General features: G+C 42.4%; 2 protein-coding genes and 4 long non-coding RNA genes across 16 annotated transcripts; 3 read left to right on the top strand and 3 right to left on the bottom strand.

The window, feature by feature from the left end:
• The first annotated feature begins 2,653 nt into the window (after nucleotides 1-2,653).
• On the top strand, nucleotides 2,654-57,231 carry mab21l3 (mab-21-like 3). 5 transcript variants are annotated; one of them, XM_073045469.1, is made up of 8 exons: nucleotides 2,654-2,801; nucleotides 17,799-18,034; nucleotides 25,799-25,939; nucleotides 34,026-34,097; nucleotides 36,095-36,386; nucleotides 46,830-47,011; nucleotides 54,888-55,082; nucleotides 56,346-57,231. In XM_073045469.1, the coding sequence occupies exons 2-8, from the start codon at nucleotides 17,978-17,980 to the stop codon at nucleotides 56,577-56,579; spliced, it is 1,173 nt and encodes a 390-aa protein (XP_072901570.1). In that variant the 5' UTR covers nucleotides 2,654-2,801; nucleotides 17,799-17,977; the 3' UTR covers nucleotides 56,580-57,231. The 5 variants fall into 5 exon arrangements, with proteins under 5 accessions (XP_072901570.1, XP_072901568.1, XP_072901572.1 ...); XM_073045467.1 differs by having other exon boundaries at nucleotides 36,095-36,395; XM_073045468.1 differs by lacking the exon at nucleotides 2,654-2,801 and adding an exon at nucleotides 17,251-17,383 and having other exon boundaries at nucleotides 36,095-36,395.
• Nucleotides 24,862-80,002, bottom strand: LOC140727753 (uncharacterized). Of its 3 annotated transcripts, none has more exons than XR_012098916.1 (6): nucleotides 79,599-80,002; nucleotides 52,326-52,464; nucleotides 51,218-51,432; nucleotides 38,666-38,766; nucleotides 27,910-28,231; nucleotides 24,862-25,913 (listed from the first exon to the last, which is right to left on the bottom strand). It is a non-coding gene; the product is annotated as an uncharacterized lncRNA (long non-coding RNA). The 3 variants fall into 3 exon arrangements; XR_012098918.1 differs by lacking the exon at nucleotides 79,599-80,002 and adding an exon at nucleotides 53,694-54,316; XR_012098917.1 differs by lacking the exon at nucleotides 27,910-28,231.
• LOC140727752 (uncharacterized) lies at nucleotides 72,838-91,005 on the top strand. Of its 3 annotated transcripts, none has more exons than XR_012098914.1 (4): nucleotides 72,838-75,978; nucleotides 81,487-81,625; nucleotides 85,379-85,633; nucleotides 90,494-91,005. It is a non-coding gene; the product is annotated as an uncharacterized lncRNA (long non-coding RNA). The 3 variants fall into 3 exon arrangements; XR_012098915.1 differs by lacking the exon at nucleotides 72,838-75,978 and adding an exon at nucleotides 81,243-81,337; XR_012098913.1 differs by lacking the exon at nucleotides 72,838-75,978 and having other exon boundaries at nucleotides 81,361-81,625.
• LOC140727754 (uncharacterized) lies at nucleotides 84,729-150,080 on the bottom strand. Of its 3 annotated transcripts, none has more exons than XR_012098919.1 (3): nucleotides 148,579-150,080; nucleotides 90,797-90,878; nucleotides 84,729-85,294 (listed from the first exon to the last, which is right to left on the bottom strand). It is a non-coding gene; the product is annotated as an uncharacterized lncRNA (long non-coding RNA). The 3 variants fall into 3 exon arrangements; XR_012098921.1 differs by lacking the exon at nucleotides 148,579-150,080 and adding an exon at nucleotides 105,885-106,155; XR_012098920.1 differs by lacking the exon at nucleotides 148,579-150,080 and adding an exon at nucleotides 101,835-102,048.
• On the top strand, nucleotides 141,298-189,889 carry LOC140727755 (uncharacterized). Its single transcript, XR_012098922.1, has 3 exons — nucleotides 141,298-141,875; nucleotides 143,765-143,855; nucleotides 189,387-189,889. It is a non-coding gene; the product is annotated as an uncharacterized lncRNA (long non-coding RNA).
• LOC140727750 (uncharacterized) lies at nucleotides 185,295-191,654 on the bottom strand. The gene is made up of 2 exons (XM_073045472.1): nucleotides 191,256-191,654; nucleotides 185,295-186,033 (listed from the first exon to the last, which is right to left on the bottom strand). The coding sequence occupies exons 1-2, from the start codon at nucleotides 191,531-191,533 to the stop codon at nucleotides 185,571-185,573; spliced, it is 741 nt and encodes a 246-aa protein (XP_072901573.1). The 5' UTR covers nucleotides 191,534-191,654; the 3' UTR covers nucleotides 185,295-185,570.
• Nucleotides 191,655-201,903: the final 10,249 nt, after the last annotated feature.

The following is a 201,903-nucleotide window of genomic DNA, read 5'->3' as shown; positions in this document are numbered from 1 at the left end:
AGCATCCTCAAAGTAGAATGTTGATGAGCTTTCCTGATTGTGTAGAATGTGTTTGGAGACCATGAGAGGTTGTGTGAGATGTGAACTCCCAAGGGATGTGTGAGTGATGTGAATTCTCTGAAATGGATAACTATCTCCTTTGAGCTGACATTGAGGAATAGGTTATTTGCCTGGCACTAAGCCTCTAGCTCTTCCACTTCCTCTCTGTAAGCCATCTAAAGTAGTTGATGAGCCCCACCATTGTCATGTCACTGGTGAACTTGACAATATGTGATCACTCAGGTGTTTGGCCATGCAGTCATATGTCAGCGGAGTGTATGGCGATAGAGTCGGCTCACACCCCTGGGGGGCACCCATGTTGAGGATGATGGGAGAGGGAGGAGCAGTTGTGCATCCTGACTGTCTGAGGTCTGTTGGTTAGTAAGTCCAGCACCCAGCTGCACAGTGGTGTATTTAGGCTGAAGAATGGAGCTTGTTCAAAGTCTGTGGGACAATACATTTAATAGTTAAATGGAAACAAATCACAGTTAAAGAGCTCAGAATTGGGCCTTCAGCTCACTCTGCTCATGTTAACCATCATTTACTCATTTATACTGATCCAATTCTCTAGCACTTCTAAGCCTTGTTAATTCAAGTGCAAGTCTAGATATTTCTAATATTGTGCACGCACATGTGTGTCTGCCTCAAACAGCCTCTTCAACGGTGTGTTCCAAATTATAATTGCCATCTGATCTCCTCTAAACCTCTTCTCCCTTACCTAAAGCCATGTTCTCTAGTTTTAGACATTTCTGCTATGTAGAGAAAAGTTTTTATTTTCATCCTCTATCTATACCCTTTGCAATTTTGAATCCCCCTGTCAGGTTTTCCCTGCTGTCCGCTGCTCCAAGGAAAATAAACCCAACCCAGCTCCTCGTACATTAAAATGCATCTTCCTGGCAGCATCCTGGTGAATTCCCTCATAGCTGTGCATGGTACTTCAGCAGTAGCCAAACCAATGTTTTATAAAGTTGTAAAATAACCTTTAATTCTTTTCCCCAGCATATGAAGGGAAGTATCCAGTATGCTGCCTTAACTTCCTTTTATATCCATTCAGCCACCTTCTGGGCTCTAGTACCAATGTCTCTATCCCTCTAGAACCCTACCATTCATTGTGTAAATCCTATCTCTGTCAGTCATTCCAAAGTCCATAACTTTGCCATCATCAACAATGAATTCCATCAGCCATTGCTCTTCCCATCTTGCTCACTAATCAATATCATTCTGACTATAAATATATTGAAATATCAATATAATTTGACTATCCTCTGTATGATAAAAACCCACTAATTTTTGTCTTGTGTCAACTTACCAGTTATCATCATTCATATCCAAATTGTTAATGTTTATAGCAAATAAAACAGATACAGAACCAGTCAATGTGACACATACTGGTCATAGGATTCCAATCCGAAAAATGACTCTGCTATCACCCAGCTCATCTTGGATCCAATTTGCCTTGGATTCCATTGTGCTCTAACTTTTTGGACCAGTATCTCATGTGGGACATTGTCAAAGGCCTTTACTGATGTTCCTGCAAGCTACACTAATTATCTAGATGAGAATTTCAGAGTGAAAGATTTCATTTTTCCATTAACATTTACTGTTTATTCCTCTCCTTAGATGCTGCATTCCGAGCTCTTCCAGCATTTTGTTTGTGTTGCTATTTATTTCCATTGTTTGAAATCCATGAAGACCAGTTTTTATGGTGTTTCAGAAAAAGTTTTGCAACACAAACGCAGCTTTTGAATACTGACATGTAGTGAAGGAAATGATTAACTGCAAAATCAATAGTTTTTATGTACAGTACTCTCAACACATTGAGAATTCATGGACTCACTTACATGGTTTCTCCAAGCTCTGGTTTGCTGAATATAAGAAGAGAGATGACCAAATGACTTTCTTCTCCTTTCACCTTTCCTATTTTGTACCTTGTGCATCAAAGAGATGATTATCAGTTTAGTAACATGAAGAACTGCTGTTGCTAACTTTATTGTACTTGCAAAAAAAGTTAAAGAATTTCCACAAGAATGTAAATGTCAACTCAGTGAGGAACAGCAATATACTGTAGTTGAACATTGATCGAAGCTCTGATGTAGTTAAAAACTTAGAGATGAAATTGCTAAAAATTAAACTTAATTCCTCAAAACTGTCTTCTGAAGACAAATGTAACAAGAGGAGTTTCAAATATGTAGTCTTAGAACCATATAGTGACGTAGCAGAAAAATAGATCATTCTGTCCATCACGTCCTTGCTGACTAAGTACTATCCACACTAATCCTTATTTTCCAGCACCTGGCCCATAGGCTATTTGCTTGTGATTCAATATCTCATCTGGTTACTTAAGAGTTTCTACGTTCACTAATTCTTGGGTAGAGTATTCTGTGTAGGTGGTGGGGGGAACCCTAGCAAAGGCAAAGAAATTTTTAGGTTGTTCTGATGGTTGAGAGTAACAGTTTTCTACCAGTCCAGATTTTACTCCTAACCTAAAAACAGCATTACTTTTAACTTTTTTGTCAAATATTTAGACAGTAAACAAAACATGGTATCAAAGGTTAACTTCGACCTGTGATGATTGAACAGTCTAGCAAGCTTCACATTGTGTTTTATGGTAATCCAAGTTACAGCATCAACAACCCTGATAACTATACCTGCATGGTGCATCAAACTGCAGCTCCTTCGAGACAGTGTTCAGAAATGAGACCTTCAGCTCGATAACCTTTGGCTCATACAGGAGAATGAGGACAAGATGGATAGGAGCTACAGTAAGTATACATTTGGGGAACCACCTACCGGGAGAAACCATAGCAACAAAGTCTCTGGCACAGAATCTGGCTTTATACCTCAGAAGGGAAGGTGGGGAGAAGAGGAGTGTTAGGGGATTCCATAGTTGGAGAAGCAGACAGGAGATGTTGTGAATGTGGAAGGGACACCCGGATGGTATGTTGCCTCCCATGTACCAGGATCAGGGATGTCTTGGATTGGTTTCACCACGTGATAAAAGGGGAGGTGAACAGTCGGAGGTTATGATACATATTGGTATCAACAACATAGGTAGGAAAAGGGAGAAGGTCCTGAAGAGAAAATGGAGGGAGTTAGGCAGAAAGCTGAGGAGCAAGACCTCAAGGGCAATAATCTGGATTGCTGCCTGTGCCATGCGCTAGTGACGGTAAGAGAAAGATAATTTGGGAGATAAGTGCATGGCTGAAGAATTGGTGCATGGGGCAGGGTATTAGGTTTTTAGATCATTGGGGTCTCTTCTGGGAAAGGAATTGCCTGTACAAAAAGGATGGCTTTGACCTGATCTCGAGGGGGACAAATACCCTTGCAGGCAGGTTTGCTACAGCTGTGGGGGAGGGTTTAAACTAATTTGGCAGGGGGATGGGAACCACAGGCAGACGATGGGGCAGTTGGTTTACAAGCAGATGTAGTGTGTAGTGAAACTGTAAGGAAGGACTGGAAGATGATAGGGTAAAATTGCAGTCAGTGGGGGCAAAAATCGAAAAGCGTGATGAATACAGGACTGAATGTTCACAGTATATGGAACAAGGAAGATGATCTTGGAGTCATTGAGTATATTGAAAGTGGAGATTGAAAAGTTCTTGATTAGTCACGGTGTAAAAGGTTACAGGGAGAAGGTGGGAGAATGTGGTTGAGAGGGATAATAAATCAGCCACAATGGAATGGCAGAGCACATCGATGGGCCAAATGGCTTAATTCTGCTCATAGGGCTCATTGTCTAGTGATTCATCTTCAATTAAACAGGACCTATGTTGAAACTTAACACTAGTCACAAACTTTACATGGGGTATATCAGAATTAAATTGCACAGTTGAATTATACTACATGCAACAACAAATGTACAAAATGATAGAGCAAGTTGTGTGATTCTCCTGCTAAGCATCTGAGCAATTCCATTTGCAATAAATAACAATAACTAGAATTCCTTTTATCATATTTAGCAATTTGTATTGCTGTCCACCTCACAAATCCCAGTTATTTATTAGGGAGAAAGATGAGAAATTGTTTTGAATTCACAATGTTGATCTCTGCTTCAGGATCTAGGATCTTACTTCCACTCCAGTTTTGTGTGTTCTGGGTTGACTGATGAGTCCAAAGTGGGAACTAGCAACGTTTTCCAAAGAGGATGCATCAAATGTGACCTCTGTTAACACAAATTTTGTATTGGATTCCACTGTAGTGCTTCTTGTCAGAGTCATAACTTGCTGCTGCAGAGTTACACAAAAGCATTAGCTCTGATACTTTGTCACTCTGTGAATTCTGTCTTGAAGGTAGGATGAGATAAGAATTGAAGCTTAGAATGGGAATGTTCTTGAAAATCTTAGTTTTGATTAAATCTGCTTTAGTAAGTCTTTCACTTGATTACACATTCAATTAACAACTGACAGTGAAGTACATGATGAACCATTTCTCTTTGATGCCATTATGACAAATATACACAATGCCGATGATTCCTTTCCTCGCTGAAGAAAAGTAGTCGACCACTTTTCCTCAATGTCAATACGGATTTTATTAGTGGGCTGCCTTACTTACTGTCTTTTACACTGCTAGAATTTAAGGCAGCAGTGAAGGTCCTCCATCTCTGGCAGTGTTCAGGGTTTCCTTTATCGTGTCAGTAGCTTCCTCTCGGTTTTCACTACTGTCAGTCATGCTAGTCCCGGATGGAGGATCAGGAATACCGCTGCACTGAGAGATAAAAGTTTTATTTTACCAGACCTGGTTGTTAGCCCTGAGCTGAATCCCCAAATCTGGAGGACTGGTGGACCACTACCCTTTACCCTTTAACCTGTTTGGCATGGGTGATGCTGCCAAGGGCCAAAACATAAAGCCCTCACTTCAGCCAACATAGTTCTCCAGATCATTGAGGCACCCAAGCCTCCCAACCATGTTGGGTTGTGGTCCTCGTGGAGGTATCAGTGGGCTGAAGTGCCAAGTAAAAAGCATTATTAAGCATCAATTTTTCTATACTTTAAATATGCTCTGTGTGGTATCATTCTTTATTTAACAGAGGTGTATTCTGCTATAGTATTACCATCTGACCCTGCCTGATAGCTACCATTGCAAGCTCAACATTAAGATAACCTTATTGGGTCATTCACTATTTACCAGCTCAAAATTAAAACAATAAGTGATATGTAAGCTTGTTTACAATACAGAACTGATCAGATCATTGGTTGAAATGTCACTCCAACCTTGTACCGTGTGGAGAAAATGGCATTGGGTAACATATCTAATTTGTGTGACACTAAATGGGTCATGGGCAGGGGTCCAAAACTTACAGACAGGGTGCTGCAGACCACAGCTGTCCCTCCTGACTCCCAAATGAAATCACAATCTAGTATTAGAAGCAAGAAAAGCAGTGAATGTAGCAATCTGCCAATAATGCTCCTAATCAATTTGTGGCACTTAGTGGCTGAAAGATTTCATTTTTGGTTTATCTCCACTGACTGAAGCTACTGTCAATTATATTACAGTATTCTACAACAGTGGGAAGTAAGAATGATGCGTGTTTTGTTTTGATATACAACATAATTATGAAGTGTTCATACCAAAAAAATGAAAGTACTACTTTGTGTCTTTTGAGGACTATTAAATTAGTACCTTTTTTAATAAAATGAAAATTAACCCATCTTTTAAATTAATAAGATGAAAATAAGATTGTTTGTAAATGTTTTTTGTTTCGGTAAAGATTCTAGGATAAAACCACAGGCAACCACAGTGAGAAAGTAAGGGTGAATACCTTTTTTTGCTCGTGAATATGTGAACAGTGGCAGAGTGCACAGAAGTACTTTACCACACCGAGCTACATATTGACTAACAGTTTCCGGTCAGTATCCAAGAGTACAACAGATGCTGTTTTGTTCTGCCTCAGTAGAAACATTTTACTAATAGAATTAGGAACTGTTGTCAACTGATGCTACTACTGGCCTGAAAATCAAATCAGCTCTGAGCACAATGTGGCCTTGCTAGTCAGGAATTTTGCTGAATGGGGGAAGATTGCTCATAAGTTATATGAATAAGGTTTTAAGATGGAGATTGTCATTGTATTGAGGAAATTCCCCAAAATTCAAACAGATGTACTTTGTTGTCACTTCAGATATCAGCATTTGTACCATCTTGTCTATATCTATTCTTCATTTAATTCTTAGTTTCCCATTCATGACCACCTCCTTGAACAGCTGTGATCATTCTAATGAAATTGGGTCGCCAGGTCCAGGATTTAGGATCAGTTATTTATTTACAAATGACACTGCTTCTGTTCAGAACACTATTATAATTGGCTGATTTTTCGCTTTTGAATTCATCGGCTTGGTGAAAGTCATCTGAGCTCTCTTCTCAAGAGAATCAAAGGGTGCGAGGTTAGCTTAGAACGAAGGCAATCCAAAGTATTTATGCGACATCTAAAATGGTGCCACCTAAAAGGTGTTTTCCTCACTAGGCTGCATAAGAAATGCACACCTGTTTGTTTAAAATATAGCTTCCACAGAAATCTGATTGTTGCATTGAAGGAATTACCCTGTACACAATATACTGATGGGAGGCCTGCTGTAACATGTTGGCTGAACAAGAGATTATGAGCAAGAAGTTCATGATTGACAAGAATTTGCCAATTCAAAAACATTTCCTAATACTAACTTGTAGCCAATTTATTTTCATATTGATATTTAATATCTGTATATCAATAAACTATCCTAATATTTTTGCTTGATCATTTCAGCAAATTCTGAATAGATATTTAAGTTGCTTTAACCTGTAAAATGATTGATGCTATTAACATTTTGGAAGATTGTAAGTGGAATATACTAATTATGTTAATCTAGTACAGCGTGGTAAGCAATTGTATAACAAAGACCCAATTCTGGGAATTATGAATGCTATAATAGGACCACTTTGCAGTTAAATCACTGTGCAATGATTACATTAATATGACAGAACAATTTTCCCCTGTTTTCTTTGATTCTCCTCAAATTAGCTTTCTTTATTTAATAAGACATGTTAACTGAGCTGATAATTGATTTTGATCCAACTATTCATGTGACTTAGCCCATTAATGACTGACTAATAGTTTATGCTTCAAATATTTATCAATCTCATTTAAGGCACAGTGAATGGTTTTACAATACCCTGTTCTTGTATAACAAATGTAAAATTAGGGTTTTACCTTTCATTTCTGAGTTTTGGATAGAGATGATAAAACTGTCATTTTAAACCTTTCTAAATGTGCTTCAAAAGTTTGGCCAGCAAGATGTGTTGAATGAGTAGTCTCAGAAAAGAGCAAAAACACGTTGATTACATTAAATGCAGGCTAATAATTAACAGTAGCAAATTCTTATTGCAGAATGGGTTAACTAGAATCAGCTTGAATGAGGCTTGTTGAATGAAGTCAATGGGTAAATCTTGATGATTTTAAAGAAATGGTTGTGGAAGAGCAGCCAAAGTAAATATTATAAGAGTAAATATCAGACCTTAACAATAGACTAATTGCCTCTCGAAGCCAGCATGGTCTTAATGGGCTGAATGCCCTCCTGTGTAAACTAAAATGTTCCATGTAAATCTGTGTCTTGGATCCAGGAACAAAGCGAATGTTTAAGTAGACTTTAAAATTGATACCGGAACTTAAATGTGTGAAAGAATCAGATAAAGGGTTGTTCAGTGTTTATTTAAAGGTTTACTGGATTTTGTCTTCTTAATGACCTTGAAAATGAGCAGTTTATCAGATGACAACCTGTTCAGTAGGAATTGAGCTATTTTCATTTTTTTTAAGTTTTAAACTGGTTTCTTCTCAATTGCTACTGCACATTATGTGAATAATTTATCTGTGTGCATTTTGAAATGACTGAGGTAAAATGGTGTATTTTCTTAGCCAGATAATTTTAAGTCACATTAATATGTCTATATTTATTGAAAGTTCAGTTTAATGTATGTTACCTTGTCAGGAATGGGAGCAGTAATCTTAGAGAAATGTTTTAAATTGAAGACATAGATTGCAGATCTATTCCAAATGAATTGCTCGGTTAAATATGATTTTTTAAAACAGTGCAAGATAATTTTGGAAAGTCATATCTGGAGGTGAATGTATCAGTGACTCCACTTCAACTCCAGTGTCTTCACACCAAAATAGTAATAAATGTTATATTCTATGCACTCAAATGTATGAAGGCAAGCATGCCATCTGCCGCCTTCAGCCCTATCTGCTATGTTTCACTTCATGGGAACTACGTTCTTCAACCCCAAGGTTCCTGTTTATCAACACTAACCTCCCATTTGTAATATATGTCCAATCCCTATTTCTGTCTATAAAGTCTCAGCTGTTTGAAAGAACTGTTACTGTACAAACAATGCCTTCGTAAAAACATGCAAAACAGGATTACTATTCATTGTAACTCAGGTACATATTCACATAGATTCCCATTTAAGCCGTTTATACTCGAGTGTTCTTTGAAAAGCTCAATTTTTTCCTCATTTTGGAAACAGCTGTTTTCACCTATCTTTTACATATCTATCACACTGTCTTCTGAACTATTGTGTATGGTCAAAATTGGGAATTAAGTTGCTATATTTGCCACTGGAATTAAAACAAACCTTTGGTCAATTGTTCCTTTAAGCAATTATCACTTTCAAGAGTCACTGAAAGCTTGAGAATATGCACATCCTTGCACAGATGTGGCAAAATATCTTTGGAGAGATCATGGAATAGTATGATGGAAAGTCTTGGAGCTGACCTTGAGATAGAAGTTTTTGTTATGCAGAATGAACAGTGAAAATAGGGGTTAACTAGAAACCCATTTTCCATTGAAGGATCCCTTATTTAAAAATAAATAATGATAAATGGAACTGGCATTAGATACCAGTGAAATAAAAGTTTATTTATTTTAAAGAGAGACACTGGAGAGAAGAACAGTTCCCAACTTTACACTGCCACCCCACTCAACACCAATAAAACTGTGGAATTACCATGTCAGCTGTGGCCCAGTTTAACCTCTGAACCAGAAGGTGCTGGCTTTAAATTGAAATCTCAAGTACTTTGCACAGAAGATCCAGGCTCACATTGTGTTGCAACACTTTGACAGAGATGTGTTAAACTGTTGCCCTGCTTGCTCAGATGGATAAGAAAAATCTAACTGCAATATTTCGAGAAGATTGAGAAGTTACTCCGAGCCAATGTGTCCCTAATCAAAGCCACAGAACAGGATGGTTGGTGGGAGCTTGATGCAATTAAGTTAATAGGGTCTGGTGGAAATGGAGCTAAAATCAATAATCAGCTTATTTGTGAATATTGATTTTTGGGTCTCTGACTTTGATCTCGAGACATTTGAATGTATGTAACACGTGGCCAAATTCTAGGTTTATCTCTCAGCACTAGTGACTAGTTTTTTCTCCTGTCTTAACTTAGTTTACATATTTTGCCTGTAAAGATGAGGCTATCCAACACTAAACTTTTGTTCTTCAAAGTGGGAACGAAATATTAGAATGTTTTTTGAGGTGGAGAAAATAAAGCCAGGTGCATCAGTATTACAGTGGAGTAAAGGGGATTATAGAGGCATAAGTGAGGAGTTGGCCGCAGTTGATTGGAAAGGGGAATGCTAAATACACTAGCAGAGATGACACCAGAACCACAATGATGAGCTGTTGTGGACAATCTGGAAAGTGCGGGAGAGAAGATGAAGAAGTACTCTAAAGGGAGGATGAGACAACTGTGGCTGACAGGGGAAGTCAAGTACAGCATAAAGGGAAAAATATAACAAAAATTAGTGGGATGTTGAAGGATTGAGAAGCTTTTAAAAACAAACAGAAGGCAACTAAAAAAGCCATAAAGATGTAAGCTACCAAATAATATAAAAGAGGATACCAAATGTTTTTCAGATATATAAAGAGTAAAAGAGAGGTGAGGGGATATCGGGCCACTGGATAAAACCCTGGAGAAGAACTAGTAATGATCTTTTGAGAATCACTAGATTCTGGAATGGTTTTGGAAGACTGGAAAATTGCAGATGTCACTGCACTGTTTAACAAGGGAGGGAGGCAGAATAATGGAAATTATAGGCCATTTAGCCTGACTTTGGTGGTTGGAGAGATGTTGTAGTCTATTATTAAGGATGAGGTTGTTCTGGGGTATTTGGAACCACTTAGGACCAGAAGACATGGGAGCAGAATTAGGCCATTCAGCCCATTGAGTCTGCTCTGCCATTTCATCGTGACTGATCCCAGGTCCGACTCAACCTCATACACTTGCCTTCTCGCCATATCATTTGATGCCCTGACAGATCAGCTTCTGCCTTAAGTATACGCATGAACTTGGCCTCCACTGCAGTCTGTGACAGAGCATTCCACAGATTTACCACTCTGGCTAGAAAAAAAAATTCCTCATGATAAAATAGGCCAACATGAGCATGGTTTTCTAAAGAGGAAATCTTGCCTGACAAATCTGTTGGAATTATTTGAGGAAATAACAGGCTGGGTAGATGAAGGAGAGTCAGTGGATGCTGTTTATATGGATTTTCAGAAGGCCTTTGACAAGGTGCTGCGCATGAGGCTGCTTAACAAATTAAGTGCCCTTTTATTACAGGAAACATACTAGCACGGATAGAAGCTTGGCTGACTGGCAAGAGGCAAAGAGTGGGAATAAAGGGGGCCTTATTTGCTGTTTGGCTGCCGGTGACTAGTGGTGTTCTGCAGGGGTTGCTATTGGGATGCTTCTTTCATGCTATAGGTCATCGATTTGGATGATGGGATGGATGCCTTTTGGGCCAACATGGTGAATGTTAGAAAGATAGGTGGAATGGCAGGTAGTGTTGAGGACGAAGGGAGTCTAGGGAAGTGTATTGGTCATGTACTTTGGTGGAAGGAATAAAAGCTAAGACTATTTTCTAAATGGGAAGAAAATTCAAAATTCAGTGGCGCGCATGGAATTGGAAGCCCTCATGCAGGATTCCCTGAAGGTTAATTTGCAGGTTGAGATGGTGGTAAGGAAAGCAAACGGAAAGTTAAAATTCATTCTGAGAGGACTAGAATACAAGAACTAGGATATAATTTTCTGCCTTTATCAGGCAATGGTCAGACCACACATGGAGTATTGTGAGGAGTTTTGGACTCCTTATCTATGAAAGGCTGTGCTAGCATTGGAGAAAGTCCAGAGGATGTTCAGGAGAATGATTCTGGGAATGAAAGTGTTAATGTATGAGGAGTATTTGATAGGTCTGGACTTGTACACACTCCAGTTTAGAAAAATAAGGGTCGATCTCATTGAAGCCTATCAAATATTGAAAGGCCCGGACAGAGTAAATGTGAAGAGGATGTTTCCTAATGTGGGTGAGTCTAGGAACCGAGAGCACACCCTCATTGCCCTGAATTCATGAAAAATAATGTTTATTTAGGTTTCTTAACATCACAAGAAATAGAAAACTAATAATTCTTTTGTTTCAGCCAGATTTGTGCCTCAATACCGGAAGTAAAATATCAGGGGAAATATTTGTCTTTATTTATTGTTATAAAACTCGTACATGAGTATTGACCAATGGAATATTCAGAATTGCACTCATTTCCATTCACTGAAGAGGACATGCAGAGATGAAACACATACTGTACATGTCACCATGCAAGATGAGAAAAGTATTCACCACCCCCTCCCCCCGGAAGTGGATTTAATTTGGCCTTTTTGACACTTCCTTTTCAAATCTTATTATTATTATTATTATTATTATTATTAAAAAATACACAGGTATATCAAAGTAATAACACTTACAATGCCTCAAAAAATTATCTTAAAGATTGAAAATTTTTGTGAATAAAAAAAAACCCTACTAAGCAAGAAAAGTGAGAAAAAAACCCATTGAGGGCACAACCCCGGAGCCATGCGTCATATAGAAAGCTTCTAAAAATAAACATCAAACTGCCAACAAGAAGAAAAAATATATCAAAACAAAATTTACACTTAGATGGTGGAGGAAATCTATCAGTTAACTGAAATGATAGTAACGAGCAAATGAGCCCCATCTCTTCTCAAAATCAAATAAAGGTTCAAAGGTTTGACTTCTAATTTTCTCCAAGCTAAGACACAGCATCACTTGAGAGAACCATTGTGACAAAGTAGGAGCAGATATATCCTTCCATTTCAACAAGATGGCCCTCCTAGCTATCAATGTAACAAACGCAATAACATGTTGGTCAGATTAGGTGACTAATTATGTGACTTCTAAAACCAATTGACTGCACCAGCGATGATTTGGTGCATCATATTAAGGGGGGTGAAGACTTAGGCAATCAATTATTTTGTGTTTTATATTTGTAATTAAGTTAGATCACTTTCTAGAGAACTGATTTCACTTTGGCATGAAAGAGCTTTTTCTGTTGCTCAGTGAAAAAAACTAAATCTACTGTGATTCAATGTTGTAAAACAATAAAACGTGAAAACTTCCAGGGGTTGGGGGGGGGGGGAGCAAATACTTTCTATAGCCACTGTATATACAAACAGTTTCTGATAACTTTTGTACCAGACATATTTCTCTCACATTCATTCTTATAAACAAGATTGGGTGCAACCAACAATCAGAGAATTGCATTGAAGTTTCATTTAACAAGAGTTTAAATTTCACATTGAATAATTGCAGAGTGTGCCTTTGATGGGAATATCTAACCATGAATTTAAAGTGAATACAATCTCTGTTAATCCACATGACAGAGTATAGTATACACTCTGTATGGTGGAGAAACAGCCACCTTGAAAATTGGAGGACCTTTATTTCCTTTTTAATGTTTTAAATTTGGCTTTTTATATTCTGGTGCTGTACGCTCTCTTTGTCTTACTTAAATTTTATTCTTTAGATATTTATTGCACAAATTCTCATTCAAACTAAATGAACATCGTTTAACATGCTTGCAGAGATTTTTTTGCTATTTTTTAAATAGGCTTCTGCTTTGTTAATGTCCTTTCTCTGTCCTGCCCAAATAGCCATAGAGAGTTTTACCCCCGGTCACCTTTGTGGAGTTTCCCTTGGCTGCAGAGCGTTAGGAACACAGTATTGATCCCCATGACTGTCATATCCAGAGGGATGAAGGTGATGGATTTTTCAGTGTCAGGCTGCATTAACTGCTCTAATCATCAAGCCCGCAAACATTGAACAATCGGCCTCCTAACAAACTATTGACATGCTCTTCACATCCCCACAAAATCGCTGGACAAATGGCTCCCTAAGTTTCTGAGCTTTCAAATGAACAGTTGGTAATGAGACTCCCTCAATTTTACACACACACACACACACAATTCCTGTGTTTTAGACTTTATTCAGTTTCATATTCAGTGTACTTAAAAATACTACACTTATATTGCAACTGACCGTGATGTTTTGTGAAAAACTAAATTGTTTGGAACTCTAAATAATCTTGGCTGCTTTCCCACTTTAGACATCCAATGCCTGACTTTGACGTTTGCTTGTCTTGTGACAGTGCTTTCTCCCTGATTAGTTCTCTATGTGTTCATAGGATAATCTACAGAAAGCTAATAGTAAGTAATCAAGGGAAAAGATGCAGCATTATAATCACTACCCTAACAGTAACTCATATATATCTGCACCCTTATGCAAAAGCAGGCAGGTCCCAGGTAGTATGTTTGCAGAATAAAAATATCTCACTTTTGTTGGCATTAAGAATAATGAAAACACGAGAAGGCCAGCTAGCATAGCTGACAAGATTCTTACTCTGCAATGATAGTTGTTCCTCTTTGTTTTGTCATCTAGTCTATTCATGAATATGGCGTGAATGTTTGTTCAGAGGACCTCAGTCAGTCGAGGTGGGGGCGGCAGATGTATACACAACCAGGATGTGTGCAGTTAGGTGGATCCAGTTTAGGAGACCGTTACGTTCTCATTTGATATTTCCAGTTGCCAACTGAACAAACACAAGCGGCAAGGACATGTACGGAAAATGTATTAATTTATTGTGAGGGGTTGCTAGTGGAGGTGGGAATGTTTTCCATACACTCCAAGCTTTTTGGTGATGTCTAAAGGTGGCTGGAAGTGATAAGTATATTTGTTGTATTCCTACTTCTCAGCTGTTCCCCCATCCCATCATGTTATCTCCTCTCCCAATTTCTGTTTGTCGACCAACAAGAGTATGTTGACGAATGCTTAAGAAGTTTCAAAAGAGAAGGCAAAGACCAAAAGCTTCACACCATCAGGGCAGGAACCTCAGCCAAAGCCACAGTGGAATGACAATATTGAAGCCTTAGGAAATGTAAGTGAAAACAGCTGGATTTAACCAAGAGAGTTCATGTGGTGGCTGCCATATGTAATATTTCAGAAATATGCCAGAAATTTCAGTGATTATCTTTGCTTTCATGCATTGCTCAGAACAGTATACAGTGTGCAAAGAGACTTTTCACATGTTTTGTAATCAGGATGTCCACAAGTGGTTGGACTGTTGGGTTAACCTACATATTGCATGTATAATTAAGGAGTGGTTTTGTGCGGAGTAGTGTTGGGGGATTGGTAAACGGGCACGTGGGCAGTGGTGGTGTGGGAGACGTCATTAACTTTTGTTTCCTAATCAAAATAACTAAAATGCACCATTGAACTTGAGGAAATCCTACAGTAACTGCCTGAAGTTCCACTTCCCTTGTCCCTCTTTAGTTTCCTCTTTATCAGATCTATACCCTGGTTGTGCTGTACCTCTAGCCCTCAGCACTGTGTATTGTTGTGTGTGTTACAGCACTTGCTGCAATTTAAAAAATCAATGGTAGTAGAGCAGAAGACCAGCTCTAGAGATATCTGGACACTGGAAGAACACCTTCATTATGGTTATGACCTGTCCAGTCAACCCTCCTGTAGGTGTCCTGCGACATGTTTAAAATTTATCTCCTTTTTATGTTCCTGAGCTGGACATAAACTCACAGAATTGTACAGTACAGAAACAGGCCCTTCAGTCCATGATGGCCTTTATTTTGCCCATCTACACTATTCTAATTTACTTGCATGAGGTATGTCTTTCTATGCCTCCCCTAATTAAATGGTTATCTAAATGTCTCTTAAGCATAGTGATTGCCTCTGACTCCACCATTGCAGTGGATAAGGGTAAGTAAGAGTTTGATTTTGATAATGTTTTGACTTAATTGAGTAAATTTAATATGGAGTTAATTATTTTTAGTGTCCTTTCAGTTTTAAAATTTGTTCAAGCTGTTCAAGATATTTTTAAAAATTAACAATATTTTTATAATAAAATTTATTAGTCACTTTTGAGTGCTTGTGAGTATCAGATATGGTTGTCAAACTAAATGTGTGAATATATTAATGACCAGAAGGCCCTGTACTGTGTGTGGACCTAGCCAATCAGCTCATAATCAGTTTCCTGGAGTAAGCTGGTAGCGGGTGAGAAAACTCACGGGTGTGATTTAAGTGAATAGGGAGCCTGCCCACTTTGAAACAGTCCTTAAATCTGGAAAAATTACAAGTCCTCAAATCACTGAATATTAAATTGCACTTGCTGTAAGGAAACTTTCTCTAATACCTTGAATGCACTGAATTGTGAGGAGCAGAGAGTGAGGAACGCAACACCATGTACACAGAATGCTTGAAATGCCCCACAGACTATTTTAACAAGCTTATGTAGAAAACAATGTGCAGGGTAAGTAAGGACTCAAAATATTGATGTGCTTTATATCATTTAATAGATGGTGCTTTGAACAAAGTCCAAAGCTGTGACTTGGCAGTATCTTTAAAAGCATCTGAAAAAGATCACTAAAACAGTAGCCTAAATGGCATAAGGTTTTAGCTCATTGAACTTAAAAAAGAAAAGCCTTTTAAATTAATTGTGGGAGAGGAGCACAAAGGGAACTCCATGATCATGAAGCGTACCCTTGTCCTTTCTGAACGAGGATAAACTCTGAAGAGGAACTAGGAGATGTAATTCTAAATAAAGAATATCGCGGACGCAATGTAATTCATTTTTGCATCATTAAAGTGTCTTAAGGAACTAATTCACACTCACTGAAATAATTCAGTCTTAAATGAAACATTTTATAAAATGTCTGCAAACCACAGGATAGAGGTATGTCAGCTAATGCTTTGGTGGTGAAAATGGCCTATTGGTCTTGTATAGCCGGTTAAATAATTGGAGTAGTTCAGTTGCATAGCTTCCTATTTTGTGATCGAGAACTTTATACATTTCCATAAAATCATTTTAATAGCACTGGTGAATTCAGTTTGGATATCTTCTGTTCTGCATATTGATAGATGAGAGATTTACCTTTTAATTGTTTGATTTGTTCTGGTAAATGTAGTTAATGGATGTTACATTAACAACAAAGCCAATCATTTAGCTAGGATTGTTTTTAATAGTCGTTCTTTTAAAATGATCATTTGGTGAGGAGCATTTTTAAAGATTGTTGAGGGAAAATTGTGTTCAATAAGCACATAGTAGAAATGGTCGTTGTATAAGACAGAGGTCATTTTCAGGCCAACAAAATCTGAGTGATATTCTGAAATATTATTAAACACCATCAATGAAATAATTTGTTTCATTTCTGAAACTCGGGTCAAAGCTTAGAAAATGAAATGGAAAAACAGCTTTTACAAATAAATACCTCAAGTTTCTTTGGAATTGCATTTGAGTGAACTAGATGTGTGGACTGCCCCGATGTATTCTCCTACGTATTAGGAGAAAGGATAGTTCCCGATACTGGTAATCTGGCCTTGAAGATAAAGTTGCATTTTATCAAAATACCAGCAGGGCAGTTTCTGCCAATTAGAACAGGCAAGGCAGAAATTTCTTTCTGTGGCTGTATTAAATGGTGAAGAATCGTAACAGTAAAAACATACTGTCTTCCCAACAGTAAAATCGTAATCAAAGTCTGAAATATAAGTAACAGTTAAAGAGAAGAAATTGTAACATTTTACAACATTATTATTTTTGAAGCATTACTGATAAATAAAAGGACCATTCAGTACATTGATAAAACTACATATTCCCATTTTTAGTAGGTTTTCTAAAACGATGTGTTTATTTAAATTGAACTGCAGGAATTTAGGGTGCGCACTTCCTTCACTGTTTGAATTTAAAGGACATTCTCAGGACATGGGAATTTGCAGGACTGATGGGCCATCTGGTTAAGTGCCCATGCCTGTTCTCCGTCCTCGTCCTCTGTGATCAATGTGTGTTCTATGTTTTCCGCACAAGTGCTTCCTGCTGCCTGTTTGCTCGGGCACTAGGACCGCGCGGAACTCAATGGCCGAAGTGCTGAAAGTCAAAGCGATCCTTGCTCGGTGGATTGGAGTTTTGGTGGTTCTGGATACCCGCGTAGCGGCAGCGTAGTTCCCAACATCTGCAACTGTTTACGGTAAACCTGGAATTTTGCGAGCGGGAAATTAAACAGAAAACTGATTTTTTTTTGTCATAAACTAGTGAGAGGGGGTCGTATACTAGAATCTACAATAATGGGGAAATGGAGAGTATCAAAGCTAGCTACAGAAGAGAATATTTGAGCTTTAAAAAAGTAGAAAGTAAAAAGGATGACTAAACTAGGAAAGGGGGATAAGAGCTGGCAATGGTGAAGCAGCAGGAACCACAGTAACTGGGGGAAATGGCCTAAAGCAGAAAGGCCAAGGGAAGAGTGGGGAACCCTATTTACAAACTGAGATCAAGGAGTGAGATCAGGAACGATCTTTACCGAGTGGAGGATCTCTAGAAAAACAAGGATATGAACTGGAAAGGAATTGAATGAACGCGTTGAATAAAACATTTTTTTCTTGCAGAAAACTGAAATAATAGAGAAAGATATTGAAATTCTGGAGTGTACAAAATAAGCCAAGGAATTTTTTTAAAGGACCAGACTACGAGTGCACAGTTACATTGGAGAATGGGGAATTAACCAGAAGAACAAAAGTCCAATACTGTACATTGAATAACAGGAGAAGGAGCGGAGTGACCAGAGATGACAGAAATGGGTGAACTTACAGAGGAGGATCTGGACTTTTACCTCCAGAATCAGGTTGGTAGAGATTTGTGTGAGATGGAATATGCTGAACACCAGCAACAGAACAAAATATTCATGTTAAAGGGGAATTATTTGTATAGCCAGAATTATACTTTGTGCATTTTGTTAATAATATGCATCTGTATCCCTACACTTGTTGAACTTCCATCCATTAGAATGATTCTGGCAATTAATTTTTCATGGTTACTGCAACTCCTTATCTTACTGTATATTGCTGTAAATGTCAAGCTCCCATAACCAAAAGGAATTTTATTTATCACAACTGGCATTTACAACACACATGATTTTTTTTTAAATCCCCAGAAGAGTGTGACATCTGGGAATGAAACAAAATTGGCACCAAGCCAAGGGAATGATATTGGGGTAATTGAATAGATCCCCAGTCGAAGGAAGAGGTTTAAATACGTACCTTGAAGAAGAGAGATTTTGCAAAGGGAATCGTGACACTGAAAAAGTGATGGCTCAGCTTCCCAGTAATGGGTGAGATGAGATGCCATGCAGAGGAGTTCAGAGTTAGAGAAGCCTGGTATTTGCGGAGGTCAGTGGGGCAAGAGGAGGAAGAGAGAGGAGGATGAGGCCATGGAGGGATCAAACAAGAGCCCGCTCATTATGGAATTGAGATGCTGGTGGATTGAACCTAATAGAGGTCAGCTAGACCTTGCAATTCCTGAACAAACTCTTGTGTAAGTTTGGATGTGGGAAGCAGACATTATGGGTAAGTTTATGGAAGAGACAAGGCCTGGAAAGCTATGTGGTAGATTGATGAATTTACTGGAGGTTGTAGTAGGTGGTCTTGTTAGTGGGGAGAATAAACCTTTAGAAATTTAGTTCATCGTCCAACGCACCAAGTTTCAAACTGCCCAGTTCAGCTTCTCATCAGAGAATCTATCCTGGGCCCAACATATTGATGCACGCCAGAGGCTATACTTTATTAGGAGCTTGAGGGGATCCGTCATGTCAGCAAATACTCTGGCAAATTTCTACAGATGTGCTGTGGAGAGCATCAGTGTTGAGCATGGAGGCACCAGTGCACAGGGTTGTAGGTTCAGCTTGCCCCATCACGGGCACAAGCCTTCCTACTAATGAAGAAAGGTGGTGCTTCAAATAAGGTGGCATCCTCATGGAGGACCCTCACCATCTGGGACATGCTCTCGTAACTACCGTCAGAGAGGAGAACCAGGATCACACTCTCACTGTTTTATTAACTTTCTTCCCCTTTGCCATCAGATCACTGAATGGCTCATGACCTCACAGACACCGCCTTGCTTTTCTCCTTTTGCACTGCTTGGGTGTTTTGTTGTTGGAACTTGTAGTAATCTGTGCCGTACAGCTGCCACCAAGCAACAAATTTCACAACTTACATCAGTGACAGGAAGTCTGATTCTGATTCAGCTTGAACAGAGAAAGCCAGCAAGAATGCTTGTGTTTGTGTTTGTGTTTACAAGGTATGGCTTTGCTAGCCAGCTGACGTTGCCCAGCCCTGGCTGCTCTTCAACTCCCACTATTCATCGTGGCACTCCCCTGGTGCCATTGAGTAAGGAGTTTCAGGATGTGAGCATGTGCAATGAAAAGACAGCCCTAATTTTACAAGGTAGGGTGGTATATGATGCACCATCAATAACTCACTCTGAGACGTAAAAGCGAGGTATCGGCTTTTATTGACTGGAAGAAGGAACAAGCAGTGAGTGACCACCATACTACATCCTGGAGACTGAGAGGCCGGGCTCAGACCTCAATCGCCTTTATACAGGGGTCTGTGGGAGGAGCCACAGGAGCAGTCATCAGGGGCGTGTCCAGACAGGTATATGTAGTTCACCACAGTATATGACCTGAAAGGACGCTTGCAGGTAGTGACATTCACATGCTTCTGGTGAGCATGACACCCAGTCATGGCTTTGGGTGATGCTTTGATAAGTGCTGTGGTGCACTTTGGAGATGAGCAACTCATGTCGGACTAACCCTATTGAGGTGACTAAAATGATAGTCTGATATCCATGCAATGTACATGTATGGATTTCCAGAGAGTATTTGATGTGGCTCTTTAAAAGATACTGTTGCTAAAAGTTGTTTATTAAGCCAAAATCAGCAGATTCTGGAAATCTGAAATGATAATACAGGTCAGGTAGCACCTGTGGAGAGAAAAACAGTTTTGTTTCAGGTTAATACTTATGCTAGGCAAGTCATTGGTTGACTGAGAGACACCAGGATGAAATGGCAGATTGCAAAAATCCTCAATGGAAGCCTCACCTACTTCTGAATAAATTGGATAGAGTCTTTCTCAGCCAGATATGGTAATAACTCAGATAGGCTGTATTGTTTTAATACAACTTTAAGTTTTAAATTGCAATTAATGAACAATTGAGCAAAGTTATAGCAAATGGAATTTAATGCAGACAAATCTGAAGTCATCTATTTTATCCCAAACAAATGCAAAACAGGGTACTTTCTAAATGGTGATAAACTAGAAATGAAAGTCCAGAGAGAACCAATGGTTGGAGTGATTGATGTCCTTGTCAAAGATAGGTTAAGAAAATAATTAAAACAAAGTGACATCTGGTATTTAATATCTGGAATTTTTCTTCTTACGGAATGATGGTGTCACTCATTAGGCCAGTATTTTACATCCACCCCAAAATGATCCTGGATGGAGCAGTCTGACATGTCCCATAGTCGTGTAAAAATTAGACTGGACAAGGATGTCAAGTTTCCTCCCCTGCAGAATATTACTGAATGTGGGATCTCTTTTACCTCAATTGTTTAGTGGTCTCCATGTTAGACTTTTATTCCAGAATGTGTTTGCTTAATCCAATTTAAATTTCACATCTGCTGTAGTAGGATTTAGACGGGTGTCTCCAAATTCTTTATAGAGGCTTCTGCAATTTAACTGTTTGCTTTACTGCACCCCTCTCACAAAATATTGCAGCAGAGCTGCATCTATAGTACGTACAGGGTACATCTGTAGGTTTTCGCGAATAAAACGACTTTTTATTTCTAGTACTCCAAAACCTGAACACAAAGCGTGGTAACCGAACTTCGTGTAATTTTGTCATCACGTCAAACCAGCCTTTTAAGGTGAGCCCCAACACAATGTCGGTGGTTGTGAATTATGTACGTTTTCACCAATTACATTACCGTACAATATCATTGGAAACAGTTGTAGGCGCCAAGCCTCATGAAAGATGTTTTGGATTTGGAGAGAAGTCCGTAAGATTACCAGGAAAATACCCAAACTCATTGAGTAAAACTGTTACGAGAGGTTACACCTTCCATGAAAGTATTCCTTGGAACTTGAAAAGTTCGAGAGATTGAAGAGAATTAAGAGAAGCTGAGGCAATGAAAACTATTTCCAAAAGAAACTATTTCCACTGGTAGAGCACACGACTGAGTAGTGAAGATTCAGGATATCTTTCTGGCAATCACAATTTATGATATGTTAATTCTTAAGTTTGTACCCATGCTAGATGTAACCAACCAAAAGTATTAATTAATATCTGAAACAAACCCAGAGAATGCTGTAAATTCTCATCATGTCGGGCCATGTCTGTGGTAAGAGAAACTGAGTGACCGTTTCAGGTTGAAGCTTCGTCACAGCTAAAAAAAAAGAGGTCAAATTAGCTGGTAATTTTGCAGAAAGTGTAGGGGAGGAGGATGTTCAAGATTGTTTCATTTAATTTCCAGTATTTAATATCATTTCCCATACACAAGTGTAAAGGACCAGAATCATGTTTAATATCACGGGCATATGTTGTGAAATTTGTTAACTTAGTGGCAGCAGTACAATGCAATACATAATAACGGGAAAAATTGTGAATTACAGTAAGTATATGTTTTAAATAGTTAAGTTAATAAGTAGTGCAAAAATAGAAATAAAAAAGTAGTGAGGTAGTGTTAAGGGGTTAATGTCCATTTAGGAATCAGATGGCAGAGGGGAAGAAGCTCTTCACTGAGTGAGTGCCTTCAGCCTTCTGCACCTCCTACCTGATGGTTGCAGTGAGAACAGGGCATGATCTAGGTGATGAAGATCCTTAATGATGATTGCCGCCTTTTTGAGCCACTGCTCCTTGATGCTGTCCTAGATACCATGGAGGCTAGTGCTCATGTTGGAGCTGCCTAAGGTTACAAGTCTCTGCAGCTTACTTCGATCCTGTGCAGTAGCCCCCCCCCCCCCCAACAATAACCTATGGTGATGCAGCCAGTTGGAAGGCCAAACAGAATGAAATAATTGTTTCTCTGGATCTGATGCTGCGCCAAAAAAAAATGCAGTAAGATAAATAATGCAAAAAATATTAATATTTAAGATAGCTTGTATACATGGATTGAATGCATGTCTGTAAAGTGATGCTAGGCACTAGAATGCCTGTACATAAGGTGACTGACTCAAAATGATAAAGTAGGGGTGGTGAGGATTGTGGAAGGGTGTATTGGTGGGTGGACGTGTTGATCAGCATTACTGCCTGGGGAAATTAACTGATTTTGAGTCTGGTGGTCCTGGTATGGATGCTATGTAGCCTCCTTCTTGATGGGAGTGGGGAAAACAGTCCATGAGCAGGGTGAGTGTGATCCTTCTTATGTTCCTGTCCCTTTTCTGGCACCTTTCTGTATATATGTCCTTGATGATAGGTAGGCGGGCACCGATGATGTGTTGGGCAGTTTACCCTACCTGTTGTAGAGATTTTGATTGGGTAAAACTGGGATAACCATGGGGATAAGTTGGAAACATGGTTATCTGATCAATGAATGAATGGGAGAGCTTAAAGGATGAGAAAATAGATGGAAGAATGTGAGAGTTACAAAATACAGACCGGGAGGACGAGGAAGCAGGTGGTCAAGCTAGGCACGTCGTTCACTCCCAGAGGGGGCAAAGGAAGGGGCAAATATTAAAGTTATGTGACTGATACAGACCAAGGATCTCTCACGACCAGACTGTGCAACAGTTTCTTCCCTCGAACCATCAGACTCCTCAATACCCAGAGTCTAGACTGACATCTACATCATTTATTATTATATTGAAATTGTCCTCTACTGTGCCTATTTATTCATTAATTATTGTACTGCCCTGAACTGTTTTGTGCACTTTATGTAGCCCTGTGTATATCTGTAGTCTAGTGTAGTTTTTGTGTTGTTTTACATAGTCTAGTGTAGCCTTGTGCTGTCTCACATAGTCTAGTGTAGTTTTTGTGTTGTTTTGTGTAGCACCAGGGTCCTGGAGGAACGTTGTTTCATTTTTATTGTGTACTGTACCAGCAGTTTATGGTCAAATGACAACAAAAAGTGACTTGACTTGACTTGAAGTTATAGAGTTCAATATTAAGTCCAGAAAGCCCAGATGGAAACTTAGCTGCTGTTTCTTAAGCTTGAGTTGGGTTTCACTATGACAGTGCAGGATAGGTTAGAGTGGGAGTGGGTGAGGAATTAAAGTGGCAGGCGCAGGGTCACCATTGGGAACTAAGCACAGGCACTCCGCAAAACATACACCCATTCACTGGTTTCCTCAGTGTAGATGAGAACATATTGTGAACACTGAATAAGTACGCACGGCAGAAAGAAGTGCACGTGAATCATTGTCAACCTGGAAATACAGTTTGAGTCTCTGGATGGTGGAAAGGACATTTCCTGCGCTTGTACGGAAAAGTGGTGTACGAAAGGACAGGGGATGGATGGTAGATTGGGGTAGGTAGGGGCTGGTAGGAACAGGGGAGTGGACCAAAGAGATCATATAAAGAACCCTGTCACTGTGAAATTGCTGAAAGGGTAGCGGGGAGAAGGGACTAGCTGCCTGGTGGTGGAATCTCTGATAAGTAGTGGAAATTGTGGAGAATGATCATTGAATGCAGTGGCTGGTGAAGTCTGGGGAACTCTACCCTTGTTCTGCCCCAGATGAAAGAAGGTAGGACATGGATGAGATGTGGTCAAGGCTTGATTGAATGAATATAGAGTAACGGTGAGGGTATGAAGTTGGGTTACGGAATGTGCTTTAAGGCAATATGTTGATATTCTTCAAATTCACTTTTGGGAATGGAGCTGATGGGAAGGGAACCCATTCCATAAATAACATGTAATCCCTCCTGATTTTTCAAAATGCGGCTAACAAAATGAATGATCTTTCAGCTGTTTTTCAGGGTTATGGGAATATTGAGGGGGTACAATAATCCTGAATAATGTTCTGACAGGAAAGCTTTGACCATTGGACCCATCCTCCACAATTGTCTCCTTAAACTTCTAGAGTTCAGTAGCCACCTTTGAGAATCGCTTTGTTTTATGAAGTTATATACATAAAAATACCCTCATGAAAAGATGGATCTTCCTGCAAGTATAGCATATTGAAGGGATATGGTGATGGTTAACATTAACTGCTTGCCTCCAGGGAAGTTGACCAGTCCTGCTGAAGGGCCTTGGCCTGAAACAACAGCTGTACTCATTTCCATAGATACTGCCTGGCCTGCTGAGTTCCACCAGCATTTTGTGTGTGTTGCAGTAGACTGTTGATTAATTGGTTGTCTTGCTAAAGGAACTCCCTCTAAAGCTATTTTACTTTTCATTGGCTGAATATATAGCGCTAAACAGCCCTTATTTAAACTGTGGGAGACTGCCACATGGTGCAGAATAGAGTGCATTTTGTATCTCTCATTTTACACTGCTGAATATGTCCAAACAAAGAAGTATATCTTGTTAAAGAAAATCTCTTTTACAATTCATTGAAGCAAAAATTGACTCAAACCCGATTCTTCTTAGATTTCTTTTTCACTTGCCTGTCATTTTTAGAATTTAGAAGTCCCCGCTTGAGGCCCCTTGCTGTGTAAGAAAAATACTTTGCAAACACATTTTCATGTTTATGATGTTGGCTTTATTTAAAATAAACAATGAAAGGTTTCTTTTGTGAAATTTATTGTCAATCAAAGTGTCGCTGATTGGACTCGCAGTACCTAATTCAGTGTTAATGCATAAACAACCTGTGAGTTTTAACACAGGCTTTTTAACTTGGAGTGAGTGTGTTGAATGAAACAGTCAGTAGTAACTTATTAATAGTATAAACATTACTCATTTAACCCCTCTGAGACGACTGATCATTGCACTGCCCGATGCACAGCAGTCATGCAGGCAGAAACATACAAAATGGTGAGTATGTTTGACTTTTAAATAGTTTGCCTACTTCTTATAAACCACCATTTGTACTGGGCAGCGTGCTTTATATTTTTCATCATTTCACTTTTAAAAGTGTGATGGTGTTCTCTCAGATGCACCCACATCTGGAATGAAAGCTATTGTCCATTTCCCTCCACAGATACTACCAGGCCTGCTTAGTTCTCCAGTGTTTTGTTTTCACCCTGAAAACCCACCTTGTTCACCGGAAAGCTTAACTTATAGCATGTTTTTAAATGAATTAAATTATGTCAGTACATTAACGAGAGCAATATCCTGTGGTCTGGAAAATCTTCCATTCTTCTTCCACAAAGTCCATAGAGTGCTAGATGATCTGAGTTTTACTGTGTCAATTTCTCTGCTATCCCTTAGTTGTGAGTAAAGTTCTCCGAATATTTTAAAATTTCATTTGTACTAACAAGTACCTGTTCAAACAGCTATGTAGGTATGATTGGTTGATGTGTTTAAACACAGAAGTAGAAGATACAAGACAATTCTGATGACTCACAGAATCGTACTTAACTGGTATCCCCAACATGTCTGATGGTATATTTCAGTACAATAAGTGGCCTCTTACTCTGGAGGGAATATGAATTGTCTAATTGATTCCTTTAACAGGTGGATTTGCGACGTCGAAAAGTTTCCAAGACTGAGGAAGAAGTTTATACCATTGTGGAGAAGCTGACTTCAGTGATCAGCACAGAAGACAGTCGTTTTCAGCCCATTTCTCATTCTGGAATTAATAATGAAAATATTAAGGTAAATTACAAATTATTATCTATGCTAACTTCAAAATTATAACAGTTTCTAAGCAAATTATATCAGGAGCAAGGAAGTTGAACCCCAAGGTAATCAGTGAAGAGTATTTGAATGCAATTACTGAGTGAGCAGATATAACTGCCAAAGTCCAATTTGAAATGCATTTGTTACTTTAAATGATAATTATAAAGTAATATTGTTAGATGTCAGTATGAGGCATGGTAACAAGTGATATTTAAGGTATCACTTCTGTACTGTGAACAATAGAGATGGTTGCTTCAGTGTATGAGAGCCAAGTTAATTGGTTCAAGACACACAACTATTCCTTTCTGTAAGTGATTAATTGTATTAGTTTTCTGCAAGAATGTGTCCTTTACCAATGGAAAGTCATGACTGTGATTGAAAAGGCTATGGTTAAGTGAAAGATGTTGATTAGTAGATTTCCATTCTTGGAAAGAAAATGAGAATGAATTGAATTAGATATTAACTTTAAATGCTTGGAGAATGTGAATGTTCATGATGTATGTACCATATATCATTGAAAGCATCAGGCATGTTTATTTTTTAACCAGGAAAGACTTCGAAAGTTGCATTTTGAAATGTGGCATCATCTCTGGTGGGAAATGAAGAGTTGACATTTTGGGCTGGAATGGAAGGGCAGAAGCCAGAATAAAAGGGAAGGCAGAGGGTGAGGAGCAAGATTTGGCAGGTATTAAGTGAGTCCTGGTGAAGGGGAAAGGCAGGAGGATGGGGGAGCTGCAAAGAAAAGGGGAATGATGTGAGAAGCTGGAAGATGACAGATGAAAAAAGAAGAAAATATCTGATGGGAGAGGACAGTGGACCATGGAAGAAAGGAGGTGGGGAACTAGAGGGGATGGCATGTTGTGAAGGCCGGAGAGGAGAAAGAGAAGGGGTATATCAGTGACAGGGATAAGAGTAAGCAAAAGGGAGAGACCACTATCAGTTTGGAGACTACCAAGAAGAATTATGAAATGTTGCTCTTCCAATCTATGTCTGGCCTCAAATTGGTAGTAGAAGCAGCTGTGGACAAACATGTCAGTCTGGGAATGGGAAGTGGAATTAAGATGGCTGGCCACCAGGAGATCCTAGCAGTTATGGCAGATGAAATGAAGGTACTTGACAAAGCAATGGCCCAATCTGCTTTGGTTCTCACCAATGTAGAGAAGGCTGCACTGGGAACACTGATTGCAATAAGTAGAGAGTGGAGAGGGGAGATGAATGGTAGATGTGTCTCGTATCAGGCACTGAAACTGACATGCCTGTTCACAGCCACGACTGCTCGTTGAGTGAGCTGCGGATTGGAGTAGCAATATCCATTTTGATAATCTCCAACCTGATGCCAGTTTCTTTCCCCCTTTTGTTTCCCTTATCTCCGTGGCTCTGTTACCCCCTTCTCCTTCCCCTGCCCCTCCTTCATGACCTGCCCATCACCCACACCTTCCTCCTTCCTCCTCCCTTTTATTCCATGGTCCACTGTCGTCTCTGATAAGATTCCTTTTTATTCACAAATCACTTCTCAGCTTCACATATAATTCCCCTTTTCCACCCTCCTGCCTAAATCCTACTCAGTTGGATTCACCCATCACCTGCCTCTAACCTTGTATTCTGGTTTCTACTCTTTTCCTTCCAGTCTTGAAGAAGAGCTTTGGTCAGAAAGGTTGACTGTTCATTTTCCTCCATAGATGCTGCCTGACATGCTGAGTTTCTGCAGTCTCTTTTGTGTCTTATTTTGAGGCTTGTTATGTTACTTCACGAGCACTTTAAAATACAATCATGAAATGAAGCAGCAGTTCCTTCTCCTCGGCTGTGATCAGTTTGTTTATCTCCCTTGTGGTTTTTCTCTTTATATACTTCCTAACTGTTGGTCTGATTTTACATATTGGTGGTTTAACAAATTCTTTAATGGTTGTCCACTCATATCAGCTTTACATACCAGTTGTACAGCTCACATGATTTGCAGGTGTTGGAATATGTAACATTTGCTTGTGCTTGAAGACAGGTGGCATGACAATTGAATTTCTTTACTTGACGCAATGACAAAAGCCAATTCCGCATTATCATTGGTGTTGCTAGCTGATCTATCAGGCCCACTGGCTCTTTCTTTACTGAAATATCATTTCACATTTTTTTTTAGTTTTGCGTACTGTATGTAAAGCAAGTTAAGAATTTTGGGAAACTCCTTCAGGTAATCATTTAATGCCAGAAGTGAAGGATGCAAAGACTCTAGGATCATTCCACAGACATTGTGATGTTCCAACTGGCAACTGATTTCTGTAGAATAATGTGATAAAAAGGCAATGAGAATTGGTTTCACTTAGCTGTATTTATTTTGAAGCATTAATCAATAATGTAAAAATTGCAGCAAAATACTGTACATTTACCAAATACATCTCTAGTGGATTTGTTAATACACCTAATACATCTCTTATGGATCTGTTGTCTGTTCTCAGGATGAGGTTTTCCATTCTAGATCATTTGTGATTTTTCTCCTTTTTCAAAGAACAGGGTTTCATACCCACCACCATCGCCCACATCGCCTCCGTTTCGCTCTCACACTTTCCTCCTGCTGCCATAGCAGGAGTAGGGCTCACCTTGTCCTTTCCTACCACCCCATGAGGCTCTGTACCCAGCTCATTACTCTCTGTAATTTCCACCATGTACAATGGGATCCTATCACTAAGAGCAACTTTCCATTACCCCTCCCCCCCCCCCCCACCCTTGGCTTTCCGCAGGTGACTCCCCTCTTCACTTCTCTCTCCCAGCACTTCTCCCTGCAAGTGGGACAAGTGCCACTTCTCTCTTTTTCCATTCCCCATTACAGAAGTGCCTTCTCTCTTTTTCCATTCCCCATTACAGTTTCCCTCTCAGCCCTTCTCTTCTCCTCACCTGCCCATCATCTCACTCGAGTACTCTTCTATGCTCCATTGTCTTATATCAGATTCCTTCTTTTTCAGTCCTTTGCCTCTTCCACTGATCACTATCCAGCTTCTCACATCATCTCCACAAACCACTTTCCCCCTCACCTGGTCTCACCTATCACCTTCCAGCTTGTAATCCTTCCTCCTCTCCCCTGCCCCCACAACAGCTTATTTTAGCTTCTTCCCCCTTCCTTTTCAGTCCTGATGAAGGGTCCTGGCCCAAACCATCAACCATTTATTCCCCTCCAGTGATGCTGACTGACCTGCTCAGCAACTTCAGCATTTTGTGCATGTTGTGTTTGTTAAGGATTTATCTTCTCTGGGCATCGCCGCCTCATTGAGGTGGAGAGGCTTGTGAGATCCTTAGAGTGATGCAGTCTGGAATTTAGCTCCTGGTAAAGTCACCCATGGCAGAAAGGTCAAGAGGGAGGTTCTAGACAAAGAGCAATCCAACCAAGACCTCAACGGTGGAGCTGGTGGAAGAGGACGACACATCACAATGGCAGTGAAGGCAGAGGAAGGTTGTAGCGAGTGAAAGGTCTCCAGTCATCTTGCATCCCATGCCACTGGACCCTGACCCCAATCTGTCAAGGACCATGTGGTGGCTGCCCATGTGTCAGCCTTGGCAGGTTAGACAAAGTCACGCACAGGCCTTCTCCAGTAAGGGAATCTACCCTGGCACCCTGGATTAAGTTCTGTTTTGATCGGCAAATGGTGAAGGGGGAAGGTTTGGGAGGTCTGGAAGCCCCTCAGAATAGGTGCATCCTGGATAAATTTCGACAGCCACCTGAGGACCCACCAATAGACATCCCCTTAGGAGAACATCAAACTCGACTTGAGAAATCACACTACTACTATAGATTACATTTATTGACTTTTCCAAAGGGTTAGGATTTCTATATTCTTTCAAATATTTTGTTCTGAGTAATCATGTATAGGATATTATTTGTCCATTTTCCAGCATTATGTTGATATTTTATACCCTGCAGGTTTTTGGTGTCCTTTCTAGGTACGTGCCTCTCAAAATCAAAGCTACAAACATTGGAGATGGAACTGAATTATTTTCCTCTGCTGTTTGCATTTGGGAAACTGTTGTTTAACTTAATGAAATTGAAAGGAATTCAATTTGGCACTGTCAAGATTAAACTTCTAGTTAATGATGCGGCGTTGCAATGTTTTTGTTTGCTTTTCTCTTTTCTTCCTGAGGGAAAATGTTCTTTTGACACCTGTACACATTCCAGCCACATATTTATTTTAAAGCACGTTGTGTTAGGAGCAAAAGATCTTTAAATAATTATCACCAGCATACTTTGACCTACTCGTAACTCCCTCACATGAGAGCAGTTGGCATCAATATTGTCATTTACTTCTACTCCCTTTTCGGGCCTGAAATAAGGTGGACTTTGGGATCTAGGATGGAACTGATCTAGGTATAAAAGGCTGATATTCATGGGCTCTGCATGATATCTGACAATAGTGGGTAATCTTACACAGTTGCTTCTTGTATGGTCAATACTATAACTGTTTAGGTTTTTGCTAGGGTACACTACCAACCTGCCTGTTTATTCATAAAAGCTTGATTGCTACTTTAATGTACAAATTGGGACGACTGCAGAGTGGCCACTAAGCAAATGCAGAAGTCTTCAACTGACGTTCTTGAGTAGGTGGAATGGTAAAGGGATGGTTGAGTGTTTCATGTTGAAAAAAACAAGTGTGGCAAACGTCAGTAAAAATTATCCAAACTTTCATGACCTCCGATGCTGAGTGCAGGTTGCTGGTGCTTGGTTGTCTGTTGACGGAGTGAAGCCCTTCCTGTTTGCAAGTCTCTGGTGTTTTTGGAAACACTTTTGTTGTATGTTGTATGCTGAACACAAGGGGCAGTGGCCACCGCTGCAAATCCCATAGTGTCCTTGCTGCGACTACTAATGTCCATTAGAAAAGTAGAGAACCGACCAGTTAAAAGTCTATGACAGACATTTTGCAATGCAGACTACACAATGTGTGGCTTTGATGGCACTCTGGAAGGAGACAGATATTTAGAAATGCTACTAGGTTGTGGTGACTTCAATAGTCAGGAGTGCTAAAGAAGGACATGTCAGAGTTCACCCAGTCTCCTCCGGCAGCACACCCAGCGATTCCAGGAAAGGGGTGTGTGCTCCCACCACTGCTTCTCGTGTTATCTGCAGCTGCTCTTTTTGATTTGAACACTGACAGTACAAATGTTCTCTGAAAGGGTTTAAACTAGGACACCGTGGCCTGCATCTATATCTATCTTGGCTTGTTTACCTCTGGGAAAGAAATAGCAGCAGAACCATCTTTTTGTCCTTCAATATATTGGACAACAAAGATTGTGCTTCCTGAATACCTTTAGGTGTATCTTATTAATTTTGGGCTACTGATTATGAAAATCACCATGAAATTTCCCTATCATGCACTTTTTTAAAATAAACTTATGTTTATTATTTCCATTCATAATTCAAGTCAACTAAAATGTTGCCTACAATGTAAGCTGGAAAGTTTCCTATCTTGTCCAGGCATGCTTGGGCATGCTTAGGCGGCACGGCTGCTGCATGGCAGGACAGGTTTTGGTAATAATTATTGGGTTCAGGATGTAAGGATGGAATTTGCTATCACCAGGCACAAAAATTTCTATGAAGGATTTTGATATTTGAGACAGATGCTTCCCAGAATAACTGATGCCAAGATTAAGGAAAGCATTTTTGTTGGTCCACAAATCAAACAGGTCATCAATGACAGGCAAATTGAAGAATTTCTAGTGGGACCGGAGAAAATCACATGGAAGGCATTCAAGGAAGTTGTTGAAATTTTCCTCGGCATCTACAGAGCACCAAACTACATGCAACTGGTTGAAAGCATGCTTCAAACATATAAAACCATGAATTGCAACATGTCACTAAAGATTCATTTCCTGCATTCCCATTTAGACTTCTTCCCTGCAAATCTTGGTGCTGTTAGTGACGAGCATGGTGAAAGATTTCACCAGGACATTGTGGTCATGGAAAAAAGATACCAGGGCAACTGGAATCCATCAATGCTGGTGAATTATTGTTGGACACTTAAGCAAGAAGCCTCAGACACTAAGTACAAATGAAGATCATTAACAAAATATTTTTAACTTAGTTGAACTATTGCAAAGCATCAGCACCATTATGCAATTAAACACTTTATATTCAATAAAAGTTAATTTGTTGTTTCTCCAAATTCATACGTGATACAAGTAGTCTGAAATTATATTTGTGTTCATCTTCAAGCAGTCTATCATGAACAAAAAAAATTCTGAGAAAGCAACACTTTTGAAAAAATTATTTGTCCAGTGACACATTCCTTATGCATTGTGGGTGCATGACAGTATTTACATCTTCAGTAGGAAGTCTGCCAGTGAGAGAGAGGAAAACAAGCTTCTGCTGCCATCACAGTGATGTTCTGTCTGGCACACGGGCAAGGACCATAGCAGACACTTCCCTGGCTTGTGCGAATTTGAAACGCGCTAACACAGAAAGTGCATGATCTGGCCTCCATAGAAGGAGGTGAATAAGCATCAGAAATCTCTACATATCTACACGGTCCTAAAAGAAGAGCAATGCTCTCTCTCCAGTTGAAAGGATACTCATTATGCAAACACGAGGAAATCTGCAGATGCTGGAAATTCAAGCAACACACACAAAATGCTGGTGGAATACAGGAGGTCAGGCAGCATCTATAGGGAGAAGCACTGTCGACGTTTCAGGCCGAGACCTTTTGTCATGCCCAAGCATGCCTGGACAAGATAGAATACTAATTATATAGTGTTGCTATGTACAACAATAAGCAGCTTTGCTTTATAGTAGATATTGTACTGCAATACCTTAACACCTTTTTATTCGCTCTATTGTTCTTGTACTCAGTGAAAGCATAGAGGGACTTGTTTCTTTTTCCTGGACCTATTCTCACTCCTTTAAGGAATTCCTTCTGACTGCATTCCCTATAGTACCATAATAGATAATCAAGGATGAACAATTCTACTGCAATCCCCGAAGAGGATGTATGTCCATGCGCTTTGCAGTAAAGGTTTGGGGTTAGGTCTACAAGGCTGAGGTTCAATCAAAGTGTAAATCACTGCCTAATTCTTTAGAACTCCCTGAGGAATGACCTGCAGAGGCATGAAAATTACAGGAAGTTACAAGTAGGAGCTATGAAACTGCTCTTGTACATTTGGTTATAGGTGAAATACCTTTTTGTTTCTGGTGAGTTTTTGGAGCATGAAATGGAGATATTACTGTACAATGGAGCTAATCAGATCTCATTTTTTGAAGGGGACAGGCAAATCAGCTGTCTGAGTTGAGCTTGTTATCCAAGGAGGCTTCTGAATCCCAAATGGTAGCTGGATGCATTTCAATTACTCTGCATGGTCCAAAGTATGGGGAAATCATCCTTTGCTACGGTTTTGAAGAATTTTCTTGCTGTGCCTTTTCCAAATATATTTGAATCTCTGAGCAATTAGGATGATGCTGAAAGCACCTGTGGTGAAAATTGCTGCCACTATATTTGAATTATAATGGCTAAAGGAAAATAACTTGCAACATTATTATTTTCCGTTCCTGCAGGAGCCAAGTAAGTTCATCCACTGTGACATTTTGACCCGCCCATAGTACTAATTGGAGCATATTAACATCTGTTATCAATGTCAGCTAGTATCCAAATCATTTGAGATAATCTCTTTCTAAAATGATGTGGAATGATAATTTTGTATTTTTTTTCTCTTTTGTGTAGTTACTTTTCATTAATGGTCACTTCTGTGTTTCATACAGATGACTTGATTGTTTTAGTCCAATAATTTTACATCTGAACTAAGCATGAATAACAATTAGATAAAGTGAATTAAGTATTTTTGAATAAAAAGTAAATTGTACAAAAGTTTGAAGAGTGAGTCACATTATCCTGTATGTTTAGTAACTTATCAAAAGCTCAAAAATATGTTGAATTAAGGTGCATTGTTATTGGCTTTATTTCCTATACAAGAAAAAACTCCATTCTTTTAATCTATCTGCTTTTCTCCAAATAGATAACATATTTCCTTGTGTCTTTGGTTTACTTTTTAATTTAATGGCTGATGTCATTTCTCTCTGATGTTTCATTTATTTTGATAGGATCAGCTGGCTGTTGTCACTAAATGGTCAGCTATTCTGACAGGAAAACGAGCCCAGAATGCTTCCATCCAGGTATACCTCCGGTAATTAGCTCCCACAGCCCAACCCACTCATACCAGTACTTTTCCATTCTGTCAACTTCAATCCATATTCTGATGTCCCAGAATATTTCTACTTACTTAGATAACATCTTTCCCTTGTTTATCCATCTTTCCCATGTCCCTTCATCATCCGAATTTGTTAATGATCTGTACCCCACCATTTCCTGCAAGAAGATTCCTTTTTGCTTGAAAGCCCTTGCATTATTCTGTCTGATATGTTATTATTTGCTCAAGCCCTTGTATATTACAGGTAATTTTCTAACAACAAAAGCTATTTCAATGATCGTGGTGAGTAGAGAGAGCAGATATCTATTCACAATGTTCTGCTGATCTAATTGTTTTGGTGTTTTCCTGCATTATGTTTGGAAAAGAGAATCAAATATATTCACCCATACTGTTAGGGTGCTTTGATGTTAGCTTCTCAGAGTTTGAAGTGAGCATTTCTCATTACCAATAGCATCAAGCCTAACAGTCATGAACACATTTTAATACTGACTTTCAGTACGTTTGATTATAAGTATTGCCAGTTATACAGGGATCAGTATGACAGAGAGGGTAACTTGTCAACAAAATGAAACTTATCTGACATATTTTATTTAGAAAAAGCTTATCAACAAGAACAGAATGAGATAAGAACAGCCTGTGAATAGATATTCAACAAAACCTTTACATTATAGGTACAGTGAAGTAGAAGCTTTGTTGTGGAAACTACTTGACACATAACTCCTTGTATTCCTGTTAAAACAATCCCGGGCGGGGCTCATTATACAGAGGGAACTGTGTTTAAAAAATGAGGAGGAAACAAAATGATTTATGCAAGATAAAGATGTTATTCCCAATATCATTCTTTTCCGTTCACCAAAAATAATTCCATCAATTGGGTTCTGTTAAGCATCTACTGCTGAGGGTTATGTTCTTGGTTAGTTCATTATTGCTCATTTGATATAAATAACAAAATTTGAAAGATACTACACAGTTAGACTTATTCTCAGTAAATCACATGAATCAGAACATAACTGCATGTAGTATTTGGTTTGTTATTCAGTCCTGAGTCAAACACAATTAATAGCCTCTTGGGCACAATTTCTGACAGTATTGAATCTCAGTAAAGAATCAGTGAATCATTAGCTGAGGAACATTGGCAAAAGAGAAAATGCAAAATGGAAAATGATTTCAGTACCAGAATTGGGTTTATTATCATGCTGAAAATTTATTGTTTTGTGGCAGCTGTACAATGCAAGACATAAAAAATCATTACAGTAAAACTGGAGAAACAGAAAGGTAGTGTCCTTGGGTTTACTGTCTGTTCAGAAATCTGATGGCAGAGAGGAGGAAGCTGTTCCTAAAGCATTAAGTGTGGGTCTCCAGGCTCCTGTACATCCTCCCCAATGGTAGTAATGAGAAGAGGCCATGTCCCGGGTGGTGACGATCCTTAATGGTGGACACTGCTTTCTTGAGGCAGTCTTTTAAAGATGTCTTCAATGGTAAGGTAGCTTGTGCCTGTGATGGAGATGCCTGACTCTACAACCCTGTGTACGTCTTTTGACAGAGAATCAGTTTTGATTTACAGGTAGTTAATATTTTCCAATCTTCTGATTTTTAAACTATTTCTGTGTGCCATTCTCTTACTTAACACTCTACACTGGCTTCCCCCTCAAACTAGCTATCAATCATTAATGCCATTGCTGTGTCAATAACGGCGATCTAAAGAACAAACCCAAAGTGTTAGCCTTGAGCTATTTTGGTCAGATAACTTTCCGAAATCGATGATCAAATCAGACATAATCTTATAAAGGCAATCCAGCATGTGCATAATTTAATCTATTATTTCAGATATAGTTTGTAGTATTCACAAATTTGTGCTTTTGATAGTCACAACCAGGTTCCTTCATTGTATTCAATTGCCCATGCTGAGTGAAACTCTGGAGGGGAATCGTAGTTTCCAAGCGGTGTCCTGCTTTCTCTTAGGTTCAGTCACCATCACAGCTTTTCATTATGATTCCGGTGCGAGGTCTGGCGGCCTATACAGAACGGAGGCTGCGCCAGTGGCGCTATTATACATTGAGTGGCTCCAAGCTCATCTCGCCTGTTCAAGAGCCTGAGAAGCTTCATCAGTGGTTGGAGGTGGATCAATTCCTTAAGAGTTCTCAAGAATGGCACCAATCAGATGTCACTATTGAAGGTGACATTGTTCCTTCCAAAGTAATTGCTATCTGCAAAGCACTGCTTGAGAACACAGTCCAGTCTTCTAATTTTCAAGGTAAGCAAGGTATGTATATTTTCATTCACTCTAAACATCAACCCCTTAGTTTGGGTAATTTTTAAGATTAAGATTACAACTGAGGTTTGGATTTACCCAGGCACTGTTAACGAATTGCTTATCGGATGGGTAGGTGACGACAGTAAGGTTATTTGCAGAAAGGTAAGTAGGAGCGGGAGTAGGCCATAGAGCCTGTCAAGCCTGCTCTGTCATTCAGTAGAATAACAGTTGCTTGTCTATAGCACAGCACCAATTCTTCCTGGATCACGATCACCTGATTGCCCTATAGTCCAAAAATTTCCTTCATACTTTGAATGTACTAAATAATTTTATATCTCCTCTCAGGGCAGTGAATTCCAAAGCTTCCTTTCTGAGGTCTAGTTCCTTTCCTTCTTAATCTTAAAAGGGAAACTTTTACCTCCAAGGCCAGGTCCCTAGTTATAGACTTTCCCACCAAGGTGAAAAACCACACAACCTTCATGCCTAAGAATTCCCCATAGAATGTTAAATCATCTAAACTTCAGAGAGTAGAGGGCCACATTTTTCAGTATTTCCTCATAGAAAAAGTCCATAGTTCCCAAGAATCAGATGAGAGAAAGCTTCACAGTGCTGTTTCTCAGGGAAGTATTTTCTTCCTTAACCAAGTTATTATTGCATATGGTCCCACCAACACCTTGAACATTTGAGGCAATGCTTCCTATTTAATATTCCATCCCCCTTTCAAAAAGTGCAAGATTCTGTCGTCTTTAGTTAGTTGGTTTATCTACATATTAACTTAAGTAATTTTGTACAACGATTCCTTAATTTTTCTCAACACCAATATTTATTAACTATCCATCCTACCAAATTGGGTAAATTCATTTTCCCTCTGTGTATTCCATCTGCCATCTTTTTGCATAGATGGTTGTCTGGTCTTTATTCATAGAATGTACTGTACAACAGCATAGAACAGGAAATGGCCCACTTAGCTTACTGCGATGCCATACCTGCAGGTGGTCTATACCTTGTTTTCCAGTCTGTTCATGCGTCTGTCTAAATGCTTCAATAACTTGGCTACCTTACCTGCTTCTACCAACTCCCTGGCAACACATTCCAGACACGTACTACTCTCTCTGTGTGCCTGTGTATATATTAAAAAAACAACCTGCCTCTCACATCTCCGTCAAAATTTCCCTCTCTCACCTTAAAACAATGGCATTTCCACCCTGGGGAAAGAGACTCTGTCTATCCTATCGATGCTGCTCCTAATATTGTGTATTTATATCAGATAATCCCCTCAGCATCTGACACATCTAAAACAATAACAGTTTGTTCAACCTCTTGTTATAGCTTATGCACTCAAATCCAGGCAATATCCTGGTAAACCACTTCTGCACTCTCTCCAAAGACTCCACATAGTTACTATAGTGTAGTGATCAAAACTGTATGCAATACCCCAAATGTGGCCTAAGACTTCCATGCTCATTGCCCCAGATGATGAAACCAAGCTTGCCATACACTACCTTTACCATCCTATCTACTTGAGTTGACACATACAGGGAGTTATGAGCTTACACTCCAAGATCAATGCTCCTAATGTCCTTCCATTTTGTCTTGCATTTGGCCTACCAAAGTACAATGTCTCAAACTAGCTGGATTAAACTCCATCTGCGATTTCCCCATCGTTCCTTGGCAGATAGCTTATGTCCTCCTCACAACTTAATTTGCCATCTATCTTTGTATAATTACCGAGCAGATTCATTATGCTAAGCCCTTTCAGATACGTTATTAATATAGCTTAGAAATAGCGAAGGCCCAGCACTGATCTGTATGGTGCCTTGCTACTGAGAAATTTCCCACTCTTTTCATCTTTTAACCGTCTCTATATAAAACGTTAACTTCAGTCCCATGAACCTTCTCCTTTAATGTGATATCCTTTTTGTAATCCAAATACACTCCCTTTCCAGTTTAATGGCTTCCTTTATTATGTTAGTCCCATTATAACTAAATACTAATAATTTTATTATACTCCATTTCACTTTGGAAAATCCACGTTGAATCAGCCTAATCACATTATGATGTTCTGAGTACTCTTATCACCTTTTAATAATGGATTATTTGCTTAATATGTAAGTTTTTGTCAACCCACTGCAATTTAATGAGTGAAAATGCAGCATGCAGTCAGTAGATTAAGCAGCAGCCTTGTGATTATGATCCATTTGTTGTCTGATTACTGTCAGCTGCCACTAGGAACAGAATTAAGTTCTGGTTGATGACTGTTTATCAGAAGAGTCACTCACCTGAAGACATTATCTCTATTTCTTTTTCATGCTGCCTGACCTGTTGAGTAGTTCCAGGAATTCTTTATTTCCTTTAGTTAAAATTATCTTCATTGTTTCTGCTGAAGAATTAAGGAAACTCACTTTATTTGAGTCACTGGTGTAAGCATATATGATAAATAACACCATAAGACATAGCAGCAGAATTAGACCATTTGGCCCATTGAGTCTATTCTACCATTCCATCATGGCTGATTTGTTATCTCTCTAGCCCCGTTCTCCTGCCTTCTCCCCATAACCTTTGATGCACTAACTAATCCAGCACCTATCCACCTCTGCCTTCAATATACCCAATTAACTGGCCTGTGCAGCTGTCTGTGGCAATGAATTCCACAGATTCAGCACCCTCTGGCTAAAGAAATTTTTCCTCATCTCTGTTCTAAATGACTTCCATCAATTCTGATGCTGTGCCCTCTGGTCTTAGACTCCCCCACTATAGGAAACATCCTCTCCATGTCCACTCTATCCAGACCTTTCAATATTCAATAGGTTTCAATGAGATCCTCCTCATTCTTCTAAAGTCCAACAGTACAAGCCCAGAGCCATCCACTGTTCACACTTCCATTCCTGGGATCATTCTATTGAACGTCCTCTGGACCCTCTCCAATACCACCACATCTTTTCGTAGATAATGGGCCCAAAACTGCTCTGGCCAATTACTTATAAAGCCTTAGCATTACGTACAGTGTTTGCTTTTGTACGTTAGTCCTCTTGAAATGAATTCTAACAATGCATTTGTCTTCACCAGTGACTCAACCTGCAAGTTAACCTTTAGGGAGTCCTGCACAAGGACTCCAAGTCCCTTTGCACACATGATTTTTGAATTTTCTCCCCATTTAGAAAGTAGTCTAAACCTTTATTCTTTATACCAAAGTGCATGACCATGCCTTCCCTACACTAGATTGCATCTGCCACTTCTTTACTCATTCCCCTAACATCTAAATCCTTCTGCGGATACTGTGCCATTCCTCTTATTGTCATTTTGTCTGCAAACCTGGCCACAAAGCCATGAATTTCATCATCCAAGTTACTGACATATTACGTGAAAAGGAGCTGTCCTAACACTGACCAGTGGCACAACACTAGTAACTGGCAGCTAACCAGAAAAGGCCCCCATGATTCCCACTCTTTCTCTCCTGCCACTCAGCCAATCTTCACAAGATCACAAGACAAAGGAACAGAAGTAGGCCATTCGGCCCATCGAGTCTGCACCGCCATGGATCTTCTATCCATGCTGGTATCTTTCCTGTAATATCAGGGGCTCTTATCTTTTTAAGCAGCCTCATGGTGACACCTTGTCAAAGGCCTTCTGGAAATCCACATAAACAACATCCACTGACTCTCCTTTGTCTATCCTGCCTGTTATTTCCTCAGAAAATTCCAACAGATTTGTCAGGCAAGATTTCTCCTTTAGAAAAATATGCTCACTTTGGCCTATTTCATCATGTGTCTGCAAGTACCCTAAAACCCCTCACCCTGAATAATGGACTCCAACAATTTTCCAGCCACTAAAATCAGGCTAACTGGCCTATAATTTCTTTACTTCTGCCTCCTCTTCTTAAAGAGTGGGGTGATATTTCCCAGTCCTCCATTTCAAAATCTAGTGATTCTTAAAATATCATTACTAATAATGCCACAACCTCTTCAGCTATTTCTTTCAGATGGGGTGCAGTCCATCTGGTCCTGGTAAGTTATCCACTTCAGACTTTTCAGCTTCCCAAGCACCTTCTCCTTAGTAATAGAAACAACACTCACTTCTGCCCCCCGACACTCTCACATTTCTGGCATTCTATTCATGATTTCCACACTGAAGACTAATATAAAATACTTATTAAGTTCAACCGCCGTTTGCTTGTCCCCTATTACTACCTCTCCAGAATCAATTTCCAGCAGTCCAATATCCACTCTCATTGCTCTTTTACTCTTTGTATATCTGAAAAAACTTTTTATATCCACTTTGATATTATTGGCAAGCTTGCCTTCATATTTCATCTTTTCTCTTTTTAATGCTTTTTTTACGTTTTCTTCTGTTTGTTTTTAAAGCTTCCCAATTCTCTGCTTTCCCACTAATTTTGGCAATATTATATGCCCTCACTTTTGCTTTTATGCTGTCTTTGATTTCCTTTATCAGCCATGTTTGTCTCATCCTCACATTAGAATACTTCATCTTTAGGATGTATCTTTCCTATACCTTTTTGAATTTCCATTGGAAACACCAACTGTTGCTGTTCTGACACCATCCCTGCTAATGTCTTCTTTCAATCAACTTTGGTCAACTCCTCTGTGCCCCTGTGATGCCTCTGTAATCCCCTTTACTCTTCTGTAATACTGACTCATCCAATTTTACCTTCTTCTCCCAAACTCCAAGGTGAATTCTGTCATGTTATGATCACTGTCTCGTAAGGTTCCCTTTACCTTCAGCTTCCTAATTAAATCTGTTTTATTACTTAACACCCAATCCAGAATTCCTGTTCCCCTAATGGGCCCAACCACAAACTGCTACAGAAAGTCACCTCTTAAGCATTCTACAAATACTCTCTCTTGGGATCCAGCACCAATCTGATTTTCCCAATCTCCCTGCATATTGAAATCCCCCATGACTATTGTAACATTGCCCCATTACATGCCTTTTCTATGTCGCTCTGTAATTTCTAGCCCACTCCTGGCTACTGTTCATAGACCTGTAATACTCTACCTGTAATAATTCTACATCTTCTGATCCTATCTCACCTTTATCTAAGGATATGATTTCATTTTTCACCAACAGAGCCACCCATCCCTCTGCCTGCCTGCCTCTCCTATCAATACAACGTGAGTCCTTCTATGTTACGCTCCCAACTATAATCTTCTCTCGGCCACATCTCAGAGATGCCAACATCAATCTGCCAACCTCTAATTGTGATATAAGATCATCTGTCTTATTCCGTATACTGTTTGCATCCAAAAAATAACACCTTCAGTCTTGTACTCATCATCCTTTTTGATTTTGGTCTCCTGTTACACTTTAACTCATCTCATTAACCACATTTTTGCCCTAGCCTCTGCCTGTTCTTCCTCACAGCTTACAACACACTGCTTCTAGTTATATATCAATTGCCCCATCATCAGCCCTATCACTCCAGTCTCCATCCCCCTGCCAAATTAGTTTAAACACTCCCCCCACAGCTCTAGCAAACCTTCCCACAAGGATACTGGTCACCCTCAGTTTCAGATGTAACCCATCCTTTTTGTACCGATCATACCATCTCCGAGAGAGGTCCCAATGATCCAGTAATCTGAAACCCTGCCTCCTGCACCAATTCTACATCCACACACTTAACTGTCAGATCATTCTATTCTTATCCTCACTGTCACATGGCACAGGGAGCAAACCAGAGATTACTAACTTGAAGGCCCCACTTTTCAGTGTTCTGCCCAAGTCCCTATATTCTCTCTTCAGGACCTTTTCCCTTTTTCTACCTATGTTGTTGGTACTGATATGTACCATGACTTCTGGTTATTCAGCCACCCCCTTTAGAATGCCACGGATGTAATCCGAGACATCCCTGACTCTGGCACCTGGGAGGCAACCAGGTGTCCAGGTGTCCCTTTCGTGTCCACAGAATCTACTTTCTGCTCCTCTAACTATGGAATCCCCTGTCACTACTACACTCCTTTCTCCCCCTTCGCTTTTCAGCCACTGCATCTTCTCCCCGGTGGGTCGTTCCTCCTCCCCAACAGTATCCAAAGGGGTATACTGATGATTGAGGGAAATGGCCACGGGGGTACTCAGCACTGGCTGCCTATTCCCTTTCCCTCTCCTGACCGTCACCCAGGTACCTGCCTGCTGTAACTCAGTGGTGACCACCTCCCTGTAGCTGTTACCTATCACCTCCTCATTCTCACACGGGCTGCAGCTCCCGTTCCTTAACGTGGTCACACAGGTATGAAATCTGAGAGACTCCCCAAGGAAGTTTTGCTCTGCTGGATGGGAGGAAATAGATCAAGCATCCTGGTTTAAGGTGGAGGAAGAAGTTTGTCCTCTAAGAGAAAAGAGGGAGAAGTGAGCCACTAGTTTTTTTGAAATAAAATTGCTTGGATTTGGTGTAGATTTTTTTTCTCTGGCAAGCCTAGAGTATTGCATTCAGAAGTAACATATGAATATAATTGCACACTCTGAGGTCGAAGGTGCTTTTGAGAACATTGATTTCAGGAGTGGGTAATAGGCATGACTTCTATTACAGTTTCTCTTTCCTCTTTCACTTATTAACATAATTTCATGCAGCGCCCACAGTTCGAGGAAACCATTTACTCCTTTGAACTTGTGCTAATCGTATCTTCAATTACACATTGGTTTGGCGTTGTTCTGCCCTCAGGTCTTACTGAAATATCCCTTACTGTTGGAATATAATGTTGGCCGCACTAGCTGGAGGTGATTGCTTCTGGATTAGCAAGTAAGCTAAGGCCCCCAGAGGGCCTCCACATTCATGGGTGGTTGATGGTTGGCATGGACCCAGTAGGCTGTATCTGTGGTTCTGGATCTCTCTTAAGTAGATACTCTGCATCCCATAACACCTTTAGAAGCAGAACATTGGCTGTAACGTACTTTGGGGTTACTTGAGTTCATGTATAAATGCTAGGCTTTAAGTAATGGGTGAAGACCAGTGTATGGACCTGTCAATTATATACCACATTGGGCTTTTAATGAGGTGATTTTACTGGAAGGCTGTAATTACAGGAATAAATGCGCAGTGCCAAAGGCGTTGTGATATTTGGGCGATATATTAAAGTATGTTATCACAGGTGAGTTGAAGCACCTTTAAAATGTTAAAAGACTGTTAACTTAATTTGCTATCAACATTCAAATAGCCCTTTTCAGTCTGTGCAAGTTGATGGGAAGACTTGGGATAAGTGGAGCCAGCATTACCATGGAGAAGGAAGAGCTGTCAGTATCGATGTTTTTGTAGCCTGACGCATAGACTACAACTTAACGTTAACAAAAAATTACATTGATTGCAGCATACTGAGGATACTTCTTCATCACAGCACAATGACTCTCATGTTATATAGTTGTGCAACGAGTGATCATTAGTGAGCGCGGTCTATTCATCATTGAATAATGGACAAAGGATCTACTTCTACATTGTGTATAAGCTGTTTGAAACATGATCTGTGAAAGAGTCCAAATCTCAAATGTTGAGCTATGTAATAATGTCATGTGGGGGGAGGGGGTAAAATTAGGGGAGATATGGGTGAAACAAGTGATGAATCTTTGACAAATAACTAAATTGTACTCTTGCTTAAAGTTTATTCAAGAACAACTTCACAAAATTCAATGGGACAATTTTAAAAAATTGAAGCCCTTCCAACCCTAAACCATTTAATTAAGCTCGTTCAAAAAATATAAATTAACTAATACGTACTTAGTCATGACAGCCTTTGTGGTCCCATTGAAGGAATAAGGGGAAACGGCCTTTGTGGTCCCATTGAAGGAGTAAGGGGAAACGGCCTTTGTGGTCCCATTGAAGGAGTAAGGGGAAACGGCCTTTGTGGTCCCATTGAAGGAGTAAAGGGAAATGGCCTTTGTGGTCCCATTGAAGGAGTAAGGGGAAACGGCCTTTGTGGTCCCATTGAAGGAGTAAGGGGAAACGGCCTTTGTGGTCCCATTGAAGGAGTAAGGGGAAACGGCCTTTGTGGTCCCATTGAAGGAGTAAGGGGAAACGGCCTTTGTGGTCCCATTGAAGGAATAAGGGGAAACGGCCTTTGTGGTCCCATTGAAGGAGTAAGGGGAAACGGCCTTTGTGGTCCCATTGAAGGAATAAGGGGAAACGGCCTTTGTGGTCCCATTGAAGGAGTAAGGGGAAACGGCCTTTGTGGTCCCATTGAAGGAGTAAGGGGAAACGGCCTTTGTGGTCCCATTGAAGGAGTAAGGGGAAACGGCCTTTGTGGTCCCATTGAAGGAGTAAGGGGAAACGGCCTTTGTGGTCCCATTGAAGGAGTAAGGGGAAACGGCCTTTGTGGTCCCATTGAAGGAGTAAGGGGAAACGGCCTTTGTGGTCCCATTGAAGGGGTGATGGGGCAAGTTGTAAAAGGGACTTGAGGGGCAAATTTTCCTACATAGAAGGTGGACTGTATGTGTAACGAGCTGCTGGAGGAAGAGTTAGAGGCAGGGTCTCTCAACAGGCACATTGACGTCATTAACAAGTTGGGCTGATGGGCTGTTTCATTACTACAAATCTACGAAATGAGTGGAGTTGATATTCGTCCTGGCCTATGTTCAGCTGACAGATTTGCAACTCTCTGTGGCAGAAAAGTGCCACAAGTTCATGTTCTGCTACTAGACTCCACAAGGTGTCCAGCATTGAGATGTAGTTAGTAAATCACCAGGAAAGAGTGGTGTGTGAGTTCTCTCTGGTGTGGAAGTGCTGAAGCTTCCCAGCAGCTTTTTCCAGCCCACAGGTTCCCCCTACATATAATTTTAGATAAGTTAGAATTTAACCTGTAGCTGATAAATGCATATTTTCCCTTGCTGGTCCCTGTGCAGTTTAGTTTATATATATATTCTGATTCAAAAACCCACAAGATAAAATGGTTGTCATTTTAAAAACTGGTGAAAAAAGTGGCCCATTCAAAACTGGTTGCCATGACAACTGCATTAGGTGAAGATAAGGGTGAATTTTGGGAAGGGCAGACCTGAAACAGTAAGGGAAATAAAAGTTCCTTTTCAACTGTTTTGAATTCCAAGCCTTTTTGTTTGAGTAATAGGCAGGTAACTTTGCCAAGTGCACACCAGAGATCATCTCCAAAAGGAACTTCCAGTGGAAAACCTGCCAATTACACAATGACAGATGGAAATTCATTCAGGGTGTGTATCTGAGCATGTGGGGCCAGATTGTTTGGTATCTTGTAGATCTCTATTAGTCACCTGTGGTGAGAATGTTCATAATACATAAATGTTGCATTTGACTAGTTTCCCATCAACATCATGCTTTTATGTTTTATTTCAACACTGGACGAGTAGCGTTGCAAGGCAAATCATAGCTGATATAAATTAAGCTGTTGGAATCACATTGTAAAAATTTCATTTATGCTAAATGTGAACTATTTTGGATTTGGATCAGTTTGTTTGCAGAATATAATATAGCTGTCCTCGATGTAAAGGAAAAGTAGGCCCTTAACTTGTCTGCAGGTAACAAGAATTACTGAAGTGCCACTATCTGATTCACTCAAGAGTGAGAGTGGCATTTTAATGCCAATGTTGTGAATGTGTGAGCAAATGCAAAATGATTCTGACAGTCATGGGACGTCATTCCTCCAGAAGTGGGCCACTGGGACAGTGCATCCCTGTCATTACAGAGCAGACCTCGCTATAATTCATTATTGCGTGGCCATTGCTGTTTGCATTTAGTGATTTTAGGGGTTTTCATACAAAATCTGTCAGTCAGCTAGAAATGTTATATAGCAGGGGTGTCAAACTCATTTTAGGTCACGGGCCGGATTGAGCAAAATGCAGCTTCATGCGGGCCGGATCAGTCGGATGCTTGCGAACGCAGCTTTCGTTGCCTCCGTTTTTTCAGCCTGCTCTCATGTGTCTCAGTCTCTGCTATAACTACAAAGTGTTTCACTTTACAAATTCCGTTTCTTATGAAGAAGACTGCCGAATAAACACTAAAAACCCTGAAAACCTGGTACCTGAATAAACTCAGCATTAGCCATATCATACACCATAGGCGCTTCGAATACTGGGGCCAGCTTTAATAGTAATTAGTTATTATCTCGCGGGCCAAAGATAATTCCACCACGGGCCTTGAGTTTGACATATATGTTATATAGGATTTCTAGCCCGTAACTTGTTCCTTCTGAAATTTGTTTTTGTATTTACGTGCATGATATTTTAGGAATTATGATATCCTATAGACTACTGTACAGGTTAGTTTAAACTGCCTAGGTATATTGAAAAATTTATCTTTATCTTTGTGTCTTATTCTAATACAAAGTCTTTGGTGTGGACTTAACCTGCAGATTGTTGTATTCTCTTTCCCTTTTTCTTTTTTCTGCATTTTCTTTTATCTTTCTTCTTAACCCCAGTACACTACCTCCAAGCATTAATCCAATTTCTAAAGAAAAATGCTACTCTGGCCCACAGGAAAAGTCAATATCTTGGAAAGTGTTGGCCCTAACATCCGACTTGCTGTGGAAACGTCAGAACAACATGTGGAAGTGGAGCTGGTACCAGCCATCGAAATTGCCAACCACTGGCCAAAAAAGGCACGCTGGCCACGGTTCCTGAAGCGTTGGCCATCAAAAGAAAAGGCTCGAACTGTTAAGGTACTAAACAAAGAAACAATATATAATGATATAATAATATGATGAGAAATTTGATCAGTTTAATGGAAAGTTGAGTGTGAATTACATATCAAGAATATATAACCATATAACCATTGGCTCTTGTGCTGACTTGTGAGACTTGTGCTAGAAAGAAGAACAAGCTGTATGATCTGTCCATGATAAGGCTACCTTGATATATCATTCAGAAAATGGATGCTCTGGGGCTGGAAAAATAGAACCAAAGAGAGGGTAATAGTAGGAGGGAGGTAATTAAAAATCATTTCTTTTGCTTTTTTGTGTAGGGATGAGGTATCCTGTTTGTTGTTAGCTGGACATATCTGGGCATTGCTCCAGATGGTCAAGAAAGCTTTGAAGATCCCCACCCTGAGTATGTTCTGTACCGTGCTGCATTCAGTGTGTTTTCTAAGAGGACTTCAACATGGAAGAAATAATTCATCTGAGGGTGAATGATAGCTAATCAGGGCTTTGACCTGATGCCATGAGACTTTCAGAAATCTGGAATCATTGGTGGGGATTGCCTGTCCTTTTACCTCCTACACTTAAGCCACTCTGCCACCACCTCTGAGTCTGTCTTGTTGGTGAGACAGAATATACCAGGACGCGTTAGAGGAGTCTGGCACATTGTAGCATATAATTCTGTAAATCTCCCTTTACCAGGACATTGCTTGACTCACATATAGGACATCTTCAACATTTTGCATATTGGTCTCCAAATGTAATGCGAACTTTGCAAGGTTGACAGGACAGGGAATGTTTTTAGTGACAGGGCACTAAAACCATGTCTGATTTTAGTGCCTTATCAGTGCTGGTGGGTGTGACCAGTTTTATTCTTTCCTTTGTGACTCCACAAGTTTAGAAGAAAGTGAATGACTCTTTTCATTCCCAGTACAAGTAGCTGAAGCAGTTTGAAAGAAAACTTCTATCGTTCATGGGAATATTCCCTTTATGACTGTAACACTTAGGGATATTAGAAAAAACAGGGATATGACATGCTGAAAGGACCGAATGGTCTACTATTGTTTCTATAGTGCAGACAAAGAAAAGAAAGGGTTAAGTATAGATCTTGGAGTGTGGTGAGGTAACATGAATAAAGAGAATTTGCTAGAGATGATTTGGGTGCAATTGCAAAGGGAAAACTGTGAGGACAGGGATAAAAGGACAACATGGCTAAGAGAACAGAAAAGATTAAACCTTTTATGATATCAGAATCCCTAAGTTCTTCACAATCAGATAACTTTTTTTGGATTATATTCTCAAACTAAACTGTGACAATTATGAAACAACAGGCAACCTGCTGATTGAGATGCATTGCTTCCCCTGGTGATCATGAATTGGTCTCGTACTCCATGTAGAGGACTATCCCTGTGGTAATAAAGGCAATCTTGGGCCTGACAGAGATTATTTATGTGGAGAAGTAAAAATAAATGTAAAATATCCTCCAGTGGTAGTCCCTAATTAGTGTAATTAATTAAGACATTCGTGCTGACATTTTTTTTCTAGTTCTTGGCTTCTGCGAACAACTAGATGGGCTGTATGTGGCTATTTATCAATGTGTAGGTGCTAACATATGAAATATTAATCATGAATGCTACACCTTGTAGTACTGGGTAGAAAACCGGTCTTGGAGCAATTTCTCAGTCAATTAAAAACATTGTGTTTTAGATGGAGAGCTCGTGGGGAGTGAGGAACTTCACCTGTCTAGTATACATTGGGTTTGCATTGGGTATACATAAGTTGCAGTTTTAAAAAAAGAACAAGAAGACATCATGAGTAGAAACAAAATATTTGATTTGTTTAGTTTGGGATTTTTATAACACTAAGCTTGGCCCAGTGATCAAGTATTTACTTGGCCGAAGAGCAGAGCTTCCCTACTTTTCAGTTACTGATAGTCACAACTGAATTTGCCTTCACTGCCATCCCTGGCAGACCACCTTCATTCTGCGTTCCTAGTTCTGGTCACTGTAAGAAGTTTCTCTGCTCCTTATACAGACATAATTGTAATCGCGTGGTATTATATTCACCCCAAACAACATTTGGGGTCCTTCTTTGAAAACATTCATATGGATTTAAGCATCACTGGCAAAATCTGATTACATGGCTGTCTTCTAAATATACTTCAGTAAGTAGTGGTGAATTGCCTTCTAATGTGAATTTCCCATTCATCAGTTCTCCTTTCCTCCCTTAAAGCACTTTTTCTTCCTCCTCTTCCTTTCCACCCCCCCCCCACTGTTTCCCCTCCTCTCCCTCTGCCTCATTTCTTCCATTTCCATTCTTCTCACTCTCTCATTGTCTTCTCTTTCACCAAATGTGCCCGCTCTGATCCATTAAGCACCACCCGTACCTTGATCAGTAATGTATTTATTCTTAACTAGCTGTGCCCTAGGAGATTGGTTATTATATACAAAGGATGTTCTGAGCTAAACGATTCCATTCACAGGAAGGATCAGTTGGCAAATATTGATAACCTTTAAATCAGGTTTTTGAGCATATGTAACTGCCATACAGTAAGTTTTTACACCATTACAACTGGAGGTGCGGGGGGTTGTTCCTTAATAATATTGTGATAACCTAATTATCAAGTTCATGGAGGGGGTGGAGTGGAGATGTGAAGAAACTCTGCATATTAGCTGGATGTAGGACTACAAGCAATGCCCACTTCCCCAAATCCATATCGGGCTGCTATTGCTGGGAGAGGGAGGAGGGAAAACAGGTATTTTATTAAAATATAGAACCATAGAACATTACAGCACAGTACAGGCCCTACAGCCCTCCATGTTGTGCCCACCCATATAATCCTTTAAAAAAGTACTAAACCCACACTACCCCATAACCCTCCATCTTTTCTTTCATCCATGTGCCTGTCCAAGAGGCTCTTAAATACCCCTAATGTTTTAGCCTCCACCACCATCCCTGGCAAGTCATTCCAGGCACTGACAACCCTCTGTGTAAAGAAAAAACTTACCCCTGATGTCTCCCCTAAACTTCCCTTCCTTAATTTTGTACATATGCCCTATGAAGTGTTATTTTTTAAAAGGAGTTGCAATGAACAATGCCAGATGACGTTTACATGTCACTGATTCTCCCTGCTGTTGCCTTCCCTATTAATTCAACTCAGCAACAATTGTTGCTACATCAGAAAGCTGTGTGAAGTCAGGAAAAGGCTGTGTGGAGTTTTGAACATGATGGGAATCAAGAAATTAACTACAACAATGACAGTGATTTGTAGTTCGCACCTTTAGTATTTCCTGCACAATTCAAAGGACAAAAATTGGCACTGAAGAGTAACAATGTAGTTCGTTTTTGTGATATTTTGCATCAATTGAAGGTGTGTTGCCATAAGTATGTGAATCCAATGTTATTCTTGTTCTAAGAACACATTCAACAATCAGGGCTATGAAATACAAAGGTGTACCATTGCCAAATTTGCTTGTTTTATGTTTGGAGAAATAGGCACATATACCCAAGTTCATATCTGATTGTAGTTCCATTATAACAGTCCCAGTTTGTGGTACATTATGGTCCATATGAAACCAATGTTGACAAAGATAAGGAGACAAAAGACTACAGACACCACAAAAATGTCATCAAGATGCCACACACAAACTGCAGGAGGGACTCGATGGGTCAGGCAGCATCTGTGAGTATAGATAGATTTTTTTTTTCCAAATTGAGACCCTGAAACTGTAGAGGGGAGATAGCCTGTATAAAGTTAAGGGTGAAGGAGTAGCTGGTTAGTAATGGGTGGAACCGAGTGAAAAGCAGTATGTTGGACAGATGGAGCCAGATAGCGATGATAAGAGGAGGAGGTAGAGGCAGAGGCTGGGAAGTGTTAAGTGGAGACAACAAAGGGCTGTACATCCTGGAATCTGATAAATAAGGACAGAGCGGAATGAAACCGCATAAGGGAGGGATGATGGGTGAAAGGAACAAGTGGAAGAGGCAGTCGGAGGCCCTCTGGATTAAGTGTGTGTGAGTGAAAAGCAAATGGTTCCACAATAGCAATCATGAGTTCCAATTTGGATACCATGTCAACTCCTCTTCCCATTGCCACATAGACATTCTATCCTCAGCCTTCTCCACTACCAGAGCAACACCAAACACAAACTGGAAGAATGGTACCTCATATTCCCCATTAGTAGACTACAAGCCAATGGGGTGAACAGATCTCAGATAATCCATACCTACCAATGTCAGCTTAACTCAGCTTTCGATCCACCAAGATTCTCTCAAACTCTGCACACCCTCTTTCCGAGAGTCGCTCATCGAGACTCCACAGGTGCTGCCTGACTTGCTGAGTTCTTCCAGCAATTTGCTTTACGGCAAAGGGAAGATCATTTCTAGGAATGATTGATGCCACTGAAGTTGAGGTAAAAGTTGTATCAAATCAGCAGCATTATTTTCTGAAGAGAAATTGATACAAATACACAAGGATGAAAATAGTAAACCAGCAATAAAACCAAGAGCTTCTTTCAGGCATTACTTGATTGACCTGATTCGCTGCAGCACTTGAATTTCCTGTTGTTGGATTTGACTCTGCAATTTAAAGAAAAATTCCCCTGACAGCTGCTGTAAGTGTGGGTGCATGAGGTAAACAGGGCAATAGGGACCTCAATGCCAGCCAACATTTCAGCCAACAGGTGTTTTCCTCCAACTCTTGGATTTAAGGACAAGGAAATAAATGAAGGGACTGAAAAGAACGGAAATCAGAGGGGCCGGCCGTTCACTGTTAAATCAAATACAGAAAGAGAAGCAAAAATGAATAAAAGATTAGAATGAAAAGATTTAATGAAGTTTAATTTGATATTTGAGGGTATAAGCCCCAGTTTTACAACATTCAATGTAGATAGTGAAATACTGTCTTTACACAATTAGAGTGAGACCAATGAAATTCTGATGGCAAATTTAGATGTGTTTACTGTATGTGGATATATACTTCTCACTAGAAACTGCAGAGTAATATATGCAAAAATTGTTTTCACCCAGTTTTGCTTTGACAGCAAATTTGAATCCTTCCTCTAATCTATGGCTAGATATAATTGCCATTGAAATTATCGTCAGTACATAAACTTAGACAGATTTTGAAGGCCCGTCATTAGAATAGGGGAAGGTTATTTAGCCTAATGAAACTGATCCCTCATTCAATTAAATCATTAACAACTAATATTCCAGTTCCAACTACCTTGTCTCCATATGCCTTAGTATTCATACATTACTAAAATCTGTCAATTCACATTAAAAATGTTTAATTAACCTAACATCTGCTGTCTTTAGAGAGTTTCAATCTTCTACTAACCTCTTGTTGTGCCTGTGACTTTGTCACTGGAGAGTGGAAGCTGATAGATGCAAAAGGTCTTTATTCATTATGACAAGCACGCGTTCTCTTTGAGACCCTTTCTGCATCCTCCAAACTCAAAGTTCATCAGGTTTTTACCCTATTAAGAACAAATAACAGGAGATACAATTTCAACAGCTTCAGTGACAGTGTTTATTTCAATATTTTGAGTCTAATATAAGGTTTAATTGAATTACATATTTACAATGGGAGCACACTCCAACCAATAAGGCACTTAAGAATGTTCAAACACCTTTGCTGGGATAAAGAAATTCACACAGACCTCTGAGGACAGAGAACCCAGAATTAGTGTTGTGAAAGCTGACTCTCTGGGTATAAAAAATCCCAATTATTGACAGACAGAACTAATATGCCTTTGATTATGTTTAATATCAGAATCAGGTTTAATAACACCAGCATTTGTCGTGAAACTTGTTGTCTTCATGGCAGCAGTACAAAGTAATATATAATAAGAGAAAAAACATAAATTACAATAAATATACGTATATTAAATAAGTAGTGCAAAAATAGAAATAAAAAGATAATGAGGTAGTGTTCATGGGTCAATGTCCATTCAGAAATCGGAGTGCAAAGTAACAAATTAAATCTGATTTGGAAGCATCCTTAATTTCACACAAAATAATTTGAATGAAGGTGTCCGCTGCCTGGTTTAATGTAGGTCAGTTAACACATGCCCATTGTCTATTTGGCTGATGCACACCAGAATATCATATGATCATGCCAGTTTACAAACCATTTCTCTGATGAGCCAGTTTAGGCCAGTGACCTGGGCTCTGTAGACAGTACTGTTTGCTCACATAGCCAATAAGAGACACAATAGATTTTGCAACTGCTGGAAATCTTGAGCAAAACATACAACAGTTGAGCAGCAGTCCTGATGAAGGGTCTCGGCCCGAAGTATTGACTGTTTATTTCCCTCCATAGATGCTGCCTGACCTGCTGAGTTCCTCCAGCATTTTGTGTGTGTTGCTCATGTAGCTGTCCTTTTAATTTCAAAATTGATAACCAGCAAGCAGTAACATTTGAACAGTGTTTATTTGCAGACTGGCTCTCGTCTGTATTAATGCCCGCTGGCCACATAATTCCTGAAAGATGTGCTGTGTCTAACAATCTCTAGCAGTTGGCATCATGGACACTTGCCAAATTGGACCAGTTCATCGCAGGTTTTGTGTAATATTAAATCCAACTGGAAATTTGGAAGAAAAATACTTTTCAGATGACTAATTGATGCCTACTTCATCAGCAATATTCAAAGGGAAAAAAATATTGACCATACCTTCAATCCTCCATTTAAAAAAAAATCTGTACCTTTTATAGAGCCTTCAAAAGATCTTCAAATGCTTCCGGGTAAATAAACTATAATAGAACATAGAACAGTAAAATACAGGAACAGACCCTTTAGCCTTTGATGTTTGCGCTTAGCTTGATACCAAATTAATTCCTTTTGCCTGTGAGTGATCTATATCCCTCCATTCCCTGCTTATCCAAGTCTTATTTAAGAGCCTCCTAGTTGCTACTTTTGTATGTGCTTCCACCACAACACCTGGCAGTATGTTCCTACCACTCCCTATGTGTTAAAACAAGAAATTGTCCCACCTATCACCGTTAAACTCCACCCCCCCACCTTAAAGCTGTGTCCCTCAGTATTTGACGTTTCTAGCCTAGGAGGAAAATTCTCACTGTCTACTTAATCTATGCCTCTCAATTTTAAAAAAAAATTCTATTAGGTCTTCTGTGACGCTCCAGAGAAAACTATCCAATGATGTGACACTGTAGACCAGGGGTGTCAAACTCATTTTAGGTCACGGGCCGGATTGAGCAAAATGCAGCTTCATGCAGGCCGGATCAGTCGGACGCGTGCGAACGCAGCTTTCGTTGCCTCCGTTTTTTCAGCCTGCTCTCATGTGTCTCAGTCTCTGCTATAACTACAAAGTGTTTCACTTTACAAATTCCGTTTCTTATGAAGAAGACTGCCGAGCAAGACTGCCGAATAAACACTAAAAACCCTGAAAACCTGGTACCTGAATAAACTCAGCATTAGCCATATCATACGCCATAGGCGCTTCGATTACTGGGGCCAGCTTTAATAGTAATTAGATATTATCTCGCGGGCCAAAGTTAATTCCACCGCGAGCCGGATTTGGCGGCCTTGAGTTTGACATATATGCTGTAGACTGAAGTGGGAACATGTGTGTGTTGCTTATACCTATAGATGCAACCAAGGCTTAAAGTTATAGAATGGAGGGGAAAGATACTGCAATTGATTTCCCAGTCTATGACCATATATACAGTTTCTCCATATTCCTTGAAAAACAGGCTCACTTTCACAGTAAGAAAACAAGTCCCCATTTGTTTGTCCTTCAATTGCATTCTTTTTGTTAAATATTGGATTGGAAGATATTTTTGTTTGTAAAAGAAGTAAATGCTAAAATCTGCTTGCCAGAAGAATTTACATGTTGTATTATCTGAATAAATTCAATATGCATTACTTTGTTCTGGCAGTCTTTTGGATTTAATTTATTGGCAAGATCAAACTACCACTGGCAGCTCTCATTCACACGTGCAGAGCAGGAGCTATTAGAGGATATGGATGATGATGGTGGCTGTCGTCTAAAGTGTTTACAAGTCATAAGAAAACTGAAGGAAGATCACTGGTGTCCTGGAAATAAACCAGTCATTACATCCTATCATCTACAGGTAGAGATGTTCTTCAGTTTGCAAAGCAGTTGACCTAATGTGCATGTCTAAAACAGTCTTTATTCTCGTGCATGGATTTAGAGAAAAATTGGGAGCAGTGGTTTTAGTTTAAGCATAATACTGATAGCTGCTAGCTCCCCTATTGAACTGTCACATTTATCAGAATTGTTGACAAAAGTAAATTATTTTATCATCTCTGCCATGAACTGATCTCAACATTTTCTATTTAAATATCCTCACACAGCTTTTGGGATTGCATTTGGAAGATTACATTTCCTCTTCAGACATTAGTAATGGCTTAATCCTGGGACAATTTACAATACTAATTAACCTACCAACCAATCCGGACACCCAGAGGAAACCCACGCGGTCTCAGGGAGAACGTACAAACTCCCTACAGGCAGCGGTGGGAATTGAACCCAGGTCACTGGTACTGTAAAACATTGTGCTAACCACTGTGTTAACGCGCAACCCTCAATGGGTTCGCTTAAGTTCAGGCTTGCTGGCATGACACCTGCTAAGTGCCAGAATGATTCAATCCAGTAAATTGACTGTGCGGAGGTCAGTCCTACCAGCAGCCAATACTCAGATGCTCATTTATCACTGGTGGTTGTGATCTGAAACTTCACCACTGTTGCTTTGTCTGATGAACCTGCCTTCCATTCTTCTCCTCCGGTGTGATTATTTTAATGTGGCTGAAGTAATTACCCAGTCAATAGGATTAAATATACTTGACGAGGCCCAAGTCTATATCTGCTGGAAACAGAGGCCTGTTCTGGGGTTAAAGGACTGTGTATGTGCATGGTGGGAGGGAGGAATGGGGCTTGCTTTTGCTTGTTGGGTTCTGTGTTGTTCTGCCAAGCATTGTGGGCGTGCTGTGTTAGTGCCAGAATGTGTGGTGAGATTTTGCGAGCTTCCCCCAGCACACTGTTTGGTGTGTTGGTTGTTAAGACAAACACTACATTTCACCGTGACTAATGAACTTGAATCTTAAAGGCCAACGTGCTAAATGCTTTTTCTCACCACCCTACCTGTGACACTGCTTTTAAAGAACTATGCACATGTATTCTTATGTCCCTCTGTTGCATTACACTCCCTGGTGCCCCACCATCAATAGTTTGAGTCCTATACTGGTTTGACGTTCCAGACTGCACCACCTCACACTTTGCCACTCCATAACTGCTCGGGGTAACCCTGTAATCTATGATGACCTTCATCACCGAAAATTAATAAGGAAGTAACCACTTACTTCTATCTTTCCAGACATTATTGTTTTGGACCTGTGAGAAATATCCACGCTCTAAAGATTGGAAAAATTTCCAGAAGTGCTTTCTGCGGTTGGTAAAGAAACTTCAGAAATGCGTGCTGCAGAGATACCTCCGACATTACTTTGTAAAGAGTTACAACCTGTTTAAATATGCTAACACAAATGAACTGGACATAACATCCCAGAAAATCAATGACTTCTTAATGAACCCTGGTGTGTTCTTCCACTGAATCTCATAGGCTTTTATGTTAGCAAATGACAGGTTCCACTGCACTAAACATTTCAAAGCCCCATCTTTTACCAATCTTAAAATTGTGTTGTTATTTTTAATACTGGTCCCAGATATTACCGATGAATTAGTTACTACACAACTATTTCTGCCAGATTTCTTTCCATAGTTTTAATAAGACTCTAACCGCCACCAAAATTAAAGAGATAGAAAACTAAGATTCTTATGCATTTATTTGTTTACATTGCTAACATTCTTTTTCTGTAATGTGATAAAAGATTTAAACATCTTTGTTTGAAATGATTCGTTGCTCTGGACACTTATTCTACAAAGAATAATTAGTCTTTTCAAATTAAGCATTTTTTATCTGCTTTTGCTGTGCAATGCTTTTTTTTAAAAAAATGTGTTACCTGCAGCCACTGTTCAGTATTCAATGAATTATTAATTTCCAGGGAGCCACCAATTGCCATTGAGTATCTAAAATATTTAGTAAACAAAATTAAAGACACTTTCAAAACCTCTAATTTAACTCATTTATTCCCACTGCTGCACTTTACCAATATTTATGTATTTCTTCTTTGAGAATCCTACTGTTCAGCCCAAGTACCAATGAAGATATGTATTAAATAAAGCATTTACAAATGGAAAGGAAATTCCAATAAATTTCACTGCTGTTTTTAAAATTAAGGTATATACTGAATAGCTGAAGAGTTGATAAACTTATTGGTATGTAATTTTGTGAAAAAGATGTTGCTGCTACTCATTTGCAGTTCTGGACAGCTCAGTATTCAATTGGTGGAGAAGTATTCATACATTTGTTTCGAGAAGAGTTTTAGATATGTAAATTTTCGCTTAAAATTTGAGGTTTGAGATGTTTTCATCCTTTGAAGTATTTTAATTTGTTTTCAATGTTATGGACAAGTTTTGTAGTAGATTAAGCCAAAGGAATGCAAATAAGCATGCCAGAGGCTCGTCGGTCGCTGCCAATCGGATTACACTGATGCAGCACAGTGGTAACTAAATTTGCATCAGTGCCGGACATTCCTTATCACAGCTTTACTGTTCAAATGTTACTGCTTGCTGGTTATCAATTTTGAAATTAAAAGGACAGCTACATGAGCAACACACACAAAATGCTGGAGGAACTCAGCAGGCCAGGCAGCATCTGTGGAGAAAAATACAGTCAACCGTTTTTACTATAAAGAATGTTGCCACACATTTTGGTTCCAACATGCCTGGTGGAACAACACAGAACACAACAACAACATTAAAACATCCTTCCTCCCCCTCCCTTTTTCTCTCTCCCCCTTCCCTCTCTCTCCCACTCTCTCTCCCACACTCTTCCCCCCTCTCTCACCACCTCTCTTCCCCCTCTCCTCTCCTCCACCCCTCTCCTCCCTCACTCCTCCCCATCACCCCTCCTCTCCCCTTTCCCCCTCCTCTATCCCCTCCCCTCCCCTTCCCCCTCTCCTCTCCCCCTCCCCTCCCCTCCCCCTCTCCTCTCCCCCTCCCCTTCCCCTCCCTTCCCTCTCCTCTACCCCTCTCCCCTCCCCCTCCCCCTCCCCTTCCCCCTCTCCTCTCCCCCTCCCCTCCCCCTCTCCTCTCCTCTCCCCCTCCCCTTCCCCTTCTCCACCTCCCCCTCCCTTCCCTCTCCTCTACCCCTCTCCCTCTCCCCTCCCCTTCCCCCTCCTCTCCTCTCCCCCTCCCCTTCCCCCTCTCCACCTCCCCCTTCCCTCTCCTCTACCCCCTTCCCTCCCCTCCCCTTCCCCTCCCCCTCCTCTACCCTTCTCCCCCTCCTCTCTCCCTCTTCCACCTCCTCTACCCCTCTCACCCCCACCTCCTCTTCCCTATCGCTCTCTCTCTCCTGAGCTATATTCCTAAATAAATAAACTCTACTGGTCATTAAATCTTGAGGCATGGATGATGCAAACATAGATAGAATAACATTTTGTATCCAAAATGTTACACTTGGAAGTGCATTGTGTTTCAAAGGACAGAATATTATAAATAGAGAAAAATTTTCATTTAATCATTTTTTCAAGACATGGTTAGATCTGAATTTGTGGCATGTGCTTCACAGTTTGAAGGTTGATGATCGGAGATAAAGAGAACATGTAATGGAAAGACATGAAAGAAAAGAGAGGTAATGTTGAGTCTCTGTGTGTTATGGAAAGTTCAAGACCAGCAATGGCTTAATTGAATGGTTTAAATGCTTCAAAAAATGTGCAATGCGTCTGCATCTTCAATTTGTGGGGGAGATAGCAAGTGCCATGGATTGAAACCAAATCATCAAGATCCTCTCCTGAACATACGTTCAACGAGAATGAGAGAAGGCACTTTTGGGAGGCCGTGGGAAGGTTACTCCAGGCTTCAGGGCAGCAAAGATTGCCTTATCCTTCTCCCTGAAGGCAATTTCCAACATGATTGCAACATGTTAATCTACCACTCAGAGAATCCAAATGTTCTAAAGGGATAGTTGAAGGCTAATCTCCCAAGGGTGTTATGGATTTAACAAAACCTGGAAGATGGTGCTGCTTTTTTTTTTGAGATTATATCTTGTTATTTCTCTCTCTTCATTGAACTGTTGTGGAAGATATAACCTGGACAATGCTCCTAGACATTTTATTATTTTCGTGGAAATGGCTGACAGTTTGCCTCCTGACCTCACTTTATTTTTACCAAGATATTAATTGTTACCAATAGACCCGGATATTATTGTTCCTTTTGAGACTTTTCAAAAGCAGTTTTTGAGGAGGGTTGGCATTCAGGGTGGAAAAACAATGACAAACAAGCATTCTGGAAACTTGGAAAAGTTTCAACATAAGCATAGCTAAGGCTTAGATCTGTGTCACTTGTGATAAAGTAACCAATTCAACAATGGATGGTGTGGGAAGGACATAGCAGTAACAAAGTGTGCACAACTCCCCTGCATTTTCAAAAATTCAAGAAGCACAAAAGACATTGTCAAATTAGTAAATGAGGCTGAGTTTGTTGTAGTAACCAGAATGACCTGGAACAGCTTTTGGGCTCTCGTGCTAAAGAGCTCTCACATGGATCTGTTCAGAGATTTAGCTACAGAGTTTAGAGATTAATAAGAAGCTGCCAACATAGCCACCAGTACCGTTGCAAAAACAACTTTCTACAAAAAGGCGTTCTGCTAGTGCAAGTCCGTGTACTTTGAATGCGTATCATTTAGTGGAAGGAGCCTCTCAGGTAAGTCAGACGAGGGATTATAAGCAAGATCTGGTAAAGAACATAGACCAGTACAGCACAGGAACAGGCTCTTCGGTGCACAACATTGTACCAAACTAAATTACTAGTCAAATGTCCAACTAGACATTCTACCTACACAATGTCCATATCCCTCATACTCATGTGCTTATCTAACAGCCTCATGAACACTCCTATCATACGTGCGTCCTCCACCAAGGCTGTCAGTGCATTCCAGTTACCCACCAATGTCTGTGCAGGAAACTGACCCTGCACATCTTTGAACCTGCCCCCGCTCACCTTAAATGTATGGCCTCTAGTATTAGACACTTCAACCCTGGAGAAAGATACTGGCTGTCTACCTATGCCTCTTGTAATCTTATAAACCTCCACTGGATCTCCCCTCAGCATCCACTGCAGAAAAAAATCCTAGTTCATCCAGCCTCTCCTTACAGCACATGCCCTCTAATTCAGGCAGCAACCTGGTAAACATCTACATCCACATCATTCCTATAATGAGATGTCTAGATGTGACCCAATCAGAATTTTATAAAGCTGCAACATAACTTCCAGACTCTTGAACTCAGTTCCTCCACAAATAAAGTTAATCATGCCTGATGTTTTCTTTACCACCTTTTCAACTTGTGTAGCCATTTACAGGAACCTATGGACTTGGGCATCAATACCATGAAAGGTCTTGTCATTTACCCGTGATCTCCCTTTACACTTTACATGTCCGTTTAGCTTTGAAATCCCAAAGTGCACACTTAACATTTAGCTGGGTTAAAATCTAACTGAAATTTCGCTACCCACATCTGCAACTAGTCTAAACCCTGCTGCATTCTTTGCCAGTCTTTTGCATTATCCAAAACACCACTCATCTTCAGATTTCCTGCAAACCTACTTACCCATCCATCTACATTTTCATCCAAGTCATATCTATATATCACAAACTGCAGAAGTCCCAATATGGGGCCCTAGGGAACAACACTAGTCAAAGACTTCCAGCCAGAAAAAGTCTGATTGACCATCATAGTCTTAAGTTTTATGTGTAAGCCTAATTTGAAATCCAGTTATTAAATACCATGCATCGTAATGCTTTGAATGAGCTTCTCATGAGGGACCTTGTTAAAATCCATGTAGGCAACCTCCATAGCTCTATCTTCATCATTCACCTTCCACACCTCCTTGAAAAACACAGTCAAGTTGGTAAGACATGCCTTGTACAAAGCTATGTTGACTGTCCCTAATTTGGTCATGGTTTTCCAAGCTCATATATCCTATCCCTAGGAATCCTCCCCAGTATATAAGACCATAAGACATAGGAATAGAATCAGACCATTTGGCCCATCGATCTGCTCCACTATTCTCTCATGGCTGATTCATTATCCCCCTCAAACCCATTCTACTGCTTTCTCCCCATAATCTTTGACACCCTTACCAATCAAGAACCTATCAACTTTTGCTTTCAATATACCAAATGACTTGGCATTCACAGCCATCTGTGGCAATGAAATCCTCTGACTAAAGAAGTTCCTCCTCATCTCTGTTCTAAAGAGTGTCCTTTACTCTGAGGCTGTGCCGTCTGGTCCTAGATTCCCCCACCACAGGAAACATCCTATCCACATACACTCTATCTATGTCCTTAAATATTTGATAGGTTTCAGTGTACAACCCCCCTCCCCCCCCCCCCCCACCATTCTAAACGCCATCAAGTACAGGCCTAGAGCCATTAAATGCTCCTTAACCATTACCCTTTCATTCCTGGGATCTTTCTTATGAACCTTCTCCAATGCCTTTCTTAAATAAAGGGCCAAAACTGCTCACCAAATTCCAAGTGCAATCTGACCATTACCTTATCAAGCATTGCATCTAGCTTTTCTATTCTAGTTCTCTGAAAATGAATGTTTAACGTTGCATTTGCTTTCCTTACTATCAACTCAGCCTGCAAGTTAACCCTTCAGGAATCCTGCAATAAGATTCCCAAGTCCCTTTGCATCTCTTGTTTCTGGATTTGTTCCCCATTTAGAAAATAGCGTGCTTCTTTATTCCTTCTACCAAAGTGCATGACAACATACTTCACTACACCGTGTTCCATCTGCCACTTCTTTGTCCGTTCTTCTGATCTGTCCAAGTCCTTCTGCAGGCTACCTGCTCCCTTTACATTCTCTGGCCAACCATCTATCTTTGTATCTCTGCAAACTTGGCCACAAAGCCATCAACTCTGTAATCCAGATCATTGACAAATAACCTGAAAAGAAGAGGTCCCAACACCAACCCCTTACAGAGCATTACTAATCAATGGCAGTCAACCAGAAAAGGCCCCCTTTATTCCCACACAATGAATACTTCTCAACCGTACTCACCAATGAGAAGGCAATAAAAGACAGTGAGTTCAGGGGCCTGGGTTTTTTTTTAATTAATGTCATTTGTAAAAGGAAACAGTAGAAAACCTTAGTTTTGTAAGTCATCCATACAGATTGAAAATGTAAATACATTGAGGTAGTACAAGGGACAAGGAATAACAATGTAGAATATATGAAAGACATATAGGAGGCACATTAATAGTCTGGAGCATGCCAGTATTAGGAATCTGAGGATTCTTGGAACATGAGTGCATAAACCCCCAGGGCTGGATGAGGTGTAATTTTATTGAGTTTTTATGAGGAGTTAACTAACACTGAGGAACACGGTTAGTGCAGATGGACTTTGTCGATATGGACTTTAGCAAGGCAAATGATAAAGTTCCACATGGTAGGCTGACCTGGAAGGTTAAGCACAGGGGATTCAAAATTGGGAGTCAGAGGGTGGTGATAGAAGGATGTGTTTCTGATTGTAAGTTTGTGACTAGTAGTGCATCAGAGAAAGTGGTGCTGAAACTTTTGCTGTTTGTGATATATTAACAATTTGGGAGGACTGTGAGAAGTACAGTTAGTTAGCTTGTGGTGACATGACAATTGGTGGTGGTATTGATGGCGCGGAAGTTGCCTAAGCCACAACAGGATATAGATCAGATGGGAATGCTGGATGAGACATTGGTCAATTGAATTTAATTCTGGTAAGTACAAGATAATGCATTTTGGTGAGTTAAATGGGGACAGGACATATATGAAACGTTGATGAACAGAATGAAGTTAGGGTTCAAGTTTGCTCTTCCATAATGGGATGGAGAAGAAGGCAAATGGCATGCTTGCCTTCATTGACTGGGGGCGTCTATATAAACATTGGGAGTTTATGTTGCAGCTTCACAAAACACTGGTTAGATTGCTACTGGAGCATTGGGTGCAGTTCCAGTCACCACACTGTGAGTATGCTGGAGAAAGTGCAGAAGTGATTCATCAAGACGTAACCTGGATTGGAGGGCTTCAGTTATGGAGATTGAATAGGCTGGACTTTTTTCCCCTGGAAGAAAGGAGGCTGAAGATGACATGATAGAAGTATATAAAATTATAAGAGGCACAGAGATAGTAGATAGTGAGTTTCTTTCTTTTGCATAGTAGGAATATCAAAGGCAAGAGGGAATAGGTTTCAGGTAAAAGGATGGAGTTTGAAAGGAGATCTGAGAGATAAGTTTTCTTGTACTTGGAGTAATTAATAACCAGAACTCATTGCCAGATGAGTCAGATACAATCACCACAAGAGACATATAATCCTTTGAGGCATTTAGACAGGCACTTGAATTAGCAAAACACTAAAGGATATGAGCTTAACGTAGGCAAATAGGATGAGAGTAGATGGGCAAAAAAGGTTGGCATACAGTAATAAAAAATGTATGGTGCTACATCCAGTGATAGCACTCTTCACAGTTTGAAGATGCTAATGTACAGTCAACATCGGAGTGGCTACATGATAGGAAATGCCATCCTTTGCTATAAGGAGCTTTACTAAAGGAGTGCATTCTCTATGCCTATTAAATCATCCATTCAGGGAGAACTATTGCTATCAACATTGCTATTGTTATCAAACTTAGATTCATCACCACACCCACCATTCTGTCACCAGCAATAATTTGCCTCCCACCATTCATTTCTATGAATTACATTTAAAGGCACGAATTATAAACTGGAGTAGATCACTTGGTAATTCAAGCCTACTCCACCATATAATACAATCAGATACCTGTTTGATCTGATTCCATACCCAACCCTTCACTTTGGCTTATCTGAGGCAATCTGTCACTTCACCCTCCACCCTGCTTTAAAGAACTTTATCATTTACCAAAAAGAATCTGCCTTGAAGACTGCTTCCAGGAGTTCCAAACCTCGTAACCTTCCAAGTGCTTCCACTTAATTTCATCTGTTTTAAATGGTGAACCCTTAAGGCTGATTTATACTTCTGCGTCAAATGAACACCGTAGGTACGGCATAGCCGCGTAAGCTACTCTGTACCTACACCCTACCCTACGCCATAGCCTGATGCGCAGCTCTCCAAAAATGTAACTGCACGTCGCGGCGACGCAGATCGCATCAACTGTGATTGGTTCGCTTGGTAGCATCGCATTTCCTCCTGTCTATAGGCATACTGTGCATACACAGATGCGAAATAAATGGTTGGAGACGATGAATCAAATCGTCAAATCTACCCGCTGACATCTGAAAATATTTGAAATGCATTTCCTTGTCCATGTCTCTCAGTGGCCGGACAAGCAACGAAAATTCACCCTCCTTCTGCCTCAATCCGTTCAATGGTCGTACATACCATCTCCTCCGACGTCTTCTCTCTTTTCTGCGTTGCAGTAATTTCAATAAAAGTAACCCTTGTTCAACATTTATTAGCTCCAACTCCAGCTTAATGAGCAGAGTCGCCATTAGAAACCCCACCGCCAACTAACGTTTTGGCGGTGAACTGCAGAGTGACGCAGACACACCAACGCACAGGTATAAATGCTCACAACAGCGCAGGCCGCTTACAAAGGCTATGGCGTAGGCTACTACGCAGAAGGATAAATAAGCCCTTACTCTGAAACAGTGAACCCCTAGTCCCAGATTTTTATTTAGTGGTTAAGAAAATATTTTTATGATGGTTACATATGTATATTTGCAAGTGTTTACACTTTTTCTGACTAAATTTCTCCAATTTTGGAATGGAACTGGAGTCATAATATTTGAACTAATAAGAAATTATTTTTTGATTTATAAACTTTTGCTTAATGAAACATATTTTAGGGAATCAACTCTCTCAGAAATCAAGGAATATGGTTTAATTTGTGCTTACCAGAATATATTTATATGCATTAAAATGAGAAGTTTCCTCCCCTGTCCTTCAGAGAACATCTCCCAACTACAGTAAAACTCCAGTAAGTGTCCTGGTGGATTTAAAGGTAGCATGAAAATAGAACCTGCTGAACTCATTATCAGTTTTACTCTAAACAGATCTGATTATGTTAGTATTCACAAAAGACACCGAACTGAAATCTGTGTGACTCTTTTTGATTAAGAAAAATTTACTGTCGGCCATGCTGTTTGATTAATAGGAATGGATGTTACAATCCCTAAAGTTCCTGCACTGCAATTGACGAGTGGAAGTAGTTCTTAAAGATGACCACTAGATGACGTTACTACCATTAAACACATACTCAGTTGTGTACCTCAACATCACTGGGTGTTTTGGCCTTTTATCACAAGACACCCCCAGCTGAGGCAGGCCTGGGTGTGTGTCACATGGTTAGTCTCTAGATGGTCGCTTGGCAGCCCAGACAGCATCCCTTCTTTTCAGCCGCAGCCAGTGACTGCTCATTTCGGCGGCATTAGCAAGTGCTTTGATTGCCTTCCTATGGGCCTGCCCTCCGACTCCTCCTTCCCTCAGCAGCCTTACGGTGGAACTGGCTACAAAGCCCCTGCACTCCACCTCAACTTCTTACATTCCAGTCTCGCTCCTCTGCTTCAACTGCAAGGTTGGCATATCGCAGCCTTTTCCATTCGCAAGCCCCATCCACAGCATCCTCCCAGGGGACCGTCAGCTGAATGATAAAGGCAGGAGTTGGATCAAAGGACCAGGTCAGGCCGCAGGTTGGTGGTTGCAATTTCAGATGGGAAGGTAAGTTTCTGGCCTAAATCGACACGCATTTCCCAGTCCCTGGCTGCACTCAGTGGGCATGAGTCATGAGGCAAGGGGTTAGCCCCCGGTTTCTCTCCCTCCCGGATGAAGGATGGTAGTTGTGAGACCGTTGTCTGGGCATTGAGAGGCCTGGCGTTGGTGGTTACTCTCTTACACTCAAGTTCAGCTGCCAAACACCTCAGCACTTGGTTGTGTCGCCAGGTGTATCTGCCTTGTATTAGGCTGGTCTTGCAACTAACCAAGATGTGCTTGAGGGATGCCGGAACTGTGCACAGAGGACAGGCTGGATCCTCTCCCAGACAAATATTTAGGTTGTAGGAGAGGGCAGGACGTCATATGTTACTCTGATAATGACAGTCAATCTGTTTGACTCCATGCTCCACAGCTCACTCCATGTGATTTTCCTCCTCTCAACACCCTCCCACCTCATCCAGCAGCCTTGCTTGGCTTGGGATGTTGCTTTGGCACATCGGGCTGCTGCTTCTTGGTGGCACACCTCTTCCACCACTAGGTTCTGGTGTTCAGTTGTAGTAGCTTTTTGCCAGGTAGGTTTCATTACTCCAAGGCCACAGCCTCCTCTGCCCTGTTGGACATAGCCCATTATGTCCCAGAGTCGGAGGGTGGCTTCTGGGTCCAGTACTGCGGCGGCTGGGGTCCATTTCATCCCTGTTGCTAGAACAGGAGCAACACCTCTTACGATTGGGTCCGAGATTTTTTTGAGTGTCATTTCCAGCCTTGCTTTGGCACATTTGTATTCCTCCACCAGGCTAGAAATTGGCAGAGAAAGGGCTCCGTTCCTGTAAAGTCCCATGCTGCTAAAGCATCTCGATAACCCAAGCTGCTTCCTCACATGAGTTCACCAGCCTCTCCGGCCGATTTGCATGAGACATCGTGACCTCATGGATGGTAATTGGCCACATAAGTCGGGGCAGCAGTCCAAACTGAAAGCACCAAAGCTTCAACCCCGGGAGAACCGTGTTGTTGATTAGCTTGAGGCCACTGATTGTATCCTGCCTTAGTTGTTCCACCTGCTCAGTGTCTCTGAGGTCTGCGTTGTACCAACGTCTGAGGTGGTTGGTATTGGCTCAGCGTTGATAAGAAACCTTATGTCGGTGAGCTGACCTTTGACAATTGAGATTCTGCAAGACTTACCAGGTTTGATCTCCATTCATGCCCATTTGATGCTTCCCTGGAGTTTATCCAGCAGGCATTTGGTGCATGCTTTTGTTGTTGTTATTGTGGTCATGTCATCCGTGTACGCCTTGACTGGAGGAAGACGCAGCCCATTCTTCAAGCATTTCCCTCCGACCACCCATTGTGATGCTCGAATAATGAGCTCCTTTGCCATGATAGATGCCAGAGGAGAGATGTGACACAGAACTGCAGATCCTGGAAGTACATTTGACCAGCTTTGTGATGCCCTCTGGAACCTGGAAAAGTTGAAAGCTGCCCACAGAGTCTCGTGAGGCACCAACCGAAAAGCGTTGGCAAGATCCAGGAAGACCACATGCAGGTCTTTCATTTCTTTCTTGGCAGTTTGTGTCTGGTGCCAGATGACATTTGCATGCTCCGGACATCCTGGGAAACCACGTATTCCAGCTTTCTGCACTGATGTGTCGACGAAGTCATTGCTCTGCAAAAAGGCTGAGACTCTTTGAGCTACGACATCAAAGATTTTACCTTCCACATTCAGGAGACTGATCTGGTGGAACTGTTGAGGAATTCTTCTCTTTGGAAATTAGTATCCCTCCCGCCCTTCACCATGCCTTAGGTATAATTCCTTTCCCCTGTGCCACCTTCATTAGAGTCCAGAGGTATTTCAGGACACCGGGGGTGTCTTGTAGAGCCTCTATGGGATGCCATTGGGCCCTGGAGCTGATGCTGATCTTGCTGGTTTAACTTTACTTTCCACCTCCCTCCATGTAGGGGCCTTACGTCCATCTGTGCTCTAGTGGGTGAATTGGTGGCATGTCATTCAGAATGGTGACTGGCTCACGCCTCTGGTTGTCAGAGTGGGTCTTCCTCAGGTGCTCCTCCAGTTCCCTCACAGGTACTCTAAGGAGCCTGCTCCTCTCCTTGCTAAAGAGGCTTTTGACAAACTTGTAAGGGTCTCAGTAAAAGCTTGCCCTCGCCTGTTCTTTCCTCCTATGTTGTTCCCTCAAGCATTCTGCTCTTCACAGCTTCATCAAGCGCTGCTTTATTTCTGCTTGTACTACCTTGAGTCCTTTCCTTTCCCCTTCTGTGGACTTCCTTATCTATAGATTAAAATACTCAAAAATTTAAAATTCTGTAATTAATGAACTCATTACATTGAATCAATATGTTACCCAGTTTTTTTTTAAATGCACAAAAACAAACAACTTGTTTGGTCTGAAGCCTAAACTGCTAATTGAAGTTTTGCTCTATGCGGCGAAACCCTATGATGATAATGGTTGTAATATCTGTGTTATGTTTTGTAACCCCAAAACATAAAACTAGTTGAAAGAAAACAAGGAGGTGGGAATAATGTGTACACTTCATTTTTACTTTTAGCCAATCACACATAACAACGTATGGCATTCATGTATTTCTACATATAACCCATAATGAATTATTTAAACAAAGAATGTTTATCAAACAATATATTTACAATATTATTCAAATATTATTGACATATTAAATACACAAGATGCCCCCTGCTTAGCTATAAACTCCAACTCAATATAGAATGCATCTCAAATTAAAGATACACACAGACAACTGTACAATGTACTACATAATACAACTACTACGTAGACATCCACAGCACAGTAAAATTTAAATTGTCCTGTTCAGGCCTAAAGATTTAATCACTGTGGTGAGTTTCTTATTTTTCTGGGATAATGTCTTTCCTGACAAGCAGGATCACTCTGGGAATTGTGGCTGTGAAACCATCTCAGGATCTGGAGCCTTCTCCTTGGAGGTGGTAGGAGTTGACTCTGAGGCTGCAGCAAGTGGTTCTGACAGATTTGGACACCCCTCTTCTCTAACAATGGATTCTGCTCTCCTCAACTGATTGATGTGTCATCTCCAGATGATATCAGACGCAATCTCCGCTGTGTAGGAGAGTGGTCCACTTCTGTCCTTGATCTTTCTAAGTACCCACTTTTGGTCACCTCTGTAGTCCCTCACCAGGGCTGCTTCTCCAGGAGTGAAACATCAAATCTCCTCATTTCAGGATCCCTCAGTTTGACTCAGCTAGTTATCCTACTTACTCCTTCTGAGATTGGGTTTGAGGAGAGCCAAGCGTGGACCCAGGAACAGCGTGGCTGGTGAGTGATTGGTTGTGGAGTGTCAAATGCAAGGAAGAAATTGGGCAGCTTCTGATTCAGTGTAGGTGTAGTGAGTTCTGCTGACACAGCTCACAGTGTGTTCATTTGACTCTGGATAAATGCTTCCACCAAGCCATTTGCAGCTGGATGGTACAGTGCAGATGTAATATGTCTTACTCCATTCATTGTTAGGAATGACTGAAAGTGTTCTGCCACAAACCATGGTCCATTGTCACTGACTAAGTGTTCTGGAATCCCAGAAGAGACTTCTGAACATGTCACCAGTATGTGAGTGTATCGGGAACACTTCTGGCCACTCTGTGGTTGCATGCACTACTACCAAGCAGTGCCCACGAATGGTCCGGCAAAGTCCACTGCCAGGGCAATGCAGGCTGTTCCCAAGGATGGAGTGGCACTGCTCTTGGCATTTTCTGAACGTGCTAGCATCCCAGACAGTGCATGGTCACCTGCTCAATCTGCTGATCTGTTCCAGGCTACCAGACAAACTTCGAGCTGCTTTAATTTTGACCACACCTAGATTACTGGCACGTAGGCCCTCCAACACTTCAGCTTGCAGCTTGGATGGTACAACAACTCTCAGTGTCCACATAAAGCAACCTTCGTCGAGGGCAAATTCATCCTGGCACTAGTAAAAATTGTGGAACTGGAATTTCTGTTGTACATTCCAGCCATTTTGCATCACACGTAGACCTAGGACATGGTGGGGTCTGTTCTTGTTTCCATTTGGATCACTTCTGCTGTAATAGGGACACTATCAATTTGCATTAGGGAGAATCTATCAGGAGGAGTGTCCTCTTCTGTAAATTTTTCAGCTATTTCTTTGTCCATGAGTAAATGGGGCAATTCATCATCATCTCTAAGAGATCAGTTGTCCTCTTAAATTTGATCTTGTAATTGTGTCCTCCTAGAAACAGAGCCCATCTCTGCATTCGTGCTGCTGCTGTTAGTGGAACAGCCTTTTGTGTATTGACAATGGACACTAGTTGCTAATGATAAATAATGAGGGAAACTCTCTCCCATACAGGTACCGGTTGAAATGTTTTACACCCCAGACTAGACTCAAGGCCCCTCTGTCAATCTATGTGCAATGTTTCTCTGTAGCAGTAAGGGAGCATGATGCAAAGGCTATGGGGTTTTCACTTCCATCACTCATAACATGTGACATCACTGCACCTATGAGGTGAGGCAACACAGGCAAGATTCCCTGGACAATGTGGATCATTATGTGTGAGTAGTGTGTCTGATGTCACTCTTCTGAAAGCCACCTCACACTGCTTTGTTCATTGCTATTTCTTCCCAATCTGTAGTAATGCGTTCAAGGTGTGGAACACAGTGGCCAGGTTTGGCAAGAACCTGTTATAGTAATTACCAAATCCTAAAAAGTATCACAGCTGTCACACGTGCTTTGACTCTGGACATCCATCATTTTCTCAGTACACTTGTATGATTCGTGTACGTCAATGGTGTGACCACAGTAAGTGATCCTTGGTTTAAAAAATTCACACTTGTTGGGTTGTGCTCTAAGGCATAATCTTTTTATCTTTTTAACAGGGAATTGAAACATTGGAGATGTTCCTTGTCATCCTTACCAGGAACAATCATGTTATCTGCATGTGCAGATGCTACTTGGAAAATAAGCCTATTGTAGTGATAAAGCCCTTTGTGTGTATTTATGGTGAAAGGCATTTTGGACTCTTCTTCCTTCTCCATCTGTAGGCAGGCCTCAGCTAAGTCCAGTTTGCTAAAGTGTTTCCCTCCAGAAAGGTTTGCAGAGGGTATTGATTGGCTTTCAGTACTGGGTTGATGGTATGTAAGTTGTGGCTGGATCTCCAATCAGATTGAACTTGTCTCAGCCAATCAAACCCCAGCCCCCAGAATGCTGGCCCTCTTGTTTTTTTACCACATACAACCTCATTCTGGCTCGTTGGTTATTGTATTTCACAGCTACGAATGTCATACCCAAAAGAGTTATCTTTTCTCCAGTATATGATCTTAGCTGGATATCTGGAGGCTTCAACTTAGTATCTTCGAAATGCTGTTCAAGCTCATTTTGTGGAGTGACTGAAACAACTGGGCCAGTGACCATTTCTATTCTAATTAATGTGTCGTTCACTTCTGGTGTAAGCCATATTACTTGTCTATTGTTAGTTTTCACATTGTAAATCTTAAGCTACTCAGTTCTGTGTCACTCTCATCATCAGATTTTTCATTAACAGCATGCAAATTAGTGCTCTTTTTGAAACTGCGACTTGGCTTTATTTTCATCTGTCAGCATGCTCTTTGTATGTGGTCCATTTTGTAACATTTTCATTAAACTACCAGTGAACAGTAGAAGCTACCTCATTAAATATATTTAAGGCAGGGGTAGTTAGATTTTTGCATTGCAGAGGAATTAAAGGTTATGAAGAAAAGTCAGGCAGGCAGGTGGAGCTGAGCCCATAGCCAGATCAGCCATGAATGGCAGAGCCAGTGACCATTCATAGTGTACTGGTCACCAACCTCCATGCAGAATATGACCCGTCTACAACCTCTCTTTGCCTTCTGTGAGCAAGCTAATTCTGGATCCACAAAGCAAGGTCCCCTTGGATCCCATGCCTCCTTACTTTCTTAATAAGCCTTGCATAGGGTACCCTATCAAATGCCTTGCTGAAATCCATATACACTACATCTACTGCTCTACCTTCATCAACGTGTATAGCCGCATCCTCAAAAAATTCAACCAGGCTCTTAGCGCACGACCTGCCTTTGACAAAGCTATGCTGACTATTCCTAATCATATTATACCTCTCCAAATGTTCATAAATCCTGCTTCTCAGGATCTTCTCCATCAACTTACCAACCACTGAAGTAAGACTCACTGGTCTATAATTTTCTGGGCTATCTCTACTCCCTTTCTTGAATAAGGGAACAGAATCTGCAACCCTCCAATCCTCTGGAACCTCTCCCATCCCCACTGATAATGCAAAGATCATTGTCAGAGGCTGAGCAATCTTCTCCCTCACTTCCCAACTTATGGTTAGGAAAATTTTGTAAAGCAATAGAGAAGAGGCTAATGGATGGATTTAATGAGTTGACTTGATAGAGATCTGGCAAAGACACAATGGGCTGAATGGCCTCCTCTGCTGAATTTCATTCAACACTATCACAATGACACCTGTACCAGGTGTCTACATATGAGGACTGCTAATCTGTCTGGATTGCTGTTCGATGTCCAAATGGCAAATCACATCGGCTCAATTTGCTCCCATGTTCCTCATTTTTTTTCTAACCAGACCTGCCAAATTAAACTCAGAATGTAAGGGGTTATTTTTAACACTAGGTGCCCAATGGAAGTGGCAAATAATCTTAACATTGGCTGGAAGTAGGTTTGATTTATCTCCCCAAGTGTTCAATCTGAACTCCTGAGTGCTGTTGCAGGTAAGCCAGGAAAAAAACGCTTCCTTGTTTACTGTTTATGTCCTTCACACATCACATAACAAGCTTTTTTTGATAAGATTATTAAAATTAAATTATTCTCCTCCAACAATGAGACATCCCCTTTGCATTAAGCTATTTCGCCACATTCTTTTCTGTTGTAGCTGACGTACTACCGTGGGAAAATTTAGTGCATATTGTAAAAGTTGGAAAAGAACATTGAAACATGAAGCAACTTGTCAACTGCCTTTGTGCCGCATCTATTATCGCTGGCTGCACATTCTAAAGATGTTCTCAGCTGTAACAGACAAGCATGCAGAAGTCTTTCAAACCTCACCTATTTTGAGCTCCAAAGACGTAACAAAAGTGGCCCTCTTAAAATAAACCAAAATTAAACTAAATGGCTTTTATAAATTTATACTACATTTTGTATCCATGGTCCATTTTAATCTCCTATCTAAACTATGGTTAATTAAGTTCATCAAACTTAATAACATGGGAATATATGCTTTCAGAATTTGCATCAGCAATGAAACATGACTGGACTTGTGATATCGTTGGTTCGATATCCCACAACAGGACACATTTCACTGGCTTATTTTCTTTGTCAGTGATGAAGATGAGCTATTAAGATTGATGCATATCATATGCTTATAGATGCAAGCACGCTGTAGCTTCCAGTAGCACAGCTTTTTAGCTCACTAAACAAAGCACAGAACCTGACTGAAGTATGTACAAAAATCTTGATACTGCAGTTAACTCTTAATTTACTGCGGTTCATGCCTGTGAACAGTGTGCAAGGTATGAATGTGAAAGAGAGGAGCAGGGGAATGGAAAAATATAATGGACTCTTAAAGGTGCATGTGCAGTATTAAAGAAATGAATGTTGTGTAACAAAACCCAAGTCCAAGCAGAGATGAAACCGCAATTTATTAATTCCTTTTTCATTCTGCTATGTTTTAATCTGTAGAAAAACAAACTGCCTGCCTTAAACCTACTGTGTCCTCACTTTACGACACAGATAGACAGATGTCTGATAACAGTTTCCTGGCTAGAAAAGATAGTGGGATGAGAATTTGGGGCCCAAACATGTCAAAGAGAAATGAGATTTAAGTGGTCCTTATTTAAAATTCAGCCAGATCTCCCACTGCTCTCGTGTATACTACTCACTCACCCAGAACTTTCTAGACAGTTAAAGCACTCCTGTCAAAGAAAAAAAAAATTTAAAGCCTTCCCTAAAAGATGAAGTATTGAAAGTATTGGTTATAGAAACTAACTTTAGTAGAAGTTAATTATCTTGTAGAAACTACTTTCCTTCACAACAAACTGTTTTGCTCCATTTTCCAGTAGGTGGTGCTTTAAGCCAGGATATAGACAGGCGTAGGTTGTGTTTCTAGCAAATCCTTCCTAATTTATGGGAATGTAAAAATTGTCAGATTACAGGATGCTTCAGACAGATATATATAGCGTAGGAGACAGGACTAAATATCTGCCAATCCTATTATTCTCTAGTTGTTTTTTCCCTCACGGTGCTGCTGAGGACAAGCATTCCAGAGGCGGCAGTCTGTCAGGTTATTTTGTCCACATCCATGAACCTCAGTTGTTACTTTTGATAGCATAACCTCCAGCTCTCTTAAATCAGACCACTTTACAAGCAATCAATACAAAGTGCCTATAAGACAACCAATTAGAAGAAGGCTCTGAAATACATCAGAGCAATATTTTTGCCACGTTTATAAGTTTTGAAAATGCAGTGGAATACACTGGAGATTTAAAAAGGATACAACATCTCGTAAGCCCATAGGGTTACTGGCAATTATTCAATGGTGGGAAGAGTGAATCAGGAAATATGATAAGTTGATATCAAATAAATGTAGTTTGTGGAAAAGGCTTAAAAATAGATAGCAAGCAACATCAAACCTATTGGCCACGGTATTGTTGTCAATGAACTGATTATCCACAGTAAATGGGGAATTATGCAGTTTCAACATCGTACACACAGCAAAAACGGGTTCAGGAAGGCATATGACACTGCTCTTTGGAGAAGCAGGGCCATCTGCTCAGGTTTTGAAAGAGGCAAGCAAGAGGCAAGAAAATTGTGCAAAACAAATGCCACTCCACAATTTTTTTTTATGCATCCTATCTAATTGATCATTTGGAAGCAGGGTGATGTGGATGGTAGGAAAGGCTTTTCGACTCCATGTACACGCCTTGGTGATAAAGTAGTAACTCGACTGAACTGTGGAACTCTATCACATTCTGTACTTTGACTTGTAAATATGCTTTTGACAAATGTCTGCACAGAAGGCTCAAAGCCATGGATAAAAACTTGACCAGTTGGCAATAAATTTCTTCGGAGTTATAAAAGAAGTTCTTTTCAGCATATTACATCAATGTGGGGAGGTACTAATTTTAATCTTCAGAGCTCAGTCTTTGAGCCACAACTGCACTAGTTTCTACCGAAGTTCTAGCTTCAGAGCCATAATCCTTCTTGGGTTGCGTATGTCAAAGACTGTGAGTGAAGGGCAAGCGGAGGAACTGGGAATAGTTGTGGGGGGATGTGGGCAGAGACAACTCTAAATTTACAACATGAGTTGGACAAAATGTATAAATGGGCAGACAAAGTGGAGGAGAGTAAAGGACCTGCGAAGAGTAAGGAAGACTTGTCAATAGACAATGACCGGCGATGTTACAACTATTTACAAATTTTAACACTAACTTTGGCAACCAGTATCTGACAGCAATCAATAGAACTTGCAGGTGAAGCCACAAACTTTCATTACCTTAGAAAGCAGAAATTGAAAATGCTGAAACTACTCAGGAAGTCAAGTATCATGTCTAGAGAAACATTTGATAATCTAGATTGATCTCCTTGCATGAAAACTAAAAGTTCATCAGCCTAAAGCATTAACTACAGTATTTCTCTCTCCACAGATGCTGCCTGACTCGCAGGGTGTTTCCAATATTTTCTGTTTTTAGTTCAAGAGCTGAGTTGATGCTGAAAACAGCACAAGTATGTGTTTAGATCCTGCGCTAATTGAAAGCACACTGTGCTTATCCATCGGGGTTATGGAATACAGATGGAAGTGGTCCTGCTGTGAAGAGGGCAAGAAGCGGAGAGATCGCCTGGCAAGAGCGTGGGTGGGATCATGCAACCGTTAAATTACTTTCAATGGGCCTATGAGGAGACATAAGAGAATAATTGACTCAAAAATATGTTTGCATTGTTCTTCTCAGAATGGAACTATAATTGCAATGTTCTCATTCTCACTTAGCTGACGTCACGTGGCAGTTTGCAGTTTTAATGACACGGGAAAAGTGCATCCGCAGCTTTTTAAAGCTACATGAGGATAGGAGAAAATTGCTGAGGCAAAAAGCCACAAGTGGGTGGCATAAGATCCTATTTTAGTAAGTAACGGACCAAGAACCAAGAGACTAGCATTGCTCAATATTCCCATTATAGGTAGAGCTAAGGCTACAAAATTTGCTAATCTGACAGGTTTTCAGTTGATTTGCTGACTGCCGTTTCCATTAGATTTCATTGCCTGCAGAGGGAGGAGATTTCCAACTATTTCAGACCATTGAAAAGGAAGTCAAGAAAATATAACTGATTCTTTGCAGTAGACAGGAATTTACCATTCATTTACATCCCCTGAATTAAGTAGTTTATATTGACAGACTGGTTGAAGTCCCAAATTGTTTTTCTTAGGATATAAATTGTATTTTGTTTACAGAAATGAATATATTGGTTAAATGTAATTAAGTTGCTATTATAAAATTGATATTTATCTTGAAAAAAATTGATGCTCTCCACTTGAAAGGTGAAAATAGGTTCATTTAATCATATCCCATTCACCTCCCACACTTGTTGGACATTTGGAGCCCAATGCTATGCCTTCATTCAATGAGTAACATTTACATATTGTTTTTAATGTGATGAGATGCATCTTGAAAGGTTTCCCCATTCAGAAATATGTTAGATAAGATTGCGAAGACTCAAACAAATGAGTTGACAGTGGAAAGAGTGATCCTATTGAGATGCATAAAATCTTGAGGGCACAGATCTGAAAGTTAGACATGGACGTTAGCATACCTCCAGCACAATACAGGCCCTTTGGCCCACATTAAGTATTTTTCCCAGGGTAGGGGAATCAAGAACCAGAGGGCATAGGATTAAGGAAAGAAGGGGAAATTGTCAGAGGAACTTAGGTGACAACATTTTTATGTTCTGTATATACACAATGGGTGGTACATGCATGGGAAAAAATGGTTGAGGCAGGTACGAGAACAACTGTTAAAAGACAGAGGGACAGGTACATGGACAGGAAAGGTTCAGAAGGATATGGGCCATATGCAGCCAAGTGGGATCTAACATCAATGGGCACCTTGGTCAGCAAGGACAATAGACAATAGGTGCAGAAGTAGACCATTCGGCCCTTCGAGCCTGCACCGCCATTCTGAGATCATGGCTGATCATCTACTATCAATACCCGGTTCCTGCCTTGTCCCCATATCCCTTGATTCCCCTATCCATAAGATACCTATCTAGCTCCTTCTTGAAAGCATCCAGAGAACTGGCCTCCACTGCCTTCCGAGGCAGTGCATTCCAGACCCCCACAACTCTCTGGGAGAAGAAGTTTTTCCTTAAATCTGTCCTAAATGACCTACCCCTTATTCTCAAACCATGCCCTCTGGTACTGGACTCTCCCAGCATCTGGAACATATTTCCTACCTCAGGACAGTTGAGTCAAGGGACCGGTTTTCTGTGCTATATTACTATAACTCCCAAATCAGCTCCCAAATACAACAGACCCTGTTCTCTCCAGGAAGAAAGATCTCTCGGGGTAGGCCAACAATAAAAACTAGAAATAAACAGAATTTAAATATGATTCTAAATCAAAAAGTTATAAGGTGTGGGATTCTTTGCATAAATCACTTTTTCTAAGTACTCACAGCATCATTTAGCACTGGGGAGGTTGGAGTGAGAGAGAAAAGAATAGTTATCATTTCAAGTCTGTAACTTTTCATCAGAAGGCTTTTTGATATAAAATATTAAACTCTCTTTCTCCCTTTACAGGTAGTCTGACCTCCAGAGTACTTTGAATATAATTGACAGCTTAATGTTGCTGAATTTCAAGGTTAACTGCCAAATTTTCTGTTAATCTTGTTGCTTAATACAAGGGGTGATTGATAAGTCTGTGGCCTAAGGTAGAAGGAGTCAATTTTAGAAAACCTAGCACATTTATTTTTCAACATGGTCCCCTCCTACATGTACACACTTAGTCCAGCGGTCGTGGAGCATACAGATCCCTTCTTTGTAGAAGTGGTCCACAGCAGGGTGATTGATAAGTTTGTGGCCTAAGGTAGAAGGAGATGAGTTATTAACTTCAAACTTTCTGCATTATCACTCAAAGAGTTGAACTGCGCGTGCATGTAACGAGAGCTGTATAACTCATCTCCTTCTACCTCAGGCTACGAACTTATCAATCACCCTTCATATATACACTCAAACACAGATACACATAAAACTACACAAATATACACACAGAAGAACAAATATACACATAAATACTAATATACACACAAACGCAAATATTCACACACACATAGAAACACAAAACGTCTTGAGTTATATACCGGTAGCTCTCGTTATGTGCACGTGCAGTTCAACTCTTTGAGTGAAAATGCAGAAAGTTTGAAGTTAATAACTCACCTCCTTCTACCTTAGGCCACAAACTTATCAATCACCCCTGCTGTGGACCACTACTGGAGGACCAAGACACAGACTTCTACAAAGAAGGGATCCGTGTGCTCCACGACCACTGGACTAAGTGTGTAAATGTAGGAAAAATAAATGTGCTAGGTTTTCTAAAATTGACTCCTTCTACCTTAGGCCACAAACTTATCAATCACCCCTTGTAGCTATGCATGTTAAGTTTAGTCCTCTGTTTTGAGTGTTAACTACAAACTCATTACTTATTATATTTATAGAGTTCAAGCCTCTGTCACAATGTGATAATCTCAATCAAATCTTAGTCAAAGAAATTCAAATCAGTCAATAGATAGAGTCAATGCTTAGACTTTGAAGATTGCTACAGGACAACTAGTGAGTGGAGTGAGGTAGATTGTGTTGTTCAGAGAAAGTTGAAAAAGTACATCAATTTTCTGGACCACCCCATGCTGGGACTCCAAATCTAGGTAGAAACCAGAATTATAAATGAAGTGAGGACAATCACATAATTATTCCAACCACAAATGGGGACATACTAATCCATCTTGTAAATGGGGAAATGCCAAACGTGACACATTTCCTACTGATCACTCAATAGCAACACAGTGCTCAAGGCATAGGGTGGTCTAGTGTTTTGTAATTGACGTCAATATTGGACCCAAAACTGTGCTTAAATCGACATTGTTAGTGCACATGTTGGCACAAGTTCATTGTTTTCCTGTTAGCACCTCAACACCTGAACCAAGATGCACAATCTGCAGGTGATGTGTGTGTATATATACAAATTTCATGGCTGTGTAAATGATGATGAACTTGATTCTGATCTGAGTCTCTATTGTTGCTTGAAGTGGGAAATAGGCAGGGAGAGGTGAAAGGGGAAGGAGAGGGGAGGGAGCGAGAAGCACCGAAGGGACATTCTGTAATGATCAATAAACCAATCGTTTAGAATCAAGTAGCCTTGCTTAGTATCTCAGGGCTGGGTGAGTCTGCACCACGCTACCCCTGCCCCTGCCACCCCTTCTCTGCCACCTGTCCCACACCCCTCCCATGGCACTTCACCCTTACCATTCCCAACATCTTTTGTTCCTGCCAGATTTATAAACTCCATGTTGACAAATACAGTACTGTGCAAAGGACTATATATATGTGCTTAAGACTTTTGCACAGTACTGTATGAACGTTGAAATTCACTACAGTCTCCAGTGTACTGGCAAAGCCCCACAATTTATAAAAACGAGTGTCAAAGACCAACGTCTCAAGTCTGACACTAAGCTCATGGTCTATTAATGACACTTACCTCTCTGCGCACTTTGGTGACTTGTTCAAGAGCTCAAGGCAGCCTCTACAAAGACGAGAAAATCTGGAAATCCACCAGAGTTGGTTGAGAGTCATTAGACTTCTTGACTTTGGTAATGTTGGCCTTGGAGAGGATGCTGACGCCGCTCATATCCTAATAGATTGGGGACAATTTGCAGAGTCATAGCATTTTCTTTGCTGGAGGAACTCAGGCAGCATCTATGGAAAAGAGTAAACGGTCGACGTTTTGGACTAGACCTTTCATCAGGACTAGTAAAGAGGATGAGAATTTAGAGCAAGAAAGTGGAGGGAAGGGGAGGAAGAAGTACAAGGTGGTAGGTGATAGGTGAAACCAGGAGAGGGGGTGGGATGAAGTAAAGAGCTGGGAAGTTGACTGGTGAACTAAGTAAAGGAATAGAGAAGGGGAAATCTGATAGGAGAGGGTAGAAGAAGATTGAAGAAAAGGGAGAAGCACAAAAGGGAGGTGACGGGCAGGTAGGTGATAAGTTCCTCCAGCATTTTGTATGTGTTGGTTGGATAAATCCCATCATCCAATACAAGATTTGCTGAGCTCTGCAAGTGCAAGAGAAAGACAGAGAAAATGCTTCAAAGTCATCATCAGAATTCCTTGTTAAACATGTAATTTTCTCACCAGTGTGGAATTTCCTGCACATAATTGCATAAAATGAAGGATGAAGACCAAGGAAGGAAATGAGCGCCTCAAGATTTACAATGAAGTGCTCAGAGGCCAAACGCAAACAGCAGAAGTAGCACTCATCTCAAACTACCTACCTGTCCCCTCCAGCTCCACCTATGGCAGAGTCTTCAGATCCCTCGTAACACTCCACAGCTACTTCAAAACCCAGAGAACTGCCTAGAAAGAACTGTCAAAGCAAATTCATAGATGAACGCAAAATTGCTAGCTAGTGTAACGTTCAATGCTCATCCCTAACTATGCTGGACTTTGCTGGTAGACGGGGATTTCTAAGGTTGTTTCCAGAGATGGGGAGGGACTCTTGGTGATGTGTTGTACTTCATCTTCATGATACAGTCACTTTGCCAGTGAAACAGGGAGGGAATCTTCACGGTGATGGGTTCCCAGTCAAATGGCCAGCATTGTCATGGACACTGTCAAACAGTCCAATTATTAGTGGAGCTACGCTGAGTCATGCAACAACAACAGACAAAATTAAAGTCACAGACGGCCAGGAAATGTGAATTTTGGTTTATCAGTTAACCTACATTTCGAGCAGCCGGTTGCTACAAGATGACTCTGGAACCCTTGATTAAACATGCAAATATTTTAAGAGTCTGGATTATCTTTGTATTATCAAAACCTTTTTTGCCTTTCTCCGAGTGAGAGTCCAATTCCACCAGGGTTTGAGAACACTAGCTTTGCCCATCATGTTGGATGTCAGACCCACTTCTTTAACAGCTGATAAATATGTGCGGAACCAAATTTCTACATCTTACATTTCTACCGATGAGTAATTGTAAGAGCTGTTAACTCTCTAGTAACAACTGTGCTGGGTGGAAGTAATTATTTCTGCTTTATTACAGTTTTGGTTTTCTGACACAGATCAATGTTTTGATTGTCTTTTTCTTAGGGTATTAGAAAATTGATTTTTATTGCTGGTCCCTAGGTGACTACATAGCTCTTGTTTGCACAACTGTTATTCAGCAAACATTAAGTCTAGTGGCAGATTATTTTCCTTGGAAATCCTTAATGAACTATTACAGGTTAGTTTTCAAGAACATTTATTCAGATAGTAACTCCTAAATTTCCAAATGTATTGAATGTGTTAATTCATTTTTTACATAGTGGGATTTGAATTAAAAATCTCCACGCTATTGAATATACAATAACCACTACATTGTTGAAATTTTAGGGAAAGTTTATATGATTGTAACACGATCTCCCATGACCAAACCATGCACAACTGATCTTGTCAAAACCAAATCTGAACAACTATTCTTAAACCACTGAACAGGAAAATACTGCTCTTAATACTTGAATCACAATGTGAGGTATGTATAATTACTGGTAACCTTAACTGGTCTTTGAATGAAATACTCTTATGTTTTTTTTTAAGCAGCTTTTAAGAACCTCACTGTAATTTTATATTTTTATAAGTTTTAAGGCAAAGTATGTTTACAAAAATTGGCAGAACTTGGTGCCGTAGACTCATGAAGCTGGGCTAATCAGCTGCACTACTAAGCACCCACATCAATCTTTATAGTTGGTCTGCTGCAGAATTGGACCAGGATCCCCAATTTGGAGCTTATTATTTTATCTTGTTTTTTTAAAGCTATTGTTGTATTTATCCAATTACAAGAAAAATGTTGCCAGTGAAGGCATAAGAAATAAGAAATGTATAGGCAATTCAGCTCCTTCAACCTGCTCCACCATTTAACCAGTTTGTAACGACAGTGTGTCAGAGTCCTAGTCATATAATACAGAAGTACACCTGTTGGCTCACCCAGTCCACAGTGACAATCAGCATCCACTATAACACCAATTCTAAATTAATTCTTTTTTCTCAATGCCTACTCTTTCCCATCAAATATACCCACACTCTACTGCTCACCTACACACTCAGAGCAATTTACTATGGCCAGTTAACTGAAGAACGCATACCTGAGAACATGCAGACAGCACTGTGAGGAAGAGTTAAATGCCGATTACTGGAGCTGAGGTAGCAACTCTCGTATATATGCCACACCAGTTACCAGCCTCCATTCTGACGAACAACCTCCTATGGCTCAGCCAATTTTGAATCTACCAACTAATTCTTCTTGGAGCTTTCAGATCAGCCATGATCTTATTGAATGGCAGAGCAGGCTTGGCGGGCCAGATGGCCTGCTCCTGCTCCAATTTCTTATCTTCTTATGTTCTTTTCCTGTAGTCCATGGGACCTAATCTTCCAGACCAGTCTACCTCGCAGAACCTCATCAAAGACCTTGCTGAAGTCAGACAGTAAAATCCACAGCCCTACCCTCATCATTCCCATGCACAAAGTCATGCTGAATGCCCCTAATCAGACCCTGTTCATCCAAATGAGGGTAAATCCTGTCACCCGGAATTCCTTCCATTAACGTCTGCAACGCTGTTGTCAGGGTGACTAGCCTGTAGATTCCTGGCTTGTTCTTGCTACCCTCTTAAACAAGGGAACAACACCAGTGGCGAACGATGAAGCAAGTGCCTCCGCAAGAACATCCACAATTTCCTCTCTAGCCTCTCACAACATCCAAGGATGCACTGGGGATTTGTTCACCTCAAGGTGCTGTAAGACTGCAAATATCTCCTGCCTGGTAAGAGGAATACCCTCCAAAACATCTCCACATATTTCCTTTATCTCTCGAGCAACCATGATTTTACCTTCAGTAAACACTGAAGAGAAATATCCATCAAAAATCCCACCCATCTCCTGCAGCTTAAGACATAGGCAGCCTTGCTCATCTCTAAATATACCTACACTCTCCCTAGCACCCTTCTACTAATATAGTAATAACATCTTGAGATATTTCTTTTATTTACCTGCCAGATCCATTTCATACCCTCTCTTTACCCTCCTGATTTTCCTCTTAAGAACATTCCTAATCTTGTTATAATCAAAGGGATTTGTTCGAACCCAAGCTATCCCAATGTATGCTTCCTTCTTTTTCTTGACCAGAGACTCAATATCCCTTGTCAGCCAAGGTTCCATTAACTTGCCAGGTTTACTCTTCACCCTAAAAGGTAATGCTGCCCCTGGACATTTGATCTCACACTCTTAAAAGCCTCCACACCATTCATTCAAACAGGCTCACCCAATTGACCTCAGCTAGATCCTGTCTAATTCCTTCAAACTTAGCCCCGCACTAACCTGTAGACCTGTCCTCTCCTTTTTCATCATTACCCAAACACCTGAGCCAATCAATACCAGGGAAATTAACATCTCCCACTAATACAGCCCTATTATTCCTGCTACAATGAGCAATTTCCCTACACACCTGCCCTCGAGTTCCCACTAACCATAGGGGGGGGTGGGGGGAAGAGTCTATAATACAGACCCACTAGAGTGACCCTCCCCTTCTTTCATCTAAGTTCTACCCATATCACCCATCTCTGGACGGTCCTCCAAGAGTTTCTAGTTTGAACCTTGTTCATCTACTTTATATAAACACAAATCATCCTTTTACTAAGCTGCTTTCTTCAGTTGAACAGTCCGTCAAAATTAGCCAGTTAAGTTCACTATGATAAATAGTCATCAGAAAACATTGCTACAAAGGAATTTGTGATCATATGGGAATACAGTACAGCCATTTCCCGATTTAGGGAAGAGGAACAATACTGGAAAATGCTTCATTAGCAAAGTTTTATAACTATGAAAAGTCTGTTTGATAGGAATGTTGGTAGTGTATCCCATGGCCAGGGTAGGCATGATATTGGTTCAGAGATCTAAGATGTACTCCAATCAATGGCAAGATGGTAAACATTTGTAAATAAAATGTTTGTAAAATAAACAATTCAATGGTTCATAGAGACAGCTTTCCAGTGCCTTCGCATGCAGTCAAGGACTAACAAATTGTTCCCCTTCCCAATGACCTTCACTCTCCCTGAATGAGTAAACAAACACCTGTCAACATATACACTCACCCTAAACTTGTATGGAAACAAATCAATAACGTGAGTTGGTTTCTGAGCTGGGATGAAGGATACTTTGTAGAAGCAGTGTAATTTTGCCCTTTATTTAACCTTCGCTATAATGCATGCCTTCAGTTTTAGAGTGGAAAATTTTCTCTTTTCTGCCATTCATGTAATGTCACTCAGATATGACAGCAGAACATTGTAACTGGGCAAACTCTTTTGTAGTTATGCTTGAGCAGCAGTGCTTTGTGTCCACATCCTGGATCAGAAGTCTTTGTAATAGTGCAGTGAAGTATATGATAAGGGGCACTGCCTAATGTTGGCGAGATGTGTGCCATATCCACTGCAAAATGTGGCTGTTATTTTTATTTAAAGGAATATCTTTATTTTGAAGGAATGGTTGACTAACTTTTGTTCTAAGGTAAAATAGAATATCATTTACTATATACAGCACCTTCCACAGCCTTGGGCTATGAATACATTTTTGAAATGTATGTGCACTGTTGCAATGTGGGACACTCAGCTGTTAATATAAACTTAGCAAGTTCAAACATGACAGTAATTGGGAAATTGAGGGGATAAATGTCGGCATTCTGTTACTGTCGGAAAGGAGGTACAGAAACCTGAAGCACACTCAGCAACTCAAAAACAGCTTCTTCCCCTCTGCCAAACGATTCCTAAATGGACATTGAACCCATCAACACTACCTCACTGTCCTGACGAAGGGTCTCGGCCCGAAACGTCGACAGTGCTTCTCCTTATAGATGCTGCCTGGCCTGCTGTGTTCCACCAGCATTTTGTGTGTGTTACCATTACCTCACTACTTTTTTTTATTTCTGTTATTTTGCATAGCTTATTTTAACTTAGCTATTTAATAGACATATATATTCTTAATGTAACTCAGCTTTTTTCTCTATATTTATTTTGTCATGCTGCTGTAATGTTAACAAATTTCATGACATATGCCGGTGATATTAAATCTGATTTCTAATAAATGTCAGTCAGAACATTGGAGTTGGGTTTCCATCTCTTCTTCAAAATTGTGCCCTGGAATCTTCCAGTTCCACCTGAGAAAATAGAAAGGGGCTCAGCTTAACATCTTATCTGCAGGACAGCGTTACCTCAAGTGCAGTTTATCTCTTTTTCTTCAGATTTTGCACGGAGTAAGCCCTTTGAGCTGTGCCGCACAACAACCCAACAATTGTCCCAGCCTAATCACAGGACAATTCACAATGACCAATTCACCTCCAACCGATATGTCTTTGGACTGTGGGAGGAAACCAGAGCACCTAGAGGAAACCCACGTGGTCATGGGGAGAACATAGAAACTCCGGTGGGAAGTTCTACACTGGTCTCAACTCAGGCTTCTGGAAGGAAACTTGAATCCACAATATTCGACCTCAAAGGTAAGTTCGCTCAATCTGAGGAAGGAAATGAGTCCCCACTGTTTAGTTACCATCTGCACACTTCTACGTGTAAGTGTATGTTATACGGGCATTGGGTTTGTTGGTTCCTAAGGCTGTCATAGCTGGGGTGATAGTGGGGATAAGCTCCCACTACCTATAAAGTGCTCCAAATGGAGTGCGACTCTATCAGCCTCTGACAACCAAATCCAACTCTTGGCCTTCATGTGTGGCTCAGCTACTAGGCCCGGTGGAACTGTTTCTACTGACAAGAGAAGGGGAAAAGGCAGACCACTGGTACCTCAAAGCCAGTTGTTTCAGGCGGGTGGGACTCGTCAGTCTTGGAGGGCAGCCCACCTAGGAGAAGGAAAAGCTCCGCTGCCTTGCGGCCATACCCACCCATGGGAAAGGCTTCGGGAGTAAAACCCAAGGAAGAAATCTGGAGCCAGGGTCCCGAAGGCAGTTTGATGTTGTTTACAGCTTCACTCTGACAACCCCTGTGATGACACTGATGCTGAGCTGTATCAGCACTTGCCCTTCCCTTGGACTACATCAGTGATGGAGAGGGGGAACCCGCTGCACGGCAACAGCCAGTTCTCCAAATCTCCCCACCCAGGCTTTCACCCTGGAGAGGATACAGTCCACCAGAGGCACCAACCCATGATCCCCTGGGATCAACGGCTGCCTAGCACCGGGTTTGTTGGTGATGTGCTGTCAATAATTAGCTTCCTGTTCCCTCCCAGTGTACATCTTCTCAGGCAAACACCCCGCTATAACTAGGTACATTTTTTGGATGAATCATGCTGACTAGATTTTGGATTACTCATGAACTTTATCTTCCCTATAATTAGCTGTAGTTCCCTGTAACAAAAGCCTACAGTGATGTTTTCAATAGGTTTGGATCATCTCTTTACATAGCAGATTACAATGCCACCTTCTGGGTGTTTACCACAGGAAAGGTAGACAAGCGCAAAAGCAAGAACACAGAAATAATTACCTTGACAACTGCCTATAACTATTTCCAATAATCCACAGGCATATCGTGCTGGGAAAGGAAAATGATGGAACTTCAAGTGCACAGACAACTTGTGCAATAATATCTAATTCTTTTGATGCTGTAACAGCACCTCATCCAGTCCTTCTGGGAGGGTTCCATGTACTGTGCACCAATAGGCAGGCTACAGATGGTACACTTTAAAGTGTTAAATGTTTAAAGAAGATAAGGCAAGTGTTCCGTCCTGTGTGGGTCAAATCTAAAATAGAAATGTACAAGAGCAGAACTTCCTTTACTAAGCATGCATTAAATGCAGATTGACTCAATAGATACACTGATCACATATCTTCAGAAAGCTTCTCTGCAGTGTATAACTATGCACGATGTGCCCGACCAGTGAGTCAGACTCAAGTTGGTTAGCTACCTGAAAGAAAGAAATATTGACCTCAAAATTTTACTTGGGCCTCATCAAGAATGATGGCAATAAGTCTTATGGTAAATTGCCAGTAAAAGCTGATGGGGAAAGAGAAAGCGATTTGTATATTTTTTTCCTACGTCAAAAGGCTAATAACAGAGGGATTCTAGCCTAATCAATGAATTGCGTCCTTTAGTTTTTCATAAGGCCGGAGAAAAATCCAACCAGCTGAGAGGAGATCCATCACTTGATATTCCATGAAAGGCCCCTCAAATTTCTTGTACAACTGTCATGGAGTTGGACAGGGTGGGGCAGTTCACCTCTTTAAAATGTAACATTAATTCTTCAGAGATGAAAAAATACTTCAGTTCATTGTTTAAACTTAAGAAGGAACAAGATAGAGATCCATCATTCTAGGTCCACAACTTGATACCATTTTCCAACTGGCAAATGGGAAGAACATTTTGGGAAGATGAACCAGAGCTGGCCTTGGAGGGTGTGGCTGAGCAGAGAAACATAGGGGTAGAAGGACATTCCTCACTGGAAGTGGCAACACAGGTAGACAAGGTGATAAAGTAGGCATATAGTCTTTATCAACCAAGGCATTGAGTACAAATGTTGGGACAACATGTTACAGATTTACAGAATTTTGGTTAGGCCTCACTTGGAGTACCGTGTGCAGTCCTGGTTATCTTGTTATGGGAAAGTTGTGATTAAGCCAGAAAGAATTCACAAGGATGTTGCTTGTACTGGTGGACCTGAATGAAAAGGAAGGTTGTAAATGCTCATCCTGTTTTCCCTGGAGCAAATGAGGATGAAGGATGGATTTTGTAGAGTTTTACACAATAACTAGGGACACACGTAAGGCCAATATTCATTTTTTCCCTCCAGGATAGAAACTTCTAAAACTAGAGGGCGCAGCTATGAAGTGAGAGAGGAAAGCTTTAAAGGGAGTCTGGTAGGATTTGAAATGTGCTGCCAGAGGATGTGATGAGGTGGAAGAAATTACTTTGTTTTAAAAAAAAACATCGAAAAAGAAATCATTGGACGAACATGCCTCAGACGCAGGCTTGGTCACTTATGTTGGAATGAACAAATTGGACCAATGGACCCGTTTCCGTGTTGTTTGACTCTATTAGTTCTATGACTCCAAATGGAGTGAGTTAAACTATTTCAACATTCACATCATGTGCAGAAGTGTGGGACTGATTCCGTTCTCTCTGATGCTTTCTATCTCTGTATACTTCACTCTCTCTCTCTTCCAATATCCCACTCTCCAGCTCGTTCCAGAAATACAGAATGTGATGTTAGAACCGGATCAGTCACTAACACTTAAGAAGGAAGTGGAGCCGCTGGATGGAAATTTATCACAAACTCAGTCTGAACAATAAAGCACACGAGCAATTGTCATCACCTCTCGATATCTGAATACTAAATATAATTACTGGGGCCCGCACCACATTAAAAAAAAAAGTGAGGTGATTTTTAAAACAAGCACAAGATTCTCCTCTTCAGCTGGCAAGATCCTCAAGGAATTTTGCACTTTCCACCATCACAATATCCAAGTATGAATGGTGAAGGACCCCACGCACCCCTCATACAATCTCTTCTCCCTCCTGCCGTCTGGGAAAAGGCTCCGAAGCATTCGGGCTCTCACGGCCAGACTATGTAACAGTTTCTTCCCCCAAGCTATCGGACTCCTCAATACCCAGAGCCTGGACTGACACCTTACTGCCCTATTGTCTTGTTTATTATTTATTGTAATACCTGCACTGTTTTTGTGCACTTTATGCCGTCTGTAGTCTAGTGTAGCTTTCTCTGTGTTTTTTTTTGTGTAGTTCAGTCTAGTTTTTGTACTGTGTCTTGTAACACCATGGTCCTGAAAAACATTGTCTCATTTTTACTATGTACTGTACATATGGTCGAAATGACAATAAAAGTGACTTGACTTGACTTGAAACAGAAAACAGAAAACCGATAGTGCCAAAGATATTCCTATTAATACTTCTGACCATTTAAACAAAAATAGGTTAATGAGTTGCCTTAATGTGTTTTCTACAATTAGTATGGTGTTCTTCAAATAAGTTAATCTTAACACTTTTTGATCTGCTGACATGGTGAGGTGTATGGCTTTAAAGCAAAGAGAAAGGAAAGTCTAGGATACTGCAAGAGCATCCTACTGATGTTTTCATTCCAAATACTAATCTGGAAATGCATATGCCCTTTGGCATCTACTTAAAATCCAACTAAAAAATGTCATCCCACTACACAAACAGACGAAAATTTGTTAAAACAGAATTCTGGTTATTTTTCCATTTCGTTGCACATTTCATGCAGCCTTTGTTCAAGTAGAGAGGAAATGAGACCTCGTTACATAAAAGAATTAGTTCCTTGTTTAATAACATTGTTCAACATGTTAAGTCCCTTGTTTAATAGCTGCCATAAGTATTTAATGTCAGCAGATATCACTACTGTATTTATTCAAAGCCTGTTTATGCAGTCTTATCTCAACAAATTTGATCTATGTTGAAGCAGGACAAAGCAAAAAGCTGTTTTCTCAGGCCAGTTAATCCCACTATGTCCTACTAACTAATGATTAAGGACTGATGTCAAATCACGTGAAGTTGTCCCAATATTTACAAGCATCAGCATGACATAGTTGTTCACCCAAACTCCCTGACTCGTTTATTATTGTGCAAAAGATAGAAACCTGGCCCACTGGAAATTGGGAAGAGGTGGGGAGATGAGGGAAGTGAAATACATCTGTGTGCTGGGGGGAAAACAGTGAGGTAGGAGAGTTGGAAACATTCCCTCTCTGCTTATGCACAAGCTGTATATTCCCAGAAATACCAGGCTGGGGAGATCCAGTGAAAAGGCTTCCAAAACCTTCCCCTCATCCTGTGCCTTGCAACCTTTTTACTGACAGACAGGAGAAAAAAATATCATTGCACAATCCTATTAATTTCAAATTCACATTCAAGTTCATTAACGTCTGACTACACACATACAAACAAAACAATGTTCTTCTGGACAATGTAGTACCCACAAAACATATAACACACACAGGACATTAACCAAAATATTACCACGAAAAAGTTAATAAAATATAACTCAAAATGCATGCAGCACAGGTAACAGTAAGCAGCTTGCTGTCCCAGTGACGAGACCTCGGTGGTGGCAGGGTATTCTTTAGTCTCACAGCCTGAGGGAAGAAGCTATTACCCAGTCTGGCCGTCCTAGTCCTAATGCTCCTGTACCTCCTTCCTGATGGTAGGTGGTCAAAGAGATTGTGGGATTCAACAATGCTTGGGGTCCTTTGTCTGCAACGCTGCCGGTAAATATCAAGAAGAGAGCACAGGGAGACCTCGGTGATCTTCTTGGTGGTTTTAACTAATCTCTGTAAGATCTGTTTCCAGATGAGCTCAATGCCTTCTATGTTTGCTTTGACCACCAGAACAGGGAGGAGCCATCACCCACCCCCCACATCGCCTGATGATCCTGTGGTGTCAGTAAATGAAGATAACGTGTGGGCTGCCTTCAGGAGGGTGAATCCAAGGAAAGCAACTTGTCCAGATGGCGTACCTGGCTGAGTACTGAAGACCCGTACTGATGAACTAGCTGGTGTGTTCACGGATATCTTCGACCTCTCGCTTCGACAGTGTGTGGTACATACCTGCTTCAAGTGGGCTTCAATCATACCGGTGCTCAGGAAGAGCAGGGTAACCGCCCTCAATGACTATTGCCCAGTGGCACTTACCTCCACTGTGATGAAGTGCTTTGGTGATGAAACGTATCAACTCCAGCCTGAGAAATTATTTAGATCCGCTCTGATTTGCCTACTGAAGCAGAATCAGAATCAGGTTTATTATCATAATAGTGTGATAATATTAATATATTATAATAATATAATATATGACATGTGTCATGAAATGTGTTAACTTAGCAGCAGCAGTTCAATGCAATACATAATCTAGAAGAAAAATATAATAAAGTAATAACAAATAAATAAGTAAATCAATTGAATAGATTGATATTGAAAAGATATTGAATAGATTAAAATCATGCAAAAAACAGAAATAATATATATTTAAAAAGTGAGGTAGTGTTCACGGGTTCAATGCCCATTTAGGAATCAGATGGCAGAGGGGAAGAAGCTGTTCCTGAATCGCTGAGTGTGTGTCTTCAGGCTTCTGTATCTCCTACCTGATGGTAACAGTGAGAAAAGGGCATGCCCTGGGTGCTGGAGGTCCTTAATAATGGACGCTGCCTTTCTGAGACACCACTCCCTGAAGATGTCCTGGGTACTTCGTAGATTAGTACCCAAGCTGGATCCAACTAAACTTACAACCCTCTGCAGCTTCTTCCGGTCCTGCACAATAACCCCCCTCCACACCAGACAGTGATGCAGCCTGTCAGAATGCTCTCCATGGTACATCTATAGAAGTTTTTGAGTGTACTTGTTGACATACCAAATCTCTTCAAACTCCTAATGAAGTATAGTCACTGTCTTGCCTTCTTTATAACTGCATTGATATGTCGGGACCAGGTTAGGTCCTCAGAGATCAATAGGTCTATAGCAGATGTCACCTCAATGGCTCTTCACACACCCTGGAACATCTAGACAGTAAAAATATTCAAAAATGTTCTTTATCACTGCAGCTCAGCATTTAATACCATTATTCCCTCAAAACTAATCAGTAAACAATAAGACCTGGGCCTCAAAAACCCCTTGTGCAATTGGATCCTGGATTTCCTTCACTTGCAAACCCAGGCAAAAAGATCTCCTCCACGACCTCCATCAGCACAGGTGCACCCCAGGGCTGTATGCTTAGCCCCTGCTCTACTCACTTTACACCTATGACTAACTACAGCTCCAACACCATATTCGTGTTTGCTATTGGCATCACTGTTGTGGGCCGTATCAAAGGTGGTGATGAATCATCATACAGTAGGAAGATTGAAAATTTGGCTGAGTGGTGTCATAACAAAAACCTCTCACTTAATGTCAGCAATTCCAAGGAACTGAGTGTAGACTTCAGGAGAGGAAAACCAGAGGTCCATGAGCCAGTAATCACTGGAGGATCAGAAGTGGAGAGCATCAGTAACTTTAAATTTCTGTGTGTCACTATCTCAGAGAACCTGTCCTGGACCAATCATTATAAATGTAATTGCAACAAAAGAGCAACAGAAGTCTGTGGAGACTGATAAATTTCTATAGATAGATAGTGGAAGGTATACTGACTGGCTGAGTTAGGGCCTGGTATGGGAACTTTGAGTGGGAAAAAAGTAGCAGATTCAGCTCATCACCGGTAAAACCCTTCCAATCATTAAGCACATCTATATGAAACACTGTCACAGGAAAGCAGCATCCATCATTAAAGATCCTCACCATCCTGGCCATGCTCTTTTCTCGTTGCTGCCATCAGGTAGAAGGTACAAGTGCCTCAGGATTTGTACCATCATGTTAAAGAACAGTTACTACCCCTCAACCATCAGGCTCTTAAACAAAAGAGGATAACTACATTCATCTATTGAGATATTTCCACAACCAATGATCTCACTTTAAGGACTCCTTATCTTATTATTTCATGCTCTCATTATTTATTGCTATTGATTTATATTTGCATTTGCGTAGTTTGGTGTCCTTTATGCTCTTGCTCTTTCATCGATGCTGTTTACAGTTACTATTCTATAGATTTGATGAGTACACCCACTGGAAAAAGAATGTTTCCTTTGTACTTTGATGCTTTTCTCATACAATGATGCAGTCAGACGGAACACTCTCAATGGTGCTTTTGAAGAAAGTTGTTAGAATAGGGGTGTGGATCTTTTCATGCTGCTGTGCCTTCTTGCCTATTGAGGAAGTGTTGTGGGCCCAGGTTACACTGCCCGTCATGTACACACCAAGGAACCTTGTGCTCTTCACTCTCTCCATAGCAAAGTCAATGGAGAGAGGTCAACCTGCAGCTTTCTGAAGTCCACAGTCATCTCTTTTGTCTTGTCCATGTCGAGACTCAGGTTGCTCGCACCACTTGACACGCCTGCCCACTTCCTCTCTGTATGCTGATTCACCATTGGTGCTGATGAGGCCAACCACTGTTGACCAGAGTAAACTTGATGATGCAATTCCAGCTGAATCTAGCAGCCCATTCGTGAGTCAGCAGAGTGGTCCGTGCACACAGACCTCGGGTGCATCAGTGCTCAGTGTAATGGAGTTTGAGACGTTGCTGCCAACTTGGATTGACTGGGGTCATTCATTAAGTCTAAGATCCAGTTACTGAGAGGGGTATTGTGCTCCAACAAGGAACAGTTTACCCACCAGCTTCTGAGGAATGATTGTGTTAAACGTTGAGCTAAAGTTAATGAGCAACATCTTGGTGTGTGAGGCATTGTTTTCCAGGATGGAGTGGAGGACTGAGGCTACGGCATCATCAGTGGTGTGTGGCAGGCGAACTGGAAAGTGGCATTTCATGTGACCCATTACCAGCTGCTCAAAGCACTTCCTGATTACTGAAGTCAGTGCCACTGAGGAGTAATTGTTTAGGCCTTGGGCACCGGAATGACAGTGGCTACCTTGAAGCCTGCAGGGAGATGGTGTAGTTTGAAAGAGATGTTAAAGATGTCTGTTATAAGTCTGTTAGCTATTTCGCACAGACCCTCAATGCCCAGCCAGGTACGTTGTCTAGCCCCGCAGCTTTGCTTGTGTTTACTCTGACTAAGACCCTCCTGACTTTGGCTGTGGCCAGCACCTTGATGTCACGTTGAAAAATGCATCAAATCATGCATGGAAGGACATTCAGCCCATCAGAAGGGAGGCTATTAGTTGCACCCCTGGATACCACTTACTCCAATCATAAGTCTAACATGCTTCCTTCAATCTGACCAGGATGACACGGGATGATATGGGTGAGGGCATAAGGAAGTCGATCAGGGGAAAGGAGAAGGACACAAGGGTGAACTGAATGAAGCAGGGAGAAAGGGCCAGACTGAATGAAGAGAAAAGTGGGGGAGCTCCAGCATAAAAGTAAAAAAAAACAGATCTATTGTTGGAGCTGGGGATGACAGAATCAGGTTTGTTATCATTGGCACATGTCTGGGTTGTGGCAGCAGTACAGCGCAAGACAAAAAATTACTGCAAGCTAGTAAATAAATAAATAGTGCAGAGGAGTAATGAGTCAATAATCATTTGTGGTTTCAGACTATGAGCTTGAGATACAAAGCGGGAGCAATGTGCCAGCATGTCCTTGAAAAAGTGCTGTAGTATATTGGAAAAGAACATAAATTGCCAAGGTCAACTAGATTCAGAGCACCGTTTCCTCTGATTTCACATCAGTCCTGAATAGTTAGTCGGATTTTATGGGATTAACTGGACTGAGAAAACAGTCTTGTGCCTTGTCCTGCTTCAGCATAGATCAGATTTATTGACATCAGACTGCATAAACATGCTTTGAATGAACTTTCCATGTCCTTCAAACCTCTCACAAGTATGCCAATGTCAGAGGTTTAAAGGACATGAAAAATTTCCACTCATATAAACAACTGGGGAAATTAAGTTAAACTGCCTATAGACTACACAATATACAGTATATTTAGTGTCATAGAAAAGTACAGCACAGAAACAGGCCCTTCAGCCCATCTAGTCCATGCTGAAACCATTTAAACTGCCGAAACACTTGACCTGCAGCAGGACCATAGCCCTTCATACCCCCACCAGCCATGTACCTATCCAAACCTCACATAAATGTTGAAATCGAGCCTGCTTGTACCACTTTTGTTGACAGCTTGTTCCACACTCTCTCGACCCTCTGAATGAAGAAGTTTTCCCTCATGTTCTCCTTAAGCTTTTCACCTTTCACTCTTAACCCATGACCTCTGGTTGTAGTCCCACCCAACCTCAGTGGAAAAAGCCTGCTTCCATTTATCCTATCTCTACCCTTCAGTTTTGTAGACCTCTATCAAATCTCCTCTCGGTATTCTACATTCTGAAAATACAGTCCTAACCTATTGAATCCTTCCTTGTAACTGAGGACCTCCTGACCCAGCAACATCCTTTTAAATTTTCTCTGTACTCTTCAATCTTATGTACACCTTTTCTGTAGATAGGTGACCAGAACTGCACACAATACAGTACTCCAAATTAGGGCACGCCAACATCTGATACAACTTCAACATACCATCCCATCTCCTGTACTCAATACATTGATTTATGAAGGTCATTGTAGCAAAAGCTTTCTTTACGACCCTATCTACCTGGGATGCCATTCTCAATGAATTATGGACCTGCATTCCCAGATGCCTTTGCTCTACCACACTCCTCAGTGCCCTACCATTCACTGTGTAAGACCTACCCTGGTTGGTCTTACTGAAGTGCAACACCTCACACTTGTCTACACTAATTAACTTCTGCCATTTTCAGCCCATTTTTCCAGCTGATCTCAATCCACGGTAGCCTTGGATCCAGTTAACTACATTATCATCCAGATCATTGATATAGATGACTAACAACAATGGACCCAGCACCAATCCCTGCAGCACTCCACTAGTCACAGGCCTCCAGTCAAAGGCAACCACCTACTACCACTCTCTGGCTTCTCCCACAAAGCCAATGTCTAATCCAATTTACTACCTTATTTTACATACCGAGCAAGTGAACCTTCTTAACCAGCCCCCATTCGGTACCTTGTCAAATGCCTTGCTAAAGTCCATATAGACAATATCCACTACCACTTCGCACTTATCTGGGTTGAACTCCATTTGACACTTCTCAGCCCAGTTTTGCATCCTATCACTGTCCCGCTGTAACCTCTGACAGCCCACCACACTATCCACAACACCCCCAACCTTTGTATCATCAAATGTAATCCCAACAATCATTTTAAGTGTGCCGACCAGTATCCAAGACAACAAGAGTCCAAAACTTTTATCAAAGGCTCCTCACAGATTTCTTCTCTGGAAATCACTGTTATCTGAAAAGCAGTTAGTCACAAGATACAATCTTCAAATAAATTACAGCCAAAAGCAATCATTACCGTTCACAACACATATATTTAGCTTCTGGATGTTACATCAGTGTAAGAGCTGGGCAATCATGAATAACTTGTCAATAAGATTAGTCTTATCAGGACTGCAAGGGTAAAAAGTCTCTAATGGGAGTTATATACAGAGATCCGAATAGTAGCCAGGATGTGGGATGCAAATTACAACAAGAGATAGAAAACACATGTCAAAAGGGCAATGTTACAATCGTCATAGAGGATTACCATTTACAGTAAATTGGGAAAATTAGGCTGGTGCTGAATCCCAAGAGAGGCAATTCGTAGAATGCCTATAAAATGGCTTTTTAGAGTAACTTGTGATTGACCCCACTAGGGGAAAGGCAATTCTGGATTGGGTGTTATGTAATGAACCAGATACTAGCATGGATAACAAATTGGCTGACTGGCAGGATGCAAAGTGTGGGAATAAAGGGAGCCTTCACACACAAAATGCTGGTGGAACGCAGCAGGCCAGGCAGCATCTATAGGAAGAAGCATTGTCGACATTTCAGGCCAAGACCCTTCGTCAGGACTAACTGAAAGGAAAGATAGTAAGAGCCTTTCCTGGTTGGCTGCCGGCCACTAGTGGTGTTCCACAGGGGTTGGTATTGCAACCACTTCTTTTCACATTATATATCAACAATTTGCATGACAGAATTGATGGCTTTGTCACCAGATTTAAAGATGATACAAAGATAGGTGGAGGGGCATGTTGTGTTGAGAAAATGGGAGTCAGCAGAAGGACTTGGACTAATTGGCAGAATGGGCGAAGAAGTGGCAGATGGAGTATAGTGTGGGGAAGTGTATAGTCAAGCACTTTGGTAGAAGGAATAAAGATGTAGACTATTTTCTAAACAGGAAAAAATTCTAAGTTCAGAGGGGGAGAGGGACTTTGGAATCCTTGTACAAAATACGCTAAAGGTTAACCTGCTGATTGTGTCAGTTGTGTTACGAATGAGGAGCAAGTCTGATGGACAGAAGGGTCCAGAATCGCCAATGCCCACCCCCCCCACCTTTTGAGAATCACAAAATCGCTATTATTTCGGGTCTGATACCCAGGAAATGAGAGAGATACACATCATGTCAATAATGAGAGAGAGAGAGACAGAGACGCAGGATATAACAAGGCAGTTGTTATAGACAACGCAGAATACACAACAAGGTGGAATGTCTCCTAACAAAAGCGGAACGGAACCACTGATTACTGCTATTGTCTCTTGGAGAAGGAATTGTGTATTGAGTACTGTACTATTCATTGAAACCCCTCAGGGGACAACCAGAGTGGTCTGGTTGAGGGATTGCATCATCCCAACCTGATTGACATCTGAGACCCCGTGAGTGAGGATAAAAGTAGGGTCTGGGGAACACCCCTCAGACACACCAGGAGAAATGTACGAGACCGGTGGGGGGCTTGTGTGTGTGTCCATCCTTGCCTGGGTGGCGAGTCCTCCACGGAATGGTCTAGCTAAAGGACAGATACGGATCAAGATCGTACCGAGGAAAGTCGGCAAGTTATTCTTCTATTTCTCTCTCTCTCTCTCCAACAATTGCAACACAGCGACAAACAAACAACGGCCGCAGCCTGTATGAACTGAAATGAACTTTAGATTTCCATCGGACAATACATTATCCCCTAGACAACGATAGAGCTTATTTCTTATTGATTATTATTATACCCGCACTTTTAGGTTTAGTATTGACGACGTATATTATCTGTATATTTGCATTGATATTATTTTTGTGTATTTTTACTAATAAATACTGTTAAAAATAGTATCATCAGACTCCAACGGACACCTCTATCTTTGCTGGTAAGTGACCCAGTTACGGGGTTCGTAACAGTTGTAAGGAAGGCAAATGCAATGTTAGCATATATTTCAAGAGGACGAGAAATATGGAGTTCAACTGAGAGTGAAATGTCACAGCCATTCATGATGTTAGGTTTCTCGATTTCATAATGCCATAACATATGATGTGCTGGCATTGTCAAGTGTTCAGAGAAGGTTCACAAGAATTATTCAGGGAATTTAAGGGTTAACATATGAGCAGTGTTTGATGGCTCTGGGCCAATACTCACTGGAGTTCAGCAGATTTCATTGAAACTTATCGAATATTGAAAGGCCTAGATAGAGCTGAATTGAATTTATTGAATTTACTTAGTTCTGACATCTACCCAACAATGTGAAGGAGTACAAATTTTTGCATTGTTACACCATTGCAATGTACAGACATGTGAATTTATCAGTCTAATGGCTTGTAGTAAAAAGCTGTCCCATAGCCTGTTGGCCCTGGCTTTAATGCTGCGATACCGTTTGCCAGATGGAAGCACCTGAAACAGTTTATGGTTGGGGCGACCGGTGTCCCCGATGATCTTCCAGGCTTTCTTTCTGCACCTGCTGCTATAAATGTCCTCAATGGAGGGAAGCTCACATCCACAAATGTGCTGGGCTGTCCATACCACTCTCTACAGTGCCCAGCAATCAAGGTTGGTGCAGTTCCCATACCAGGTGGTGATATTGCCAGTCAGGATGCTCAATGATGCCCCTGTAGAAAGTCTTGAGGAACTGGGGGCTCATGCTGAACTTCTTCAGTCACCTGAGGTGGAAGAGACACTATTGTGCAAAGCTGGTGTGTACATTCCAGGTGATATCATTGATGATGTGTATTCCGAGGAACTTGAAATTACTCACCCTCTCAACTGTAATCTCATTGATGTTGATCGGAGTGAGCCTGTCCCCGTTCCTCCTGTAATCCACAATCAGCTTTTTTGTTTTTTGGACATTGGGAGAGAGGTTGTTATCTTGGCACCACTGTGTCAGCGTGTTAGTCTACAGAGGAGAGATTGTCTAGTCACTGCTAGAAATAGCTGTGTGTGGCAGCAGAGTCATGGATGTAAAGGGAGGAGAGGAGGGGACTCAGGACACAGCCCTGGGGGCATCTGTGTTGAGGGCCTGAGATGAGGGAGCTATCTGATAGGAAGTCCAGGATCCAGCTGCACAAGGTGGTGTGCAGGCCGAGGTCTCTGAACTGCTTGTCAAGTCTGGAGGGAATTATAGTGTTGAATGCTGAACTGTGGTCCAGGAACAGCATTCTAACGTAAGCATCCCTCTTCTCCAGGTGAGTGAGGACGGTGTTGCTATGGCATCATTGGTAGACTGGTCTCGTCGGTAGGTGAATTGTAGGGGGTGCAGTGTGGGTGGTAACATGCTGCAGATGTAGTCCTTGACCAGCACCTCAAAACGTTTGCTTATAATTGAGGTGAGTGCAACAGGGCGTCAATCGTTCAGGCATGCTACCTTTGTTTTCTTGGGTACAGGGACAATGATGGATGATTTGAAACAGGAGGGCACTACACACTGGAAGACGGAGAGTTTAAAAATGTCCGTAAAAACACCAGCCAGCCGTTCTGCACACACTTTGATGACCTGCCCTGGGCCCCCTGCCTTGCGGCTGTTGATACTTTGGAATGTTCTACGTACCTCAGCCTCGGAGATGACCAAGGAGCAGGTTTTGTCCGCAGCTCTCCTCAGGAAGAGCAGAGTAGATGTGGAGAGGATGTTACCTATAGTGGCTAAGTCTAGGACCAGAGGGCATACCGTCAGAATAGGACATCCATTTTGAACAGAGATGAGGAGAAATTTCTTTAGCCAGACGATGGGGAATCTATGGAACTCAGTTTTGCAGATGGCTTTTGTAGCCAAGTCGGTGAGTATATTTAAAGCTGAGGTTGATAGGCTGTTGATTAGTTCATGTGTCAAAGGTTACGGAGAGAAGTTAGAAGAATGGGGTTGAGAGGGATAATAAATCAGCCATGATGGAATGGCCTAATTCTGCTCCTATTTCTTATCATCTTATTACAATGTTGGGCAAATCGCAAAAGCTTAATTACAGTCTGTTGGGAGCCAATCTGGCCAGTTGCTGCAATGAGAAACAGAAACAGAACTCCACCAAGAAAATATACAGACACAATGTGTAAAGACCAAAAGCCATGGATGAACAAGGAGAGTCATAGCCTAATGAGGGCAAGATCTGTGGCATTCAAGACCAGTGATCCAGAACTACATAAGAAGGCCAGCTACAACCTACAGAATCATACTTCTAGAGCGAGAAAAGAATTCTGATTGAAGTTAGAGATGGAATCCGATGCCCATCAGCTCTGGCAGGTTTACAGGCTATTACAACCTACAAAGTGAAACCAAACATTGGGAACGGCAGCGATGCTTCACCCCCAGATGAGTTCAACACCCTTTATGCACGCTTTGAAAGGGAGAATAAAACTACAGCTGTGCGAATCCCTGCAGCATCCGGTGACCCAGAGGCTGATGGCAGAACACTTTTCAAGAGGGTGAACCCTCTCAAGGCGTCAGGCACTGAAAATCTGTGCCAGCAAACTGGCAGGAGTGCTCAACGACACCTTTAATCTCTCACTGCTTCAAAAGGGCAACTATTATATCAGTGCACAAGGAGGGCAGGGTAGGCTGCCTCAATAACTATCACCCAGTTGCACTCACATTGACTGTGAAGAAGTGCCTTGGTCTTGTTTAGAATCAACTCCTACCTAAGGCAAGGATCTGGACCTGCTACAATTTGCCTTTTGCCTCAATAGGTCAACAGCAACTACAATCTAACTGGCTCTCCATTTGGTTTGGATCATCTGGACAATAGTAATATATATGTCAAGCTGCTGTTTATTGATTACAGCTCAGTGCTCAACACCATCATACCTCAGGCTCTAAAACCATCAAGCTGTAAAACCTGGGCCTCTGTACTTCCCTCTGCAACTGGACCCTTGACTTCCTCATTGGGAGAGCACAGTCAGTGTGGATTGGAAATTACATTTCTTCCTCACTAAAAATCAACACTGGCAAAACCCACTGCTCTACTCTCCCAACACCCACCATTGTGTGGCTAGGCACAACACAAATGGCAAATATAAATTTGCCGATGACACAACTATTGTTTCAGGTGGTGATGCGGAGGCCTACAGGAGTGAGGTGGAATGGCTGATTGAGTGGTGTTTCAACAACAACTGGCACTCAAGATCAAGAAATTGATTATGGACGTCAAGAAGGGGAAGTCGAGGAACACACATCAATCCTCATCAAGGAATCAGTAGTGGAAAGAATGAGCATTTTCAAGTTCCTGGGTATCAAAATCTTTGAAGGTCGATCCTGGGCCCAACATATTGATGCAATCTCAAAGGCGGCACAGCAGAGGCTGTATTTCTTTAGGAGGATGATGAGACTTGGCATGTCACCAAACAGTCTCACAGATTTCTACAGATGTACCCTGGAAAGCATTCTAACTGGTTGCATCACCGTCTGATATGGAGAGGCCACTGCACAGGATTGGAAAAAGCTGCAGAAAGTTGTGAATTCAGCCAGCTCCAGCATGGGCGCCAGCCTCGTGAACACCTTCAAAAATGCAATGGCTGAGAAAGGCAGCATCCATCACACACAATGTGCCTTCTCAATGCTATCATCAAGGATGTGGTACAGGAGCCTGATGACACACACTCAATGCTCTAGGAAAAGTTCAAATCTTTGAAAAGGCAATGAACCCATGTACACTGCCTCAGTATTTTTTTTCTTCTTGCTCTCTTTTTGCACTACATAATTAATTATTTTAAATATTTTTCTTATTGTAATTTAAATAATCTTTCAATTATAATGTATTGAAATGTACTCCAGCCACAAAACAACAGATTTCACAACGTATGCCAATAATGTTAAACCTGATTCTGATTGTGGGATTACTCACCACATCGTACTTTAATAATGTAATATACTGATCAAGTTTTGATAACTTCCTTGAACCCTGTGGTCTTGTTCTCCAAAATCCAACGTCAGTTGACATCGAGCAACTCCGGGCCATATACAGACTTTATACTTTAAGATTCCTGATTATTATTCCAGTATTGCGAATGGTGGAGCTTTCATCACAGAGTCATAAACTCCTACACTGAGAGATTAAACTGAACCCAAGGCCAACCCTAATTTAACCAGCTGTTTGAGATGTAGCCAGGAGTATTTAAACAATAACCTGAGCCTCAAATCAAAGTACACTGCACCATCCCATACACTTTATGGCTTTATGCTTTTGAGGCAGTTGTGGTACATGATAAATTATGCTTCTATGCTCCAATTCTATTTTAAGTGATTTTTATGATAGTTACAATGTTCAATTTAGATTTGAGATTAGCCATTTTGAGAACTGGCCTTATTTTAATCAATTATTTGCATTGCTTAATGGGGAAAAAATGACGAGCAAGAACGTGGAGTCTTCTCAGGTATAAAATCCAACCAAGCGTGACACAAATAAGACCAATCTGAATCCAATCTACACACCAGGCTTTACTGTGAAATCATACATTAAAAATGGGAACTGCTTGCTATGTCATCTGCACAGTCTCTTAGGAGTTGCAAGAAGACAGCTTTGTCCTGCCCCAGAGTATCGAGCACTAACTTATAATAATTCTGTCTGAACTCAAAGACCTTTTATGTCGATACCAGACTCAACCCATGTATCTGGGTAGAATCAGGCTTGAGCTGGGTAGTCATGCTCTACAATAGAGGACAAAAGTTCCTTAATGCACACTGTGCTTTCTTTTATAATTGATCTGCTGAAAATATTTTATTCAAGGTAAAATTTGACTACTTCAGAACTAAATCGTTTTAATAATTTACAGTGATGATATAAAGCAAACTTTTAAGTCACGGAACGGCATTTATTAACCTGACCATCTTAATTCTAATTTCAGACATTTGTCTGCACCACTATTGCCTTAACACTTCAAATTCGTATACTGTACCGCTGGATTTCAATTCAGCTTTGAAAGGGCAAACCTTTAGCACAGTGGGATAGGTCTTTGTTGCTAGAAAAGGAATGATCTTCAAATGGACTGTACTTACATTTGGCCCTTACCCATGTCCCAGAATCTATCTAATTATCCAGGGTCAGGGGACATAAATAACTACAGCAATTCAACTATTAAGTCAATTTCTGGTTATATTAGATGGGAAGAGTAATTACAGAGGTGCTCCAAATTGGGCCTGAAATTGTAAATTCTTTTCTTCCTTGTAATTTGAATTTTCAACTTGATTGAAATAAAAGAATAAACCTTTCTCTAGCATGTATACAAGTCTTTGATTGTCAATGAAATTCAGGGAAACTTATATGGAACAAAAGACTTCACAAACAGTAATAAGTGACTAAGTAAATAATTTTCATTACATTCCCCAAGGAATAAACATTGATCAGTATAGTACCCTGTTCCCCTTTGTATAATGTCATACAATATCATAATATGATTTGGGCTTCTTTCTAGATTATGCACTCAAATTGCAGCAGCACCGTAACTTGACACTCGAGCTCACAAGTACATCAGCAAAATGAGCCAAAACTGCTTCTTTAGTTAATGTAGCTAAGTTCTCTGCTTTTGACTGCCATCATCAAAATGGAGCTTTAAAACCTGAGACCGAGCAGGCCTTTTTTGACTGCCTTGTGCAAATGGTGAACTTTGCACCTCCCAATACTGTTCCAACTTCCTGCTCGTTTCACTGCATAGCCACTGCATTAGGTACCTACATACATAATGTTTGAACAGTTTTGGTTGGGGCCAGCAGTAATCAATAATCATCAAGCACAATAAAGTACATACACTCGGTGGCCACTTTATACAGACCTAACAAAGTGGCCTTTGAGTGTATTCTGCTGCTGTTAGCCCATCCACTTCAAGGTTCGCCATGTTGTGTGTTCAGAGATACTCTATGACACACCAGTTACAACACGAGTGGTTATTTGGGTTATTGTCACCCTCCTGTCAGCTTGAACCAGAATGACCAAACTCCTCTGACCTCCCTCTTTAGAAAGGCGTTTGCGCCCAAGAACTGTCCTCTGTAGATTTTTTTTGGTTTTTCTCACCATTGTCTATAAAACTAGACACTGTTGTACGTGAAATTCCCAGGATATCAGCAGTTTCTGAGATACTCAAACCACCCCATCCGGTCAAATTCACTTAGATCACGTTTCTTCCCCAACTCTGATGCTTGGCTTGAATAACAAATAAACCGCTTGACCATCTCTACATGTTTTAATAAGTGAGTTGCCACATGATTGGCTCATTAGATATTTGCATTGATGACCATTAATGATATTTGCATTACAGGTGTACCCAGTGAAGTATAATTGGAATGGCATGGGCAGATGGGAGAAACACTGCCCACTTAATTTGTACTTGATTAGGGATTATCAATTAATTTTAGTCCTTGAGCAACCAGTGAATAGAAGGGACACAGTAAAAGATTGTGTGTTTTCCAAGAATATGAAATGAGGTAATAGTTTGTTAATATGTTCACTGTGTGAAGCATATCATTTAGACATGTTTATATTATGTTAAGAAGGCCTTCAATGTTTCAATCCCAAACATACAGTCAGTGGTAACGAGCCCCCTCAGGGTCCAGTGACAGTAGGACTACGGGCCATGTTCTTCCCCCAGAGCTTTTACAATGGCCAAGTCCTGCCTCAGTGTGTTCTGTACCACAGGATCATGGAATATGCAGCATCAAGTTTTGAGGACACTTAAGGTGGTGAACTTTAACAACGGTTGATGTTTGTCTCAGTTTGTGTCCCTGGCAACAACTAAAGGGCTCAGGGTCCTGTATTACACAGCTACTGAAGGCCACTGGATCCTTCACCAGACCTCAGCAAGTATCCTGCCCGGTAGAAAACTGTCCCTTTCACAGTGTGGCCATTTGAGGGCAGCATGCAGTGGAATTGACTCTCCCTGTGCCTGAAGGTTCTGATAGTAAGGGCTCTTCGCCTGACCAGCCAAGTAAATTCTTGGAGCCTGTTTGGCAATCGACCATTAAACTCTGCTAGGGAAATATCCAAAAGTTCTCTTCTTCTTCAGGGCCTCCTGGCTCTGCCAGTGCAAACCACAGTCTGATTGGTGTGTGAGCATAAGCAATTTTCTGTGTGAACTTTTCTATAAGGACAGGAGATGTGGCGTGGTTCACAATACTGAATCCAGGCCTATCCTTCATGCCATTGGTTATGGGTAGATTCTTGGCACATAACAATGCTTTGTGTTTGCATATCCAGGGTACATGCTCAACTTAATGCAGCACACACAAAGGTGGCTCTCAGGATTCTCTTATCCCCACTTATCCTATATATTGTGTCCCTGCTAATATCATTCATCCTGGTTCTTTGTGTGAAACAGAAGGTGGTTGGGGCAAAAACATGGTCCGGACCACAAGTGTGCCACAGAGAGCAACTGACTCCTTCCTGCAATCACAGGGAGCTGGGGGTGGTCTGCCTCCACATTCTCACCTTCTGTTTCCCCTTGCTTATTTGCCCCTGCCAGTTGCATACCCAGCTCCTGAGAGTCAGATTCCCAGCTCCTTCACCATCATCGCCCCAGTCTGTGCAGATCCCGGGTGACATCCTGCTGGGGCGGTGGGGAAGGGCAAATAAAGTAATGCATTGTTCTTAGGGTAAGGAGGAACCACTGGGGGTTCGTGTCTCTGCTACCTGTCTAGATTAGGTAAAGCACAGACAGCTGGGCGAAATGTAAAGAACCACTAAAGTCCTGTGAGAGCACGGTTAGCACGAGACAATGCCTCAGAAAGTATCCGTTTTTGTAACTGGCACTTTTAATAACATTTAGTTCTTTAAGTAGTACTATATATTCACCAGTTAAATACATTCCTGCTGTATGTATACTGTATATATAGAAGGTTTCATCTCTGTTGAATTATGGTATATTAACCTACATCAGATTGCTCAGGATAACAAGAATATAATCACCTGGTCTTCTCAATCCTCATCCTTCCACGACAGGGGTTCCCAACATGGGATCCATGGAATCCTTTGGTTAATGGTAAGGGTGCATGGCATAAAAATGGTTGGGACCATCTGCTCTACAGATTTCCATACTAAAACTTATAAGTGTATGTCTGACAGTGCTTTTAACGATTAACTTGCCTGCCAATCTGTCCAAGTCTTGGCTTGAAAAATAGGTAAGATACAAGATACTGGGGTGTTACTGAAGCATTTGGAATTCTCCTTTAAGTCAAGATATACCAGAAGGGTGGACAAGGAGAAACACTGAAAAGACTTTACAATCTTAAAGTATTTATCACCCGGTATGGAATCCTAAGTTGCAATAAAGGGCAGTTAAACATTACCCAAAGTTATGAGAATGTTTTAATTAAACTTATACAGCTGTTCATTTACATTCTGCACCAGCGTCAAGCAGGCAGTAAAATATTAACCAGTTCATGAGTCAAATACTGCCCAACTCGTTCACTATTGGTTCTTTTATGGAACATCGGTTTCCTGACCAGTTTTAAAGACCATCATGAAAACTCAAGATATTCTACGAATTTGGCTTGTAGGTGTGAAGGTTTTATGACGCATTAATAAATTCCATGCATCAGGAGAAGCATTTCAATATTAAAGAACTTCTGTTAATCTTTTATGTAAAGGTGCAATGGGTTCATGCTCTGTGAAATCTAAATGAAAAGCAACATTTTAAATACAATTCACCCTGTGGTGTCTTGCATCAAACATTCAAATCAAATGCAACATGAAATGCTGCTGTCGAAATCTCAGAAGACATTTGATTAATCATTGGTTTCTAAATACCTTGTTAATACTACAGCAAGCACATGCTGACAGTCTTAGTTATTATAGCAAAATTGTAAAAACCAGAACACATCTCAGTTAGGGCATTCAAAATATTGTTACACACTGCAAGTACCAGAAAAAGCCACAGGGCTACTCACTGTCCTCACTCCCCTGGAGAAGAGGGATGCATATGTGAGAATGCTGTTCCTGGACCACAGTTCAGCATTCAACACCGGAATTCCCTCCAGACTTGACAGGAAGCTCAGAGACCTCGGCCTGCACCCCACCTTATGTAGCTGGATCCTAAACTTCCTATCGGATTGCTGACAGATGGTAGGGCTGGGTTCCATAACCTCTGTCCGTCTGACCCTGAGCACAGATGCCCCCCATGGTTGTGTCCCGAGTCCCCTCCTCTATTCCCTTTACACCCACAACTGTGCGGACACACACAGCTCCAGTCAGCTGATCAAATTCACAGATGACAAGACATTGATCAGCCTTATTTCTGGTGGTGATGAGACATCCTGCAGAGGAGAGGTTGACACCCTGACAAGAGAGCTGATTATGGAGGAACGAAGGCAGGCTCTCCCCAATCAACGTCAATGGATCCGCAGTTAAGAGGGTGAGTAGTTTCAAGTTCCTCGATATACACATCACTGAGGATCTCACCTGGACTCTACACACCGGCTGTGTGGCAAAATAAAACATAAAAGCGTCTCTTCCGCCTCAAGCAACTGAACAAGTTCAGCATGAGCCCCGAAATCCTGAGGACCTTCTACAGGGGCACCATTGAGAGAATCCTGACTGGCTGTATCACTACCTGGTACGGGAACTGCACCAACCTTGATCAACTGGACACTGCAGTGGGTGGTACGGACAGCCCAGCACATCTGTGGATGAGAACTTCCCTCCACTGAGGACATTTACAGCAACAGGTGCGGAAAGAAGGCCTGGAGGATCACCAGGAACACCAGTCACCCCAACCATAAACTGTTTCAGCTGCTTCCGTCTGGCAAACGGTACCAGAGAGAAAGGCGATGGCTAGAGTGTGCCAACATGAATCAACAAAATTGTACTGAGCTCAATGGCCTCGAATTGTAAACTAACTTTGCAGAAAGGAAGAATTTATGAACAAATATATGACAATACACCAATCTCTTACTTCAGGTCTGTAACGTAGAGACTCTTAAGAAAGTTTCTCAATTTACTGAATTCTTATTCATTTGTGCAGTTCCTTTTTCCTTTGGCCCTGTTAGGAAACTTATATGGGTGATTACATTATTTATTTCCATTGGCTGGGAAGTCTTCTTATGCCATGCCTGTTAGGGCTGAAATTAGAAAGATTTCTCCATGTAGAAGCTGGCTCCTTTTTCTAGAAATGACAAATGGTGGTAGATTGATTACTTTAAGTCTAAGAATGAACTGTTTAGTAATAAGAGGCAATGAATTATCAGAAACAAGATTAAGTAAATGGACTGACAGCACAGATTTGCTGTGACCTCAATGAAAGAGACAGGGGGCAGTAGATTATTATCAGAATCAAAATCGGGTTTAATCTCATTGGTTTATGTTGTGAAATTTGTTGTTTCTGGCAGCAGTACATAGTAATAGAAACTATAGGTCACAATAAGGAGTAAATATTAAAAAATAAATCAAATAAGTCATGCGATAAATTTAAAAAGTAGTGCAGGATGGTAAAGAAGTAAGAAGGAGCTTTTTACCCCTTGATAGAGAAGGGAGATTATTAGAAGACAGGGGTTTAGTAAAACAGTAACGAGAAGAGAGTGGAGGATTTGATTTGACAATAAAGTGATGGGGTTGGAACTCACTGCCTTAGAGTTTTGAAAGCAGAAACTCATCACAGTAATAACATATTTGGATAGCCACCTAAAGGCTATAGTTTTTGGTCTAATACTGGAGGTTTCCATTCTATGGAATTTCACACGCATAAATCCATTAAGACAACTAGTAAATGCATGGTTACTCAGTGACATTAGATTTATGAGCTGTAAAATAATTGCACTAACAAGGAACTCACCATTTAACATGATTCCCATGTGATTTCTGAGAAAAAACTATTACAAAGCTACCTTCTTGGAGAACGAAATTGAGGACCTGTATCAGAGGGATATGAGGGATTGTGTTGAGTATTCTATGTCTGAGTGAAACTTGGCTGTCTCCCAGCAGTTACATCAGTAAAGCTTCTCAATTTTCTGTATCGATTCGGACAAGGCAACAGGTGGAGGTGTGTGTTTCATGATAAACTCTTGGTGATGCTCTGATGTGGCAGTTTTGTTGAACTCATATTCCCCCGACCCTGAAAACCTAACGACCAGCTTCTTGGTCCAATCAATTACCCGACTTGTCACTCATGATGAAAACTTAACACCTTGAAGCATCCACTCCAGACACTAGCAATTCCATTGGATTATTTCTTCAGTCAAAAGTATCCTGACTGGTTGCACCAAGGTCTGAAACGGCAATTCAAATGTGCAATAACGCAGAGAGTAGTGGATTGGGCCCAATATATCCCTCTCCGTCATCGACAGAATCTACAGAGGGAACACCCTCAAGAAGACAACATATATCATCAACGATTCCTCTCATCCTGGCCATGCTATCATCTCACAGCCACCGTCAGCCAAGAGGTATAGAAGCTTGAAGACCAACAACACCAAGTTTGAAAGCAGCTACTTTTCTTCAAACAATAAATTGTTCTAAGCAACTGGTACAACCCTAATCGCTATGGTTTAGCAACTCCACGATCACCTTGATCACTTTGCACTAAAATGGACTTCGCTTTTTTTTGCTGAAAAAATTGTGCATAATAAATGTTTATGTTTTTCTTGTAAAAACTGCAAATAAGATTTTCAATGGACCTGTGCATACATGTACTTGTGCAAATTTGTAATAAACTTGACTTTAGATTTTATATCACATCCTGGACTACAACTGATACTTTTACAGAACTGCTTCCATGATTGCTTCGCTAGATATGGCACGACATTCCTTCTAATCAACAGCTGTTAAAATAAAATTTTAACATAGGTACACATCACTTAACAATTACAGACACTGCAATTCTATGTGGTATTTGATTTGTTATTAGATATTAAGAAATCAAGTATGTGGAAATATATTTTACTGTAAGTAATGAAATGGCATTTTTGTCTGTAACAAAATGGTACCTGCATTGTACCAGACTGTTTTGCTAATAGTGTTCATGCAACATTATGCCGATGGATTTTGAATATATGATGTATTGCAGAAAGACAAGCAGATGCATAACTGGAAAACCAAAGTAGCATGCCTGAACAATTGGGGGCACACAACCCCAATAATAGCAAATGCTTTGAGAGGCTGGATAAAGACTACATCTGCAGCATGCTACCACCCACACTGGACCCCTACAATTTGCCTAGCGATGAAACCAGTCAATTGATGATGCCAAGGCCATATCACTACACACCATCCTCACACCTGGAGAAGAGGGATGCATATGGAAGAATGCTGTTCCTGGACTACAGTTCAGCATTCAACACCATAATTCCCTCCAGACATGACAGGAAGCTCAGAGACCTTGGCCAATACCCCCATCTTGTGCAGCTGGATCCCAGACTTCCTATCAGGTCACCGACAGGTGGAAAGTTTGGGCTCCCTCTTCTCTGCCCCTCTGACCCTAAACAGAGGTGCCCCCCAGGGTTGTGTCCCGAGTCCCCTCCTCTACTCCCTTTACACCCACAACTGTGCTGCCACACACAGCTCCAATCTGCTGATCAAATTTGCAGAAGACATTACTTTGATCAGCCTCATTTCTAGTGGTGATGAGACAGCCTACTGAGGAGAGGTTGACACTGCGACACAGTGGTACCAGGATAACAACCCCTCCCTCAATGTCCAAAAAACAAAAGAGATGATTGTGGATTACAGGAGGAACGGAGACAGGCTCTCCCCAATCAACATCAATGAGATTGCTTTTGAGAGGGTGAGTAGTTTCCAGTTCCTTGGTATACACATCACTGAAGATCTCACCTGGACTGTACACAGTGGCTTTATGACAAAAAGACACAACAGTGTCTCTTACACCTCAGGTGACTGAAAAAATTTGGCATGAACCCCAAAATCCTCAGAACCTTCTACAGGGACACCACTGAGAGCATTCTGTCTGGCTCTATCACCGCCTGGTATGGGAACTGCACCAACCTTGATCGCTGGGCACTGCAGAGACTGGTACAGACAGCCCAGCGCATCTGTGGACGTGAACTTCCCCCCATTGAGGATACTTACAGCAGCAGGAGCAGAAAGAAGGCCTGGAAAATCATCAGGAACACCGGTCACCCCAACCATAAACTGTTTCAGCTGCTTCCACCTGGAAATTGGCACTGCAGCATTAAAGCTAGAACCATCAGGCTATGGGACAACATCTTTGTACAAGACATTAGACTTCTAAATTTACATGTCTGTACATTGCGACGAAGTCGTAACATAATAAAGGGATTTTTATTCCGTCATGTTGTGGGATGAACGTAAGATTTAAATAAATTCAAATATATTCAAATAAATACACTGAATGGAATATATTCTGACCTTGACCTGATGTACAGTAGGTAACACTTGGGTATAAAGGCATAACTATGCTGCCTAGTTATTTGAAGCTATCATTGGCTCGTGTGCAGTGATGGTCTTCCATTGCAGCAGGTAAAATAAATGCACTATAATTGATCCACTATGAGCTAATTATTGTTTGTTATAAGATGTAGCAAAAAGAATCTTGGTAGAACTTGGGGCTTCCACTGAGATTGCATATTTAAGTGCAGGATTGGACCAAGAGAGATTCTGGTGACCGCCTGCTCCAGGGGAAATTCTGGCAGAGGAGTGATCACCAAAAAGATAGTTTGCGTTTTGTTTTGTGTGGCCTTTCCTGTTGAGTAGCAAATACTGGGTTCTGTCCCACTCCCATTCTATGCATTGTGATCCGTGCTACTGTCTATCGAGTGGATCAGGTTCTCTCGCCATGATTCCAACATTTTCGGCACGGTAGCTAGCAACATAGGGGTATCAATAATTAGGCTTGACCAGTAAGAGCGTCAGGAACAGCTATGACATCAGGGATGCACCAAATCCATGTGTAAGAGGAACACCTAATATCAGGTGTCAGGGGTGCATCAGATCTGGCATTAGGGATGCATCAGTACAGGGATAATAAATGAGTAAAAGTGGGATTTGTGGAAACTGAGCTCACAAGTATAATCTCTACAGTGAACAAAAGAAAGAGAAAATACAGTAAGTAAGGTGAGGAAGGGAGACTAGAAACTGGTAATAATGGGACAAGGGGATTCCTTCCCTGTCCCAGATAAGAGGACACTAACATGGCATACGTTTAATAATTAGGGGAAGGGGTTCGGTGGAAGAATTACGAATGGGGAACCAAGAGGAGTATTTCAAGCTTGGACGGCAGGAGAACTATGGGCCATGGTGGAAGAACTGCCCAACCTGAAGACTGACCATAAGACCATGAGATATAGGAGCAGAATTAGGCCATTTGGCCCATCAAATCTCCTCCAGCATTTCATCGTGGCTGATCAATTTTCCTGTCAGCCCAGTCTTCTGCTTTCTCCCTGAAACCCTTTATGCCCTGAAAGAATGTATCAACCTTTGCTTTAAATATACCTTTATCTCCACAGATGCACCACTCTCCTGCTAATGAAATTCCTCCTCATCTCCATTCTAACTGGATGTCATAGGAAAGATCCTCTCCACATCCACTCTATTGAGGCCTTTCAACATTCACAAAATGCTGGTGGAACACAGCAGGCCAGGCAGCATCTATAAGGAGAAGCACTGTCGACGTTTCGGGCAGAGACCCTTCATCAGGACCTGGCCTGCTGTGTTCCACCAGCATTTTGTGTGTGTTGTTTGGATTTCCAGCATCTGCAGATTTCCTCGTGTTTGCTCTTTCAACATTCAATAGGTTTCAATAAGGTCCCCTCAATTGTTCTGAATTCCAATGAGTACAGGCCCAGAGCCATCAAACACTCCTCATATGGTAACCCTTTCATTCCTGGAATAATTTTCATGAACTTCTTCTGTATCCTCTCCAATGTCAGCGTATTGTTTCTTTGATAAGGAACCCAAAGCTGCTCATGACACTCTGTGAGACCTCACCGGTGCCTTAACATTATATCCTAACTTTCATATTCTAGTATTCTCAAAATGAATGCCAACATTGCATTTGCCTTTCTCACTATCAACTCAACCTGCCAATTAACCTTTAGGGAATCCAGCATGAGGACTCGCAAGTCTGTTTGAACATCAGATTCTCTCCTTTTAGAAAATAGTCTACACTTTTATTTCTTCTACGAAGTGCATGACCATGCACTTCTTAACACTGTGTTCCATCTGCCACTTCTTTGCCCATACACATAAACTGTCTGAGTCATTTTTGTCTGTCTTGCTTCCTCAATACTATCTGCCCCTCCACCCACCTTTGTGTTGCTCACAAACTTGGCCAGAAAGCCATCAATTCCATCATCCAAATCATTGACATATAACACAAAAAGAAGCGATCCCAACACAGACCCCTGTAGAACAGTCACCAGCAACCAACTAGAAAAGACTCTCCTTAATCCCACACTTTGCCTCCTGCCAATCAGGCAATGTTCTATCCATGCTAGTATCCTTCCTGTAATACCATGAGCTCATGTGTGGCATCTTGTCAAAAGCCTTCTGAAAATCCAAGTACACAACATCTACCTATTTTCCTTTGTCTTTCTTTCTTGTTATTCCTTCAAAGAATTTCAATACAATTGTCAGGCCAAATTTTCCCTTGAGGAAACTATGCTGACTTTGGATTATTTAATCATGTGCTCCAAGTACCCCGAAAACACATCCTTAACAATTGACTCCAACATTTTCCCAACCACTGAGGTCAGACTAACTGGTCTACATTACTTCCTACAAAGTGAAACCCAATAGCATGAATGGCAGCGATGCTTCACTACCAGATGAACTCAATGCCTTCTATGCACTCTTTGAAAGGGAGAATGTAACTACAGCTGTGAAGATCCCTGCTGCACCTTGTGACCCTGCGATCTCTGTCTTGGAGGTCAGTGTTAAGCTGCCTTTACAGAATGTGAACTCTCGTAAAGCAGCAAACCCCGATGTAGTATCTGGTAAGGCTCTGAATACCTGAACCAACCAACTGGCAGGAGTATTCAAGGGAATTTTCAACCTCTTACTGCCACAGTCAGAAGTCCCCACTTGCCTCAAAAGTCAACAATCATACCACTGCCTAAGAAGAGCAAGGTGAGCTGCCTTAACGTCTATCATCCAGTTGCACTCACATCTCCAGTGATGAAGTGCTTTGAGAGGTTTGTCATAGCTGCAATCAACTCCTGCCTCAGCAAGGATCTGGACCCATTGCAATTTGCCTGTCGTCACAATTGGTCTATGACAGAAGCAATCTCAATGGCTCTTCACATCTATGCTAGTGTCCCCATCCAATCAAATTTGGACAGTTCCTCTCTCATACCTCTGTGATTCCCTTTACTCCACTGTAAAACTGATACATCTGATATTAGCTTCTCCATCTCGAATTGCAGGGTTAATCCTATCATATTACAATCACTGTCTCTCCTAAGGGTTCCTTTACCTTAAGCTCTCTAATCAATTCTGGTTGATTGCACCACACTGACAAAGTGTTCGCTCGAAATTGTAGGGGCTCTAGCAGAGATACTTAAATCATCCTTAGTAACAGCTGAGGTACCAGAGGATGGGAAGACAGCTAGTGCTGTTCCAGTGTTTAATAAAGGCTCTAAAAATAAACTAGTAAATTGCATCAGTAGTGGGAATATTATTGGAAGATATTCAAAGGGACCAGATATATGAGTATTTGGATGGACATGGACTGATTATGGATAGTCAGCATGGCTTTGTGTGTGGTAGGTTGTGTCTTTCCAACCTTATAGAATTTTTGAAGGAAGTTACCAGGAAAGTTGATGAAAGCAGATATTGTCTACATGGACTTTAGGAAGGCACTTGACCAGCTCCCACTTGGAAGGATGGTCAAGAATGTTCTGTTGCTTGGCATTCCAGATGAAGTAGTAAATTGGTTTAGACATTGGCTTTGTGGGAGAAGCCAAACAGTTTTAGTGGATGATTGTGTCTCTGACTGGAGGCCTGTGACTAGTGGAGTACTGCAGGGACTGGTTCTGGGTTCATTGATGTTTGCCATTTATTTCAATGTTCTGGATGATAATGTGGTTAACTAGATCAGCAAGTTTATGGATGACATCAAGATTGGGGATGTAGTAGACAGGGAGGAAGACTACCAGAAGTTGCAGCAGGATCTAGACCAGCTGAGAAAAAGAGCTCAAAAATGGCAGACTGAATTTAATGCAGACAAGTGCAAGGTGTTGCATTTCAATGGGACCAACCGGGGTAGGTTTACACAGTGTGATAAAACAGAGGGTTCTGGGAATATAGGAAAATAATTCTTTGAAAGTGGTGTCACAGGTAGATAGGATCATAAAGAAATCTTCTGGCACATTGGCTTTCAAAAATCATAGGTCTGAGTACAGGAGATAGGATGTTTTGTTGAAGTTCTATAAGACATTTTTGAAGCCTAATTTGGAGTATTGTGTGCAGTTTTGGTCATCTACCTACAGGAAAGATGTAAAGAAGGTTGAAAGAGTGAAGAGAAAATTTACAAGGACACTGCCAGGACTGGAGGACCTGAGTTATAAGGGAAGATTGAATATTCTTCCTTGGAAATTTCTTGGACATTATTTCTTGGAAGATTGAGGTGTGATGTCTAAGAGGTCTTCAGAGAAATGAAGTGCATAGATAGGGTAAATGCAAGCAGGGTTTTTCCACCGAGTTTGGGCAGGACCTCAACCACAGGTCATGGGTATGGAGGGCCATGGCCCAGATGCAGATCAATAAGACTAGGCAGCTCAAATGGTCGGCATGAACTAGGTACTCCTGTGCTGTGCTTTTCTATGGCTCTGTCACTCCATTACTCAATTCAGCTGATCCCCTGGTCTGTTCCTCCACAGGTGGCACTAAAAATCCACCTTGTAAGCATTCTACAAAATCCCCCCCTTGGGATCCAGCATAAAGACTTGGCCTCCAAAGCTGCCTGTGGCAAAGAATCCTCAGATTCACCACTCTCTGGCTGAAGAAATTCCTCCTCAACTCCATTCCAAAAGTACGCCCCTCTATTCTGAGGCTGTGTCCTCTGTTCTTAGACGCTCCCAGCATAGGAAACATTCTCTTCACATCTACTCTATCAAGCCCTTTCACCATTCAATAGGTTTCAATGAGGTCACCCCTCATTCTTTTGAATTCTAATGAATACAGGCCCCGAGCCATCAAACCATCTTCAGATGACAAACCATTCAATTCTGGAGTCATTTTCCAGAACCTCCTTTGAACCCTCTCCAATTTCAGTGCATCCTGTCTAAGATAAGGGGCCAAAAACTGCTCACAGTACTCCGTGAGGCCTCACTAGTTCTTTATCAATCTCACCATTATATCCTTGCTTTTATATTCTAGTCCTCTTGAAATGAAGGTGAATATTGCATTTGCTTTCCTCACCACAGACTCAACCTACAAATTAACCTTTAGGGAAATCGGCACAAGGACTTTGAAGTCCCTTTGCAACTCAGGTCTTTTATTTTCTCTCCATTTAGAAAATAGTCAACACTTTCTTCTATCAAAGTTCATGATCATATATTTTCCGACACTATATTCCATCTGCCATTTCTTTGCCCGTTCTTCTAATCTGTCTAAGTCCTTCTGTAGCCTTTCTATTTCCACAAAACTACCTGCCCCTCTACCTATCTTCATATCGTCTGCTAATTTTCCAACAAAGCCAAGAATTCCATCATCCAAATCATTGACGTATAACATTAAAAGATTTGATACCAACACAGGTCCCTATGGAACACCACTAGTCACTGGCAGCCAACCAGAAAAGGCTCCCTTTATTCCAACTCTTTGCCTCCTGCCAATTAGCCACTGCTTTATCCATGCTAGAATCTTCCTGTAATACCATGAGGTTGTAGCTTGTAAAGCAGCCTCATGTTTGGCACCTTGCCAAAAGCCTTCTGAAAATCCAAGTACACAGCATCAACTGATTCTCCTTTGACTATCCAGCAATTTCCCTTGAAGAAACTTGCTGGCTATGGCTTATTTTATTATGTACCTCCAAATACCTTGAAACTTCATCCTTAATAAGACTATAAGACATAGGAGCAGAATTAGGCCATCTGGTCCATCGAGTCTGCTCTGCCATTCAGTCAGGGCTGATCCATTTTTTTTAATCTCCTCCTCAACCCCAGTTCCCGGCCTTCTCCCCGTAACCTTTGATGCCGTGTCCAATCAAGAACCTATCAACCTCTGCCTTAAGTACACCCATGACCAGGCCTCCACAGCTGCATGTGGCAACAAATTCCACACATTCACCACCCTTTGGCTAAAGAAATGTCTCCGCATATCTGTTTAGAAAGGGCGCCCCCTATCCTGAGGCTGTGCCCTCTTGTCCTAGACTTGCTCACCATGGGAAACATCCTTTCCACATCTACTCTGTCCAGGCCTTTCAACATTCAAAAAGTTTCAATGAGATCCCCCTGATCCTTAATCAACTCCAACATTTTCCCACCCACTGAGGTCAAACTAATTGGCCTATTGTTTCCTTTCTTCTGTCTCTCTCCCTTCTTGAAGAGTGGAGTGACATTTGCAATTTTCCAGTCCACTGGAACCATCCAGGATCAAGTGACTCTTGAGAGATCATTACTGATGCCTCCATGATCTCTTCAGCTACCTCTTTCAGAACCCTGGGGTGTACACCATCTGGTCCAGCTGACTTATCCACCTTCAGACCTTTCAGTTTCACAAGAGTCTTCTCTCTAGCATTGGTAACTTCACACACTTCATTCCCCCTGACACCTGGAACTTCCACATACTGCTAGTATCTTCTCAGTGAAATGTGGAGTAAAGTACTTATTCAGTTCATCCGCCATTTCCTTCTACCCCATTACCACCTGTCCAGCTTCTTTTTCAGCAGACCAATATCCACTCTTGCCTCTTTTTTACACCTTATGTAATTCCCTTTACTCCACTGTAATACTGATACATCTGACTTTAGCTTCTCCTTCTCAAGTTTCAGGGTGAATTTGATCGTATAATGATCACTTGCCCCTAAGGGTTATTTTACCTTAAGCTCTCTAATCAATTCTGGTTCATTACACAACACCCAATCCAGTATAGCTGATCCTCTAGTGGGTTCAACTATGAGCTGCTTTAAAAAGCCATCTCAGAGGCATTCTAGAAACTCCCCCTCCTGTAGTCCAGCACCTACCTGATTTTCCCAATCTACCTGCATATTTAAGTCCCCCATGACTACTGTAACATTGCCCTTTTGGCAAGCATTTTCTATCTCCCATTGTAATTTGTAGACAACATCCTTCCTACTGTCTGGGGTCTGCATACAACTCCCATCAGGGTCCTTTTACCCTTGCAACTCATCCAGCTGACTGCAATATTGCCCGTTGATCAGCCTGTCCTTGTTAGCAGTCTCACTACAGTGGTTCTGTTTATAAAGCAATCACCCCATTCTCAGCACTATCACTCCAGTTCCCATCCCCCTGACAAATACATTTAAAACCTCTCGAACAGCTCTAGCAAACCTGCCCGCAAGGATATCGGTCCTCCTTAGGTTCAGGTGTAACCTGTCCCTTTGGTACAGGTCATACCTTCCCCAGAAGAGATCCTAATGATTCAGAAATCTGAACCCCAGCCGCCTGCACCGGTTCCTCAGCCAAATGCTCCTATTCCTACCCTGACTGACGCGTGGCAGATGCTGCAATGCAGAGATTACTACCAGCTTTCTATCAAACTCCCTAAAATCTTTCTTCAGGACCTCCTCGCTTTTCCTGCCTATGTCATTGGTGCCAATATGCACCAAGACTTCTGACTGCTCACCCTCCCCCTTTAAAACGTTGTGGACCCAATCCAAGACATCCCTGACCCTGGGACCTGGGAGGCAACGTACCATCCACAGAATCATGTCTCCATTCCCCTAACAATGGACAGGGAAAAGCTGTTCAGAAAATGAAAACTAATGTTTTGTTTCACCAACCTATTATTATGGATTTGGAAAACTTAATGAATTTTATGAGGTTAAATTTCAGGCCTTTCAAGAATACTGTAACAGTGCCAGGCCAGGACTTGCCACTGTGCCAAATGAAGATTTTTATAAAAATATGTAGGATACATTACATGCTGCCTTTCCTAAAAAGGCTAATTGGTCTAAGATAATGGAGACACAGCAAGGTGGAGTTGTGTCTGTAGAATATATACAGAAAGTAGAACAATATTCAGGACTGCAGGAAGAGCAGGCTGTGGGATCTACAATTAGTATTATTACAAATAGTCTTTGACCCGAATTGCATATCCTGTCCTTTTCAAACAGTTGACAGCCTATTAATGTCCCAAAATCAGATCCAGTAGAGGTTAGCAGAGGAGACTAGGATTCTGTGCCTGTAAGCTTATGTGGTAGAGATTTAGTGTGTAAAATGCACTCCCAAGGGACTAAATGTGTGTATACAAGAGAGTCATTGTGAACTATACTATTTCAGTAGTAGTGATCTTATTTTGTCTAAGAGCCAGTTGCTCACGGCTTATCAAGTACTTTGGAATATTTTCATGAGAGTGCCTTGAAAACCTCCAGAGATTTCTCTAGATTATGTTTAGACCTACAACTCAGAAAGTAGCACTGTTACCTTCACACAGTGGCTTATTATGACTCGGCTGGGAATGACCATTTTATGCAGGAGAAATTGGATCCCTATATTGATAAGGAAATTGCTCTGTACCCTTCTAAAATAAATGTAGGCGATTCTGCTCTTTGGTGGCAGTGCAACTTCCTCACTCAATGGACAATAGGGGAGCAGGAGAACAGGGAACCCACCTAACTAGCCGTTTCCAGAGATAAGGTGCAAAAGGACCTTGGTTAAGGGTTTATGAGATCTGGGAGGTCCTGGCAGTGAATAGATGGAGTCTGTGGCAATTGGATGGAGGTAAGGGCTTTCTGTTATCACTCCCTGGTACATTAGGAGCAGGGGCAACCTTTTGAACGTGAAATTGTTAGCAGCTGCTGTTCAGTGCTGATGTAGAACCTTCACTCTCCAAGTTCCCATCGCAACCTTGGGCCCTCCAGCCAAATGAAACGGGTAAGATGTTCACTGCTGAGCCACGTAAAGTGACCGTCAACCCAAGTACTCCACTCCCCAGCGAGGTACAATACCCTCTTTCTCTCGAGGCTGAATAGGGGATTGAAAGATCGTAAAAAGCAAATATGCTATGCCCCTGGTTTACCACAAGCTATAAATCAAGTTCGTGAACGATGTACGATACATATTTTACAAAATCCTAGGAAACTAGTGAAGGTGGAAGGATCTCATACACCACCCTCTGATGGACCCTTCGTGTATTTACAGATGGATTTTATAGAATTACCTTTGTGCAAAGGATATAAATATGTATTGGTCATCACTGATGTTTTTTATTGGTGGATTGGTGCATTTCCTTGTAGAAAGAATTATGCAGTTATAGTAGCTACATGTTTATTGAAGGAAATCATCCTGAGGTTTGGGATCCATTGAAAACTGTCTAGCAACAGTGGTACCCATTTTACTGAGAGGGTAATAAAAGTCCTTACAGGCTGACCAACGTTTCCTCAGTGGGCAGGTTTAATGGAAAAGATGAATGGAACAATTAAAAACAAGCTTAGTAAAAAGTGTGAACGATTGAAAGTTAACAAGGTGAGTAAAGTCCTTTAGTAATCAAAAGAAATGCTAAATATGTGGTAAGCTACAAAAACAATATGATAGAGACAATGAGAAGTCTAAAGATCAAATCTAACGAGCGAGAGAATACTGTAGTTCAATCGATATGCATTGTATGAAGTTTCAAAGCAAACTAAAACAAATTGAAAGAGCATCGCCACGACTTCAAGTGGGCTGTCCTGCTAGTGACGCTACTGCTGGGACTTCAGCAACAGCAATGGCATCTGAACTCTGAGGAATTACAGGATAGACGTGACATGGCCCCTCGCAACCAATGTGAGATTGACAGTGATAAAACAAAAAGATTGACAGCTCTGTCAGCTGAAACTATTGCTAATTACTGTATTGACAAGCCAGTGGCAGATCAATCGACCATTCCTCAACCGCTCAACAATCTGCTGAAGTACAGGAAGTGCTCAGATGACCCTGTGATTCTTAACTGAAAGTGTTTTAAACTTTCAAGGTGACCTTGTGTACTGCACCTGAATTAACAATCCCTAATACAGCTATAAGTCAACAAGAAACACAGGATAGCAGTCTTAATTCAAGAACACGGAGACCGACTGCATCCCATTGGTTATTCATTTGATTCTATAATGGCTCCTCAATGATTGAGAGAGGGATTCAGGTGGTTGCTTCTGGAACCAAAGTGCTGGCATCAGGTAACATGTCACTGCAACTGGTAGGGCAAGAGTCTCTACCTGGGGAGCAGTGAAGAACTAACTGTACGGAACTGACAAATCTCGGTCCTCCCCTTCCATTAAACGGCACTTATTGTGTATGTGGTTACCAGGCCCACCCCTGGCTGCCGGGCATGTCCCCTGAGTCGGAGGGGAGGTGGAAAGAGCCGTGACCCTGGAGGGTCTGCTGTTATGTTGCTTACATAGTGCCACACGTGTGACACTTGGAGCCACTGCCTCGCCACCCTCTGGTTGATAACAGAGGCCGAGAGATTCCGGATGATTGCCTTTCTGTGATATGGTACCGCGGGACTGTCCCTACAGCTGATTAATATGGAGAAAATAGCACATATGTCTTTGCTCAAGCCCAACAAGCATTAAATAAGTTGTCTGTGGAACTGATGGCTGTTCATACATTACCATTACAGAACAAATTAGCTTTGGGTTTGATTCTATCAGAAAAAGGGGACACTTATTCTGCTGCATTTACATACCTGACAAATCAGAAAATATAACTAACTCAGCAAATCACATCTGAGAAGCTACAAAAGAGATTAAGAAAGTAGGGGATCAGCATCACAACCATTTCACTCCGGGAGCTGGATGGTGGCCATTCGAGATGCGGGGGGCATTGTGAACAATTATTCTGTATGATGGTATAACTATTGATATTATAAGAATGGCTGTTCTTCCTTTACAGTTTTTGTGTGAAGCAACAGGACAAAGGAAAGGAATTGTTGAATCAAAAGGGTATTTGTGGTATAGTTTTGAAACTACATCATTGCTGTAGACGTATATACATATGTACACATTTCAGTTACTGTATTTGGGGAAATGTAGTGTTGTCATGAAATGACAGAAAAAAGAGGGAATGTGTACTTGTAGTAACAAAATGGTGTTTTTGTCTGCAACAAAATGGAAACTGTGTTGTACCAGAGTGCTTTGCTAATAGTGTTCATACAACATTATGCCGATGGACCTTAAGCATATGACAAACTGCATAAAGACAAACAGATACGTTACTGGAAGAATACCAAGTACACTGAATAAGTAGGTGAACAGAATGCACCCTGACATTCAACTGATGTGCAGTCGCTAACACTTGGGTATAAAGGAATGACTATGCTGTCTGATTTCTTTTTCAAAGCTATCACCAGCTTTTGTGCAATGATGGTTCCATTGCAGCAAGTAAAATAAACACACTTATGATTGATCCATTCTCATTAATCGTTGCTTACCATCATCCCCCTCAAAACGAATCAGTAAACTCCCTAGATCTGGGCCTTAGTACCCCCTTGTGCAATTGGATCTTGGATTTTCTTACTTCCAGACCCCAGTCTGTTCAGATTGGCCAAAACATCTCCTCTACAATCTCCATTAGCGCAGGTGCACCACAGGGCAATGTGCTTAGCTCCCTTCTCTGATTTACACCTATGGCTGTGTGGCTAAGTAGAGTTCCAACACCATATTCAAGTTTCCTGGTGACACCACTTTTCTGGACTGTGGTGATGAATTAGCATAGAGGAGCGATTAAAGTTTTGGCTGAGTGATGTCATAACAAAACCTCTCATTCAATGTCGGTAAGACCAAAAAACTGATTGTAGACTTCAGGAGAGGGAAACCAGAGGTCCATGAGCTAGTACTCATCGGAGAATCAGAGGTGGAGAGGATCAGTAGTTTTAAATTCCTGGATGTCTGTATAAAGGACCTGCATATAAATGTAATTACAAAAAAAGCATGACAGCACCTCTACTTCCTTAGGAGTCTGTGGAGATCTGGAATAACATCAAAAACATCGACAAACTTCCAAAGATGTGTAGAGGAAAGTGTACTGACTGGCCTAGTACGGGAACACTAATGCCTTTGAGCAGAAAATCCTACAAAAGGTAATGGATTCAGCCCAGTACATCACAGGTAAAGGCATTATTGAGCACATCTACATGAAACGCTGTTGTAAAAAAGCAGCATTCATTATCAAAGATCCTCACCTCCCAGGCCATTCTCTTTTCTCACTGCTTCCTTCAGGTAGAACATATATGTCAAACTCAAGGCCCGCGGGCCAAATCCGGCCCGCGGTGGAATTATCTTTGGCCCGCGAGATAATATCTAATTACTATTAAAGCTGGCCCCAGTAATCGAAGCGCCTATGGCGTATGATATGGCTAATGCTGAGTTTATTCAGGTACCAGGTTTTCAGGGTTTTTAGTGTTTATTCGGCAGTCTTGCTCGGCAGTCTTCTTCATAAGAAACGGAATTTGTAAAGTGAAACACTTTGTAGTTATAGCAGAGACTGAGACACATGAGAGCAGGCTGAAAAAACGGAGGCAACAAAAGCTGCGTTCGCACGCATCCGACTGATCCGGCCCGCATGAAGCTGCATTTTGCTCAATCCGGCCCGTGACCTAAAATGAGTTTGACACCCCTGAGGTAGAAGGTACAAGTGCCTCAGGACTCACACCACCAAGATCAAGAACAATTACCTCCCCTCAGCCATCAAGCTCTTGAACAGAAGTGGATAACTACACTTACGTATTGAAATGTTCCCACCGCCAATAATCTCTCTTTAAGGACTCTTTATCTTGTTCTTTCATGCTCTCGTAATTTATTGCTATTTATTTATATTTGCATTTGCCCACTTTTGTTTATTCTATGCTCTTGCTCTTTCATTGATCCTGTTTACAGTTACTATTCTATAAATTGGCTGAGTATGCCTGCAGGGAGAAGAATCTCAGGATTATATGAGGTGACATGTATAGTATGTACTCTGATAATAAATTTTACTTTGAATGTTGAACTTCTTGTTATAAGACAAGCGAAAAAGTGCTGGACAAGTAAAGCAGCTTCTATTTTGACTGTGCCTCAAGACTACATCTTTGTATCTCTGCTTTCACAATGCTGCAACTCGACTTCCAGTCTGAACTCCTCTACACACTAGAACTTTTCTCTTTCCCTCTCAACCTTTTGACTGAGACTAATCATACTTGTCATTTCCACTGCATTACCTAGGAAACTGCTCGCTGTCACTTCACACTGATTGACAGGCTCCTCCCTCAAGTAGCAAACTTAGCACTAACGCAGTATCAGCAAACTCGTTGGTGTAGCTGCTGATTAGAACCAGTAACAGAGGGAAATCTACCAGCAAAACATCTTTTAATGGAGGTAATCAACTTCCAGCAGCAATGACTGGTACAACCACTTATGGTATATTCCATTACACCAAACTCTTGGCATGTTCCACTATGTGGCATATTGAGTTCCTAAAGAAATATTTACCTCTTATATTTGCACAACATTCTGTAGAATCTGTAAGGATGAAAAAAATCATTGAAGTCTAAACATTAACTGAATGTATGGATGACATTACACCCAACATACTTACCTTCAACCTTATTCCAATATATGGTATTTCATGTTTTGGATGAGCCAATTACACAAATAATTGGAAACATTGCGATTTAATATTTTCAAGCTATTTATATATTACCATTAGATTGTTATTACCTGAATCTTGTTTCACTTTGGTTTACTAACATTTTTTGAGGCATGCCTACTTAAAATTCAGTACAGGTCAACTGATGTGACTTTACTTATTTTGTAAGTCACAATCTCAAAACAATTCCAAGTTTGTCAAACATCTCCCCCTTATAAATCTATATTGATTATTAATCATCATTTTCTAAGCAGCTTGTTATTACTTTCTTACTAATAGACTGTAGGACTTTACCTACTGCAGTTGCCAGGGTAGCTAGTAAGTGCTGAGTAGGAAGCTTAGCATTAGCAGAGTATCTAGCAAGCTCCTTGGTGTGGCTACTACCGAAAACAAGTAACAGAGGAAAGCCTACCAGCAAAGCATCTTTTAATGTAGGCAATCAGCTTCCAACTAACAGCAATGGCTGGTACAATAACGTATCCAAAATTCCACCACATGGTACACTGAGTTTTTAAAGAAACACTGACCTCTTATAAATAAACGTGCTGTTGAATTTAAAGGATGGAAAATAATTGAAGTTCCAAAGTCTAAACTGAAAAAACACTAACTGAAGTTATGGAATGCAGAAATAAATTACTTCCAACACTTATATTAAAAAAAGCTCAATAACTTTAACGATTTACTTCTTCAACATTTTTTAACTTTCCTATAAGTAGCTATCAGATACCTTAAGGCAAACACAAGCTATTCCCTTCTTTTGGTGAGCCAGTTGCAGAAATAAAGGAATCATTGATATCTGATGTTTTTTCAATAACTTATATATTACCATTACATCGTTCTTCCTTGTTTCCTCTTTCCCTTCTTTGTAAAATAGAGGGCTACATTTGCTACGTTTCATAAATCTGTAGAACTGTCCCAGAATCTTTAGGAATTTGGAAAATGACACACAAAAGCACTCCTTTTAAAACTTAAGATGCTGGTCATCAGGTCCTGGGACTTCATTAACTCATTAGTTCACCAATATTATTATTTTAAACAATTGCTAAATTCTTTGAGTTACTGTGTTTCTTTGTGGGTTTCAGCATCTATTTCCATGAAGACAGGCACAAAATTGTTGCTAATTTCTATGCCATTTTCTCATTATCCAGTTAACTCAAAGAGTTATACAGCACAGAAACAGGCCCTTCAGCCCAACGTGTCCATGCCGTCCACCTGAGATCTTCCTGTCTCAGTCCATAAACAATCCTGATTAACTTCTGATCATCTTTTTGTCATTTTTTGTTGTTATGCTATTTACTTTTCCTTTGTTTAATCATTTTATACACATACATCATGTTCGGAAATAATGCGTCTGTGGGGCATACTAAGCATATATGCAAATTCTAAGTGTAAATATATGCACTTCATCATGCTTGATGAATATTGATCACTGCTGGCCCCACCCAAAGCTGTTCAAACATTATGTATGTTGGAAGTGAAGGACCTCTTATATGCTTTTGCCAAAACTGAATCTGAAGATGCAAATAGTAAATTAATCAATTATAATTTAGATTCATTTCCAATAATTAAGATGGTATAACTGATGAAAGCATTACCAAATATTACGTGTTACTTAGCATTTGATAATTAGGAGGAATATAAATCATTTATCTGGTAGGCTTTAAAAGCTATAATTTGCTGTTGAATCATTTTGAAAATTATAGTTTCAGTCTTAGATATTTTTAAAGGCCCTAATTTTAATTAAGTCTTTGGAGACAACAAGGATGAAAATAAGACATGTTAATTCTTAGTTTTATACAATCTGCACTAAAATCTGTGGAGTAAATAACTCCATAGAATCTATGTGAGAGTAGGAGGAGATATTTCCTGCTCTAGAACAGAGGGGTGAGTGTGCAACTGAATTGTCGTTGAATCAAAGTGCAGAGAGGGATATATTTAGACCCATATATGCTGGTAATCAGGGTGCCTCACTTCATTCTCTACGGCTCAAAGGAGCTCTTCTTTCTGAAAGGCTATGTGCAACAATCAGCCCACATCCCACACAAATCTTTGGTCAGTCAAAGTTAGGTAGCCAAACCATTACGTAGGAAGTAGGAACAGAAGTAGGCCATCTGGCTCTTACAGCTTGCTCTACAACTCATCATGATCACAGCTGATCATATACTTTCCTGCCCTGTCCTCATGTTCACTTATTATTCCAAAATCATCAGATCTTTATTTTAAATGAATTCAATGATCCAGCTTCTATGGATTCTGGGAGAGAGAATTCGATGTAGGAGGAGCCCAGCCTGCTTCATTCTCAGTGCTAAATGGCCTGCACCTTTTTCTGAAACAGATACTTTGATTCTGGACTCTTTGGCCCGGTGAAACATTCTCCCTGCATCCAGTTATCTGAGCCCTGTAAGAATTCTGCATAATTCAGTAAGATCGTCCTTCAGTCTTCTAAACTTAGATTAACAGTCCAAATCCAGAACTATGTCTGGTCTCCTCAGATATTAAGCCTACAGCTAATCTATTGAAGCTCTACTGCTCTTCCTTAATGGCGAGAATAACCTTTCAGCATAAAAATAACCAAAACTATCCACAGTACTCAGATTCAGCCTTGTCAATGCATTAGGACATCTTCATATAATAAAGGCTAACATACCATTTGCCCTCCTAGTGGCTTGCCGCACCTGTATGTTGGACTCCACGATTTTTGTACAAAGACACCTGTGTCACTTTGAACATGAGCATTACTTCCTCTTATTTAAAAAACACCCTGTTTTTTCTCTTTTTATTAACATAACTTTACATTTTCCACTTTATCCTTCATCTGTTATTTTCTCTGCCAGTCATTCACCTTGTCTACATCTCTTCAAAGCTCCTACACATTGCCTTCCTGCTCTCAACGCGACCTACTTTTGAGTTATCCAACTTGTAAAAAGAATACAAAGGGCTAACTCTCAATTAATGCACTTTTAGCCTCCAATCAATGAAAATAATTCCAGAATCTACAGAATTTTGTAAGCTCATAACTAAAACATCCATTATCTCTACGGCCACTCACGTTAAAATTCTGAGATGTAAATCTTGAGATGTATCACACTTTAATCTCAGTACTATTCTTTTACTAATATTTATTTCCTTCAGTTCCATGTTTCTCACTAAACATTGGTTCCTCAGAATATCTGGCAGTGGTTTTTATGTCTTTTTCTATAGGGACAGACAAAAATAAAACTATTTAATTTCTCTGCCATTTCCTTATCTTCCCAATAATAAATTAACCCATCTCCAGCTGCAAGGGGCCCATAATCACCTTCCTGAAGTACTTAATTTATGAATACCAATATACACTCTTACAGTGCCATACTGTGCAATCCTAAGACTTTTGCGCTGTACTGTATTTGTTGATGTGGAGCAGAAAGTGAGTTTGTAAATGTGGCCAAAGCCAAAGATGTTGGGAATGGTGAGGGTGGAGCGCCGTAGGAGGGTTGTGGGATAGGTGGCAGAGAAGGAGTGCCAGGAGCAGGGGGTGGCACAGTTTCAGACCCTCTTAGCCCCGGCACTCCTTCAATGGTTCCACACAAAATGGCTTTACTGATCATTACAAGATGTCTGGTCTAGTGCTTCCTGTTCCCTATCTTCTCGATTCCCTTTGTCCCAACCATGACTCCCCTCTCCCTGTCCCTTTACCACTCTCAATAGAGACCCACATCAGAATCAGATTTATCACCACTCACATAATTAGTTTTTTGGGGTGCAGCAGTAGAGTGAAGTACATAAAATTACTATAGTACTGTGCAAAAGTCTTAAGCACCCTAATTATATATGTGTGCCTATACTTTTGCACAGTACTGTACATTTTTGTGTTTCTTGTTAGTTTACTTTCATATTTGTGCCTACCTTTTTAATTATTCCTGTTTAGCTTACAGCTATTTTTGTCAACTTTATAAGGGTCTTCCTTTAATTTAAAACACTCTTTGATTTCCCCCGTCAGTAACAGGATGGGCCACTTTTCTAGTTAGGTTTTTTGTGCCATTGCACAAGGAGTTGGTTCTCCAAATTATTGGGATGGAAGTCATTGACAAAGTAGGTAAGACAGGATGTGGTAACTTTGCTCTGATTCAGCAAGGGCATACAAAGGACAGAAAAGATGCTGGAACTACTCAGCTGGCCTGAAAAATCTATGAACAGAGTGTGAAAGGTTTAGGGCAATGACCTTTCACTACAACTGGGAAGAATTAGAAACTGCCTAATGCCACATCTTAATGTTTAATGCAAAGGGATTTTATCTATAACAAGATTGGGCACATTGTGAACACGGCCTGCTTCTGCACAGTCTCTCTGGGTTCTCCAGGGTCATGCCAACGCCTGGGCACACAAGTCATTAGCAGTGGGCAAGGACTGTAACCATGTACAGTATCCAGTGATGGACAGGGTGTGCCTGTGACACTGCAGCAGTACACCTGCCGTGTCTCGGAGTTCCTCACTTTCTCAGGCTCATTACTGCAGACCGGGAGCTGCCACTTCTGTTTTGTAACACCAAGGCACAAAACTAATTGAAAGAAAAACACGGAGCTGGGATAACTCATGTACGCTTCATTTTTATTTTAATAAAGTGTGCACAAATGACTTGGTGGCATAATGACGTATGCCATTCACATACTTTTACATATAATCCATAATGAATTATGTAAACAATAAAGCAGGTGTAAGCAAACAAATATTTACAATATTACTCAAATATTACTGAAATATCAATACGTAACAGCTGGGAGCTGCATTTGCTGCAGGGACCCACTGGGAATGGGGGTTCATAGTGAGTGGACTACACACAGACTTCTACTGGCATCACACCCCCCCCCCCCACCTCACTGCACCAACCCCGACTCCTGACTTCCATTTGCCTCCCTAATCTGCAGCCTAGGAGTGCAGAGAAAGATACACCCTCAGCCATGCTAGGAATGGGCCCCAGCCTCTGCACCGCCCACACCCACTGGGTGAGTTCGGAGAGAGGAGAGAGGAAGGGCGGTGAAGATACAAATAACAGAAGTGGGAATGGGGAGGTACAGGAGGAACTGCGTCGAAGAGGCAGCCTCACCCACACTGGAATCGAAGCATGCACTCAGAGTGAGTCACTGAATGCAGCCAGCACTCCTGCTCCTCTTTCTCCCCCATTGCCTTCTCACCCCTCTCCCCCTATCTCTTCACCCACTCCACCTTGCTCCTGCTTCTTCTTACCACTTCCTCGGCTCTCCCCACCACTCTCACTCCTACTGGCCCTACTCCACCCTCGCACCGCCTCCGTGAAGGACGGCCGCAAACCCTGGAAACCCGAAATAAGAACAGAAAGTTCTGGCAACGTTCAGCAGGTCAAGGGAAGAGAAGCAGAGGTGGTGGTTCAGCACAAAGACCACTCGCTGGAACGTGAATTGTAAGAAAACAGGTTCATTTTAAATTAGAGGAGGTGTGGGGAAATAGATGAAATGTGCAGTCTAGGGCAAGCCATTGTTTGGGAGTTACTGACCCCAGAGGCTGTTATGAGGAAAGTATTGTCATTGGAACAAAAACAATGGGGACAAAGATCACTCCATTACAATCTGACAGTTTCTCTGCCTGCTTCATAATTACTCCAGTAATGAGACTTTGCACCTAGAAGCCTCTGAGGTGTCTTCTTCCTTAGCCATGTCTTCCCTTATAGCATAGTTGATGGAACCCTCAACACAGCTTATCTACTTCCAACGCCTCTGCTCCCACCTCTTTTCCTCCTGGATAGAGCAAAGATACCATTCCCCTGATCCCCTATTGCCAGCCTGCTAAGCTTCACATTTAGTATACAGCATCACTCAGCCTCTACTTGTTGACCAGCTTCAATCAGATTTCACTTCCTGGTGCATTTTCCTTTCCTCTCCTTTCACTGTTCAGCATTTCGTAATTCCGTATTCAACTCTTTCGTGCCCGCCAGTCACTTCTTTTGTTATGACACTTCTGCAAGGAGCCGCAGGAAATGCTATTCCATTTTTCCCCCTCTTCCCTTCCCATCTTCCAAGAATCCAGACAGTTCTTTCAAGTGAAGCAGGCTTTTACTTGCTTTCCACTCATTCTAGTGTTCCGATATGGTCACCTCCACGATGAAGATACAGACATACTATCACTGTCATATGTCATGAAACTTGCTGTTTTGTTGTAGCAGTATAGTGCAAGAAAGTGGTGCTCCCCCACTTTCTTTTTCCATGGCTTTCTGTCCTCTCCTATCAGATTCCCCCTTCTCCAAACCTGTATCTCTTTCTCCAACTTTGTAGTTCTTTACATCACCACTTCCCCCCCACCCCCCCGGTTTTACCTATCACCTCGTGTTTCTTCCTCCACTCCCCTCACCTTCTAATTCTGATTCCTCAGTTTTTTTTGTCCCGTTTTGATGAAGGGTCTCAGCCCAAAACACTGACTATACCTGGCCTGCTGACTTCCTCCACCATTCTGTGTGTGTATGTGTTGCTTGGATTTCCAGCATCTGCAGATTATTTTCTCTTGCTTGTGACTGACAAATATCCAATGTGCAAAAGAGGTCAAATTGAGCAAATCATTTAAAAAAAGATAAACAAATAATAGGTAAACTTGAGCTGCAGAGTTTCCAAAAGTGCAGAGTCAAGTCAAATTCATATTCCACTCTTGGGCCTCAAAGATTTAATCTGCTCCAACGCATTAATTGGTGGTGAGTACTGAGCTAAAGCTCTGGTTCATTTTCCACTCTCAGGCCTCAATGCTTTCATCTGGTTTGAAGCCGGCCCCGGTGATGGCCGACCTTCATCTTCAAGGTGACGGACCTGCATTCCTGAGAGCCAAATTCACTGAATTCTTCAGGAGATTAGAAAATCACTAGTTCATTCAGACCAGTGGTTCCCAAATTATTTTGAGTCACTGCACTCTTGGCTCCCAAGCCTCATCCCCAGTGAACTACACAGTGAATGGTAAATATATTAGATTCAGCTTTTCTCAAGAAAGTAATGATGGCATCCTATCCTTGATGGTGTCCCATCTGTTGTACAAGCAAAAATGTTGGTCAGCAGAATATCCTTCTTTTTGAAAAATTGCTTGACAAGCTGAAATATCGACTCCCTCTTCATATCTGTTTCTAGTATCCTTGCGAATAACAGCTCTTGAACTATGCTTTTATTTTTTATGAAGTAAACATAACCAATGTAACACTTACCCAAAAGGCTGGTATATGTCTAGGGGAAAAGGAGATCCAGCCACACACCAACCCACCTCCCGTACACGCAGGTGCTGTGAGAATCGAGTTTATGCCTCGCGCCGCCCACCGTATCAACTTCACACCAAATACCATTATGAAATACACTTTATAGAGTTTACTAACATTAGCTAAAGAAGTATTAGGCAATATAATATATATATATATATATATATATATATATATATAAGGAAAGAAAAAAACAAAAGGCGTCAACTTATCAAAGTTCAGTCAGTGTAGTGCACATCGTAGGAGCTCAATCAACGAATCATCCGACAGCCACGTCGTCACCCCTGGGACCACCCGGTGGTCTTACGAGCAGTCCAGCGCCCGTCCACCTTCCTCGTCCGTCTTCCTCCCGACTCTCTTCACACCCAAAAGCCCGCGAAAACCCTTCCCCCAAGTTCCCAGCCTCACAAAACACAATAACATTCCCCATTGATTAACAAATGAATACAATTACCATATCAGCCATTCTAAAGTGAAACAACAGCGAGAGAAACACTTATCAGACAAAGAAGCATCCCTACTCGTAACAAACCAAAGAAGCCATTTTGAGTAACATACACAGGACATTGTACATTCTCTCCCCACCAGCAAATGTCATGCCCTCATGGCATTACCAGAGTTCCCCAAAGCTTCTTGCAACACACAAAACCCAACCCAGGTGCAGAAAGCAGTGACATAACTACCCAGAGCAGTAGAAATCACACTCGGTTCTCCTGGTACCACATATGTCAACCGTTCCAGGGGGCGCCTAATCCTCTGAGATCTCCATAACCCTTCTGCCCCACTGGGCTCCCTCTCCACCTGCGAACCCACTGTCTCGGACATCCCAGGTCTACCTGACAGACCCTCACCCCCTTCCTCACGGGGGTCCTCCCTCACCTGAGATCTCTCCGGCTCACGCTCGGGCACCACCCTCTCTCCCACCAATGTTGGCTGACTCTCCATCTGACCCTCAAGACCTTCCCTCCTCTCACCCAATTCAGTATGGGAAGGGCCAGGAGCCTCCTCTCCTGGTACTGGAGCACCAGCGAATGGGAACAGGGGCCACTCATCTGAGTCATCCTCTTCCGAATCGGTAGCCATTTCCAGGCGGGGGACCCGTCCCCGCTCTTCAGCAGCGGGCTCTTCCCTTTCTCTGCGCCCTCGCAGAGTCCTTGTACTGGGCGTAACCTCCCACTCTGACTCCGTATCCACCTGCACCGCTTGACCCAGCGGCAGCAGGTGATTCCGATGGAGTACCTTGATAGGCCCTTTCCCATCCTCAGGTTTCACCCGGTAAACTGGCAGGTTCGGCATCTGGCTCTCTATTACATAGGGGCTGGCCGCCCATCGATCTGCCAACTTGTGCTTACCAGGGAGTCCAAAATTCCGTAAAAGGACCCGGTCGCCCGGCAATAATTGAACAAACTTCACCTTTCGATCATACTGCATCTTATTCCTCTGGTTTTGTTTGGTAGCCGCCGCCTCGGCCAACTCGTACGCCCGCTGTAACTCCCTCTTCATGTCGGACACATACTTTAGATGGGACTTCCCGGGTAATTCACCCACTTCATCCCCAAAACACAAGTCAATGGGCAACCCTGCTTCCCGCCCGAACATCAGATAATAGGGCGAATATCCTGTAGCAACATTGCGAGTACAATTGTAACAGTGAACCAATTGTCCAATATGACGACTCCACCTGCTTTTCTGCCCAATCTCCAGCGTCCCGAGCATATCCAACAAGGTCCTGTTGAACCTCTCTGGCTGCGGATCTCCCTGTGGGTGATAAGGGGTAGTCCTGGATTTCTCAACCCCAAGCATAGTCAGTAATTCATGGATAAGGCGGCTCTCAAAGTCCCGCCCCTGATCGCTATGGATTCACCTGGGAAGGCCGTAATGAACAAAATACTTCTCCCATAACACCTTCGCCACTGTCGTCGCCTTCTGATCCTTAGTGGGAAATGCCTGAGCATAGCGAGTGTAATGATCGGAGATGACTAAGACATTCGCGGTGTTGCTGGTGTCAGGCTCAATCGACAGAAAATCCATACACACCAGGTCCAGAGGTCCCGCACTCTGCAAGTGCGACAGTGGAGCCGCCAACGCAGGCAGGGTCTTCCTCCGGATGCAACGACTGCATCCCCTACAGTATTCTTCGACTTCCCCCCTCATCCGGGGCCAGTAGAACCGGTCTTTGAGTAATCCATAGGTCTTTTCCACCCCCAAGTGTCCAGAATCATCATGTAGGGCCTGGACTACAGCCTGCCGATACTCCTCCGGCAGGACCAGTTGCCAACAGTGGGGTTGGTCCGGAGGCGCCGTTACCCGGTACAAGATTTGGTTCTTTAACTTCAACCGAGACCACTCCTTCAACAACAGAGGCACGAATGGGTGTTTCGCCTTCTCAGACAATGCCCCATCCCCCCTCTCGACCGCTCTCCACACTGCCAATGCCCGGGTCATTTTGCTGAGCAGCTGCCACTTCCCCTGGACTCAATTCCGGCAACTGTTTAGTCCACAGTGCGGTCAGGTCACAGTAAGCTAGGGGTATGGCGTCGTCAAAACCCCCCAAATGGTCCACGGCTCGTTCCAGCCTCCCTCTTCCCTCGGCCTTCACGGTGATAGCAAACTGACACATCGCCTTCACTCCAAGGGCAGGGACACTCTCCCACTCCTCGTCCCTCTCCTGTTCCCCTGGCTCCCGACGAGACAAAGCATCCGCATCGACATTCTTGCTTCCGGGGTGGTACCTCAGGCTGAAATCATATACAGACAAGGCCACCAGCCACCGATGTCCTGTGGCATCCAGTTTCGCCGAAGTCAAAATATAAGTGAGAGGATCGTTATCCGTTCGCACCTCAAACTTGGCTCCGTACAGGTAATAGCTCAACTTGTCCACCACCGCCCACTTCAGCGCCAGGAACTCCAACTTGTGAGTGGGATAGTTTCTCTCCGATGGCGACAAGCTTTGGCTGACAAAGACTACCGGTTTCAATGCTTTGCCATGCTCCTGGTACAGAACAGCCCCGAGACCCTCTCGGCTGGCATCCGTGTGCAGCACATAGGGCTTCTGGGGATCGGCAAAAGCCAACACCGGGGCCGGGGTCAGTGCCCTTTTCAAAGATCGGAACGCCTCTTCACATTGATCATCCCATCTCGAGCCAAAAGGTTCCGCCGGGTTCCAGTATCCTCCAGCGTCCTGCCTCTGGTCCCCCCGTCCTTTTCTTTCCCACCGGGGGATAGCCACACAACAGCTGAGTCAACGGGTGACACACTTTGGCGTATCCTTTCACAAATCGCCGGTAATACCCACAGAACCCCAAAAATGAGCGCAGAGCGCCCACTTTCTGGGATCTCGGCCAGGTAGTCACAGCCTCTATCTTGGTTGGATCAGTAGCCACTCCCTCTCGCGAAATGATATGGCCAACGTAGCTAACCGACGACTTGCAGAACTGGCATTTGTCCAGGGAAAGCTTCAACCCTTCTTCATTAAGCCGGCCCAACACCTTCAACAGCCTCTCCTCATGTTCCTCCAAAGTCGATCCAAACACTATCAAATCGTCCAGGTACACCAGCACCTCTAACAGATTCATATCCCCCTTCTCTTTACAAGCTCCCAGGAGCCGTCGCACAACGGGGGAATTAGTCCCCACCAGGTGTTCAGCATCACCGGTTTCCACCGGGTCAGGACAAACCAACACCAACGTCTCAATAGCTTCGGACACTCCCACATCGCCCTCCGAGAACTCCAATCTCACCGATAGGTACCCATCGTACGGGTAGTCACCCTCGCTCACACCCCAAATCTGCAGGGCGTCAAATGGGGTTACGGGCAAATGCTTTAGATATTGGTTGTAGAAAGACCGGTGCAATAAGGTCACCTGCGATCCCGTATCAAGAACGGCTTTTGCGTAAACTCCCTCTATCCGTAGACCCACACTGGCACGGGGTCCTACCAGCCCATCCGGAATAGAGGTGTGGGCACCCAGTGGTCCCCTGGCTGATCTCTGGGAATGTGTTCCTCCAGAGGCTCCAGTCCGTTCCCTCACTGAGCCTCTCCTAAGTTTCCTGACACCTCTCCCTTCTTAGTCGCAGGAGGGCTTGTCCTCCGCGGAACTCCTTGTCTCTCACAATCCCACCTAAAGTGTCCCTCCTCTCCACAGCTATAGCACACCCTCGGCCGCCCACAGTCCCGCCTGAAATGCCCCTCTTTCCCACAGTTAAAGCACACGCTGCCTGCCGCCCCTCCTCTTCCAGGACGACTCCCGCCCCCAACCCACTGCACTGGTCGCCCCTGAGAGTGGGTACCTCCCCTGTCCCTCCCCTCCAGAGGGGGTTCTCTACTCCCCAGTGGGTTGTCATTCCTCCACCCAGCCACCACTTCCTGTATCGCTGAGGATCGCTCCCGTAGGCCCGCGCCCCTTTTCCACCCCAACGCTCTCTCTTCCTCCCGCACCTCTCTAATCAGTTGCCCGAACGATGGAGGGGGCCTTTCCTATAAGCCTGCCGGATAATCCACGCCACCTTGTCCTCCTCCAGAGAGCCACTAAATAACTGACTCATCCTCGCGCTAGCCACGTCAGGCGCCTTCACTACCCCCCCAGCGCCGCAGCCCCGAGAGCATCCCCTCCATCCTAAATATGTACTCGAAGAGCTTTTCCCCTCTCCGTTGCTCCAGGCGTTGGAACTCTGCTAAAAGCAGCCAGGGTTCCCCTGACAACCCAAACGCTCCCTCCAAAACTTCTATACATTCCTCCACTGAGGCCCCAGGCTTCTCCACTTTCAACTCCCGGACTGTTTTGGCTGCTAAACCCCTCAAACTTCCCACCAATCTCTGCCTCTTCTCCTCCTCCGAGCCTGGCCACTCCTCTAACATCAAGGACGTATGCTCGATCCAAGTCTCATAGTCCACCTCCCCATCCGGAGTAGGCTTGGCTCCGGAGAACACCCTCAGCTTCAGCCGTGGCCTCTCGGCCACTCCCACCAGGGAGTTAAGTGCGGCTGCCATCTCTGAGGCTTCCCCCCTACCTGGGGGGGGCCTAGTCACGACTCCCTCCTCCCAACTCCCTCTACTAGTGCCGGCCACCTCTCTGGGGTTTTCCTCTAGCTCTAGCTCCTGCTCCGATGTCTCCTCCGCCTCATCCTCGGAGAAGGGGTGGAGCCCCCACAGCCCCTCCTGCCCCGGTACACTGGCCATCGCCGGCAGTTCCAACGTCCTGATGTCAGCACTCGTACTAACCAACACCCAGCTAGACTCCACCTCTTTACCACACCGTCTAGCTACCAATTCTACCTGCCCCATACCGTTCACCAAACTTAACCCCCGCACTAATGCGTCTCCCGAAACTCAAAAATCCACTCCACTCACTACGCATGCATACTGTACTGGTACACCTGGTACACTGAAAATAACGTGGCAACAGTTTCATTCGGGAAAGTTGATAAATTTGACAGTGGCTAGGAGTAGTACATCAAAAGGGTGGAACTGTATTGTAACACGAACAACATGAAGGAGTAAAACAAAGCCCCTACACTTCTTAGCTTACTGTGTTCGAGGACGTACAGTCCCTTACGCAACTTGGTAACTCCCGAAAAGCCAGCAAGCAAGACGATCAATGAAATTGTTATAATTTTACAAAATCATTTAAGTCCTAAACCACTGGTAATAGCTGAGAGCTTTAGATTTTATAAAAGGAACCAGTCAAAGGATGAAAGCATTTCTGAGTACATTGCAGAAGTTCACAAACTTTCCCAGTACTGTGCCTTTAGAGACGGATTTTCTGATGCATTAAGGGATAGGCTTGTATGTGGCATGCATAGTCAAAGCACTCAGAACAGGCTACTGTCAGAAAGAGACAGGCATTGATCATTGCAATATTGTTACAGACTGCAGCAAAGGATGCAACAGAACTATAGAAAATGAGATTAAAATGTGAAATGCACAAAATGTCCCTGTAAGATGCAAAAAGTCAAAAATGTTATTGATGTGGCAAATCCTCCCATGATGCAAATGACTGTTGGTTCAAAGAAAGTTTGCAGAAAGTGTCACAGACAAGGTCACATAGAGGGTGTGTAAGTCAGACAGAACGCACAAACAAAGAGAAAAACAACACCGAATGAAAAGTTTCAAACTCAAAACTAAGCAAGTGCATATGGTGCGAAATGTGAAACAGAATCAGACAACACAGAGTCTGACAAAGGTGAGCTGTCATGCCTGGAATTGCATAATGTTACTGAAGCAGATAACAAAATCATCTGGATCACAACAGATGTGTCTGGTGCAAAACTGAAATTGGAAGTGGATACAGGGTCAGCTTTGTCTATAAGTTCAGAGACTGACTACAACAGACTATATTCTAAGCCACAATTAAAGAGGACCTCAGTGATGATAAAGACTTACACAAGTCAGAGACTGTCTTCCAAAGGCAAACTGAAAGTAATTGTGATGTATGGAGGCCAAAGACAATGGTTAGAGCTTTATGTATTGAAACATGGAGGGTCAGCATTTTTTGGATGTGAATGGTTGAGAAAAATCCAACTGGACTGGCACTCTATCAAAGCTTTCAGTGTGACATCAACAGGCAATGGCAGCCCGAACAGAGATTGGCACAGTTACTTAATGCTAATGAGAACGTGTTTGAGAATCTGTTTGAGAAAGGGATCGGTAAACTCAAAGGCACGAAGGACAGAATTGAATTGACTGAAGCAGCAACACCAAGATTCCATAAAGCACATCCAGAGCCTTACGCTCTACGCCCTAAAGTGGATGCTAAACTGCAGGGCTTGGAGGCGTCTGGAATTCTCCCTAAGGTTGAGTGGAGTGATTGGGCCACACCCATTGTCCCAGTGATCAAGAAAGGGAAGGCCGGAGCAATTTGCATATGTGCAGATTTCCAGGACAGCATCAACCCGGTGCTACATACTGCGAAGTATCCCTGCCACAAATAGAAGGCAGTTTTGTTTCTTTGACAGGCAGGGAGAAGTTTTCAAAGATTGACTTGTCACAAGCCTATCTGCAAATGGAGATTGAGGAGTCAAGCAGGAAGTACCTCACAATCAACGTTCACAAGAGACAGTCCCAGTCTAATCGTTAACACGTACAAACAAGCTGGAGGTACTCAGCAGGTCGGGCAGCATCCGTGGAAACGAGCAGTCAACGTTTCGGGCCGAGACCCTTCATCAGGACTGAAGAAAGAGAGGGCAGGGGCCCTATAAAGAAGGTGGGGGGAGGGTGGAAGGTGCCAGGTGAAAAACCAATCAGAAGAAAGATCGTGGTGGGGGAGGGGAAGCAGGGAGGGGATAGGCAGGAGAGGTGAAGAAGGAATGTAAGGGGAAAGCACTATGGGTAGTAGAAGAAGGCAGAATCAAGAGAGAGGTGATAGGCAGCTGGAAGAGGAGGCAGAGTGAAAGTGGGATGGGGTATGTCAAAGAGCACTGATGTGTGGATCTCATGTTGTGGTTCCCTCTAAACTGCGCACAAGAGTGTCAGAAATTCTGCATGAAGGACAGCTGGGTACTGTCAACATAGAAACATGGAAACCATAGAAACCCTACAGCACAATACAGGCCCTTTGGCCCACAATGCTGTGCCAAACATGTCCCTACCTTAGAAATTACCTAGGGTTACCCTTAGCCCTTTATTTTTCTAAGCTCCATGGACCTATTCACGAGTCTCTTAAAAGACCCTATCGTATCCGCCTCCACCACCATCGCCGGCAGCCCATCCCACACACTCACCACTCTCTGTGTAAAAAACTTACCCCTGACATCTCCTCTGTACCTACTTCCAAGCACCTTAAAATTCTGCCCTCTCATGTTAACCATTTCAGCCCTGGGAAAAAGCCTCTGACTATCCACACGATCAATGCCTCTCATCATCTTATACACCTCTATCAGATCACCTCTCACTCTCCATCATTCCAAGGAGAAAAGGCCGAGTTCACTCAAACTATTCTCATAAGAGATGCTCCCCAATCCAGGCAACATCCTTGTAAGTCTCCTCTGCATCCTTTCTATAATTCATGTGCATGCAGATGGGATATTTTAATTTGGCATTGTGGTCAGTACAGGTATCGTGGGTTTTTGGAGTTGGCCAGCAACCAGTCACCAAGCGAGAGTACTTGAAGAGAGCTACCTTTTCAATCAGGTCCACACTTAAGATTAAAAAAGCCAGTACATTATGGCAGTTTCTGGGAGTTGTACTGTGACCAATCACTGAGTGGAATCAAAGAAAGGGCGAATAAAAATAATGCAAGCACAAGTGGAGCAGCCATTTTTGAAGTGGCCATTGTGAGTGGGTCAGTGTTTGGAGAAGAGTTTCGCCCGGAGCTACGTGTGGTGGCCAGGTGTAGATAAACAGATTGAAGACTCGGCCAGAAGATGTTCAGGATGTCACAAAGTTCAAAATGCACCCCACAGGCACCATTACACCAGTGGGAGTGGCCATCGTCATCATGGTAAAGAGTACATATTGGCTTTGATGAGCCATTCATGGACTCCATGTTCCTGATCACTGTGGATGCTCATTCAAAGCATCGAAACATTCTAATTAGCCCCCTACCCCCTCTATCTATTATTCACATGACTGCATTGCACTGGACGATTTAAATAACTTTAGTGATACTGTTTACATTGTAAATACATGCCAGTGTTTATGCATTAATGCACATTTTATTCCATATCCATTCTTTAACATCTGACTTTATTTTTATGTAATTCTCTATTCTTTATCATTGTTGGATGTTTTTTTTTGTTACAGGTCACGCCCTGACCATCAAATTCTTATACATGCAGATGTATGTAGATGGTGACTAAAGCTGATTCTTGATTTGAGATAGAGTGAATCAGTGTGCATTGAACATGGATCTCCAGATGTGATACGCACTGAAAAATACCAAATGTTGGTGTATGAATCCGAAGTGTGAAATCTGGAATCGATGTGGTTTCAACTTTATCGTTCTGTTGGCACATCACCTGCCAAACCCAAAGTCAGGTAACATAAAATGACCACTGTCTACTTAATTCTCCTTTGAACATATCACACTTTTCACTTCTATTTTCTTTATAACAAGAATTAAAATCAGGAGATCCATTCTGTTCTTTTTCATTATTTCCCATTTTTCATTTCAAAATTACCTCCTGTCAGTAGATAGCGTTTACCCCTGTGCCACAGGGGTGGCTCAGTAATTGTGCTGACATCTATATCTTATTTTCTCATTCAGTATTGTTTTCCCAAGATAAGCAAGGTGGCGCCAGACAAAGGCAGGAATTGTGCCAGCAGCACTCCAGACCGGTCTGGTTTCTGCTCCGTTTCCCTTCAGGGAAATCAGAAGCAGGGAAGTCGAGGGAGTACTGAGAGGGGCAGAGCACTCCAGTAAAAACGAGTGCGAGGAAGTGGAAGCAAATAACAACAGGGGGAGAGGAGAGATTGGTCTATGTGGCAGCTGCTCCGGGACTCTCACAGTTGTAGCTCACAGGAGAGCATTCTGAGCTGCACTAATTAATCAGCTGAAACTTCATCAAGTCCTTCGAGAATCTTCAAAGATCCCCAGTTGGAATATTGGAGATTAAATGACAATGTTGCTCTGACAACTGTTTAGCAAAAGGGAAAAGGAAATCTATGAGTCAGGGCAGAGTGAAGGTTAACTCAAGGACAGTCTGCAGAGACAAAGAACCCACTGATGTCTGAGCACTGTCTCTGTCGCTGCTGAAACCTTGGGTCCCATTCCTGACATACTGAGTCCAGGGGAACAGATTGGCTGCAGCTTGAACCTGAGCTTAAGTCTCTTGACTGCCCAGTGGTCTGGCTGAGGGGGCAGCTTGTAACTATCCTGTCCTGTTAGAATAAGACGTCCAGCCACCTCTCTCAGAACTCAGTCAAGCAATAGATGATTGAGAGGACACAGGAGACTGCAGCCGTTCGAATCTGGAGCAACCAACCATCTGCTGGAGAAACTCAGTGGCTGAGCAGCATGTGGGGAGTGTCGGGTGAGAAACGATTTGTCGACATTTCAGGCCAAGCCCTGCGTCAGAACTGAGTGGAACAGGAAGAGAGTCGGTACAAAGTGGAGAGAGGGAGTGGTCAGATAGGGACCAGCGGGTGATTGGTGCACTGAGGAGGGATGATGGCCAGGTGGGGCCTGGTAAGGAAGGGGGGTGGAGCTGGGAGACAGAGGCAAGTGGATATTGGATGGAGGCAGACAAAATAAAGCAGATGGTTGAAGGTGGAGACAACAGCTGGAGTGTGATAGGCAGAAACACAAAGTATGCCATTTCTGAATGGGGTAGGTGAGGAAGGCAATGATGGGAACCATTAGGGGACATAAAGGGCGGATGGGGGGGAGGTGGGAGTCATTTGAATGGTAGGTGGATGGAACCAGGAGGGTAAACAGGATGAAAATAGGTGATGGGGACCTATGGGTGGATTGGGAAAGGGGGCAAAACGGGGGGATTGGAAATAGATTGCATAGAGAGAGAAGGGTTGGGGGAGGTTTTGCAGGAGGTAAGGATTCCTGAAATTGGAAAAATGATGATCCTACCATTGTCTACACAGGCAGAATAAATGAGGACTTTTTCCTCTAATCTGCATTGCCCCTCACCTTGGCAGTGGAGATAGCCAGGAATGGAATGCCAGTGAGGAGATGAAGAGGGAAGTTGAAATGGCAACTAGTAACTGTGAATGCCCATTGTACTCTGCAAATTGGTCACTTAGTCAGTATTTGGTTTTGCCAATACAGAGAAGGCAATATTCTGAGCTCCAAGCTCAGTAGATGAGCGAGAGGAGGTGTGTCTAAGTCCCTGGATAGTGCCAAGGAAGGAAGTGCAAAGGCAGTTTTACACAGTCTCCAGGTCCAGGTGAAAGTTCCAGGGGTCAGGAAGTGGTGGGGGGGGGGGGGAATGAGTTGACTAAGGATGCACAGGGGAAGTGGTCCCTGCAGAAGACAGGAAAGGATGGGGAGGGGATGGTGGGGGCTGGTGGGACCTATTTGTAGCTGTCAGATACTGTACTGGGTACAGAGGCCAGTAGGGTGAGAGTAGAGATCACGGAAGCTCTGTCTGGAGGGAGATGGGATGAGAGAAACAGAGGAAAAGAGAAGGCTCTCTTGACCACCATCGAAGGGAAACATTTCCTGAAAGAGGAGGACATTTCAGGTGTACTGGAATAGAAAGCCTCACCTTGAGATCAGATGCAGAGGAAAAGGGATAGCATCCTTTTAAGAGACAGGGTGCGAAGAGGTGGCAGTCAGTGGGTTTATAGTAAATGTTAGTGGATAGTTTGTCTCCGAGATGGAGACAAAGATCAAGAAGAGGGAGAGTAGTATCAGAAATGGTCCAAGTGAATTTGAGAGCAGAGTGGAAGTTAACAGTGATTTTGATAAGATGGCAGAGCAATATAATGGCCTGTTTAAAGAGGTCGAAATGAAGAAAGTAGTGGATTCCACTACTTTTTGTTTTCTTGCTCACACGATTAGACCACAAGGACATCTCACACATTCATCTAGACTAAATACTCGAAAGCAAACAGTGATGCAGACGAGTAGAAATATGCTGAGTGCCACTTTCTTGAAATGTGTGGTGAAGTCATTGTCTAAAGGAAACATAAAGAAAACAAAGATAAAACTCTTCAAATTCACAAATAACACCAAACTAAGAGGCAATGGAAAAAAACTGACAGCTGACGATACTGTGTAGATAGATCAATCCTTTATTGATCTCAAAGGAAATTACAGTGTCACGGTAGCATTACAAGTGCACAAGTATAAATATTATAAATAGTATACATCAATACTTAGATGGATTGGAAATCCATATACTGTAGATGTATGACAGATTAGGAGAACGTACTAATCTATAGACTATTGTTCCTCTTGGTACAGTTTAGGTCTGGCTGCTTTCTTGAGGGACAAGCGCATACTCCAGCCTTCAACTGGATGAATTTCCCATATGAAAACAGCAGCTAGTGTACTGGTAGGAAACAATCATTTGCTGTTTTTTTCAAAGACTATTATGTGCAGGTTTCCTGCACTCCAGAGGCCATGACTCAATCTAACAATATAAAATTTTGAAATGAATGCGTGAGTATTATAATCTACTCATTATCAATAAAATTTCAAGCTTATTCATGTCATTAGTCATTCAATGGTATCTAATGGTCAAAAGAACCAGTGGGGCTTTGGCTGATTTTTCACTGCAATCTGATTTCCGTCCCTTTGTTGACTGGTATCATCTCTACAAGTGGTGAGTCATGCCCTTTCCTACATTAGATATATATTACAGAAAGTACCTAGCAGCAAAACCCTGATCACTCGGTATTTTGATTTAAGACTCCTATAAAGGTAAATGGTGAATAATTCATATACAGAATTTATTTGCAAATAAAGAAAAATAATTCCCTGAAATTCTCCCAAAGAAAGCTCTCCAAAAAACATCTCACCAGTACTCCCAGTAATTGAAATCCGCTGCTTGGGACTACATCAACTAGAGGCCCAGTTATTAAGGACAGAGAGGATTGCTCTTTACACCCTAATTCTGAGTTGATATTCATTCCCTGTATCTATTGGGTTCTCATTCAGATTGCTTAATATTGGGTATTCACTCTAGTACGGAGGAACCTGCAACAGTCAACACCATGGTAGAATGCATACTTAATAACAAATTTGTAGATAAGGATCGCAGAAGGTACATGTATGAGAAAAGCTGTTGTTTTCTAACTTAACATGTTGAACAAAGGAAATTGGTATTGATTTCTGCAAGAGTATAGATAATTTTGGTTCGTTAAGAGCATGCAGTATATCTGTATCATTCCAGGTGAGTCATTGTAAAGGAACAAACACACAGCTCAGGATTAACCCTAAATCTAAAGGAAGTGTAATTCAACTGAGAAATTAAGAGATTCTCCAGATGTTGGAAATCCAGAGTGACACACACAAAATGCTGGAGGAAATCAGCAGATCAAGTGACATATATGGACAGAAACAGACAGTTGGCTCTTCATTCCTTTCCAAAGATTATGCCTGATCTGCTGAGTTCCTCCAGTATCTTGGGCGTTCATTTGAATAGAAAATTTGATTACACGAGATGGGTGAAATTTCTGATCTTTATAAGTTTGGCACTCAGCTGTAGTCTATAATTTGCTTTGTCCATCTATTTGTGCTAGAGTTTCTCAACATGTTCACTGAATACCTCTAGACTAGAGCATGGGACAGGAGTTCCACCAGGCCAGTAGCTTTTTACTGATTCCACAGAATGACCAGCATCATCTCTGACGGAGGGAAGGGCCCAAGAAAGTGTATCCTGTTTTATTGCTTAAAGCGAATCAAACATGCCTCCCTGAAAAACAATTCTTTTTCTCTCATTGAAGGGCAAATGGGTGAACATCCGAAGATTAGCCCATTTACTATGAAGCTTGGGAGGAAGACATGAGCCATCATCGGACCATTGAAACAGATCAGACAATTCTAGTTCCTAAGAGGGGATGCAGAGGAAATTCATGAGGCTACTTCAGGCCCAGAAAATTAGTTTTGAGGAGAGACTGACTTGGCTGAGATTATTTTCCTTCAAACAACAGGAGACGGAGGGAAAATTTGCAGAGGTGGAAAAGTGATGAAATGGTTACGCAGATTGAATAGGGATGACATAGCAGAGAGAAAATAGAAAACATGGACACGATGGATGAAACGATGTCCCGTGCTGTAAATTTCAATGAATCTATCAGTGTCAGTTCTGTCTTGTTTCTGAGGCAGAGGTTGTGAAGTCCTGCTCTAAGACCTTGTGCTTTATATGTGAGCACAGAAATCTAGACTACCAATTCAGTGCAGTACTGAGGGCTTGCTTCATTATTGGAGAGATGTATCAGCTGGCCTCTCTCTCTCTCTCAGGTGAATGTAAGGGGTCCCATGGCATTATTTTGCAGAAGATAAGAGGAGTTATCCCTTGTGTCTTAGCAAATACGTAGTTATTCCTCAATCAACATCACAAATACTTACTATCATTTATTATTTGCAGGTGGTTGCTATCCATTAATTAGCTGCCCCATTTCCCATATTACCACGATGATGACATGTTGAAGAACATCATTAGTCATAAAGTGCTTTGAGACAACCCAAGGCCACTGTACTATTCGAAAGCAAGTTTATCCTTGCAATCAGTGCCACAGAGAAAGCCGGTCAGGGAATGAAGATGTAGAGGAATTTATTACCAATGCAATGCCATTGTGGTGGTTTTTGTCTGACCCCCTGCATTGCATTCACTTTATTTATTTAATCATTTCGAGATACAGTGAGAAACGGACCCTTCCAGCCCTTCGACCTATGTCACCCAGCAATCCCCCCCCCCCCCATTTAATCCTAGCCTGATCAGGGGACAATTTCTGATGACCAATTAGCCTACCAACGGTAGGTGTTTGGACAGTGGGAGGAAATTGGAGCACCCAGAGGAAACCCACGCATTCACAGGGAGAACTCACAAACTCCTTACAGGCAGAGACAGGAATTGAACCCGGGTCACCTGTACTGTAAAGCGTTGTGCTAACTGCTACGTCACTGCGCCGCTGCTACTGTCATGTGGACATTGAGATAGCAACCCACACAGTGAAGTGTGTCACTTGCATCAAGGATGAGCTGGGAGCTGCCTGCAAAACCCCAGACCTCACATAACCACAGTGGCTAAGCCAAGGGAAGGAAGGTTGTGGTTACAGCTGTGAAGAACTGGTTTGGCGTGATGTGTAAGTTACCACAGACTCAACTCTACACCCAGTCGAGCACTACCAGACAGTTATTGAACTCGGGCTTATGTTCCTGAGTGTTATACTACCTATCATTTCAGCAGAAAGGAGAGATGAATAAACACTCTATTTGGTTCCTACTATCTTCCTGATCATGGCCATTCTGGGTCTGAGTTTCTTTGCAAGATTTTGAAGGTGGATCTTATATGAGAGAGTTTGATCTAGTGTGACTCCTAAGTACTTTGGGTGTGGATCGTTGGATAGCTGTTTCTCATTTAGCTTGATATTAAGTTTAAGTTTGGTTAGTCAGTTCTCCAGATAGAATATGGAAGTTACTGGTTTGTTGACATTCATATTTAGGTACCACTTTGAGAAGTAGTTGAATAGAGTTTTTAGATGACACTAAAAGAAGTAGCATGGTGGATGGTGAAGAAGGTCATCAAAAACTACAGGGTTCCTTGATCAACAGGCTGAGAAGTAGCAAATGACGTTTCATTTGGGTGAGTACGGTGTGTTCCATTTTGAAAAGTTAGATCCAGGTATGATTTTCACAGCGGACAACAGAGGCCTGGGGAGTGCTGACAAAAGAGGGTCTTAGCAAATTTCACATCACATGCCAGTGATAATAATTCTGATTCTGGTTCTTGGGGTACTGAAAGAGGAGTCACAGGTAGACAGGGCAGTGAACAAGGCTTTAGGCATGCTGGCCTTCCTAAGTCATTGAGTATAAAACTTGGGAGGCCGCAGTATGGTTCTGAGTGTTGATGGAGAGGCTGAACTTGGAGCCCTGAGTTCAGTATTGGTTGCCTTGCTACAGGAACGATGTTATTAAACTGAAAAGAGTACAGAAAAGATTTACAAATTGCTCAAAGTTCAAAGCAAGTTTTATTATCAGAGTACATACATGTCACCAGATACAGCCCTGAGATTCTTTTTCCTTCAGACATACTTAACAAATCTATAGAGCAGTAACTGTAAACAGGATCAATGAACAACAAGCTGTGCAAATGCAAATATAAATAAATTGCAATAAAAATGAGAGCATGAAATAACAAGATAAAGAGTCAAGATACTACCAGGACTTGAGAGAGAGGCTGGACAGGCGAGGACTTCATTCCTCAGGGCATAGGAGACTGAGAGGTATATAAAAAGCACAGATAGGATGGATGCACTCAGTTTTTTCACCAGGGTTGGGGTACCAGGAACTAGAAAAGATAGATACAGTACAAGGTGACAGGGAAAAGATTTAAGAGGAATTTCTGGCTCTTCCAGTTACCTTCTCGAAATGTTGGATTTGATCAGAAAGTTTTTCTTTTTTCTCTTTTTTCTCCTCTTTTTTGTTTAGTGGGGTTTTTTTTAATGTATCTTGAAGTTATATAAGTTTCTTTATCTTTTTTCTTCTTTTCATGGATAAGAGGAGAATCAATTATCTTTTCCTTTATCATATACTATTAGATTAATACTATGTATGATCTTGATAATGTTTATTTACCTTTTATATGAATTGTCATTGAAAAAGATCATTGAGATTATTCTCCTCTTGTTTATCTATATACGCTTTTATTTAATTAATAAAAAGATTGATAAAGAAAGAAAGAAAGAGGAATTTGAGGGAACGTGTTTTTTTTAAACACAGAGGGAGGTATATGTGCGGAATCTGCTGCCAGAGGAAGTTGTTGAGGCAGTTTCAACAACATTTTTTTAAAGGCATTTGGATAGGTACATGGATTGGAAATGTTACATAGAAACATAGAAACCCTACAGCACAATACAGGCCCTTTGGCCCACAAAGCTGTGCCGAACATGTCCTTACCTTAGAAACTACCTGGGGTTACCCATAGCCCTCTATTCTTCTAAGCTCCATGTACCTATCTAAAAGTCTCTTAAAAGACCCTATCGTATCCACCTCCACCACCGTTGCAGGCAGCCCATTCCACGCACTCACCACTCTCTGAGTAAAAAACTTACCCCTGACATCTCCAAAGTTCAGAAAGTTGTGGGTCAAATGGGATTATCATGACCAGCACGAGCCAGTTAGGCTGAAGCTCCTGTTTCCAAGCTGTCTAACTCTATGACTTTAATCAATACCTGAAGCATTGCTGAAGGGCAAGTTATTCAGTTCCGGGTCTCATGTACAAAGACTCTTAAGACATTGGAATTATTAGTTGTAGCAACATCAAGGGAGCTGTTATTCTTGTGCTAATGTACAAACAGCTCAACTGCTTCTGTTGAAATACTCTTAATCATTGACAAAGCAGGGGAAGCTCCTCTACTAACTACTGAACCGCTGTGGAACCTGGTTTCTTGCACTATCAGATTTCAAGACCATAATCAGATGATGTTATTGCCATATACAAAGTGAATACCACATTTCCTACAACAATGATATGCATTTCAAAAGCATTTTTGTTAGTTATAAAATTCTTTGGTGCCACTGGATGCTTTGAAAGGTACACTTTATCAGGGATATTGTAATACTGTGCAATAATTAAGATAATGGTGTCATTATTCATGCATTTAAGAAAACCAGAGCATTTTGCTTTCACCATTTTAAAGTAGGTATATGCTCCGAAACTGCACTGGCGGATGGACTGTAGGAAAGTAGTACAGAAGAGACAATAAACAAAAGAAGCAGCTTACGGTGGGGGGGGGCGGGGGGGTCTTAAGAGAACTCGCAAGGGTGAGGTCAGTCTGCCACACTACAACAGCACTCCCTTTGTCTGGGCTGATAGGTTATAGCTGATATGTTAAACTGCGAATCTGGAAAAACAAGTTTACAGGTGCTCAGAAAATTCAACTGCAGGTCATTGAACTAATTACAACTCAACCATTTGAAAAGCAGAGCTGCTAATTAATTGATGTTGTTTATTAATGTAGAATGCAAATAACTTAAGTGTACATCAGTTAAAATTAGGACTTCAGTTTCCTCTGGATGCAGAATTTCTTCCAAGGGTCAGAATGGGTGGGAAACAGTAACTGTTAACTCATATTGATAGCAGAAGTCTATGATAATTGCATTTGCCTTGCTTGGGGACAATGAAATTAATTGCCAAAGCCTCAGAACCTGTTTGCATTGTTTGCTAGTTAAAATGATGGTCTCAAATTTCCAATGCACCTAACAGACAATTACTCGTGTTGGAAGCTGCAGGGTATTTTAATTTGCTAATTTAACTACAAATATCAAAAAGTAGGCAGTTGGCAGGCAAATTCCTGTAAAGGGCTCTCTATGTGTGTAGCAAGTAGGGCCAAAGCACTTCCATCCCAATTATATGCCTAATTCCCTTCCCACCTGCCTTTTCCATCTGTCTCGTCATGGAGGAAGTTACAAAGTGGCACAGAGATCAGCTGTGATTACATTCAGTAAATCCTCTCACCCACTGGCACCTTAACCATTTGTAACTCCGATTTTAGGCAGGAGCCTAAATGGATAATTAATCAGAATCAGATTGATTATCACTGACATATGTCGTGAAACTTGGTATTTTGTGGCAGCAGTACCATGCAAGATGAAAAAAAATAACTACAGGTTACAATAATAAATAAACAGATAAGTAGATAGAAAGTGCAAGGAGGAATAACAATAATATCAATTTTTAAATCAGACAGGCATTATTGTACCCATGTACAGACAGGTAAGTAGAAGGAATGCACTGAGATTCAGATTAAATGAAACCAGGTGAAGGGGAAGAGAATGTTTTGGAACATGCTTACAGGCAAAGTCAGACATAAGGATGGGGACTTAGTTGGTAATAAGCTGTTCAGAGAGGCAAAATTTGCAAGTCTAGAGCAGGCTGATAGGAAAAATGACGAGTACAGGTGTTGGTTTAAGTGAGACGGGTCATGAGGTCCTGACATGGCATTCAGATAGAAGGGCAGGCAGAGACACCCACACCGTTTTGCAAACAAAAAAAGACACTGGCAAATTCATGCAAATATGAGTGTTTGTGATACACCACAGTTTTATGATGTTGGAAAGCATGACATTCTGCTTCGGGGATTAACTCTTTAGAGGCCTCTGTCGGTCAGGGCCAACCATGATGTTGCATCCCAGCTGTCCAGGTACGCAAGCCCGGGCAGTACAATATGGAGAACAAGTTGTTGCCCATGTATTGTAGAGGAATAATTTAGGCCTGGACCCTTCATCGGGACTCAAATGCTGCTCGACTGATTGAGTTCTTCCAGCTGTTTGCTTTTTGTTCATGATTTCTGTGTATTTTGAGTCTCCTTACATTAAAAATAACTGATGTATTTTACTGTTTTTCTTAATAAAGTAGGTTTAAGAGGTGATTGACTGGATGACTGAAGGTTTTAGAAAATTGATAACAAAAGTATTGTTTTGACAATATATAACTTCTGAATGATACAGTTTGGCACTGAAAAATACACATACCAGTGCAGAATCTCATATTAAAATGTTCAAGTGCTGGGGTACTCTGTACTTGAGATTTTAACACATGACATTTTAACAGCATTTCTCCTGTCAACCATTAACCTGTCCACGCAAAATACCATTGGAAGATTTTCAACTGCCATTTTGTCTTGCAAATTGATTCATTATAGATGTCTATCTGTGGAAAAAAAAGAGATTACAATGTATCTTTAAAGAGGTATTTCTGTAAATTACAATCAGTGACCAGTGATCAGAGTAGATAGATTTCAGGTAAAATTTTCAACTGGTATTTGTTGTAGATCTGAGCTTGAAGCAAAATATTTATACCGGTTTATGTTCAGGACTTGAATTGGTTCTGTTATACTGGTGCGAGATCTGGCCATCTTAGTATTTTCTCAACATCGGTGGGAACTTAAGAATTTGTAGTGCAGCACTGTTTTCTAATTGGATTATTCTTCACATTTGCTTTATAGTATCACTTTATTAAACATAACAATATCTTGGAAATAATATTATTATATTGTTTCAGTACTGCTGAAGCTATTAATGATTGAAACAGTTCACGATGCCTTGCTGTACTACCACAATTCCCTATTGGCGAATTGAAAATACTATTTAAAACTACCCTACTGAAATATTTCCCTGACATGCAGCAAATCTGTGACTTTGTTCAATGTTTACCCCATAATGAAAACTCCAGTTTAATGATTACTCTCTTTATAACTCTAATTATTATCAGCTTGCCATGATTTAATGGGAAATGCTGGTTCTCTCTTGGTATACTATTGCTGAATTGAGATAAAGGAAGGCATGTGACTAGCAATAAAAGTAATGAGTTTTGGACTGAGGGAGCAGAGATAACCAGGCTATTTCATCTTTTCAATGTCATGGGCACACCCTTGGGACAAGTAACCAATGAACCAAAGATTTTCCAACAAGTCATGTGGGTAATCTTTTGTGTATTAATGTGGGTTGTGCAATTGAGAGCATTTTAAAATAGTTCTTGATGGGATTATTTTTTCTGAATATAGGCCAGCAATTTTCCTGCTGTTAAAATTGAAAAGTCACATATCAGGAATTAAACATTAGACATCAATAGGTATTTCATTAACACAAGTGTACAAATACCCCACATTAGTAAGGCTTAGATGTTTAAATCTCGAAAGAATCAGCAATATTGCAAAAATTACAACTAAACTTTAAGAATCAGATCCTATTGCTAAACCATCTGGGAGTCAGGTTTTACTCCCTCGGGTATGCTCAAGAATCAAAACAACAAAAATAAAACAGAAGATGTTGTCACTGTGGTAGCATTGGTTATACTGGAAGTGGAACCAATTCACTGTCTGTTACTGTCACTGTTGTGGCATTGGTTATAAGTGGAACCAATTCATCCAATTCTGCTACCACACAAAAAAGTTGGGCCAGATAATGAAATAGCAGCAAGCATGTGACCTTTTCTGTGACCGCCCCCTTCAGCCCACCACCCCCATGCAGTTCAGTCTCGTATATTACGAACAGCTGGACTATTCTGTGCTATTTTTCATCAATTTCAATCTATACCAGGGGATCCCAACCTTTTTTGTGCCCTGGACCCTTACTATTAACTGAGGGGTTCACGAACCCCAGGTTAGAAACCCGTGATCTATGGACAGAAAGCCAAGGGCATTATATTGACTCGTTCTGGATATCTTGGGTTCTTGTCTGATCCCACTGATTTTGTCTGATAGCACAGAGCCTCACAAAATTCACCCAAATTTCATCCTTTTCCTTTAAAATTGAATATTTTGTTTCAAGAAAATATACATTTACACACAATGATCCTGCAAAGATAGAAACTGTAGCCAGTATCACTTTATTTATCACTTTCTTCCTAAATGAAACAGAAACACTGACCGCAACTTTCAATATACTAAAAAAATCAGCAAAGTTCAAAGTTCATAGTTCAAACTACAAAGTACATTTATTATCAAAGTATGTGTACATTTTACAATCATCAGATTCGCCTCCTTACAAGGCAGCCACAAAACAAGAAACCCTGAAGAACCCATTAAAAAAAAGACAAACACTCGATGTATAGAGAGGGAGGAAAAAAACAATCTTGCAAACAATAAAAGTTAGCAAATAACATTTAGAATGAAAGTGAGCTGAAATACATACTGCATAGATTGTAAATTGTCCCATGGTTAGGATAGGGTTAAATCGGGGTTGTCAAGGGCACAGCTTAAAGGGCCAGAAGCACCTACTTGGCTCTCTATCATTAAGTAAGTAAGTTAATAAGTAAATAAATAATTAAATGTGTATCTATAAATAAATCTGTTCCTATATTTTATGGTCTAAGAAAAATAAAGCAAAATTATAATATTCATAATGACAAAATCGAAGAGCAGAATCCTTGCTGAACAAGTGGGGCTAAACTGTGAAGTGAATAGTAACAATTTAATGTTTGATGGACTTGATGACAAGACTAATCCCATGGTCAGTCACAATACACCAGCTGATCATGGTTCAACTGGTTTGCAAGTCAGATTCAGATCAGCTGAATCTTTTAACCTTGGAACTTAATTAAAAACAGCAGAATGGATTTTGGAATGGTCGCACAGTGTGTTGAAACACCAAAATATAGACATATCATTTGGCTCGGCTGTATCATCATGTTGGTGTTGGCTTGAGGGTTCAAATACAGTGGGTACAGTTGACTATCAGCATAACTATTCTGATAAGCTGACTTCTGAACTATATGATATGCTAATTTATGATGCACGTCAGCTTGCCGTTGAGGGAGTGAACCTCTTTTGTTTACAGTGTATGGCAGATTTGGAATATGTTGCCTGCAAAATAACATGCATCAATTATTGGCTTTCAAAACTATGGGGAATCCTACCACTCAAGGAAATGTGCGTGCATTCTCTCCCTGGTGTCATTCCAAGAAAGAAAGATATTCAATAGAGAAGTGGAAACAGACTGCAAACTGTTTCAAATGTTTTCAACTCAAGGCTGGAAGAAACCTTAGCTCTTCTACCTTCACATTAACTGACAATGCAGTCCTTGACACAAGAGATTCTGCAGATACCATAAACCTTGCTATACACACACACACACACACACACACACACACACACACACACACACACACACTCTCTCTCTCTCACACACACACACACACACACTCTCTCTCTCACACACACACACACACACACACACACACTCTCTCTCTCACACACACACACACACACACACACACACACACACACACACACACATATATATATACATACATACATACATACATTTTGGGCAAAGGCCTTTCATCAGATATGGAAAGGAAAGGTTCGAGACCAGAAAAATGAGAATCGGGTTTAATATCACTGGCAAATGTTGTGAAATTTGTTGTTTTGTGGCTGGAATACAGTGCAATATGTAATCAAAAAACCTATACATTACAGTAAGAAATATATATGGTGGATTCCGGTTAATTGGAACACATCAAGACCAGTACATTTTGTCCCAATTAAGCAGCTGCTCCATTTAGCTGGAGATTAATAGAAATAGTGAAAAGGATGCAAAAAAAGACTATTGCAGTTTAACTGAGTAACAAATATGTATTTAAATGAAATACAGAACAAATTAGGACACTATCAATGCTACTTAAGTACTATAAAACTGTCTATTTGTTCCTAATAGCTTTCAATTTAGGAATTCATCCAGTGTATGATGCCATGTTCTTTTAATTAACTGTAAATGAACTAAATCAGCAGTTACCTAGTGCAGACAATGAGCTGTGTTCATAAATGCTGTTGACGATTGCATCCCCCAAATGTTCATTTTCATTGTAACATTCTAGCTGATTGTTAATACCCTGTACCTTCAAATTCTTCTCAGTTCTTAACTTGCTGAAGTAGTGAAATCGTTTCATTTTCATTCCCAGTCGTTTCTGGGAACTCCAAGCCTGAATGCTTGAAACTGCAGTGAGCAAAACAAATGTGAATTGTCTTACTGCTTATTTCCCAGCAATTACCAGTGAGCAAAATCACTGCTGTTTGAAAACAAACACGCAAAACTGATGCTGTTTAAAAACTGTTTGCTCTAAGCACAGTGTAGTGTCTAACAGCCATGCAAATGTACACGGCTCTAGTCCTGACGAAGGGTCTCGGCCCGAAACGTCGACAGTACTTCTCCTTATAGATGCTGCCTGGCCTGCTGTGTTCCACCAGCATTTTGTGTGTGTTGTTTGAATTTCCAGCATCTGCAGATCTCCTCATGGATGCTAGTTAGAAAGAGTTTGGCAATAGACTCCTGTCCCAATTAAACAGAATAATATCCAAATAAGTGAAGGGGGACCTGTCTATTTTCTTGATTAGTTTTTATTCTTTAAGAGTTGTCCCAAATAAGCGGCTGCCCCAATTAACCAAAATCTACTGTTTATACAAATTAAATTAAATAAGTAATGCACAAAGGAGAAAATAATATAGTGAGGTAGTGTACATAGGCTCATGTTCCTAAAGCATTCCATGTGTGTCTTCAGGCTCCTGTACCTCCTCCTTGATGGCAGCAATAAGAAGAGGGCATGTTCTGGGTAATGGAGATCCTTAATTATGCCCCTTTTAAGATATCGCCTTTAGTAACATGTTGCTGGGGAGGCTAGTTCCCACAATGGAGCTAGCTGAATTTGCAACTTCCTGCAGCTTTTTCTCATCCTGTGCAGTGGCCCCTCCCTACCAGACCGCGATGCAACCAGTTAGAATGCGTTCCACAGTACATCTGTAGAAATGTTTAAGTTCCTTTGTTGACATACCAAGTCTCCTCAGACCCCTTTTGAAAAACAGCTGCAGTCATGCCTTCTTTGTAACTGTATCAGTATGCTGGGCCCAGGATAGATCTTCAGAGATGTCGACAAACAGGAACTTGAAACTGCTCACATTTTCCTCTGTGTATGCTCCCTCAACGTTCCTTTTCTAAAATCCACAATCAATTCCTTGGTCTTACTGATGTTGAGTGCAAGGTTGAATGCAAGAAGTTGGGAGGAGGGAAGGAGTACAAACTGGCAGGTGATACGTGAGAATAGGTGAGGGGGAAGTAGGGATGATCTGAGAAGCGTGAGGTGACAGGTGGACAATAGACAATAGGTGCAGAAGTAGACCATTCGGCCCTTCGAGCCTACACTGCCATTCTGAGATCATGGCTGATCATCTACTATCAATACCCGGTTCCTGCCTTGTCCCAATATCCTTTGATTCCCCTATCCATAAGATACCTATCTAGCTCCTTCTTGAAAGCATCCAGAGAATTGGCCTCCACTGCCTTCCGAGGCAGTGCATTCCAGACCCCCACAACTCTCTGGGAGAAGAAGTTTTTCCTTAACTCTGTCCTAAATGACCTACCCCTTATTCACAAACCATGCCCTCTGGTACTGGACTCTCCCAGCATCTGGAACATATTTCCTGCCTCTATCTTGTCCAATCCCTTAATAATCTTATATGTTGCAATCAGATCCCCTCTCAATCTCCTTAATTCCAGTGTGTACAAGCCCAGTCTCTCTAACCTCTCTGCGTAAGACAGTCCAGACATCCCAGGAATTAACCTTGTGAATCTACGCTGCACTTCCTCTACAGCCAGGATGTCCTTCCTTAACCCTGGAGACCAAAACTGTACACAATACTCCAGGTGTGGTCTCACCAGGGCCCTGTACAAATGCAAGAGGATTTCCTTGCTCTTGTACTCAATTCCCTTTGTAATAAAGGCCAACATTCCATTAGCCTTCTTCACTGCCTGCTGCACTTACTCATTCACCTTCAGTGACTGATGAACAAAGACTCCTAGATCTCTTTGCATTACTCCCGTATTTGTATTATGTGGAAGAGGTAAGGAGCTGAAGAAGAAGGGATCTGATAGAAGAGGACAGTGTACTACGAAATAAAGAGAATAAGATGGGGAACAAAAGGGAAGGGATGGGCAGGAGAAGAGAAGGGAAGGGATGGGCAGGAGAGGAGAAGGGGAGGGATGGGTAGGAGAGGAGAAGGGAAGGAATGGGTAGGAGAAGAGAAGGGAAGGGATGGGTAGGAGAGGAGAAGGGAAGGGATGGGCAGGAGAGGAGAAGGGAAGGGATGGGTAGGAGAAGAGAAGGGAAGGGATGGGTAGGAGAGGAGAAGGGAAGGGATGGGTAGGAGAAGAGAAGGGGAGGGATGGGCAGGAGAGGAGAAGGGGAGGGATGGGCAGGAGAGGAGAAGGGAAGGGATGGGCAGGAGAAGAGAAGGGAAGGGATGGGCAGGAGAAGAGAAGGGAAGGTATGGGCAGGAGAGGAGAAGGGAAGGGATGGGCAGGAGAGGAGAAGGGGAGGGATGGGTAGGAGAAGAGAAGGGAAGGGATGGGCAGGAGAGGAGAAGGGAAGGGATGGGCAGGAGAAGAGAAGGGAAGGGATGGGCAGGAGAGGAGAAGGGAAGGGATGGGCAGGAGAGGAGAATGGGAGGGATGGGTAGGAGAAGAGAAGGGAAGGGATGGGCAGGAGAGGAGAAGGGAAGGGATGGGCAGGAGAGGAGAAGGGAAGGGATGGGTAGGAGAAGAGAAGGGGAGGGATGGGTAGGAGAAGAGAAGGGGAGGGATGGGCAGGAGAGGAGAAGGGGAGGGATGGGTAGGAGAAGAGAAGGGGAGGGATGGGTAGGAGAAGAGAAGGGGAGGGATGGGCAGGAGAAGAGAAGGGAAGTGATGGGTAGGAGAGGAGAAGGGAAGGGATGGGCAGGAGAGGAGAAGGGAAGGGATGGGTAGGAGAGGAGAAGGGAAGGGATGGGCAGGAGAGGAGAAGGGGAGGGATGGGCAGGAGAAGAGAAGGGGAGGGATGGGGAGCACTTGTATGGATTGGAACAAAAAAAGAACTGGTGGGAACAGAGGGGATGGTTACCAAAAGTTGGAGAAATCATTGTTGATCTAGTTGGAGACTACCCAGAAAGAGTATGAGGTGTCACTCCCTGAGTCTGGCCTCATTGTAGCCATGGACAGACACGTCCATGTGGATAGCAGAGCCACGCAGTCCTTGCTCTTCTCTGGGTTTGCAGCTGCAGATGGCAAATTTAAAGAAGGTCAGCATCATCACATCATCAAAGTGTTTCTCAATATTCTGAGTGGATTGTTGTGCTTACTCAGGGACCTTCCCACTCATGTGGCAACTTTTCCTATTGTCAACTCATTGCTCATTCACACCCTGAGGTTGTGTTGCAAGACAAATGCTTGCTCATATTTTTCTAAAGCAAAGGAATGGAGAAATTCTGTGGAAAGGAGAATAGGAAGAGAACTAGAAGATTAGTGTTTCTGGGGGTTCTTAGTTGGAATTGCAATCAAATGCTAAAAGTGTGAACACGTTTATCTATCAGAACTCATCAAGAATTGGTGTGCAAACTTAGTGTTAGATAGGAGTTTTAGATATGAGGAAATTATTGGGAGATCACCCGAGCAAACCTTACTGTTCTTTAAGCTGAAAGGTAGCTATTGCAAGAATGATTTTACTCTACTGATTTTAGAAATTTGATGGTGCAGTTCACCATCACCTTCTCAAAAGCAATGAAGACTGGGCAATAAATGATGATGGATTTGCCAATAGTGCCCACATCACAAGAATAAAATAATTCAGGGATAAAATACAGGTAGATCCAGAGGATGCAAGAGGGAGATAAAGGCAATCTATCTTGATGACATGCAACTGTATTAGATTGGCAAGACTGTTGCAGGGTCCATGGATCCTTTGCTTGGCGAAATTGGTCCATGGGGTATAAAAGGTTGGGAACCCCTGGTTAGCAGTCTGAATGAGGCTGAAATAGCTGTTGCTGAAAGAGATATATTTGGAGGCAGTGGATTATGGAGCCTATGAGAAAGGCCAAAGACAATGAATTTGGTCTTCCTCAATTTTTAAATGGAACTGATCCAAACTGAATGTTAGAAAAACAGTGGAGAATTTAAGGAAACTGTTGAAAGGACAAAACTAAGCTTTGTCCGTGAAAGCTGATGCTTGACTTCATCAAGCCTCAATGAAGAAGCAGGAGATGAGCATGCTTTGGGGTACCCTGGCACTCGTTATAAAAGTGTAAATGAAGCGTAGATCATGCAGACTTACCAAACAGGAGCACAGAAGAGAGGCAGTAAAGAAGAGTGGTGTCGCTAATTTTTGGATTAGCTACAAGGAGCTCAAGTAAAGCACCACTGTCACACAATAGAGAATGTAATTTATGAGTAGGACTATGTCTGTGCTGTGAAACAAGGGGGGCAAAACATGATTGGAGAGTTTCAAACAAGAGACGGCAAGAAAGTTTAAATACATTTTATTTTGGAGAGGAAGAGAGACAGAGTTGCGGGGCTGAGGAGTGAAGGATTTTTGAAGAAGGTTTTGTACTGATAGTGCTTAAAAAAGTAGAAATCGTACCTGAGGACATTTTCAAAGTCCAAAGAAGCCAGGCAATGAAGCTGAACGGATACCAATTTAGTAGGAGCTTCATAGTATGCAAACAATTTCAAGTGCCCAATTAAGAAAGGAACAGTGCACGACATGGGAATGTGAACAATTACATACAACAGGGATTTTAAAGAAGTAGACCTACTTCTATTAAAGCTGAGAAAACTTATTTGACATGCAATAACCATTTCAAAGTTTTGGAAGTGCTTTCCCAGGTCCAAAGTAGTTTGTAGTTAATAGCATTTTAACATTTTTCACTAAGAGAATGGACAATTAGAAAAAATGATGAAATATGAGGGCAGTCCAGCCAATAACATAAAGCAGTATACCAAAAGGTTTTTTTTCAGTTATATAAAGAGTAAAAGGGATGTGAGATTTGATATTGGACCACTTGAAAATGATGCTGGTGGGGTAATAATGGGGCACAAAGAAATGACAGATGAATAGCATGAATTGCATCTGTCTTCACTGTGGAAGACACTAGCAGTGTGCCAGAGGTCAGGGAGCAGGAGTGAGTGCCATTGCTATTACAAAGGAAAGAGTTCTAGGCAAACTCAAAGGTCTTCAGGTGGATAAGCCACCTGGACCAGACGGACTACATCCCAGAGTCCTGAGAGAGGTTGCTGAAGAAATAATGGATGTATTGACCATGATCTTTCAAGAATCACTTGATTCTGGCATGGTCCCAGAGGACTGGAAGATTGAAAATGTCATTCCACTCTTTAAGAAAAGAGAAAGGCAAAAGAGAGGAAATTATAGGCCTATTAGCCTAATCACAGTGGCTGGGAAAGTGTTGGAGTCTGTTATTAAGGATGAGGTTTCGAAATACTTGGAGACTAATGATAATGTAAGTCAAAGACAGTATGTTTTTTGTAAAGGGAAATCTTGCCTGACAAATCTGTTAGAGTTCTACAAGAAAGTAACAGGCAGGGTGGACAAAGGAGAGGCAGTGGATGTCATTTACATGGATTTTTAGAAGGCATTTGATAAGGGGCCACACATGAGGCTGCTTAACAAAATAAAATCCTATGACGTTACAGGAAAGATCCTGGCATGGACAGAGGAATGGCTGACAGGCAGGAGGCAGTGAGTGGGAACTTCTGGTTGGCTGCCAGTGACTAGTGGTGTTCCTCAGGGTCCATATTGGGACCGCTGCTTTTCACAATGTTTGTCAATGATTTAGATAATGGAATTGATGGCTTTGTGGCAAAGTTTGCAGATGTTGTGTTATGAACCCCATAACTGGGTCACTTACCAGCAAAGATAGAGAGGTCCGTTGAAGTCTGATGATACTATTTTTAACAGTATTTATTAGTAAAAATACACAAGAATAATATCAATGCAAATATACAGATAATATAGGTCGTCAATACTAAATCTAAAAGTGCGGGTATAATAATAATCAATAAGAAATAAGCTCTGTCGTTGTCTAGGGGATAATGTATTGTCCGATGGAAATATAAAGTTCACTCAGTTCATGCAGGCTGCAGCCGTTGGGGACCGCTGTGTTGCAATGGTTGGAGAAAGAGAGAGATTTGGAGAAAAACTTGCCGACTTTCCTTTAATGATTTTGATCCGTCAGGAGTCTCGTTGTCGTGGCCTTTCACTTGTGGCCTCTCCTTTAGCTAAACCGTTCTTCCGTGATGAGCCAGCCACCCTGGCAAGGGAGGACGCACACGAGCTCTCACCGGCGTTCGTTATAAAATGCTATTACGGGATTTCTAGCGTTTCTCCTGGTGCGTCTAAAGGGGTTGTTCCCCAGACCCCTCTTTTATCCTTATTCACGGGGTCTCAGATGTCAATCAGGTTGGGATGATGCAATCCCTCAACCAGACCACTCTGGTTGTCCCCTGAAGGGTTTCAATGACCAGTACAGTACTCAATACACAATTCCTTCTCCAAGAGACAATAGCAGTAATCAGTGGTTCCGTTCCGCTGAGGTCAGGACACATTCCAAACCTTGTGTATTCTGCGTGTCTCTCTCTCATTTCCTGGGTCCCAGACCCGAATTAATAGCGATCTTGCGATTCTCAAAAAGGAGGGGGCGACTTTGTACCCTTCGGCCCCTCAGAGTTGCTTCACATTCATAACAATACTAAGATAGGTGGGGGGTAGATAGTGCTGAGGAAGCAATGCGAATGCAGCAGGACTTAGACAAGTTGAAAGAATGGGCAAAAAAGTGGCAGATGGAATACAGTGTTGGGAGATGTATGATAATGCATTTTGGTAAAAGGAACAATAGTGCAGGCTGTTATCTAAGTGGGAAGAAGGTTCAAATATCAGAGGTGCAGAGGGACTTAAAGTCCTTCTGCAAGACTCCCAGAAGGTTAACTTACAGGTTGAGTCTGTGGTAAAGAAGGCAAATGTAATGTTGGCATTTATTTCAAGGGGAATAGAATTTAAAAGCAAGGAGGTAATGCTGATTCTTTATAAGACACTCGTCAGACTGCAGTTGGATTATTGTCAACAGTTTTGGGCGCCATATCTCAGAAAGGATGTGTTGTCATTGGAGAGAGTCCAGAGGAGGTTCATGATGATGGTTCCGGGAATGAAGAGGTTAACATATGTGGAGCAATTGGCAACTTTGGCCTGTACTCACTGGAATTTAGAAGAATGTTGTGGGAGGATCTCATTGAAACCTACTGTATGTTGAAAGGACAAGATAGAGTGGATGGGGAGAGCATGTTTCCTATGGTTAGGGTAACCATAACTAGACAGCACAGCTTCAAAATTGAGAGGCGACCCTTTAGAACAGAGGTAAGAAGGAATTTTCTTTTAGCCAGAGAGTAGTGAATCTGTGGAATGCTCGACCACAGACTGCGGTGGAGGCCAAGTGTCTATGTATATTTGAGGTGGAAGTTGATAGTTTCCTGATCGGTCAAGGCATCAAAGGTTGTGGCGAGAAGGTAGGTGTATGGAGTTGAGTGGGATCTGGGATCAGCCTTGATGGAATGGCAGAGCAGACTCGATGGGCTGAATGGTCTAATTCTGCTCCTACATCTTATGGTTTTATGGTCTAAATGGACAATGGTAGCTGGAAAAGCTGTACAATGAATATATGTTGTTCTATGATGAATTTCATTTACTTTTGAACTCAAAGTTAGACCAGGCGATCTTGGGATAGTAGACAGCATCTCCTCCATTTCCTCTAAAAAACCAAAGCTTTGCTAGGCCCAGCAAGAGACTTCCTAAGTCCATTCATGGAGGATACTTACTCTACACCTACTACACAATTCAGCAAGTGACCACTTTTGTTTAAGTTGATAATGTTGTAAGGATGAACACAGTCAACTTTGAATGTCCCTTTGATTAAACTAAAATGCAAATCAGTAAGAGTCTTTAAATTATTATGCTGTAACATGAAATCAGAAATAATCAAAATTCTCTGCAACAGAATAGCTACAGAGAATTTACAGCACATGGATGGAGAACAAGTCTGCACACCTAATATATGAACTCCTGTAACAATAGTAAAGTGACATCTTATACAGAAGTTAAGAAAATAGTTCTGGGCTGAACATATGCTCTATATAGATTTTCGTGCCTTAATAAGGTTGTAACCCTCCATTCAATTAAAATTATTTTTTTAAAACCCTGAAAGAAGTGTAAGGTAACAACTTTTACCTTCTATTTGTGTTTATCTGTAACCATTAGACAAGGACGAAGACAAGGGTCGGTGATGATATTAGCAGAACTCTGTAGCTTATTGATAATCACGGTCAAGGTTCAGACATAAAAATGAACAATAGGGTGAAGTACAGCAGTACACAGTACAGATGTAATTATAATGGAGTAAATCGTTAACTGCTTCAGCAGAAGCGAGGATGAACTTGGCAAGATCCCTCCAACCAGAATTGTATACTCTTATCTGATAATAGTTTCTGTTTTATCAGCATATTAATCATATTTATCGATTATTTACTGCTGAAGCAGAACAAAATGTGCCAACAAATTCTGATTTGAGGTAAAAATTAACCAAATATAGTTTAAAGTACACGTTCTATTAGCCAGATCTCGAAGGGTAAAGTTAATTGTTTCATCTATGGGTGTGTTAAGAAGGAATTTTATTTTAAACTGTTCCTACCTTCAATCTCTATGCTGCCATGACCACCTGTCAATGGTGACATTTACTCAAGTTGGGTCAGAGTCAAAATGAAATATTTTCTTGAAGGAGGGTAAAACTCCTTCCCAGCAAGAACAATCATCTGCACAATCATCCTAACCTATTGTTTGACTAAAAGCCTCCTCCAAAGAATTTCTGGAGGCATGGAAAGAGTTTGAAGCGCCACTTACACCTGAATTATTCCAACTGACAGTACGATTGATTTGCAATTTGCAACATACCTGTTCCCTCTAGTAATAAAAGTAGGTGCTTTAATTTGGTTTAGTTACAAGCTCAAGTTTCAGTTGAATTGTCATTCAGCCATACACTTGAACACAGCCAAGCACAGTTAGTACAGTGAGAATGGCTCAAGAGATGTGTTGTGACCTTAAGCCTCCCTGATACCCACATCTGCAGCTCCTCAGAAAACATGTTAAGGAACTGGAGCAAACACGAGGAAATCTGCAGATGCTGGAAATTCAAACAACAACACACACTAGGCAGCATTTGCTGCCTGGCCTGCTGTGTTCTACCAGCATTTTGTGGGTGTTGTTGTTTTAAGGAACTGGAGCTGCAGTTTGATGACCTTTGGCTCATTCCCGAGATTGATTGATGGGGGCTACAGGGAGGTAGTCACCCCAGGAGGCAGGTAACTGGGTGACTGACAGGAGAAGGAAGGGAAATGGGCAGGCAGTGCCGAGTACCCCTGTGGCCATTCCCCTCAATAATAAGTATGCTGTTTTGGATACTGATGGGCCAGGTTACCCGCCAAGGCAGAACGGCTGCAATTAGGCCTCTGGCACTGTGGCTCAGAAGAGAAGAGAGGTGAAGAAGACTGCAGTGGTGACAGGAGATTCCTTATTTAGAGGAATAGAGACAAGATTCTGACAGAGACACCCAGAGGGAATGTTGTCTCCCAGGCGCCAGGGCCAGGGATGTCGTAGATCGGGTCCATGGCATTTTAAAGGGGGAGTCTTGGCAAATATTGGCACTGATGACACAGGTGGGAAAGCTGAGGTGGTCCTGAAGAGAGATAGGTAGGAAGCTGAAAAGCAGGACTGCAAGGATAGTAATCTCTGGATTGCTGCCTGTGCCACGTGCCAGTGACAGTAAGAATAGAATGATTTGGCAGATAAATTCATGGTTGATGAACTGGTGCCAGGTACAAGGAGTTCCGATTTCTGGATCATTGGGACCGACTCTAGGGAAGGTATGACCTGTACAAAAGGGGCAGGTAACACTTGCACCCGGGAGGGGGGGGGGGACAAATATCCTTGTAGGCAGGTTTGCTAGAGCTGTTTGTGAGGGATTAAACTAGCTTGGCAGTGGGGTGAGAACTGGAGCTGAGGATGAAGCAGTTGGTTTACAAACAGAGGCAGTATGTAGTGAGTCTACTAGCTAGGACAGGCCGATGACAGGGCAAAATTTCGGTCAACAGGATTGGTTGCAATGTAAGGGAGGGACAAAAATCAATAAGGGTAATGAGTAAAGGACTGATGGTTTTATATTTTGAATGCACACAGCATACAGAATAACGTAGATGAACTTGTTAAACAGTTAGAGATTGGCAGGTTTGACATTGTGGCATTACTGAATTGTGTATGAAAGAAGATTATAGCTGGGAACTTAACATCCAAGGATAACCATTGTATCAAAATGACTGGCAGGTAGGCAGAGGGCGTGGGGTAGCCCTGTTGGTAAAAAGCAAAATCAAATCACTAGAAAGGTGTGACACAGGATCAGAAAGTGTAGAATCATGATGGGTAGAGCTAAGAAACTGAAAGGGTAAAGAGAACCTGGTGGGATCAATTACAATGGGAGATAGAAAATGCATGTGGAAAGGGCAGTGTTACAATAGTCATGAGGGATTTCAATATGTAGGAAGATGGGGAAAATCAGGTTGGTGCTGGATTCCAAGGAGGAAATTTGTAGATTGCCTACGAGATGGCTTTTTAGAGCAGCTCATGGTTGAGCTCACTAGGGAATCAGCTATTCTGGACTGTGTGTTGTGCAATGAACCAGAACTGATTACAGAGTTTAAGGCAAAGGAACCCTTAGGGACCAGTGATCATATTTTGATAGAATTCACCCTGCAATTTGAGAGGGTGAAGCTAAAGTCAGGTGTATCAGTATTAAGGGAATTACAGGGCCATGAGGGAAGAGCTGGCCAAAGTTGATTGTAAGGGTCACTAGCAGGGATGACGGCAGAACAGCAATGGCCAGGGTTTCTGGGAGCAATTCAGAAGGCATAGGATAGATACATCCCAAAGAAGAGGTATTCTAAAGGCAGGATGACGCAGCTGTAGCTGACAAGGGAAGTCAAAGCCAACATAAAATCGAAAAGCAGAGCATATAATAAAGTGAAAATTAATGGGAAGTTAGAGGAATGGGAAAACTTTAAAACCCATGGAAGACGAGTAAAAAAAGTCATAAAAAGGAAAAAGATGGAATATGAAGGTGAGATAGCCAATAATATTAAAGAGGATACCAAAAGTTGCTTCAGATATATAAAGGATAAAAGAGAGGTGAGAGCAGATATTGGACTGCTGGAAAATAATGCTGGAGAGGAAAATGACAGACAAACTGAATAAGTCCTTAACATCAGTTTTCATTGTGGAAGACACTAGCAGTATGCCAGAAGTTTGAGAGTGTCAGGGGGCAATAGTGACTGAAGTTGTCTGGGAGAAGGTGCCTGGAAAACTGAAAGGACTGAAGGTAGATAAGTCACTTGGACCTTATACCCTGGTCTATACCCTATACCTTGAAAGAAGTGACTGAAGAGATTGTGGAGGCATTAGTAGTGATCTTTCAAGAATCAATTGATTCTGGTATGGTTCCTTTAGGGAAAATCTTGCCTAACAATCCTATTGCAATTTGTTTGAAGAAATAACAAGCAGGGTAGATCAGGAAGAATCTGTGGACGTTGTGTACTTGGATTCTCAGAAGGCCTTCGACAAGGTGTTACACGTGAGGCAGAAAGCAAAGAGCCGGAAGTCGGGAGACTTCTCTGTTTGGTAGCCAGTGATAAGTGGTGTTCCACAGTCCTCTGTGTTGTGACCATTTCTTTTTATGTTATCTGTCAATGATTTAGATGACGGAATTGATGGCTTTGTGCCCAAGTTTGTGGATGATACGAAAATGGGTGGAGGGGCAGGTAGTGCTGAGGAAGCAGGGAGACTGCTGAAGGACTCCGACAGATTAGGAATATTGGCAAAGAAGTGGCGGATGGAATATAATGTAGGGAAGTGTATGGTCGTGCACTTTGGTAGTAGAAACAAAGGAGTAAAACTATTTTCTAAATGGAGATAATATTAAAAATCTGCGATGCAAAGGGACTTGAGAGTTCTTATGCAGGATTCCCTAAAGGTTAATTTGCAGGTTGAGTCAGGAAGGCGAATGTAATGTTAGCATTTATTTCAAGAGGACTAGAATATAAAAGCAAAGATGTAATGTTGAGGTTTTATAAAGCACTGGGGAAGCCTTTCTTGGAGTATTGTGAGCAGTTTTGGATCCCTTATTTAAGAAAGGATAAGCTGACCTTGGAGAGGGTTCAAAGGAGGTTCAGGGAAATGATTCGGGAATTGAAAGGCTTGTCATATGAGGAGCATTTGATGGCTCTGGGCCTCTACTCTCACTGAATTTCAGAAGAATAAAGAGGGATCTCATTGAGCCCAATTGAATGTTGAAAGGTGTGGATTGAGTGGATGTGGAGAGGATGTTTCCTATAGTGGTGGTGTTTAGGGGAGAGGGGAGAGGGCACAGCCTCAGAATAGAGAGTCATCCATTTGGAATGGAGATGAAGAGGAATTGCTTTAGTCAGAGGGTGGTGAATCTGTGGAATTTGTTGCCACTGGCAGCTGTAGAGGCCAAGTCATTGGGTATATTTAAGTCAGAAGTTAATAGATCTTTGATTGGTCAGGACGGGAAGGGATATGGGGAAGAGGTAGGAGATTGGGGCTGTGAAGAAAATGGATCAGCCATGATGAAATGGCAGAGCAGACTCGATGTGCAAAATGATCTAATTCTGCTCCCATATCTTATGGCCTTATGCTCTTAAGTCCCCGCGTGTCATGGTCTGTAGGTTAATGGTTCAGCTGTTTTCATCACGTGCAAGTGCAGCCACAAATGAACACGATCCAACTCGTCTTCCACTGAATGAATACCAGAAGGCAGCAATGACGGGAGAAGCCAGTGCCTGACCCAGCACAGACCCCAGCTCACTCCCACACCGGCTCCGGTGTCTCCTTCCATGGGTGGCTGCAACAGGTGACCTCTGGCACGAGGGCCTGGCTCGCGTAACAGCCGAGGCCACGCGGCTCCCGCACTCTCAGTCTTGCCCGTGAACCAGTTTACCGGGCTTGCCAATGTCCGACAATAACACAGTACAAGAAATTCTCAGGCTAGTTTGTGTGCAAGCAGAGACTGAGTCTACGCTTTGCAAGAGCTCCCTCAGGATTACGGATAATTTGCTTCCAGTCCAGCTTCATGGGGTCTGAGATTGCTAATGAGGCTGATGTAAGGAGTATAGGTTCTTTCAGTAGGAGCAGGCTGAAGGACATCAAAGTTATTTCAATGTCATCAATGAAGAACATAATTCTGATTCTTCCACACACATTGTATACAGTACAGCCTAATAACCTGGGATCTATGAAACTAGCTGACCTCTGGTGTCAATGTACAAATGTTAATTTATTTCTCCACTTGTTTGTTTTATTTATCATCTTTCCTCTAAAGAGTATTAACTCAGAATTAGAATCAGAATCAGGTTTAATATCACCAGCGTATGTCGTGCAATTCATTGTCAGTAGTACAATGCGATAGTAATAATAGAGATTAAAAAAACAAATTACAGTAAGTAAATATATATTAAATAAGCAGAGCAAAAATAGAAATAAGTAAATAGCGAGGTAGTGTTCATGGGTTCAATGTCCATTCAGGAATCGGATGGCAGAGGAAAAGATGTTGTTCCCAAGTCACTGAGTGTGTGTCTTCAGGCTCCTGTACCCCCATCCTGATGGTAGCAAAGAGAACAGGGCATGTCCTGGGTGATGGGGGTCCTTAATGGTGGATGCTGCCTTTTTGAGGCTGAAGGCCTTGAAGATGTCCTGGATACTCTGGAGAACAGTTCCCAATGATGGAGCTGACTAAGTTTACAAGTTTCTGCAGCTTATTTGATCCAGTGTGGTAGCACCACCACCACCGCCCCCGCCCCCCCCCCCCACCACCGCACCCCCCCCACCCCCCACCATACCAGACGGTGATGCAGCCAGTCAGAATGCTCTTGACGGTACATCTGTAGAAATTTGTGAGTGCCTATGATGACAGAGTGTGATATGGGTTTGTGAGTGGTGTCACTGTGATAACAGTGGCAGAGAGGTGAAGATTTGAGTGTTACTTAATGCACATTATGACCTTGAAGGAGATCTTCTCCAATTGAGTCTGTTGCCATCTCGCAAACACATTTCCATTCCTCCATTACCTTTTCGGTCCTTTGCTTGAGAATAGGAAAAGGGACATTTTGTTGCAATTGTACACGGCATTGGCTAGGCCACAGCTGGAGAATTGTGTACTGTTTTAGTCACCCCATTATAGGAAAGATGTCATTCAGCTGAAAAGTGCACAAAGAACAGTCAGAAGAGAGTTTGCAGATGCTGAAAATCCCGAGTAACACACACGGATTGCTGGAGGAACTCGGCAGCAAAGTCAGCATGCAGAGATTTGTGAGAATTCTGCCAGCGTGTGAGGGTCTGAATTATAAGGAGAGTTGGACAGGCAAAGACTTTACCCTTTGGAGTATAGGAGATTGAGGAGTGACCACATAGAGGTGTATAAAATAACGAGGGTGAATGGACATTGTCTCTTTCCCAGGGAAAGGAAATCAGAAACTAAAGGGTTTAAGTTTAAAAGATTTAAAAGAGAACTGAGGGGGCAACTTCTTAGAATAGAGGGTGGTACGTACATGTAAAAGTTGACAAAGGAAATGGCTGAGTCAGGTGCAATAATAAGATTTACAGTAAAAGACACTTGGACACCAATTACACAGATAGGAACAGTTTAGAGGGATATGGGACAAGCTTAGCTGGGCATCTTGGTCAGCATGGACAAGTTGGGCAGAAGGGTCTGTTACTGTGCTGCATTTCTCTATAATTTCCTGTGGATCTTTTCTCCCCCAATCTCCATCAGCCCTGCCACAACCCCGCCCCTGGATTCTACTGACTATTTACATACTAGCGCAACTTCCAGTGGCTATTTAACCTAACAACATTCGTATCTGTAGGACATGGGAGAAAACTGGAGCACCCTGAGGAAAGCCACACAGTCATGGACAGCACCACAGCTCAGGACTTAACCTGAGTTTTTTTTAATATGGAGCAGCAGCTCCACAAGCTGAATCACTGTTCTGCCCCTTGAAGCAATGATACTGAAACTGATGCAGTCTCCCTAGAACCCATATGCCTCCAATTTCTAGCAAGGGCCAATGAATTCAATATGCTCTGCACTGGAGAAATTCAATCCATCTGACTTAGGCCCAGAGTGGATTGGAGATTTAGTCCTTCATCTATCTGATGTGTTTATTTAGTGATACAGCTCAATCATTGGCACTTCTTGCCCAATGGGCCAACACTGTCCAATTACACCCATGTGACCAAATAACTTACCAACCTGTACATCTTTGGAATGTGGGAGGAAACCCGAGCACCTGGAGGAAATCCACGTGTTCTCGGGGAGAACGTGCAAACTCCTTACAGACAGCAGCAGGAATTGAACCAGGGTCCATGTAGTAGTGTTACCCTAACCTGTACACTGTCATGCTGCCCCATTTGTTAACTACTCCTCCAGATCTAGGCAGCTATCACCACATTAACATAAATGCAATCAACTGAAAAGCTGATTCCATCATTTTTCCACCCGTGTGCCTTTCACCTGATCTGTACACCAAGTCTGAGGTGATTTTCATACAAATATAACTGTAACACCACCCGGTCACTCTGCAGTGGCCTTCTGCAACCACAAGGCTTTCTCTTTTCCCTAGGAAACACCAGCTGATATTTTTGTCACGGCACAGCCTCATTTGAGACACATACGCAAGAGATTATCAGCCTGAATGCATTCATCGGATAATGGGTTCACGTTAAAGATGGTGTGAGATATTCATATCCAATAAATTTAGCAGCAAGGTGTGCTCTTCTCTTTGGTTTCTGGTATTCCCGGGCTCTATGGCCTAATGAAGTCATTCACATTACCTTGAAAGCTCTGGTAGAAAATCTCGTCAACTAGTTCAAGAGCAACTGTTTTACGCACACACACACACACACACACACACACACACACACACACACACACACACACACACACACACACACACACACACACACACACACACACACACTAAATGTACGGTTCAGACTGTACTTTCCTGGAATGTTCTTCCTCCAAGGACAATATGAGCTGATCTTGTGGAAATGGATGTTTATGCTCTAAAAATAAATGATGACTCTGCATATTCACACCCTCACTATTTTTTGAATTGCAGCTTGCTTTTAGCTCGACTTGACCATGAGTCAGTTAAATGTTTTCCTACTGCTGTAAACATTGTGTAACTCCACATATGGAAATTATAATCTATGTTCCTCTGAAATGGTTGAGAAATGCAGAAACATGGCTATTTTCAGCCATGTCTGAAGAGTCTAATCCAATCAACGTGAACTTATTTTTGACCTACTTCCATTGCTCTAATGTTTGTCTGTGCAAACAGATTTTAATTCCTTGGTATTATATGTCTAAATTAAACCCTGATTGTGTACTGCAAAGAATGAATAAACATATGCTTCTACTTATATTAAACAATTATAGGAAGAAACCTTTCCCCAAACATTGGTGAAGCCGTTTGACGTAGTGTATAATACCTCAGGAAGTTTCTTGCATGTCAATATTTTGTGGTTAATAATTCATAATGATTGGAATGTACATAAAACTTGACATCCTGCATTAAAAATCCAGTCCTTGCCTACAAGGTATCCAAGTAGCTGTACTATTGGAGCTATTGTTCTGAAATTCACATTGAACGAGTCTAAAGTCAGCAGTTGTTCACCTGAAGAAAAACAAGAGTTGTCTCCTATGCAATAAGATCATACATGAAACAGCCAGACATTTCCAGGTGCTGTCACTGATTCCAGTAACTCCTGTGTACTGGAAGGCAAGCAATCAGCTTAAATGGAGTCAAACCAGACTGCAGGTGCAGCAGTCTGGAGCCCAAGCAAAACTTCTGGAGTAACGCATCAGAATGGGCAGCGTCAGTGGATGAGAGGGTTGGTCAGGTTAAGACCATGATGTTTTGTGTCAAGATATTCTATTAGAACTTCACGTCGATATTTGTTCCAATGTTTTCAATCTTTTTTTGAGTTCTATTCATACATCAATAGTTCTGTATTTATTTACATGGGCCCTGTTTTTCATTTTTGAGGACCTCAGTGTACACTAACATATCAGACATTTTTGCAGACTAGACCATAAGACATAGGAGTAGAATTAGGCCATTCAGCCCATCGAGTCAGCCCCAAACATTCAATCATGGCTGATTTATTTTCCCTCTCAGCCCAGTACTCCTGTCTTCTCTCCTTTGACAGCCTTACTGATCAAGAACTGATCAACGTCTGCTGTAAACTATCTCTTGGCCTCTACAGCTGTCCGTGGCAATGAATTGCACAGTTTCACCACCCTTTGGCTAAAGTAACTTCTCCTCATCTCTGTTCTAAAGGGAAGTCCTTGTGCCCTCTAGTCCTAGACTTTCCCCACTATAAGAAACAGCCTCTCAATGTCCTCTGTAAATAGTCTTTTAGATATTCTGTAGGTTTGAAAGAAATCCCTTCTCATTCTTCCAAACTCCAGCAAGTAGAGGCCCAGAGTCATCAAACACTTCTGATACATTCTTACATCTTTCTTGCAAAAACCATGGACTCTTATTTTGTTTGGTTGCCTTATGTACGGCACCTTGTCAAAGGCCTTCTGAAAATCCAAGTAAACAGCATCCTCTGGAAAAGGATCTAGTGCTGACAAATAATCTCTTCTTGGGCTTCCAGCAGGGTACAAGTATTGATTATAACCAATATTTCAATGACAAACTCTGCCATCTTCATCAGGAATAAGGCATGTCTAGGTCTAGAGGTATTTATGCCCCCATAGTCCACCCCTTCTGATTAGTTAGTCCTCATCCAATCAGGTTTCTGCTCTCCTCATTTACAATTGAATTCCAGTTCTTACTTAGAATGAGACCTTTGCTTTTGTCGAACTTCTTTTCCTCTAGTTTTATTTCGATGGCTTCCTTTACCACGTGGTCCCAAAAGCCATTGGCATGGCACAGTAGTTTTGTGCCAAAGTCAATCCTATGGCCATTGCAAATGCAGCATTCTGCTACCGCCGATTTCTCCGAGTAACCCAAACAGATACACTTCCTGTGCTCCTTGATGCAGGTTTCCAACATGTGTCCTGTCTGACCGATATATACTGCTCCACATTAACAGAGAATCCTGTAGACACCATCCAACCCAAGTCCCAGGACTAACCAATTAGGAGGGATGGACTACAGCCGTATAAATACCACTGGACCAGACATACACAGGCTTCATCCCTGAAGAAGGTGGCAGAGTTCGTCATCAATACCTGTACCTGGCTGGAAGCCCAAGAAGAGTTTATTCAACACCCACTGTATCTATACTGCCTGTTATTTCATCAAAGAATTCAAACAGACTTATCAGCCAAGATTTCTCCTTAATGAAACCATGCTGACTTTGACCTATTATGTTGTGTGCCTCCAAATACTCTGAAACCTCATTCTTAATGATGGACTCCAACATCCTCCAAACCACTGATGTCAGGCTTATCGGCTGATCTTTTTCCTCCCTTTCTTCTTAGAGCGGAGAGACATTTACAACTTTCCAGTCGTTCAGAACCATTCCAGAATTTAGCGATTCTTGAAAGATCTCTATTTATACCTCCACAATCTCTTCAGCTACATTTTTCAGAACCCTGGGGTGGAGTCCATCTGGTCCAGGTGACTTAATTACCCTCAGACCTTTCAGCTTCCCAAGCACCTTCTCCTTAGTAATACCAACTACATTCACTTCTGCTCCACGAAACTCAAATTTCTGGCATACTGCTGGTGGCTTCCACAATGAAGACTGATGCAAAATATTTGTTCAGTTCATGCAACATTCCTTTGTCCCCCATTACTACCTCTCCAGTGGTATTTTCCAGCAGTCCAATATCCACCCTTGCCTCTCTTTTACTCTATATAGCAGGAAATACAGTATTTGTTAACCTTCCATCTTTAGCTAGTTGGGCTCAACAAGATGCTGGTTTGTTGTCAGAAATTGCTAAAAGGAGTGAAAGTGAGATGCCAGAAACACATGGCATGGCAGTGATGGTGCCTATGTTTTTATAGTTGCAAGGTTGAGACATCTGTTGGAGTTACTTGTCTCCATTAAGAAGATGGATAGATAGATGGAATAGACTGTCCGCCACCATGCCAAACCCCTTCCAGGTCCCATGCACCGTTGACACATTGTCATGGAAGCTGGAACCTTTGCATTGCAATTGGTACAACAACTGAGTGGAGTGAGACCAAGGATTTCCTAGGCTCTGGGACTGGGTCTGTCACCCCAGCTGGGGGAATTGGCAATGCACTTTATAAATATTATTTTACTCATATGACTCTCTTCTCAAATACCAGTTAACTAGGCAGAGATATTTCATTAAAATTAGTGGGTTAAAAAAAAAATTGGCCAGAAAACTTCAGATGTTTTCTGGAGTCCTCATACAGGATTCCTTGAAGGCTGCAGGTTAAGTTGCCAGTAAGGAAAGTGAATGCAATGTTAGCATTCATTTCAAGAGGTCTTGAATAGCATTTAATGCTGAGGCTTTATAAGGCATTAGTCAGACCGCACATTGAGTATTGTGAGCTGTTTTGGGCTATGTCAGCATTGGAGAGATTCCAGAAAAGGTTCAGAAGAATGATTTCAGGAAAGATAGGTTCTTGATTAGATAAGCGTGTCAAAGATTCTGGAGAGAACGCATGAGAGTGGGGTTGAGAGAGATAATAAATCATCCATGAGCAGACTCAATAGGCTGAATGGATAATTTTGTTTCTATGTCTCAAAACCATATTTTTATGATGGTTCAAAATTATGATGCTCCTGCCAGATGATTGATGTGGAAACTCTGGTGACTCTTCTCAGCTGGGTTCCTTTCTGGTGACATATTTGGGGAGTGGGTTTGGGGAGTGGGTGTGCAGCCTCGTCCTGCCGCAGTGGACGGGTTTGAGGAGTGGGTTTGGGGAGTGGGTGTGCAGCCTCGTCCTGCCGCAGTGGACGGGTTTGAGGAGTGGGTTTGGGGAGTGGGTGTGCAGCCTCGTCCTGCCCCAGTGGACGGGTTTGGGGAGTGGGTGTGCAGCCTCGTCCTGCCCCAGTGGACGGGTTTGGGGAGTGGGTGTGCAGCCTCGTCCTGCCCCAGTGGACGGGTTTGGGGAGTGGGTGTGCAGCCTCATCCTGCCCAAGTGGACGGGTCTGAGGAGTGGGTTTGGGGAGTGGGTGCGCAGCCTCGTCCTGCCCCAGTGGACGGGTTTGGGGAGTGGGTGTCCAGCCTCGTCCTGCCCCAGTGGACGGGTTTGGGGAGTGGGTGTGCAGCCTCGTCCTGCCCCAGTGGACGGGTTTGGGGAGTGGGTGTGCAGCCTCATCCTGCCCCAGTGGACGGGTTTGAGGAGTGGGTTTGGGGAGTGGGTGTGCAGCCTCGTCCTGCCCCAGTGGACGGGTTTGGGGAGTGGGTGTGCAGCCTCGTCCTGCCCCAGTGGACGGGTTTGGGGAGTGGGTGTGCAGCCTCGTCCTGCCCCAGTGGACGGGTTTGGGGAGTGGGTGTGCAGCCTCGTCCTGCCCCAGTGGACGGGTTTGGGGAGTGGGTGTGCAGCCTCGTCCTGCCCCAGCGGACGGGTTTGAGGAGTGGGTGTGCAGCCTCGTCCTGCCCCAGTGGACGGTTTGGGGAGTGGGTGTGCAGCCTCGTCCTCCCCCAGTGGACGGGTTTGGGGAGTGGGTGTGCAGCCTCGTCCTGCCCCAGTGGACGGGTTTGGGGAGTGGGTGTGCAGCCTCGTCCTCCCCCAGTGGACGGGTTTGAGGAGTGGGTTTGGGGAGTGGGTGTGCAGCCTCGTCCTCCCCCAGTGGACGGGTTTGGGGAGTGGGGGTGCAGCCTCGTCCTGCCCCAGTGGACGGGTTTTGAGGAGTGGGTGTGCAGCCTCGTCCTGCCCCAGTGGACGGGTTTGGGGAGTGGGTGTGCAGCCTCGTCCTCCCCCAGTGGACGGGTTTGGGGAGTGGGTGTGCAGCCTCATCCTGCCCCAGTGGACGGGTTTGAGGAGTGGGTTTGGGGAGTGGGTGTGCAGCCTCGTCCTGCCCCAGTGGACGGGTTTGGGGAGTGGGTGTGCAGCCTCGTCCTGCCCCAGTGGACGGGTTTGGGGAGTGGGTGTGCAGCCTCGTCCTGCCCCAGTGGACGGGTTTGGGGAGTGGGTGTGCAGCCTCGTCCTGCCCCAGTGGACGGGTTTGGGGAGTGGGTGTGCAGCCTCGTCCTGCCCCAGTGGACGGGTTTGGGGAGTGGGTGTGCAGCCTCGTCCTGCCCCAGTGGACGGGTTTGGGGAGTGGGTGTGCAGCCTCGTTCTCCCCCAGTGGACGGGTTTGGGGAGTGGGTGTGCAGCCTCGTCCTGCCCCAGTGGACGGGTTTGGGGAGTGGGTGTGCAGCCTCGTCCTGCCCCAGTGGACGGGTTTGGGGAGTGGGTGTGCAGCCTCATCCTGCCCCAGTGGACGGGTTTGAGGAGTGGGTTTGGGGAGTGGGTGTGCAGCCTCGTCCTGCCCCAGTGGACGGGTTTGGGGAGTGGGTTTGGGGAGTGGGTGTGCAGCCTCGTCCTGCCGCAGTGGACGGGTTTGGGGAGTGGGTGTGCAGCCTCGTCCTTCCCCAGTGGACGGGTTTGGGGAGTGGGTGTGCAGCCTCGTCCTGCCGCAGTGGACGGGTTTGGGGAGTGGGTGTGCAGCCTCGTCCTCCCCCAGTGGACGGGTTTGGGGAGTGGGTGTGCAGCCTCGTCCTGCCCCAGTGGACGGGTTTGAGGAGTGGGTTTGGGGAGTGGGTGTGCAGACTCGTCCTGCCGCAGTGGACGGGTTTGGGGAGTGGGTGTGCAGCCTCGTCCTCCCCCAGTGGACGGGTTTGGGGAGTGGGTGTGCAGCCTCGTCCTGCCCCAGTGGACGGGTTTGGGGAGTGGGTGTGCAGCCTCGTCCTGCCCCAGTGGACGGGTTTGGGGAGTGGGTGTGCAGCCTTGTCCTGCCCCAGTGGATGGGTTTGGGGAGTGGGTGTGCTGCCTCGTGCTCCCCCAGTGGACGGGTTTGAGGAGTGGGTTTGGGGAGTGGGTGTGCAGCCTCGTCCTCCCCCAGTGGACGGGTTTGGGGAGTGGGTGTGCAGCCTCGTCCTGCCGCAGTGGACGGGTTTGGGGAGTGGGTGTGCAGCCTCGTCCTCCCCCAGTGGACGGGTTTGGGGAGTGGGTTTGGGGAATGGGTGTGCAGCCTCGTCCTGCCCCAGTGGACGGGTTTGGGGAGTGGGTGTGCAGCCTCGTCCTGCCCCAGTGGACGGGTTTGGGGAGTGGGTGTGCAGCCTCGTCCTGCCCCAGTGGACGGGTTTGGGGAGTGGGTGTGCAGCCTCGTCCTGCCCCAGCGGACGGGTTTGAGGAGTGGGTGTGCAGCCTCGTCCTGCCCCAGTGGACGGTTTGGGGAGTGGGTGTGCAGCCTCGTCCTCCCCCAGTGGACGGGTTTGGGGAGTGGGTGTGCAGCCTCGTCCTGCCCCAGTGGACGGGTTTGGGGAGTGGGTGTGCAGCCTCGTCCTCCCCCAGTGGACGGGTTTGAGGAGTGGGTTTGGGGAGTGGGTGTGCAGCCTCGTCCTCCCCCAGTGGACGGGTTTGGGGAGTGGGGGTGCAGCCTCGTCCTGCCCCAGTGGACGGGTTTGAGGAGTGGGTGTGCAGCCTCGTCCTGCCCCAGTGGACGGGTTTGGGGAGTGGGTGTGCAGCCTCGTCCTCCCCCAGTGGACGGGTTTGGGGAGTGGGTGTGCAGCCTCATCCTGCCCCAGTGGACGGGTTTGAGGAGTGGGTTTGGGGAGTGGGTGTGCAGCCTCGTCCTGCCCCAGTGGACGGGTTTGGGGAGTGGGTGTGCAGCCTCGTCCTGCCCCAGTGGACGGGTTTGGGGAGTGGGTGTGCAGCCTCGTCCTGCCCCAGTGGACGGGTTTGGGGAGTGGGTGTGCAGCCTCGTCCTGCCCCAGTGGACGGGTTTGGGGAGTGGGTGTGCAGCCTCGTCCTGCCCCAGTGGACGGGTTTGGGGAGTGGGTGTGCAGCCTCGTCCTGCCCCAGTGGACGGGTTTGGGGAGTGGGTGTGCAGCCTCGTCCTCCCCCAGTGGACGGGTTTGGGGAGTGGGTGTGCAGCCTCGTCCTGCCCCAGTGGACGGGTTTGGGGAGTGGGTGTGCAGCCTCGTCCTGCCCCAGTGGACGGGTTTGGGGAGTGGGTGTGCAGCCTCATCCTGCCCCAGTGGACGGGTTTGAGGAGTGGGTTTGGGGAGTGGGTGTGCAGCCTCGTCCTGCCCCAGTGGACGGGTTTGGGGAGTGGGTTTGGGGAGTGGGTGTGCAGCCTCGTCCTGCCGCAGTGGACGGGTTTGGGGTGTGGGTGTGCAGCCTCGTCCTTCCCCAGTGGACGGGTTTGGGGAGTGGGTGTGCAGCCTCGTCCTGCCGCAGTGGACGGGTTTGGGGAGTGGGTGTGCAGCCTCGTCCTCCCCCAGTGGACGGGTTTGGGGAGTGGGTGTGCAGCCTCGTCCTGCCCCAGTGGACGGGTTTGAGGAGTGGGTTTGGGGAGTGGGTGTGCAGCCTCGTCCTGCCGCAGTGGACGGGTTTGGGGAGTGGGTGTGCAGCCTCGTCCTCCCCCAGTGGACGGGTTTGGGGAGTGGGTGTGCAGCCTCGTCCTGCCCCAGTGGACGGGTTTGGGGAGTGGGTGTGCAGCCTCGTCCTGCCCCAGTGGACGGGTTTGGGGAGTGGGTGTGCAGCCTTGTCCTGCCCCAGTGGATGGGTTTGGGGAGTGGGTGTGCTGCCTCGTGCTCCCCCAGTGGACGGGTTTGAGGAGTGGGTTTGGGGAGTGGGTGTGCAGCCTCGTCCTCCCCCAGTGGACGGGTTTGGGGAGTGGGTGTGCAGCCTCGTCCTGCCGCAGTGGACGGGTTTGGGGAGTGGGTGTGCAGCCTCGTCCTCCCCCAGTGGACGGGTTTGGGGAGTGGGTTTGGGGAATGGGTGTGCAGCCTCGTCCTGCCCCAGTGGACGGGTTTGGGGAGTGGGTGTGCAGCCTCGTCTTGCCCCAGTGGACGGGTTTGAGGAGTGGGTTTGGGGAGTGGGTGTGCAGCCTCGTCCTGCCCCAGTGGACGGGTTTGGGGAGTGGGTGTGCAGCCTCGTCCTGCCCCAGTGGACGGGTTTGGGGAGTGGGTGTGCAGCCTCGTCCTGCCCCAGTGGACGGGTTTGGGGAGTGGGTGTGCAGCCTCGTCCTCCCCCAGTGGACGGGTTTGGGGAGTGGGTGTGCAGCCTCGTCCTGCCCCAGTGGACGGGTTTGGGGAGTGGGTGTGCAGCCTCGTCCTGCCCCAGTGGACGGGTTTGGGGAGTGGGTGTGCAGCCTCGTCCTGCCCCAGTGGACGGGTTTGGGGAGTGGGTGTGCAGCCTCGTCCTGCCCCAGTGGACGGGTTTGGGGAGTGGGTGTGCTGCCTCGTGCTCCCCCAGCGGACGGGTTTGGGGAGTGGGTTTGGGGAGTGGGTGTGCAGCCTCGTCCTGCCCCAGTGGACGGGTTTGGGGAGTGGGTGTGCAGCCTCGTCCTCCCCCAGTGGACGGGTTTGGGGAGTGGGTGTGCAGCCTCGTCCTGCCCCAGTGGACGGGTTTTGGGAGTGGGTGTGCAGCCTCGTCCTGCCCCAGTGGACGGGTTTGGGGAGTGGGTGTGCAGCCTCGTCCTGCCCCAGTGGATGGGTTTGGGGAGTGGGTGTGCAGCCTCGTCCTGCCCCAGTGGACGGGTTTGGGGAGTGAGTGTGCAGCCTCGTCCTCCCCCAGTGGACGGGTTTTGGGAGTGGGTGTGCAGCCTCGTCCTGCCCCAGTGGACGGGTTTGGGGAGTGGGTGTGCAGCCTCGTCCTGCCCCAGTGGATGTGTTTGGGGAGTGGGTGTGCAGCCTCGTCCTGCCCCAGTGGACGGGTTTGGGGAGTGGGTTTGGGGAGTGGGTGTGCAGCCTCGTCCTGCCCCAGTGGACGGGTTTGGGGAGTGGGTGTGCAGCCTCGTCCTGCCCCAGTGGACGGGTTTGAGGAGTGGGTGTGCAGCCTCGTCCTGCCCCAGTGGACGGGTTTGGGGAGTGGGTGTGCAGCCTCGTCCTGCCCCAGTTGACGGGTTTGGGGAGTGGGTGTGCAGCCTCGTCCTGCCCCAGTGGACGGGTTTGAGGAGTGGGTGTGCAGCCTCGTCCTGCCCCAGTGGACGGGTTTGCGGAGTGGGTGTGCAGCCTCGTCCTGCCCCAGTGGACGGGTTTGGGGAGTGGGTGTGCAGCCTCGTCCTGCCCCAGTGGACGGGTTTGGGGAGTGGGTGTGCAGCCTCGTCCTGCCCCAGTGGACGGGTTTGGGGAGTGGGTGTGCAGCCTCATCCTGCCCCAGTGGACGGGTTTGAGGAGTGGGTTTGGGGAGTGGGTGTGCAGCCTCGTCCTCCCCCAGTGGACGACACAGGCAAGTAACGGTATCAGAATCACATTTACTCTCACTGACCATAGTCATGAAATGCGTTGTTTGTGAGTGCAGTTCAGTGCAGGCATAAAACTTTACTATAAGTTGCATACACAGAGCAAGAGAGGAACGGTGATGAAGTGTTCATTGACGTTAACTGCCTGTGAGACTGCAGGGTCCTCGGCACACGCGATGGCCAGTCACATGATGGCACTAATGCACCAGGAGCCTGGGATTTGACAGCTAATCTCAACCTGTCAGCATGATTCCCATTGTTTCTCTAGTAGCATTTGCTACTATGATGTGTATGGAAGGTGAGAAATCCAGCCCATAACCTGTGCACACAGCATAGAAGGATCATGAGGATCATGATAAGCCAAATTCAATGCTGTCTTAGCATACAGTACATATTCCTGACAGCTGAAACTGGGCACCGTGAGGAGAGACACTGAGCTCAGTGATTATTTTCCATCCCTGGCATTTTCCCAAAGCAACTACAAATTAAACTAATTTAGCAGAGATCAGATCTGAAGGACCAAACTTGTTTAGTTTCTCTCAACAAGGTCCACACCATCTGGTGCATGCATCTACTGAGCAAAATACAGAGGAATATCACGTGACTTCATGAGACAACTGAATGTAGCCACCGAAGCTCATTTTCTGTTCCATGCCCACTTTGGGATGGTTCATTGAAAGCCTTTGTAAACTTTTCCCCGACATCTGCCCTTTGTACAACCTGCACACTAGTGCAGTGGTTGTCTCATTGCTTCACCCTCCACCCACTTCGATGTCTACCTCTGGTGCTCTGGATGGAACTTGCCCTTTCTCCCTGTCCCTGGCTTCCCAGGGGTGTTCCTGTTTCTACTCACCTCCCAGAGGTAAATGGCTCCTTCTGCAAGTACCGTAGTTATCATAGAGTCATATAACAATGCAGCACAGAAACCGGCCAATCAGGCAATCCAGTCCGTACCTAACCATTAATCTGCCAACCTGCACCCAAACCATAGACCTTCTTAGCCTTCCCATCCATACACCTATCCAAATTTCTCTTCAATATTGAAATTGAACCCACTTCCACTGGCAGCTCGTTCCACCCTCTGAGTGAATATGTTCCCTTAAACATTTCACCTTTCACTCTTAACTCATGACCTCTATTTGTAGTCTCATTCAACTTCAGTGGAAAAAGCCTGCTCATGTTTACCCTATCTTTGTACGGCATTCCAATCACAAAGCCATGTCGATTGTACCTAATCAGTCCCTGTCTATCCAAATGCTTCTATATCCTTTCCCTTAGAATACCTTCCAACAACATTCCCACTACTGATGCCGGGCTCACTGGCTGATAATTCCCCAGCTTACTCTTAGAGCATTTCTTAAGTAACAGAACAAAACTATCTATCCTCCAGTCCTCTGATATCTCACCCATGGCAAAGGATGTTTAAAATGTCTCTGCTACAGCCCTTGCAATTTCTGCACTAGCCACTGACAGGGTCAGAGGGAATATCTTTTTAGGCCCTGGAGATTTATCCAGCCTAATTTGTCTCATGACAGCAAACACCTCCTCCTCTGAAATCTGTATAGGGATCATGACCTCACTTCAATAGACTCTGCCCATCTCCTGAGTAAATAAATGCAAAAAATCCATTTAACATCTCCCCCATCTCTTTTGGCTCCACCTATAGATAATCACTCCGATCTTCCAGAGGACCATTTTTGTCCCTTGCCATCTTTTTGCTCAATATATCTGTGGAAGCCCTTAGGATTCTCCTTCATCTTGTCTGCCAGAGCAAGCTCGTACCTTTTTTTAGCCCTCCTGATTTCCTTCTTAAGTGTTCTCCTGCATTTCTTATGCTCAAGTACCTCACTTGTTCCTGCCTACCCATGCCTGCTCTGCACTTCCTTCTTTTCCTTAACCAGGGCCTCAATATCTCTCAAAAACCAAAGTTCCCTAAACCTGTTATCCTTGCCTTTTATTCTGACAGGAATGTACAAACTTTATACTCTCAAATTTCTCTTTTGAAAGCCTCCCACTTAGGAAGTACCCATACTTCCCAGATCCTTTCTGATACCACCAGAAAGGCCACTCTCCAATTCAGAACCTCAACCTGAGGATCAGACCTATCCTTTCCCATAATTACGTTGAAACCAATAGCATAGGATCACTAGATGCAAAGTGTTCCCCTACACAAACTTCTGTCACCTGCCCTGTCTCATTCCCTAACAGGAGATCAAGTAATTCACACTCTCTCATCACTGGGACTTCTATGTACTGATCAAGAATACTCTCCTGAACACATCTAACTAACTCATTCCCACCTAGTCATCTTATAGTATCGGAGTCCCAGTCAATATGTGGAATGTTAAAATAACCAACTATCACAATCTTAGGTTGCTTGCAACAGTCTGTGATCACTCTACAAATTTGCTCCTCTAAGTCACATGGGCTGTTGGGTGGTCTGTAATAATATCCCATTAACATGGTCATACCTTTCTATATCTTCACTTCTACCCATAAAATCTCAGTAGACAAGCTCTCCTGTCTGAGCACCGCCATGACTTTTTCCCTGACTAGTAATGCCGCCCTTCTCCCTTTAATCCCTCCCGTTCTATCATGTCTAAAACAACTGAACCCCAAAACTTTCAGCTGCCAGTCCTGCTCCTCCTGCAACCAAGTCTCACTACTGGCTACAATTCCATGTGTCGATCCATGCCCTAAGCTCATCCATCTTTCCTTCAACACTCCTTGCGTTGAAGCATAGGCAGCTCGGAAAATTGGTCTCACCATACTCAACCTTTCAATTCCTGACTTTGTATGTAGATTTAACAGCATCTTTCTCCACATCCGCTACACTACCTGTTCTGGTTCCCATACCCTGCAACTCTAGTTTATTATGGAGATATTAATGGGCACAGAACATAGGATAGTACACACAGGAACAGGCCATTTGTTTAAAATTCAAAGAACATTTACTAACAAAGTATGTATATAACCTTGAGGTTAAAGAAATCCAAAAGAACCTATAAAAAAGGAAGACTATCAAACACCCAATGTGCAAAGTGGAAAAAAAATTGTGGAAACAATAAAAGTAAGCAAGTAGCATTCAGAACAAAAATGAGTCCACTGACACGAAGCCCGGAGCAGCTGGAGCAGGCCACAGCCTCAGCCTCAAGTCAGCACAAAGTAAATGTCACGGAGAGTTCAGACACTGAGCCCGCAGCAGGACACAGCCTCAGCCTCAGTTCAGCACAGAGCCGAGCAAATATCACGGAGCAGCAAGCAGTACCTGCTCAACCCTCACCTCTTGTTCCGACACCCTGCCTTTCCAATCTATCTTCCACGCATTTAACTCGTCCAAACAATGGGTCTTTCCTTGCACTAGGACCCCGGCCCCGTCACATCAGTACCCTCTGACCCTCTGGCCTGGACCTTGCTGCCAAATATCGGCCCTTACCTGACCTTTCCAAGTTGGCCTGGCACTTAGATCGATCAATACTAATTGTATACCCTGTAGTACCGGTTTAGGTGGACGAGCCTTGAACCTGCCTCTCCTCCGCTTCGCTTGCCCCGTCTTTGCCTTGAATATGCCTCAACATTGCCCCAACTTTGCCTTGCACCCGTACACTTTGAACCTCGACTTAGCCTCCTCTTCACTCACCTCTCCATTGTTTGCAACAATTGTTCAACATAAATTTTACAAAAAAAGTGTTATTAATAAGGATTTAGTTGTATTCTTTGGTTTATTTGCCGCCAATATGTAGTCACTGGCCTTCACCAGCGTCATCTTAAACCAGAATGCTAAACCTAATCTTAAACCTACAATGTTGTGCTGCACTAATTAAATGCCTAAATAAACAAAACACCTGGGCCTACACCATGTCAACATCCTTTCATTTCCTCCACATTCATGTCCTCTCTAAGAGTCTCTTGAACATCTTCATTGTATTCACCTCCACCATCATGCCAGGAAAAACATTGCAGGCACCCACCCCTATGTAAAAACTTGCCCCATACATCTCCTTTGAATTTACCCACTCCCATTTTAATAGCCTCTAGTATTGGACATCTCCAGCCTGCAGAAAAGATATCGGCTGCCTATTCTATCTATGCCTCTCATAATCTTATACACCTCCATCAGATCTTCCGTCAGGCTCCATCTCCTCAGAGTAAACTGTTCATGTTTTGTAACTCTAAAACATAAACCTAACTGAAAGGAAAACATGGGAGCAGGGATAACTCCTGTATATTTAGTTTTACTTTAATGAGCCACGGACATACGGCATGGTGGTGTAATGATGTAGCCATTCACATACTTTTATATATCAAGTCAAGTCAAGTCACTTTTATTGTCATTTCGACCATAACTGCTGGTACAGTACATAGTAAAAATGCGACAACATTTTTCAGGACCACGGTTTACATGACACAGTACAAAAACTAGACTGAACTACGTAAAAAAAAAACAACACAGAGAAAGCTACACTAGACTACAGACGGCATAAAGTGCACAAAAACAGTGCAGGCATTACAATAAATAATAAACAGGACAGTAGGGCAAGGTGTCAGTCCAGGCTTCGGGTATTGAGGAGTCTAATAGCTTGGGGGAAGAAACTGTTACATCGTCTGGTCGTGAGAGCCCAAATGCTTCGGAGCCTTTTCCCTGGTGGCAGGAGGGAGAAGAGATTGTATGACGGGTGCATGGGGTCCTTCATAATGCTGTTTCCTTTGCGGATGCAGCGTGTAGTGTAAATGTCCGTGATGGCGGGAAGAGAGACCCCGATGATCTTCTTAGCTGACCTCACTATCCGCTGCAGGGTCTTGCGATCCGAGATGGTGCAATTTCCGAACCAGGCAGTGATGCAGCTGCTCAGGATGCTCTCAATACAACCCCTGTAGAATGTGATGAGGATGGGGGGTGGGAGATGGACTTTCCTCAGCCTTCGCAAAAAGTAGAGACGCTGCTGGGCTTTCTTTGCTATGGAGCTGGTGTTGAGGGATGAGGTGAGATTCTCCGTCAGGTGAACACCAAGAAATTTGGTGCTCTTCACGATCTCTACTGAGGAGCCATCGATGTTCAGCGGGGAGTGATCACTCTGTGCCCTCCTGAAGTCAACAACCATCTGTTTTGTTTTGTTCACATTCAGAGACAGGTTGTTGGCTCTGCACAAGTCTGTTAGCCACTGCACCTCCTCTCTGTATGCTGACTCGTCGTTCTTGCTGATGAGACCCACCACAGTTGTATCATCGGCAAAATTGATGATTTGGTTCGAGCTGTGTGCTGCAGCACAGTCGTGGGTCAGCAGAGTGAACAGCAGTGGTCTGAGCACGCAACCCTGGGGGGACCCCCGTGTTCAGTGTGATGGTATTGGAGATGCTGCTCCCGATCCAGACTGACTGAGGTCTCCCAGACAGGAAGTCTAGGATCCAGTTGCAGAGGGAGGTGTTCAGGCCCAGTAGGCTCAGCTTTCCAATCAGTTTCTGAGGGATGATTGTGTTGAATGCTGAACTGAAGTCTATGAACAGCATCCGAACGTATGTGTCTTTTTTGTCCAGGTGGGTTAGGGCCAGGTGGAGGGTGGTGGCAATGGCGTCATCTGTTGAGCGGTTGGGATGGTATGCAAACTGCAGGGGGTCCAGTGAGGGGGGCAGCAGGGTCTTGATATGCCTCATGACGAGCCTCTCGAAACACTTCATGTGTATAACCCTTAATGAATTATGTAAACAACAAAGATTACTTAATCAAGCATTATATTTACAATATTACTCAAATATTACTGAAATATTAAATGCACAACCCTCCTCTTTGCTCAGCTATAAACTCCAACTCAATATAGAATGCATCTCAACTTGTATGTCTGTGTATACATACACATATACATACACATGCACACATATCTATATATCTATATATAGATGTATATATATGTATGTGTGTGTGTATATATATATATATATATATATATATATATATATATATATACACACACACAAAAATTTGAAAGAACAAGTCTGCAAACTCTTTGCAGTTACCTGGTTTTTTATATTCATTACTCATAAAATGTGGTTTGATCTTCATCTAAGTCACAATAATAGACAAATGCAATCTGCCTAAGCTAATAACACACAAACAATTATATTTCTTTTCGTCAATACTGAGTACTGTGCACCATTTCAACAATCACAGTCTAGGTTCTAAAAAAAGTATGCGAACCCCTGGGATAATGGCTTCTGCAAAAGCTATTTGGAGTCAGATGTTCCAATCAATGAGATGAGTTTGGAGGTGTGGGTTGCAGAGGCGTACTGTTCTATGAAAAATACACACAGAGTCAGGTTACTGACAAAGCCTGCTCCTCTCAGGAAAGATCTGTTTATGTGAACTATGCTTCGATCAAAACAACTTTCAAAGGACCTTAGAAGAATTATAAGATGCATGAAGCTGGAAAAGGCTACAAAAGCATTTCTAAAGACCCGAGTGTTCATTAGTGCACCGTAAGAGAAATTGTCTACAAATGGAGGAAATTCAGTACTCTCCCTAGAAGTGGGCATTCTGCAAAGATCATAGCAAGAGCACAACATGCAATGCTGAAGGAGGTGTAAAAAAAACCCAAGGGTAACAGCAAGAGGCCTACAGAAATTTCTAGAACTTGCTGAAGTCTCAGTTCACGTGTCCACTACAAGAAAAACACTGAACAAGAATGATGTTCATGGAAGGACATGGAGAAAACCACTGCTCTCCAAAAAAAACCAAACAATGCTGCAAGTCTCAAGTTTGCAAAAGACCACCTGGATGTTCCAACACTTCTGGGACCACGTTCGGTTGTCAGATAGGACAAGAGTTGAAATTATTGGCAGAAATGCACACCGCTATGTCTGGAGGAAAAAGGATACTGCTCATCACAACTGTGAAGCATGGTGGAGGGATTATCATGATTTGGGGCTGCTTTGCTGTCTCAGGTCAGCTTGCAATCGTTGAGGGAACAATGAATTCAAAATCGTATCAAGACATTTTACAGAAAAGTATCAGGGCTCCAGTCCATCACCAGAAACTTAATAGAAATTGGATGATGCAACAAGAGTAAATCGACAACAGAATGGCTTAAAAAGAAGCAAATTTGTGTTTTGGAATGGCCAAGTCGGAGTCTAGACCTTAACCCAATTGAGATGCTGTGGCTTGACCTGAAGAGTGCTGTTCATGCAAGGTATCCCAGAAATATTGATGAACGGAAACTGTTTTATATGAAGGAATGGTTTAAAATTCCTCTTTGCCATTGTACAAGACTGATTAGCAGAGTCGAGAAATGTTTAGTGGAGGTTATTGCTGCTAAAGGAGTTGTTAAAAACAAGGGTTCACATACTTTTTCCAGCCTGGACTGTGAATAATTACACAGTGTGCTCAATAAAGACATGAACAGTACAATTGTCTCTGTGTTATTAGTTTAGGCAGATTGTGTTTGTCTATCAAACTTAGATGAAGATCAAACTACTTTTTATGAGTAATTATTGCAGAAAACAAGATAATTGGAAAGGGTTCACAAACTTTTTATTGCAAATATAGTATATCAATAATGGATGAATGTAATTTGCATACAAGAGCCAGGTGCAGACATCCCACCCTGCAGAAACTCATTTCAGAGAGGTAGCACCCCCCTCCCCACCGGTCGGCCTCTAAGGGTGTATATAATACTTTGTTTAGTGATTTTGTCTAATCTGTAAACCAAGTTGGGTATATGCAGAAAATGTGATATTAGAATATATTATAGAGTCGTTTTTTTATTCTATTACAACTTTAAGCAAGTCTACAGGGAGTTTGGCCTCATCACGTAGGACATCAATAGAGTAGCTCCTTAGCAGCTAGCCAGCTAGCTTAAATAACGTTAGCTACGCTAATGAATGAATGACACCTGTTAAACTCACCTCAACATGTCTTCTACAGTCATTTACCCCACCAAGGGCAATAGAAAAGTCACTGTTGCAAACAGTGCAGCGAGCAACACTGTCATTATTTTTGACCCCTATTAGACAGGGGTACACTTTAGTGTAGTCTGGGGTGAAGTACGTTTTATATTTTCTGTTTTTGGAACACTCTGCCATGGTGCTGCAGGACACTAAACTGAACTGATGGACAATGAAAGGGAGAGAGAGGTAAAGCCCACCCACAGAGAAAACTGATAGGTCTACTTAGCACGAAGAGAGATCAACCAGGATGCTCCCTCTCGCTCTCAAAGAAATCGATTTCCAGGGTATTGTATATAATTTGCGGGCATCAGGTGAGCCGCTATCAATATGCGGGAGACTCCCAGAACTTCCAGGAGAGGTGGGATGTCTGCAGGTGACCTCAAGCTGATAGATCATGCTGTCTTTAAAATCACCTTTGTAACTTAATTTCTTCAGCCCAGTGATATTTCTTCCCTTTGATTGTCTATTTAAGTCTTAAAGTACAGTGAGCTGCTTTTCTGTGTTCAGGGCAAGGTATTGAATTCATCAGCACAGTGGGTCAAAACGTTGGATTTGGGGGAGACATTATGTTACTGATTATTTTCCTAAACTTGCAAAGATAGATATATGAAACATAACTTTGAAATTGGTCTTAACTCTTGAGTTGAATTACTCCAATATTTACAGCCTGCTTGAACTTTACAGCTGATTGGGGAGCTGGCACGATTGCATGTTAATGTAACAGAAATGTATCCCTTATATTTTGGGATCAGAATGATTGTTTTTTAGGATCACCATTACAACTCAAAAAGTATTCTTATTTCCAAGATAACCCTCAAAGTAGTGAAGCCCTGAACAGCATCAAACAAAAAAATCAGTGATGTTGGTCTACAGTACATGCAGTGTCTAGCTAGGAAGTCACTGGTGGAACTCATCAAGTAATTTCAGGGTTTCTGCATTTACATGGGAATCCTGAAACTTGCTGACACATTCACTGCTGACATCCAGGGCCAAGATGCAAACATGGATCAAATGTATCTTTAGTTTTCAGGGAACTGGTGTTTTAATGCTTGCTCCTGAAATTTATCACATATAATAAGTCTTTTTTTAATTATTCTCCAGGTTCCGTGTGCAAGTCTTCAAGCAAATCAACATTTTATGGATTGGAGGGTAATAATATATATACTCCTTTCACAAGGTCTCTGAATACAGGTGAAATTTCATGCACTTTTTAAGGCAATAAAGTACTTGAATAGGAAGGCGGCAAAGAAGCATTTTAATGGAGGGGCTGAGTGAACAGAAGAAGATAACATACATTGTGCACTGAGCCCATAACCTTCCAGACTTTTTAACAGTGTCTTGAGAACTTGGGAGATATTCCTTGTCAACCTCACCCGTAATAATGATGCCATCCAGGTAACACTGAGTGCCTGGGCAGCCCTTCAGCACCTGGTCCATAGCTTTCTACCAGAGCGCAGGTGCAGATGATGCTCCAAAAATAAGCCTATTATAGTGATAAAATCCCTTTGTGAGTGTTTCTGACTCTTCTTTCATCTCTACTTGTAGGTAGACCTCAGCTAAGTTCACTTTGTTGAAGAGTCCTCCCTTGCAAAGATATCTTCTATCCTGGGAAGGATTTACTTTCAGTACTGGATTTATAGTGACCTTAAAATCACCACAGGTCCTGACAGATCAATCCTTCTTGGCTACTGGGACCACTGGTATTGTACATGGGCTCTATTCAACCTTGGAAAGAATTCTTTCAGCCTCCATCTGATCAGCTCACTGGCTACTTTATCACAAAGAACTGGACAGTGGCATTTTCATTTAACACTATTTTTCCCCTTGATATGTTTTGAATTTTCCAGTGCCATCCTTGAACATTGCTGTGGTATCATCCAGTACCTTGATTCACTTTCATTTGACTCTGTTGCAGGGGATGTGGCATGCAAATGGAGGATGGATCTCCAATCAAGTTGTCTCAGCCATTCCGTTGCTGGTCCTCCTGTTTTTACCATGTACAAGTCCAATATGGCTTGTTGGTTAAGTATTACACTGTTACAAATGTCATTACCACACGAGTTATCTTTTCCCCAATATGCAGTAAGTTCTCAGTTGGTAATCTGCAGGCTTCATTTCAGTATCTTTGAAATGCTATTTCAACCCATTTTGTGGTAAGAGTGAAGCAGCTGAGCTAGTGTCCAATCTATTTTAAATAATTTGCCATTCAAGTTGGGTGTAAGCCATGTTGCTTGTCTCCTGTTAGTTCTTACATTGTAAACCTCAAGGCCTCCAATCCTGTGTCACTCTCATCATTATCAGATTTTTTACTGGATCAGATATTCTAGCATGCAGAATAGTGCTTTTTTTGAAACTCAGCCATTTCTGCTTTTTATTTATTTATCATCATCACCCAGTACTCACTTTTAATGAACCCCTGAATTTTATGTGCTTTAAGCATGACTGTCTTTCTCCTCTTGCGAAGAAATACCTGCTGCACTTTTTAAATACTCAAACAACTCTTATCCATTGCAAAGAAATAATATGCTGAGATTTGTCTTCCCCACAGACAGTCACAAAGAAAACCACGGATCCTGTTCAAAGAAAAACATCAAATCCCATCCCATGTGCAAAATAAAAATCATGCGAATAGCAACTAAAAACTTACAAGCAAAAACAGTCTTAGCATATTAAGTTTAGCTCACTATTTGCAGGCTGCCTCAATCAAAATTGACAAAAAGGAGCGAACATGAACCAGAAACACATCATAAGTCCAGTCCATAAACTGCAATTAAACCTTATCCAAGACCCAGAAATTCAGCACCATCCTCCATAATCATTGAGGGAGAGGGAAGTGCAGAGATCATTCAAACACAGGGACTTTCCTTCGGGAGTAGCGCACAAGAGAGACAGTTATACACAGACACCTTCCTTGGGCAGGATCGAGGAGGTTGGTAGACTGTGCTGTCTAAACCCTTGCCTTCCACACACCTCGATGATTTCAATCTTCCTTGGCGCTTTAATCGGCGAGAAATGGAGTCGATCATGGCCTCACCAGGCTTCTTGGCCTCGATACTGCTCAGCTCATCAAACTCCTTGAAAACAGCAAAGCCCAGATTGCTTAATAGGCTTGAAAACATACCACCTAAATGTAGATCATAGGCTCCAACAGCAGCAGAACCGCGTTTGAAATAAACAGATGCAAGAGAAGTGAAAGGAGTAGTTTCGTGAATTATCTGGAGGAAGTTGCTCTCGGTTGCTGGCACCATCTTCTTTTGGATATTGCACAGCAAATATCATCACTTCTCACTATATCCTGGGAATAGTTCATGGGATATGGAGTGGACATTTCCCACAGAGGATGTTCTCCAATGGTGGGGCTGGGCGGCTGTGGTTGACAGGGGAAGTTAAGGTCTGCGTAAGGTTAAATATGATGGCAGAATATAGTATTAATGGTAAGATTCTTGGCAGTGTGGAGGATCAGAGAGACGGGGTTTGAGTCCATTGGGCACTCAAAGCTGCTGCGCAGGTTGACTCTGCGGTTAAGAAAGCATACGGTGCATTGGCCTTCAACTGTGGGATTGAGTTTAAGAGCCGAGAGGTAACATTGCAGCAATATGGGACCCTGGTCAGTCCCCACTTAGAGTACTGTGCTCAGTTCTGGTCACCTCATTATAGGAAGGATGTGGAAACTATAGAAAGGGTGCAGAGGAGATTTACAAGGATGTTGCCTGGATTGGGGAGCACGCCTTATGAGAATAGGTTGAGTGAACTCGGCCTTTTCTCCTTGGAGCAACGTTGGATGAGAGGTGACCTGATAGAGGTGTACAAGATAATGAGAGGCATTGATCGTGTTGAGTCAAAGTCTTTTTCCCAGGGCTGAAATGGCTAACATGAGAGGACACAGTTTTAAGGTGCTTGGAAGTAGGTACAGAGGAGATGTCAGGGGTAAGTTTTTTTTTACTCAGAGAGTGGTGAGTGCATGGAATGAGCTGCCGGCAACGGTGGTGGAGGCAGGTACAATAGGGTCTTTTAAGAGACTTTTGGATAGGTACATGGAGCTTAGAAAAATAGAGGGCTATGGGTAACCCTAGGTAATTTCTAAGGTAAGGACATGTTCGGCACAGCTTTGTGGGCCAAAGGGCCTGTATTGTGCTGTAGGTTTTCTATGCTTTCCATTCAAAATGCACTTCTTACTGTGAGTAAAAAAATCAGACAACAATGATTTAGGAGTCTCTTTCTTAGTTTAGGGGGATTGAAGCCAATTACAATGCAGACGGTTTAGTAGTTACATCTAATGAAGCAATTAGATAAACATTTAGCTCTGTGGCTACATTTCTATTCAACTACGACACTCCTACACTCTATATTTTGGTTTCTGCGGGGATTACTTGCATAATCGAATCATAAGATTAGATATAACAGTGGATACATTGATAGCAAATCACAATGCCAGTATAAACCCCACTTAACCGTTTTTATATTCTTGTATGAAATGTTTCTTTGTGAGAAATGCATCAGGAGACAGGAAGTAATCAGACAATCCTTACAAAGAACTTATTCAAAGTGGCAGTGCATATGTGTGACAAGAAGAGAATGGCAGGAATATTGTTTACAGCGTGTCTGGGAAATGCATACAATCGTAGTACATTGACGATAATATGAGTAAAGCAGATTCCTTTTGGACAATGGTGCCTGTTGTAAAGACATGTTTTCAAGGTTTCTGTGTTACATCTTTGCTCTTAGTAACTGAAAACTTCATTAAAATGGCATTATTTTCTCAGATTTCAGCATTTGCAAATACTCGGTAAATTAGATGTATTAAATTACACATTATGTGAATAATATCAGATCTTGGATTAACATTATGGGTATAGATCACTGAGTAAAAACAGCACCATGGCAAAGTAAATCTCAGTAAGAAAACTTCCACAGCAAGAAACACTTGGTAGCGCATGTATAGATGACAACTTTCCAATACTCTATTCCCTTCTCCCCACACCCAGGTTACCTTCCTTGCAGGAAATGTACTGACCTCAGATTAGCAAAGTGTAATTTGAGCTGCTCTGCATAAAGCTGTTTTAATCTTTACAAGGTTTTAAATCTTCTGCTTGTATAAGACAATGTTCCCTCAAGGGATTTCTCATGGCAGATAAAATGTCATTACACAACCCCATAAATATATTTCATTGTAGTCTTCTTCTAGAAGAATTCTGGGTCTTCAGTGATGTTGCCTTAAACCTGGCTATAGAAAGGTCAGCAGGTCACAAAACAGCTTTGAAAGCAGTTAGTACTTCATCTTGAAGAATCTTTGTTAGAAATAGGAAAGAGTTTGAAGCTGCAGAGAGGATTGGAGAGGGATGTTTGAGACAAAAGGGCTGATTCTGATAGGATGTGGAAAGGTTCTGCAGGATGATATAGTTAGTTCATGGAGGCAACTATGAGAGCAAGAGATGGAACACAAATAAAAGCTAACTACCTTCATCTTGTAGACTGAGAACACAAAGGAATGTGAAATACAATTGTATAATATACTGAAAAGGCTGTGCTAATGGGTGAGACGTCAATTTCAAAGATGGATAGCAGAAGTGATCACTTCAGATCTGGACAGAGAAAGTGAGTCACCTAAAGAGGTCTGATTCAATAGTCTGGCAATAGCTTCGACACAAAATGAGGTATTGCTCTTGATGAAGGGTTTCGGCCCGAAATGTCGTCACTACCTCCTCCCATAGATGCTGTCTGGCCTGCTGAGTTCTGCCAGCATTTTGTGTTTTTATTGCTCTTTATGCCCACTCTGGGCTTATTTTTAAACAGCACACACATAGTGAGTGAGGAGTGGCATGAAGAATCAAAGTGGCAAGTAACAGGAAGCCAAGTCAGACCTACAGACAGACTGCCACGTGGTCACCTGCATTTAACCTCCCCAGTGAAGTGGCGATCATATGGGAAATGCAGAATCTAGGACACCTTAACACTCTGCACCCTGGCATAGATTTATGTTTGCCTTCTGTTTTACCCCCTAATGCATTTCACTCCTGACAACATTTGGCAATTTCATCATTCCTAAAGCACTCTACAGTGCTTTAAAGCTGCCCGGGTTTTCACCTTGCTTTCAAAAAATCCACCGTGGATCCTCCTGCTTAAATGTGGTGCCCTGGGGGGAGGGAAGAGGGGGCAGAGGGGAGGAGACAGGGTCGGGGGGGGGGGTGCAATTGCTACTAAAAATGCTCAGCTGTCACTTTCTGAGTATGTTACACGTTATGTCAGGCATTATTCAAAATTATAATTTAACTCTCCAAGATTTGCCCAAAATTTGCAATTCCTCTCTCTCTTTTGACAGGGATTCACTAAGGTGTGCAGCTGAAAGATTGAAAAAAATCTTGTTGTGTTTCATAATCATAACCAGGTTTATTGTCACTGGCATATGTCCTGAAATTCATTAACTTAGCAACAGCAGTTCAATACAATAACAAAATATAGAAGATAAAACTTCCAGTCAAACAAAATGTTCTTGCTTTATCTTGCACATTTGATTGATCATTTGATTTTGAAAGCATCTTTCATCTTTTGTCCCTATTAATATTCAGTGATCCATAATCAAAGAACCATAGTTGTGGAATCCAGTGTCCATTTAGTCTGATGCTGCACACAAAATGCAAGTTTATTCCTCCTTTCTGAGAAACACTCAACCCTGGAAAGCCACTGCTTATCAATCCTTATCCAATTGCTGTTTAAGAGATTAAACTGATAAAGTTTAAGCCAGATCTTGATGTACTGTTTATTCAGCCACTTAAATTTAAAACATTATCCAAGGCAAAGTGATTAAGACAGCAAGTTAACCACATTGTGAAGGCTGATTTGAATCCTCTGTTTCCTATAAATTAATGACTTTAGTAAGTTTAGGCTTATTGAAGGGTTCCTTGTAAAAGTGGCCCAAGCAGGAATTGACCCAACTGTAACATTACCTTTCTCCTAGCAGAAACTAATAGTACCAAAGAAAATAAGGAAAGCATAAACAGATTCTACAGGCACTGTAAATCTTTGACAATGCTAAATACTGGAGGAATATAAACACTTACACACACATAGACATTCATGTAGACACATAAAGGGCAATAAAGAGTTAACATTTAGGGGTTAGACACTCTTTCAGGAACAAATCAGAGGGAGATGGTCAAGTGAGAAGACAAAGGGTAACCAGAGACAGGAATGGAAAATGAGAGGTGGGGCAAAAATTACCAAAATTTAGAGAAATCAATGATCATACCATCAGATTGGAGGCTACCCAGACAGAATGAGGTGTTCTCTTCCAACCTGGGTTTGGCTTCATTATGGCAGTAGAGGCAGCTTTGGACAAACATGTCAGAATGGGAATGGGAAATTGAGTTGAAATGGGTAGCCACCAGGAAACCTTGGCTTTTGTAGCAGACAGAGCGAAGATGCTCAACAAAGCGGGCCCCTAGTCTGTGATGTGGGGGGCAGGCTGCACCAGATACAATAATGAACCTGACAGATTCACAGGTGAAGTATCACCTCACCTGGGCAGACTGGGGCCCTGAATGGTGGTTGAGGGAGGTGTAGCACTTGTCATGCTTCAAGGATAAGTGCCAGGAGGGAGAAGAGGACAAGGGAATCGCAGAATGATTCCTATGGAATGCAGGGTGGGAGGACAGATATGTTTAGAATTCTGTTAGAGAAAGCAGAAATTATGGAGAATGATATGGTGAGAAATGGGGGCTTGTGGGGTGGTAGGCAAGGACAAGGGGAACCATATCCCAGATGGCAGGAGAATAGGACGAGGGCAGATGTAGAGGAATTGGAGATGTGGGCAAGGGCAGCATCAATGATGGTGGACGAGAAACCTCGTAATTTGGGGGGAGAAAAAGACATCTCAGATCACCCTATACATGTTAGCGCATTCCTCCAAGGACACACTGATCTTTTAAGAGGCATAATTTGACACTTGCAGAGCCTAGAAATGAATGCTTGCTAAAAGCTGCATCAAGTGCACCAACAGATAAGGTAAACTCACAAGGTAAACAAAACTTGAGACAAAGAAAAACCTGCCTCATATCTACAAACCCCATTTCCAGAAAAGTTGGGATATTTTCCAAAATGCAATAAAAACAAAAATCTGTGATATGTTAATTCACGTGAACCTTTATTTAACTGACAAAAGTGCAAAGAAAAGATTTTCAATAGTTTTACTTACCAACTTAATTGTATTTTGTAAATATACACAAATTTAGAATTTGATGGCTGCAATACACTGAACAAAAGTTGGGACAGAGGCATGTTTACCATTGTGTTACATCACCTTTCCTTTTAATAACACTTTTTAATCGTTTTGGAACTGAGGATACTAATTGTAGTAGATTTGCAATTGGAAATTTTGTCCATTCTTGCTTGATATAAGACTTCAGCTGCTCAACAGTCCGTGGTCTCCGTTGTCTGATTCTCCTCTTCATGATGTGCCACACATTTTCAATAGGAGATAGATCTGGACTGGCAGCAGGCCAATCAAGCACACACACTCTGTTGTAGCCTATGCAGAATGTGGTCTGGCATTGTCCTGCCGAAATAAGCATGGACGTCCCAGGAAGAGACGTCGCCTTGATGGCAACATATGTCTCTCTAAAATCCTAATATACGCCTCAGAGTCAATGGTACCTTCACATACATGCAACTCACCTATGCCATGGGCACTGATGCACCCCCATACCATCACAGATGCTGGCTTTTGCTCCTTTCGCTGATAACAATCAGGATGGTCGTTTTCATCTTTGGCACGGAGAACGCGACACCCGTTTTTTCTGTAAACTAGCTGTAAAACAGAAAAACTCATCTGACCACAGCACATGGTTCCAGTCTTTCAGTCCATCTGAGATGAGCTTGGGCCCAGAGAACTCACTGGCGTTTCTGCATAGAGTTGATGTATGGCTTCCTCCTTGCGTAATACAGTTTCAAGTTGGATTTCTGGATGCAGCGACAGACTGTGTGAAGTGACAATGGTTTTCCGATGTACTCCCAAGCCCAGGTGGCTCTAATTGTCACAGTAGCATGACGGTTTCTTAGGCAGTGCCGCCTGAGGGCTCGAAGATCACGCACATTCAACAGTGGCTTCTGACCTTGCCCTTTACTCACTGAGATGTCTCTGAATCTTTTCACAATATTATGTACTATAGATAAACCTCCGCCAGAGGAGGAGGTGTTGAATTGCTTGTCCGAGAAAATCTTATGGCGGTGCTTTGGAAGGATAGATTAGAGTGCTCCTCTAGGGAGGCTATTTGGGTGGAATTGAGGAATGGGAAAGGTGTAGTAACACTGATAGGGGTGTATTATAGGCCACGTAATGGGGAGCGTGAGTTGGAAGAGCAAATGTGTAAGGAGATAGCAGATATTTGTAGTAAACACAAGGTGGTGATTGTGGGAGATTTTAATTTTCCACACATAGATAGTGAAGCCCATTCTGTAAAAGGGCTGGATGGTTTAGAGTTTGTGAAATGTGTGCAGGATAGTTTTTTGCAACAATACATAGAAGTACCGACTAGAGATGGGGCAGTGTTGGATCTCCTGTTTGGGAATGCGATAGGTCAGCTGACAGATGTATGTGTTGGGGAGCACTTCGGGTCCAGTGATCACAATAGCATTAGCTTCAATATAATTATGGAGAAGGACAGGACTGGACCTAGAGTTGAGATTTTTGATTGGAGAAAGGCTAACTTTGAGGAGATGTGAAGGGATTTAGAGAGAGTGGATTGGGTCAAGTTGTTTTATGGGAAGGATGTAATAGAGAAATGGAGGTCATTTAAGGGTGAAATTATGAGGGTACAGAATCTTTATGTTCCTGTTAGGTTGAAAGGAAAGGTTAAAGGTTTGAAAGCGCCATGGTTTTCAAGGGATATTAGAAACTTGGTTTGGAAAAAGAGGGATGTCTACAATAGATATAGGCAGCATGGAGTAAAGGAATTGCTTGAGGAATATAAAGAATGTAAAAGGAATCTTAAGAAAGAGATTAGAAAAGCTAAAAGAAGATACGAGTTTGGTTTGGCAAATAAGGTGGAAGTAAATCCGAAAGGTTTCTACAGTTATATTAAAAGCAAGAGGATAGTGAGGGATAAAATTGGTCCCTTAGAGAATCAGGGTGGTCAGCTATGTGTGGAGCCGAGGGAGATGGGAGATTTTGAACGATTTCTTCTCTTCGGTATTCACTAAGGAAAAGGATATTGAATTGTGTAAGGTGTGGGAAACAAGTAAGGAAGTTATGGAACCTATGACAATTAAAGAGGTGGAAGTACTGGCGCTTTAAAGAAAGTTAAAAGTGGATAAATCTCCGGGTCCTGACAGGATATTCCCCAGGACCTTGAGAGAAGTTTGTGTAGAGATAGCAGGAGCTCTGACAGAGATCTTTCAGATGTCATTAGAAACGGGGATTGTGCCGGAGGATTGGCGTATTGCTCATGTGGTTCCATTGTTTAAAAAGGGTTCTAGAAGTAAGCCTAGCAATTATAGACCTGTCAGTTTGACATCAGTGGTGGGTAAATTAATGGAAAGTATTCTTAGAGATAATATTTATAATTATCTGGATAGACAGGATCTGATTAGAAGTAGCCAGCATGGATTTGTGCGTGGAAGGTCATGCTTGACAAACCTTATAGAATTTTTTGAAGAAGTTACGAGGAATGTTGATGAGGGTAAGACAGTGGATGTAGTCTATATGGACTTCAGCAAGGCCTTTGACAAAGTTCCACATGGAAGGTTAGTTAAGAAGGTTCAGTTGTTAGGTATTAATATTGAAGTAATAAAATGGATTCAACAGTGGCTAGATGGGAGATGCCAGAGAGTAGTGGTGGATAATTGTTTATCGGGATGGAGGCTGGTGACTAGCGGGGTGCCTCAGGGATCTGTTTTGGGCCCAATGTTGTTTGTAATATACATAAATGATCTGGATGATGGGGTGGTAAATTGGATTAGTAAATATGCCGATGATACTAAGGTAGGAGGTGTTGTGGATAATGAGGTGGGTTTTCAAAGCTTGCAGGGAGATTTATGCCGGTTAGAAGAATGGGCTGAACGTTGGCAGATGGAGTTTAATGCTGAGAAGTGTGAGGTTCTACATTTTGGCAGGAATAATCCAAATAGAACATACAGGGTAAATGGTAGGGCATTGAGGAATGCAGTGGAACAGAGAGATCTAGGAATAACAGTGCATAGTTCCCTGAAGGTGGAGTCTCATGTAGAAAGGGTGGTGAAGAAGGCTTTTGGAACGCTGGCCTTTATAAATCAGAGCATTGAGTACAGAAGTTGGGATGTAATGTTAAAATTGTACAAGGCATTGGTAAGGCCAAATTTGGAATATTGTGTACAGTTCTGGTCACCGAATTATAGGAAAGATATCAATAAATTAGAGAGAGTGCAGAGACGATTTACTAGGATGTTACCTGGGTTTCAGCACTTAAGTTACCTAGAAAGGTTGAACAAGTTAGGTCTCTATTCATTGGAGCGTAGAAGGTTGAGGGGGGGATTTGATCGAGGTATTTAAAATTTTGAGAGGGATAGATAGAGTTGACGTGAATAGGCTGTTTCCATTGAGAGTAGGGAAGATTCAAATGAGAGGACATGATTTGAGAGTTAGGGGGCAAAAGTTTAAGGGAAACACGAGGGGGTATTTCTTTACTCAGAGTGTGATAGCTGTGTGGAATGAGCTTCCTGTAGAAGTAGTAGAGGCCAGTTCAGTTGTGTCATTTAAGGTAAAATTGGATAGGTATATGGACAGGAAAGGAGTGGAGGATTATGGGCTGAGTGTGGGTAGGTGGGACTAGGTGAGATTAAGAGTTCGGCACGGACTAGGAGGGCTGAGATGGCCTGCTTCCATGCTGTGATTGTTATATGGTTATAGATGTTGAAAGACCTAAATTCTCTGCAATCTTGCGTTGGGAAATGTTCCTTTTGAACTGACTAACAATTCTCTCACGAATTTTGGCATAAAGGGGTGAGCCACAACCCATCCTTGCTTGCAAAGACTGAGCCTTTGATGGACGCTACTTTTATACCCAGTCATGATACCTCACCTGCTACCAATTAGCCTGCTTAATGTGGAGTCTTCCAAACCGGTGTTACTTGAATATTCTGTGCACTTTTCAATCTTATTTTAACTCTGTCCCAACTTTTGTTGAGTGTGTTGCAGCCATCAAATTCTAAATTTGTGTATATTTACAAAATACAATTAAGTTGGTCAGTAAAACTATCAAAAATCTTTTCTTTGTACTTTTGTCAGTTAAATAAAGGTTCACGTGAATTAACATATCACAGATTTTTGTTTTTATTGCATTTTGGAAAATATCCCAACTTTTCTGGAAATGGGGTTTGTATAATCATTCAATGCTTTGGCAACCTGTATACAGGCTCAGCATTCTTTCCCAACTCCGTCAAATTAATTTGCTTTTATAAACCTTATTATGCATTTAAAAAAATTTTTTAATCACATCACCTAAAGTCTCTACTTGCCTGAAAGACTACTGGGCCTGATGATCTTCATTTTACATTGGATCATGCCAGCCATATGTATATATCAGTGGTCGCCAACCCATCGATCAGGATTGACTAGTCGATCTTTGAGACTTTCCCAGTAGATCCCGAAAAAAAATGAAAAATAAATACACAAAATACTGTTGAGAGATTGTTTCCCGGTTGCGGAGTTTTAGTTCTGTTCTTTCTGCCCGGTGCACATGCATGTAGCTCCCCAGCACTGCAGTGTACTTCAGTGGTCCCCAACCACTGGGCCGTGAGGAAACGATAGGAGTCAGCTGCACCTTTCCTCATTTCCTGTCATGCCCACTGTTGAACTTGAACCCAAGCAAGGTCAGCAGCCGCCTAAACGCAGTGATACCCTCGGGCTAGGGATCACCTGTTGGCCTCGCACGGCCGGTGGGAAGTGCCATCGCTGCTGGCCTGGAGCGCCGCCTCTGAACCTGTTTAGCACACTGAATGTTCGCGGGGAACCCGGTGCTAAAATATTCGCAGACGACTTAATTCGGGCTCAGCGTTTCGTAAGTATCAGAGCAGCTATCTTGCTGCGATCTACTGAAACAAACTTGTTGGCCAATAGATCCTACAAGGGGGGTAGGCGGGCGCACACCCTGTTCCACTCCTCGCTCGGTCACTTGGTTTCTCCGGACTGTGACCGCCGTGACCCCAGCACGGGGACCTCTAACCCTGACCTTGTCCTCTCACCCTACCCACGACCAACCGCACCTGGCGAAGGTGTCTGGGAGGCTGGAGCTCGGACCCGGAGGCTGTCTAATGAGGCGATGAAGCCCTCAAAACATCTTCGGTACCCTGAGTCCAAGCACCCAGCAGTTAAAGACAAACCCGTTGAGTATTTTCAGCAGAAAAAATGTGAGCAGCGCGGGACAGACGCTAAGTGCCGAGAGCCGGGAAAACTAAATTGCGGAATAGACTGGACATGCTTCGAGTATCGCTGTATTCCCGTTGTGTTTAACACCACTACCACCCCCAATCTGCCAGTCCGCAAGAATACTGTCAATATTAAACTGGTCTGCGGTGCAAAAAAAGGGTGGGTACCCCTGGTGTTTATACATTATTTCCACTTCCGGGTTGTGGGGTTTTACTTCCGGTC

The sequence above is a fragment of the Hemitrygon akajei genome, chromosome 5, assembly GCF_048418815.1.
Source record: "Hemitrygon akajei chromosome 5, sHemAka1.3, whole genome shotgun sequence".
NCBI lineage: Eukaryota > Metazoa > Chordata > Chondrichthyes > Myliobatiformes > Dasyatidae > Hemitrygon > Hemitrygon akajei.
Note: the sequence above shows the minus strand (reverse complement) of the source record. Positions and strands in the feature narration are given on the sequence as shown.

What these genes read in the sequence shown, in the direction of transcription:
- mab21l3 (XM_073045467.1), top strand. Translation starts at nt 17,978, where the DNA reads ATGACAGAAATGGGTGAACTTACAGAGGAGGATCTGGACTTTTACCTC. An exon ending in ACTTTTACCTCCAGAATCAG is followed by an intron (nt 18,035 to 25,798) that starts GTTGGTAGAGAT and finishes TTCCTTTAACAG; the next exon opens with GTGGATTTGCGACGTCGAAA. An exon ending in TTAATAATGAAAATATTAAG is followed by an intron (nt 25,940 to 34,025) that starts GTAAATTACAAA and finishes TTATTTTGATAG; the next exon opens with GATCAGCTGGCTGTTGTCAC.
- LOC140727750 (XM_073045472.1), bottom strand. Translation starts at nt 191,533, where the DNA reads ATGGTGCCAGCAACCGAGAGCAACTTCCTCCAGATAATTCACGAAACT. An exon ending in GGAAGATTGAAATCATCGAG is followed by an intron (nt 186,034 to 191,255) that starts GTGTGTGGAAGG and finishes TAATTCATTAAG; the next exon opens with GGTTATACACATGAAGTGTT.